At 33.2% G+C, this 277,075-nt stretch overlaps 1 protein-coding gene and 1 long non-coding RNA gene across 4 annotated transcripts; one reads left to right on the top strand and one right to left on the bottom strand.

The window, feature by feature from the left end:
* Positions 1–40,231: 40,231 nt before the first annotated feature.
* Positions 40,232–171,884, bottom strand: LOC128672435 (homeotic protein ultrabithorax). Of its 2 annotated transcripts, XM_053749581.2 has the most exons (4): positions 170,996–171,878; positions 127,643–127,654; positions 71,165–72,261; positions 40,232–42,637 (listed from the first exon to the last, which is right to left on the bottom strand). In XM_053749581.2, the coding sequence occupies exons 1-3, from the start codon at positions 171,453–171,455 to the stop codon at positions 71,963–71,965; spliced, it is 771 nt and encodes a 256-aa protein (XP_053605556.1). In that variant the 5' UTR covers positions 171,456–171,878; the 3' UTR covers positions 40,232–42,637; positions 71,165–71,962. The 2 variants fall into 2 exon arrangements, with proteins under 2 accessions (XP_053605556.1, XP_053605557.1); XM_053749582.2 differs by lacking the exon at positions 127,643–127,654 and having other exon boundaries at positions 170,996–171,884.
* Positions 106,923–171,923, top strand: LOC128672436 (uncharacterized). 2 transcript variants are annotated; one of them, XR_008404967.2, is made up of 5 exons: positions 106,923–107,162; positions 116,224–116,463; positions 125,824–125,982; positions 164,595–164,671; positions 171,787–171,923. It is a non-coding gene; the product is annotated as an uncharacterized LOC128672436 (long non-coding RNA). The 2 variants fall into 2 exon arrangements; XR_008404966.2 differs by lacking the exon at positions 116,224–116,463 and having other exon boundaries at positions 106,932–107,162.
* Positions 171,924–277,075: the final 105,152 nt, after the last annotated feature.

The raw sequence follows: 277,075 nt of genomic DNA, 5'->3' as shown, positions 1-277,075 counted from the left end.
ATCATAACTGCTATGAAATTGTAGCACATCACTTGGTCAGCTACGACCAAAAGATGGGCGATGAAATCATTGAAATAAAATTAGTAGATTATTGCTGCATATGACTTTCATAAAAATCGGGGCTGTTAAAATACATGTCAATAATAATCATTTACTTAAGCCTTTTGTTGTATGTATCATTATGTGTTATTAACTAAAATACAAATCATATATTAAAACGTTATTCATGTGTTAACATATACACACATTAGGGCATCCACGCACGGCGCGTCACGCGCCCCGCGGTACGTACCACCAATACGTCATTTGACGCAATAACGGTCAAACAATAAATATCGCTTTGCGCAGACAACACGCGCAAAGTAATATATGAAGTTAAGAATAAATAGGCAATTTAGTGAGGGACGCACGTTCGGCCGAGTATTGCCGAATATTGCCGAGGACGGGCGACGAATTTCCATACCGTATCGCGATCCGTGGGGTGCCTTTATGAGGTAAAAATTAAGTCACAAAATTGTGTTGATTTTCAATTGGATAGCTCGCATTTGAATAATTAGATATGCTCACTACGGAGGTATAGAGGCAGGTTTAGGGAAAACTTGTTAATTGTTTCATTTTTTTTTACATTAGGCATTGTGTCTGTTGACGTAAATTATGAATTACCTACATTATTAAATTAGGAAAATCCAATAACTCTACTTTCTGCAGCAATTTGCAGTTAGCTAATTAAATGTCAACATGAACGATTAGACAAGATTTAAAATTAAATAAAATCTCAATTTAAATTTAAATTGACGCGACACCGTATAAATCCACGGAAGTACATCTTATGGAAAAAAGATCCACGGATCCGGTATAAATTTAACGGTAAGACCCGATAGAAATGAGAGAATTTCCTATTAAATCTTCGTAACAGGCCGATAGGTGGCGCTTCCACTAAGCAGCGGGAAGACGCTGGAAAAACACATTTTAATAAGGGTAGCTACCTAGCGAAACGCGTCGTGTGTACCGTCCTTAACTATTTTGATATTTTATTAGTCATTTAAAAATAAAATACAAAATATAATCTCCATTAAACAATTTAATGTATTTTAAAAGTACCTTTCATTTAAGTGCTTTTTTTCGGTGTTTAGAATATATTTTTGTTTTATTTCATATATCTAATATTAAATAATTTTTAAATCTTTTTGGATTAAACAAAGTGTAAAAACAAAAAAATATGTACTTTTTTTCTTTGTTAGTAAATGTTATTTCCAATCGAAAGTTTCGGTTTCGATCAAAAATCACGATTTAATAGTTTCAGTCGGACACTATCAATTTTATTCGTGTATAATTTAATAATATAGCAAAAGCACCAAGACTGTGCGATCCTCCTAAAGCATTACAGGAGGGAGTGCGCGAAACGAAATGTGGCTTTAAAAATTTGGAACACAATCCTGCTATTTGTCTTTCCAACGTCTCTTATAAATCAAGGAATAAAGCAGCCAACAATGCTTTATGGCCGAAAAAAAGAACCTACATAAGACGAGAAATAGCATACAGACCTTCAAATATATTATAAATGTTAGTACGAATTTCTCGCCGTAATACGCAACATAGATTTTTACTATTTCACTTGTCTTTATAATGTTTTAAAATTTTGGTGTCAATAAATCTACATTATCTACTTGCCTAATTGTGTATAAAAATAGTACTTAATATGTTTAACCAAACTTTTATATAACTATCAAATTGTGTAGTAAATTAAGATTTATTACGGAGCAGGCAACCTTTTCAAACTTGCGAGATAAAATGCAATCGATTTCAATATAACAACTGCCATAAATAATTTTAAAACGGAATATAATTGATAATCGAGATGACATTCGCAGTGTGAAGTGCGAAGGCTACGTAACTTATAATTTTAAAAAATGTCCGCCATATTAATATCATATGTCATTATTTAAAACACTCCGCAACCGTCCGCACTACCATTGCAGAATTATTACACTGTTACACACTATATCATCGAAAATTTACGGGTATCTGAATATGATAGATTTTCAATCCGGTCTGGTATTGCCAGATAATATATGGCCGAAAAACGCTGCGCCGTCAAAATAGAGAAATAAATAAACTTGTGACAACCAATTAATAACTCGTAAAGTGTCAATGTTGAGGACAATAAAAAACTTTGGAAGATAAAAGGGGCAGAAAAAGGCGATCACAATGGCGGAATGAGGAGAAAAACGCCTGTAAAAAGCCCCGATATAGACCATAAATTTGGATGGATTCAAAACAAATCGCCCTTATTCATTACACGTATGACTTATAGCTGTGAGAGGATGAAATTTATAATGCACTTATATGGCGAACACAAAGGAGTGGAAGCGACTCGATTCATCGGAGGTGTCGATGTAAAAACAACTCGATAACTAAAGGCTAATCTCGCTTCATTAGTCACGTTCCTAGTTTGAATGTAGATAATATATTTAAAAAGAAAAGAAAATTACAGTTTGTGCACTGTCGTAAATTATAATATAAAACATTTATTCAGAATTAAATGTTCCTATTAATTTATAAATTATGTTTTTCTAATTTAATAAGAGATTTTGAATTATATTTTTTATTATAATATAATAAATAGTATATGCTAAATGATTTGTAACTTGCCTAATGAAGCAAGAACTTGGCCATGATAATTATAAATAAAATAGTGGAGAGAATTTTGAGAAACGATCACTTCTCCAAGATATAAGAATAAAATAAACGAATCATAAGAAAGAAGAAAATCGAGCGCGAATTCAACATGCAAATCGAATCAAGGGAGTATTCGAGCATTTTATTATCAGAAACCACATAACGATACCTTCATCAAAACGCGTTGCGAGACTGGCTTGTTCCTTATGTTTTTCGGGAATTTGTCCCATTTTATTACCTAAATAAAAAAACACATCAAATTGAAAAAGGAAGTTACATATATACAATTCTGTGTGAAAATTCCCTTTTCAATTTTGTGTATTTGCATAGCCACAATTATTCTCTCATGTATAATGAAGAGAAAAGTATAATCCAAATATTTACATAAAAATAATAAAATTAAACAAGGAGGTATCGAGATCTCAAAATATAGATTTGTGTAATTTGATTAAAGCTAACGTGACGTGACATATGTAGGTAGACATTGTTCAAATGATACGTGAGTGATCTATTTTTCATTAAATGTGTAGTTACAAAAGGGTCTTGTCGATTGAGATTTGAGATACATTTTTTCTTAGACGTTTAAACGACATTTCAAGAGAATTTCTTATGAAATGACAAAATAAGAGCAGAAGGAACATACCAGAATATCGAGAAATAAATGGCGTTTAAAAGTGTGATCCAAGATGTACAAGGGGAAAAGAGAGGGAAAAAAACTCCAACAAAATGATAAATTTCCCTCTTGGAAGTGAAAAAGTGGCGTGTATTTATGACATGGCAGTGTGGCCTCCATGCGTTATCAGATCTTATTGGACCCCACATTTATAATGTGCGTTTGGTTGCGCTTTGACGTGGGGGCAACGATCTTTTATTGTTCTGTGGAACTAAGTTTAGATTATATACATTTATACTTAGATGTACAATAAAAATAAAAGTCGAAATCGTGTTTTTCCATGGCATCACTTTAGACCTGAAAAACTGATATATATATGATATATAATAATAATGAGCATGATTTACTTACTTATTAAGTAGATTTGTTAGCAGGCTTTTGTCTCTCGCGGATTATATTAGACATTGGTCAATTGTAACTAAATTAAATTAATATAAGTTAAAACAAGGACCACTCTTCTGTTTGTTTTTAAAATTTACTGAATTAGACACATGGTTAAGTAATGTAAATCATTTTTGAAAAGTGACCTTTTGGAAACACTTAATAAATCAAACAATTTAAATGTCATTGTCCCTATTTCAGATGTGGGTCGAAACCGTCAGCGATAAATTAAACAAATCTCGCTTCGATCATAACTCATCGGTTCTCGTGGAAGAAACTTTTAATTTGTTCCAACGAAAGATGTCACATTAATAAATGTCTTTCGAACTCAAGCTAGGCTGAGACCAGTTGCACGATAATATTGGTATTTTGAAGCACAAACTGTTAAACTAAATGAAAAGTACGTGTCCTTATAATGAAAAGAAAAGGTACGAAAAAAAAAAAGGCTGACTCAAGTTAACAAGATTTATTGAAAAGAAAAGATATTTGTTCATGACTTCAATCCGTTTAACCTTTTGTCCAAATTACTCATCATATCTCACTTAACGATGCGTAGTAAGGTACTAAAATATCATCCAAGAAAATCAATTCATAGAAAGGCGAATCTATCGACCTACCATTAGCATCTGAGCCGATCTAGGCAACTTCAAATTAGGTAGAAGAATAACAGCCCAATCTTAACGCGACCACAAATCACAGAGCTCCTTTAAAAGTAATTGAAAATACATTACGCAACCAAATTAAAGTGGAAACTGGTACAAGTTGGAGAAGGTGGCAGGTGGAGCGACATCTCTCCCTAGCCGAAGAATGTTTTGGCATAAAATATCGTTTCAATTATTTACGTGAAAGATTTATAGCACTTAGAAAAGTGCGCCGAGGAAAAAACTGCGAGCGACGTGTGCACGGAAAGTGTTTTTCTTGGGAAACTTATAATGGCTATGAGTGTAGAAGTTTTTGAATCTCTTTTCTATGGTAATTTGTTTCGAGTTCGCTTATAAAGATATTAGGCTCCTTTATTGAGTAACTACAAAACATTGTAATGAGATGTTGCATATTTGTAATTTTTCATCATCAAGAGCTGTATTTAAACATTTATTACAGTATATTAAGAGGAGGTTGCACCAGTAACTTTGACATTAAATTTAACGTGCGCAGAAAAATATAAATTACGCCTTTTTTGACTAAATATTAGCGATGCGCCGGTTAAAATCAACGTCAAATCCAAGTTCATAAACGTCAACGTTGACTTTAACCTGCGCGTCGCTGACGTTTAGACAAAATAGCGTACTTTGCGTTTATCTGTGCAGGTTATTGGCGGTGCAACCCACTCTAAGAATCATTGACGTATGTTTAACAGAAGTTTTTGCGGTTAAAGGGATAGAATACCTATTTTGAGTAAGCATTTTATAATATACTAGTTATCATTAAGTCAAATTAGATACATTTTTCATGTGTCAAAAACTAAAAAATTATACAGAGCTTGTATATAGTAGAGACGAACTGACATCACGAATCTTGAAGTCAAACAGCGTTTTATTTATACTGTAATAAGAACAAAATAATACAAAATCTTGCTATAAATTTAATTTTTTGATTAAAATGACGACTGATTAACATGGTTTCTTATATGAATGCATTTATAGATTTTATTATAGAATAACTACCCTATTCTAAAATCAAATAGACATATATTTTAAAGATATACAAATAATTTTTTTCAGCCGTTTTATCATGGACGAGTGAAATGAATGGTTTTTAAATTACCTTATAAGGAAAAGCAGATAGACTCTAGTGGCAGTCTATGTAATATATGACTAAATTTATATTAACAAATTAGTTTTTTAAAAGAGTCACTATCTTTATATATTTTTCTTTTGTCTATGGCTATCAAATTATGTAAGTAGTACACATATTAAGACAAACCACACAGATTGAGCTAGCCCCAAAGTAAGTTCGAGAATTGTGTTATGGGATACTAACTCAGCGATACTATATTTTATAACAAATACATATATAGATAAACATCCAAGACCCGGGTCAATCAGAAAAATATCGTTTTCCATCATGACCGGGGATCGAACCCGGGACCTCGGTTCAGTGGCAAGAACTTTACCACTGCGCCACCGAGGTCGTCAAAAGTATTTTAGTATTTCTTGGAAGGTATTTTTTCAAATACCTACCTATTTGTTTAACATTTTAACAAATTCACAAATGGAATATTGAAAAAGAATTTGTTTGTGTGGCTTTTAATTATATAGCCCAGTATTAACGAAATAAAATCTCAAATTGTAGCGATGATTCTATCAGTTTCGCCTGCTTTTGGACCTGATCTCTCTACAGCTACAGGAAAAACATTCAGATAAGAATCTGAGCGGAATAGGGACAAATCACACAGATTGAGTTAGCCCCAAAGTAAGTTCGAGGCTTGTGTTATGGGATACAAGACTATAATTTACACATACACATAAATAAACAAACATGACCGTACTCGGCCTGAACTCACCTGTCCTATTTAGTATTATAAAACTACTTATTGCGAGAAAAAATTTCACAAGAAAAACGTAGAAGTAAACGAAAACTTTGAAGAAAATTCTGACTGAAAAATACATAGAAAAAAACCTAAACAGAAGTAACAAAGACTAGCAAATTCGCAAACAGCCATAACGCAACATGTCTCACATAAAACTCACGCATGTTTATTTTTCATTTACGAGCTCGTCGGCAAACAGCCTCTGACTTATTAAGTATTGACTTGGATTGAATATAATCTTTTTGTTACAATTTTTTATACTACTAACAGATATGCAGCTTGATGGGAAGAGGTAACTGCAGCCTGATGCCGGAAGTCTGCAACATATTTACTCAGTACATCTTTACACGCCCTTGTTGTGGTCCCTAAGGAAAACTATGGAGAATTCGGTCAACTGGGACCGCTATAAACTAAGACCGTGATCCCAAATTCATTTATTTAAATACTAGCGACCCGTAGAACATTAATAAATTATACACCTAAATCTTCCCCAGCAATCAAACTATCTATTCAAAAAACCCGCATAAAATATACGTAGTTTTTAAAATCCTATTTTTTTTTATTGTAGTAGTTGTCTTTGTTAGCAGTCTCAGTAGCCGAAAGAATAATCTCTACCTAGTTATGTTACAGGCTACTGGATAGGTATATAGATATACAGGAGGAGATAGGTATACAAAAATCCATAGCCTCAGAGCATGTGATAGGAAATTCTTTTTGAAACGCATGTCTCTTTCTAACAAATTTCATATCAATAAAAGTAAAACACACTAATCCTAATAAACGATGGTGTCTATAACATAAAAAAGCCCGGAACGTTACGTAATAAGGCCCCGTTCAGCTTTACGTCTGCGTGATAATCTTCAGTAAAAATTTAATTGAATCTCGGCAGCGTGAGCAGCTGGGGCGGTATTGTAACGCGGCCTTTGTGCTTCCTAATTCTGCTATGTGTTTTAAAAATATTTTTTAAGGAAAATTCTGAAGATGTTTTGGTACATTTTACTGTAACGCTTTGTTTTATTAATCAAGATAATCCGTTTTGAACAATTTTGCTGATAAAGAAACTTTTTTTGGTAGCTTGCAGTAAGGTCCTTCTGCTGGGCAAAGACCCTGCCCTTCATTCTTTTACAAATCTTTATTATTGTGGTACATATGAATAAGCGCAGTATCAGAATATTGCAAATTGCAGATCATTTGCGTAGGAAACTATTAATGATCTATAATTAATAAATATATAATAATTAAATATATATAACTACAACTATAATTGAAAACCAACCATTACATGTACATATTTAAGCCAAAATAGTAATTAATATAATGAAAGAAGCAATTAATAGGCATCAAATTAAATACTGATTTAATTTTTATATTCTACGAATATCACTAAAAGTTATTTGATATTTAACTGTCTTATGATTTATGTATTTTTATAAAGCATAATCGTTAATTTTCATCTAATAAAAAAAAAATTCTCAGAATTCACTATACCCTGTCCTTGCTAACATTCAAAAGTGCAACAAACGAATTATAGACGACAGAAAAGAGTGAGTATTAAATTGAAAAACGTAATTGGTAACAAACAACGTAAACCATACTACAATTACGATAAGCATCAGGAACGCAACGTTTAAAGCGGTACATTAAAGCTGAAACTCGAGAGCGGCAAAAAACTGTATTGCAGTGCCTTTAATAATTTGTTAATGATATATAAACTCATAAATTTCGGAGGCGCGCGCGCGAATTTGTGTACAACAGATCTACATTTAAGATATCACAGCGGCATTGTCGCTAATCTCCTAACAACTTTGAAGCGAAAATTTTAAATCCGAAAATGTGGTGCTACTTTGTAATGAAGAAAAATGTCGTTTTTTTTTGCAGCTGTTTTTGCTAGTTTGTTTTTGGTGAACTGTTCGCGGAAAACGTCTTTGTTGATGTTATGAACAGATAGAGATGACTTAAGACAATCTGTCTTCTTCTTGTCCCTTAAGAAATCCTATTTTAAATAGGGTCTGCGCACAACGTTTTTTTTTTCCATTTACATATACACATTTCACATAAATGACCATTTTCAGCCATAACTTTAATCATCTTTGAGATTTTAATATCATTCTTAATTCACTCGTTCTATCTTTACTTCTTCATTCATACACATTCATAATTTAATCATCTTCTTCACGTGCGTCTCTTCTCTGACTCTTTCTGACTGAGCACAAGCCATTTAGTAAATATATTTATTTCTTCTTTAAATTGTGAATATGCATGTGAGTTTTATGGATTGAACCAAATTGGTGCTGTCTTCCTTTAAACATTATTATTACGACAATCACAGCTTTTAAGGACATTAACTATTTGGATTTGAATAATTAAATCGGGCTATATAAAGAAATATAATCCAGATTATGATTACCATCATAATAATTTTTACTCTACCACTTTTTCCACATCATACATCGATAAAACGATTAAATGCAAAATATAGCAATTACGAAGTGTTAATTACAAAACAGCACGCAGTATTTTTGTAAATAACACTGTTTGGCCTTTTCAGATTTCAGATTTTTTTAGATGATTTGATAACTTTCTTCAACATTGTACATTGAGATAAAAATATTAGTAAATAGTAGAAGTAGGTACTTGGTATTATGCCTACTACAGAAATATGAATGATACTTAAACGTTAAGTTCTAACGTGGTTAGGTTGGACAATGTTGTCTGATTCTTAAATTACGTATAACTTTATTTTAATATAATTAACTTTGTATTCAAGTCAAATATTAGGTTTAACCCAAGATCACTGCACTCCAGAAAACTGGCAATATTTTCATAATCTGTAGAAAAACTTAAAATAGTTACACAAACGAATAGTACGCCAAAATATGCATGAGAGTACCTACCTAATAATCCTGAACATTATGCAACTAATCCAGCTGGATCCCATTCCGAAGTCCACATTTGAAATTAGGGATTCCTACAAGACGAATTACGGAAGCATAGCCCAGCGCCCTTCAGGCATTATGCTAAGGCACGTACGGGGATATTTCCACGTCTACCCCTCATCTTGGGCCAACCCCAAAATATAATATATACAGCAAACTTTACATATATTTGTCCCGTAAATCCTTGTAATATATCGCTTTATTTTTGTCTGCTTCTAAATTTATTTAGGACGTAGGTATTTAATGAATGTTAATGGTATCTTGCAGTTCGCAATTGTAACGCGGGAAATTTGTGTTGTATGCTGTTCTCGGCGTTATGCTGCGAAATATTCATCTCAAAGGTTATTTAAATTAAGGCTTATTTAAATTAGGAGCGTAAAGATAATTCTATTCTGCCGTGGTGTTTGCGAACTATTTCATACTTATTTTGAAGTAATTCGATTTCCTTTAGTAAGGCTGGACTAGGTATCTAAATTTTTTTTTTGCTCTCTCGTGAGCTAATCAAATTTAATATGGAAAGCATTCGATTGCACTGATCATTTCCTTTTTTTTTACAAAAAATCATTTTGGATATTTTATTTTATCGACGGTAAAAAAACACCCTCTTTGTACTAATCAAACATTATAGATACTAAAGTTCTTAAAAATGAAATATTAATTCATAATCATAACATATATTTTATTCTAATCATCTAGTCATGTAGTCAAATATCTTATGCAGTAGGGTAGCAATACATGGGTACCTTCGACTAAGCGATTTGAGTAATTTTACGGGCATATTATCATTTTACGAGTTGTCAACGAGCGTAATAAAAGTGGACAGAAACATCACTGTAGTACAGTCCATTACATTACGTGAATGAATGTAACATGATTCTAATTACGAATTACGTTTGAAAATTTCATTATAAAAATTAAGCGGTTATTTTTTTAGACTTACCAGCCATGTATTATTAATTATATAAATTAAGAAAAACACATTGTACGAAAAATTTCATCCACTTTGAAACGAATTTAAATTTAATTTAGCTTCATTCAAATAAAAAGACAAAAACGAAAACTCTGAACTAAGAATATGTTTTCTTTTTTTTAATATAAATTTTAATAGACTAAGATTAATTTTTTAATTCTGTCTCTAAATAAATAATGGAATAGGTGGTGAAAATTAAAGTGGGAACACCACCTAAAATTGGATATACAGTACACATTCATAGTAAGACTAAACTTACAGCATTTTATATGAAAATTCCATGGAAAAATATGAAATACTGCGATCTCCAAAGACGGATAGCGGCGATTCGTAACGTGAAAATGGCTGGGCTTACCCGTATTTGACATCATGGATAAATTGATATTTATACCTCGAAGGGCCAAGCCCGACCTAGGGATTCCCTTTATTACAGTATCGCTAAAGGCAACTGGTTCCTGTCCTGCAGGACGTTAATATGAAATATCTACTCTGTCTAACTTCAAAATGTCGAAGGTAAATTTATTGGTCGGAAAACGGATGTAGGGAAGCCGTTATTATCCTTTTTATTGGTATAATATTTAATTTTGTACCTTTATCTGGCCGGTAGTGGGAGCTGGTTCATAGAAATGGTGGAATTATTTTTTTAAGGCAGTTTGAGATTTTTGTAAGTGAAATAGTTATGTGGAAATTTTACAAAAATCTCTTATTTTTTGTTGCTCTAAATTCAGGAAGAAATAAATCTAAACCCTCTCGTGGATATCAGGGGATTAAAGAGAGCTTATCGGCAATAACACCATCCTCAAGGAGGGTTGACATCAGACAGGCGAATCTTCAAAACTTTAAATTTTATTTTTTACGCTGTACTCCGGGCTCCGAGGTGTCACAGTCCCGAATGCTACCAGGACCACATGAAGATGAGAGATTTAGCTCCACAAATACATGAAAGTAGATACCTACAAGAGAATTAGCGTCGGCATTTCGTGCGTCTAAATTGCTTGACTTATTTATGCCACCGCTGTCCTAGGATAAGATCGACCTCTGTTTAATGTGTAAATCAGGAGAATGCAACTTCAGAATTACTGTGAGACAAAACTGCTGACAAAATGTTCATACAGCTTTGTTTTGCGATAATGTTCAGAAGACTACGTCCAGTTCTTACGAACCAAAGCTTCGGATATGGTTAAACTTTAGATATAGATGATCTGTATTTACAGAAGAATTATCTAGGTACCTATATACATGAGCACAAAGGCGGACTTTCTTCCAAACAAACTTTTACTTATAAAAACAATCTAAAAATAGTTATGTAAATTGCTCCTGTTTGTGGTTTTTTAGAACTAAAATTTAAGTAATGTCGAGCAGCTCTTCAAGTTTGACTCAGAGAACAAACTAGTATATATTTTTGCGCTGTCCTCCTGACCTTATAAATTTGTCAAATTTACATTTAACCATAACTGAATGCAGTTCCAATTTTTGGCCACGAGCAAGAACATTAATAAATTGTGATCGGCTGCAAGTTTCAGGCGGGTCAGAGGTGCTCAGGGCGCGGGCGGCAGCAATTATCGGAAACCAGGATGTATAGACGATGGAATGGATATGTTTTGAAGAATTGACGGCAAGAAATGGAGAGACCATTGGTAAATAATAAATCCCTTTCTGGGATAAGTCCGCCTTTGTTATTTTATTCCTTTTTCTATATGTGTTTTCTTCGTCCAATAAAGAGTTTACAAACAAACAATAAACTGTTATCATCCAGCAACTTATGTATGGAATATGTTTTGATTAATTGAAAAAATAATTAACTAGCGATACTGCGACATTAAAATTTTATATAGGTATCCGTCTGAGAAAGGAACCAGGCAAATGCTCAGATGAGAAATAGAAGAAGAAAAAGAAGATTGGTGGTATACATATATATATATATGGTCTTCTTCTTTTTCTCTCGCCTTTGTAGCGTTGAAAAATGCGAAAATTTCATTTTTTATTTTTCGTAAAATTCAATCTTACGAATACTTGCGGAAGAAACAAAATGTTACGTCTAAAATTCTCTTATACTTAATTCCATTATTCAAGAAAAAAAGAAAGATATTTGCAAAAGACATGAACATATACTGATTGGTGTCAAAATAAAAAATATATAAACGACGATTGTAATTAAATTTAAGTAAATTACAGACGATTTACTGAAAAAATTAAAACAAAACTCATCTAATCGCTTTTTTGCGCTGACAACTTGTTATTTACACTGAGCATATTTGCAACATGTAATTTTTCCTTTAGATGCCATTGAAGCTATCTTTTTTGACAGTATAAACATAACTTACTATGATCACTGAGCCCTAACAATAAGAATAAGAAATTAAGTTGTCGTGAGCCACATCCAGCAAATCTTACCCTCGTTCAGTAGCGTCACCCGCACACAGTAGATAAAGTAAAGGCCCGGGGCGGTGTCACCCCCCTGATTTATACCCCAGCCCTTATCCAAGATTACGATGACCGCCATCCACTTGCTTAGTTTAATAGTCGTATACATGATACGTATTTAGTCGCTATACTGCTAAACAGTGGCTATCGGGGAATTATTGGCCCTATGAGTTATGGCCAGTTCGTATTTGAGACCATATAGTTGACTAATAGGAATATAATTTACTTTTATTTTATGTTTTGAAAAAAAAAAAAACAATTATAATTTTTTTATACATGAAATTGTGTGTTTTCTTGTAATACATATACCATGTGGGTTTTTTGCTAAATTCATAAAACCGTATTGAGAAAATTTTAAAATAATAAAATCATGTTCAGTTTTAATTGGATTGAAGAATTAAACGTTTCATAGATTAGTAGCTATAGTAACCGCAGTGCAGTGGTTTTGTTTCAATAAATTTTTTTTCGTATTATTAATCTACAAGAGATTTTCAAATCTACCAAACCTGTAAATACACCAAATTTAAAACAAAGTCTGAGATATAATTTAAAATAATGAGCCTTGCCGTTTTCCCAACTTTCCTCGGCGAAAACAAGAGTTGTATGTTTGAATTTGATTATAAAGATCCGCTGAATTTACCGCCGTGGGTTTGAAAGGGTGTGTATTTATTAAAATGCTAATTCGGCTCCTCCACCGCGGCTTTAGATACTCGCTATCGGGCCCCGCACGCTTTGTATACGGCCTGCAGATTTATACCATACGGTGGACACTTACTATTGTGTTGTTCGCTAGGGAGTTCTGTTCGAGTGGATGTCGAGTTTGCGATGAACATTTATTTTCTTACTTGAGAATGGCTGCAGCTACGATAGTTACCATACTGTCTTTCTTGCTTTTGGAATGTGTTGTTGCTAACGCTGGCGTCAGATTTTCTACCTATCGCCATCTAGTGACTGTACGGTGAGCCAAGCTAGCTTTTATTTTCTTCTGATTTTTTTACGAAAATATAATCAATGAAAAAATAAAGATAAACTCAGGATGAGTACTCATAATAATTATCACGCTTGGTAGTATCTATAACTATCTATACCTATAGTCAGAACAAAAATTATATAATTCAAACTTAACCAAAAAAAATATAATTCAAAGTCGCGTAATAGACGTAATGTTAGTATCATCATAATGTTAGTAGTACTAACATCGCCGTGTTATTGCTGTAAGAGTTATGATACATCAAAATAAAAATTGTCACAATCGTTTACGTTATTTAATTGCATTGGTTCCAAACTCGATCGATAACATCGATAAACTATAGTAGGAGCCTATGATACATAGCTGAGCGAGCTAGGTAATCTCACATGGCGGTACCGAAACGCAAATTCAATCATGGTAGATTAGAGGGCCCTTAATATTTTAATGCTGACCACCGGCCGCTAACCGGGAATCGATCCGCTCGCCCTTCACAATAATATATGATATGCACCAGTTGGATCATAAGATTCGTCCCTGTATCATTTGTATCATCCGTATCCCATGGAAAATGTGAAGAAACTTTTACGAACAGCGTACAATGTAATAAAATATGCATACGCATTTTATGATTGAGTAGGCAGGTATTATCATCTACTTTAAGAGTGAGGCTCTAGTCAGTGGAATTACTTCTATTGTTCTCTCTCTATAAATAATTGATTCATTTCTTAATGCACGACGTCAACCTTTTCTTTTATTTACCTGATGTAATTGACTTGGTCATACTTCCACCTTTCCTACTATCATACTTATATCGAAAGAAAGCATCGTATCGTAAATAATTATTATCAAGCAGATTCTTCATCAGTATTAGATAACTAAAAAATATTATAAGCAAGAGTATATTTTCCACATTTACATACACTATACTTAAAACACTACCGATATGTTTTTTTTTTAATTTGTGATTGTTCAGTATAAATCATAATATTAGAGTTATTTTATTCCAAAAATATTCGATTGACCCCACTGGGGCTAACTCAGGGGGTCAAAGAGAGCCCACAAAATATACATTTCGCAAGCGTATATCTCATCCGCGCTAATTGGGGTCGCTTAATAAGGCTTACCGACGTAAGTACGTTATTTATTTCCTTCTTCACTAAGAATAATGTGTTGTATACACCAATGGAAGGTAAGCTTGCCTACATTTTTGTGCGGGTCATATCGATTTGGCCTTTGCATTAGACGTTGAAGTGTTATTTTCGGTTGGAAAATTATGAGTAAAACAAAATTTAAAAAATTATCAAACTTGGTTCATATGGTTCGTTAAATAACATGGTGTATTTAAAACTATATGTGCAATAACAATATAGGTCACTACATACCTAGTCGAAAGTCGCTTCCCGCTGTCTATCTGTAGCTCTGCTTAGATCTTTAAAACTACGCAAACGGATTTTGATGCGGATTTTTTAAATACATAGATTGATTCAAGAGGATAGATTAGGTGTATAACTTTTTACGGTTTTACCCAATCGAAACCGGAACGGGCCGCTAGTAATAAGACGGTTAAGCAAATTGTCAATTATGTGCCTAAATTTGAGTTGGTGGTAGCTTGAGTAGATAGTTGAGGTGGTGGCTTGAGTAGATAGCTTTAACTATTAGTTCTTATCACGTTATTTGGTACTTTTGACTCAAAAACTTGCGCAGTATTGGAGAAAAGTATTATTAGTTACTCATAGTTATCTAAAACAATAAATCTGAAGCACTCATGGACGAGAAATAATAAAAACTACAAAAATAAGCGATAAATCGAGAACGCTACATTTGTCATCGCAGTTATTGTTTATCGTGGAGGTGTTTTATCGACAAACTTTTGTAAAAACGACGAAAATAGTTTAAATGACGAGAAAGTGAAATTGAACGGTAAACATTTGATAAGAAAATACCAATGTGTAGTTACAGTAGTAGTATATTAATAGTGAAAAATTAAAAAAAAGCTGTTTTAACAGACCATAGGTGTTGTTTGCCACTGCTCGGCAAAGGCTAAGTTTTTATTTTAGGGTAGGTTTGAGTCAATGTTGAAAAGATTTTACAACTTTTCGAATTTGAAAGAAACGAGTGAAAGAAAAAATATGTAGACATTTTGTCGTTCACTCTCTCTATTTCTACAAGTTTTTTCACTTAGTTGCTTTTCTACTAATTGATAAGTAAAGGAGAATATTGGAGAATATTATAAAAACTAATACTAAAAATATCATAATACGACCATTGGAGTAATTTTCTCACCAATACTATTAACAATTGAAACAATACAGTTTCAAAAATCCATGTTTTTTATGAGTGAGGAATTCTCTATTACTCCAAAAATATCATATTTCCTAAAATCCCTTACATAAATGCAATCCCTTACATGTAACATATAGGATTGAAAGCCTGTCCAAATCAGCTTAATATAGTGTTAGTCATAGCGGCTCCTATTAAAAGTTCCTTATAAGGGATAGCTGGTGTGAAATTTAACACAGCATATGTTTCTGGTTTCGCACCGGTGTCGAAACTAAATAGTTTAACACGCACAGAAAATACCCCACCATATAAGCGACTTCGTCCCCATTTCATAAACTACTAAACTACATTGAGAAAGCCATAATTTGCAATCATTAATTCAAGTACATAATACACTAATGAATAAGTTATGTTTGACATCTTTTTGACAATAAAATGTAGGTCAAAATAATAAATTTATTATTCTTAAAATCATATCCATAGTTTCCTACATTACATAAATAGCAAGTTTCACTTTTAAGCTAAAAACTTTCAAATTGTATCAGAACAACAAAAATCACTTTGCCCAAGTCCGGGGTGTAGGTAATTAAAAATCCCGCCAACTCGTACGGGCTACCGAACACGCGATGCGCCTGCGCACCTCAATTTCTAGATTGAACGATTAAACAAGTAATTAAGTATCGATGCGTTCCGTCGTGGCGACTCTCAAATTTGCATCGTAAACGAAGTTTAACTTTAGTTTTTGTTTTGGACATCTTTAGTCAAAGAGCTCACAGCTAAAAATAAGTTTTCATATATTTTTTTATTGTCAGCTATTGCTAACACTCAGGTGTATTAACAATTTGTCCGTACAAAAAGTGCCAGTTCATAAATTGCGTTAAAAAGTTTCATAATCGATTTGTTTCCGGAAACAAAAAATAACTTTTGGCGGTTGTGAGTATAATAATAATTTGAACTGTTGCCTGCAGCATCATGGGAATATCGGGTTAAAAGTGTCTTATTTTTAATCATTTTTCTACCCACGCTGCTTGCCAAATTTCGGCTGTTCAGTCGTTAAAGCGTGATTAAGTTGAAAACATTCAGATGTACAACATTTATATTTTTTTTTATTATACAATTTTTTAATTCAAACACTTTATTTATATTTGCCTCTTCGACTAATATTGAGATGCAGCTTCGCGTGCATGCCCTGAGGAACTCTCAAGTTGGCTATTTTATTGCATCGGTATACTTAATTCTTAAGACAAGGCAGTAAGGTTGAGTATTGTAAGAAGTTGGGTTTAAGAGGTAGTGGTGCGGCAATGATGGACTTTTTAATTGTGTTGTTAATGTCAATGTTAAGGCGTATAGAGATCGCTTGCTGTGATTGTGTGCGGTCGATGGCGTGAAGTTCAACTTGATGTAGATTTATGTCTCTGTAATGTATTACTACCGAAATTGACTATTTCTACTATTTAGTAGAAAGTTCAGTCATTTCTGCTGTTCTTTATTTCAACATCCCTGTGATACCCGTATACAACAATGACTTATCTTTTAATATACACTACAATACTATAATTTATTGATTTCTTTTCTGCTTGCAAATTTAGCAAAAATATCACCTAAATTAAAAATATTATATTATTACTTGACGTTACAGATGATATATAAAAGGGCAATCTGGGCTCAGACGCCCGATGGAAGAAACCGGGAAATTGCTCAGATGTAAGAGCAAGAGAGATTACAAAAAACTTTAACACAACGTAAGTGTTACACAGATGTAATTTGGATTCAATCAATAATACAACCTCACGAGTGTGTACTCGTATGGTACACACTCGTATGGTTCGAAGAACATAGTGTTATGTTCTGAGCTCAGATTATTACTGAGTATTTAATCAGTAAGAGTAATTGACTAGGAAAAACTTCGTCATTCTGTTTCATTGTAACATCTTGTTCGTATTTGTACTACCATATAAAACATAGAACTAACGTGACCTCTGTCTTTAAGTGAATATAAAATGAATAAGGTTAATACGAAAAACAAATAACAAAAAATAGTAATGTAATAAAAAAATAATAAACCACTTTTCTTTTTGTCCTTATGAAAGTTAATAAAGTCACCTCAAACTATATTATTATTAATCTACGAGTCTTGGTGACCAATAAAAGTGTCGTATTTGTAAACTTATGATATAAAATTACTATTTTGAAATAAACCAGTAAAAACAAACAAATTATGCAACATTAAATTTTAAAAAAATATTCTAGAATCAAATTTTAATCTTAATTAATTCATTCACCGACGACCTCGGTGGCGCAGTGGTAAGATTCTTGCCACTGAACCGAGAGGTCCCGGGTTCGATCCCCGGTCGGGTCATGATGTAAAACGATCTTTTTCTGATTGGCCTGGGTCTTGGATGTTTATCTATATATGTATTTATTATAAAATATAGTATCGTTGAGTTAGTATCCCATAACACAAGTCTCGAACTTACTTTGGGGCTAGCTCAATCTGTGTGATTGTCCTAATATATTTATTTATTTATTTATTTATCATAATTTAAAGGGAACATATCAATTCCCCATTCCTTCTCACGCAGTACCTACGTCTACTTAATGAACCACAAATAACTTTCTCTGATAAATTATTGCTAAACAATCCATGACTTTGCTCTGTGGAATTTTCGCAATTATTCTGTTTGGGCATCGAAGAGTCTCGCCTTCCTTCGTAATATATCTTTGCCATAGAAACAATTGCAAACTAGAAGGCGATCTGTCATGTTCATACATAGGCTGCTATATAAATATCTGGAATTAAATAAACAAACTGTAATTGAATATTAAAAATGGTTTTATTGCTTTTCAAAATATTCGCCGTGATGATCGATGAACTTTTGCATTCGGTGTTCACAGCCTTTTTTCAATTAGAAGGCGGTATCTCCAAAACATGATTTTTGAATGCCTCAACGGCTTCTTCTTGGGTTGAAAATCGATGACCAATATTCTTCACGGTTGGAAATAAAAAGAAGTCGATCGCTATATGGCGGATGACCCGTTATGGTTGTAAGATATTATCTCAAAATTGATGTGCTGGAGTTATTAAAATGTTTTGTATCCTCATAAACAGTTTTATGAAATAAAAATGTTTGAGCCTCCACTTAAATGATGCATACATTAACTTCCATGTAGTTGACATTCTGGTCATCGTATTTATACTCTTACGTATTCGTATCGAACTGAAAATAATCAAAACTTTTCTCATAAAAATCCAAAACAAAAATGCATTATTCATACTCGCCACTTCGCGTATCATCCACCAGTTTAAGTTGACCCGTCTTGTTGTCCGTCCTAAACAATTGTGTACTAAACATTTGTTGTATTATGGGTGTTTTCGGATCAACTTTAGCTGGTAAGTGAGGAGCGGACGTCGCATTTCGCATGGTATGGAACTGTCTGAAAATAAATAAATACTGTGTTCATGACACGAGAACGTTGTTGTTATCAGATACCTACCTATCGTGATATTTGACTTTGAATATCTTTCTTTCTTAATGTATTTTTACTTTATATATCGTTAAAATAATTTAGGCATGCAGCTTCACCCTGCCTGTGTCTTTCTCCTTACTCCTAACTACATAATGAATGCAAAATATCAGAATATTTGAAACGTGCGTAACAGACAGATAAAACATACGTATAAAAACTTGATTTTTTTTTCTGCTGATACTGAATTCCAGAGTGTTTAATTTCGTCCTAAATTCGCCATACTTTGCCAAATTAGGAACATTTATCTAGAATTACTTTTAAGGCAGGTAATATCAATAAATAATAAAAATTGTGCCCTGTAATGCCAGTAATGTATTGCCAATATTATTAATGGGGCAAACAGGACTGCTCATTTTAAAAGGCAATTAAAAAATACTTAAGCATGACTTTGTTTTTTTCCTCAAAATATACATCATTAAAGGGATATTTTTTGATACTACATAATGACCTATATATTAATATGTAGAATGAAGGGAAAAGTGGAAAGCTATTGCGAAAGGAGCTACTTTAGTACAGGGGACGGGCAGCGCAGAAGATCCAGATGCCAGCACCATCAGCACAAACACGATCAATCTCTAAGAAGAATAAACGCTGACTGATGTCGTAAAGGATGATAAGCATGCCAATGATAATATAACAGTTAGTGATATCGAAGATTACGAAGTGTGAGAAAAGAAAAATAAAGAAAAAGTAGAAAAGTGACGTTTGATCCCAATACTTTACGTATAAGAAAGCTACCGGCACTCGGATGAGAAAGAGATAGATAGAAACGTACGTAGAGATGGAGAAATACGTGTGTAATAATATAGTCAAAATATACTAATTTTGTTTTCATTTTTTAATGTTGTTATTTATTTTTTGGTGGCTTCAGGAAACTATTGAACTGCATCTGAATATAGGAACAACATTCGTCTTTCAACTGAATGAGTATCGAATGTTTATTTGTCAGTTTTTAATCGGAGCGGACTCTGTAAACATGTTTACGCTCCGTATTCTGGCTATATTTCTATTTTCTTGTCGAGGTATTTCCACTGCGATCTGGCGTGGAAGTCAGCGATAAATGACTTTTCTAGATATGCCATCCTAATTTTTGCAACTACGATTATTCCGTTTAACTATATATTCGTGTGTATAATAATAATCTCTAAATGGAGATGGTTGGATCAGCTTAAAAGGAGATTGTAGAAACGTTTACCACAGATCATTTATTCCTTCCAGTGTCGTTACTCAGCAGTAGGATGAAACAGATTTCCGAATTAAATGTATATAATAAATATGCATTTCCATATAACATTCTACCAAATTTCACCGAAATACGCATTTATATACACATATATTAACGCACTCACGCATGTCCGCAATATATCGGAACGTTCACAAATAAAGTTGGTAATACAAGCCACCAGCGAGTTGTTGTCGCCATGATCGAAATCAATATCGTTATGTGGCGGTACTGCCTTTCGAGGAAAGTAGTGCTACGTCCAGTATCTATACCTGTGTGCTGGCTACCACGCTATGTATTTCAGTCGTTTCTCTCTTCGAATATATTCGTTTTTGGTCGCTCTTTTCATGAGCTCGCTTGAATGTGGGCTGGTCTATTCATTCTGCGAGCGGCGACGGATCTTTATGGGGTTTTAACTTGGATTATATTTGCTTCAACTGAATTCGGATAAATAACGATACGATACATTCCCTCTCGGTATTTTCCATTTGTTAATACTTATTGTCCAAAGTAATGCCTTTTTATTGGGTTTTGTCATATGGGGATCAACGGAAAATATTGGTTAAACGGGGTCGTATTCTCATTTATAAATTATAGATAACATATGTACATAGTACGCTATTTAATAGACAAAAATAAAATAACTAGGTACCTAATATATCCAAAACAAGTCTAAGCAGTATTATTGTATTTAGAAAATTCCAAATTCTTTATCGCATTAACTTTGTCTTAGTGCACAGAAATATCTAAAATATAGAAAAAAGAAATTATTTAAAATATTCTAATATGATAGGGATAATGGATATTAAAATAAGTAAAAAAAATATAGGACGCTAAAAAAATTGAGAATGCCAGTTTATTCCTTCATAGTCACTTAAAAAGCTGCTTTTTTAATTGTAATGATACTTAACAGTAGTGCAAAATAATAGATACACGATGGGAGAACAAACGTAGGTACATTTAGTGTTGCGGTTACATTGAAGAGCCGCGGCCGGCGCGCACATTAAAGACCCATAAAGTTACCACAGTCGAAACACTTGGATTATTTGCTAAGTCATTGTCTATACAAACTTTATATTTTAAACTCCCACAGGCGCAGAGTCCTTAAGAGTAACTACTTTTTAAGACCTTTTCTGTTGGGACCGCTCCTGTGGGAATTTCAGAATTAAAATGTAGAAGGGAATTAAAGTCAACACCGAATTCCGAAAGTAATTCAGTAGAATACTCTCTTCTTTGAGCGTGATCCTCGGCCTTGACGTCCCAAAGCCCAGGGTCCATTTTATAAATTTTTGAAAATTCGGCGTCGTTTTATGGCTTATGCGACAATCCATACTAATATTCAAAAAATAAAAGATTTGAATTTTTGTTTGTAATCATTAAATTCAAAAACTAGTGGACCGATTTTGTGGGAATTTGGCATAGATACATGCAAAACCTACAGAAGTAACATAGGTTTACCCGAGCGAAACCTGGACGGGCTTCTAGTCATTTATCTCTTTAATCGCCTCGTACAGCAACCACCGTAGTTATAGGCGTATACTAATATGTCTCTCTAGTAAACTTCTATTAGCAAGTTACAAAAAATAAAATGGATAAAAAATGATACCTACCTTTCAAATTAATATACATTTTTCTATTATACAGCAATCTTTGACTTAAAATTCTCCAAACGCTTGTGCCGTTTCTATTACTCCTATAAGATGCCCCATAATTACTGTTCTTTAATATTTCCTTTTTACAGACATAGACCACTTACAGTTTTATTATATATATAGATTAAACCTATTATATATATAGATTAGCTTGGATATGCGAATTTCCCCAGAAATATATGAAAAAATATAATCTATAAAACAAAGAAAACAGTGCATGTACTAGTGCGCAAAATGGAACTTGACATCGCGTCGTTTCGTATTCCGTCCTTATTTTTGTTTCGTCATTTATTACAAATAGCTGAAGCTGCTTTATTAAGATTCTTTCTACATAATAATGTATTGTGCGATGCACCAGTTCCTACACTGGAATGTTTGTTTTTGATATAAGCTATGTATATTTATTTTGCCAGTAGTTTGTAACTTTTTGAGAAATCCTAATAATATTATAAATGCAAAAGTTTGTGAGGATGTACATATATACTTCTTTACGCAAAATACGACGTATTGTTATGAAATTTGGTACCCAGGTAGAATATAACCTGGAATAACACATATAATATTTTCTATCCCGAAATTTCCACGGAAGCGAAGCCCCGCAGCTACATAATTTAAAATTTGACGTGAAAAAGTGTTCGAAGGTTTTAATAACAAATGCTTTAACTTTGGATATTTTTGGTTTGTCGTAGCCGAAAATATTGCAGAATGGTTATTGAAAATTTTTAAAATATATATTTTTTTACATATCGTAATCAATAATTCACTAATAACTTCAATGAATATCTGATTATGTATCTAAATTTAGAACTTTACATGATTTATTGAAGACATCTGGATTCGATTTTCAATATCAACTCATAAATTATGCAGATGATGACGAACAGAAGTTCAATTTCCACAGGGTAGCTCCAAAGTCTAAAAAAAAAAGACTAGTGAAGTAACAGTAAACCGAAAATAGTAAAAGTCTGGTCATTCGCTCGATGAATTTTAAGTGTACAATAGTTACGACTTTTTTTAACCTGTGAATCTAAAAATAGGGGTGCATGACTTGATTATGAATGAAGACAAGTAATAAAATTGTTACAGCTGATCGTATACTAAAACCGTTATAGGTACGTCTTGTCAGTTGTTAAAAATAAATATGTATGCAATGTGGTCATAAAAGAGTTATCGGGTGATATCTATGTGTTATAAGCGATTCAAGTGGAACATACGATCGTAAATAGTGACTTAATAAGCTACTCAATAGCAAATTCTGTATGAAACTATGTGGTATCATAATTATTACACGTAAACGATCAGAATAACATAATACACTTTTTACTGATAGAGAATGTTAAAAGTAAAATAAATAAGCAGGCTTTTTTTTTTGTTGTGTGATGCCTTATATCTAACATGACGAGATAGGAATTGAAGATAAAACATACATATTGGAAAACAACTGAATTTAGTTGAATACGAAGTCTTATTTACACAAATTTTACATCTACATCTTCCTGTCTTTGTTCAAAATTGTACCTTTATCTTGTTTCTGGTGTAATTTATAGTGTTACTTACATTTTAGTAAGTATTTTTATCCATACATTACCAATCATATATTATAACATTTGAAGACCTCTGTGGACACCACGCCCGCCCGTTTTCTCGAGGTCTTGGTTTCGATTCCCAGCGCGAGCAAAAATTTGTACCTGTGATTACAAATATTTGTCTGCGATTCTGGGTGTGGCATGCCCGTTTCTGTTTGTGTTCATCGGACCCGCGATACAAGCTTACTGTGGGCCGTTGAGTGTTGTCCATATATTTTTATTTATATCGAATTATATCTTTCCATATTTTTAGATGAAGAAATGCTCTATAACTTTTATTTATAACTAAGAAAAACTCATTAGCCTGTGAATGAAAGAATAAACATTTTCTTTCATTCACAGGCTAATTCCCTTAATTAACTTTTATTTACGTATGCGCAGACTTCATAAATAAGTTTTTAGAGCATAATTCCGACATCATCTCTAAAACGGGCCATGCAAATTGGGAGCAAATAAAAGATGCTAACATTTTATACTTCCGACTATGATATGCCACGTAAACGTTAAAAGCGTTGAGTGTCTTAATACACAGTAATTTTTAGGGTTCCATCTATTACTAAGATAAAGCTGTCCGTCTGTCTGTATGTCATAGGCACCTCATGAACCGTTATAGTCACTTGAAATTTTCACAGATGATACATAAAAAAATTTAAATAAAACAAATATTAAGGGGGCTCCCGTAAAACAGTGATTGCCGTTTTATAGATAATGGTACGGAATCCTTCAAGTGCGATTTCGGCACCCACTTATTTTAATTAGGCGTGGGAGTTCCTCAGGGCAGTATTTTATCAGTTGTCTTCATATGTTCATGGATGACATAGTTTAGTTTACTAGCTGTCTGACATCTGTGGTTATAATTCATGTCCATAAACCACAATAATATATAATTATAAGGCTATAAAATAATTACCGCGAGATAAGCTAAGAAAATAAAATGACTAAAATTATATTTGCAAGTGTTATAACATAATAAAACACAATGTCTACAACATACAAAAAAATTATAACCAAAAAAACTATTTCCATTGTTAAATATTCTTTCGAACAGACAATTTTAATATGAGAGCTTTCTAAGTAAAAATGTGAAAATGTTGACAACGAGCTTTGATAAATAACCTAACCCGTTAAATATGCAGGCACAACTCTACTTGAGGGTTGGTACAGTCAGTGACAAGAATTTCCAGGAAATTCATTCAATTTTTGTATCTATTACACTGAGATAAGGGTTTAGTTGATGGCACCATTTGCTTTAGATTGCATCTCCGGGAACGTAATGAGAACTTGATATTGTAACGTCATTATTTTTTGATGTTTTTCATAAGCAATCTAGGGTTGTAGATGTCTTGAATTAACACTATTTTTATTTAGTAGGGATTGAAGCTTTTAAGGTTGCGGTGACGTTTGTTTTGCCGCTTCTTCTTCACCTGCGATTAGGAAGTCGTATTGCCGACTTAGTTTAAGTAAATTTTTGACGTCGATTACAGATATATTTCATCCTAATTAATTTGAACTTGCCTGAACCTCAAAAAACCTCAAAAAATTGACAGCTGTCAAACACGAAGTAACTGTTCTCCGTATATTTATGTAAATAATATTGATAATGCATACTAAAACCGATAAATAACAGTGGATAATTCGTGAACTGTGAAAATACATCAGTGGTAGTGTTATCTTGACGGAACACAGAGAATTAAATGGTGAAAATCAGATTCACGTACGTACCAGCTTTCATATCACTTAAAGAAACATACCGCAAGGCAAGTACAAATAAATTAATATAGAAGAACTGTTTTTATTTTTTTTTTTTTTTTTTTTTTTTTTTTTTTTTTTTTTTTTTTTTTTTTTTTCTGATCGTGAGTGATTATTATGCTTAAAAGGGACATACCAGGATATTTTTGGCAAAACAAATTAATAAAACTGTTGGAAATTTTGAATCCATAATATGTAAACAAACATCGTCGATAAAACAGTATTGCCAATTTACTCGTGCCACTGTGATTTACTATGACAACTAACGCCATCTTTTGACGAGTAGCACAAACTGTCATTCTACGTTTTCCAATCAACGTTCGAATACGCACCATAATTAAATGTCACATGCCATGACAATTCGGATACACACTCTAATTTTATGATTCAGAATTGCGTTTCGTTATAAGCAAAACCATTATGGACTCAGAAAATATAACATACCGCAAAATTCAAAAAACTAGCTCACTGGAAAATATTACACAGTCCGAATCTTCATTATTTGATGACACTATAATAAGCTTGCCTAATACCTCAATGAATGAGAGTCAAACCATAATCGATTTAAATGAAAGGATAAATAAATTAACTAGTGAACTACAGAGTGCCCACAGAGAGATAGAAAAATTAAATACTGAATCAACAAATCTTAAAAAAGAGGTAACGAAATCTCAAAAAATTATTGAGACGCTGAAAAAGGTTAATTTTCAGGATAGGAAAAATTTCACGCCGTCTTCCGCTAAATCTAAACGAAAGAAAAAAATCTTATTAACATCTACATCTACACATTCGACGCCTTCAAAACTCCATTTGCCTAAAATTGGTGAAACGCTCAAGGGAACTAACAGTAAAACAAAATATATTTTGAATGACATCGCTAGCACAAATTCTAACTGTGAAATTTTTACTAGTTCATTGAATGAAAGTTCGGATATTTTGAACAATTCAGAAAACGACCAAATTAATAGAATTATACCACATCATATACCGGAAAAAATTGCTAGTATACAAGTATCCACAGCTACACCTCAAAGCACGGACTCAACATTTGCATACAGTTTAGAAAAAAGAAGAATAATAATTATAGCCGATCAACAGGGTCAAAATCTGCGGGGAAAACTGCAAGATTTAGCTGGTTCCAACTACAATGTTATTTCCTATTGGAAACCGGGTGCCACTTTTCGAGATATCCTGTCATCTTTTATATCAGATGTATGTGATCTAAACGAAAATGATATTATTATATTATTAGGAGGTATAAATGAAAGAAGCCCTTATGGTTTTCAACTATACTTAAGAAATTGGCTTAATCTTATAAAGAATACACATGTCATTGTTTCTGAGATACCATTTAATACTCGCCTTAATGAGAGGAAATTAAACTATGAACTTAGATTTATCTGTAATAATTATAAAAATGTGACTTACCTTAACATGAATTATTATAACTATCTCCCTAGTCGTAAATATTTTACTTTAAATTTATCGCGATCTCTACTCAGAGAAGTAATACGACTTGAATATAAACATAAAATGTATACTTATCAAAAAACTAAGCAAAGTGAAAATAATAATTTACAGTCTAATATTAAATTGTATATTGACAAAAGTACTCAGACAGATGATTCCATTGATAACATTAACTTAGGTATAAATCATGTTGACCAGTGTTTTAGTATAAATAATAATTTATCTCAAGACGAAGCAACTGCTGAAGAAGACTCTAACGTAAATAATAAAACATTTTTTCGTTCGTAAAAATTTTACTGTACTACATCAAAACATAAACGGACTTATAAATAAATCGGACTTACTTGTTGCAAATCTCGAGGACCTTTGTAATAACGGTAATATGGTAGATGTGCTTTGTGTGACAGAGCATAACATGAAAGCCGAAGACACAACATTTTTAAATATCCCGAACTATTTTCTTGGATCTGTGTCCACACGGCTGAAGCGACGTGGCGGCTCATGCATATTAATTAGAAAAGATCATAGGTTTAGGGCTCTAAATGACATTTCGAAATATAATATTTCCGATGTGATCGAATGCTGTGCTGTTGAATTACTGGATTTGAATATTATTGTAGTGTGCATATACAGACCACCAAGAGTATCAAATGAGGATCTCGATGTATTCCTTAAAAATTTTAATGAAATTCTTACTGAATATTCGTTTAAAAAGAAAAAAATAATAGTCTGCGGTGATTTTAATATCAATATCTTGGTAGAATCAAAAGCTTCAAAAAAAATCACAGAGATAATAACTAGTCATAATCTTAATATATCTATCAATGAACCTACTCGCCTAGTATCCCAAAGATGTTTAGATAATATTTTACACAATATAAAAGGCTCCACTGGTGAAGTTATAGAATTTGCACTGTCTGACCACACAGCTCAATTGCTGTCATGTCCACTACCAACACTAGTTTCTCTTAAATCGTGGTATATTTATAGAAGAGATTACTGCGAAGAAAATGTAAGAAAATTCTGCTCCCACTTGAAAAGCCTAAAATTTATGGATATTTACGCATGTAAAGATCCAAACACAGCATTCAATTTATTTCATGACCTGTTTGTATTACTGTATAAACTATGCTTCCCTCTATGCCGCATAAAAATAAATACCCGTAAGAAGCCACGCTGGATCTCGAAAGGCATAAAAATGTGTTGCAAACGCAAGAGAGAGCTACTGTGGCAATATAGAAAAAAAAGTAACCAGGCAAACAAAACCAAGTTCAAGCTATATTCGAAAAAGCTAAATAAAATTATCACACTAACACAAAAATCACAAAATGACTATTATATAAAATCATCGACAAACAAATCTAAAGCGACATGGAACATAATTAACCAAATGAAAAATAATGTACCCAAAGACCAAATACAAAGTGTAAAGAGTGGCAACGCTTTATTAAATAATCCAGCCGAAATAGCAGAGGCTTTTAATAATTATTTTGTTGACAAGTTTAGTAAGGATAAAGTACCTGTAAAACATAACATAGCTGTAACATCTGCCCAAAATTCAATTTTTATGACTCCAACTACACCATATGACATACACAAAATAATTCAATCCCTTAAAAACACAAATAGCACAGGATACGATGAAATATGCACAAAAATATTAAAACGTACATCAGACGTTATCAGCCCCGTATTAAGCCATATTTTAAATTTATGTATATCAGAGGGGGTGTTTCCAGAAAGATTGAAAACATCTGTCATAGTCCCCGTTTTTAAGAAAAATGACCGTAAAGATATGTCCTGCTATAGACCGATTGCTCTAATACCTATATTGGCAAAGATTTTTGAAAAGGTTTTACATAGAAATATATATGACTATCTAGAGAAATATAAATTACTCTGCAAAGAACAAGCAGGGTTTAGAAAAAATAGAACAATAAATGAAGCAATTTTCACTTTTTTAAACACTGTACTTACTAACTTAAATGCAAATAAATCCGTTTGTGCAATGTACATGGATCTCTCAAATGCTTTTGATTGTGTAGACCACAATATTCTTTTACTTAAACTTCAGGCCTACGGCATTAGGGGAAAGGCCTATGATCTGCTAAAATCATACCTAGAAAATAGAAAACAAATAACAGTAGTAAAACAAATATGCCCAAAGTCAAGAACTGAAAAAAAGTACATGTCCAAAACTCGAACCCTTCATTGCGGAATCCCTCAAGGTAGTATCCTGGGACCATTACTGTTTCTTATCTACATAAATGATTTCCCAAAAACAGTAAATCATCAAGTAGTATTATTTGCTGATGATAGTACCGTTATTTTTACTGGAAAGGATAACACAACCTTACAAAATGAAATAAACAACTCCTTGGAAGGTATTATAAATTGGTTGAAATCTAATAATTTAAAGATAAATGTTGACAAAACAAAAATTATGCGTTTTCGTGACCAAAGAAAAAAATCCCATCCAATGGACATAGAATATCTAGGCTCTAAAGTTTCTGATGTAAACAATGCGAAATTCCTAGGCATCTACATAGACACTAACCTTGGATGGAAACTCCATGCTCAAAGTGTTTGTAATAAGCTGTACAGATTCTCTTATGCTCTCTATATGCTTGGTAAAGTAGTCAATAAACCAGCGGTGTTAGTTTCCTACCATGCATATGTCTCATCTGCCCTACGCTATGGAATTATGTTTTGGGGTAATTCTACCGAAAAGGAAGTAGTATTTAGAGCACAAAAGAGATGCATAAGAGCAATTTGTAAACTGCAGAAGCAGACCGACAGTTGTAAATCGCATTTTAAAGATTTAGGAATACTTACAGTCCCATGTTTATATATATTTGAATGTGTAACATTTGTAAAAAGGAATATACATTTATACACAAAACGTAATAGTAGTAGATATCCTAACAAAGTTTGTGGTCCAATAAGTAAATCTGGATATTTTCATAACAACTGTGTATTTCAGGCACCAAGATTGTATAACCATTTACCAAATGACATACTGTCATTAAATTATGTACAGTTCAAACGTAGTGTCCTGAATTTGCTAAAAAACAAGGTATATTATAGTATTGACGAGTATCTCTCTGACATTTTGTAAATTGGTATTTTTATTTTTTTATAATTGAAATTGACATAAAATTATTATAATGAATTGTATAACTGAATTGAAATGGAATGTGCACGTATTCGACTTATTATCTATCACTTTAAATTTAAATCTAAAATTGTATTTATTTTGTATTTCAGTATTGCATGCCGAAAGGCAAAATGTAGCGATACTATTTGTACATGTATAAAATCCCTGTGTTACCTACATTTGCAATAAATGATTTGAATTTGAATTTGAATTTGAAATGCTAAACAGTTTTTTAAATTTTTTCATCCATTTCATTGCAAACAGTATAGACTCGAATAACCTCAATTCCTAACGTGTTCTCTTTACAATTTAAATTATAGAACACCCAAGAAACACCGCCAAATTACACTTTGATTCTGGTCTAATGAGAAAAATAGCCGACCGATTTCCGAGGCCGTTAAAAAATTGGACGTCCCTAAGCCGAGAAGACGCATAGCCCTGAACGTGTCTGCAGAGGTAATTAGTGGAGATACTAATTTACATTTGTATTCAAAATTCGAGCGCTCCCTCCATTTCTCGTCGTCTGTTTATTTTCATCTCTTTTTCCCTTTTTTTCCTACAAAACGTACCGCAGTGCTGTGTTTTTCGCGTAAAAAATTACGCGCCGCTCTCCCCTAACAAATGTTTCGAGGACATTGTTTGGTAAACAACTTAAAGCGTAATAAATAGAATTTTTAATACACGGCTTACATGTGGGACTTGATGAGAAAAGTGTTGTATTCGGGGAAAATTCTGAATTATGGACGCGGTCCGCTCTGCCGTGGTGTGCACGGGTCCTATTATTTAGATTTGGTGTTCTAAATTAACGCTTTATTCGATTTTGTCATTAGTGACCGTGTCAATATAAAATTTACTATTATTATATATATTATACTTTTTTAAAAATACATGTAATAGTATCACGTCTATATCTTGAATAAGGTAAACTGAACCTAAAGTTGAGAATCTCGACGGCCACGTTTAGCTTTGTGGCGGGTTTATTGTTAGATTTAAAATTAATATGGTGAAAATTTGCTGACGTATCACTTATGAGATGAATTTCGTTGACTTTGACAATCTGATATCTAGATAATTTCGGAAACAAGTTGTAAGCTGATATAGAAATGTTTAAATAAGTTTATGAATCAAATACTAAATTGTCAGTGAAACTTTTCGTTACGTATAAATTCAAAGTCTTCTTACGTGGATTTGTGTCTAGCTCTAATCACACTCTAGACGTCAGATCGAGCTCAGCTGGATATACAACTTTATCCAATTCACATAAGCAACGTCGTTCTTCCTTTTGTGATTTGAAGAATAATCTTCTATATATCTTTCTGGTGTCGGAATTTTTGGTAACTACTTGTAAGTATATAAATATTTTGGCTTATATTCAAGTCAAATAAAATATTATGTAAAGCCTGGAAACTCGATCACTCACCTATACTTATACAGATGCGTGATATTCCTCATCATTTGTTATGGAAATTTGTGACCGAAATAACAAATTAATAACGATATCTTTTACAGAAGAACGGATTGTAGCTTTTTCATACAAAAGAAAAAGTTTATAAATCAAAAATTCGGTATAATCAAAAGTTCGGTAGGTTATTTATAAAAGGACAATATTCATGTCCCATATTGCAGATGCATCAGGAACTTATTTACGCCGTGTACACACACCTTTTACAAAAGGTTGCCCTGGTACAGTTCAAACGATACTGCAACTGGGTGAATGTTTGTGTTGAATTTAAATACGCTTACTTCGTTAACAATTCTACACATTCGCTTATTTTTGTCTTCATACGATTCGTGACTAGGCTGTACTTTCTGTTTGGGATATTCCATGGCATTTGTATTAAAGTCAACGGTAGTCATAAAATGTTTTGGCTTTGCATTTATTTAAAACTAGCGAGTTGGCCCGGCTGTTATTGAGTGAAAATATTTTCTTAAATAAATTATCTATCCAACAGTAATTTCCGCAATGTATATATCCAAAATATATAATACACTGGGAATAACATGGGTGCAGTCTTTGTAATGATCATGAACTAAAATTGTAATCATCTTGATCGTCATGCATAATAAAAAATTAACAATCAATTCATACAAACTCAAGCAAACAAAATAGAACAAAAAAGCTTATTAGCCCCGCAAATAGGCTTTAATGAAAACATGTTGTTTTTAAAGCAGCTTATTAAACTGGACATGAATTACGATCACACACACAATAATAAATGTTGGAAAATAATACGCAACCGGCCATTAACGAAAGCACGTAAAATCCATTTGCCGTTTTCATTTCAATTTTATTTAATTAAGGCTTATGCGTCGAGTTTGCCGTTATGCGTATTGTTTATTGAGTAATAGTGCTATTTTCAAACCGCCAATATCTACTTATTTATTATCTGTGTGTCGTTGTTTCATGCTCATTGTACGTGCACCTAATTTTCATGTCCATTGACTATTTACATTGCGAATATGTAACATTTAGATCCAAGTGTTAAACAATTGTTAATAGTATTCCCTTTTATTATAATAAGCATGTTCTTGGTTTTTCAGATACATTCAAATTATCTGACCACCTAAACGCTAAGAGGTTTTAGGAGATAAAAAATAAGGAAGTATTTTAGCTGGACTGTAAGAATGAATAATGTTAGTGATCTAAGTATACGAATTGAACAGATAATTTAAGAATTAGTTAAACGTAGCATATCAACGTTATTTAATAATTACCAAAGTTTGAAAAAAGTAAGATACAGATTTAAGAGATCATAGAAGAAGAAACAAAATAGGAGATACATGAAATAATTGCTATCATTATAAGTCTTAGCACAACAACCATTTAGGTCGGCACAATTGAAAAGTTTCTAAACTGACAAAGATTAATCGGAGAAACGTGTTCAGTTTACCTTAACATGTTAATTGTTAGGTAAAGCAATTTATATTGATAGAGACAAGGTGTCAGACTATGATTGCTTTTATGCTGGCGATAGCTGGTTAATCTATGGCTTTTTCGTATACCAACCGAATGACTGCAGTCGAAACCTCGACATAGTTATTAGTATGATATTGATCGTAAGTCTTCGAAAAGGCATAGCAGCAACTGGTGAGGTACAGAAGTGGTTATAAACAGAAAGGGGAGGATTTTACATAACAGTGGGACATAAAAAAATGTTCAAAAGCATATACAAGACCAATATAGGCTACATCTCTTCTTCATCTTCATCATCATCATCAGCCTGTAGCAGTCCACTGCTGGACATAGGCCTCTCCCAAGGTGTACCCTGCAACCTTTCGCAGGTCATCACGCTATCTAGCCAGTGGATGGCCCACACTTCGCTCACCCAGGCGTGGTCTCCACTCGCGAACACGTCCACTGAGGCAGTTATCCGTTTTTCTACAGACGTGGCCAGCCCATTGCCACTTCAGCTTGCTGACTTTTTCGGGTATGTCGGAGACTTTCGTTCTCTGTCGGATGACCTCATTTCGGACATGATCCCTATATATCTCTTCTTAGGTCATTGCAAATTTATCTTTTGTAAACGTTGCCTTCCTGCACATTACACTTGCAAAGAATTATACGATATTAGTAGGCTGACGATGTTATGAAAATATGACTCAGCTTTATTTGAACCGCTACGAATATTAAGTAGATAGTCATGATTAAATTCAAAGTTATGTAGATAAAAAGATACATTACATAAAGATACATTTTCAAAATTGGCTTGAGACTAGTAATAAATATTTTTATTTTTATTTTCGATCTCGTAAATTTGTAACAATTTCAGCAGGTACCTACCGCATGGCGGTTAAATGAAATAATATTTTAAAAAGCGAATAAATCTAAAAAAATACAATAATTATAAAATGTGCAACTTCAATCGAACTATGTTTTTTTTTCAGTGTGTTTCGCCAGGCAACCCTACCAGCCAGTTGCATCACAAGCCATTCTGTCTGCAGCTTGGCTGACGTCATCGGCGCCGGATTCAACTCCGATTGATAGTCGCGATGTATCGGAGCGACGTGACCGATCAATCGATACTATTGGATCTGATCTACGCGATTTGCCTACCGCAGACTGTTTACGGCGTGTCTAGAAGGACTTTATTGATGAAATAATAGAATTAACAGTGAGAAGCTACATTGGATGTGTTCATCTTTAGATAATTGCAATAAAGTATCAATTGTTTACTAGGCTGTGCCTTGTGCAGAGAGGCCGATGTTAAACTTTGCTTAGTTCAAACACTAACTAACAAGTTTATGTTGATTTTATTACTCCTCGCAGATACCTTTAGTCAGATTCTGCAAGCCTTGCAAGACTGGTCACCATTTCATGTGCTTGTGGAATTCATCGACAGAATATTTCAATTTTGGAATTTCCAATAGAATGTTTTGTTGTACCATGGTCAACAGGTTAGAATTTAAAAAGTATAAGTATAATTTCACCAGTCTTTTACACTGTTTCTTTTACGAAGCATTTTACACAAAATGCTTCGTAAAAGAAACATTTTTTAATATAAGCAAGAATAATAGAAAAGTCATGTTGATCAAGATGTGATTAATTGGTGAATGCAAAATGTGTAATATTTTTATAGTTTAGTAATTTCATCAGTGTGGTAAATTTCGTCAAACAAGACAAGACGTCTTCTCGATGTATAAAACAATTATTAACCAATTATTAATAGCCAAGATACGTCATCAAAATATCACAAAATGGAGACAATAAAGCTATAGACATCGTCACCTCTTTTGTTTCTTTTAAACAAGAAAGAGAAACACCAGAAATCGATTAAATCATCTCATCTCACCTTACCTCAACGCCTATCTTGCTATTTTGTATGAGAAAGGTCGGAAATTTAGAGAAATGTTCTAGAAGAAACGGTGCAAATCGCTTATATCACCTCAGCCTACTTCATCGTACGCGTGGTACTCTCTTGCGGCTCCAGCTCGTTGTCTTTAGATTTCTTTGTCTTTGTCGCAAACAAAATATGTTTAATATTCCAAGCATATCTTGTGATGATTGACAGTACATTAGGCAGGCCGGCTCCGGCGTGTATTTGACTTGTAACACGTAAGTGGAATAATGATCACAACTCCTTGATAACGCTTCGTGTATTCCTAATTTGATGAAGGTTATTTTTGGATACTGATTGAACATCATTCATTTTAAATCAAATAAAACGATATACTTCGATTGTCATGTATGTGTTTGTGGCGTATTGTATTCGTTCCTACACCATGTCCTCCGAGACACTGATACTGGATGTCTATGTGACTATGGGACAAGGACAGTCTTGACCCCTAATTGGCAACAGCATTGCCAGAAAAGATCAGTCGAATTTAATTCACGTAAATTTTTGTTTTACTCTGACCTTGGGTTTTGAGCATCTTAGCTGAGGATGCAAGGAATATGCGATGATGAGACATAGATACATATTTGTAATTTATATAGTTAATTAGTTTGTTGAGGCTACTGTAACGATTATATATATTTAGGTAAGTAAGTACTTACCCATACTTAAAAAAAACTTATTTTTCTTGAGATGGATTTAGCTTTTACGGAATTGATTTTATCATCATCTTGTATTGTAAATATCTCCATCAAAATAACTTTTCTCTACGTACCCATTTCATTGGAAGAGTTTGAAACTGTACTTATAAATCATATCCTTATAAAAAATATACATATTTTGACACTTATAAATTAAAAATCTTGATATTTTTTTGCAATAAAACACTTTGTCAATGTTAAAATCAGTATGGAAAACATGGAGAATCTTGCATCCCTGGGTTAGCGGGTGGTAAGCAATACAATATCTGTGAATAATCAGTTCTTTTTCAGAAATATCGCACCTTTGCTCACTTTACAAGCGTTATTTGTTAGTTAATACGGTCGAAAGTCCTGTGACATTATTTAGCATGTTCAGGTTTGAGTAAAGTGGAACAGTAATTTATAGTCGTCTTTGCAAGGTACCTAATTGCGTAAATCATGCATTTATGACAGGTCGTATAGGCCGCTTTGTCTACCCACAATATCCATAGTTATGCGGTGGACTTCGTCACAATAGCGCAAACAGAACTATTGTTTCGCGAATTGTGAAGAATTTAATTTGAAAAAGTTTGAGGTTTTAGCAATAAATTTGTGCACAATGGTGCACTAAAAAGTGTAATTGTAACAAACAGGTGGTTTTTGTAAATTGAACAAGAACGCTTATTGATTGCTGAAATGGAGCATGAAATTCTTTTGAACAAACAAATTTTACTGTTTATCTGAAGTTTTGAATAATAGTGCTGTCGCTGTGTGGTCAATTATATATTTGTTGTTGTTGTAATAACTTTTAAATCCATTGCTTACAATAATTGTGATAATAATCTGTAAATTAAGTTTTTTATAAAAAAAACATATAAGTATATATTAATTTAAACTTTATAACACAACTCAAATAGGTGGACTTCATGTTGTTTGATTTTAATTAGTGTTGCTTCTAAAGGATTACGAGTATCAATCCATTCATCACGATTCTCATCATCTGATCCACAGACCCAACTAATATAGAAACACAAGGAAAGAATGCAAAACTTGAATTCCTTTGAATAATTACATTTTTAACTTCATACCACGGTACAATTGTAATTGGTAACAGCTAACTAAAAAACATAGCATTTCTAGTCATAACACAGCAAATAAACGATAAAGAAGGTAAAGACTTAATTAGTGTTCGCGGCGGGACGCACGCGCAGCGTCTATCTTATCTCGCGCACGATTCGCGCATGTCCACTGCGGGAGTCGATGCTGAGTTATGCTCGTGTTGCGCTGAAAGCATGTTGTTGATACTTCCTGGGCCAAATTGGTGATGTTTTTGGGTTTTGGCTGAATTGTGAACTGGGAATTGGTGGTCTTCTTTTGTCGAACTTGTTGCTGCTGGAAATTTGGTCTTTTACTACTTAAGATAAGAGCATTGACAAATATATCTAATCAATTAATATAATATTTTTTCTTTTACGTCGTACTTATCTATTTTGAAAATTAATACTTTCTTTATGTATTACCTGATTTTAAGTGTTGTTTAAAGTGCTCCTTTCCCCTTTTAAAACGATATCCTACTAATATTATAAATGCTAAAGTTTGTGAGGTTGTACGTGTGTGTGTTTGTTTGTGCAAAATCTACTGGACGAATTGTTATGAAATTTGGTACACGGGTAAAATATAACCTGAAATAATATGTAGGGTACTTTTTATCACGAAATTCCCACGGGAGCAGAGCCCCGGGGCACAGCTATTTACTTATAGGACCTATGTATATATAAACAAAAAGTCTAAGTAAAAAATATATACTTGAATGAAACAACTCATCGTAAATTTAAAGCTGATAAAACTCTCAATATCGCTCTTCAATATGTCTTGCAATCATTTACAAGTGCAAGATGTAGTTGTAACCAATCAGGTTTATACGACAGCAGAACAGGACCAGCGAGATATGGGGTTCGATTCCAGCTAATTAAGATAACTCAATATGTCTCCGATAGAGTTATGGGTGCGTGTGCGCCGGTCGCGTTTTACACTAGGAAATTATTGTTTACAATTTATAATGGAAATTACTTAGTATTTTTAATTTATTTTCATGGTTATGTTTTTCTCTAAAGCTACTTCGTTGCTACCTTTTACCTATGAAGTAACCTAATCTATGAAAGAGACTGGCCACAAATGGAGAATCCGGGATAAAGATTGTGTAACAAACTTATACTGCTCCCACCCGGTATAGTGACGTTAATTGAAAATGAACTTCAAAGCGTCCTCTATAGAGTCTTCTATACTTTACACTTTCAGGATGAGATCTGGTTCAGCAATGCAGCTCAATGATATCAATACCGAAATAAAAGATCGCTGGTTCACGCCACGTCATAATGTTGAGCAGTAAAGAGAGCCTATCTGGACTGACCAGTCAGTTGCAGACCCCTGTATCGCCTCATACACCACCACACATATATAATGGCGAAGGCGGACCTGCTCGAGCTGCAAGCTGGTAATGACTGGCGGCTTTTGTATTTAGAGGCCAAGACAAGAATAGTGTCGTTATATATATATATATAATACTTATATAGACAAAATTGTCAACATCGTGACACCTTAAAACGTGTTTTCCCGGTCATTGGTCATGTGCGCAACAAACTGGCCAGATAACACTTCCCAGAAACACGGGCATAGTCCGCGGCATAGTTACAAAACCCATTTCGTTACTCGGGGATTTCTAACATTATTTATATCTCAAGAAACGGGGGCCATTTTTTATAAACCGCCTATATTTGGCGGTCCGTCTGCGGGCCCCGTATAAATCAGGGTGTATTAGGATTACAGAAGAGTAATGACTGCAGTCCACCTGGTTGGGACTGACATTACTTAGCCGGTTGCTCAAGCGTTCACTTTGGTAGTTCTGTCATTTGTATCAGATTATGGATGGCGCTTGTAGATTAAGGGATTGTGGGAATTAATTTCAAATAAGCTTCTAACACTGTAAAACTTGAGGTTAACACTGTAAATCATCATTGATAACGTTTAGACAAAAGTACATGAATTACTCCAAATAAAAAATCATTTACATTTAAATATAAAAAACATGACAAGAAAGAAAGCGTCTAAGAACACAAATCATAAACTCGAGGATCATATTGTATTACATAAACCAACAAAATTATCCGTAACCCAATATAAGGTTACTTTTATGCAAGAATTAAGGTTTCATGGCCGGCTTAACTTAACTTATAATTAACGAGCTAATTAGCAACCGGAGACGGGACTTTATTAAGCACCTCGTGACGCAACGACAAGATATCGGATTTTGGTACTAGTTTAATTAGCTATTTTCATGTTACAATGGGCGACTATGCCTATCTATACTGAATACGTTGCACCGATAAGGGTTATTTATTATAAGTATTTATTTATTTAAATCTTTATTGCGCAAAATTACAAATAATTTTTATGTATATGCATATGGTGGAATTAACGCCATATTGTATTCTTTACCAGTCAACCATAAAACCAGAGGGAGATAGCGTTGTGGTGCGATAAAGTTATGCGGTGATGTTACATATAAATGCTATGGAGGATCTGTCAGTCCTAATTTATTTAAAATATGGCTTTTTATTAAATCTTGTAAATTAGTAAGTAGTGTAAGTTGCAACAAATTTCTGCTCGTCCGTTAAATTTCTAAGTCGCTTTAATTCACTATGATAAGTACGACCTGGGGCAACTACAATCGGCTCCCAACGAAGAAACTTCTAAATAATAAACTCAAGCTTAGGTAATAAAAGATTTCCTTGTAAAAAATATATATTGGTATGTGTAAAAATTGTGCCCTTAACCTCAAAATCAGCTACCAACACAACTACGTTATCACATTTATGATGCTGGACTGGACGGACATAGATTCTGATCTGATATTCATAGAACAATTCCACATAATGCGCCAAGATAATTTTCGTGTCGCGTAGTCTATACCGTTAAGTCCAGTGACAATAACTGCTATCTGAGAAACCATACAAAAAATTGTATCCGTTGAATGAAAAATTCATTCCTATTTGGCATTAGCCGCTCCCAAAACTTCAGCGTCACTGAATAAATAACTAATAAAATACTTGAAATACCAGTAGCTGCTTAGCGAATGCACATAAAGCTGAGAATGGTCCACGGGGATTCGAACCCCATATCCCGGCCTTGCGAGCAAACTTCCGGTTTGGCACGACACTACGGCTCTTGTGCCGGCAGAAATACAAGTACAGAAACATACTATAACATATGTATCATTGATACAAACTATGATATGAGACTCCGATCTCAAAGATTCCCTTGGGTTTTCCAAGCCTTAACGTAGTACCTACTGAGCGAGAGTCTGGGACGCATCGCACCATTTTCAGCAAGTTAGAAAATTTTAAAATTAATACAAAAATCATTCTGGAAAGTAATAAACTTTAAATATGAATTATATCTTTTTTCTTTTACGTAGTCTATAAAGTTGATTGCAGGAAAAATAATAAAAGCATGTTTACAGTAACAGAATTTTATTTAATGCAGATCCATTTCGCACTATAGCCGACGACATTGTACAAAAAAATTATAATATCGCTTGTTCGTTCATATTATTATGAAATAGGTAGACGGGTAATATACATTACACAACTTTTCACACAATACAATCATGAAACACAAACATTTAAATCATTTTCTACACTAAAATCCCTCATTCATTAAGTATTCTTCTTTTATTACTATTTAATATTAATTATTATACATTACAATAAATTGGGCCTACCTAGTAATTACGTATGACAAATGCTCGTTCTAAAGGACAAATTTTACGTATTTCATTCCTGAGCAAAATTATTTTCAAATAAATAATATCAATTGATTTGTGATTACGTTCTACCCTATCTCACGTTGAAGCCTAAAATGGTGGTTTAAAAACAAGTGATCTAATTTTGAATTTCAAAATATCAAAATGCAATTTAAGATCTACTAGAAAAGTTAGCCACATAAATAATGTATATTATGTACAATATTTAACAAAATTTGACAAGAAAACTTAGTCAAAGATTCTTTCGCTAAAAAGGACCATCGTTAATTAATCGGCACGTAATTAATTATAAAAAGGAACTTTAAGAGGTATGTTTAGATAAGACGTAATTGTGTTACTATTAATACAAAATAATTTGGCACTTGACGAAGGTAAAAAAAAATCGAATGAAAGAATCTTGGCCAAATTTTACTCATCTTTATATTAATGAAGACATTTACGTATATGTTTATAGGAATCCAAAAATATTACTGCTAATGTGTCTTATAATAAATTACAATATTACTTATATTATTTAGCTATTCGTATACTGGGCGCACAACTAGTTTTGATTTATGTCATTTTAATGTGACTATAGATAAACTATTTGTCTAAGAATAAGTTAAGCTATCGACTAATAAATGGAATATTCTTCATTCTAAAGCCTTTGTATTACGTATTTAGGACTGTTGGCATGTCACGTTTTTGATTTTATGTAAATTTACTAAAAATATAATCATTTATGCGAATTTTATTAATGATCGTGAGATGATTATCTTTATGCATATTTTGGTGCCATAAAACAATTTTAATGTCCAAATATGAATGCACAATTTATTACAAATTGATAATATTGAGAAAATGCCATACATAATTTTATATTTCATACGTAACATGCCAACAAATGTTTTGTAAGTCTGTAGTAGGTACAGGTATCACTATTACGAACGTATACAGACGTTGTACATCAGATTTCTGTTACAATTACATTTACACTAATCTTAATATTTACAAAAGATATTTTTAACACGTTCAATGTAATCTGCAAGACCTTGACTCTTACCACACCATAAGTTACTTGTATATCAAATATACACTACCGATATATACTAAAGTGTCATGGCAAACAAAATAAATCGAATTAATGTTGATTTCCTCTTAAAAATAAATAATTCTTCATTGAGCATTTTAATTATTATGTAAAGCTAACAGTGAACGTGTTAATACATAAGCGTGTGTTTGAAGCAATTCCACCCCACTATCTGTAGAATTCCGAGATTAATATCAAAATATACAATACAGCGTCGATTGCAGACTGCGGAATAGTTATGACTAAGTGCTTGAAAAGGAGCCATATGCAAAGAAAACTAAAGCGCGTTCACATGAGTGAGTAACTACAAAGAGCCGCAGAAACGGCGCGGTTTCGACTCGGGTTTTGGCAGATAAAGTGCGATTTCGAGTGAGCGATAGTGGGGCGCGATTCGCACGATAAATAAAAACACAATTCCATTTTGAAGCTCGGTGTTGCGGCGCGCTGCCGCGTCCCGTGTACCTCAGCAGGCGTTCAAGATTTATACAGGGAGATGCGGAACAATATATCACGGCTCAGAACGCGGGAACCCGACCTATTCCTAGCGAGCTGCCACCGAACCGATTCGCGATAGCAGATCCGACTGATAGCCGACTCGATAACTGCTCGCGATCCAACACAATCGCGTATCACTTCCATCACAAACTAATCAATATCCGTCCTATTTAATATACAGCTTATTCATAAGACCTATAAATAAGCGGACAGCGAACCGCGATTTTTCACCCGAGCATCACATAATTTATAGTCGACGATGATATCGAGACTGGTTCTTTTATTTGTGAAATAGTGATACGCGGAGTGTGCTCGGTAAGCGTTACTAACGGGAAATTTTGACAATAAATCTCTGGCAGTCGATTGCCTAAGCGGTCGTGTGGGCGGACAAAAATATATTCGATAGTCGAATTTGATATCTTGATCTCGCGACATATAAATATTCGAGGTATGGTAAGGCGGGGCGCGCTAACGACTGACGACTTGCTACTTCATGCCTACCTACCAAATCGATCGATTACACGACGACCACCTGAAACAAAAGGAAAAGCGAAATTAATCAAACTGCCAATTATAAAAAAAAAAGAAAATTATGGCGTGTTTGGATATTTGCGCAATGAGTGAATGATTTCAGCCATCATGCAATGATATCGATAAATCAAGTAGACATTAAAGTCTGCGCGTATTATGTAAATCTAAACATAGCAAATAATTTATGGCAACAAAATACGTTCTCATAAACACGAGTAGTCTCAAAATGCAAATAATCCTGACCCGTGGACAAGAACAAACTTAACAGCTGTATTATTTATTGTTTATTCTCACGGAAAGGAAATTTTTTGGTTGAACTTAATTTCTAGCGTAATGCGTATTTGATAAAAGGCTGTATCTGTGGCTCAAAGCCGGCTCTGAAATTAAGATGTAACATGATGCGAGAACGAGCAAGAACGAGTAGATTTATTGCTATACCACTTTGCATATGCTGATTTACAAAGACGACGGGCTCGCACGGAGCGGTTGCGTGTGAGACAGCGATCAATTTGGTGTGACAATTCTTGTTCATGTTCCAAATGTTTGTTTTATCGACAGAACTATTGCTTCTTTTGATGACAGAATAAATATTTTAAAAATACGTAGGTAACAATTATTTATACCTGTTGAGTATAATTTATTTTCTATTTTGTGTTATTAAATAGTTCTATCTTATGTTAGTTTAAGTATGACATTTTAAACATCATTTAAGTATGACATACATCAACGACACAATAATAAAAATCATTTGTTAATCGAAACATCTCAATATTATTCCAATATTTCATAATGTTGTGTGTAATTTTATACGCCAGCGTGAATGTAGCAGAAACATCAAATAATATGTCACTTAATTATTTTCCCCAAATAATGAATTTATTATATTTATATTTATCAATGATATAGGATAGATGACACAGGTTGTCTATGAAAAATCATGTTTCACCAACATTACGACAAGCTAAATAGTGAATATAAAAAAAACAAACAATAATATTATATTTATAAACAATCCAAGTAAAACTATTTGGAGTTCTGAAAATCTGCTCCTTAAATTTGTCAGTTCCTCAATAAAAATACTGAATAACACTGAATTCCAAAACACAGGCTCGCGTAGTTTGGAAATCAGAGTTCATACAATTTGTACTAACCACTTAACAAGGAACATTTTGCTTTGTAATTTAACATACCTAGTTAGATTTAGATTAACGTTAAGGGTTATACAAATCCTTAAATGAATAAAGAATTATATTATTATTAGTTTATTATTATTTATTTGTTAGATGTGTTAACATCTCTATATTTTTATCATAAGAGAGTCTGAGTATGCGCTAGGCGCGAGCGAACCAAAGAAGGCAGAAAAGAACATAACAAAATTGGTACAACGCCTCGCCATGTCTTGTTGTTCAATATTCAGTTATTATTTTATTGTACAATGAATAGTTCAGAGGCAATTATCTTTGATAATAAATAATTTAGTTCAACTTGCTTCTTGAGGTCACAACCACACATGATGTAAGTATCATTTTGTTAAAGGAATAAATTAATTTGAATGAGCTTAGCAATCAACCAAACAAAATGTTAATATGCAAATATATAAGAATATATAAAATTATATATAAGGCCAGTTTGCGTAAATTTGTATATTATCACCTGAAGATATTCGGACCAAAATTCTAAGCAACAACGCAAGGAAGCAGGTTGGCTTTCTTGTTCGATAAAAGAAACAAAATAATAAGCAGTTATATTATGTACAAGCTTTGACCGCGGCTTCGCCTACGCTTATTATCTGGAGGCACGGTAGTACCTCCGCCAAGACGAGCCAAGCGAAGCGCAAGAGCACTACCTACCTTTTCTCGAAACTTTTTATTTTACGTGTTTATTATACGCCCATTTTTTAGTTATTATTGTCAATGTGTATTCTATGCAACGTATCGTGATAAAACTTATACCAGATTTTAAGTTCGACCAACCGCTAAAAAACTGCATCAAATTCCAACCAGTAAATTTACGTACAAAGATACTAACAGAAAGAAAATCATAAAAAATTACTTCTATTAGTCGCCTAAAGACCCTGATAATATATATTATTTGTATATCTTCTATATACAGACATAGCTCACTTACAGTTTTATTATATGTATATAAAGTAAATAGTTGTTCCAACAAAAAGACCGGCAAAGTAATAAACTAGGAGGACGCCAAGCGAATAATTGATACGATTATGTGGGACTACTACAGATGAAGTAACGAACTACACTGAAGTGGAAAGTTTTTCTACGGGTCTTAGAAACAAGTTTCATATAATTTATGTCATTTAGGTCTATTAGGACTATTATAATTTACCTATGTTATTTAGGTCTATTGTGATCTATTGATGATAAATTACAAATTGATAATTTATTCGAGATCTTTATCGTCAACATTAAATTCATTAAGCCATCGTCAACATTATATGACTTTTAATGTTAACTGTTATTTTAATAATTATTGACTCTTATAATTGTTAATAGAGGCTTTGTAAACAATAACAGTTGTTAGGTCTTATCTTGTCGTAGGATGTATTCGGTAATAAGCATTCGCCCTTCTGAGAAAAAAAATAATTTTGATGGAAATTGTCAAAGCCAAGTTCAACGCCCCAACTCCAACATACGAATTCCTTTCTATTTCAGTTGACCACCAGTGTACACATACAGGCAAGAACAATGGAAGAAGGGCGGCGGGCGCTCCGTCAAGTGCGAGTGGCTATAAATCGTACAGGACGCGCAATTTGTTGAATTACAACATGCGCCAGCGCCAACCAGCACCCGGCCGACGCGAAATTAGCTTCCACAGAGATAAATTGACGGCAGGGCCGCTAAATAAATTATTTGGGAAAACCGAGAAAAAACTGCGTCTTCCCTCTGATAAGGGTTGCCCGTGGAAATAATGAATATCGACCGTGTTGCGTAACTTTTTGATGCATGCCTTGGATGTGGGACTTTGGATTGTTTTATGTTTTTTAACGTTATGATAAAGAAGTCATTACAAGGAGTAAATGTCAGTGGTGCTTGATAACGTGACAAAATTGCACAAGGGTAGGTACAATGTGAAATGTTTGCAAAGAAAAAGATATAAAATTGTGATGAGCGTGAAAATAATCATACACCGGAGGATTCCTTTTTAGAAATAACGGGTTTTTACAATTATCGATAGCGATTTCAAAAAAGCAATCTTTTTTTTTAATAGGAAAAAATGCCATTAGCTACAGGTATTGCTAAACCGCAATTTGCATAGAAAATGTTTGCGCATTTATTTAATATGCGTTAACGAATGTAATAAAATCGCAGAGCCAATACCGAAGGATCTGAGACAATTTGGTGTTCCCCCTTCGTAAGCCCACCTATGCATCTTTCTTACAGGGGGTTAAATCTCGAATATACAACGAAGATTAATCCCGCTGAAAGAAAGGGTGTCGAAACCCTTTATAAGATGTAAGCAAGAAAAATTACTTTGATTTCACTCGCTATTTGTATTTGCTCTGCAAGTAAAATACACTCACATGATTGGTATTCGTTTCTATGTTTGCTTTAATATTAACAAAAAAATATTTTTTGATAAATATTTCGAAGTTAAAAGTGAGATCATCATTAATTTATAAACATTATTTAGAGTGGTTTGCACCATTTTTGTCTAAATGACAAATTTAAATTTAACGTCAAGCTGACGGATGCAACTCAACTCATACCTATAAAATTTATTGAAAAAAAATTGTGAATTATTTTGCCGTGCATAACTGCGAACGTTTCTTATTTTCGAATAGTTCCGTAATTCCCCTTCACTGCTGAAAGAGTAAAATAAGACCGGCAATTAAAAAAATGTTCTTTAGACAATAATCTTTAAATCGTACTTTTATGACGGATAGGAGATGCGGTAATTACATAAATAAAATTACACTCAAGCAGTAAAAGTAGTAGGTAGCTAAAGAAATAATTATTTGGTCTAGGCGATAATTGGCAATGAAATTTCACTGAGCTGAGATTTGAGTGGGCTGAGTGTTGGAGTGACTGTTTGCTTGTTAACTACCATTAAAAGCTTAATAGCATTTCACTCGATCCGATTCAAAATCACTAACTACTTAATAAAATTTATTGCATTGTACAATCATTAACGTGATAGGCAGACCGAAGTATAGCTTTCAAAATGATCATTCTACAAATAGACTATCGATTAATTACAAAGATCATGGAATTAGTAGGTAATGTTGTACGAAGTACTTACTAAATCCATGACAACGATTGAAATTGAGAACATTGTTATTCTAGAAAATACCTAGTTCAAAAATTACTCGCAAAAATGACAAAATCAACGAAACGAAAATAACGGTCCTATCATCAAAGCATATTTGAAAACGGAACGTCTTGAGCTCCATTCGAAATTCGAACGAATCCATTTTTAAAAAGCGGGGTTTGTCCCCCTACCATCCGTCACCCCCACCTGTGCGGAGCCGCCATTACATTACCCCCGACTATTGTATCACGGTAATCGACGATTGTAATTGCCACTTCACTTTCATTTTTACAGGTTTTTAATTTGGTTTCGAATATCCTTTTTATACGTAATTTAAGTTGTGAATTATTTTTTCTGATGTGTGTCATAGTGGTCACCACACCTGTCCGCTATGTGGTGGTCCTGGGTTCGACTCCCAGCGCGAGCAAATATTTGTAATCACATATAGTGTGTAGTTTTAGTGCGCTGTGACCGTTGTCCATTTATTATTTAATTAACAGAAACTATAATTATGAACACATGTTGATAACATTATTAAATTGAGTTAATAACATTATTACATTAAGATAACACTCAAAATAAAATGATAGATTTTGATACCACCAAAATTACAATACACCTAATATTGCTTTGCATCTTACGTTTTTATCAATATTGGGCATTTTGACTCCCTTCGTAATTTTACTTGTATCCAAAATGACACTAGTAAAGTAGCAACAATAACACACAATAGATCAGAAGCTCGCCCCAAAAAGTATGCTAATGTTCTAATACGATTTGCGTGGCAAGCGATAATAATATTAAAGGGTAGCATTATAAGAGGTTTTTTCCGCCACCACGCTCCCCCGCTCGTATATCAGGATTTTGGACGGGCGAAGCTAAAATTTTGGACGATATAAGCTGGGCGTAAATTTTACAAAACATGACGTGACGGAAAAAAATCAGACCAAGACAAAAAAAATGTATTTAGCTCGCGTACTAAAGTTGTATTGAAATTACATTAAAATATAGTTTTCAAAGAATTATAGGCGCATTTTTACACCTATAGGAATTGTAAAGGTAATTCTCTGTTCAAATAAAATAATAGGTATATAAAAGTTATGTTAGAGTTAACAACACATTTACATAAAAAAATTCCTTGCAAAAAAATTCATTAAATTTCCCCAACCTAAATATAACGTAAAAAAATATAGAGGCAAAATTAGACAATGAAGCGAATATCTTTTATTTTGACATCAATCCATTATGATCATATTACGAACAAACATACTTATAATACAAGATAACTGACTTCTGGTACCACACAACGTGCGCAAGCGGCTCTCTTTTACTCGTGTCTGTTCGTCTTAATTACTCCCATTTATACATGACTCATGACCTGTTGACACTTAGAGGCAACTAAAAAATCCCACATATCTTTCATGTGAAAGATTACGCGTTGTTCCAAGCGCCATGGTTTTAGAATGAGTATAACTTTCTTTTTATCGTTAGAGCACGCCACCATTGTGATTGGGAATTGATGTTGTAGATTAAGTACACACTAAGAAACAAATTGCAATTTTCGTTTTTTAGTGTGTACTTAATCTACAACACCAACTCCCTCATCAAATAAATGCCCGAAAATTGCAATTTGTTTTTGTTGTGTAAAAAAATATTCTCGCTATAAATTTGTTAAGTGTATGATATAAATAGTATGAATAAAAGTGAAACATAAATTAATACTTATCCGTTTTTTAAACATTAATAACATTATTTGTTTCTTTTTTAACAATATACAATTGTGTCAGAAGTTTACATGAGTAGAATCAAAATATTCTCCATATATATGTACCAAAAATAAAATGAATGCAGCAATTCAAGTCTACCTCGCACATCTATTAGGTGCTCTATGGATAAACACCTACTCAAACCCATGCGGCCATACTGTCGTTTCTCGCTATTTCAAACTTTCACACCGCACAGATTAATTTATTTTTAGAGCGAACTAATGCGATGGACTGATCTCTCTTTTTTCATAGTAGGTATTCCTGTAACGATTTGTTACATGCCACCATTAGGCGAGGCATGCGAGGGACGCAGTATGGCGTCTATTTTAAGAGCTCGATAGTTAGATTACGTGTGTTTTCTCTTAAACACTGTTTGTGCACGTTTGCATGTTCTCTGTATCTGCAACACCTACAGTCGGTCCCAGTTATTTATTTGCACACCAGAGATCCATTCCATTTATTTTTTAAATTACACAAACGGTCACAGAATGCCAACATTGAAAAAAAACACTGGCCGGCAAGAATTCAAAATCGTGTTTGAAAAATTTGAACGAGACACGTGTGTGTGAGCGGCATTCGGACTTTCGAAAGAGTTTCAAGTTAATTAGATAAGAAAAAAAGATAAAATACGTTTCAAATAGGTTTTAAGTAATCAAAGATCATCTAAATTAATGATAGTCAAGAATAAATCCATTACTCAACGTGCAGACACCCACAGAACTATTTAATTAAAACGCAGACAAAAATGCGAAGCGAAAGAGTCGGCTGCCAAATATCGAAACTGGAAAAACTATTTAATCTGAAAACTTTAGTAGGTTGGTACACTGGCATAAATCTGAGACGTCGCAGCGTCGATGCCAAGGAAATAAGATGAGATCGAGTTGGCAACATTGTGTGCTTCGTATGCATAATCTGTCAAAGCTATTGCTACGGAGATGCATTTGTGTGCATCTAGTTACATTGGTACCTGTTTTCATGTAATCTCCTTTAACTCTTGTAAACTTTATACGAGATTACTTTTTGTTACCCTGTATACTTTTTGTATACTGAGTGTGAATACTCAATCAAATATAAATAATAGTTTCAAAGATCATATAATTTTAAAAATAATGTTTGAAAGTAATTATTAAACTGTGGTTTAAAATTAACATTTTAATATGAAAGACCATATATAGAAGACCATATAATAGAATAAAGAAGAATAACAGATAAGCTTCCTTCAATTGAATTGATGATAATTTTGTTTACTAATTATATTATCTTTATTCATTATTAGCCACAAACTTATAACATATAAAAATTTATTTAATAAGATTCTCAAGTTTTCAATTCTATAGCATTTTTATTTCAGTATAAATCAGTAGAAGACTATATTTTTGATATTTTTTGTTGTTTACTCCTATGTCCAGGTATTTATTTACCAATTACAATGGCTCACGTGGGAACAAACACGAAAACAATTTTCCTCACAAAAGATTACCCAGAGCGGCCCTTTATGAGTTCCAATCACGACATAGCACGATAAACTATATTTTTCTCCAGTAAGATAATGTATTTTATACGATAGGTATAATATTTGGACGACAATATATTTACACTCAGTAAAAATATATAAAACAACATTACAACGAAAAATGTTCGGCCAAAAAAGACATTTGATGTTATAAATTTTTAAGTATATTATAAATATTATTAGATTCAACAGCAAAATTTATTAAAATTGACAACATGCATTTATATATTTTTTTTATTATTATTTATTTCTAATGACGTAGCTTGTAGTATTTTTAACTAATTTCTGACAAAAATAAATGAATTATGAATTATGTTGCGTTCGTTCGTATCATTTAGAACATAACAAAATATCGTTAAGAACATAACCCTATCTCTGTGGATAGATAGGGCGATGATCAATCAAAGTCAGATAGTAGTTACCGAAATCACGAGTATCATATATCACATTTGTCTAAGGTTTTAGTTACGTAACTATTTCAAAACGCCTCAAGCAACTCTAAATGTACAATCTAATTTGAATGTTATATTTCAGGTGCCAAGGTTGAAGTTTCAATGTTATCATTTGGGTATTAAAACGAAATTACAAGGAGGTGGTAAGAGAAGAGTCGCCAGCCACACACGACGAATTACGAGCGAACCCGGGACGCTTGAGTTATGCGACCGCGTTATTTTATATTTATGAAATATGCTTTATTCTTGGTAAAAACTGGTTCTACTTCTAAAGTTGTTCTTATAGCGATCTCAAAGAAAGGTTAGCAATCCGAAGGTTTTACTATTTGTTTACGTGCAAGCATATCTATCATAAACATTTGTCATCCGTATTGCATTGGAAATAAAAGTGAATAAGAATTTTGTGAGAAGATTAAACTTAGAAGTAGTGGATATACAGCATTTCACAATAATATTGCGAAAAACAATCCAAAACATATCTATCTACTTCATGTGTTACTAGACAGAGTGACTTTTTGAATGAAATGTCTATCTATATCAAAAAAGTATATAATGCTTTGTAATTCTATATTTTTTAATTTTCCAAGTAAATCAAGATGAACAAACTATTCTTACAACAAGGTGTGAAAATGTTACAAGTACAGAAAAGCGTGGCGCGATTTGTCAAAAGGAAAACAAACATTTCAGAAATAGTTCGTCTTGACAAGTTTATAGCGTCCCAGCGTCTCTGTTACAAAATTATACGGACTAACCCGGCTTTCTAGATGAGAGACAAATGCTGTAAGGCAACGCGATGCAGCGCCTTGTTACAATATCAAATGTATGGACATGTTATGGATGAAATGTGACTAGTGCTCGAGCAACATCAAGAGAGATGCGTGTCACTGAGATGACAATGTTGCTGCATGTGTGATTTCACGTGAATTCGTGAATTCGAGCTATTGGGAATTCCTGTATTTGCGCGTCTTATTTCAGCTGCATAGAAAACGTCTAGCATTTAGTTGTGGCTTATGTTGTCGTCTCTATATCGCATATAGCGTCGCATCTCGTAGTTCAGCATTGCATCACTCACCTATGACGGCGGGTAAGGAATTTTATTCTGCGCGCGCGGCTTTTCCGGCGGCTGATTTACGCATTTGCGTAATACGCAGCGCTTCAAGGGTTGAATTGATTAAAATTAATGGACTCCATGCCGTCTTTACAAATAAGAATATGTCGTTGAATAATTTAAGAACTTTTTTGATGAATGTTAAATAATAAATGAATTTAGTTTTTTAACCACCGCGCACCGTACGTAAAATTCTCAATCGCAGGATGTATAAAATACAGGTACCTAAGCAACATAAAATAGTTGATATCCTAGGAGGGTGGTATCGCACGACGATAAATATTAAAAAAGCCAGTACATCACAGTCCAAACACGTAACTAGTTTCTGCGGATATTTGTCTAAGCAGACACAGTTTGGAGGAGGGATGTGGCAGGCGAACTACAGAAATGCGATTAATATCAAAAAATTATAAAAAGATATTTAAAAATAATTTTAAATCAGAACGACATCAACTTTTGAATGTCTCTCAAGTTTGTTTTTTGCTATTGCATTACATTTATTTATCGAATAATTATATCTGCAACCACATTGTAACAAAATGTAAACTCATGTTTTTTGCAAATAAATAATCTTTGTCTTTGTCTTTGTAAACTACTGCTGGTGTGAAATATTGTACATGCGTTGAAAATTAGAACGATGCTTTCTTTTTTGAATACCTACACTACAATCACATTTTTAATGTCATTATGCGCAATTGATTTCTCAAAGATAGGTTATCTTGTCAAAGTTTATAAAAGTCATGCGTTTAAAATATAAATTATTTTCAGGATTGTTTCAGATTCTAAGTGAATATAAGGCGATAAGATAGGCTTGCTTTCATCCTCACTTTGGGACCTAAACTAATCTGTATCGCAAATTCGTACCATCGAGTAAATTTTTAACATTAATGCGATTCATTTCAGGTTCCTATTTTAAATTGAGTAGCATTTGAATCGTTCAGTAAAAGTTAATTGTAGGCTTGCTGTCTTATCGCGTGAAGTCGCAAGTGTTCAGGGGCCCTAAGTCGTTGAAGTTGCGAGTAAGAGCGCAACAAGAATAATACAAAATGTTTTTCATTTTCTTTATGTCACCCCCGGCAGTCGTAAAGGCATTAAGCGTGACCAAACTTTTGTTTGATACCAACGATATAAGCAAGAACATACCGACAACGTTCTTAAAATTTCAGCTCAAAATATTATATAAAACTGGAGGATGAAATATGCTTTGAAATTTTGTCGTTGCAAAATGTATTTGTATTTGTTGTAAAATATTATTGTCAATAGTTCTTAATATCTTTTACGTTTTCTGACTGCAAGATGTAAACTATGAATTTAATGCTTTTTTTGAATTTGTTTAAATTTGTAAATGAAAGGTCATACGTACACATATTTTTCAAGTTAGCTTTATTACTACACTCTGGATATAGCTTTTGCCCTCGGCTGCGTATATTTCTCTGCGAAAGCGGAACAGCCATGATTTCCATACAAACTTTCACCAACCATCAGTCATTTAGGGGATGAATTTTGGATGAATCTTTGATCGTGGGTCTTTTTCTATAAGCATGCCAAATTTCATCAAAATTGGTCTAGAGGTTTGGCCGTGAAAGCGGAACAAACAGACTATCGCATTTAAAATATTAGTTTAGATTAGTCAAAGTCAAAGCATTTTTCATGTCAAATTTTAAAGTAATATCTCTTTTTAATAGTCGCGTAAAAGCCAATAGTTTCTTTTCACATGCCACTAAGCGATAAAACTAAAATCAAAGAGACAAAGATCCGGCACTGATTTGGTAACTTTCCTAACATATGTATGGGGGATGTTTTCAGTTCGGTCACGATCCTGTCTCTGCGAGGGGGACGTAATGACATGTTTACTGTCTCAATGGAACTACTACTACAGCTACTTTATTAAGGCGACGACTCGGTCAAAATTAATAAAAAAATTAAAAATGCTTTATTTAATTTAGAATGATATATATCGTCACAAAAAAAAACTTAAACTAAGTCTACCGCCGACTTCCAAAGCGCAGGTGAAGAAGAAGCGGCTCAACAAACTTCACCGCAGCCTTTTCTCCAAAGACGTCGATTAACAAATTTAGGTCTTATCAACAAACAATTCAATACAAACCTTGGATTAAAATCGAATTCGGACCTCATTATTGTTTTAAGACGGCAAAACACGGTAGTTTTAATTCACTTGATGAAAATAAAATGCAAAGTGCCTTTAGACTATTAAAAAAATCTGTTACAATTATATTTCAAAGACAAAAAACAATTCTGATGTTTATTTACTTTTACAATTAAATTGAGATTCGTTATAAATAAAATTAACATAGTACAAGTGATAAGCAATAAATTTTCATTAAAATTCTAATAAAATAAAATTCTTGACGCATTCTTTAGCCTAATAAAATTAAATTAATTGCTACTAACTTCGTCTACCGTAAAAATATAGAATGTATATAATATACGGGTAAAAAATACCTCGATTATTTAGTATTAGGGTGTCATAGCTAATAGTATTAACGTAACATGTACCTTACGAACGGGTGCAAATGTTTGTCTATGGTTTATCGATTATCGATTCTGCGTGATCGCCGGTTTAATTAATAATTATTATCGTAAGTTTACTATAATTTGCTACTGTTATTCAATAATGAAACAACTAAAAAATATATTAGAGTATGCTTTGTCTATAACGTATAGGTAGGTACTTAAGACATGATGTTACCAAAATCCTTCAAAAGCGTATTCTTCTGGGCTTTCTATCTAACTAGAATTAGGTATAAAAAATTCGCCCTCCGCAGCTGTCTGTCTCTAAGCTTTCTTCTTTTAAACCATGCAACGGATTACGAGCCCGTGCGAAGCCGAATCAGGTCGCTAGTTACTTATATTAAAAAACGTAAAATAATAATGTGGCAACCCTAGCGAAGTAAGCGAGTAATTACTTTATTAGGTGTCTCCGGAAGATGGGCCCGAAATATGGCGGTGGGAGCCCTACCGAGAAACGGCCGGTTACCGAGTACTTTGTTATACAAGTACTTATACTTTAGTACTTATGACAAATTTGAGATTCACAGCTCTAAAACTTTTATTATAAGATTTGATCATAAAATATTTTTCTATTCAGTTTTAGCACCATTTATTTTTTGTTCAGTTTGGTGATAATAAAAATATTGTACAAGGCACAAAGTCCAATATGTAAAAAAGTTTTTAGATAATTACCTACCTAATCACTTTAAATCAGCAAAAAATCAAAATCAATAAATTTATCATAGCTTCACTTACTCAATTATTGTTTGAAAACGTAGTTTGTAACTGGCACAAAACAACTTTTCAGATAAAACAATACGGTGTTAATCACTAAATTTTAAAACAAAAGTGGAGAAATCACGTACTACACGACCACGGGCCACTCTAAACGACAAATTAACAGCCTCAATTACTTACAACTACCAGCAGTTAGCTATCGCAGTAAACTAGCTATGCGACCCTGTCTTACCTGTGGCTCGACTTCTAATAGCCAGTTATATTTTATGATCTACCTTTGTAAATAATGCCTTTGCACAATAAAAAATATAACAATTGCGCAAACGGAATTCCTTTTTTGAAATAGAACAATAACTATTGACTGGACAATGGAGATCTATTTTTGAAATTGTTCCTTTTTTAAAATTCGCCACGCAAAAAAGTTGTTCTAGGAATTAAAAAATAAGTATTGTCGATTTTTTTTGGAGAAAGCATAATACTGTGACAACGGAGTATCGTTCTAGGAAGTCGCCGACGGGATGGGGATGTGCCAAAAAGAGATAAAGTAGTTTTATTGATCTATACGGACGTTCAGGCCGCGCGAGTGTGAGTTGAATGAAACGAAGATAACTTGCCGCCCCAAGTTTGCCTGTCCTTATCTCGCTAAGCATTTTTGGTTGTTTCCATCCTTTTCGAGCCACGTGACCTAAGCAGGGTGTAACTCACCCTACAGCGGCCATAACTTACTCATAGCGATAGGCGGTACGGTCTCGCAAAACATGTTAGCTTATTTATTTTTAATTTTTTAATCTAAATAAAAATTGAAAATCTTTTTAGGTCCACAAAGTCATTTAATATGAAATGATAAAAGGATAGCGCGACTACAATATTATACATTTATATACAGATATTTTTACAGAAAATATACAGTTAAGTTATTTTTTAAACTGTATCGTTAAAGTTTCTAAAAATTTAATGTACTCCTAGAATTGATCAGTCTGTAAAACGCACATTGATTGTTTTTCTAAAACAAATTTAAGTTAAAAAAATAGTGTACTTAATTTAAGTATAATTTCAACTAGACTGAAACAATTTAAGGATAATAAAACAAAACATTAATATCATAACTATACTAAGAAATAACTTTTTATTTGGTGCTGTTCAGCCCAAATGTGCATGTCGTAAATTACGGCTCTCCTTCACCTCATCTTTCTCTGTCTTGGCATTTTTTGTCTCGTTCCCCCGCATTTTATTAACTGGCTAGGTCAATTCACTGGGGTCCTATATATAGCTTGTTGTTTGTCAAAAATATAATTGGAAATCTGTTGTTGCAATAAAATAAGATTTAGGTATGCTACTGGGTGAGATATTGTCCTTTTTATTTGAAAATTTTGTATGCGCATGTAATTTGAATAGATTATTTTGATTCCATGGAATTAGTAGGAAGTATTTAGTAACCTACTACTAAGTACTTACTAAATCCATGTTTGATTCTGAGACATTATGGCCATTACGTACCATTTAATTACTTGGCATTACGAATAATGTTACCTAAATATTTTATTACATCCAAGTTCACTCATTGCGATTTTACTAGATATTTATGTTATGCACAAAAATTTCAACAAAAAAAACGAATACGAAAACAAGCATATTTCAGTTAATAAATATTCACATTTCAAAAGTGTCAAATAAATGTCATTCTCTTGACAAAAAAAATCATTAAAATTCAATAAAAACAAACATAAAACTGTACTTTAAATCACGGCACACATGGAAAATTAAACAATTCATAAAAATTATCTGTTTACAATAATTAATTTAAGCGGCAGTTCACACGGGGCCGCAATCGGGAGCCGTGGTGTTCCGAAGCTCGTAAAAGTCAACAGAACGATCACGATAATCGTAAAGTAGTCGTAAAACAAATAATTAGCCTGTTGACTTTACAGCCTCATACTCGTACTTCGCAGCCACTTGAAAACGAATAAAAAACAAAGAGAGATAAGTTCTTACAATACCCTAGGAGATCGTTGATTATGTTATCGGCTTTATTTTGCTGCCGATTTAGCAAAAAAAATAGGTCAAATAAAGGGATTACAATTATTTTTATATAAATTTGCCTTGAAAGTAGTAGATCTGCCTATATTCTTCGTAGGATTCGTACCTATGCAATAAACGGGTCTTAATTAAATTGATATATAAAATAATATTGCTTTAGAATTGTTAAGCTGTCGACGTTCAATATCATATTTTATATTATTAATTTATTTATCATGGTCGTGGGTTTACACAAAGCAGTTAAATTTTATTATTTTCAGCAATATAGCGCCATCTATTGTCGAGTGGTAGTAACCAATCGATACGGCGAGGCTGAAATTGGAACTGAAATCATGAAAATAACTTTAAATTATTACCTTCAAATTAAAATCGATTTAACGACAGATGAGGATATTACAATTAAAAAATACATTGGCCTTTTAGCATTAATTTATACATATAAATGAAAGTATTGGAAAACCAAAATGAAGAAATTAAATAACACAAACATTGAATCAAACGTGACAATCCGACAGTCTTTTGAATCGAATTTACGCTCATAAACAACTTGCAGTAATAAAGTGAGAAATCCCATAAAATAACAGCTGATCACCACGATTGGGCACAATACGAACGAACTCATAATTTTACAGCCAATTTACAAACAATAAAAGTCATTCTCTTGTCTTACACGCCCATTCGCCCTCCGATATCTCCATATTCGATGGCCAAAGTCGTAATTCCCAACTTTTATGTCCCAATAAAACCATAGCCCCTGGAGCTTGGTTTCCATTCTACTGTCAATAGGTGGCGCTTTTAACTCAATCGCTCGGTGATATGTAGCGCCATCTGTGTGTGAATCACTGAACCTTTTTATGAGCCATTTGAGGCCGTCACGTCGTAAAGTAGATGTTTTATGACCTCGGTTGATGCCGCTAGTGTATCAATGTTGCCTCTCTTCTGAACATTTTCATTAGATTGAAACGAACTGAAAAATATTATCTTGTTTTATTTTTATTTGGTCAAGGTTCGCGTAATAATCAAATAATAATACTATTAATACGATTATTTTAAAGTAGGCCTAGATGACTGCACATAAAATTTTTCTGTATAGAACTTTAAGCGGCGGCAATAACGGCGATTTTGCCAATACTCACACAAACACATCTTATTGTAATAGGTACATGGCCTTGTTATCCTATTTCATAATTTTCCATACCTACTAATCACGCGGTCATTGACTGAAGTGCGTAATGTTATTAGCTAATCTTCTATTGGCTAACTAGGCATCTACAATTTTTTTGCAATTAGCTGTAGGTGACACCTGCTTTTTTATAAAAGCCTATTTTGTGTCCCACTGCTGGGCAAAGACTTTCTGCTACCACAACTCTCGATTCAATACCTAATTGCCAAAATTTACATTTAAACGCAATATTTGTATATACTTGAATACAGTTTCGTGCTGTTATTTTGATAATAGTTACCTAGGTATGATTATTTCTGGCATCTGCCAGAAAACACCTACTTATAGTAGTAATCTAATCGGAATTCTTCTATCGTTTAATTCTACATTTTCTTCATTCTGATCACATTCAAAACTCGGAAGTATAATTGTCGTGCAAAAATGAAGTTTTTGGCATTATACGAAACGAATGGCATTGAGTTGAGCTCGACTTCCTTCGAACAAGTTTAGTACTAAAATACACCACTATATCACGAGGGCGCTATGCGTCACGTTGTCACCAGAATTAGTTAGCGCGACATCTACCGGTAAAAGGCTGAACTATTACGTAGCCTACGGAACCGAATTAATTTCATGCCATGAATGATTTCATGGTTCATAACTTTCTGAACCATTTTTTATAAACAATTGTAATTCTGGAAAATATAATTTCAATATATAAAAAACAATCGTTGTTATTTTTTTATTGGTATCAATGAACTTTTAATTCGGAAAGTAAGTTGATGGCAAAATGCCATGACGACATTGTTCAAACAATAGATGGCGCCATTGGGTTTTGTTAATAAAATTTATTTACCGAACTTCAATATCAATATGATTCAAATTATTATATACTTATAAAGTTTTTCCTTTTTTACATATAATTTCAAAGCGTTCACTGGGGTTTATGTAAACTCTGTTTGATTTGTCTTTTTTTGTCGTCATAAGTTATTACGCAAGAGGTTGACACAAAATTTATCTACCTATGCAGGTGCAATTTTCAGGAAATCGGACTATGGTGTGATTCACGCAAGCCTTTTAAAAATTTTCCATCTAATGAAATCAGATACCTACTTTTATCTAATGTCAAAAACAAAAAAATATAATTAAGCTTAGGTATTTATACCTACCTTGAGGTGATAATACCTTTTTTTAAATATATGTTTAAGTCCCACTGCTGGGCAAAAGCCTCCCCTAACTTCCACCACGCATTCCTATCCTTGGGGTCCTCTTGCCATTGCTTGACGAATTTTTTGATGTCATCCGACCATCTCGTTCTAGTCCAATGACGTCATAATTTTGAAGTCACAAATCATTCCTGATGTACCTCTACTTTAATAAAGAACGAAAAATTGTACGCGTAACTAATGAAACCAATCAATTAAAGTGACATTTTCATGACATGATTGTCGTACCTATTTGATTATTTTATTTTTTACTTTTTTATTTGTATATAATTAAATTTTCTTGTGCAACTTATAATGTTAAAAATAAGGTTTGGCAATAAGACAATACCATAAGGCATAGTCTTCCAATCAAACTTTGGACTAGGACCGAACAGAAAAAGGCAATTGGGGTGCTTTAGAAATCAAAATCTAGTCAGACTTACCTTGATAGCCATCTCTTCACCACCACTCATTCTGTTGCTTTTAGTATTAATAAAGAATGCCTTATTTACGTAAACAAACCCGTGATCGAATTTCTAGCCCGGCAAGGCGAGAGATTACGCCCCAAAATTTTCCGCAATCCATATAATTAAGTTCCCAAACCACTTTAATCCAGCCGAACCCAAAACTGCCATAAATTCTATGTAAAAAGTTACCCGATATCTGGGGTAATTATAAAAGCAGGCTGAGTGACAAATCCCCGAATAAAACAACAAGGAAATAATTCCGAACATAAATCGCCCTCTCAGTGTGAATAGAATAGCAATTATTTGGTTGAGTTGGTACTCCTCTCGATGTACCTACCAATGTAGGAAAACTCGTTAGCAACTCGCATCAATTTCACTAGCATCGAACCGTAAAAAATGTTTCATTTACGAATGGGATTTACTGAAAAATGCTCTATGGAATTCGGTAAAACCGAGTGACATTTTCTGTAGAAATTATCATGTAAGACGAGTGACTGATTCAAAAATGCATCACATAAATTCAATTTAATCTGAAAAGTGAGGTTTCTAATAAGCAATTGGGCGAATCAAAAATAAATTATTTCTTCGCAGTTAGCTAGTAGTATCAATCTAAAATAATTAGTGTGGGACCACAAACACGTAAGAATGTAATTATGTATGTAATGTAATTTGCTGAGTCGCTACTTTAATTTAAAAATAAAATGATAAATCAGATTCGATGAATCTAGTTTATGTAAGATTAATATTAAAATAATGAGACTAATAAGAACTTTCTTTGTCACTGGTATCATATAGTTAGTTTCCAGTGTTAATGTGGTGAGAAAGAAAACAATAGTACTGAAAGAGAATCCAACCTTATTAGATCTACCCTATGGTTCAAATCGACTAATGTTTTGGACCTCATAGAGGTTGTTTGGTCCAAGAAGACAGTTCTAGTCCGAATGTTAAAACTGAAGGGATATTTGTTATGTAATTTAGACATGGTTTACAATTTAAAGTCTATACAATAATTCTAAATCACTACGGCATAGTTTGGTTAACAGTAAATAACATTATGCATTCGTAAATAATACGAACTAGAAATGTTCAATTAAAATTTATTTTGAGTAACGACTCTAAACAAATTCACCATTACTCACGCAAATATGTTTTAATGAAATACTGAATTTTATATAATTTTCCTATAAATTAAACTTTTTTGAACCGGAAGCAACGTGTATAAATAAAAATGTCAAACGTTGATAAATTCCTTAACAAGCCCTCGAATTGTTCAGTTTTTCAGTTTTCGTGACAAAGGGCAATAACTGCTGTTTTTATTCAAAATGGCAATCGTAATTACTTCTAAACATCGCTATCAAATGATAACAAACACGCCCCCTTAATCAGGCTCTCGAAACAATACCAAGTCTCAAGGCAATAAAGAAAGGAGAATAAAGATAAATTAGCGTATCTCTAGACGGATGGGGGTTGTACGGACCCGTGAGGAAAAAGTTGGGGTGTTCAACCCTTCCTTTATTTACTCGAACGCCCTCTGTCGCGAGTTTGATAGAGTTTTTATTTATCTGTATCCCACACAACAGGTTTATCGCGATCAATGTTATATTATTTCATTGCTTTGCAAAAATAGTTTATTTTCTTCTACCTTTTTGAGAAGAAGTCTTGCCAGAATGATTAGTGGAAAAATATACTTAAGGTTATAGCATAAGTTACTAATATAAGAATTATATGATGACGTAAAGGATAATGGTCAATTTTGTCACTATCATACACCTTCCATCTCTTACTTACGTCTCTCTATTTGCTGAAAACGTACAAATAAGTTAAACTACAAAAAGTAAAACTAATAAGATTTAAGCTTTTGTTCAGCACTTATTAGAAACATAAAATGACATTTTTTTCAAAGACAAAGACAAGGATTATTTATTTGCAAAAACATGAGTTTACATTTTTTTACAATGTGGTGTTAAAAGAAAAGCTTAATCCTACATGTTTCACCGTCCACGGGTATGCAAATTTAAATGGAGAGCATGCTATCATCCCACGAAACAAAATCGAATAAATAAAAGTAACTAAATTTTTATCTAAATCTTTATTTTATTTAAAAAAAAAATTGTTCAAATTATCAATCAGCAAGGACCTGAGGTGCTTTTTAACTAAATTTAAATTTTGATCTTTAATTTGTTGTGGAATTTGGTTATCAATTTTAGGCGTCATACATACAATACTTTTACTGAGTAATGCCGTAGGGTGTAAACATAGTTTATATTTATCCCGATGATTTCTTAACACAACATCACAAAGGCATGGGAATAAATTAGCAATACATTTAACAAATAACATTGAAATGGAAAACTGAAATAAAGTAACAGCATGTTGCTATTGTCAAAGAAAAATAAGTGTAGATGAAGAAATAAAGTTTTTTATAAAACAAAATAAGCTAGTCGGAAATTTGGTAATATGTATCAAGGTGTCAACCTGGTTTTTAGAATCATATTTATAGAACTTTGGTACCATTTATTTGTATATATATTTTTTTTAAACGTATACAAGTAGAGTAGTAACTCGAGCTCAACACTGAAAATGCAGGTGTAGACGTGAGGAGGTTCGATAAACACTAAATAGTGACATAAATTACAACGACGCATGCGCAACGCACTGGCACTCAATTTAAAGTGCGATTTCAATTAAAACGCCTCCGTGGATTTATGGTATTTCTAATTTATGTACTTTTAGCCGGCCGCTTATTGGATGCAGTTGACTCGATAGGAATACTAATTGAAAAATAATTGTTATTTTTTTACTGTTTATATTATCAATCAAAAAATTCTGATAAGAATTTTTACACCGATGTACCACTAGCATTGTTCCAAACTTGGTATTTATAAGTTTGGTTTCCAGTGACTTAAATATTTCGACTCGTATAGAAATCAAATATTATTATATTACCTACTTGTCAAAAGCAAGATATGTTTACTTCCAAATATTACCTCACCCTTTTTAGACAATATCTAAACAAGCAGAAGAAATCAAAGAACTATGCCTTCTAGGAGTAACTTTTTTATAATATAATAAACTTAATATAATATTCTTTTAAATTTTATAGTTCCTCGATTATATACAGTATCGCCATATGAATAAATGAATAACAAATTTATATAAGACTTTTAATTCATATAACCCCAGGCGCCCCAAGATGATTTCAGATTACAGGCGATTGCTCACAAAGCTATAATTTACTTATAAAGTGACTTCTCAGTATTCCACTCTTCATACATCTTAATTCAATAATAACACATTACTTATGTAAACTCGACTAAAACTTCATATAATTTACAGCCAACATGCCTTCGAGATACGAGACGAGTATAATTTCTAACAGTTCAGCGTCAATCATGATAATTAAATGTGACAGCAATTAGGTAAGTAGCTATCAAGAGTACCCTTGTCAATTACTGGGCAGGAACATGTCAGGCCTGTTTACCCTATTTTACATGAACACGCCCACGTGCAATGTTGCTCCGCCACTTAGCTTTACACAACTTTGTACAGCAATCATTTTAATTACGATTTTTGAATCCAGAAGTCGATGGGTATGTTTATCAATATTTATAGGTATATTATATACATCATATTCTTATGTAGATTCAGAACTATCATTCGTAGAAAGTTGAATGAATATGGCATGTTGCGCTCTTTGGTGTGGGTTGGAATTTCCCAAAATTCCCACGGGAATGGGATTTTACTTCTCGTACGGAGTTGTGGGCAAAATCTAATTATTTTAATTATGAAATAATAACTGAAATATATCTCTCCAACACAGAACATGTCACATATATATTTTGTTTTTATTCTATGTTTAAACGCAATCTGATAAAATTCATTGAAATCAACACAAATTCAAATTCAAAATTCTTTATTCAATTTAGGATAATATACATCACTTATTGACGTCAAAAATTACTTAAACTAAGTCTACTGCCGGCTTCCAAAGCGCAGGTGAAGAAGAAGCGGCGCAACAAACTTCACCGCAGCCTTTTCTCCAAGGACGTCAATTAACAAATATAGGTCTTATACATATATTAAAAATTAGGAGGACGAATTTACATCATTATTAAAAATGTCAAAATTTGAATGAATAAATAAAATAAAAGTTGAATTTCCAATAAAATTATTGAAAATTGTCACACAAAATATACACATATTTATAAAATAAAAAGCTAGATGTACAACACGTACGTAATAATATCATAAACCAATTACATATGTTATGAGGATACTGCACCATGCTTGGGCCAAACATTATTGTCATCCACATAATCGTCAGACTTGTAATATGTATTTTTACAAAGTACTTCTTTTATATAATTTCTAAATTTTTTGTCCGGCAAATCAAGAATCCATTTAGGCAATTTGTTATAAAAACGGATACAGTTCCTAACAAAAGACGTTCTAACTTTGGCCAACCGATGCCCGGGGACAGACAATTTATCTTTATTGCGTAAGGCTCTATCAGTGTAATCACCAACTTTTTTAAATAAGTTTAAATTTTTCCGGACATGCATAATGTTGTCAAATATGTATTGAGAAGGTAAAGTTAAAATATTAATATCTTTAAAAAAATCTCTAAGGGAATCCTTTCTCTTCAATCCATATATAGCACGTATTGCTCTTTTTTGTAAAATGAAAATAGTGTTAATGGTGCTAGCACTCCCCCAAAGTAGTATCCCATAGGACATTAAGCTATGAAAATAACGAAAGTAAACTAATCTAGCAGTCGCTACGTCCGTAAGTTGTCTGATTCTCCAAACTGCGAATGCCGCGGAACTAAGCTTTTTAGATAGGCCATTAATATGAGCGTCCCATTGCAATTTGGAATCAAGGGTAATTCCTAAGAATTTGGTGTTTAGTACAAAATCTAAGCTTTCTCCATTCAGAGTCACGTCGACGTGAGCCTGCCTAACATTGGGAAGTGTAAATTTAATGCATTGGGTTTTAACACAACACTGGAAAATTGCAATCATTTAATAGAACCAATTCAGATAACAGCCACAAACACGATATAAATAATTATTAACAGCAAAATTGACTCCACATATTGAATTACATCTATTTACCGCAGTTACAAGATGCCTCTCAGATTGTTATTGACATTAACACGAGGCACGGACATAAAGTTATGAAATGCCAATGACAAAATAACTGCATAATACAGTAATGGCTACACGTAACGCAATAATATTATATAACAGACATTACGACTTCGTTCGACATAAACGCATTCTCCGCGCTCGGCTTCTGAAAGACAGTGGAAAATTGACAATAAATAGGCGTTTATAATCTGTGCTCGTCTATTTATTTATTTAGAGACTAGTTTCATCACGCGGCTTTGCTCGTCCGGGAATTTTGGAATAGAAATTACTGAATGCCACTCAGGAATGTGCAGCTTACTAATGGTGAAAGTAGATATAAAACGATGAAAACAATAAAAAATGCATTAACCAAGCAATTAATAAAAAGAAACCTAGTTTAATCTAGAACCGAGCTTTTATAAGTGCTATAAACCAATAAAGTTGGGAGCGAACAACCGATAGATAATGAACTTTTATTGGTCAGCTTTATTACCGTCCCCCAGTGATCGTGATGGCAAAAGCTCAAGATCGCTTTTACATTATTTACGCAGCGGTTCTAAGTTTGCAATAATGCAGTTTAGAAATGACTTATTAACGTTGCTATTTTTATAAGTTATCGGTAAGTACATTCGATTATAACCATGTTTATTTATAAATCGGTTATACTATGTATATTTTATATTTCGATTATAGTTATCATTCAATTTACCCACTGTGTTGTATCTACAACTAGAAAAAAAGTAATAACACGTGGAAATATTTTTCTTTTACATTTTTATACAAAATAGTTATGTACATACTAGCTCTGTATAGGGGCTTCACTCTCATAGGAATTTATGAATTATTAGTGTTATGGACACTCCAATCCGTACCAACTATAATATTCAGAATTTTTGTAAATTTACTTTACGTAGACTATAGTTATCGAGTAATTTGTCTGAAACACTCGATTCTGATCAGATAACCTCTGATCCATGAACTGGCAAAGCTCTTACTGATCAATATCAAACAGATAAAATTAAAAAACAAACAAAATGTTTAATATCATTTATTACCTTTTTTTAAAGAAAAAAGTATGCTTACTTTGTAACCAACTTTATTTATATATTTATTCAACTATTTTTATTTTTTTGGCTACCCCCACTGCAGAAGGAACTATTCTAGGTACCTATTTTATAATGTAAATATTCACAAAATTATCTTCTAGCTACGATTTAATTATTATATACCAATTAATACACAACAATACCCACTTCTAGCTCGGATACTAAATTTTGAATTGGTGTGGAAATTTAGGGGTAAACTTGATAACGAGGGTAGTTTTATGACGTACGTGTTACAGATATTGTCCAGCGAATGCGTTATGTTATTGCCAGATATGAGTTCAAAATAAATGGATAACTGAGTTGTGTCTCCACACTGCGTACTCCAGCATAAAATTAATGGTTTATAGCACTTACAATTTATAGTCGTAGATGACAACTAAATTACTTTATGACAGTGGTGCTCTTAGCTATAACTGAAATGGAAATAGGTACTTAATTATACGGAAATAGTATTCTGAGATAATTTCAATAGTACCTATCCAGATTTTGCATTTCTTGTACTTAGCAAGTCTAAAGTTCTGCGCTGGTGTAAAACTAAAACTCGTTTCACAAATCATTAATATAATCCTACTAATATTGTAAATGCTTAAGTTTATGAGGACGTATGTGTGTAATGTTTGTTACTATTTCACGCGAAATCTACTGGACAGATTAGAGAATTAGTAGAATATAACCTGGAATAACACATCGGGTACTTTTTATCCCGGAATTCCTACGGGAATGAAGCCCCGGGGCGCAGCTAGTAAACAATATATCTAAAACTGTGATAATGGAAATCGATAGCTCATAAGAAAAAAATTAACATTTAACATTGAATGAAATTGAATGAATAAAAATATTGCATGCTAGGTATATCGTACTTTAACTAAAACAATTGATAGATACATAAAACTTTATTTGTTATCATTTCACATAACTTAACAAAAAGACAGAGAAAAGGAATACAAAAAAATTACAATTCAACTAAGTTAAGCAACTAAAAGAGACACTCGTTTCCCAGGAACGGGACACGCTAGGTTCGTGTACGGGAAGGCAGGGCAGGTCGGGTGGAGAGATAGTATCTGGCACGAACTGTCCCGCGCGGGTTAGTAAGGGTAGGGTCACCAGATCAAAGCAAGGAAATACGAAAAACAATCGGACATTTTCTTTGTGGCCAGTGAAATTATGTTGGATCTTGTTTTTTTTTTTTAATTTGTTTTTCATTTTTGTAATGGTAGTCTGTATTGAAAGAATAGATTAATTACTTTTTTTTTTACCTAGCCGTCCAAATGGATATTGTAAGTGTTACACAGAGTTACAGTGTTTAATTTTCCTGAAAACTTAAATATATCAAACTTAAATATTATTTTATACTAATCCTACTAAATCACTTACTCTTTATGAAAGCACAGACTAAATTTCTAGTAAGTAAGAATGCAATATCTCAAGTGTCTAACTAAAAATTCTTCAAATAAAACAGAGCGCAGCTGAGGCGGCTTGCACTACCACATAGACTTCGATAAAGATAGAAGTGTCTAAATCAGAAAATAAGGCCGAGTTACATGTTTTTATTTTATTCGTGTATCGAATACGTGTGTCGTCGGAACCTGGGCTCCAACGCTCAGTGAAGAAAGAAACCGTCCGACGATTCCAACGCTCAGATAATAATGGAAGAATACGAAAGTTTTTTTAAGAAATTTGATCGTAGTCGTAGGCACTTAGTTCTATAAATTTTAATAGTTAAAAAAAAATAAGTTGTGATTGTGATCATAAAATTTAGACACATTTTAAATCAAGAGTTATAAATCATTAAATAAAAAATACTTTATAAATATTACTTAATAAAAATACTTATTAATATTTTACATTTAGATTTTTCATGTATACATTTATGAATATATATTTTCCAAAATTTCACGACTGGAACATTCTCGTCTTCTTAAGTCTACGATAGGCTGCTATTTATGTATCCGGAACTGGCCAATAATTCTAGAATATTTAAAAAGTAATTACAACATTTGAAAATAGAACTCTTCGGCTAGAGAATAAATATTTTTCATGTCCCTGTCATTTGTTTTTTTCAATTGGCGCCAATTTTGAAAATAGCTTGTCTTCATTGCCATGGATTTAACTCGTGAACATTTTCGCGCGATGATTTATTATGATTTTCGGCGTGGATTAACTCAAAAACAGTGCATCGAACAACTGATTTTAACTTTTGGAGATGAAGCACCATCGAAAACCACTGTGTATTATTGGTTTAAGGAATTTCAACGTGGACGGTCTATGCTCACGGATGAAATTAAGGAGGGTCGTCCTAAATCGGTAGTGGTACAACAAAATATTGATGCTGTGCGACAATTAGTAATGCAAGATCGTCATGTTACATACCGCGAGATAGAGGCGTCTCTGGGCATTAGTATGACGAGTATACACGCGATATTACACGAACATTTAATTGTTAAAAAAATTTGTTCGCGTTGGATTCCGCACAACTTGAGCGTAGATCAAAAACAGGCTCGTGTCGACTGGTGTAAGAAAATGATAAAAAAATACAACCGTGGCACGTCAAAAGCTGTTTATAATATCTACACAGGTGACGAAACCTGGATCTATGCTTATGACCCTGAAACTAAACAGCAGTCAACGGTGTGGGTCTTTCAAGATGAACCGAATCCAACAAAAGTTGTTCGTGCGAGAAGCACTTTAAAGCAAATGGTCGCTTGTTTTTTTGGTATCAACGGACATGTAGCTACAGTGCCACTAGAGAATAGTAGGACGGTTAATTCTGAATGGTACACCACTATTTGTTTGCCAGAAGTCTTTGAAAAAATACGAAAGAACAACCCACAACGCAGAATCATACTTCATCACGACAATGCTAGCTGCCACAAGTCGGCTGAAACAAATAATTTTTTGGAGGGTCAAAAGATTGAATTGACGGGTCATCCGCCGTACAGCCCCGACCTGGCACCCAATGATTTTTATTTATTTCCAAACATTAAAAATAAATTACGTGGTCAACGTTTTTCGAGCCGCGAAGAGGCCGTTGATGCGTTCAAAACACACGTTTTGGACATACCTCAATCAGAATGGAAAAAGTGCTTTGAAAATTGGTTTCATCGTATGCAGAAGTGCATAGATCATCGCGGAGAATACTTCGAGAAACAATAAAACCATATGTAATAATATATGTTTGTTTAATTTTGTTATTCCGGATACATAAATAGCAGCCCTCGTATGCACATAAGAAAGATCTTTCATCTCGCGCAGCTGCCGTTGCCGGGGCAACCGGGCGACTACATAATGATGTATGCACACCGGACCATGTACAACTCCTTTTATTGCAAACGGGTTCTCGACAAAATTGCAATATTTAATAAGGAACCACCGCTGAATGTCAATTAATTTCAATAAAAATAAAACCAAAAGACAAATTAATCGATCATGCATTATTCAATCTAATTAGACGCCTCGAGATAATATTGTAATAGGAGCTATTATATGAAAATCATCTTGCGTTTTCTGCTTTCGGAAATAACAACGCTTTTAAATCAACGGATAGTTCCAAATATGCCGCCATCTTGGAAGTGTTTTTTATATATACTAGTGTTCAATTAATGTGTAATTGTCTCGTTAATAATGATTTATAACTGCAATTATGCTCTTTGTTATTGCATATTTCTCGGTTGCGGTTAGAAAAACGGTGGCATGTCTTCGTTAAGCCACAAAGTCGCTTTGCGGCGACCAAAATGGTGGAATTATCGACAAATACTTCGCTTTTTATAACCACATCTGCCGCATTTATCGGTGTATTAATTAAGTGGTGACATTTACTTTAAATATAATTGAAAATGTTCATATAGTTTTTAAGATCATTAATTTTTATTAAATTTCTTTCATACAAAGTAAGAAACTTAGTGCAACGATTGTCTTTAAAATTAATAAATGTAAATTTATTCACTGAATATTTAGTTACAGTTTGTCCAGGTCTTGTAAGTAGGATTCAGTAGGTAAACAAAACATAACTGTCCTTATTCTGTCACAAATAGATACCTCATGTTTTCAAAAAACAATCTATTACAAACTTGAATAAAATCGGTTACAAAAACACTAATAACTTCATTATGTCACGGAGATAAAAATTAGAATAAAACAAGCTAACATATCGGGCAATACCTCAAAATGAAGACGTTTAAAAATTCGCCTCTTGCGATACGCCGTAGCAGACCAACCAATAAATTTTTCGTATCGGCTAAATAATTATCTGTTATCGAATTGGCAGACGCAGGTCGGAGAGCCAAATTATGGCCGACACAACGCACTGTCAGCAAAAAAAGGAATAACATCTTTACACATGGAATTAAATATTTGATTATTCTATTTTCAAAATTTTAAACCTAGAATAATGACTTACTACGTTTGATGAAATGCTAAGTCCAAAAAAGAAAGGATCACTGAATTTCAAACTGGAATTATGTTCTGGCCACGAAAAAAGTTACATCTGTTTAAAATACTTCGTGCTTGTGTACGAAGTCGTTTATACAAACCAATGTGAATGTAACCGCTCTGGTTCATGGTTGTTAAATTTAGTGTCTTCATTTGTTTACGTTATTATGTTTATAAAGTTTTTGGTGTCGTATATTTTAAATGTTATGATAAATTATTTCAATAGAGACATCGTTAAATGCTGACTCTACATTGAAAAAAAAAAATTGGCGCTTCGTTTATAACCTACACCTACCTAACTGTATATATTAATCTAATTAGTATCTTTAAGGATTAAATTGATAACTACTGTATATTTTTCTGCGTGAAAAATGTCACATTTCTCCAAGTTTCTTGATGAATCCCAGGTAGTAAGACTTAGATTATGGAGATAAAGAAATTACAAGATAAACTTTCAATAATAGGTAAGAAGACGGTTGCGAAAGATCAAAGTAGCACCGCGTGAGTTGGTAAATTAAAACATTGCAAAACAGCAACAGCGTTCTTAGAGGGCTTCAAAAATGGCGTCGCTGAAGAGGCTTTTTCGCAACCGTCTCCGCGATAAATAATGTCTGCGGTGACTTTGATAAAAACTTACCTAGTCTCGTTTGGTGGGTCTCGGCGCGCGCCCCGCTCCTCCCCGCACCTCTCCCGACTTTTTTCTGCCCATTCCTTGCGCCCGCGCAATCGCCAACTGGTCACTTCCATTTCAGTCGTAACCCTAACTATTTACACCGCTACCACCTAAATAATAACTACTTATATTTATGGCAATTTGTTTAACTTCACCGACTATTTAAACTGCAGGAACACGATCACGTTTACACTAGGTATACTTATGCGAGAGTATTGAAGGAGATGGCGCGGAAGGTTTCACAGTCCGACAGCGATATAACTTACGACTCTTTACTTAGATTTAAGGGTACGAGACCGGGTCTCTTTGGTAGGCATATTAAATTTGTACAATACAGTTCAGACGCACGCTGCCAAGCTACGCACTACGTCGCACAATGTAAAACGCACTACGATACACCTACACTATCATACACGGAAGAGATTCCTACAAATTGCACTGGTTTCCGAACGCCTTTAACGATTGCGAATTAAAATATTCAATAAAACAACAATAAACAAAAACCCGAAACACAAAAAAATAATACGACCCGTTTTTAGTCTAGCATTTAACAGTTTATTTATTGTTCGTTCAATTAGAAAACATTTTGTCTAGTTAAAAATTATAATAAAAATAATCACAACAACCGAATAACACTTAATAACGAAAAATAATTACAAACAATATACAGAACACAAAGCTAAGGACTGTTCGGCGGATTGCGATCGTATCACTGGGCTAGCGCGCGAGGCCCGGTGGCCTGGAGGCCGAGGCCTTAATGTTTTAATGTTCAGGGTGGCCTTGCGCGGCCGCCGCGGCCGCTGCCGCCGCTGCTGCCTTCTGCGCTTGCGCCTGTTTCTCCTGCTCGTTAAGTTCTTTGATGGCTTGTATTTCTTTCTTTAACTTCATCCGTCTGTTCTGGAACCAAATCTTGATCTGCCGCTCTGTTAGACATAACGCGTGGGCCATTTCGATGCGTCTCCTCCGCGTGAGGTAGTGATTCGTGTGGAACTCTTTCTCTAACTCTAGCGTTTGATATCTAGTGTACGTTTGTCTTCCTCGTCTTCTCAGGCCGTTCGCTCCTGTAACAAGAAAATAAATATGTTGAAAACATGTGCAAAGTTCAACGAACTCAGTGGTAGATACTGTTTCAAGTGGCCACTTTTGTAGCCGGTTGGTATCAGGGTTTAAAAGCGTTTGAATGTTGAATGGGATTGGTTGTCTCACGGCTTAGTCCAAATGACGTTACAATTGGCGGTCACGACAGCTTCATTTCGTTCAAACGTCAATAATGATCTATGTTTGGGAAGAATCAGCCTTTGAGAGTGGATCAACCGCTTAATACTGTAGTATCTTGATAAGGAAAACAAAAATAAACGCATGATTATAATATTTGGACGAAAGTATAGAAAAATGTAGAATTGTTAACCAAGACAATGCAATAATTATTTACATTAAAAAAAAAATGAAATTTCGTTACTTGTCATCAAGACACGTTAACTCGAAGAAGAAGTAAAGAAGGTAGGAGAACTCAAGAATTTTTAAGGACCATCCAGAGCAATATTACCAAAAATATTGCTTTAACAGGTACCTACCAATCAGGAAACGAATGTGGCTGTGGGTATGTGCCGTCAAAAAATTGCGAATAAATTGGCCGGGGCCGTGGCTGAGCGCTTTTGAATTGGGTACTTGGAATTCGATTCCGTCATGATAACTGAGGGCCAATAGCCGCTCGCGAAAATTCGAGCGGCCATAGGGCTGCCGGGCTTAATTCCATCAGTGCAATTTAAAAAATATAACCCTGTTTTCGCTGATGCAGCAACCAGAAAAGCGATCGATGATAGAAAAAGTTGTAATGGAAAAGATAAGTTTTTGGCAAACATAATAAGTTTAAAATATAAAAATATATTAAATAATATAAAAATATATAATAATATTCATATTTACTTCGCCTAATACCTATGTTACTTTCGGGCTATCCAAACATTTGAAGGTTTATAACAAAACAGATCAATGCAAGGTTTTACAAGTTTAGCTTTCAAATATATTTAGTTGAGTAGATAATCGATATAATAAAAGTGACACATTCTAAGTAAAACGAACATAAAAAAGAAGAAAAATATGAATATAAAAGAGAAGAGAACAAATGAATAACGAGTGCGTATTCTTATACTCAAATACATAACATTGCATGCGTCGACAGCGGAGTATATAAGCTAATAAATTACGCAATGCATGTACTGTATATAAAATATCCAGTGCAGTATCGACACCCCTTCAACCCCGATGCAGTTATGCGCTTACGTTGCATGCCTTGCTCGCGTGCACTTTAATATAAGATTTTAACGCACGCTGCGAGCGTTTCTTTTTTTTACCAGCCTTTCTTGATAAGTGGACGAATTTAAATCTTAATTGTAAATTAACTTGTGAACTTCAAACGGTAGCTATGCTGTACAACGTTTTTTTATTGAATGTTGTAGCTTCTTTTTGTGAAAAAAAAAAGTTCTCAATTAAAAAATATATATATCAATAAATGTCATAGCATAAAAATAAACTGTTTTCATAAAGCAATGAACGAGCATTATCGTACATTATAATAATAAAACAAGAATCAAATCCCAAACATAATGACTTAATCTGAAGAGTAGACAGATCATGGTTTGTGTTTATCCTTATCGTTATAATAATAGCTAGTGTGTAAGATGCGTGAGAATTTTATGAAATGTATATAATATTTAAAAGTAATATTTCTTGTGTTACTACTCTGGGTACACATAACAGTTGTACAACTGTGATTCAGATAAAATTTATTGGTAAGAATTTCGTATTATACGGTTTTGTTTGAATTTCTCGCGGCCTTGATAAGGTACTTTAGCAAAGATATTCCCATTTTTTAAAACTGATTTGATTATATAATAGAACAAACTTTTATTGCTCACAACCATTCCCAATGTTAAGCAGCCATAACCACAAATTTCAAGACATTTCCTTGCTTCTTATACGCTACCCTCACAGCCGAAGTTAAGTGCAACCTTTTTAATTATTAACAAAAATTCTTTGGGCCGAAGTAGTGCTTAATTGAGTGACGCTAATTACTTAAGCCGTAAAAGCCTTCTGTGGGTACAACATAAATTTAAGGGGACCTCTTGTTTACTATACGCCCTTTATATAGCTATAACGACTTATGTTGCTTTAAGCAAAACGTATCGTGGTTTTAACAACTAACAAGTCACCGTTTTGTATTCTATCAGAGACAGATCACGAAGCAATTAATATTACCGTCGATATTTCAAGTTAACAAACTGACATTCTAGTTACAAATCCGTTAAATAAGACAGGGTTAGCAGTTGTGTTTCATAAACTTTCGCGTGAACACATAACTACATAATGCATTATATTAACGGGACTAACCACGAAACTTTTCGTTTCTTCTGAAAAGGTTCGTTTTAAGTCCGTTAATATTATGTAGTTAATGGTTAGCAGTGATCTTATAAGTAAAATCTACAATGTATTCAAGGAAGTAGACATGCTACTACATATATATATATATCAAATTGTATGCCAGAAGCGTGGATATGTGACGACTAATTAGACCGCGCCTGAAGTGTCAATTTGCACCTTGTAAATTCACCTCAAAATCCGGAGTGCGGTGTAAAAGCAATAAACATGACACAAACGGCTTCATTAAGGTTGTGGGCGGGACTATGTTCTAGCAAAAAAGTCGTGTAGTGGCGAAGGGCAGCCCTTAATAGGTATATAATGACGTCAAATGTTTCCTCTACGCACAAATCTGAAAATGTCATCTGCGTAGACGCATTATGAGATCCGGAACGAGGGCGTGTGGCGTTTCCTTTCACATCTGATAGCTCACATTTCAAATAAAAAAAATGTTTGTGTTACTTCGCCGTGATTTAAAAGCAGTAAGCTTTAAAAACGCCTTCAGGGAATTTTATCGAAAATAAAACTTGAATTTGCTTAAACAACGTTGATTATATGCGTTATTTTCGAAGCGAAAAGTTTGTTAAGTATTAAATTGCAAGATAACTACAGTAATTCGGAGGTGAATTTCTGAGTGGAATAAAAAAGGGAGCGGGTTTCAAGGAAATTGGTTCTCATCCGAAGATGCCGCACAAGTGTCACCAACCCGTTTCGTAACACGTGTTGCAAACAAAAGGAACTCGCCGGTGCCCCTCGACAAAAGGATTGTGCAAGTTATATCAGTCGTAAAGAATTTCCGACTTAGATGTATAGCCCAGCATTTGCGGGGGACATTGGCAACAACTGTTTGCTTCAACGTTTAATTGTTACTAATTCGTTAACTTTCCGCGTGATTTACAACTGTTGTTTTAGCATCGCCCAAGTTTTTCGAACACATGGCAGGGAAAACGTGCACGGAAGTATCTGTTGACATTTTGTGGGAGCGTAAATCTTGTTTTTTGATGATCTGGTTTTTTCCTGGCTGACATGTAGGTAAGAGAACGGTTGTGCAAGCATATTTCGAGGAAGGGTTCGCATTAAAACGGATCACGTCGACTAGCGTGCCCACGCGCACAATTTTCTTCGATAAAATTATGTAAAGTAGATATTCGCGAGGCGGCTCTAATGAGAGGAATTAAGATAGTATTCATAACGTGTTCTGCTAGGCAATAAATGCGTCTAGGGCCTGTCCAGACGGAGACACGGCAGTTAAAACGATTAACTTGTAGGTGAACCTGTAATTTTTTGCCGTAGTAGTATGGACCTTTTGATATAACAGCTAAGGAAGAAAAATATATAAACTCCTAAAGCTACTTTTATTACTATTTTATATGCATAAAAAAAGAATCAGTTGAATAATTTTACTTTTAGGACGTAGCAGCTACACGACTTTGCAACGTTTTACAAAAATTATCATCTCATTTCACTGCTATTGGCTTATAATAATAAGTGGTCAAAAATCACCCATATTACATATTCGCGACCAACCCGCCTCGCGCATAATAACTGAAATTGGTAGTCAGAAACGAAAATTACGAAATTGGTACTGTTACATTGCGGCAGGCGCGAAGGACCCGCGAATTTCGTGTACATGCCAGCCAGAAATATATGTAATACATTATAGAACGTTCGGGCAGATTGGAGGCTTGTAGGAGCGACTTGGGTGGTCCTCGGAATCAACCTTTCCGATTATAAAGTATATAACTGGCTATATGGCGCGTCCCTTACTCATATCTACACAGTCAGTTTATAAAAGCCCACTTGAAATTACGGTATCAATACTCGATGTAATTAAAGTTGGGTTTGTTTGCATGTACAGACAGCAGCGATCTTTTTAGATTTATGCCATTTCCGATCGATATTCAATATTATATTTTCATTTATTTATCTAAGTTTATTGCACAACATAAAGAGTTAACAATAGGCATTCTCTGATAATCAAATGTTCGGACCAAACAGAAAAAGGCAAAATGGTGGTGCTTCAAAAATTAAAGCAAATAGATAATATATCTATATAGATAACACAAATAAAATGTATGTATGTATGTATGTATGTACAAATAAAATTAAAATGTATGTATTGCTGGTATTTATTGTATCAGTATACTGTTTGTTTAGTTAGAGGCATTGAGAGAAAAATAATACTTTAATTCGTAGTAAGTATCGTAAAATGTTAATATTCCGAATGCTGTCATAAATTCCAAAAGGAGTCGAATTAGAAATCTTATAATAGTGCTAACCGTTCAGATCAATTGGAGTCCACGGAGTAATTAATTCCTGCCTATAATCGGCACTTCATAACAGTAAAATAAATTCCCAGCAGTAACTCAAGTATAATCCTGGTAATTTTAATAGACTTTCCAGAGTCTGCCGCTTTTCCGCCGTTGGCGTACCAATCAGTCGCTAGATGTGTATCGACTTAAGAAGTTGCTTGTTATCTCAAAACAGAATATGAATAATACATTAGTGGCCTGTACACTCGCGCACTCTTAAATTGGAGAGGCTTAATTGACTCACAGGATGAAAATGAAACAAGAGAGCCAGTACTGCTTTCGTCGGCTACTTTTTATGCTATCTGTACCTGTCGGACCGCATAACGGAATCAATTTAAATCGGTCAAGAGATTGCGTTTAAGGGTAAAGGCGTCCAGGATTTTATGTGACGACACGATAATGAACCATTTTCTCTAAATTTTAGAATGCTCTAAGACTGCTGAATATGATTTATTTCAACATTGTCTTGATGTTTTTGAACTATCCGACTATAAGGCACGATTATATCTAATAAAAACAACTTTGAAGATTGTCTTCCATTTTTAAGGAAATAATATAATTAAATAAGGAAATAATATAATTAAGTGATAACAAAAACAAATAATTTGTCTTTTCTGTGCTAAAAGAAAACTAAAGTTAAGAGTAATTTACGAATGTCATTACTGCATTGGGATTGGGATCCGATTTTAAGTTAATTTCATGAATTTTCTCTAATTTTTTTCAACTTTTAAGCAAATTCACAATTGAAAAAGATCGGTCTATCGATGCGTTGGATTTAACTTTTTTTATTGTGATTTTCTATGAAAGGAGAAACTGTGATTATACATTCGAACGAAAAAAAAAAATAATGAAAAGAACTTCGATTGCGTGATATTCGGACCTCTGGATTGGACTTTGGACTACTGCCTCAATAGGTCACGAAAACATGAAATACTGGCAGACTTTTTAAGGTCTTGTTGCGTAAAATTGATTCGTAAATAATAAAACCACACGGGTTTCATTTAGAAAATGAAACCCGTGTACCGTACAACCTTATGTATTCCGTGTTATCTGAGGATAGTTATTAAAGTAATTTTCGTGCATTACGCGCCTATACCACGAAATTGTAAAAACAACTTGGCGGATTTTTTACCGAGAAAATTATCCCCCACCAAAATGGCGTCGACATGTTTTTTCGAGTTTTACGTGGCCCAGTATGATAATTTAGTAACCGTAAATGCATATTGAAATGATGATACAGGTAAAAGATTGACTTGTGATAATGCAATTGAAATGGTAATTGCTGTAATTTTTAAATCTTAAAGACTGTCACAAGATTAACAAAATAATTATCTTGAGAATTTTGTGTTGAATATCATTATTATATATATTACAGTACATATATATGACAACTATCAAAACTAACTACCAAATAGGAACCCTTTAGCAATATTAGAACTATTTGAAGTAACTTTTCTATACATTGGTCCGATATTAGACCATAGATCAGGGTTGAATGTAATAAAAATTGAACGTCCCTCGAGGATTAGGACAAACCCTGACGAATGTGACACGAGAAAGCCTGAGACCATTTCTTTTCAAAGGGGACGTGATCCGAACTTATTTAAAAATCAATTTTAGACACTACTTAAAACGTCCATCACTCCATTTATGCTTTAGGGATATATATGTCCCCAACGGGCGCGACATCCATTACTATGATGAATATATCAGATGTTGCTCAGAATAACGACTCAATAAATCAATAATACACTGATATTAAATTGGTGGTCATACAGCGTATAATTCGCACAATACTCCAATGACTACTCTATACAATTTAAGGGGCAGTGTACTATCTAAAAATACACAAATCCATTCAAGCAAATAATTTTAACACAAAGCGAGCCGCTGAAAACATGCTAACAAGATGCAGCTGTTGCGATCTCTCAAGCGCTCATTTTGAAAAACTCATTGGAGTTTTCGAAAATAGAATATAAAATGTGTCACTCCTTCCCCGATAAATCACATGTGATTAATGTACCTTAGTTAGGAACGGAACGTACAGCGTGACGGGCAAGTCCCTCATTGGGTGGCGTAGTCGCCATATTGCTCGGGGCTTGTAGCTGTCAAATGTTGAAATATGGCCGCTTGCTTTCTCTAGCGCGCCTGTGTCTTAAAATACCCAACTAAATTAAGAAGACCGCGACATGAATCGCAAATGGATGATACCACACACATGAGCACAAAACATTTTCTATTGTGTCAGTGGAAGAAAAAATGGTCATTTATAGATTTCGTGGCAGTTTTTGAGAGATTGACTTTTTGTTCTCAAGGTGTAAAATAACACTTCGGACTACCGAGAAAAATAACGTTGATTTATGTCATGACGTTTTAAACCAAAACATGTTTTTATTGCACCTACCTAATCTTTAATTTATTGGTGTTATAAATATCCGATGTGACGTAAAATATTTTACGGTCAATATCGGATTATATACCTACCCACTATCAGTACCTAATCAATAAAACATTGTAAGTATTGACTTTATTTAATAGTTGTAAAAACAGCCATCAAAAATGAATACAAAGTTTAGTACAATCAAGTAGAAAATAAGAAAAAAATGCATGAAGTACCTATAAAGTGTTGTAAATCAATATCAATTTCTCATTTTACTCACATAAACGCACGTAGTAACATTCAATTGTAAGAAAACGATAACGCAAATTTGATTACAGACCACGAACTAGGCGGGGCAATGCAACTGACTGCGAACTGCAATATTATTCAATTTTTAATCGTATTACTCAAATAGTAGAGTTGAAAATATGATTGTACGCTTCTGCATCTTCAAGTGATCCATAGTTTCAACCACCAATTTGCAATTTAACTTACATCAAAGCTAATTATGCTTTTAAGATAACAATCTTTATGGATACTATCTTATTAGCAAAATGAATAACAGTAGCGGAATGATTTTATTCATCGGGATTTATAACTTTTGAAGAAGTTGATCTGCATTCTCATTTTTGTTATACCGTTTATAAATTTGTTAACTATTGCCCGCAGCTCCACCCGCGGTAGTCTGGTTGATTTCGGGTAATTTAACAATAATTGGAATAGTTATTGTTTTTGTTTTATTTCACCGGCCCAGCGGTTTTAGGTGTGAAAACGTGACAGACATACAGATTTTCGCATTTATAATATTAAGGTCAATAAAGTATGGACAGCCGAATTATATTTTTATTGTGCTCATATTTATATAATTTAAATTGCTAAGTAACATAAACAATGTATCAAGTAAAAAATGCGATCATCATTTTGAAAACACCCACAGATAAAACACCCTCTAAATAAATTGACAATTTTCTAGTTGCCTGTACCTTTCCGATGAACGCAATAAAGTACAGAGTAGAAATAAAATAGTGGAGTCGTAATATTTGCGGGTTTACTAAATTGATTGCCTATTGAAACTATCCATTACGCGTAGCAAAGCAACTGTTGACGTGGGACCATTATATAGCAGCGCAATCGAACGGTTTTTATTTGTTGTTTTCAGTCTTAGTATCTTTACTTTTTTAATAAAGATGAACGTTACATTAAATATTTTGGTGTCTTAGGTAATTTAAAAAATATTTATTTTTAGTGTTCCATTATTAAGTGTTTGTATTGCAATATTTTATTAAAATTACGTAATTATTCCTAGAGTATTACTTACATGATATCGTCACAATTACATGTTTTCAACTTTCAAACACACGAACACGTCTTACCAAGAGAAATAAAGTTCTAAGCCCGCATACGAGATAAATAAGTTAAACAAACAAACACAATGATTTATCCCTCGAAATAGCAGGCACCAAATCCGCACATTTGAAATTTCCCAACTTAAATCCGAGCGGAGTAATGCTCGGCAATTTTAGAGAAAGACGAAACAAAGTCACCTGCAAAGGAGTTGGTATTCAGAGCTTCGGTAACCCGAGTTGGGCGTATCTAAGTTAGGGTTAAGTAAAGAAACCGCACTGTCTCAAGACTGAGTTAAATCTCTGGCTTAGGGCTTGGATACAACAGTGGGATATGGAACTAGTGTTTATGGGTATAATTTGAAGTATTAAAAAAATACTTTTACACTTCTTTTGTCGGATCGGGCATATTTTTTGTAAATATAGGTTTTGATAATTTTGTTCAGTCTTGTTTTTCATCGGTTTATTTTGCTACGTTCTATGTATATTGTCATAAGAACTATTATAGTATAAAACTATACTGTTATCATGTAATGTGGCTTAAGCACATAGCGTATAGTACATAGCCTAGTCGAAGCATGCATTATAATGTCCGACTTATATAACTTAATTCTGGTATTTTTGATATATTTAAAGTTTTTTGTATAAATTCCTTCTACCCAATATGGGGTTGGAAATATGTGAAGTTTACTCAACGCTTAAATGCAAATTTGGCGGTTGAGTCGGGACGCAGATTTGGCCGCCATTTTAGATAAATATCCTGGATCTTGCTCCCGTTTTATGTAAGACGATAAGACGCTACTGTTTCATCACTCTGGATGAGGTGAATAAACTTTTGATACATATTATTCTAGTCTTCTGGACAGAGTCGTTTTGCAATGTTACTCTATGTTGTAACTTTATAGCTATAGATTGATATGTAATACGGAAGATTTTTTAACATAAGCGGCAACCTATATTTCAGATTGTTTTTTTTTTCAATTTTCTTGTCCAATTCATTAAGAAGCAACTTTACCGAGAAAAATTAAAATGTTTATCTCATATTTTCGTATTTCAGATGGCATTCGGAGCTGTGATGCCACGAAAATAAACAAAAATTACATTAAAGCCTTGAAAATACGTCTGTACGAATTCCCAACTGATAAATGAAAATGTTAATTTCACTTTTAATTCAGCAGAATCACATATTTATTATTAAAATATAACGTTAACGGTGAAATAAACAATCCAATAAAGTTAATATCTCCAATCTCAGCTGTAATAAACCTCACATGCGTCGTATCCCCAACCCATACAATCTTTCCTCATCCGAGATAAATAAGACAAACAATAAATCATACACACCCATTTCTTCAGAAACAAAACAAGGGAGGTTGAAAATTACGACAAATCATGCATTAAACATGGCGAATAAATGTTTTCTTATCACGTACCTAGCCCGTTTGATATTAGTTTTTCTTTATCTTTATTGACACAGGTCGAAGAGGGATCGTTTATGTTTGTATCGTCACATGCTTTTATTTAAGGCTTTTGGGTATTAGATTATCATTTCGTGTGAAGTGGAGGAGAAGAAATATAGCAAAGCAGACCAGACTATGCTTTATGGCTGTGAAAGATCGATAATGTGTTCGCGGTGTGACGTAGATGGAATACTAACACATCGACACTGGTAAAATTATCTTTTATTGCGATTTATCTTTCTCATACTTCTTTATACTTATAGTATGGTAAAACCAATGGTCTGTAAGTATGTACCTACACATATGTACCTATTGAAATACACCTACTTACTAAGGGATATCTAATTTTCATATTTCATTGTAAAATTAAACTCAAATGCAAACATAATTTAAGGAATGAATTAATAAATAAAATTGTAACTTTATTTCAAAAAGAAATAAAATATTCCACACTGCGCTCTTGTATTGCTTCTTTTTGTTAAGAGGCAATAAAGCCGCGAATCAAAAGTTGGCAATAAATCAGAAAATGGCGTCCGCTGCCTCGTGTTTGCTCTCTCGCCCACATAATCCGTTCATACGGCTTTAAATCCATCCAGCGGCGCTGTATGCACTAAATCATCATAAGAGAATCCCGTATGTGTACTACATACAAACTGCAGATATTGCTTGTTCGCTTTAGCAACATCGCTTTTAGTTGGCGCAAAGTCCGCTTTCATGTCACAATCGATAACGATTTCATTAACATTTATCATGAATCATGCTGTTACGTTAGTCAATATTTTTATTTATTACGGAAATACTCAGCTAATTTATTACTAAATAAATAAATGTTCCGTTTGACATTTGATAAGTAAAAGCCAAAACAATACAATAGGTATACACCATACACATATACAAAACAACACAACAGCAAATTAAAATCGAAGTAGAAACACTTGCCAATTGCGCTGAAAAGTTGGATTTATTGTGTACTTTTTATTAGATTTTCCGCGGTTCACCAGTTACTGAAAAAGTTTGCATCGTAATGCAATCCAGCAGCATTAGTTGGGCCGTTTATCAGCGCTTTCCCGCCGCCACGAAGCTTTGAGGGATTAATCTGGCGGTGCCGAGTAGAATGGAATTGTAACTTTGCAGATAAGAGAAATTGTATTTCGCTTATTCTCCAAAGATTCAGATATGCGAAAGAAGCAATTAGGGGTGAGATATTCAGTCTGATTCGTTTGTTTATAAATGAGATCTGATTTGTTAAATGCATTCTCAAAGGATGGAACAAAATTGAATGATATAAGGAATACCTTATATCATTGTAAGAAATACCTTCTTATATTTTCTGAAAGATTTCTGAATGTTCTGTCTCACCGAATTGCATTCCCTAGCGCAGAGTTGGAGCCTAGGATCCACCCCTTCCATTTTTTCTTATTCTCCACTTTTCACGGTCTTTGGTGTCAAGCCATCTCGTTTTTGAATGGTTCTCTAAGGAAAGTAGTCCTTTCTATATTTTTCATTGAATTTAATATATTGAACTTGTATGTAGAAGAGGTCCAGGGAGACCGAGGAAGGTTATGCAAGCCAACTGAAAGAGAAGGCGCCTGCCTTCTCTTCCAGTTGGCTTGCATTTTGTGATTGGCAACTGAAAGAGAAGACAGGCGCATTGAATTTTGTGTCGTATCGAGACCTTAAAAGCAAAGCCATACGATAGAGAGACGTGGCATATACTCCACCGACAAGAGCATAGCTCTGAAATAAGAAGGAGAACTTGTGTGTACAAGTATTTATGTATATATACTAACTTTACTGATGTTGTACTACCTTGATAGACCCTCATGCTATTGAAAAGCTTGCGTGCTTCAAAAGAATAAACAACTATATTAAGCAATCACACAAGTTCAGTGCGCTTACAAATAATGTTTTAAAACAAAACAGCTATATAACAAGGGCCATGCGATATTTTTTTCGAAACACGGTAATTTTAACATGGAGTGTGATATACATTTGTACCGGATTTTCATGTTATACATCTATGGATGATATAGGCGAAAAATATCTATATACATGAGAGTTTATCATATATATATATATATATATATATATATATATATAACATGGCATATATTAAATTTATTATCATAACATAAAAAAATTACTAAGGCACATATTCAGGTTAAAAAAGTTGAATTTTTAAGGCATTTCAATCACTTCCATGCTCAAGTGAAATCGGCATCACTCATGTAAATTGCGCTGAGCGAGAAAAACCAATATGGGCATAAATTGTTGCGTAGTTGATACATTGTTTTGCTCAGTCATTACTATTACTAAAAGATAGTGAGAGAAGAGCCAATTAAAATTAGTACACTTGGACAAAATATGACAATTTACATGAAAACGATTCTAAAATAACCAAAAATCCCAATACAACTTAATCGGCGAATCCACCAAACTCCGAGTTATCGATCGTTAAGCCGATTCGAGCGATTCAAAATTTACACCCCGGTGCGTGCGTGAGCCATCGGCGCAATTTGGTTCTTCCACGATTTATGTGAATATCACCGCGAGTCCAAACACGCCGAAATTGTTGCGCCACATCGCTATTTTTTAGTCTACCCTCAGTGTTTATATCAGAATGTCTAACCGGTGGATTGCGCTGTTGACTGATGTATTTACGACGCAGTATAACACGTGATTTGTTCTGTTTACAACTTGTATAACAATGGAGTTATTTCTGTGATCATGCGAATATTGCTGATTTGTTTTCGGTTGAAGTTGTTAGTAGAAATGATGGGAATGGATTTGGTAATTCTAATATTGAGTCATGTGACGCAGCTCTTTATAAACATGTAATAAACGTGTTATGATAGCTACAAAACGTAAACGATTACATTGTAAATATACTTAACATAAGTCAAAATGTAAATAAGTTTAAAATCACATGAAAATTATTAATCGTGATTTTATAATATCTTACTACTAGATAAAGTATATTCATGAAAATTTAAAAAATATAAAAAAGAAATAGTAAAAGATTAAAATGGAAAATCAAAAACAAATCATTATACAAGTGAGCGGGACGTGTGTGGCTGAGAACAATAGGTCTGATGTATGTATGTTAAAGCCTGTCTGTCGGTCCGTCAGTATTGAGATTGAAGATAGCTCGCCCGCCAACGGAGCCGAGATGAAAGGATGTGTAGGGGCTCACTGCACTTACGTAGGTAGGTTGTTAGCTGTGGTTGTTAGAAATTTATCATAAGCCCTAGCGTGAGTCTGCTAGGGAATTTTCTATAATATTATTAGTGCCTTCGCGTACATTTCTGAATTTATTAATGAATTGAATATCGAATTTAAAAACAAACATAATAACTAGCAGCACTCCTGTGGGAATTTTAAGGTTAATACTATGTTATATGTTGTTTTCCAGATTATGTTCCACATGTGGACCAAGTTTTATCAAAACCGTCCAGAAAATTTGTAAGTAACAAACATTCTCACTCATATTCAACCTTTCGCATTTCCAAATATTAGTCGGTAGAGGGAATGGTATGTTACTGAACATCATTCCACGGATAATTCTGTAAAAACTCGACTTTTTTTTTCTCAACACTTACAATCATATATATTTCAAAAACTTAAAATGAAGTTACATTTATAGTCTTATTAAATAAACTCATTTATACTTGTTTATTCAGCCAAATGTCATAACTGTTTTCTTTCAATACTTATAACACATGCAAAGTCTAAATGAATCACTTTTTTAAACAAAAATACAAAATTGAGTCAACATGGATTTGGGAAATACATCTTTCAATACAAATCCGCAATATTTACGAGCGAATTAATACAAACACAAGGCATACGTAAGTAGCACTGTAATAAATTGTCTAAACATGACATCGTTAGTGAAAAACATACCAGCTTTTTCTTATTTCTTTGAACTATTTTCTCTTCTGACATTTCGCTGACTATTATATAGTTTTTGCGTGGAAGTGGAAGAACCACACAGCTAGTTACGAAGTGATAATGATAATGCCAGCACGTTAATATATCGTTTGACTCACATGTCGAGTTCTCCCACATAGAATACTAACTAGTAAGTATTATTCATTCAAGAGGACAGACCAGTACATTTTCAGTCGGTAAAGGAAGATGTTAAATTTGAAAATGTGATAACGTTAAAATTTTTATTAAGTTTAGATTGTTTTAATATATCTATAACTGTGTTCTGTCGACAAATTCCGAGTCTTATCCTACGGGACCAGTTGACGCATTGCAGTATTTAAAAACTGCCAAGAATAAGTACAATTTGAAGAAATATTACTTGATTATAAAAGTTATGTTTTTTGTAATGCATCTATTTTCAATTGAAACAATGATAATAACAGACGTCTACACAAATTAATGAAATATTTGAGCAATATTAAAACCTAATTAATAAACTAATAAGATTTCGAAATTATCTTGAATATAAATTAAACGTATTTAATCTAAGCAAAGTGTTCTCGTGAGCCGCAGTTACGAGGGCTGCTATTTATGTATCCGGAACTGGCCAATAATTCTAGAATATTTAAAAAGTAATTACAACATTTGAAAATAGAACTCTTCGGCTAGAGAATAAATATTTTTCATGTCCCTGTCATTTGTTTTTTTCAATTGGCGCCAATTTTGAAAATAGCTTGTCTTCATTGCCATGGATTTAACTCGTGAACATTTTCGCGCGATGATTTATTATGATTTTCGGCGTGGATTAACTCAAAAACAGTGCATCGAACAACTGATTTTAACTTTTGGAGATGAAGCACCATCGAAAACCACTGTGTATTATTGGTTTAAGGAATTTCAACGTGGACGGTCTATGCTCACGGATGAAATTAAGGAGGGTCGTCCTAAATCGGTAGTGGTACAACAAAATATTGATGCTGTGCGACAATTAGTAATGCAAGATCGTCATGTTACATACCGCGAGATAGAGGCGTCTCTGGGCATTAGTATGACGAGTATAGACGCGATATTACACGAACATTTAATTGTTAAAAAAATTTGTTCGCGTTGGATTCCGCACAACTTGAGCGTAGATCAAAAACAGGCTCGTGTCGACTGGTGTAAGAAAATGATAAAAAAATACAACCGTGGCACGTCAAAAGCTGTTTATAATATCTACACAGGTGACGAAACCTGGATCTATGCTTATGACCCTGAAACTAAACAGCAGTCAACGGTGTGGGTCTTTCAAGACGAACCGAATCCAACAAAAGTTGTTCGTGCGAGAAGCACTTTAAAGCAAATGGTCGCTTGTTTTTTTGGTATCAACGGACATGTAGCTACAGTGCCACTAGAGAATAGTAGGACGGTTAATTCTGAATGGTACACCACCATTTGTTTGCCAGAAGTCTTTGAAAAAATACGAAAGAACAACCCACAACGCAGAATCATACTTCATCACGACAATGCTCGCTGCCACAAGTCGGCTGAAACAAATAATTTTTTGGAGGGTCAAAAGATTGAATTGACGGGTCATCCGCCGTACAGCCCCGACCTGGCACCCAATGATTTTTATTTATTTCCAAACATTAAAAATAAATTACGTGGTCAACGTTTTTCGAGCCGCGAAGAGGCCGTTGATGCGTTCAAAACACACGTTTTGGACATACCTCAATCAGAATGGAAAAAGTGCTTTGAAAATTGGTTTCATCGTATGCAGAAGTGCATAGATCATCGCGGAGAATACTTCGAGAAACAATAAAACCATATGTAATAATATATGTTTGTTTAATTCTGTTATTCCGGATACATAAATAGCAGCCCTCGTATATTGCCGCCTAAGTTTGTTCTGTGCCTAGATCTAGATATCCAAAGAGACCTAACAATGCACTCTGTTCTAGGATGCTTTAATGCGATGCCCTCTCTGGTATTTAAGAATTAGTTTCCTGCATCACATTTCCTATTGTAATGGATGTAAGAGAATGTAGCTGTGGCTCTATAGTTTTTTTGTTAAATGAATAGTATTTGATTTGTAGGTAGATAATGCAATGTTAACTCCTACAAAATCCGGCATAATCATAAAGTGCACAAAAACCAACATGCAAATGAAACTAAAGTGGACAGAAATCACACGGTTCAAAAAACGTACTAACCCCATCATATATCAACGTGCACCTGTAGGCACAACGTATGTAGGGAGTCTGAATTTAGCTGTTAATTTGTCACAGTGAATTAGCCAGGGAAGGGAAGGGGTTACCGATATCGAGCATGTTGCACCCTGGGCCGCGCCAATACGCTCGTAAATGTCGCTTCTGGACAATTTAATACCTAACTATTATCTAGATACGTATCTGTTGAGATGTACGGTCCGTATTCTATGTTATGAACGGAATTACATTTGAAGTACAGAGTTAGAAAAATAACTCGTAGACTAAGAATAATGAAATTTTTTAGTCATCATGCTTCGAGAGTAAAATAAGTCATTACTACAGCTATGTCAAGTAAAGATACATATGCTTGGCTTGTATATGAGAAAAGGAACATTAAATTAATAAGTCTCATGGATACAAATAGTGACACTTCGAACTTAGACCCTAAACCTTAAAGCTCTTTCGAACGCTCTATGAAACCTCGGCCTCGTGACCATATGTAACTACAAGATTGCATTTGCACAAATCGGTTTGACCTTTTCTGAACCATCGTGTCTATTGAATAAAAACATCACTTGTTTTGTAGACATAACGGCATTAGTGCAGTCAGTTATAGCAATAGTTTTTACCCTGACTAGTTTTGTTAAACACACAGAATAAAGTCATAAAACCTTTGAGCCTTTTTGCTCACGAAACTCCAAAGAGAAAGTTGGTCCCTCGTAAAAATCTGACCAACACATTATTATGGCAAATCATAAAAAGTGGACACAATACGTCCAAGTTACCTTTTGTAACAAAGGGAGAAAGTTGCACAACCGCCAGCTTTCTAAAATTCGACGGACATTGTTGGAAATAAAACTGTATCTATCGGAATAACAGTATTTTTAGTGACGTGGCGGGGGGTAAACCCAATACTCGAATCTATTCAAGTGCTTGGCTAGCTTTCTTGTTTATCATATCTACCATATGTCCTCTTAGTAGTCTCTTTATTGTCTTACTTGAATTTTAAAGGACATTTCTTCTTTACTTTTCTTCTCGTTGGCATTGCCTTGTTTGTCTTTTTCGTCAGTAGATCTATTGTTCTCTTAACTCAAAAAAAGATTTTTAATCATTATTTAATAACAGTTATTTCAAACTTACTTCATATACTTTCAGACATAATTATAATAATAAAATATAACCTTTCCCACGTAAAAGTAGCCTTTCTTCCTTTAAAACCATATCAAGATATAGTGTCCATATGCACATAAGTGCACGGTTCCGCTGTCGTGCTTGGGCGCGGTTAGACGGGCTTGTTAGCGAACAATGCTGGGGACAGAACTATGTATGTACACTGTTTTAATGTCGACGTATCGGGTCTAGCCGCATAAGAAAAGTATTCGAGCCCTTTTAGAATTCCCTGCCTTAGATGGTAAAAACTTGAACCGGCCTGTCCTGTCTGTATACTGTAGCCTGCACGGTCATTTGTGATGCAAAATGGTAAACGAATGGGACGATTCGAGAAACGGTACAAATTGAAATTTAATATAACCTGATATTGATCGTAGATAATTGTAACATTACTAATAGGAATGTAAGGTATTGCAAAGATCTTAATGAATAATGAATGCTGTTGTAAGAAGAAATATAATGTTAAGAGAACAGTGTTGAATACATTGGAATGCGCTTAGCTAAACTGCATGACAGCCAAGTGTGCAATCAATCAAATAGCTCACATTAAAGCCACAATCCGTAACTAATGTATAAACAAAGATGTGCCAAAGGGCCATAAACAATAACGGCCCGCTAATGCGGACATTACGACTGTCTCGGGACATCACAATAACACATCAACTACATCAAGCCTCATTGAACTAAACACGCTCAATGAATTTCAGATCGAGATTAAGAAATCAATTGAATCGCATTGACAATAAAAATCTATTATGAATAATCGATACGATTTACAAATGTAAATTTCCTCGCGTTGATTTTATTTTTATGCTAAGTAAACTATGCAGGAAATAACATAATATTTTACTGACAATTATAAACAGTTGAGTCTAGTTCATAAGTTGCCAACTTGCCACCCATTGCTTGGCTGTAGTGCCGTATACAGAATTTCCACCTAATAAAAGGCCATGTTACGTGTAGGGAACGTTAGACACGCAATTACCAGGCAACCGTTTTATTAAGACCCATTCTACCCTTCCTTGATGTTGATGAAAGAGACGCAAAGAGGGAAGATATATGAACTGTCGCAGATCCTGTTTAGCTGGTAAAGGTACATGACGAAGTTTCACGTTGCACGTTAATTAGTGCGTGCCTCACGTTCTCAAGCATTTATGGATGTGTGTATGAGATTTCTGTTTGGCACTTTAAAAATATATTTACTCATGTTGATGCTGTTTACATGGATGACATTGTTGCCAATGTTGGTGCCAATATGCAATTAATACAAGAGGTAATTTGATGTTGAGATTAATGCCCGGAACAATTTATTGACAATTATCGTAACCAACACCGCCCCGGGATCAATTAACACGGAGCTATTGCAAATTAGACTAACTGGATTCCGATTTGGGAACCAATAGGTATGTGATACATCTATACTATTATTATAAAGAGGTAAGCGTTTGTGAGTTTGTATGTTTGAGGCGAGTAATCTCCAAAACTACCGAACCGATTTCAAAAATTGTTTCAGCATTAGAAAGGTACATTATTTAAAGGTAACATTGATATAGGTTATATTTTATCTCAAAATTCCTACGGGAGCGAAGCTCCGGGCAACATCTAGTATAAGATAAAGGAGAATAAATAAAACTTCCATAAGCACTGAATAAAAGTAACTTTTCATGTTGATCAAAATATATATGCAAAATTTTGAAAAATTCGTGGATTGGTGTGAAGTTTAGTACATTGTGGAATTATTTACCCCATACATAAATAATTGTTCTTATAGGATATAATTGTCATATATATAATATAATTGGTATTAGAGGGATATAATTGTCAATAATATATATAGTTCGTAGTATAAACAATGATTTTCTCCTCTAAGCAACTCTTCATCATCACTGATTTCATATAGATATTGTATTAGAGATAGATAGATTGCGTGATGCAAGTAATTGGTTGATCCAGGATATATTTCAGCCGTCAAGCCTAAATGGAATCAGGCAATCTATCTCTGTCCCACGACGCCTGTGTCGTAAACATGACCGTCAGGTTGAAGTCGCCTCGCTTCCTCCTCCCTGGGGTTTGTGGCACGCGTGTGTACGTTATCATGATACTGTTACGAGGATAGTAATTAAACGAGTAAATAAATGATTTTATTATGTTGTTGCTCATAAACATTTTTAAAATGTATCTCTTTATATTATATCTTTACGAAATTTAGACTGGTCTTATTCACTTAAGATGCTATTTATATGTACAGATTTAACTATATCTAATCTAGATTTCTCACTTTAATATTTATGTTCAGAATAATCCAGTTGTTGGTTTATATATGCCTACACATGGTTTTTCTAGTGTTCCTTTTATTACTGTTGAGTTTTAATTATCAGTTGATAAGTCTTATATAATTTTTAATTCTTATATAATTCATCCTATAAAAGTCGGGCTGCTTGGCACAACTACAGGTTTAAATAAAATTAAAACGGGCTATCTGTCCGCGGTTATCTTCAATACGGGTCCAAGTACTTGTTACAGTCACTTCATTAAAGGAATCATTCTAGTGCAACCGACCAGCAGTATATAACCACTGCATCGCCATTGTCAAGCCAACAGGTGATTTTAATTGAGTTTTGTATAGCCGACTTTAATGAACTGAATTGAGTGGTCTGTATTTATAGCGGCAATATCTTTAGTTTTTTAAACGGAATCGTGTTAAAGGTGTGAACATGTTCGATCTAGATCTAGAGGTAGATATCAATAAAACGTGTTTATAAAAATTAACTTTACATTATTTAATTATTATTTATTTTTAGTTTTAACATAAAATTTAGTAAATTGCATTTAATTTTATATCTAATACTTATTCTTTATCTGTATTTCGTCTGTTTGAATTTGTGAAGTCTGAATAATCTGTTAATTAACGTCGTTACAAGTTGCAAAAAAGATGTTAAATAAATAAGGCGATCCATTTACGATTAACCGATTGAGATCTCAACAAGAAAGGCTGAACGTCGAAGTCGTAATCCTAAATATCTTTACGAACCTTAAGAATCAATTAAAAACAGCTTACGAAAATTTTAAGAGAGGATTTTACACAAACATTAAAATTCAAGTGGTGAATTAATAAAGAGATAAATAAATTTAAGAACAGCGGGAATGTGGGTCTGCCGTTACGGGTCCGGTTGGCTTTATGTGCATATCGAAGATGGATGGTGCGAGTGCGCGGCGCAGCGCGACCAGGCGACTGCGGGGTAGGGGCGCGGAGCGGTGCGGGCCGGGGGGAGCAGCGCATACCGCCCCCCACCGCCGTAATGGCCGCGCCACTCGCATCCCCGTCAGACGACAAAAATGCCATAATAATGGCCCCTGAATAGTTTTTGCTGCATCGCTCCAAATACCCACTGGGCCCCTAGTACGTGACGACGCGTCGGTCATCTCTCTTTTATTGAGAAATTCGTCAGTCACATCCCCGTTTGGAAAAAGTAAAATGTCCCTCGCAACGGAATCCGGTTGTGTCATTTCAAACACTTGATAAGTATCGGTTGGAAACTTTTTCGGTGCTGAATTTCTCTGAGTTGATCTCGTTTATGCTCCAAAAGGCCAGTTTTTACTCGCACGCTACGATAGCACGGTCACCTTCAGAACGCTAAATTGTGAAACTATAAGAAATTCATTTCTAAACAGACGGACGAAGAATCGGTGATATCTCATTGGGTATTCTATCCAGTTTTTACGAGCGATGTCCTTCCATATTCGGTCAAAGAACCAGCGCATTATTAATTTTTAATCGTTAGCTAAGTCGATACATACATGGGAAGAAAATGTTTACAATGTAATTAACTAGGGCTTCAAAATAATAATAAAATTAATTAAAATTTAACGAACTGTAATAATACTCATCAAGAGCGAGGACCAAATCGTCACGGACCCATCAAACAGTTAATTACACGAAACGATCTGCTAATAATTGTTCATGTTATTATCGAGGCGGTGTTATTGAACGTCACAAAAGGTGGACCAATTAAAAGTTTCCCCGAATGTCCGAACGAAAAGTTCAGAATGATAACACCGTCAATTATGGTTGCAGGCTGGCAGCTCAGCCAATTACCGACCAGCTCCCCGATTGATAAAAACAGTTTCGAAAAATTCGCCCAAACAAATTTAGGTTATCTCTGCTACCGCGGGCGCCGCGAAACCTTTCTCGCGCGCCATTAAGTAAGCCAACTGTCATTAAATTCAAAAGAATAATTTCAAAATTCGAGTACAGAAATACGATATTCGACAAAAATCCAGCAATTTCAGAAATACAATTTTATTTACGAGCCGAGGACGAGCGAAATATTGAAAAAAACTAGTTCGCGCTTCATGTATGAACCATGACGCGGTCGCAAGAACAATCACCGAGAATAATTCATATTCCGAGCGCGCTGCAAATATCCAGCGCCGATTTACGGTCCTCTCTCTTGTTCTGGACCGGTATTTAGTTACTTTCAGAAATAATTGGATTTCGATTGTGAGAGAAAAAGGTAAGTCATTATCCGGGGCTGGTACGTCATTACCGCTGCCTTTTAGAGTCAGTATAAATCGTAATTGGGGATATGTAGGCGCTATCGGGGCATCGGCCTGCTCTAACGCTTCAATACGGGAGCGAGCCCTTTAGTTCCCAGAGAGTCGGGGTTCTGAGTCGCGACACCTGTATGCATTATTTTGTCGTATAAATCGTGCGCGATTCAGTGGCGGGCGGAGGTTTATTGAACCTCGTATCGTGATGGTGAAAATATCCCATAACCTCGTAATTTTTAGCGAGTCGTTTGCATTTCCTGCAGGAGTTCGTGAGCCCCCGCTGCTCATAATTAATTCAATTCAAATCACATCGCCCACGAGTCTTCCAATTTATCTAGGGCTGCTGGTCCTTATATGGCAACGATTGTTCCCAGTTAAGATCGTTCTCACAATGTGGGTTCATGGCAGCGACAAAATGGCTTTTCAATTTATTTCGAAATTGTTTAATTATTTTGATACGTAATACTTAAATCAAAAAGCGAGCCTATATGGTAATATAAGCAATAAATTAATTTAATAGCCTATTATTTATTGCTAACATTACTCAGCCATAATTGAGTCGTCACAAATTTAACTTTAAGATAAAAATGCGGTATCTAATGGCGTCCATATCCAGCACATGCAGGAAATGGTATGTGTTAATTTATATTTCCAACGGGGCATAAATCAGTCCACAATTGCATAGACTAGACTACAACACGCCGGCGTAACTAGTAGCTGTATTAGCACACAATAAACATTATCTGGAAAGAATCTCCGTGTTTGTGGCCGCGGTCCTAAAATGTCTATTTTCCACGCCGCCAATGGAAATGTCGTTGGGTTTGGACAAACGGGTGCGCGAGCTCAGAACGCGGCCTGAGGTCGAGGGGAAAGGGGGAGGTCTAATGAGGCGCGCCCAGCCTGCGCGGGCGCTGCCCTTCTTGCGCACATACACTGTGTACGGTATGAATAATCGATGCCTTCCTTATACCTACACCCAATATCATAAATTAACCAAAACGGTCAACTTTAGGAAACTTTTCGACGTGCGTGCTACGATATTCAAATAAACCCGGAAGTCGAGCATAAATCAAGATTAGTGAAGATTTCTACGGCTGACACAAACCACACATGCACATAAATAACTTTATTTTACCTTCGCATAATGTGACAAAACTGCCATTTCATTTACTTTCACTTTACCTGGGAAGTGATACATTTAAAATCAAAACCTAAGAATTAATGACACGAAGAAAATTAATGACATTTATATTTTGTTTTATGTAATACGTGTCAAATCAATAAAAACAATTAGTTGAGTTATTTATGTATTGGAAGTTAGCATCGATCGCTTCAGCGATTTAAAAGAGCGCATTAACATTATTACAGCCACCCTTTTCTAACCCGTAGGCAGTTCAGCTAATAAATATTAGCAAAATAGGCACTTGGTCTGCGCAATAGTAACGCACTTGCTTTTAAACGAATTGCTTCGCATAACAATAAAAACGCCTATAGGCCGTTTCACACATTCTAATGTGCCCAATGCTCCTTCATTTGTCGGCTAGCACGCAAAGGAAATATTTTCCCAAATCCATACAGCCTTAAGGATCTCATAAAGCAGTCGTTTTCCCCACGCTAAAGTATGGAAGTGAGATTTATATTGGGGACTTCGGTCTCGAGCCGGGGGCTTTGGTATGATGAATTGACACTTTTTCAGTCCGCCTACAAATTTCAACTGAACATTATACGCACACTGAATGAACAATGAGAGGTAAGAGTTGCCAGTTATGGCTTCCAAACTTTTAATGTCTCCAATGAGGTAGGGCGGCCATAAATATCGCGGTTCGTGAGATTAGTCGTTCTTTCTCAAAGTTACTTACGTGAAAACCTCCAAGCACTGTTGGGTAATTAAGTTTAACTTTTTAATTATTCTTAACAACGTTTGAGAAGTTGTAGAGGAAGCGGAGTTACGTGATAAACACGTAGATTGGGTTATAAAAATAGTTTTTTCTTTAAAAGGAATAATTGAGAAAATTGTGTTTAGCTGTTTAAATTCATTATGTAGTTTGAGAACAAGGTAACGTGTAGGGCAGGTACAAAGGGTACAAAAAGTATAAACATTATAAACACGCCGCATTGCATCGCCCCCCGTCACGGAATCTTCGCTTACATTTTTGCATAACAAATACGACTATGATTTCTTACCCCGTCTTATCGCGGACTACTAACTAGAAATGCTTTAGTTTGTCGCAATAAAGCTACGTTGAACTCTCGAAACTAAATTTATTCTATTTTTTTTTTGTTTCGAAAATAATTTACAGACTTCTCCACTAAAATTTTAGTCGGCCCTATTCGTTTCGGGTTTTTATTTCTATATTTACGATTCAACATTTTTGAATGAAGTATCTGTACTTCTCGCTCACGTCGTTTTATCCTAAGTGGGCCTTTATGCGGGGGTGGGAGTGGTGAGAACATATTTAATTAAATAGGTTAAGTCGATTTACAGTTCGTTGACGGTACAACGACTAAAAAATTATAGGAATTTTTATCCGTTACTGCTTTACGTTTTAACTCAATAAAAAAATAGTGAATACTCACCATTAAACCGCGAATAGAAAATAAAAACACGACGGAATCGATACACAAGAATTACGATGACTTCATTCACTCGATGAGGCTTTAGGCAATCGTCTAAATTATAATAATAAGCGGGCGTGAGCCGGCCGATGGCTTGTCTTAATAAAGCTATTATAAATATCTTATTCTTCGTGCGACGAGCAACACTAAAATGCCAAAGGGTTACCAGCTGTATTTTATTAGGACATAAATTTTACATTGACGTAATATGCTACTTAGCACTGTCTTCAGTTAATTAATATTCCACGTATAAGTACACTTTAGATAGTGTGTTCTATTAAAACGATCGTCAGTAATTGTGTAGTCTGTTACTGAATTCGTATTTATAGTACTTCAATTGATATGCGTCAGCGATTCATATGCATCAAATCAGCTATAAAGCGCTCGAGCTAAATTTAATATAATAATTTTATCCATTTAGCTCTTCAACAGGGAAGAAGACTACAAAAAAGATGGAAGAATTTTTGCAAGAAAGAAGGAGACGACTTTGCTAGAAGTCAACCCCCTTTAGGAATACTATTGTTGCCTCTCATGATTGTCAAGGCTTTATGTCCTTTGGTTATATTATAAGATATACGTGGCAGAGAGGAATACGCATACATTGAGATTTAAAACACACAAATGTAAAACAAACATGGCGTAGGAATCCGCCAAGCAAATATTCGAGCGCGGGCAGTGATTTAAGTGTACGGAACCGCGAACTAACAATAGTGGCCGCCGCCGTATGAATAAAACGTATACAAATTTAATCAAAGGGAAATCTATTAGTAAAATGAGAAGTACGGAAGGGGCGCACCTATACATATTCAACGAGGCTCTGCATCACGACAAGGCGATTTATACGGTTGCTCCTGAGTTCCTTACTTTTACCTCAGCCATATGTAAAACTGTCGCAAACTAAATAGAGCCTAGATATCTATATTTTTTGTAGGTAATAGGACAATAATAACATGGCAGTCAGACAATTGTATAAGATATGTATTAATCTAGAGTATTTTATTTAGATAAAATAGATATATTTAAGATCATTGTGATTCTGTAACAATGCCAGTGGAATGATCCATTATTTATTACAGTACGAAGATTTCAAGATGGTTAGAAAGTCCATTGAAAACAAAAATATTTTACAATATTTTCAGAAATCAAATACATACAAGACATCTCTTCTATATGCTAGCCATTTTGTGACTATAAACTCGATCAGATCGTCACTATAGCTGTTTATTTGTGTTTTTTCCAAAGAATTTTAAGACATAGATGTAATGAGAAGCAAACAAGACACTTGAACAAGATAAGCATCTTTGTAATTAACATATTAGAAGCACTTGATATGTTCTTCACTTCAATATATTTATGGGAAACGTTATACATGTAGGCTCCACGCTATCGCTGAACTCGGGACAGGTGCCGACGCGAATGCATGAACATTGCGTAGTTTGAATGTGTGCTTTTATTTCATGGAATAAAACATCAGCAATGGATACCAAATCTACCAAAGTTTGGCAAACTGTTAGCGGATAGTGTGGAGCCGGTATTAAACATAATTAAAATGAAAATTGCGAGTAGAACACCTACACTATTTATATCTGTCACAGAAGGAAAAAGAGGAAATTCTAAGCAATTAATTAATCTAAAACAAAATAGATTTTATCGAGTGTAAAAACAGTAGTAAATATTTCGCATACTGTTTCAGAAATGGGCAAAATATACATAGTATTTAGTCCACTGTTCGTATAAGGCTGCTTCGCTAATGATTTTGCCATCGCATTGTTTTGCATTTTATAATGGGTAGGGTAGTATTGTTTGCATTTTATAACATATTTATGGGATTGTTTCAATATTTGATATTTATCTATATATGTATATAAATATATGTAATAGATTATAGTATCGATAACACAAGTTTCGAATTTACTTGGGGGCTAAATTCTGTGTGATTCGTATCTATATAATATATTTATTTTATCATCCCATTCACTTATTGATTGATAGTTTGAAATATCAAGTGAATTTTTATTTACTTTTGTATAATGTAATTTACAATTTGTACACATAGTAATAATAAGATTTGTAAATTACATTGTATGTTATGTACAGACGAAATTAAAAAATAAAAGTTCCGAAGTGAGCTCGTTAAGATGTCTGCCTAGCTTGGTGCATGGTGCAGCACAAGTTTCCTTTAAAGTATTAATCAAGTTCATGTCACATTCTGCCGGCATTTTTTTATTACGCAAGCACATCTGCCCTTTGTATATAAGTATATACTTTTAAATAAATCAAGTAATACTTTTTTTAAATTCTATTGTACTACTTCTGGGCATCAGGTATCAATATCATGAAATTGCTTAAGGTGCACTTTACCAATTTTCGATGTTTATTCTCAATAGTCTTAAAAAAGTAGTACGAGTAGGTAGTAAAAAATAATCTGAAATTCAAAAAAGAACTAAAATTGAGATTGTGTTCTAAATATTAACTTTGCCGTTGTTTTTAATATATAATAATTAAATACCTGCACCTAACTGAATTAAAAAAAAACTAATGTTAATTTCTTCACCGCGTTTGTCAAAGGGAAGAAAAAAGTTGCTTGTTTTTTTCGAAGTTTTCACTTCCAATACCTACTTATTTGATGCAATAAATTCGTATTTAATATTTGTAATAAATAAATTGTGTTTAATATTTCTGTGTTATGTTAAAGTTAGAGCCCAGTAAAATAGAGCCCTTACGTCAAAGTTGAATCAAAACAGATGGTATCGATCCAAACGACTTTATCTAGTCACGAGAAGGCCACAGTTATATTTACCCTTAGGCATAGCAGACCACGGGCTAACGAACTGTGGTTTACAAACAGAAATTGAACTATTTACATTACCTATGAAAATATATTATATTTTTAAATTTATTTTATCGACGACAGCTACATACACATTTAAGGCATATGCGGGTTGCTTATTCAAAGCTGGAGTTTGCTTTCAGAATCTCTGCGGAACAAAAAGCCAGGTTCTTCAATGTATCCTACCGGTGCTCACCTGAAGGGATCAACCCTGGGTATTCACTAGAGAATTGATTATGAAACTGAAGGTCGCCTAGAGAGCAATAGAGAGAAAATTGGTAGGAGTTTAACTGATGGACCGCAAAACAAATGAATGCCTTCGATAACAAAGAAAAGTAGCAGATGTGAAGAAACGAGTGGCTCACCTAAAATGGAAATGGACTGGACATGTTGCCCGAAAGGAAGAGAAGTAGAAGACGAGGTGCAAGCGGCTTCTCGAATAGAAACCTTGGGATCTAAAACATTATAAGAATGAGATAGCCGATCCGATTGCATCCAGAGAGCGCAATGTCAGAAGAAATGGAAAAAGTTGAAAGAACACCAAGATAAAGGAAAAAGGCTAAAGAAAAATAAAAAGATATACCCATAATACCTACGTTTAGTAACTCAAATATCTTTTGACAGTTCGAATTTCAAGCAACAGAGCAAAGGAAGCAGCTGCTCATAGCTCATACGGCCGTGTCAAAGCCCTTTACCCAGCCAATTTAAATCATCCTCCGTTCGTAAATACATGTGAGGATTTTAAAAGCTTCCTTTTTTATGGGGTAAATATAGTTGCGTGCGCCAAGCGGTAAACTAGAGCGGGATCGATGTCCCAATTGGGAGCGTTGCCGACCGCCGACAGAAAAACTGCTGCCGTCTTCGAAATTTATATGGCACGAAGATAATTCCGTTTAAAAATAGTGCAATCCACTTTTTCATTTGCTCATACGAGGGCGACTATTGCTTTTAGTTGGCAATGCATGGGGGGCTACTGATAGTATTAATTTTAAAACAATTATTTCGTTTTGTATGACGTTTATTTTTTAATAAATTAATTTTAGATCAATAAATCTATCCTGTCAATAATCTACAGAATTTAAAAATTCATTATTCACTTCAAAAGCAATTGAAACGAAAAATCTAATTACGAAACAATACGGCGAAGCGAAACATAGGCGCATAGACATATTTGAATATCCGCGCGCAGATCGTTCGACGCCTCTGCCATTGTTGTCTATGCCCAGTCCTGCCCAGTATGGACTTAATTAAGGCCAGAATAGGTGGAAAGATCTAGAGGAATTTAGAGGAGCTATGCAAATAGCGGGTACTGGTACTGCGTTATTGTTAAATCTATGGGCCTTAGGGAATGGCCGCTTTGAATCGTGATGGAGTGTTGGGATTTATTTGGCGTCGTTTATGTTCTGTGAAAATAGTATATAGTAGTATATGTAGCTATTGAGTAAAATCCCCTTTTTTTCAATCTGTCTTAGTCCTCCCAAATACATATATATCAATTGCTGGTCATAACTAGATGTTCTTCTTCAGTGCCATCTTTTAATTTCGGTAAGTGCTTCGCGTACTTTTTTTATAATCTTAAACATTTCCACGTTATTTAATTTACTTTCATTCAACGCATTTCTCATCTCTCTCTCTCTCGTTTAAATACTAAACTATTACACGTACATAACTAAATTAATTAACGCTGCAATATCCTCACCACAAACTGGGCAATACAAACTTGTACAACATTGCAAACCGCCTCTTCACGGGGGTCTTATGGCCGTAAAGCCAACAAGAACATCACGAGGACCATGAAGCAGTTATATTAATACCTTACATTGGAAGTTAGAGGAATTCGGCTACTGGGAAATCAGGCAATCTAATTGAATTGGCCATTCGATCTTTAGGTAATACTAGCGCACCGTCCCGGTTATGCATGGGTAAAAGTATAATAATTATACACCTAAACCTTCCTCGGGAATCGTGCTATTTATTGGTGAAAATCGCATGAAAAGCCGTATGATTGTTTTAAGTTCTTCGCGAACACACACAGATACATAGACACGGCAAAGGACTTTGTTTTATAATATTTCAAGATGACAAAGTTGAATAGTTGTCTCCTTGTTATAATAATAAAAGACAAGTTTAATTTTTTTTCACAGATATTTTAAAAGCAATGAATGATAAAAACAATTCATTAAGTACTAGACATTTATAATCAAATTACTTTTAATAAAGATAACAAATCAAAGAAAAGGAGACCTATCATGTAGTTCGATCGGTCAGACACATGAAGTCCGACCACAGAGCCAGAACGAATAATTCGAAAGTATTTACTTTCTCAGATGAAAAAATAAAATCAATACAGATTACGAGGTACATTCACATACAAAGTTTTGGTAATTAAAATAAAACTTGGTAATCTTTGCAGGTCGTATACTCGATAAGACATATCGTGAGAAATACAAAATAGCAGTTATAAACAAAGAGGCAGAGGTCTTACTTACAGCGGAGCGAGAAAGTAGAATAATGTGTAAATTTTGTGTTGCGTCAATATTCTGTCTAAGGCAAAGATTCATTTTGAAATGAAACTTTCGCAGACACTATTTTCATAAATATTACTTTCACAATTTTATACCTATTATTTTAAGTACGATGATTAGCATCTAAAAAAATAAAAATACAACATTTTCTGTCGTTTTTTAACTAGTTCTGAACCAAAAATGAATTCATTTTATATAGATATTAGGCGTAAAATTGTCTAGCTTGCAATATGTATGTATATTTAATTGTTTATATAAATCATATTTCAACGAACACTATGCAAGAAAGATTGTTTCTAATTCCAACATAAATAAAACCGAAGCCCTAAACGGTATAACTGTTCACTTGAAAACAACTATAAACCATTATTGTCGATAAACACGCCACCTGTTTTAAAACCCGACAAATCGGTAAAATACATAAATAATTTATCAATTTAACGATGCTCAAAATTTAGGATTAGTTGTCCGTTTCATGTTAAAACTTCATATAATTTATTTTTCTCGAAAAAATGCCTGTAAGTAAAATAAAATAAGGTCAAATTACTTGATCCAAATCTGAGGAGGTCTGTATCTAATATATAAATCTATAATGTCTATCTTACAGTAATATGTTTCAACTCCAAAATTTTTATAACAATGCCAAAAAGCAATATTTTTATTTAAAGGTAACAATACATGGCGTAAAATCAACCTATATATGTATATACTCGTAATTACCCCATCGCAACCGTATATATTAATTTTATCCATAGGTGACCTGCCCCTTTAAAAAATAAATAAAAATCGAGTTTATCAGTTGTTGTCTCAGTGTATCAATTAATGCTTAATAATTGTATTTACTGAGACGATTACGACAATAACTCGTAATTAAAATGGTTTATACTAGTCCAGTGTTACACTAGGCAAGTTTTTCCTATGCTGAATACTACGATACTATAAAACTGTACGATGCGAGTGAAAAGCGACAGCGATATATCGCTAGACCTTGTCATATTTTTTTCTATAATAAGTAAATGTATAATATATAAAAAATAAGTTCATTTTTATAGTGTATTCAATCACATTATTTACGTTTTGTTAATAAATAAAAAAAATCTCAAGAAATTCATAAAATTACACTTTATTTATATTGATGATGTGATGATTAAAATAGTGAGGTAAAAGAGGTACAGTAACAAATTTATACAGAATGTAGTTTATATTTTCTATTGACATTTAATTAATAGGATTTATTTTATTTCAATACAAAATACTACAGTGCCATGCTACGGCGTAGCAGCTATATCGTAGCGTCTACATCTACGACGATGCGCGAAGCCTACAAAAGTAATTCTTCCATTTACTTTCCCAATATTATAACACTTTATTGTTATTTGTAGAAGTGGCGCAGAATAAGAAAAAACCCTGGCTAAATCAATAAGTACATACAATATTTTAAAAGACAAAATCATGTTAACTGCCTAAAAATAATTACAAAAATTTAAAATAATAACCAATGCTTCAGAGTCATAGTCAACGTTTTTATTCCAAAATTAGTTCTTCCATTTAATTCCACTTTTTCACGTCAAATTTTATATTTAGTAGGTACTTAATTTTTCAAAAAGCCACATACTATTTTAATTACATTTTGATAACCCGCGTCGCCCTTAACATGGACCACGTTAGATGAGCCCGCGGAGTTACTGCAGGGATATAAATTAAATGCTTACGTTTCGCCCCGCTCCGCTCCGCTAGTTTAATTAAGCGTCTCCTTTGTCTGCATGTGCGTAAAGACATCCACAACCCTGTTGTTCAGACCAATACACAGCGACTGCGCAAATAAAACTGAGGATAATGAACTGATTACAATACAAGGTGCAAAATTTGCTTACGATAAAGGAAATGTCTCGGGATTAGTATAAGTTACGGCTGAGTAAATTTATTTACCAATATAATTTACATTAAAGCGAATGTTTTGGATGTTTTGTAATTAGTAATGAATATCACTGTAATTCTTTTCTTTTTGCGTATCGCGTATATTCTATAATAATGGAGGTTATTAAAATAAAAGACCGTCTATCAACAGTTATCCAATCCAAAACTAATTACATTGTTCTATTTATGAATATGTAGTATTTTTTTAAGGAGAAAAAAAGAAGTTGAATAACTTAATAAAGATAATCTTTTCACATGTTTTATTTTGGACAAATAATTTTGGTAAAGACTGTTGACCCGTATGATATACATCCATGTAAACATAACCCTGCAAACAAGTACGAAAAAACATGCTACCTAATCTGCCTAATACACTGCGTGGCAAAAAATTCGCAACACCGTTAATTTAGACAGGCAGTGTACGAACAAGAGCGTGAAATTAAATTTCGTGTCGCTCCCGATTAATTTTTCCGGAGAAATTCGCTCATGTGTCCGTTTCCTGTCATTTAATCTGGAATTCTGGAAGCTTATTTATGGACGCTGAAAAATGAATTGCAAACTTCACAGAATTCTAAATCTTGTTGGTATGCAACATTAGAATGATATTTGTAAACAGTTCAAAGAACTCACCAACGACGTACAGCATTTAAAACTATGTAACTTTACTTACAGTTTAACTTCTCCAACACCGTTAACTTTAAATGGTTACAAAAACATCATATTTTTTCACTAGGTACCAAAACGCACAAGCATTCTACGACGGGACTATTTGAAAACTAAAAAACTTAAGCCGTTGATCGTCCGGTTCTTTTGCAGGTACAAAAGTTTTTTATCAAACGGTCGTGACTTTCTCTGGAACAATGGTATAAAAAAACTCCTATTTTTATTGTTATTTTGAACGGAACAAAACGAACTTTCTCCTTGCACTGTAAACTGTTGCATCATTGGATTGGATAAAATTTGCTTTTTAACTTAGTTGTCAGTACAACACTGATCGAGCTATCCGATCGACTTGACAATCGTGACGGTACTGAAAAACGGTATTCTTTTATCCAGAAATCTCTTAACGAGGTCAGTTTAGGCAAACTTTTGTGATGTGATTTTTTTGTTCAGTTGTTGGGGTCCATATGAGTTCGTATATTGTGCCCTTGCGACGCGACGCCAGGAATGTCGCGGTTAAAGGGTTGAGTCGTTCCCTCGTACCAGAAATGCGCAGGAGTGAGCGTGATAGAAATATTTTAATGATATCTCTACAGTTGGAACCGAGAACACGTTTGGAGAATAATTTGAATACCGAAATGCAGATGGCTTCTTTTATGTGAGAGGCTTTGGGAACGCCGCCGAACAACAAGTTAATTAAGGTTTGCCCATCAATTAAATATTGATCTCGATTGTTGCATTTTGCAGATTAAGTTGTGTTCGTGATTTATGTTTTAATTATTATGCTTTGTTAATTAAGCTATCCAAGGACGTTTGGTTTAAAGTAAACAACTGAATATCACACAGATAAGGAAAAAGACATCATTAATATACTTCAACTCGAAATGAAATAGTACGTAAAGCCTCCAAAGTCTCATGCCATGAATCATAGAGGATATAACTCCACGCCATAAACCTGAGAGCGATCGAGCAATTGAGTAAAATCCGGCACATTTTGTATCTGGGACGATGCATTCGCTCAACGAACGGATTCACTGAGCGAAACACCAAAATTTATTGGGTTAGTAGTTGCTGTAGGTCGATAAAACTAACCACCGACAGAAAAAGGTCGTAACTCAATAAATTTGATCGGAAAAAATACGACTCTCGCGGAATGACACAGAGTAAAATTTAGCTCGATGGGGAAGGACGGTTGGATGACTGAAAACAGCAATGCGCAGTGCAATTTTGTGATATCTTTTTCACTCGCTCAATGGCGGCGCTAGACGACATACGGATGTTATACTGTTGAATTAGCATATTTATTACTAGTTACATAAGAAAATAAATTTATCTTAGCCCATTGGGCCCGGGCCATATTCTCTATTTTTCTCTGGGAAGATATTCTGCTTCCGACTATTGGCGCGGTCGGGGTTTAGTAAATAGATACCTATAGTGCAAGCAGACAGTCATTATTTTATGGGATAAGTAAGTATCTCTGCCTTATCTGAGCATTTTCCCGGTTTCTTCTTCAGCCATTAAGCATAGGAGCCCAGGGTCCGATTTCCTAGTCAAGTACGTAGCGTATAAATTTGAACAAAAAAATAAAATCAAAGTCGTATACCTACTTATCCAATTTTGATTTTAATGGGAGGGTTACAATGTGTATTCAAACTTTCCTACTTTAAATATTTTTAAAGTCTATGATTAGACATGAGCATTAGCTCATTAGTTTAGTAAGAGTTACTTTGTTGTTTTGAAAATTCTCTCAATTCTCACATAAAGATACCAATTTTATAAACAGCTGAGCGGCTAGCTATTGGTAGGTACTAGGGAGGGTGAAGTCTCATTCTATGAAAGGACAAAGTCATCTCTGTAATTTTTATAAATTGCTCATTTCTTAGAATTGTAAATAAATTCAGTATGTATTTCATAGATTTTTTTCCCTTTCATTAAAATTTTGATAGGACCTGACCTATTTTCTGAACATGTGTCAAAATATATTCTAAAAAAATAAAAAGTATATTTCTGATACCCATAATAAATTAAAGAACGCTTTTTTAAGTTTCCAATCAAGATACCTACTACTGTTTCCATGTCATACTCAAACAGCTTTCATTGAAAATGGTTCTTACCTGAAACAAAAAAAAGAAAAATTAAAATTCAGCTTTTAACAAGTAACGCAAGTGCCGTTCAAGTCCATCATTATAAATAGGTAGCTACCTGCCCTCGGCACATAGCTCGCACATACACACGCCTCTGACAAAACCGGTCTCGGTCGCCGCCGGCATACAAATGTACTCCCGGTCGACACATTCTCTGTCTTTCATCGGCGCCAAAACATCACATAAATCTACCTCGCTCGCACACCCGCGCCAACTTCACGGTAATGCGCGCGCCGGCCAATCAACACGCGGCATTCCATCGCCATATTGAATCACGCTACCGCGATGCCCTCTGTCTGAACTAATGCGAAAGTCACGTCAGAGCATTTTCCCTATTGTTTTTGTAAGTTTTCATAGTTTATGCTGATTTTCAAAGCTTTTTTATATTAAATTCAGTGTTTTAAGAGGTGAATTGTCAGTAGTAGTAAAAGTTATGTTGAAATTGGTTGAATTTAAGTGAAAAGGACAAATGTTTTGGAAGGACGCCGAGTGAAATCACCTAAAGCTATGTTCAGTCGGTACAGTGCTTTTTCTAAACAATTTTCTTTTTTCTTCATCCTTCATGAATATTGTACGCGTTCAAATATTTTCTTCAATTATTTATTTTACATTTCAATTTGTTTTAAATAAATATTAGGTACATTTATTTGTCATATTTATTAAAACCAAATCTCATTGAAATTTACTAAATAATGAAAAATATTAAATTAAAACTATAAATGACAAAAGATTAATTTGTATTATTGTAAAAAGATCAAAATACCTATAATAAATTAGTAACTAGAAAAAATTTCATTATACTTCTGCAAAATCTGGTAGGTATTTATAAGAATAATTCAAAGTTTCTTTTATTTTAATGATAATTTAAAGAATATCCTGTAACAGAAAATAATATTACAAATATAACATAAAATTTATGTTTATTTTAAGTAGTAATAGGCATTTTTTTGGTCGGAATCGTTTTGCGACGGCCGATTTATCCGACGTCCGACGGCGCATGCGCGCTGATAATAAACCAGCATTTTAAATTCAGTATTTTCTATTGGATAATAAATAAATAAAAATGTAATGTTTATTGTATAATTTCTACAAATTGGTTATAAAGCAGTTTAGCCACTGACATTAATTCAGACGTGACAAAACTATAAATAAATTTTCAAATGCATAGGTAAATTAAACGATTGATTAATGACATGAGTTCGGATTTCTAAATAAGTGATGTTAGTAACTGTGAGGCAGGTATTTAACTGAAAATTTAAAAGCTTTATATCGTTTAGTATTCAGTAATGTCTCTACAAAAATGTATATTCAGTACTTCTATTTTGAGAGCAGTGGGTCACTATGGAGTATTAAAAAATTATAAGTTTTTTTAATAGCTCAATATTAGTTATTGTTAATTAAAAAAAAATGGAATACCGAAGTAAAAATTGCAACAAATATCAAGTTTTAAATTGTCTTTCTATTCAAACACAGGAGTATTAAACGTTAAAGACCGGAATAACAAAAACAATTTTTCTCAGCTCATTTTATTCAAGTCGACGCTCTAAAAGTCGGGATTCCGAAGTCAAAGACGGAGATAGATAAAACTGGGAACTCTTGGCGGGATATTGTGAAAGTTGAACGTTGAGCTGAACGAGTCTGAATCCTAAATAGGACACTGATGCATTGCTGCATCTGCATAGGAAAAAACTTTAAAGACCCAGTGAAAAACGCGTGCCGTTTCACATTGTTTATTTTACCATTTTTAGTTTAAAATTTACCGTTGATTTGCAATGCTTTTCTGGTTTTTCGTTACGTATGTTGCGTATTATTTCTGCAACGTTTTTGGATAGTTATTTAAAAAATATATATTTTATTACTCTGCATTAAGAGTACCTATCTTGAATTGTATTTAAAAGGAGAAAATAATTTAAATTTTCTGCGTCTAAATCAACTATTCCAAAAACTACATTAGGTTTTGAAAAATACTAGCTTTCTCCCCTTCCGATTTAATACAATAAAAGGTATAGTTACCTTTTACCGAACATAACAAGACAATAAATCTAAAAATATTTACTTGCAAACTATTTACTATCTACGAACGCAATGCTTGCATTACACAGATAAAATACGCTGCCAAGTCTCAAGGCAAAAGAGAGCAACGAATGGCAAGATTTAGGGGCGAAATTTTGGAAGTCAGCCGGCGTTGGCTGGCATTAATCACGCAATGGAAATGTCCTGAAGCGCACTTGACTCAGAAATAGTACCATTTTTATATGCCACTTGACGTATAGTACCAATGAAATGGATAGACAAAGTTGGAGCGTATGTTGTTCTGTAAATTTATTTGGCTTGCTTTGATTGTGTCTATCAATTTATGATGTTATAAAATATCTTTCTAAATTATTTATTAATGTCAATACTAAAGTGTTAGTTTAATAAAAAATGTTGTTGAAAAATTTATTTTGTATTCGATTGTAGAATTTGATAATTAATAAAATATTTGTCTTTGCCATCAATTTATGATATGAAAACAAATCTATGACAAAAATTCTGTCACTTAAAATTTCATCTAATATTTTACTAACACATATTTCATCAACTGTTAATGTTTGCTTGTATAAACCGAAAGCATAATTTATAAAATTAAACAAATGGGCCGGACCTAAGCCTACTTAAACAAATTTACAGCGTTTCCTGTGAAGGTGACCCAAATTACCATGAAAAAAGTTTAACAGCCCTTTATTTCAGAACAAACAGAGGCTTGGTGGGAATCCCGTGTAATCCCCCCACTTATCACGCGTGCAAAATGCAAATTCGGCCGTACCACGCAGAATTATCGTAAAACGGACGGGATAGGCACGTCATGGAAATTATCAAAGTTTCCATTGATATTTACACAGGGTGTAAACCCGAGGTTCGCATCTTAAGGTTTAAGAGTAATGTAAGATCGCTAAGTTTAATTTGCTAAATATTCAAATGATTACATATGATATAAATTTATCGCAAGTTTCAGTAGGCAATGATAATTTATAAATTTAAATTGGTGTAGGATGATACAAAAGTTCAGGAACCTGATACAAAAATTCAGGAAATTTAAAAAAGAATTCACGAGGAATCTAGTGTGCACATGCAGTGTTAGACATGTTCTATTCTTGCTTAATTTTGTTTTGTATCAAAAATTAATATATAATATTAAAATAACAAGTATGCACGATAAATTGACAGCTGATTACTTAAAATTTAATGAACACTGATCTGGATCCAGAAACCCATTATTGCTAAAATACGCGATTGAATAAACTAACAATGCTACATTTTTTATCATTCACCATTAAAATCAATCATTTTCCATCTTCACGTATTACCTACGTTTACCGTAATTGTCTACTTTAAGTAAAAAGCCGACGTTTAATTGAATGAAGGGGGAACCTTTGACGTGTTTCGACGCCATATCACTTGCTTTTCAATACCTCTACACATTATTGATTAGGCTCCAAGAAAAACTTGGCACGAAGGCCTATGTGCTCAATGTGCGCGCGTTATGGGGTAATTATGTGAGTTTTACTTCAGTATTTCAATGGGGTTTGTCGTTTTGCTGTTCTCAAGAAAAGAAAGCACGGTTTCGTTAGAACAAACATTGACGTTTTTTATTTGAATTGTTTTTTTTTCTTCCATGTAGCGTCGTATATTAAATAGTAAATGATCACAATTGAATAATTTATACACCATATCTACACATTATTATAATTATACGTCCATAATCTTCGGCACGTGTCTATAAGTATAAAAATATTGGGTATAAAATAATTTAACTAAACGGCTGACAGTGCGATAAATACTTTTTAAAAATCATGCGTGGAATCGAACCCAGAACTTGCCAAACAAAGCACTTTACCTGTTAAATCATAATTACATCCTAAGCTACATTCCGAAGGCATTAATTCGGTCGCTAATCTTCGCCATTTTAGCCGAGCTATGGTCTGCCGAATCCCGAAGCTTAGCGCCTGTTTGTTGCCTTAATACGCTTTTAACACCTGCGTTTTCAAGTTATGCAATGTCAGATTGGTTCCCGCTTCGACTGATGTTTCGCCCCTGTTCGTATTTAAGAAGAGGAAATAATGCGATATGAGCAAACTTGGCGCGTTGGGGAAAATCTGTTCCTTATAATATTTTTATTCAAATTACTTTTAAATAATATACCGAAAATTTATAAATAACATGAATATAAACAATGTTATTTCGTCCACGTGGACGTTTTATAAATTCACTTCATTCAATTTCCATTATTAATTGACAGGTGGAAGTTAAGAAATAGTTTACTGAAATATACTATTATGCTCATAGCAAATTTTACTTATTTTTATAATTTTTTTTCTTGCATATAGCTCACTAAAGTTTTAATAAACTAAGCAATTAATTTAATGGAAATAGATATATATATCATGGGAAATTATCAACGGACGCAAAGAAAATACGCCATTTTTAAATTCATGTAAAGTGTTAGTGAGATAACGTAGGCTTTACCTGACGAATGAAATGTAGGGTTATATGTAAACCAACGCATGTAAATTGTTCCACTGATTGATTTGTTATGCCAGAAATATATGAACTGTATATTAAATTATTCATATTAAAACTTTCAGACACCGTAATTGTTCATTAACAGTATATTCCAAGGTTTATATTAAATAAATAATTCATCGGTTGATTTATATTAAAACTAGGTGCGTTTAGATATAAATTTGACGGTCATATTCTTCAGAATGGAACTATATTTAAGTACCGTATTTAAGTAAAAATATGGTACAAAATGCGGACTTAATGCATCCTCTAATAGTGAAACTTTAGGATGAAATTTTTTGATGAAACTTAGGATGATTATTTTAATTACAAAGTAAATTTATATTTCTTCTTATCGTGTTTGTAACTAACACTGAACTAAAATTTTATTCAAGTCGCCTAAAGGCATCTGAAAAGAATTTTACGATTATCTACAGATATCCAGAGGCAAGGTACGTCGCATGTACATTAAATAAGTCAAATAAAATAGTCAAATATTGTAGAAATGTCAGTAGTACACAACGTGTGGAGGGTCTTATCAATGTTTACTTCGAGTAATTATTGTATGGCACGCTGCTATCTATTTGTGTAATAAATTATTAATGTTACATAAACGTGCTAAAATCGTTTACGTTTGGATATGGGCTATTAGTTTTATTATTATTGGAAATTAACCTTTATTATCTTATTGATAATGATTACGGAAATCTTCAACAACGTATAAGATAGTTACGACGGCAATTATAGAAATTATTATATTCCATCGATCGATTGAAAAAGTCAAAAACCAGTCCTAAAATTAGAATGTACTAATAATGTTGTATATAGATATAATTATTATCCTTTCATATTATAAAACAAAGTACTCTGCCGCCTCTGTCTCTTAGCGATAAACACAAAAACTAGTAGCATGGATTTTCATGTGGTTTTCACCAAAATATAGTGTGATTCCTGAGGAAGGTTATGTATATAATTTATTGTGTTTTGACCCGAGCGAACTCGGGACGGGCCCCTAGTGTTGTATATAATGTATCATAATATCTATATGCAAATATTCTATTAAACATTTGCAAGATACAAACATAGTAATCACTTAATTGATCAATTTGAGTTGATTACTAGACAAGCCCTTTGGTCTGAAGCTATTATCAAGACCCGAAGGACCTAAGAAACGGATACAATTTAGACATAAATTACGACAATTGAGTAGGTACTAGGCACGGTGAATTTATGATATTTACTAAACGTCTCAATATACATTTATTTTTAGCTAATTCTACTACTATTAGATAAGCCATGCCAGATGCCTTCAGGCGACTTGGATAAAAGCAGATACCGTATTATCTATGACACACTCGACAAGAAGCATTTTTCCCATAATTTTCATTTATATCGTAATCTTTACAGTACAGTAATCTTAAATACCTACACATTGATATTTAAATACAAGCACAGCCTTAACAAATTATAGCGTATTATTATACAGAACATTTACTGTCTCCTTTAATTCCAAACAAATCCCTTGATATCTTAAAACCACTGAATACTCCCTAAGATCATTCCGTAGATAAACTCATAAAAAAACCAATTTAAATTCAACGTGAAGGTATCTTTGGCTAACTTCTCCGATCCGTCACGGAGCCCACGATAAATCCACGAGGATACCCTCCCTAGTACAGCATAAATAAGGTGGATCTTGTTAAAAACTTGTGGAAAAAACGTTAGCATTTTCCGCCATTTTTAAACCGCGCTCCCCTTAAGGAGTGCTTCCATAAATATGCAGATATGCGCTCACCTGGGCTGGAGCTAAGCAGCCGAAACGCGCCAATTTATCGTAATAGAAATATTGTAAATACGGATATATCCTGCGTGGTTAAATAGATTTGTGGGCTGGCGTGCCGGCGCATAAGTAGGCAACCCCCTAATTTTAGTTGTGTACGCAGGGACAACGTAAACGATTCGTTATTATCTGATAATGCGCCGAACAGGTATGACTTATTATCCCAATAAAATTAATTAATTTACGCGGTATTTTATTTAGGTGATTCAAACTATAAATAATTTGATTATACTAACGTTGCTTTTTTAATAGTATGCCTTTGCCTTTGAATCAACTACAGGATACATATTCCTTTATGTTTGAATATCTACATAATATGTAACTGTAGTTATTTATTTCTTCTTTATTTTTTTATATTATTTTAAATTTTAATAAATACCAAATAAACTTTATATCAGTGCAATTAACAAGAACAATAAAATGTCAGTCAAGATACTCGTATCGCGAGTCAAGCGATCTGTCACAATTTCTCGGACTAGTTGGAATCTAACCATTATATGATGACCCCAGAAATATAACTACTTAGACAGAATGCAATTATGCAAGTAATATAATGTAATTATCTATAACACAAGTTATTACATTATTTAAATAGTTGTTGGCACATAACATTTTGTAGCATATCAACAAATAAATTATAAAATGACTATTTGTCACTAGGCTGCCTTAAAAAAATAATTGTAAATAAATGTCTATTACTCTCTAATGCAGAAAATCTGAGCTTTTGTTCTCAATTCTCATACTTAACGTGTGGCCGGCTGTACCGAGGAGATCTTTGCCAATAGGCACTTATATCAGAAGCACCATCAGTCAAAGGCCATTTGATAAGACCTCGTTAACAACGCTATATAACTGTAACAAGTGGGATTGCACTGTAGTACGGTAGTACTAAGCTGTATTAATTATTCATATCAATTAATTATCACTTTTGCTGAGATTATAGACCATTTATTCATGTGTTACATCCTATTCGTGATACCGGACAAAATGGGGCATTTAATATATTTATCAAAAAGTTAAATATATAAAACTACCTATTTCGATAACAAAACTTGATAATTCATTATCACTTTAATTAATTAAATTCAATAATTACGTGATTAAAGTACGCTTTTTTAGTTCGGTATAAAGTAAATATACGTTCTTTAGAAATGCTTTTTTAAAATCTAAAGTGGTGATACCACTCTTTGACATCACTGTTTAAATCTATCCATTAAAAGTCTGGTAAAACTAAATGTTAACTTACTTTATTTTCATTTAATTAACCAGGTAGAAAAATAGCATATTTTGTAACAGGAATAAGGTTATGCATGAGAATACTCTAAAATCGTTTAAGAGTATGTAGAAGAGTCATGTAATTTAAGTGTAGATATTTACATAATAACGACCACTTAGGTCTGTTCTAAAAATTCGACATCAATGTATTTTTTTTCCGCTAGATGCAACTACTAAAACTTAAGATATAAACAAGCGCAAAGAAAAGAACCAAAGAGACGACATCCGAAAACTTAGGCAAGTTAATGACCACATAAATAGTCATGTATAATTTATTAGAACTTGGCTGCAATTTTTTGGCTTCTCTCGCGAAAACCAAGCTTTTTATAGCGGCTTTGGTAGTTCTTTAGCACGTTATAAACATGATATTTTTAAACTGACTGAAAATATTTAACAAATCTTTGCGCATAACTCTCCCTCTCACAGTTTAAAATAAATGATATTTGATTTCCAAATAAAATTAAAAATAAAAGTAATTAGTGAATATACAACAACCATTATTTTTCTCAAAATATTGCGATTGTAAAAAAGAACTATAGTCATGGATCTGATTTTACAAAACGCTGAAAAAGTAAGAGAAGTTAGAAAACAAAATAAATTAACATTCACAATAATCAAATATAATAATAAAAAAACAGTGACAACTAAAATAATAAAATTATATATTGTGTACACGAGTAAAGCGTATATTAAGGAATTATATAAACATACACTAAATACCAACATCTTAACAACAATTAAATAAAAAATAAGAATCGAAGTCAAGTTCGCCCACGGTGAGAAAGACAATACTTTGAGATGCAAAACACAACACATGTCACACTTGTCGATACCAGATATATGAATTATTTACCAGTAAGTCTGTCCATATTTTGGACAACAATGAACGAATATTTTTAGCAAAGTCACAGAGTTATCATAATAAAAATATTTGATCACTTGAAATGAAACTTTGGCAAATTCAGACAGTTTAGCGAATCAAGCGAATTTACCTTATTAGTTTAATATTGTCTATTTGTCTTTGCCAATGAAGGTTTTTTTTTTAAAATGCTTTGACTTTGACTTCTTGATTTAGCAAATAGTAAAGACAAAATTAAATTAACAAGAGTAATTTAATCGATAGAGAACTGAGCACATAGATTAAACGCAAAAACAACAACATCGCAGTAGTTTATGTATGTTTGTCTTTACACTCAAATGGCTGGGCCAATTTTTATGAAATTTAATTAAGTAGCTGATACCTTGGGTTAATTTATAACATACTTTTAATCCCGAAAGTACGCGATTCTCGCAGGATGGGCTCAAAAAGTCCTTACAATTTTTTGTCATCCCTATCTATGAGCTCAGACTCATTCCGTCCAAATATTCATAGCGTTTGTTACCTACATATGTGTTTGCTTAAAAGCTTATGCATATTTGCTACACACTCACGCACGAAAATTCTAAATAACGACCACATTTTCAATGTAAAATAATTTGCCTCGACCCCGTTAGAAATTCTATTCGAAATTTGAATTTTAATAAAACAACATGTTCGTGTATTCATACGTCACATCAATGCTTGCTTCTACGGCCTCTGTGCGCGCAATTTACGTCTCCCGAGAGACGAAGAGTAATGTCGGTATAGGGAAAAAAATCGCAACGACTCGGTCGACAAGTTCAGCCAATTATAACTGACAAGCGGCGCAGGCGCGGCCGTCCGCTCAATTTCAAGCCTTCAAGCATTTAGTACAACTACGATGCTTTTTCTCGTAATCACGCTAACGATTCAAACCAGCCAGCTACAAAGAACACAACTCGAATAAAAAAAGTTAAACGTTAAATCAACAGGGCGTAAAGCACATCACTAATTGAAAAAATGAAAAACAATTCGCCTGTTCCGATTTTAAAATTCTATTATCTGCCTTCCACCTTCATTACAGGTTCGTTCGAAAATTTAAAAAGTGCCTTGGAATGAATCATGGCGTGCGATCCAAATGAAATATTACACTGGAGCTGGCACCATAAAGCAAACGGCGTGGCACAGGCGATACAACGATAGCGTCACTGGGGCCCGACAGACACCAGACTCGACTTTCTGAACATACAGCGTGCTCCATGTGGCCTAACGTCTGATATCGATAATATTTTGACGATCATTAGTCGACTTTTCCAGTACAAAGGTAATGTTTTTGCCAAAAACGTTTAGTAAATCAACACCATTCATGAAGACCATTCAATATAGGTATATTAATTGTAGTGAGTCAATAAACTCATATAACGTATTAAAAAAGTACCGTCAACTGATCAATAAATAAATACAAACTCTACTAAATTCACATAACGATTTCCTGTTTTATAAATAGGTAATTATATAAACATGTGAATAGCCGAATCCGAAAAATTCTCTTAATTAGTTGAAAAGTTGAAATATTTGGTTCCGAGTAAGTGCATTACTGCGGTAAATGCTAATGAAGCCTAATTAACCATATTAAAAGTTAAACAAGAGATATGAGAAGTCTCATGAAACGGAGCCTCCTGTGTTCGACTCCCACATATTTTACTCACCAACACAGAGACGTAATGAAGCAATTATATATCGATATTTTTATGCATAAAATACTTGGTGGATATCTGGTCGGTCCGCGTCGGAACGTTCAGAAATAAAACAAAGCGAGAGGTTATTGTTGGCGCTGGTAGGTGTGCCGTCTCGGTTATCGAGCTTTTAACCCGACGCGCGACACGTCGCAACATCGACTAGATTTATCGCCTCACTAGCCCACAACTCATTCGTATTTCCCCAGTGGAATAAATTCTATAGTGAAATGATTGAATACGAAATCCGGTGATGTTTGTATATAGTTCGAGCGTTCGAAATTCAAGAGCATTAAACGCATCTACATTAACGGTCTTTCGGCCGGCATTATCGTCGTTTTTGTTATTGGTTCAACACCTGAGAAATGCGGACGCTGCGTCGGCGTCTTCTGACGTTTACAGCCATTCGAGATGTTACATTGCATACAATTACTGTTCCTCGCGACATTGATGAATAAGTGTGATAAGGACGTATAATGTCAGCGGAATGGAGACGTTTTATTCGAAACATTGAAACGTTTTATATATTACATCGCTGACGTATGCACTGGCCTAGATAATGTGTAACAAGAATTTTGTTTTTACGAATTTCTCTTATAATTTGACGATAAAATTACACAGTAAGTCAACTGTAGAATTAAACTTGTTTGGTACCTGGCGACAAGTGGAAAGTATTTTAGTGGGTAAACACATAAAAACGTGTACTCGTGCAAGTCTTGGGCGAGTTGTTCGTGGGGACTTCAGTTAACTCGTCCGTGCAGATTTATGTCCAGAACTTTGCGGTGCCTTACAACATTCACTTCCCTTTTGTTCGATGTTTCTTTATTTTTAAATAGGTACAAAGGCGAAAATTCTTTTCAAGCTGTTATTTTTATCTGCGCATTTGCAGTAGGTCAGTCACATTTTGTAGCGTACGAACAGAGTGTAGATACATATATTACGAGCATGAATTATTTATGTGGCATCGTTAGTCATTGTTATAAGTAGTATTAATTAGAATGTCATCGAAATAAATTATTATAATAAGTTAACCCGTCCAGTGGGATTTGAATTCTTAACTGTAAACTGTGGTTTACCGTATGTGAATAACATTTCAAATTCTAGTAAAATAAAATAATAGAAAATAAATTACACCAGCGAGTAACAAAGATAAAAAAACATTTGTATTTTCTAGTATTCATAGACTTATGTAAAGAGCGCAGTCATATTTTTCAAGTTTTTAAATTGTTTCTAAATTTAGGTGAAGAATACGTAATGCTTTAATAATTTATAAAACATATCCACAAAGATTCATGTAAAACGTATCAAAGGTTATGTTTATGTGCAATAGCAGTTTGAGTGAAGTAATGCCTCTCTAGGGGACAATGACTAAAGTCCGCGTCTGTCTGCCTCCCGTCGGGATCTGCTTCAAGATCTAAGAATAGCCGGGTTAATTACAATTTACTTTATTATATATATATAAAATTGTATGGAGTACAGGAATATGTTTTTTTAAATTAAAAAATATAAATAAAATACTAATTATTAAAATTAAAATTTAAAATGCCAACATACAATGGACGGTAAACATAACATTGTGTAAATAAAAACGTTGTACGTTTTCTTGTAATGTGTTTGAACGAATAAATTACAAATAGTTATACAAACTTTATTCTTTATTAACAAATACTAATGGTAACATGTAGATTAGCTACTATCAATGTTACCATAATTACTAACTCAAAAGTACGGTTACTTCTATTACTTCTATACGGTTTGTAGCCAAAGTGGGGCTGGTTCTATCGCTTGGAGATAATTCACATGGAGGAATAACATATCAAGCAATTTGTTTGCTATCGTACTGAGACAGAAATGGAATAGATTCAACTTTGCATAGTGGATCTCGTTTATATAGGACGCTGATATATTGTTTCGTGTTTTACTATTTCAAGTTTTTTTTGTTAAAGTTTCACACAAGTAATTTTTCACTAAAAGTACACTTGGAAAATATTCATGCAACAGGTAAGTTTTGGTTGTTTGAAGCAAGTATAAATAGGATTTGCAGATCAAAATAAAATAGGAAATGTCTTTTAATTGACGGGAGCTAAGACGGATTCCAACATAAGGACATACGGTGGGATGAACAGTACTGAGACTTGAACATGTCGATAGAAAATGCTGTAACTATGTGATATATAACTCTCAAATGTCTAGAATCTACCAGTGTCGGACAGTACAGGCATAGTGCATGAAGTTGACAAAATTCATTGCAAATTCGCCACTATATTCGCGGCATAGAGTCCAATAGGGTAACTTTTGATACAGTGGACTGTATATTACTCTGAGGTGTGTAGTGTCGGACTGTCAATTAGCCTGTGATCCTCTGACATCTGCAGAACCGGCAAGAGGACACGGGCGTGACGCACGATCAGCCGCGGGCGCTAAAACATGTGCCACAATGAACTGTGGGTGTGACAAAACCGTAATTTCAGAGTTGCACCGCGACATACGAAAATTTAATTATATTGCATAGGGAATTCAGTTTAAATTTCTCCTTACAATGTTGCTGTAGCGCTTATATATCACTAATTATTAATAAACACAGAAACTAAAACATTGCAATAATTTATACCTAAATTGAATTTTCATATGCTAAATGTGATGCCATTATTCACAAAGTTATCGGTATTAATTAAAGTAATAAATCGACTAAATGAAAAAGGAGCAGCAAAATCGCAACGCAAACCGAACATACAAACATACAATACCATCGAAATTCTTTATTGGCAAATGATAAAGCAGTAGGTATCCACACTTCCATTCATTCCGGCCTGATAAGATGGCCGAATGCCTGGACATTTATCTTTAAGATTAATGAGCCAATTTTCTTAGTTGCCTATAAAAAGAATCGCTAGGCTGACCTCTTTTGCCATCGCGGCCACTTATGGGTTAACTTTCGGCTACAAATCCTTGCATTTAGCTTTGATAATAAATCTATGATAATGACTGTAATTATGGAGTAGGCTTAGTCACAGTTTACGTTTTAAGACTACATATTTTGAAGTATTTTGGAAATAACGAATTTTTTTGAAATAAAAAATTAGTTTGCCCCTTTATCCCAAGTCTATCATTGTCACAAGCATAACAAATCGATCTTAAAACAATTTTTGTTTATGTTATTTTTTTTGTTTATGTCTTTTATCGCTCTATCATTATCATAATAAAAAATTACAACCTTTGTAATTAAAATTAAACACCGGACAAAAATATTCTTGAAAATGTCGCCTGTCCTGGGTCCAATGTGATAAATATGAAAATTTTAAATTCAAAATAATAATTATAAGGGAAATGTTCTTCCCCTATCCCGGGGGTGGGATACAAGAAAACAAATTGGATTAAAGTGTCAAAGGTGAAATAAAAAACGCGCATATTCTTTATCGCGCCGATGTCTGTATATCGTCAGCGTCGAGCTGCGGAATTGAATCCGCGAAAAATGGAAATAAAGGTCAAAATTGCGTGAACGCGTAGTAACATTATACTTTTCTGTGCAATGATATCAGAACACGAAATTTAAAATTTATGTCTTATTCCACTGCTACTTTATATTACTAGCGGCCCGCCCCGGCTTCGCTTGAGTAAAACTTGAGAAAAGTAGCTTATGTATGCCACTCTTGAAGGCTCGAAAATAGGCCCAGAAGTTTGAAAGTTCATTAATTACAAACAAAAATACAAATGTTTTCACTTTATAATATAAGTATAGATAGTAATTAAATTAAAAGTACCATATATTCAAATAAATTAGGTATCTTTGAAAAGGTATCTAGAATCTTTCTCTAAATAAAATTTTAAAAATTGGATGTGTGACCCATCCAATTTTTAAAATTTTTATTTCTATAATCCTTATTTAAAAAAATAAAAAATATTCGTAACTTCCCGCCAAAATGCCACATGACCGCTGGAAAATATTTGCATTTAAAACGCAAGTAAACATTTTGTGAATGGACGGCGCATGTTTATGGCTGGCTTTATGACCTGTTAAGCGTAAGGATCGCTCGTAAAATGAATTGTTTGATGGTTAGTAGGTCTTTACGTTTTGTAAATCTGCGGCTTCATTCATAAAATTCTTAAGGATTTTCTTTAATGATATTGAAGCAAGATTGTGTTTCATTTGTGCATTTTATTTTCATTATTCATGAGTACATATCTTTTTACTATTTTTATATTACTTCTATTTATATCAGTGTGTGTTGTTTAAAATGACAGACCTACAAAAATAATCGTCTTCAAGTCATTCTTTAATTTCTACTAGAAAATTTATAAACAAATAAATATAATAAGTCGCTTTGTTTCTGTACAAATCGTACACGACCAAGCTAACTTATTTCTGTTCAGAGGTACTGGATAGATGGATCCAATTCCAAATTATGTCTATCTTGGGAATTAACGGTGGGACGGGGCTTCCAGTTTACCGAAAAAAGTGCGGGAAGCAGGGTTGATCGGGGGTGAGGTGCGGCGGCGGGGAGGCACGGATGGAAGTTATTTTGGAATTATGATTCCGGATGCGTCCTGTAACACCGCGTGTTTCACGCCTCGTTTTGTCGTAATACTGGACGGTTGTGAACATTTAAGTTGCACTGAGATGCAGAATATATTGCTGAATTATTTTAATACGGTGTCGGTTATTTGCTTGAGACTTATAAATTATTTATCTTTTACTTATTAGATCAATCATGCGAGAAATCATATCGAAATCCACGTTCTAGGAAGGAATTTATCTTTTACTTATTAGATCAATCATGCGAGAAATCATATCGAAATCCACGTTCTAGGAAGGAATTTCGAAATAGAAGAACATTCAATTATTTTCAGTCTCTTTGAAACTAAACTTTACACTACAACTTCTATAAGTATTTACTATGATAATTATTGTTTAATATGCGATATAGGTATGTATATATTTGAAGTAAATAATGCGTTACATTAATTACTTAAAATTAGGGAGTCGACAAAATCCCACCTATTTTAAGGTCAACTAACGAAGCCACCAATCGTAATTTAACTATTTAATTAACGATATGAATATTCATGGTGTCAACACGATATTTTTAAATCAACTTAATTGGGTGAAGAAATACCACACACTCATACCTCTATTAGAACTAATTATATTATAACTGTTATCTAAATCATTAATACATAGATACATACATTTTTTTCTTTTTTTGTTGATTCTGATATTTATTTAAGAATTAAGTAGGTAGGTACACATCTTTTTAGTAAATAATTACTTAAAAAAATAAATCACGGATAATACAATTTTAATTGTACGAAAAATCATTATATATAAGTATAATATATTGTAGTGTATATTGTACAGTGAGTCCCAATTGGGAAATAATACCGATGCAAATAAATAAATTAAAAATATATTCTTCTGGTTTATAAAAGTCGAGAAAATCAAATGTCTATATTAAGAAATCGCTGATTTAACATGCGGCCTACGACAACGGTATCGGTAAACTAAATTTTTTCTTACCAGTCTTATTATGTAAACAAACTTATCATGTCTCTTTATGAATACAGCAATCAATTAAAATAGACTATTTAGGAAATTACTTTCGTGGTTTTTAAATGTTTTACTTTAGAATATATAGGTTTGAACTATATTTGATTTATTTTTAAAAAATCAACAACAAGTACTGTTAAGATAGTTTACATGTAAGGCCTTGTAAGAAAAAATGGAGTGTGCCATATCCAGTTAAAAATGGTGTCGCAGTCTCACACCGAATTAGGGTTGGAAATTAAAATGTCTGGTCGAAAAATGCGGCTATGTGTGTTTTAATGGGGTGTCGTAGGTTCTTAAGTATTCCAGCGACCCACCCCATAATACCCAGTCTCCTTGCTCTGGGCACGTCTCCCCGTGATATATTAGTCCCAGTTCGTCGTACATAATTTTGTAGGGGGTGGAAACACCCCCGCCCGATCCTTGCAATACGAGGCTTTTGTTTATTGCCCTATAATAATGTGTAAGTTCATATTCTCTTTGTAACAGGTGAGTGATCCAATTGTATGATCGAACTTGTACAATGTGACCAATAAAAGTGGATGGCAAGACCATAAATAAGGTCTTACCCGTCCGACGTCACAAATATATTTAGCCATGAAAGAATAACTACTCTTTTATAGATAATATACACAAGAAACAGATTATAAATATGTATTTTAGAAAAAAAAATACAAAAAATTGTTATATTCTACTGGGAAAAGTTGCATACAATTTTGTATAATTTCTGCTTTAATGTAGTACATTTTTGAAATAGGTATCCGAAATAAATTTTTATTTACATTATTTTTTATGGCTAAAATACAAATCATGTATGTTTAACTTACGTGTTTTATTTTTCTAAATTCTAGATTAGTTACTTTATTATACAAACGTTGCAAAATAAATTGTCTAAACAAAACACATAAAACAAGCTATTTTTAATCGTCGACCCACTGGCAGAATGCCGATAAATTTCACTGTGACCGATAAATGATGGTCCTTCGCGCCGGACTGCCCAAAAGATAAGCTATGATTAATTACTGGAGTATAATTAGCCGATACAATTGACCTTTCATTTATTGTTTCCGATAGTGTACGAATTGAGGAAGTGATACAATGTCGATAACAAAAATGTGACAGTGTATTGAATTATCACAAAACTAGCGGCCTTTGCCGGGTAAAAAAATGATATCTTACATACCTTAACCTTGCATAGGAATCACACTATCTATTGGTGAAAACCGTATGAAAATCTGTACCCTAAAATAGGCTCTTTTGAAGATTTCTTAAAATAACCAGATTGAAAGAAGCATAATTTTATACCAATATACCATGCCAGTATGCTTAATAACAATATTAATAGGCAAAAATAAATCTGATGTGAAACATAATTTAAAAAATTATAATTTTTAAAATGTTATTGTTTATGATCTGCTAAATCATCATTCACTATTTATATCCATCTATTCTTCAAACTTTTTTGTATCTATGATAAAATATAAGTAGGCATGTCTTAAACACACAAAGAATTGAATCGTAGTGGATTATACTCTTCATATATTAAAAAAAAATGCCATAGCTATAGCAGACGGGACCGATGAATCTTCCGTGGTCACGTGTTCATATTGGCTAATGTGATCACAGTTCAAACTATTTGATGGAAATTGGGGGCGTAATAGGAAAATACTGCCGGGGTGACTAATAGTGGTTTATGATACTCAGTAATACACATAATATAGGTAACCTATCTATATTTTGTGTATTACTGAGTATCATAATCGTTGTGGTGATATATTATGTTTTTATTTCAGCTTTTGTTCTGCGCATACATTTCGATTAAAATCAGATACGTTTTTGTGGTAGCGATTACGTAGGTAGGCAACCTTATTTTGTTTTTTTTTTTATTTGTGATAGTACTATGATTTCACACTACTCTACTCGTAATATTTAGAATGTGGTAAGAGACGAAACAAACATGACTTGGCTTGAAACATATGTATCTTGAAAACATTATATATGTGCAATAACTTTGGGTCATGTATTATTTAATTAAAATGTAGTTCACTATTTGATATTGTTAATTTTATAAATACCACTACTTCCTAACAAATTTTCAAGCCCATACATCGCGTATACCATATTAAAGTCCATTACTCAAATTAGTCAAGATTTCCCCCCTGTCTTGAGGTATATCATGTGCGGGCCCTCGATCGTATATTGTGGTTAAACCATTTAATTTGCCGTTTCTCATAAATATTAATTTGAAGATACTCCTTTACGTCTTTATGACATTTAAGTCTAGTTAGGTTACTTTGGTAATTGCATTATTATTTCATTAGCAATTACGTTTAAATTTCAACACAACTTACCTTACCAAAATTACCTACGAAATTACAACAATTTTTCAGATGACTTCCAAAGGGAAGTTTCATTTATTTCATTCATACAAAAAGTTGTATGAGTGAAATAAATAAAACAAAAATTATATATTTTTTCAATATCACTGATTGATTATTAAGGATGAGTTGTCAAATTTAATGTCACATTGTAAACGGGCTGACGTTTAGACAAAACGACCTAAGTTTACTAGGGTTAAAACTCAGATGTCTAGTGTTAAGTGTACTAGTGTTAGTATCTAGTGATAATGTACTAGTGTTAAGACTCAGAAACTCAATAAGTCAGATGCCTTTAGGCGACTTGAACAAACACTGACACCAATGTTAGCAATAAGACAATCTATAGGAAAGAAGCTATATCATACATCAATTCGCAAATTTTAAATAAATCTACTTAAATAATAATTTCTGGCCAATGAAACAAAGGTTTTACTAGATATTATATATTCAAATGACGTTTAATGCACAGTGCACACTATTCAATAAATATAGTGCAATATTTAGTCATTACAATGCAACATAAGGACCCCATACATCAGACCACCTACGCGTGTCAGCGCCAGCTGCTAGCTTTATGATGTACACCCGCAGGATATTCTAGAGTTCAAATTTTGTCTTCCTATCATTTCAAAATTATTAGACCTTTATACTTTTAAAGTTATATGGAAAATGCTCCACCGACAAGAGCAATATTCTAAAATTAATTGATGGTGAAGTTTTATATAAGAACTTTAACAGCTGTCTAATTTCTTATGAAGAAATTACGATAACATGTTGTTTCATTTGAAAATGAAACAAACTAACGTGATAACTTACACGTACAAGGATTGCGAAATCACAACCGCTTCGAAAATGTCATAATTTATTTTATGCTCTACAAGGATAAGAAAACAAATTCACTAATCTTAAAAAAAGTCGCGGCTTGAGATTAACTACTTTAAAATATTCGGATATTTGTTTAATCACAAGTTCTACTATGGTAAAATGTAATGTAAGTATTACTTTAATAGATTTGTTAATTTTTTCAGGCAAACATTTCATCAGTGAATGATGTATACGAACGAAGCGACATTAACTGTTATGGAGCAGATGTCATACTATAAATAACAGATAAATAGAAGTGGGCATCAAAGTCACAAAAATATGCATCACATATATATATGGACAGCTTATCATGCACCGTAAAGGTTAGTACGAAGACGAATCGATGAACTACAGTAAGTAAAACACAACAGAGGCACTGGTATAGTACTAACCAACTGCTGACCAAATTGTTTGGCTATCGGAAAACGATGAGAAGCACTGGACGTACGAGGACGTAGAAGCTGAAAATGAGAAAACTTCAATCGTCAACGCTTTTGTCATAGACATTACGCAGTATTTTTCATTTATAGTCCGGGTCTACTATATAAGTTTTTCCTAAAAACTAAGCAACCCATGTCCCAGTGTCCCAGTATATGTCCCAGTGGTCTCATGTCCAGTGTGAGCTAAGAAAAATAACCATTCATCAAAAAAACTAGGACTTTGTTACCGAAAAGTTACGTATTAGTTATAGGAAGTTATAACTCTACGTGTTAGTTATAGAAAGTTAAGTCTCCCTTCACCATTTTTTGATAAAATATAATATAATCCGATACATAAATAACCAGCTCGTCAAATCTGTCCAATGCTATTGGCCCATTAGCACTATCAAACTATAATGAAACACAATTTTAACGCTTATATTCGTTATGTCACATCCTTTATCAGCTTAAAAATTGTGGTACCTATATATTGCACACACACACATATCTAGGGAGGTATTATTCGACCGCGGACAAGTTTCTTGGCGGTTCGCAAATGCATTCCTTGGCGGCACGCGTGCATAAAGCATCCGAGCATCCGATTAAATTATTTAACGTCTTCATTCCCCATGGTGCAACGCAGGTTGCATGCAAGCACGCGGATGTATATGGTTAGTTACATGGAATAAGCTATACTTAGGATCGAATAAAGAATAAACCTTATTTGCGTCGATCAGAGCGTTCTGCGACCAATATGGAACATTTTTCGCGAAATTACATCCACAGACTGGTAGTTGAAGATCGGGTAAATCAATAGCATGATATAAGCTGGTGCTGCAGTGACAACTTTTCATCAGTTGGGCCGAATGCCTGTTTGCTCGATTAGTTGTAGAAAATAAACTATGGGCTGGTAACTTCGTTTTATTTGCTGGAATTAGGAGAGCCTTCTGTCTATTATAGTGTGATGATATCACTGAGTTCTTTTTAGACGCTCACACACTTTGCCATTCAAATTTTCTTTTCTTTCTATATTTAGTGATGTATTATTCTATGACGATGATTTTGTATTATGGAAGGCAGTTTTTAGGTTAAAAAAATGATAAAAGAAGAGTCATCATTCACATCATAATTATGATGTTAATGAGCTATATTAACCTATGATAAAAAACAAATTTTAATAATATAACTGTAACTATAAATCAAAAATTCCCGAAAATTTAAGGCCATGTCACAGCAATAAAGCATATCCAAGCATTAAATTTAAGGCGGCTTTAACTGTAGTATATTATTTAATATTAAAGATCTTAAGGTAAACGGTGGCGCGCCTGCACTTCTGCGATAAGGCGCCCTCCCACCTCATTTTGGGGGGAGCTGAGAGACCGCCATACTTCAAATTGCCTTTAACTTAGATAGCTAGTTTGATACATGGCTCCCATTATTGCATATCAAAAGAGCCGTGATGTACCTAATAGCTCAGATTTTCTCGCCTTTCTTTTTACTTACGCATGATAAAGTGTGCATGAAGATAGAAGAGATAAGATTTCGTCTCGGTCCGATAACTTACTAAAGCTCATACCTGAAACAAACAATATTCACATTACATTATAATTCATTTGTTTATAAAAATGAGGTGTTTGATTTGCATAAATATAAAATTATGAATTATTTTAAATCGCGTAGAACAGAACATTGTCTGCTAGAATGATTTGGTAAATATCATAGGAAGCGAGTAACAAAAGTATCGTCACATGAGTTACACGCACATAAACAATGGACAGAACGAATTGCAAACGTTGCTCTATATCACGGGCACGTAGACGCAAACAGTGGCGGCGACCGATATAATATCGATACTGTACTAGATACAATACAACGTGGCATCGATAAAATATATACGATTGCCTTTCACGTTTACGTACATTAGAAGAAAATTCAAAAATGGAACAAAGGTGTGCTACTTGTGATAATGATACTTCAATTTTTGAATTTCGAATTCAGAATCGTGTAAATGAGATATTGCTGTTGGTTAAACATAGATAATAATTTAATTTCACAAACAATTCACGTTCCAAAACTGAAAATAGCCCGAAGCGATGCTGTATCGCTATGGACAGATTAAACATCCAAGCCCAAATGAACGAGCGATAATTTATCGCACGTGCCCCCCGTGTGTATTAGCTGTATCCGACTAATGCCGGCTTTCGATATTCGGCTCCCGGTCGCGATTCGATATTTACGAGGGAACGAGTAGCATTAGACTGTCCACTGGTAGGTAAATTAGCACAGATGCTCTCCACTGTTACAGTGATTCATTCTAAATTGGCTTTTCAGCGCGGAAAAAACGGCCGGCTGCGGTAGACGCTATCTAGGGATTGGAGCTAAATAGCTTTTTAAAGAGTTTGCTTTTTGTTTCCTTTTTCCGAGTTTCCAATAGCGCTTCTTTTTCGCGGCTTATTTGAACAACTAAATGTATAATTAGTACATATAAACGACTATTCACTACATAGTTTTTGTCTGCACTATATTCCCACGTATGTTACAATTGTTTTGCAAAGACATTTTTTCCTAAACGCTCCGAAATCGCTGTGCATTACCATACTTTTATGTAAATTGAATCCGCTCCCAATGTTAATATGGTCGTAAACTTATTGTACGAATGAATGAATCCTCTATAAGGCAACAGTGTAAAGGCAATAAACAAATCGAATTTGCAATTAAACACCGTGTAATGGTAGTAAGGCGTTACCAGATCGGTTGCGGTAACGCCTCGCGATGACTATCTGAAGACCGCCTCGCCGCGTGCTAGACAGCGGATAAAACACGGAGTCAGCGAAATTATATGACTTATGATGCGATGAGTAGACATTTCAAATTGGATGCTTAATTTAATACAAGTTCAAGTAGTCGTTGCCGTTGTTTCATAAAACTGGTCAGCGATTACTGGAAATGTAGAATCTCCAGCAACTTTGTACTATACTTAATAAGAGTGCTTCAAGTATTGATTCTGAAAGATTTTTTACCAGTCTGGATCATTATAAAATCATTGATTCCATATGAATTAAGAGTTGTTACAACATTATGGTAAAATCAAACTCGTAAAAAAATAAACCGTGACCACAACATCATTAACAATTGAAATGGCCACAAAAATGCAGCGCGCGACAGAAATTCGGATATAGCTTATTTTTAATGAACTGCAAATGATACTCTGAAATACACAAATGTTGCATTTCCCAATAATGAACTGGGGAAATTACTTTTAGTATAAATAATCCAGCAAAGGGTGGCATCGATGCGCCACTGCAAATCAACCCCCCCGCCCACCGCGGCCTGTCGACAATAAATAAAATTCACGTTTTAACAATAAAATGCATTTTCCGCAAATGCTCCCTGTGAGTTATTATTCGGGGTTTACGAGCTTAAAATTATATGGCCACGTGAAATTTTCGATCTCGATAATGCACCGGACTTGTACTGGCAACACTATTTTCATCTGATACTGTGTACATTTCCGGAATTTGTGGCATTTTTCATTCCTATTTTGCATTGCAAACGAACCTCAAGAAGTTCATTAGTGCAGTTGTATGTTATTTCATTTATAAAAAATACAAAAAGAGCATTGATAAAATTGTGGTGAACAGAAAATATACCTACAATGTTTTAGTAAATAAGCACTATATCTATAATCTGACCATAAAACAACCATTACACGTACAGGGATTAACTTTTTATGCAATTCTCCATCAGTTTCGATTCCCAAGTTGCTTCTCCCCAAAATATAATGTCACGTAGCGCTACCCCAAAAATACTTATAAAACATTTCCCGGAGGAAAAAACCAATGTTTTATTCGCAACAAAAATAGATCACTGGCCGGTTGATGGAGAACCAATAGCGTTCGCCCTCGAGCGCAGATGGCGACACAAGCGCACAGATAGCAGAAATATGAATTGTGGCATTCGATATTTGTCACTTGAATTACAACTCCCGACGGACCACATTCGAAATTCGAATTGTGAGTCGCACCTCGTTTGTCCAATGATCTATTTTCGCTAAATTTTTCGGCGCTATTTTCTACTTTACGTTTTGCTCTTGAGCATTATCCACGTGACTCAGTGTTTACGTATGCTATTTTTAGTATAGAGTGTAAGACTGTATTATGATTTGGTTTGTTTTTATAGGTTTTAAATGGTTATTTGCGTATCTCAAAACATAGAGTCATTAAGAAGGTTACATTTATATTCTATCAAATGCAGCAAAACAAAATTAAAAAACCGGCAATTAACTGGATACAGCAGCTGCCCACAAGCACATCCCGCAAATCTTCATACAACTGCCATTATTCGGGAGCAATAAGTAAACGCAACTCGTAATAACGGCCAGTCACGCCAAGGAAACCAATTTGGAAGGTATTTGTAAACGTCAAATATGTTTGTGCGCACCTATTTATTGCGAGCATCCCTCACGTACGAGTAAATAACGGAGACACTGCGATAAAGTGAAAAGAGATACTAGAATCACAAAGAGAGCTACGTCTTAAACGTAAAAATAATGCAAACGGAAATTAGCCTTATATCCGTTACTTTACGGTATAATTTTGATTGAATATTTTCGTATATAAGCTTGGTGCTGTAAAGGCGAATGCGTATACAAGTGGAAAACTCAGTGCGCCACGTGCGAATGATTCATTGTCGTCCCTTAATTAAAGAAGATTTTAATTGTATCGGATGTCTGTGAAAGCGAAAATAATGCACTTCTAAATTGGGGTCGGATTGGGAAATTTATTTTTGTGAGCCTTTCGAAATATTGCTTTGCGTGATTTTACCAATTTTAGCCCTCTTCGTTTATTTTATCCAGTTGGGATAGGACAATAAATTCACTGGCCATCGCCTTCACAGATAGGAGTAGAGAAAATATATACCTACGTAATTCTTTTTTCAAATTTCCATGGTGTTGATTTATTATTTTATTTCATTTTTTTGGCATTTTATTAATTGACTAGCTAATTATTAAATTATAATTTTAATTAAGACGTATTTGCTTCAACAGTACATTATGTACCAAAAGGGCAAACAACTCAGCGTAGAAAATTTAAAACACCCTCAACCAGTAAATTCATTTCGCAGCTGCCGCCAACTAAAATATCTTTCTTAATTACAAAAGCCTTTGTTGAACGTATCTGATCTATGTAAGTCGGGGCGCATGCTTTAAATAGCTGCCCAACAAATAGGTTCCGGTTGGGCGAAATAAGCTAAACTCCTTAATGAAAGAATATTGGAAGGGTTGTGAGGGATGAAGTTTCGTTCTTGGGATTCCTAAGACGATTTAAGGCCGAGAAACAAAGAGACACATACTTTAAACTTTACATAGATACAATTAAATTCTTCAATTATAAAAGGCCTGTCCTGTAAAGAAAAGACAGATTCTCCATCCAAACAAAATAGAAAATTTTAACAAAACAAGAATAAATTAATAATGTAATTTTTCATTAATATTTTTTTCCTTCAATAGGTACTTATTGATTAATATCAGTAAGAAATAAGAAAAAGTCTTGGGATTTCTGTCCCTTAAAAAAAACTTTTTTTTATTATGCCTGATATTTACCGAGAGGGTAATATTCTAGGTTCTAGCATTTCTATTACAAACAGAACAAACTCACCAGTACGGGAAATAATTTTGAATTCGGAACGCGATAGTGGCAACATGAAACATTTGAATTTGGAGTGTTCGTTCGGAAACCGATGACGGAAGCAGTGTAACTACCGCCCCATAAAGTCCGCATTACACATTGGGCCAATGTTGCAGCCAATTGACACATTGCTTAATTTTAATGTGGGCTGTGCATTGGTCCCAAAGAAATCTACATTAGAGCCAGCTACAACGTTATCAATTAATTTATTTGCGTTATAGGGTATAAGCTAAGATTTTTTACAAAATAAGTCCTTAAGAATATATAAGAATTTTGATATAAAGTATTAACTAAGATTAGCCTTTCCAATGTGTAACGCGGGCTTTGCGTACTTCATTTACTGAACAATGGCGCTCCACAGCGCCACTGGATAAATTGACTGGGGCCTTAACTCGCGCGGGAAATTGGGGGAAATCGATTTAAATATCTTGAATGTGATGGCTTATCTCGATCGCGGAGTTAACCCGTACTCGCATTCGCATAAAATGTTTTACTTCGATTCTGTTCGATTTCGTATTTTTATACATACGGTCGGTTTACACAATAAAATGTATGCCTAGAATTTACTTAGGAAAACTCTCTCTCTTATCTGAATGTTTTTCTGGCTTCTTCGTCTTCTATAGAGCACCGGTGCCCAAAATCTACTATCTTACTTATTTTTCACTTCGCATTGACTTTGGATTCTCTTTGACAACATCAAGCTAGCACTTTTTAATTTTGACAATACAAAGCTGAAGCGCTAATCCAAAACGTTTAACTAAAATATATTTATTTTCCTTGCACAGAAACAATGTATCAATTAATTAAAGGAAAAACAGTACCTTCACCATATCTAGCAGTTGGTAATCAAGAGCTGCCAATTAAGAAGTGGTGCCTCAGATCTAGATAGTGACAGACACTGCAGCGCAGACGCCGATGAATCTCAAGACACGCGAGCAAGTTTAGCCAATCAGGGATTCGCAGGCTTAGGGATAGGTAGGTTCGTTCTGTCTTTGAATGAATTGAGTAGGCTTTTTAACTTATATACTGGAGCTTTTAAAAAATATTGTAACGGTTAGTATACTTTCTTACAATTCCTAAATACATACACTTTATATCCCATTACGCATCAACATAATCATCAGTCATCTTAATGGCAAAATGCGGATTGGTGGGTTTTTTCACTAGCTCGTGGAGGATTTATCAAAACTAAGAATGTGCCGACATGTTCATGGCTTCTCATAGCATTTAATTCTGTAGATATAAATAAATATATTTTATTCGTACATGAAGACATAAATAAATCCAATCGATTAATTACTGTCAGTATTTAATTGGCAGCAATTAATTAATTTCAAATATAACTGGCAGAAAATAAAGCTGCGTAAATTGACATTCTAGTGGACATGCAGTGACAAACCCAAAAAAATAATGTCGTCCAATGGCTACGAAGCCGTTTAACAATAAAATCTGTATACGCCAAGACCTCAAAGCAAGGTAAGCCTCCCGCTTGCTCCCCATCTAATAGAATCACCTCGGATTGCTTTCCGATATTTACTGTTTGATTCCCCTGGCCGAGATTTGGTGCGTTTACCCTAAAGAGGCGTGTATTGGTAACGACCAGTGGCCGTGGTACATGCCTTTAAATTAACAATTTGTTTTAGCGCTACGAGGTGAGATAATCAAAGGAACCCTTCATTTTCTTACTAAGCAATTCCTTTCTTTGTAGGTGTTTATGATTAATTGGATGTAAAATAAAAATTAGGTAATTTGTAGCATGATACTACAACTACAAAACTCACGCGAGTTTTTTGTCTTACCAAGTTTTGGTAAAAAAAAAACAATTTTGAAGTCAATTAAGTAGCTGCCTTATTTCTGATCAAATTAGATACAGGAAGAGATTTTCTTTCTTGAATACAAAGAAAATGAATTAACCAAACAATTCTGACCAAAAAAACCAACATTCATAACACAGTAATTCAATCAGTGAGCTAATTCAATTGATGATGCGCAAATATTTATTGATAGGGACGAAACAAGTCGGGGGTCACAATTTATTGAAATCCAAGCACATAGGTAACTTACATAAATTGACATAGGCAATCAGACAAATTGGCTCCAACCCCCTCTAACCGAATTAATCTGGTTAGGTTTTCTTAGCGGGACCACTTACAAGGAGAAATATGAGCGAGAGAGGGTAGGACGTTGAACATAGGATATATTTATCGACGACACAGATGACCAAAAAATGCTTCGCTAGTATTTTTCACTTTTTGGTCATGGTTTTTTGTAAGTTAATTTTATTATTATAATTGAATTGAGCTGTATCTTTAATCATCGGTTTTAATAAGGTCGGGAATACAAAAAAAATATTATTTGTCTGACAAATTCATTACTTGTATTGTATTGTAAATAAAGAAGTAATGATTTATTCAGGAAAATGTATAAATATGCCCTTTTGAAGATCGTTCACATCGCCCCAAGCATGTGAGTAGACGTGAATAAATATACAACAAATCCACCTTTAAATAAACAGTACGGGGGTAACGTTTTTGCCTCATTCCGAGCAAACGATGCTTAAGATATTTATTACGGGATGAATTTTGGATATTGGGGCCTTTTTATCTGTATTCTTCGAAAAAGATGCAATGCTTTACTTGCATTTGTAACAATAAGTTCACAAGAAACAATGTTAAAAAAAACATAGAAAAATATCAAAGGCTCACATCGTTTTGTCAGTTATTTAAAGCTTTTGTGTTTATATAATAAAAGAATACATTTTATACATGCTCCTTACGGAGTTCAAATTCTCAGGAAAATTTCATCAAGTAATTAGAAGAAAACCTCAAGTATCTAACTGCAAGCTAATCACAAATTAATGTGGGCTTGCTCCGTCGCGATGATAATTTCACTCCCTGCTGTGCTAAGAACCTCATCAATTATGGGAGACACCCCCTGTGGTAGGCCGAGCACCCTTAGACTGTTCAGGACAATCGCTAGATGTCTGCTTATTTAGGAATACTACATTTAGGGCATTCAATTAACCCTGTATGTAATTGTACAAGGGAAATATATTTAAATCTTCGTAGCGCCTAAGCTCAAAATTGCCGGTTTTTCTATTGTCACTATGCAACTTCTTTTAGAAGTTACCAAAGAACATATGAAATAGTTTACAAAAATGTATTCAATATGCGCATCATAAAGTCAATTTGAATACATTTTGCCCACAACTTATTTTTAATTTATAAAGCCCATTATTAAAAATTTCAAAGAGATCTCTATCAAAATCTAATTTCATAGCAGTAAATAAGTTAATTAGAACTTAGTCAAAAGCATCGGTGGCACGGCCTTACCCTAAATAAGTAATGGCCCTGTAGGAATTGCCGGCACCAAACACTTCCGAAGCCACACTTGATTTGTGGTTCCGTCCTTTGAGTTACACTATAATAGTTTGAAACATTCGGATGCGCCATGTGTTGCCAACAGGCCATGCTTAAGGTTTAATACACTATGGATTTGACATAAATAGAGAGAGACGTGACGAGACGTTTGGCTTGAGCTAGTTATGAACGTTCTTGTAACGCTGATCATCATTGTGATTATTCTCATGTATGTTATAATCAATATGGATTCATTTCTAGTTTTAATACAATATCAGGAGTATAACATTACTAACAGTTTACGGACTTCGTTTAGGACAACAACAATTAGGAAGATACCATCGCGTTTTACGCTCAGGCATATATGATGGCAAGCCTCGTTGAAACAGTTTTAGATCACGCCCGGATAGAGGTCCTAAAATAAAAACAACAGGTTCGCCTCACAGTATCACAGTCTACAATTTGAATGGGATCACCCTAAACGCAGCTCTTGTTGTTATGCCATGAATATAAATCGTGATAAATTCCGCGCGGAGGCGGCCGGGGCGCGGGGGACCTGCCTCAAGGGCTTTTTTCTTAAAAATAACTTTTGTCAGAGTAATTCGGCGGAGAGTCGAGATTTATGGAAAGGTGGTGTCACCCCAGTAATTAGTTTTTAACTAGTTGTGATAAGGGTTCGCCCTGGTTTATGCCCGCGCCGTAATAAGTTTAAAGTAATGCTCAACCAACAGGGACTTTTATTTTAGCCATCTGTAGCGCTCATTTAACAATCAATACTTAAGTTTTGCGTAAAAAACACAAAAACAAAAAAGTCCGAAACGATTGTTCGGCACGTCACAATATTTTTATTGTTTCCATATTTCGCGCGTTTGCGGCCCGTCATATCGCACGAATAAGGTATGATTTATGACCTGGAGCAAAAAATAAGAAAGTTGTTCGAAGAAACTTCTTTTATTCTCGGAGAAAGTTGCGTAAAAAGCTGAAGGCGCTTAGAAAAAAGCAATTTTCTAGCTCAGGTGTGTGAGATGTTCTTTATCTAACTTTGCATCCGAACCGCTTTGTTTATGAGGGCATATTTTTTCGAAGTTTTGAACATTTTATTACGTTTTGCCGTGAATGCGTACCTTTATGCCTTTAAAAGGCCGACAATGTCAGAACAATTGTTGTTTTGCAAACTATCTCATTGTAAAAAAATAAACCGCTACCTGTTTTAATATTCATAAAAATTGTTAAGAATTGTGCAACTCATAACAAAAATGGTTCATACTGGTCGAGTAAAAAGCGTAGCGCAATTAAATGGACGTAACATTTAGCTGGCAACAAAAGTTAGAATAACAGGGTAGAGAAAACCACGTCTCATTTTTAATGGACACAGAAAATATAATTTGAAATACTCTTTATAGGCACCATAATGTAGCCAAGTGGGCCAAAAAATGGTTGTCACCGTCTGGCGAAGTACATTAGCATGAAGGGTGTGAGGCGAGGAGGCTTTATCAGGAGGGCCTTTCCTGAGGGAGGGCCAAATAATGCGATATTGCTCGTTTGTGCGCGGCCCTATTTATCTATTAAAAAACGTGAGATTTATGACCAAGTATAGGAAAGTTAAGGAAGTTTTTATGTTTTTTCCACCGAGCTCAGGGCTAATATTAGAGATTGATGCGTGTTATTCTGGTTGTTTAGGGTGTATATTGGTGGAATAAATACATGTTTATATTAAATTGTGGTCAAAAATATTATATTATTTTATTCCACAGCTTTATAAACTTAAACGTTAACAAAAAAACGTGGTAAAAACGTCAATTTGACCCCGATCTCCTCTTTTTGATATGGGACCCGGAAAGCGGACCTAATGATTTATTGAGAGATTTAATACTAGATAATAAAGTAAAATAGTTTCTGGTATCATTTTTAAGAAACCTGTTTGTGATACTCTCTTAACTCATAGTTACTATAATTTACTTTTGAAAAGCATGAAAATGTTAAAATAAACAACCAAAAGAACTTTCTCCATAATTATTTGAAATTTGATAGATACAAAATAAATCAACAATACATAAACCTGAATTCTATATACCACGAAGTTAACCTGAATCCTTTAAACTTTGAACTACTCGTAAAACTAGGTACACAAAATGTCAGCTACAAATCAAAATTTCAATAACCTAATAGAAACATGAGGAATATCACGATATAAGAAACAATTTAATTCATACAGCCGTAAAATCTAAAAGGCATTTACTAAACGGAGTAATGATAGCCAATTTGGAGTGAGTCTGAGTGTAAGTTTAAGGCGGGTGTGCACGTTAAGTCGTGACTCGTGACTTGGCGCAATCAGACCGCTGTGGAAAGGATCCTTTTGACGGATAAAATGAAGCGGTTAATCGAATCAGAGATGGGCAAATTTTGTTACATAGGGTTGTTTGAAAATAGAACGCTTGCACAAAATATAAAGCCAACGTAATTACATGAAAAGAGTTTGTGGTACTATTCTTTGCAGATGTTCCTTGCACAGAGATTGTTTTTCAAATGTAAACAATCAAAATGTTTGTAAGCTATAATACTAAATTGACATAATTTAACATAAATAACATTTTAAATGTACCTATTTTTTTATAACAAAGAAGACAAATAAGCGTGCAATTTGAATACATGAGTTTTTTTTATTTAATTACAAATAATTATCTGCAATGAAAATATGAACTAAACAATCCGAATATTAGCCGGCCAAATTTCAATCAACATAATTAACCAGCAGTACATTTAAAACTAAATCTACATAGTATTATAGTAGATGTTTATTATCGGTAGGGAATATTGGCTCGGCACAGCAGTAAATTGGGGCGGTCACCCGATACTGCGGCATTATCTGCCATTATTTGTCACCGAACAATACCGGCCCACTGGTCAATTTGTAGCCGATTGTAATTATTTTGGACGTTAGAAAAATATTACTAATTTTACTGTTTTAGTTCAGTAGCTTAATTAAATACCTGCATACTCGCACAAAAATACGCGACGAAAAATATATTAATAATCCTCGAGCAAATCCGGGACGGGCTTTTTAATTAAACTATTAATTTATAAATTATACACCAGATTGCTTCCTCAAGAATTTTATTTATAACTAAATACCGTACAAAAATCCGTCCGGTAGTTTTTGAGTTTATCGCGTTCATATACGAGTAGGTAGGTACACGACAGAGAGACTTTTTTTTTATGCGTAGAGCACATAATAACAGTGGAAAAAAAATCACAAATAATAATTTGACTTAGGCGAGGCAAATAATATATCTCTTAATATAGTAATTCTAGTGCTAGTGACTAATTAATTTGAACCAAGCAAGAAGCTTATTAATTGCGGAATAATAAGAGTGAAATTTTAAATTTAGAAAAACGACGTAGCAAACCAGTATAACGAGATCTAAGTAAAATTGAGTCGTACAAAACATTCTTATCAACTACTCTGACGAGAGAAGGATGTCTTAAAGCTACTGTTCTGCAGCCATAAATAATACAAGAGAGTTAGGACCCCCAGCGAGGAATCTAGAGACCATACAACGATGGAAGGCCCGTGACAAAATGAGGAACTACCAAAAACGGATAGGCCACATTGTTGTTTGCAGCGACAGTAGCGCCACGACTGCGGGAATTCATTCGTGGTACGGACTCTAGTTTACAACCTCAGCGAGCCGTATTGTGGCCACCTACGCTATATATTTCTCTTAGCAAATTGCTCAGTTGCCGTCTAATAACCCTTTAATAAAGGAATATTACTGGTTTAAGTTTATTGGGAATTTGCGTAATATAATTTTTTACTTGAGCGATTGCAGTAGTGTTGCTAAAATGTCCATAGTTCAGGTATTGATAGTTTACTTTTAAATCATTATAATTAGAGAGTATCGATACTTTCGCCAGTATTGATAATAATAAACCATCGAGTTCTTAAAAATAAATAAATGGATAACACTCAACGTTCCACACTAAGCACTATTAAAGCTTATATCGCAGGTCCGATGGACACAAACACAGAAACGGGCACAACACACCCAGAATCGTAGACTAATATTTGTGATCACATGTAAAAATATTTTCCCGCACCGGGAATCGAACCCAGGACAAGATAGCGGACAATGCGGACATGTGTGGTGACAACTACGCCATGGAGGTCGTCACCTTTTCACCTAACTATCGAAAGTCTATAACAAGCGATAGGTAGTACAATCGAAAATAAATTCAATAGCCCTATCGACGAACAACATTTATTAGCTGAGTAGGGTCAGCATAAAAATTATCTCTTACCAGTAAATATAACTTGTCATACCCGTAATAACTAGTAAAATCTTGATGATGCATTACATACCTGTAACAAATGATAATCAGCATTAATACCTATGTAATAAAATCATAAATAAGACTTGCAGGTATTCTTTGTAATTAAGCAAATGAAATAATCCAAATATTGAAAATTTGCCCACTGAAAATGAGTAAGCTATTTTTAATGGGTGCCTTTAACTACATACATTCAAAATTTTATCAAAATAAGTATAGACAAATAGATAAACAGACTTTCGCATTTATAATAAGTATTAGATTCTTTTCAAAAACTGTTAATTAAAAAACAGTGAACAATATTTTCAGCCATCAGATTTTGCAACAGCCATAATACTGCTCATACATAGCCACAATACATTCACACCATAGCCATAATATTCAATGAAACCACTTTTGATTTCATCAGCAAACAATCAAGCCGGCGATATAAATCGTAGAAGCAACATCACGCCCCTTAATAACATAATAGTGGTTAATTATCATTTAAATATCTAATGTTACACAAATGGATTCCGTTCAGCACGCGACCACTCACAAAACTAGGATGCAGAATAAAGTAAGAACAGAAATGGCATTTCAGTCAGTCAAAATCATTGCTAATTTGCCGCAAAGAAATTAGAATAGGCAGAATGGTTCTGTAAGTTTCAGGTACATTTCAGAGTTATAATAATTTTAAATAAAAATACAAAATGACTTGTGTTCTGTTCTCTAAACCATTCTATTTCATTTTATTTAATTTTATTCTAGCTTTTTCTCGGGGCTTTGCCCGCGTGATTTCATCTACGAAACCGGAGCAGGCAAATTATTTTTACACAAAATTTCACCGCCCATTGTTGTCATTTGGGGGTCTTTATCTAAATATTTATACCAAGTCTAATCAAAATCGGTCCAGTAGTTTAGCCGTGAAAGGGGAACAGGCAGACAAACATTCGCATTTATAATATCAGTAGGGATTATTAAGCGTGGTATTCTAATTTCATTAAAGTTTAACAGTGTTATGTTAAAAGAAGAAATTTAAACCGTATGGTATTGGTATGGGTAATTTAAACGGTATGACTGACCTACCCACGCTTTCCAAAGTAATGTTTAATTTGGCAAAAATGAAAATTCTTGACTCATATTTGTGAAAGTCTCTGAGTTGGGGTCGTTGGGCGACTGGGACCGTAATAACCTTGACCGCGGTCCGAAATGCCCAAGCTTTGTATGTGAATGGATTTACTGGGACCATATGCACTTTGCACAGTATAACGTAACTACTTTACTTCAGAAACTGACTAAGATATAGGTACCTACTTCTGCTCTCTCCTTATTGTGGTACTAAGAACTGTCCATTAGGTGCTTTATTTACATACAATCCAGATTATGCCTGTCTGTCTGTCGTATGTCGAAGACAAGTCGTGTCTATTGCATGTTCAATTACTGCTTAACTCATGTAGCGAATGATTATGGCCGTTAATTGAAATAAACTTATTACTGAACTATGATTTCATGTCATCATGTCTTGTGTTCACTGTAAACGAATATTTTCTATAAAATTACAAAATTCATATTTTCTCATGTCATCGAATATAACAAGTTTATTTGTTAGACGAATTAAAAAAAACCGACTTTCAACACTCATTTTAAATTTCAAATCGATTCACCCGTTGGTGAGCTACGTTGCCCCGTACACAGACAGACAGACAAACTTAGCAGTCAAACTTATAACACCCCTCATTTCGCGTCGGGGGTTAAAAATAAGAAATCACATTAGAGACTAGCCAATAATACAATTTAAAATACGGAGTTTAATATAAAAACATGCGTATACGTGTTATCATCACGCACACATAAAGATCGAACTTTGGCACACTCCCATAAATCAAGGGGCGTTATACGCCATGTTTCACGAGGCCACTCCATCCCTTTCTCACGTCATTATTTGTTATATCTCCATCTCATTCTAACGCAAAGCTGGTGCTTTGAGAGGTCCGGGGAGGGGGCAGCTGTCTAGTCGTGACGTATTACTAGGTTGGCGCTCGCTCAGGCCACTCGATTCGACATTCATTTAAAAATATTGACAATAATACAAAAAAATATATTTTTGATAAAATATTTGACTTTATAATTTTAAAAGTTTATGAGGTAATTGGTAGGAAGCCAAGGGCGAATAATGATGTGCCTGATGCGAATATCGATATCGACATGGTGCTAATTAGTTACTGCCGATCGCGCCATAATAATGTATGCCGAGTAGGTTCTGAATGCAAATCGCAAGTTCGATCCTGGAATAGACAATGCGAGCACAAGTTTATGGGACCACCCACACATAAATGAATGGCTCTTATATAAATACTGTCAAGATTTTAGATTATGACTATTTGCGAAGGTAGAAATTTAATACCGTTCATTAAAAGTCATGGCATTTAATTATTGTTTTGTAAATATTAAATAAAAACTCAGTGATACTCAGATCAACGTTATAAATCACTGGAAGTCAAGGTTAACTAGATCAGGTCATCTGGTGTAAACTGGTTTGTAATAAAAAAAATGTGTATATTGTATGTGTTACAACGATGCACCACTTTGCAGAAGTAATAAAAGTAACCAACCATGAATAATGGATCACTAGGTATATAGGAGAGGCGTGAACTGATTTTTAATGAAATTGGCGGGAAACCACATTTAATCTAAAAATAATAATGTAGCTTTTGCAATTTTATTATTGCCTATATTTTTACTTATTATTTATACTATTACATTTATTATTTTTGTTGCATTAAATTTTCTACTTGGAAGCATTGAGTAGAATCAGATCTTATTTGGACAAAATATTTACAACCTACAGAGTTATATGTGTATACCTGACACAGGCATACTTAATTTCACTAATTCGACAATCGCGTCCTTCCTTGTACGACATCTCATTGGTAGGCCATAAATATCGTGGTTATCTTTCGATATCGACCGCCCGCCGCACTTCAGCCGCGACCTACCCCTCTACTCTAATGAATTACACAATGAACTCTCATCTAAATACATAAAAAAGCTTTTAAAGGCACATATCAAAAATGCCCACAAAAGCCTACTAAGACAGGACTCAGATTTATAACACTCCCTTTGTTGAATCACGTAATCTCCACGTGGAGCCATGATAAAAAGGAGGTAAATGAAAATAAATGTAGTTCCTCATTCTGTTCTCCTATTTACATTGTGGTCGGGTATAAATCTCGCTCTGTTTAATGGTAATCTATTTTAAAAATTACCTGTTAAATCACATTAGGACAGATAACACATTGTACCGGGTATGTGATTTACAAAAAAATGTTTGTCGGCACACACTGGTGAGATTTGTTGCCTTCAGGGTGGCATCTGCATCATTGGTCCTCTAATATATTATGTGGCTCGTCGTTTGAAAATTAAACAGGTAACAAATATTGGTCCAAACATCGCTGGTTATTTCATACTGTCTTTTGTTTTCATAATCTGCTTCATATGCGTTTAATAATATTGATGGGGCGTAGGCGAGTATCGATTTGGATTAATCATAATTTATAGCCTCGTGTTTCGGACATTGTTACGTGGCGTCTGGTAGGTACTAGTAGCTAGCCTATTTGGGCCAGTTTCCTGGTGTCTGTGTGTCGAGCACAAAACCTAAGTTTCTACTTGTTTTTAACTCTTAAACAGTAGCTCATAGAGTCTACTTTTCAAATAGTAACATACAAATTTTGTCAACACATATGTGGTCAGCCAACTAATTTAAATGCATAGCAGGGCTCGTAACTACCGAATAACAAAAATAACTGCGAAGATGAATTGAAGTTCCTGTTTTATCGATATGCGTAATCGACTTAAATTATAAGGTCGGAGTAGCAACTCTAATGTAAAAATAGCAAGATATATTAGAGACAGTGGAATAATAAAAGCATGATAAATAAAAATAATAATTAGTGATGTGACGTCCCGCAGAGTCGACGTGGCACGTCGTAAGTCTCGCCTACGTAAGGCGTCATGGTCGAGCAATAAGAAAGAGGTGAATAAAAAGAAGTGGCCCGCAGTAATATTTTACCCGCAGCTCTGCCCGGAAGATGCTGACGCAGGGAATGCGAGACAGCAAGCGTCGGGATCTCGGGATCAATTCTCGCCTGCTGTTGCACTATAATAAAGCAAATTAAATTTGCAATCTTAAATATGTTTAAATTTGTGAAAATATGTATAAATTATTGACGAATCGGTTATTTTTTTGTAAAATAATGAAAAATATATATATAAATAAAAAAGTGAACGTAATAGTACCTACATTCGATAAGATTAAATGTAATTGAGATTACATTGGAGTACAAGTTGTACTCCAATGAAAATATTTTACTAACTCAATCTAACAAAAACAAGATTCTAATAACAGGTTCTGATAAACATCGTTAAACGTACCGTTTAAATCTTGTGTGCAAGTATCGCCTAGATTACTCGAGCAGCTAATTTATTCCGTTTATCGATACGCACAATTAGCACATCACCTAGAGCTCTCGGTGCGAGCCCACAAATCATACCGATAGCATCTTCTACAAATTTGAATCGGATCTTATTTATGATTTGCCTTTTTCACGGCTACGTTTTGGGGAAAACTCGAATATAAATCACTAATAAATGGTTATTGGGTTTCGTACCTCATTTTAACTTTGTTGTTAAATAATTGCACGATTTCCAATTGTTATCTAAGCAGTTAATTAGAATCGGCACAATGGAACCCATTACAACTAGAATAAGTCAGGCTAATTAGCAAGAAAATCTGTGTAAATTAGTTAAAACGGGAAAGTTCCCACGGTATCCTTTTCATTATTCACAACAACATAATAATCATAACAAAAGCATGTACAAACACCGTACTTGGTTAAACAGCAATCGCATAAACAAACCCCAACAATAAAGCCAAATAAACGCTCGAGCACGCCATCCAATCGCACCTTGAATCGCAGATAAAGCCCATGAACACCGGGCGGATTGAATAGGACCTGACTCAACAGGAGCATCCAAATATTGCATTCTCAACCGTACTCGGTCGGGTAATATCGAGCACGAGAGTAGAGTTCGTTAGTGCCCATCAAATCGTTTACGAGCTGCCGAAGAGCCCTCTTCAATAAAGGTGCCATAAAAGTTCGGTTATTCGGCGCTAGATGGCGACAGTAGTAGCCGCTTGAAACTGTAGCAGCGATTTTACTGCCATCTATGGAGCTTTTTAAGAGTTTAAGGACTGTGTGAGAGAGACCCCGTATATATTGATTCGCTCACACAATGTCCTGAAGTTTGCTGCGGACGGGTCAGTGGCAAGAGCGAGTTGATGAATCATTTTATTCTGTAGAGAAGTTATTTATAGGTAAACTGTGTATATGAAATATTTTCAGTGCGTCATGATTAAAATATGCTTACTTTATAAATACTACCAAAAAGAATAATGCCTTTTTATAAAATTGTGCACGACAGTTTTAGGTGCTACTTATTACGTTATGTCTTGCCTGTAGACACCAAAATCAACTAAATTATGATTATAAATCTAAATATATTTTATTCTGAATTTTTATTCATATTTATAAAAATGTCCCACACAGATGAAATTTAGTTATTTTTCCAAAGTCACATTATTTTATTTACTGTAATCAAATCATTATAAGCTTACAAGTAGTTACTTAAAAATAAAACAAAACACAGGATGTTTCCGTCTCAACAGCAGACCGCTTATTAAACTGTAAGCACAGGTAGCCATCGACCATAACTTCATAAACGCAGGGCTTAATTTGTCTATCAGTACTTGCATACAGTAATCGAGGCTTAATTTAATTATCACCTACACTTTATCTGCGATTTATAACAACATTTCTTATTTGACGAGTTTATATAACTATTTTACGGTAGTTTTTCATTGGAGATGCATGTACAGTCATCATCAAGCTAACCCAAAATCATAGCGAATTCGCCTTTATTACCATTCCATAGAGGGAGTGTACGTCGTTTCATCACAAAAATCGTGAGTTGATATGCAGTGATGTGACATAAAATAAATTATGTGATAGTCAAATTAATATTATTTTCATTACCTTATTCTTTCCTCTTTCACACAAACTGTTTTTGATCTTGTTTTTCTTATAATACTACCTTCTACATATTATATAATTAACTCTGCGTGAATGTTTTATATGGAGAGTGACAGCCCTAAGAAAAACGACGTGACAAGAGTACAACAGTACAAGGAAGATTTGAATTTGGAATGTGCAGGCGCAGTCGCGTGATGTACGGTTTCACGCGCATTACCTCTTATAGGGTTGGCAAAAATAAAATAATCATTACGTCAAATCTATATTTTTATTTATTAAGAGTTCTTCTAAAACAGAGTTATTTAAAAATAAATTTACTAGTTAAATAAAACAAAAATAATGCTTTTTGTGACTCTGTTTTGGTAATACACTAGCAGCCAGTCTCGGATTCGCTCGGGTAAATACATAATAAAATTATACAAGTAAACCTTCCTCAGCATCTTTTGTTTTTTCACACGGTCTACTGGTGAAAAGCATACAAAAATTCTTCTTTTAATAAGTACTATGGAAGGACACACATTGAAAAAAAAATCCTTTAATAACCTTACATTTACTCCCTAGTATTAAAATCTGCTATTTGTTGCACCTATTAAATTTGAACCAAAGATTAATGGTTGAGATTCAAAATTTCTGTGAATGCGACATTTTAACAAGATGCCTGAAGAGAGTCATGACATCCCTATGCTTGAGAAGTGCAAGAGATAAGTGTTCGGGAATTATGACGATAGGGTTGACACTATTATAATTTTGCTTGAAATCGTTGCGGCTGTTTAGAAGTTGTGCGTACATTAAAAATAAAATATGTAAACGGACTATACATATACCATATTATATAATGTAGTCACCGCTTAAAATCAGACAGACATCATATCTAGGTATTATAAGTCTGTCTGAGCGTTTAGATAATGGATATACCCACATAATCTTTTTACAAATTTATATTAATAGTTTTAATCACGTACCTACTTCGATTAACCACATACTAAGGTACATCCCTATTCGCTGCAGGGCTCTCCACGGTGGTCTCATTAGGGATGACGCCCTTATGAAATTCAATTTTTTATTATTTATTATTTTCATAAATTATGAATCACGCGCAGTGGACCGGGTCCTGCGCACTTCGACATGAAAGTACGAATAAATTAATTAATTCACGTAAGTACAAGTCTTAGCTACGTTTAGCTGCCAATTAGATACAATTTCACGGCATTTAGGTCGATAAAACAGTGTTTTTTCACGTGGTCAAAGGTGAGTAAAAGAAAAAATAACAACTTAAAATTTACTTTAAGATAGCTAGATAAGTTCATTTAAATTAATTTTTATTTTCATTTTTAGCAAAGCAAAACAAAGTTTCAATTGAATTTTGCGTGTCTAAGTACTCGTAGCTTGCGAAATATTTTATAACCAAATCTAACTTTAACATAACCGTTAGCATACATACAAAATAAATCACTTTTTTTACATATCGATTCTTTATTATTAGGAAATTAGTAATAATCCACATAAATCATTAATATGAACCATTAATCAACGAACGAGTCCAAAAGTCGATAATTTATAGACAAAGAACAAAATCGATACAAAACATGTTTCACAGAATAAATCTCAATAAAATTGATCTCATCTTAAATAACATCATCTTGGAAGGAGTTTGTAGACGTGTAACTTGTACCGTTTGCAAAATATCAGGATTTTTTTTTTAATTTTTCCAAAATTTACCTAGTTAATCTACCTACTTTGTTTTAAATATTTAGTTGTTTATACTCTGGGGTAGTGATCGTTCTATGGCATACTTTTGTTTGTGATGTAAATTTATAAAACCTATATTTTTACATTTCTAACAAACTTATGTAAGTTATATATTTTTTTGAATAAACTTAAATATAAGCTAGCTGTTATATATAACACTAGTATTTAGGTACCAGTGTACCTAATTAGATCAGTACCTATCTATATCAATAATCGAAAGAGTAAAATGAAAAATAAGTTAAAACGGGAATAAAAGATATTTTTTTTATTTGTTATTAATATTTTTTTTCATTTTATTCCGCCTTTGCCAACGCTACCTACCAAAACAGGTCTGTGGCGCATACATACATACATCTATATGTCTATTAACGATAATCGTATTGTTATCTCCTTTCGTCAGAATACTTCAGATTGTTTAGTTTTTTTTTGTAAATTATCAGAATTTACGAACTGGCAAGTTCGTAATTCAAATTATGCGCAAGTGGCCATTACCGGCCAGCAATGATCATTTAAAAAATTATAATGAGGTATCAGTGAAATTTTTAAAATCCACGTACGCGGACAGTTTCTAACACAAGTTTTTAAATTTTTATTTTTCGCAAATCAATTTAATTCGATAATAATAATTTGTGAGAAATAACAAAAACAGCGCAAAATAATTTCACGAACATTTGGTACAAAATATGTTATATTAAGTAAACTCACTGTAGTAAAATCAATTAAGTGATTTTACATTAAAATGATTTGTTATTATTTTAATTTAACGTGAATTTAAAACTGACCTTCGGAGTAAATTACAACAAAATTGTGGCAATTGGATCAGACCATATGCGGCTATAAATAACATAATTAGTTCAATTATATTCCTGTTTAGTTGAGCGTTTGTTCTTTACAGGTTTATATACTGCTTATTTCAAAGTAGTCTAATGGCATTATTAATATAGGTGCACTGTGATATTTTTTGCTTTAAACGAAGCCAAAAATTAAATATTGCTATCATAAAATCAGATGTCGATTTTGCATACGACGTATAATTTTTTTATAGTATTTTAGTTTTTTTTTATTGCAAAGACTCTGCAATTAAATAAAATGCAGAATCTTCGTAACCACTAATTCATTTCTGTTGCTGTTTCTTCTATTCAGACAAACGAATCAGTAGTACTTGAAACTTCTCACGAGAATTTCAATTTGTAATTCAAAGTTGAACTCAATTGATTGAACAGCGATTAGTTACGTTCCGCCAATATACAGTATGAACAAAAATTGATTACTCAAATATTTTTAAACTATAAGTAATTAAAAAGATAATAACAACTAACTAATTAAAAAGATAAATACAAAAAGCTATTTATCAAGTATCAAATATGTTTTTTTTTTATATTAAACCATTGTTAAACTAATAATATTATTTAAAAATATAATAATAAAAATGCCTTCCTTAACATGACAACATGCCTACCTATTGGATCTTCCAAAAAAAATAAGATGAAAATCGAACGAATTATGAAAGTAAAAAAAATACAAATTAATAACCCTTAATTCGAAGAGCATAAAGTTCAATAAATTAGAGTGAACACGTTTTTAGATATCACTTTACAACAAAGGGCATTTATCTCTGATCTACACGCAAGCAGACAGACGGACAGACAGCCATATTTTGCACAATTATACAGATAACCATCGAATGGTACAGATACTCGTATGAGACATGCATACGGCTTGTTATGTATTTATGATTACACGTGTAATAATATGGTGTTAATCCTTCGTCCCACGGCAAATCTCAGTGATTTTTACAATAGAATTAAAAATACGGTAAATTTATTATTCATTTCTAGATCACAAATAGTAATCTGTGATCTAGAATCAAATCATATTATCACTCAAATATATAGCAGTGTTTCATACTCTTCATCATATTTCTTTCTAAATTCTTTGACTTTCGCATAAAAAACTTCAGCAAGCATTAGGAAGCAAAATTATATTTCTGATCTATGAATCACCATGTATCAAGCGCCAGTCCCGACGGTGTCGTGATGATGAAGCAGTGGGCGTCCACCACTCTCATAACTGACTGTTTATTGAATTTTAATGCTATCAAACAATTGCCATTTTACATTACTAATTTGTCGTTCGATTATACATTTCTTAGTTTGTATAACTTTTTTCGGTCCCTTTAATCGCGCCCTGTGGCCAAAATCTGTTTTATTCCCACTGACCATTCCGTGAAACATTATCTCGGAACATCGATAATAACTACTCTTATTTTTTTATTTCTGCATGCTATGTTGCAAAAATATCATAAGGGAGATGAGACTCCGATTATACCATAGACAACGCATCTTAGAAACGGCATATGGTGATAATTCCTGTTAAAACCAAAAATAAACCGATTGGCAACACCTTAAAGTCTATACTGCAATAAATAACATCTGATTTATGAAAATTTATCATACTCTTGAGGCTTAATTTTGAAATGATCTTCGTTCGTTTCATAAAGACGCGAATGATCTATATTATCAGAGTAAATGCGACCTTGTGATTGGGGAAATAGGTTAAATTTCAGCTGTTCAGTTTTGGTGTGAAGACATTTTTCATGGAGATGGTGTAAGTGTGTCTGCGTATTGTTTTGATAAGCTGTAGAACGGGTTTGCGAGATTTACGACTGGTATGATTTAATGCGAATAAACTACTTGCATTGCGCTAGCAGTATTGATGAATGCTCTATTTTCTGCTGTCATCTGTATCCTGGTACTTCTTTTGTCATAATCTCTAAAATCGTCCTCTCATCAGGCGCATTTCCGGTTGTCTTCTTAGCCATAAAGCATCGGAGCTCAGAAATGTCTTTACTGCTTTTACTCATCCTCTGTCAGACCATTTATACGTATATCTACCTATCTATCTTTGATATCATCAAACCTATTTCTTTTGTTACAAAACCTTTTAAATCGCAAGAAACACATGCTTCTACAATTGTTGCTATAAAATAATGGTGCTATTTTCAAACTAGCTTTCAATAGGCGCATCAGGCGGTTGGCTCCGTAACCGTAAGTTATTAGAGGCAACTTCTTCACTTCGCTTGGTCGCCGCAATGATTCTGCCATTGGCACATACACGTATCCTTGAAGGATGAATCTTTATTAGCTTTAATGTCATCAAGCCTGTTTCTTGGGTTACATAACCTCTGAAATCGTGAGTAGGATATACTTCTATAGTTGTTGCCTCGAAATAATACGTTCCCGTAGTGAAAACACCCGTCTATCGTCTTGCTTTTCACCTTGCGGCGGAGAATAATTTTACGCTGTTTCAAGTATTCATTACCAATTATCTGTCAAGCAGGTGATGCCTGTCCATTATAATGATTGGTTAGTTTTCATAAGCGTTTAGAATTGAAGATCGTCGGTGTTTTTGCACCATACGTAGTTGTAAATGGCGTAGGCGGTTTTTGTCGTCCAAACCATACTATTACGAACCACAGTGTAAGTGAATCAAACAGGAATATAAATTACATGTCATATGAAACTTATTAGCCGTTTTCCTGATCTCCGTCAGATTAACTGATAAATCGATGAGATGAGATTGATCACTGATTATTATAGATGACTGTGAGACATCTATATATAAGCTGATATCTGGAATATAGTGATAATTGACTATCTTCAATTATACTATGATCATCATGGAGAGCATATTAAGGTACAACTCCAGAGATACGCACTGCAGAAAAACTAAAAGTGTCAACGAAAGTTTGCAAGAGCTACCTACCATGGCTACCTAGCATGGCAAATTATTAAGCAGAGTGTTTAAGCATAGAGAGTTCCAGCATAAGTTTATACATAGTTTATCTATGTTTTCACATACTTTAATAGCTGTTCAAATGACACTTCTATGTTCTATATGTTTTATGTATATTTTATATAATATTCTATAAAGCTGTTATAACCCTTTTATTGCAGTCCTGTGGTACACGATGCTATAGCTCCTTCTCAGACGACAAACTTAAAACTGTAGACTTTCACATCTTAAGCTGTTTCATAGCCATCTATAAAGATTACCAAAACTATGGAACTCTGGCTTTTTCAGATAGGCAGCCCTGTCGCTCGGGGCTCAATGTTGTAACGCGGCGCCTGCGCGACCGCCCGGCAAGGACCAGTGCAAAACAAATACTAACTCGGCGTCCTAGATCAGCGGCGAAATGCTGCATGAATCTGTGATGTATGGCGACAATATAAGCTGAAATGGGTAGATTTTAAAGAGGGTACCAACGCGGCGGTGCATCGCTACACCTTACTTTTGCCGTTAATCTTGCATGATGGGTAATAAACTAATTAACGTGCCAATATTTTATTATTATGTATATTATATAGTTTTTATAATTTTATTGTTATTTATTATACCTAAATTAAGGCCTAGATTGTGTCCTACTGCGGGTTATAGATCCTTATATAAGCTTCCACAAGTCTTCTTCCCGTGCGTTTACTTACTGGAACCTTCATAAGACTTTTTCTTCGAGTTTTAGACTCGACAACTGCTATGAAAGGAAAATAAATTCGTCAATCCTAGATGCAATTTGATGGTTTGTAGATTTACCAGTAATATACCATAGCAAAACGCTCGTTTAGTATTCAATACGTCGTCATTGGGGAAAACTGTTGCAATCATAGTACATTCCGTCAATTCCGCATGATATGTACCGTCAAATTCCATTACAATGAACAAGGCAAATTCGAATCTATTACGATATTGACTGACGCATTGCTGCAGCGAATCAGCTACGAATGCAAGTAAATTGCACTCCGTATTCGTACGGCGTAAATCATCTGCAGTTAGTATTTGCATGTCACGGCTGCAATTTATTGCATGCCCAAGGTCGAGCCACGAGGAATATATTGTGGGTCATGATTTTAGAGAAATTATATGACGTAGTGTCTGACAAAGCGTGCTGAAGAATGAAATAAAAAGTTGGAAAGCGTACTCGGGGCTCAGTAGACAGTAGCTCAGATGCGAGAGAAATACGAGTATGATGCTGTTCTCTTTTCATTTATTCTATGACAATTAGTTCTCTCTCTTATTTGAGCGCATTTTCAGTTACTTCCCAAGCCCGACGCTTCGTAGCGGACAGTCAGCCCTAATTTTCCTGTATTTCATTTAAATAATACAATTATTATATGAGTTTTCCTTATCACGTGTTCTTCTCTAGCGAAAATATAACACGTAACCCTGAAATGCAAACACGTTCGAAAAAACATTAGACTGTCGATAAAAAAACAATGGCGGCTGTAGGGTTACCACAATTACAGGTTAGCAGGGAAATGCCAGGACAATTACCTATTGATCGGATGCACATGCATCAACACTGAATACACCTAATTGATTGCGTTTATTGAATTTTATTTACATTTACAAGTATCGAAGGAAATACTGGCAGAGAAATTGCAACGTACGGATATTATGTGGCGCAAGGGATCGGTTTCGTATAGCTGCTCTATTTTTGTGATTATGCGCCAAACGAAATTGATAACGAGACTTGCGTAAATATATTATATAATCAGATATTATTTCATTTGTTGTTTTAGTTCATCAAATAATGGATGTACCTTATGCTTCTGTGAATCTTGACTATTTACTAAGGCGTAGAAAATGAAACGAAAGAGAAGATGTTATAAAAGAAAACTGATAAAGTACATGTAGTAACTTGGGAAATGTGACAACATTGAATTGAAAATCACGGGAACTCCATTAGGCACATAGCCACTTTTATAATCTACTTTTCACAAAAGACGAGCACTTGTGGCGAAATATAACAATTTCTAAAATATAACCCTTTATCACGAGGCGTTTAGAGGTTCGTGTTAGTGCTGGGCGCGCCTGTATGGAATACTAACGTGGTGCACGCTAACTCGATATAATTTATCGATATCGATAGTATAGATGAGTAGTTACAGAAATTAAAATATGGGATCACAAAACTTAATTAAATATTGCAATTTTACAAACGAGGGCAAACCGACATAAGATGTATCGATATCGATAGTGTAAAGACACATTACAAATTACATGACATTGTAAACTATGAATAGGAATATTTTGTAATTATATATTGTGTAACAATGACTTTAAAAGGTGTTGTAATAACTCGTCATGGATAAACTGGGTCATTTAGTTTAACCTTTTCTCACCGATATATTTTCTTGAATTAAATTATAATGCACTGTTGATTAATTTAGAAAAAAAGCGGCTTATTCGATAATCGACATAGTTAAACAATTTTGTTTTTAGCCTGTAATTGCGATCCCACTGAGCAAAGGAAGGCAACACTGCAGTACAATAGTATGTTTTTTTTAAATTTTGAATTCCATTTTTTTTTAATTGTGTATACAGAAGAAGTTATTGTCTATAATTCCAAGCTCTACATTATTTTTTTTTATTAAGCAGATCATCGCGAGGTGCAAAATAGCTAATTGTTACTATACGCATTTCCTAATTCAAATGACGTATGAGACAGCGTTCGGATATTACACTCCCGCACGCGAATTCGTTATAAAGACATAAATAACCAGGCCGTATTATATCCGAGCACATAAAATTCGGTAATAGCCTAATAGGTCTATCTTGAAACATTAATCGGGTCAAATGATGTTTTGTAATTTATGGATTGTCCAGCTGTTAATATGTATTCGTGATTTGTTAAAAATACAAGAGATTTTCTATATAACTGATGTCTTTGAGGCCTATGAATCTTGTCACAAAAGATATAAGTAGAAATAACATATAAATAAGTACCTACTCGTAGCTGGATACTTTACAGACGTTTCAATTTTTTATCACTTCATAATTCACTTCGGTTATGATTAATGCTGCTGTAGTTATTTTTAAGGAATCAGTTATGATTAAATAAAACACCAAAAATAAAAAAACATTTATTGCTTACAAAATGTTTGTAAATAGTACAGTAAATAAAATATTTTTCAAATTATAATAACATCAGTATTTAAAAGTATAAATGAATTTTGTTTATAATATACAATAATAACTTTAATACCATATCAAATTAAATGTAGAATTTACATTATTATCATTTATGATCTACATAAAATATGTATGTGAATTGTCAATTGATTAACACATTTTACTACAATTTGTGTCATGTATACAGAATGGTGGAAACCCTATACAATACTATACTATACACATAAATAAACAGGCTAGCCAGCTTGTGGGAAAACGTACACCTGTCTCATTCTTTCCCAATTTCACACTTACCCCGTTGCATTTCACATTTAGTCTAGTCTAGACACATAAACGAGTGTTTTGTTACTTTGTTGAGTGATGTGATACGGAAATCGTGTAATAAATACAATATTCAGTATCGGTTTTTATACACAACAGAAAAAACTGCATTCAATGATATAATGAGTGTAAATTGATATACTAGTTTGTAAATAATTTTTAAATATCGATAGAACAGTGTAGTACTGAACTGTGCAAACATTTGCTATCAATCAGTACTATCAATAAACAATGGCTCGATATTAGGGCCTAATACACCCGGATACAATGAGCAGTAGGAGTTACTTACACCGAGCCCCCCGGCCATAATTCATAACGGGCGCGAACAAGCTATGGATAAGAAACGTTGGAATGGAACGACACTGGCCGATTCGAATTTGTCAGATTTAAATTATTTTATTTCTATAATTTTTAAGAAATTAAATATTGAGGAACCGCCATCCAGATATAAATTAGATTTTCGATAAAGACATTTAATTTGATTGCATTTTAATTTCTACAAAATGGAATAATATTTTTTTCTTTTGTAATTTTATTTTATGATTTTTTTTCCTGGGCTTTAACATTATTTTACTACTTACTTGCAACGGAACAACTTTGTTATTGTAATTAGATACATGTTAACTATTTTCCGTCCTGTTTAAAAAACCGATTTGCTTTTCAAGTAGAGCAAGAAGGAAGTAAGGAAAGCACAAAAAACTCTTTTAGGTAATATGGTAATGTAATCGTAATTATGACAATTTAAACATTGGAATTATGCAAATTTTGTTGTTACTATCATACATTCGAATATTCCATAATATTGTAATAGCATTATATTCAAACATTACAGAACAAATTCTTCATAAAATTGTTCACCAAACAAACCAATGTAATAAAATTGTCCTTATGGCTCAAGAAATAAGAGCTTTAACATTAAATCTATAAAAACCGCCAGCCGATCATACGCTAAAAATATTTCTCTACCAACTGTTTACAAACATGCAGTAAGTAAAACGTAATGTAATGGTATAATTTTATCTGTGGTTTGACTAGTGGTGTGCTCTGGTGTCGGTAATTTTTATTGGGTCCTTGAACTTGTATTTGGTCGATAATTCAGCGCGGTCTGTTTTGTATGACTCGTAGTCGCATTTTTAGTATCTGGTGATATCATTTGTAACACTGACTGACATATTTCGAACTTATAGCACAAATATTTAGTATCTATTGAACTTTTCCGTTTCACATTTTATTTACGAAAAATATATATATATTTAATTTATTTAGTGCCAAGTAAGTATGAATGTCTATAGTTCCATTATTTACATTCGCTACTATAAAATGCTTCTAGCATTTTGCTGATAAATTACACGTCAGCGCCTCATGGTTAAGACATTTGCAGCTACGTTGTTTGTACTAGCACCTAGTGGTTTAACAAAACGGTGTCTCGATTTCATGAAGCAACAGCAATCAATTCGTGCTCAAATACGGAACGAAATTTCTCAAGACAGAGCCCTCGGGGTGGAAGGTAACGGAGACGAACTCCGTGCCTTCCCACAATATGAATAATAACAAATCTACCATGGATTTATACTGGAAGTAATCTTTCTTTGCAATTTAAAAATATATAATCCTTAAACAAATCGAACACATAATTTAAAAAAGAATCGCAATCCTTTATTCGATTTCGATTTTTTATAAAAAAGAAAGAACAACCAGTAATTCTATAATTGAATTTATATTCATTTTTCATCTATACAAACCGCTCTTAATATTTTTTTACACTTGGCAACCACGATAGCAATCGATCCAGTCAGTGGCGAGTAAGTATTGAACCGCGAAGTAGTATTTTGCTGCGGTTTAGAATGTATACGTTCGATTTTTGAAACTGTTTTTGTTGTACTACTTTAATCAATTCTTTTTTTATTGACTTCATTCATTTTATCAAAACAAATTTTATAATACCATGAGCAGCAACTTCTATACAATATTATTTTAGGTTCAAAGCTTATTTTTTAAATTAATTAAAAGTGGATCTTAATTAAAAATACCAAAGCAAGAAAGAAATTAAAATAATAATCTAAAAATATTTTGCCAGTAACACATAGAAAAACATGATTATGAGAATTCTCATTCTCAAGTTTTGCCTACCATAACCGCGATTTTTTCTAGCCAGTCGTATAAATCACTTTTTGCTGACCGAATCCATACCACGTGAGATTAAAGCGTTGTACTGTACCTTTAGCCTCACAATGGCAAATTACTGATCTTTGACATCCAAGGAACAATGGAGAGACTGGATTTATGAGGTGAAGTGACTGTCGTATTTCAATTTCAATAACGCACTGAGGATGCGTGGTTGGACATTTTTTTTTATCTTGATGATGTGATAGAGGTGCAATTTTATTAATAGTACACTTTTTTCTTATTCGATCAGATATTTGAATTATGGAACACAATACTACTCCTGAACAAATAATATGAGAATTCCAATTGATTAAAAAAATAATAACATTGCCGTATTTTTTACGTCAATCCAAACTGGATCTTAACTTAATTAGTTTTACTAATAAAGTTCTTACTATTAAGTTCTACTATTTAAATATATATTATTACTATGATACGTACATATTTATTTTACTGTGCACTGCACCTTATTAAACATTACAATATCATTTTATCATTTAAGTTCCCATATCATAAATCTTAGCGTTTCCACATAAATTCGAAGTACGTACAGCGTGTTGTGAAACGGTATAAGAACTATTTAGTGTCTACACGGCCCTTATCAAAATATTAAAATAACGGCTTTCCACTGAACTAATGTGTTCCCAGTTTGTCGTGTCGTGGGACTCCTGAGTTGTATTACGAAATGCCAAAATAATGAATGAAGAGTTTATAAAAAAAATCTTTTCTAAAATGAAGAATATTGTACTGAAAAAAAATATTGTAAAAAACGGGGTTAACATTCCAACTTATAATATGTACTTATATCGTTATGTTTTATTTAAAAGGATCTCCATTTAAGACAATTTTAGACCAAAATTATAACCAAACGTCTTGTTTTGTATGATAAATGAATATTTGTTGTATTAACTTGATAGTATTGATTTATTTAGTTTAACATAACGTAACTCTTCTTTAATAACAATTTGCAAAATAACCGATTTGCAAAAAATGTAAAATAAACTAAATTACCTGTATTTATTAATTTTCTAACCCTATTTTTGTAGTAATTATATCCAAGTAGTTTCCTTGAAAAGTGAGAGAAACACAGAACGAGGGTCAGTAAGGAAACAGCGGAAACGGCTCGAGAGCGGCCGGCGAGATTTATCTACACCCTGTATACGATGCTTTATGGCCAGGCTAATTTGTTTTTTATTACTTCCAAATTTAAATTAGTCCTGTTCTGTTGTTTTTACGTGTAATTCACCTATTTTTTCCGGAATTTAATCTAATTTGGTAATCTATCAAATCGTACTTTTAATACAATTCGAATCATTATTTTTCTTGGAAATAATTTTATGGAACGGATGATTTTAAAAAATTACGATTATTTTATTTTAAACAAAAAAAAGTGGTTCCTTTTTTAAAAACACAAATTCATTATTACTTAAATAAAAGTTGCATTCTATTTTCAAAGTATTGTACGATGAGACAAATGCTTTTATGACTATAGATCACCGATACCATAAAATGACAACGTCTCTTTATCCATAAAACAGTAAACCTTTCAATGGTAAACCAAATAATGGTTTTTACCTGAGTTTTATAACTGAATTGTACAAGCAACGGTAAAAAGTTGAAAACTAAAAAGCATTCAATTAAATCGTGTACTTATCTATGGAACAGTAATTATAGCTTATGAAAAAGTTATAGAATATAGACAATGGAATTTTAAGGTTAGACTTTTTTTAATAAGACTATTATTTGATTTTACTCAAAATCAATTTGTGGCACTTTACCATATTTTAAATTAATGTGTAAAACCAGAAAGAACAACAAATATTTAGATACCGAACGGAAATGAGAAAATAATAAATTTATACTGGTACGCCATACCATTTGTATAAAATGTCGTTCTGTGTGACAATCTATAGATAAAATCTCTTACGTCTCAAGCTACTGTCTGTTAAAATACTTAGAATTCAAAGCACAGTTTACAAGCAATCTTGAGCTTTAATTTTATTCCATACATTTACACTTTAATTAGCAATAAAATTAATGAATTGAGTATGGAAATAGACTAAAACTGTTAAAATTCGATTTAAACAGCTGTGGTGACGTCACACAGCTGATCCTGTAAAATATGTTGTAAACAGCACCGCAATAAAAAGGGCCCGGGAAAGGGAGCGCGAGCATAAACGTTAGCGCACACTGAAACAAGTAAACGTTGCAAAATCGTTTTAAAATCATATACCTAATATATCATTGGACATAATTTTTGTATAATATTTTTTAAATGTTATTTAAATAAATGAAATATTTAACAATAATACCTATGTATATAATAATATATTTTTTTGTTTAAATGTTATAATAACACATTAGGTTACATAGGTACTGTCATACATGTTGGTTTGTATATGTAATAGATACTTTCATAATTAACATCTGAGTTAATTAAAACTTTCTACGCGTCTCTGTCCAGTAATTTATTAATGTTACGTCATAATCGTGAATTAAGTTGTGGCTTGTATGGAATTTATAAAAGAGGAACTCAAGAATTGTATACGTCACAAATATTTGGAAAAAACATATCGTAATCAAAAATATTTTTAAATATCTTAATCAGTATACGTCTGAAATGATGATAAAAATCATTTAAAAAGCGCATACGTGACATAGGTATATAAATAATATTTTGATTTGATATTTTGGGAAAACTAAAAGTCAAATATATTTTATTTTGTCCAGTAATGAAAAGACATAGCTCAGTGTGCGTCTGAGCTAAATCGTAAAGAGTTCGTCTCAGTGCGTTCGGCGCGCTATTTGACATCACAAGGGCAGGTGCGAACATTATCTTAATTCAATGAAGTAGCTGTTACCGAGCTCATTTTGTACGCGAACGAATTGCCTGCCAATTCCATTGAGATTTTCTAGTCTTTGCGTGTTCGTTACATAGTTTTTTTTTAATTTTAATTAAAAATGGAAAAGTAATCGAAGTTGATGAGGCAAGTGATAATAATCATCAGCAGGATGTTATTTTATTATTACAAAAATAAAGTAACTAAATTGTAGAGCACTTAAAACGTATCTTATATGTAAAGTCACACTCAACTTGCCATATAAGATAAGTTTTAAGAAAAATAATGATAATTTGTAATTCAGTAATTTGTGTTATCAGTCCAATTATAATATAGATCTAAGTTGAGATTCATTTCACACGAAAAAAATCAAACACTTAACTCCCATTTCCAAGTTCGTTTGAAGTAAAAAAGAAAATTCTAGTGCTATCGTGAGAGGCGAGTTTCAGTAAGTCCTAACGCCGAGGTCAGGAGGCCAGCCGGAAGGGCGGGGGTCACTGGCCCCACCTACCCTGGATATAGCTCCATGGAAATGTATACCTTTGCGAACTATTCGATTTTAAATTTTATTAGGTTTTTAAAATAGTCTTTGTGACATCCATGTTATGACATCGACCAGCTACTTTCACGTTTCTTGTGCCTATGTAGTAGAAATTAGATACTTAATTAGTAACTAATTAATCTCGATAAAATATATACGAATTAATTAAAAATACATACCTGTTTAATTTTAAAAAATTCGGAGTCGATTTTATCTACATACGAGTTAGTTAACTTATAATTATACTAATTTTCTATAATTAACAGGTAAGTACAAACATTTATGCAATGGTACAAACATAAGTAAAATGTGGTTAAGTAAGCTGAAATATGCACCTAAAATGGCTAGGACATTCCCGTCAGCTTTAAATTGGTGGTATGTTAGTAAAACAGCCAATTAGAGCGCTCAGCGTTTTCCATCCTCTATGATTACACTAAAACCCGTGTATTCTTGTTCTATCTTCTAAATTTATCGATAAGTCAACACTGCATAACTACAACAGTGATTCAACTAAAAATAGCCGGCGCCTGGCGTGTATTATTCATACGGTAATTACTCCAGGTAATTGAAAGTTAATTTGCAGCACTATTAAAATGAAAATCCACCAAACGCAACCTGCACATTATGCCCGTGCAGGTTTTTGTTACCTACTTATTCAAATCTCTAAAGACCATGTTTGGTTTTACTTTGTTTGTGAGACATATTTCCCGGCGCGGCGGCTACGTGCGCTCGCATTCATAATCTAGAAACCTTTAAGGTTACTGAAACATTTTATAGCACCAATAACTTAAACAATAAATAACCGAAATTATTCTCCTTATCACGTAGACATTTCAAAATCACGATTCCAGCAATACGATTTATATTTTCATATGTAATTTAAAACACATTATAAAAAGTGTTTAAGACACAGAACGCGATTGCACTTTCCGTTGTAAACATGACTGCGGTCAACATATGTTTATGGATTGCAAGTGTACAGGAGGAAACCCTCATCAGAATTCTGCGCAGGCGACGGACGATGATTCCAAGATTCGTGATTGGACGAACAAAGCACATCTCGTGTGAAAAAGTAAAAGCCTTGGGTTAATCCTGAATGACGGAGCATTGGGACCAGTACACAGGAACTGTTTTGAATACGTCAGGTCTGGTGATGTAAATCGTCTTGCGGTCAGACGTCATGCGATCTTCGACAAAGCGTGACGGCAGCCATCCGATTTGGATGCGTAAATTGGCGATACGTGTGTCGCATTGGATCGCATGTTCGCAACGCTTTGAACGTACGCCGACAGCAACTTAAACTGTGGTAGGTCACGATGCGCAAACGTCGATTGCGTATGCATATCGCTCACTGAAGTTCTGTCGAACGGTGATGTGAATTGCACGGGTTACATGATTATTTCACTTGCTAAACGTCCACTGCTCACGAAAATCTCAACAAAACTAAATTACGGTCAAAAGGATGCCGCCATAGATACGAAAACTGGATATCTTTATTATTTCCTGGGGGTTAATAAATTATAATTTATGATTGTGCTCTCGGACAGTCCGCGGTGAAAAAAGGGCCTCTATAATAGACACGTCGTTTTTTTACCCGCATGTACCTACATTAATAGAGGTTAGTCTTTCGGTGTTTTATCAGACCGTAGTAGCCGATGCCCATGCAATAGAATGTGGTAGAATTATGATAAAACTATATTCATCTCTTTCGTACAATTAGACATTTTTATTACACCGAAATTGCCCCAAGGTAATTTCGTAGCTTTGTGGTATTTTAATTGTGTATGATAATAAAATGTTTAATTAATTAAGTCAGTCTTGTTAACGGATGTTTGACAAACTTGGCCAGGACAGTAACATTGTTTTTTTATTTTATTTTGCACCAAAACAAATTACTACAAATAAATTTATGCAATTGGCAAAATCATTGTAAACAAATAATTATATTGGCAAATAAATGTACCTAGCAAATTGGTCGACGCTGACAAAGAAACAATTATTATAAGTAACAGACCGAGACAAGTATACATCGCAGTGTGTGTCCTTAAATATGAAGGGTTTATTAGTTAAATTTGTGGTGGGGCCATAATTCATGAGCATCGGCGCCGGCGCACAGGCTTTCCGTTCGATTCCCGTCGAGAGTTCCAATGTTACTTTTTAATTTCTCGAATAGTTCTACTTCGTGAAATGTTAACATCGATAATTCTATTAAAAAAGATTGACCGGGACTTTCACTGCGGTAAAAAAAATTAACAATCGAAGTTGGTATAAAATTTTATTATAGAATAATTACAAAGATTCCTACTGAAATGGTGTGATAAAGTTTATTGGTCATTAGAATGAGATCCGAGACCAATTTGTGAGTGCCATGACCGATCAGTCTGATTAGCCACGGATCTAAACATGAGTCTTGATTGACCAAGGATAATTATAAAGTAGCGAGAGTACTATAAAACTAAGCTTTTAATGTTCCTATGAAATCTGTGGAACGCTTTGGCGAATTTCACATTTTTTCTAATATCACGTTTGAAACATTATTGCCTTGCGATTTTTTCCCGAATAACAGATTTCAATTTGGTGAACTGTTCGAAAATATTGTTTTAATTTTGCTCAAAATAAACGAATTCATATACTTACGGTAAAAAGGTTTACATAACAAATAGTGCTTAATTATAATTTAAAAGTGTAAATTTCTCCTAATTAGTAATCAATGTCAATCAAAATGATTTATTTGATACAGTGTAACAATAGTGAGCCAACACAAAACGACGTTTTATGCGAGGCTCATAATGGAACCAACACTATTAACCGACTTACTTTAAAAAGAAGACACATTGTTCTGTAAAACGCTAGTTTCGGCACGAAGCAGTCTACGTCACATTCCAAATCCGAAATATCTTAAATACGTAAATCGTTGTGCAAGAATGACCTTTATTACGACATCGCAAGGTACACGTGTGGCGTCATTTGAATACACGCGGATGAAAATTTAAGCTCGAGAAAAAATGGACCTTTTCACGCAAGTAATAAAATATAGATTTCCATGTTTCCATGAAGATTTTTATTCGAAACCAACGTCTAGTGTAGCGATGTTATTTATATGAAGTGTGTGTTACCGTGCACTATTTATGTGGACTTAAATATGGTTTAATAGTTTACTGAGAAGGAGTTAACCCGCGAAAATTAGGTTTTTATAATGAAAATCGAGTTCCGTTGAGGAGTAATAAAAAATTAAGTATTTAAAAAATACATAAAGTTTAATTCCTAATTATAATATTCTAGTAAGTAAATGTTATATATTTATAGTTTTAAAAAAAAGTTAGGTTTAGTTTCATTTTCAATGTCGTTATTTTCTTTTCTACTATCAGCAGGTTTAAACAAATTAGAAATTTGAATATATATCGTATGGTGCAAAAATGGAAATAAACAAAAAAAAATATCGAGAAAAGGTAACGAGTGCTCTTGCGCTTTGCTGGTTCGTCCAGCATTTCCATGATTTAGATGGAGAGGTCTGTAGAGCATCGATTTTCTATATCGTTGTAATACCAATACATGAATATTCCAATATTATATATCCTATTATATTCTTTTATTAGGATAAAGTTTGAATCACAAACAATGTGCATATTATGTTTAAGTGAATGGGAAGATTGTATTTATTTTTCCACGGCAATGAAGCCACGGGACATACTTATTAAAGAAATATGTGATTTAGAATTTGTAGATATAATGTGTGTATGTATACCTATAGATATATATACCTATAGATTAATTAGTGCTAGTTAATAAATAAATAAAACATTCAATGTAAACGGTGTGTCATTCCACGTGTATGAGCTATCTGTTTCATCGATATATTTCACTAACTACTTGAGTATTCAACCGGGCGGGCACCTCCAGTGTGGGGTATCGTGCTGCAATTAATTATCCTTCAGACTAAGTCTTAACGATCCTGTGCTACACTAACAGCTACGCTTTAAGAACTAACCTTCATCCAAACCGTATCTTGTAATAATTTAAATCGCCAAGCCTAAGTCACAGATCGACTTTTGATCTAGACATGTGCTGCAATAGCAGCTACGCTTTAAGACATTTTTACATTCATTGTAGACTTCTGGAGTACGCCGCATTTTATTTCAATCAATTAAAATTTACCGGCTGGCCCAAACTAGATGTAAAAATATTCAAATTTTCTTATGTATGCAGAAAACAGTTATGTTCAGATGTAATGTAAAACAAGTAGTTATTCGGTAAAACATGTAGTAATTTCAATTACATTGTAAACTTATGTTAAAATAAATAAATAATCGTATTTACATTATTGAGCGCTATGAAGATATAATGTAGACTACATTTTAATTGAAACGCTTATATTTATAACCGCGCCATTGGGATTTTATGAAATAACGTCACCTTTATACCGACTATTTTGTCATTTTCGACCAGATTAATCGAAACATTGAAATATTTTTTATTTGTTTCAGATTCAGATTCAAATGAAAGAAATGGAATAAAGATATATACCTAGTGCTCAGCTCGGAAGTGAAAATTTAAAATATTGGTAAATATTTTTATACTTTGTTTAAGCTTTAAGTGGATAACCAGCATAGGTTCCATTCCCATCCAGGGCCGAACGGAGCGTCTCAGGGCATTGTAATAATACATTTTTAACACAAGGGCTACGTATGTACCTACTATGGCGATAAATTATAGAGTGGCGTTAAACCTGCCTTCATGTTGGCGAAAATGAACAAAACAATGAAGCGAAATGAGGTAAACGATGCTCTTTGTGATTGCGCTCCGTAATACTTTAAATTTAATTTTGGTTTCTGTATAATTTGTTAGAAAAATAAATGATATACTTTTTTCTTTAAGTGTCCTAGGCTACAAGGAAAACCATTTCGAAATAAATGACGATTTTGAATTATTTCGCGAATACATACCTACTACTACTGTGTTTTTGTCTCAACATGCAAAAATCAATGAACAATAAATGGATTTTCGAGAATTTTTTTTCTTGTTATTTTCGTTTGGATGAGAAAATCACCCAGAAACACCGGATATATTTAATTACACAGTTTAAATATTAATATTTTGTGCTAAATCAGTATTCTATTAGAAAACAATAGGACTAGCCAGCTGGGGTGATGGAAAACTATAGGATATGGCGGTTCCCAATGATTTCCGATTCACCGCATAATACCGGGTTCAGATGTAATGACCTTTATAAAGCTACGTCTACATTATATATAGGAAATATTGAAATTCAAAGTGTTTGTGAAATTTAGAAATACGCCTAATATATATAGAGTTAATTTGATTAAATTTTTATCAAAAGCGATGGACTATTAAAACTAAGGTGTTGACATATTATTCAGAAATTGATAATAAAAAAACACCTGAGAATCTTTTTCTAAAAACATAAAACTGATAAAAAATGCTTAAAGGTAAGAATTAGCAATAAAAAAATTAAAGTTTGTAATTACTTTAACTAACATTACACTTCACAACTACAGTCATTTTGCTTAATAATAAAAAGAAAAATATGCACACACAAGGCGTTCTCCCCACGTTCGTCACTTCACAGCTGCACCTATGATCGATCCTTATTCCAAGATGGCCGACGGCGCACGGCGGACAGGCACCGCGTGCGCACCTCCTTCCCGTCAATCACAACTTTGAAATTAGAACACTTCAAATTTATTGTTTTTAATTTTAAACTATCACAATTCTTTTTTTAAACGCGACAAACGTGCGGTCCGTTATGAAGTTTGCGTTGTACTAAAAATTTAAAAAGCACGTTTAACGTATTCAGAACTTGTACACCATAAAACATATCTCCCCCATTATTAGTTTATGGCTTGCGACTGTTGTCGGGCTATTATGTTGTTATTTTTCTGTGTGTAAAGTACTGTTTGTTTTTATTGTATGCGGTCGGCCGATTGGGGTCCATTACTAAAGATACTATTGAGCAAAACTAATCCCGTTAGTTTCGAGAATCTGTTTGAACTATCTATCTCGTTTGTCTGTTTTTTTAGATTGTAAAATAAGTTATGTTGCATAATGGTAAATTTATTCGTCATTAACACGTTGAAAAATAGATGACAGATGCAATTAAAAACATATAATATAATTCTTCTTCCATGATCCAGTTTAAAAAAGTTTTGTTAATAGAGTTTTATGCCGAGTTCGGACATAGTCTCTTGTAATATCAATTGGATTTATTTATACATTTTTTTAATACAATATGTATGTTATATTTAAATAATAATAATATTTAATATAATTTTAAAAAATAGGGTTCTCTCTTTTTTAAATTGACCACATGAAGTAGAGCCACTTTCAAGGCGTATCATCAACAACCACGGCATGAGTAGAGGTGGTAGAGCACATGCGAATGCCCGCATTCTAGGTATAGCTGGATTGTAGAGACGCGGCAAAAATATATATATTATTTATTTCCATGATATATTTTTCTATTTTTTCATATGAATATAAGATAATAATAAAAAATATAAAGAACTGAGGGTAAAAAAGAACCACTTTATAATCACGTGTGTAGAATCTCTTTGGAGCCCACTGGATCCACTTGCACTTAAGTTTACACAAAAACAGACTTTCTGATGTGAAGTAATTTTCAATATTCAGTTTAATTCTTAGAATGGTTATGGTTCATATAGAACAGCAATTCATAATTTCAATATCAGAAAATCAATTATGTAGAGTCCATCAAAGTAGATGAACTTGTTTCAATTTAAAGTTATCATTTATTAAATATCTTTTCTATTTAATGACACTTAATCGTTGAAGTGTCATTAAATAGAAATGAAAATAAACAACTAATTACAAGTGACATTTTTTTTACTTATTTACAGAATTTTTTCAACGGTAATAACAAACAATAACATAAATTAGTTTACATTATATAAATTCTCAATTTCAATTGTCAAAAATAAACCAATAGTAAGAACGCAAAAGTGAATATAAAAACTCACACTGGCGATTACAATTTCTCATTTCCCTTTAATAAAGGTGTATTTAAATGGCTGGGCCTGAAGCGATGGAGTCGCAATTTTGGGACTGGTTTAGAAATTATAGGGTCAGCTTGTTGAGGTTAGACGGTAAGCGAAATATACAGTGTACCTCTCGTGTACAACTGATATAAATATTTTAGCTCCCTAACGTAAATGTAGCGTACGCCACAAGTCTACAATGAAGGTAAAAATGTCTTAAAGCGTAGCTGCTATTGCAGGACATGTCTAGATCAAAAGTCGATCTTTGACTTAAGCCTGGCGATTTAAATTGTTACAAGATACGTTATGGATGAAGGTTATATCTTAAAGCGTAGCTGTTAGGTAGCTTCTGCCGGCTGTACACTACGATACAGCATAGGTATATTGCTGGGTTTTTATTGCGGTAAATTAAAGATCTCTCAACAAACTATGCAATGTTCATTCATTCGTGTCAGCATCTGTCCGAATTCGGCGATAGTGTGTAGCCGGAATTAGAGTAAGTGCTTCAGTTATTTTATAAAAGTTTATGTGTTTGTCCCCATAAACGGTAAAAATTCGTAAAAATGAAATTGGACTTTGCATCGATTTAGGCGGCTATATCTTTACAGCTACCTATTTGAAAATAATCAGCTTCTCGTATTTATGTAAATCACTATGACTTGCGACTTGGAAAATCTGAAACCACTGCTTAATTAACTTAGATTAACTTTTAAAGAAATATATATCCAGACGAATTAGCATACTTGTTAATTGTGGCAATTTAATACATTATTTAAAAAATATAAATTTATTAAATCTATACCATTATTAAAAAGGGCTTGTGAGTTTGAGGCGTAAATTCCGAAACGATCGAACTTTTTAGAAAATTCTTACAATATTAGAAAGGTACGTTATCCAAGATTGCTATAGGCTTCCTATAGGAATTTTATCTCAAAATTCTCACGGGAGCGAAGCCCCGGTTTATAAATATTTTAAGGTAAAAAGAAAGCAAAGTCAAGTTTAATCCAGCTCTGAAATTGTAATATAGTCGAAGCCGCCTGAACCAAGTTTCCTATTTTACAAGGTAGGTATTATAGTGCTCAAAGTGATTGGCTGCTCATTATTGTAATATTATCGCTTATCGAGAAATAATTTGTAGGACACCTTACAATATAATATTGCAATTTTATACCCTATTAAATAAATTTTGATAGTGTCACGAGCACATGTTCGTTTCTTCTTAATATGTTTGTAAAGCTTAAGCTTTTTTATTGATTTATTTGTTATTAAGAAAATAAAAATAGTTTTACAAGTGTGTACATAAGTTCAAATAATATAATATTATTAGAAAGCTATATTTATATACGCTTTAAAATGTACATTATTGTAATTATAAATTAAAAAATGAAATTAATTTTATAATTGTTTAGAAAAATCAAAATTTGTAAAAGATTTGACAACGCCTACACAGATGACAAAAATACCTTTTTTTTTGTTTAAATATTATTCTATAAGTATTTGCATCAGATTTAAAGACTTTATAAATATAGATGTGTAATTATTAGATATCACGCATGAACTGCCGATTCTTATTATCTCGTATTGATGGCGAGTGTGCAGAGGACCTTAGGCGATATTACGTTCGACTTATAATTTAAACCTACTCGAGCTCATTACACTTGGCTCGACCAGTTGGACTTCGCTCAAAAGATGTTAGTAGTCACGGTTTGTCTTATGGTAAAAATTTTGATCTGTTTTATTTCTCTTTTGTAAAAATAGTATATCAATAAGTTGAAAAATATAAGATTATTTTTATTAATACTATGTATATTTTGTATTTTGTAAATAATGTTTTAGCAAAAATAAATTCGCTTTGTCTTTAAAAAATTACATAGTCAGTATCGCACTTTTTCAGACAATTATATCAATAAATAAATATTAAAATATATTACAATAGACATTATACATTTTTTTTGTTACTATAAATTGTATAATAATTTTCATATCTTTCTTAACTACGTCTATTTTTGATAATATCTCACTAAAAAAATATTTTTAGATCTTGTTATTCGAATCAGATCAAAGCACCGCTTAGTCATTCTCCCGGGCAATTTCCAAAACGGCTAATAATTTGAAAGTGAACCTCATGTTCGGAGTCGGCCCACGGGCCGCGTCCTTGTATTGTTTCGCGGGCCCTGTTGCGTGAACCCAAATGAAATACTGCCGACAGTCCGACTACTTATTTTCCTTTTTTTTACTCTGTGACTCTGTGTTACTTAATTTTATCAACTCCCATGAGTTATGATCGACCACACGCATCGCCTTAATTACTTATTACGTGACTCCTATTAGACACTATCGAACTCTTATCAGAATAGTCCTGTTACTCTCCGGCCAATTAGATACTTTATCCGATGCGCATCCTTATGAGACACGCCTAATTAGCACAATGGATCGGTTCGACTATTTTAAGTCTAATTTGAATTTATACTTTGCCGTATCGGAGTTAGCAGTCAATGAGATTTTATTAAATTAAAAGTTCAAAAATGACCGTGTATGAAAACAGGTTTGATAACTCTAAAATACGATCTGGTAGAGCGCAAAAAAAAAGAAAAGAAGCCGCGTATTCAAAAAATATGCGCAACCGCGGTTTTGTCATAAAATTAACGATTGCTATCACGCACGTTTTTTTTCCGGTTGCTGTGTTGACTTCAATCAGTTTCATCTCGAGATCGTCAAACGATCGAGAGGCTATTTGTTCGTGGTCACTCTCAAGTTAATAATAAAGCTCCCAAACTAGACCGGGGCATTGACCCGGGCGGCGCGGGCGCTCCTTCCCGTCCCGTCACATCGCTGGCCGCTAAAATGTTACTATATAACCACCAAAAAAAATCTGCTCATTTTTTGTTAATTTAGTTTTATGAAGAGTTAAAATTCTATGGATTTAGATTTATATTTATATTTGTTCTTTGGCGAACAATTTTATATTATCTATATAAAATTTAATTATTTATATTAATTGTTAAAATTACCACTTAATAAGATAGTACCTACATTCAAATAGAACCGGGTATTTAATTATGATCAGAATAAATATTTTTATTACTGCCTTGACGTAAATTATTTTAAATCACACATGTACCTAGGTACATTGTTAGAGTATTTTTGAAACTCGCAAAATATATAAAGAGATCAGACTACTTTCACATTTTTCAGACCTTCGTATGACTACTAATTACCAATTATCTTCCTAAACATTTAGTGAAAAAAATTATTTCGATTTTTTTGTCAAATAAAAAACAATTATATAGCAGTTGTTAAAATAAAACAAATATTATACCAACCACATTCCAGATCATTGAGATTATTACTCACGTGGTCGTTTGTATGTAAATCACAGTAATTTTGCTTATTGCCTTATAATTTTATGTTATGCGTATAAAGTCAATTCTTTACATTTTTCTTATGTTTTGATTACTATCGTAAATTGCAAATGGCACTCAAATCTGTCGGCACTTAATAAGGTGTTAACAAGGGTCGTTCATTTTATGTGCGTTTTATTGACACTTGACTCGATTCGATGGGCGCTACCTGTTATGAGCATTCTTATTGGTATCTTATGGGACTTTGGGCTGTATATAATTTGTTATAAGTGTGGTCCATATAGCAACATTTTAGTGGCCCTCATCTATGAGAGTAGAGCTATGCGGATTTAATTTATTAGTTTTATGAATGTTATAATTTTTAAATCGTCAATATGAATATAATTTTACAGAAAATACCGATTATGATTTAGGGGACTATTATGCAGAAATTAAAAAAATATATTAATCCTTTATGGTCGTTTCCCCAAAAATATGTACAAAAATCGTATATGATCAAAATCGACTGACCTGCTATGGCCATCCAAGGGTAAAAGGTGTGGTTGGTGGGTTGATGCTGAACTGGCTGTGCTGTCGCTGCTGCGGCTCCCGGCAGTGCACACTGGTTCCCCCAGGGCAGGGCTCTTCCTGGACTCGAAGATTCGCTATATCGCGCTTCAGGGGTACAAGCTGCTGGCCTCACTAACGCTCCCAGACCAGAGCCCCATTCTTTCCCTCCATACCCATTCTGTTGTTCACCACCAGCTTTCGAACAATCCGCCTTAGCATACTGTTGCTCTCCGGCATACAATTTACATGCTGCCGCTACTGATGCATCGTACGGAGAATCCTGTGGCCGGGGCTGGTGCAACGCATGAGGCTGGGCATATGTCAACCCTAAAGGAAACCCACGGTACTGGTCGCCACCGCCACCGCCCTGGTGCACCCCATGGGCCCCGTAGAATCCACCCTGCTCGAAATAGGAGTTCATTCTGATCAGTCACACACAAACGTCACTCAGTTAGACAACACTTATGTCATCGCGGTCCCACGCGCCGTGATAACGCGACCTCCGCCAATGTCACTCAAAAACCAGACAATGAAATTTAATTTTATTAATTTTATTGCCCCTTAAACGTCACTCGAGCGTCATAATGGGCTTCGGCGGTGATAAAGGCCAGTTGACGTGTGTTTACTTTTTACGATTATTTTACGACTTAGGAACGCGTGCCGGGGTTTTACGACTTTTTAAGCGGTTCCGTGAGCGGCGCCGGCTCGTCTCACAGTGAGGAGTTCATAAGGTTTCTTTTTTAATTTTTCAGGTGGCGATGTGTGAGACGGTATCGCGAGCGAAGTTTGCGGTCGCTAGTGGCGGGAAGGCGCTGTAGGCCAGGCGACCGGCGCGGCTCGACTCACGCAGTCTACTGACACGCGCGCCGCCCCGCGCGCTGCCTGCGATCGCACACCGACCGATTGTTCCGTCCCCTTTTCGCTAATGACTATAAATATTATCAGTTACGCTCTCTTTTCCCTTTCTTATCACTCCTCCTGAAAGCACGTGGTTTGCTCCATATTACTGAAAAACTAAGTTATCACATTTTGGGTCAAACTGAATGCAGTTATTGCTTCATTGATAACTCTATTACGTCTAACTAGCATTAACGAGCTTTTAGTACTGAATAAATTTGAAAGCTCATAAATCAAAAAGCTTCAGCTTCCAAGTCGTAACTTTTATGGCGCTGTCAGTCGTTCACAAAACAAGACATAAAACCGCTGACAAAAGTCAAATAATGACTACTACTGAAAAGTTAAGCCGCAAAGTCGTAAACTCATAAACGTACAATTAGTGAAACGGCCGAATAAAGAAAAGATTTTACAACCACTTCGAGCGGGCCACAATGAGCGCGCAATATCGTAACAAGGTGCTGAATAGAGTGAGAAGTCGTAAAGATGATTATTATTTCTTCTACTACCTGTTTTTACGAGAGATCTTGTTTTTACTATCGCGCTTACGGGTTAAGCGTGGGAGTGAGCGGGACGGGGCTTGGTCCGTGGAACGTTTGTTGCGGAGCGTATATGACGGGATGTATGTCTATCTCGCTCTGGCGTAGTGTTGTGGCGCGTGCAGCGTGGCGCGCACTATCGAAGGGTAAACAATAGCACATTATCGCAAGAGCTCTCAGTTCGCGCGACCAAATGAAGTCATCAAACGAATGAATGGCCTTTGGTGAGCGGCCTACCAAGAGACATGCTCGCATTTTTATTGCACTCACTTTAAACAAATATTTGCCGATAAAGGACGGGATGTGTTCCTTTTTTAATCCAAAGTGCGGGGTAATTGGCCAATTTAGGACCATAGAGATGTCGGCACGTCTTAGAGATCTCTAATAGACTATAAGGCCTCCCATAAAAGTGATTAGTGCCTGCAGTGGGTGTTTGCGAGCTAATTTTACATTTTTTCAGTAAATGCAATTACTCAGATGAAGCTATGAAATGAAGGTACTCCATTTAAGGGTGGATGTAAAAGCATAGCCTTCATTTTTTCTGGAACATATTTTTCTTAATTATAAGTGTGTTATCTACATATCTACATATCTATTCGTGCAAAGACACGTATGAATAAAGTTATAATCTCAATAATAAAATTAAAAAACGTGGTGTTTGTAAATACTGTTTGTAAATAAAAAATAGAGAAAAATATTAAAAATCAATTACTACGACATTCAAATTACTGTAGTGCCTATAGGGTCCATGCGCACAATAGTAAAATAAACACATTCAATACATCATTTTATATCAACAACAACAGAAAAATTGTAAAAAACACTACATAATTCTACATAATCTACACTACGTAAGAGAACATATAAATATAGTCATTTAAGCAAACTTACTTTACTTCTCTGTAGGTACCTAATCATTTTTTCAACTTTTTAATTAGGTAAGTACCTGAAATAAAAAACGCAATAAATTCATTATAATGGAGACCTTCGGACCAGCAATGGACACTACAAGCTTGTGAAAATATAACAAGTAAAATAAGACGTACACAACAATAAGTTAATTATAATTATTCGCACGAAACGTCACCTAGGATATAAATATAGATTCGTGCTAACACCGTTATTAGGTATAATTAAATTGATGTTAATTAGTTATTTAATTAGATTTTCTTTTGTTAGTTTTATTGTGGACCTATCCACGCGCGTGACTGGTCTTCATAGATACTCAATACTGTCAATTTATAGAGTCTTGTTACGAATTTTCAGTTACGTTCGAGATTCGCGTTTTTGTTACATTGTGATGTAGTGTGACGAATTCGTCGTGATGAGTTCGTCTGTGATTGTTTAGTTGTCTGTGAATCGAATTCGCGATCGAGATCGAATTGAAAGCTCACGGTAGTTATACAAAATCTAAAAAATATAGAAGTATTGAGTCTATGAAGACAAGTATGGTTAGAATGACAACTTGTACCAAAAATATTCTTCGGACCAAATTGTTAAACGATCACCTTTTGTCATTTCTTCTCAGCGCGGCGAAGTGTTTAGTTTGTTTTCTTTTTTTTTTTCAAATTATTTTGTATGAAAAATAACTACATACCTACATTAAAATTAATACAAGAAAGATATATGTACAATATATAATTAATAATATAATCATATATATATAAAATTAATTATGTATTTTAAATATACATATTGAAATTTGTTATCGGTATTTAAATATTAATTTGTTTATATTTGTATTGTGAAGCTATTAATTTTCTAAAAAAAATAAAAATAAAATAATAAATAAATTATGTAAATAAAAATTTTACAATATTATGTAAATAAAAATTAGACGTGAAAAATGCTTGTGAAATTCTTATTTCTGAATAAATGCTTTCATTGGTATCTGTTTTAAAAATTGTGTACTTACTAAGAAACCTAATTAAAATTGTTTTGAACATTACTGAAGATCACGACTTTACGTTAACACTAACCATATTATGTTGGACATAGGTTTATGTAATAGTATATAAGTTGTAGGTATACAGCTGATGAGGTAAACTAAATTAATTACATTACCAAGCAAGGCCGTCTTCATTGACCTGATCGTCGGTGCTTTTGATAAAGGTCTGTTCCGTGCCCTAGACTCTAAGATTAATCTTAATTCTGTTACCTACAAGATAGGATACTACTTACTCGATGATTACAATTTTGATTCATTTATAAATAAATGTACCTACAATAGAAATCCTTAACATTCTTCGTCACTAAAATTATAGAAATAACATGCAAATATTTGCTATAATCATGAATATTCTTCTGGTACAAATATAACTTTAAAAAGTCAACAAGTACCTTCAGACATAATGGATTTATTTCAGCGCATCTGTTTTGTTAGAATTATTGTTTGTAACTTAAAGAACTACCTATTGATATTGTCAATCTACAAAATGAAACGATGGAGATCATTTAATTTATTTTTAAAAATGTTACGTCACTCTCTTTTATTGTGTTGAAGTGGATTGAAGAATGCAAAGATGTCATTACCGTTCTTGAAAATGAAGAATCTTTCTAAAATTTTAAAAATCAACACAGATTAATCATAACTTGGGGTAATAATAAATTCTTGTCGTTGTTTATATTTGAAGGACTGGTAATGACGGTGATCGAAAGGCTCAAAAATTCACCCGTCTATGTCCAGCAGGCTTGTGGCTGAGATTATAGCTGATGAAAGATCTGAGAACTAAAGACTAACACAAATAATATAAATCACTGGCTGATAAAACCTGGAAATTCTAGCTTGTCAAGACTATGATCTTGATAATTAAGTTATGCGACTGAAGACAATATGCTCTTTGAAGATATTACCTAAGCTAGTGAAGTATGCATTTTTAGAGAATGTCCAACTCAGTCAGTGGTCGATACGATTTTTAATATCATTAGGACATCGATATTACTAGTTTGAATTTTTTAAATCGTGAAGATCAGTAAGTATGTTCTCATAGCAATTTCCAATTATGAGACATTTAACTTAAATGATTGGACTAAACAATAGCGTCTTTCATCAACAATTACCGTCACGCGAGTGAGTGCATTCAAAATCGCAGAAAAAATATCACGCTTAGTTAAATCAATTAAAACCGACATGCTATAATGGCGACTTAAAAATGTGATTGACGTAATACGTTAATGATTGACACTTGTAATGAATTGGTATCTACTGCTCAAAAGAAAATTCCCGGCAAAGTGGAAGTTTTGTAGGACAAGATGGTCTGATTTATTAAATCCGGTTAAAGCTTTCTATATACTTTTTTGTTCTTTTTGCAAATCTTTTCGGTGCATCATCACGCAACAATACTCTTCTGAATATTTAAGTAAAATGTAATTATGGAGAAATTTAATGTCGTCAGTATTAAAGTATTCTAATAAGAATAAATACCAGTTGAGTTGTCGAATTAGATTTCCAATTGAGTACCATATAATCTCCCACATGGCGCATGGAACGATTAGTGCAGCAGATTTTTTTTTTCATTGGTGCATTTCATGACCTTTCATAATTACAATATGCGTCAGTAAGTAAATGTGCCATTTTATCATCTTTTAATGCATACTAGTATAAAAAAATGAAATAAAAACAAAATTAGTGAATCTTTTTATTTCAATAAGTAATTAATCATCCTAAAGGTATTTAAGTGCGCGTAGGAGCCGCGCACCGTACAACAGAACTCATTCGCATGCGGAAAGCAAAGGCGGGCACGCGGGCGGCGCTCGCGTCGTTCGGATCGCACGCGCCGCAATCGTAAACACCATTTTTACTACCACTCGAATCGTCGTAAACGTCACGTGAATTGCCCGTTTGTAGAACTCCCTGTAAACACTCAGATTATTTCGAATACGCCTCCGGGGCTAAACCTCTGTATAAATTCGAAACTTTATGGACGTGCTCGACGCACGTGGATTGTTATTATGCCTTTAGACGTTTATTGAACCATTATTGACTTGTTTAAAGTATCCGTTTAATATAGATAAAGGAGTTGATAGTTTATGTCTTCATCGTGTGAGGATACACTGTGGGTCGTCTCGATGTCTGCCGGCGCGATCACAGCTGTTTTTATGACTGTAATTTTCCTTTTTATTGAGTCTCGACATTTTATGGCCGGTTATTGTGATGGATACAATCACTGAACTATTAATGGATTGTTATGATTGCTAGTGTGAATGAGATTACGGTTTCTTGCAATTTAAATTAATCACATAATAATTATAATGAAATGATAACCTCATCGCCACTGGCCTTCAAATTTTGATACCAACCTTTATCTTTATTTTACTCAAACATATTTTTTTATAACAAACCTTGCATGCCAAACTTGTATATTAAATAAAATTCACACTTGATTAAAATGCACTTCAAGTAAAAAAAAGAAAAACTTTTCAATAAATATTTACTAAAAATATGTCGAAGCAAACAATTATCAGTATGCAGCAATTGATGAAAACCATGGAATTAGAAAGTACTTCGACGAAGTACTTACTTATTCCATGATGAAAACTCATCGACGGTTGTGGCTCCATCTTTCGGTGAATGTCAAGAACGTCATACAGTCATCGGCATATCTAGATGAAATCTTTCATAGAGCACTATTTAAATAAATGTTTTCTAAAACGTTAATTGTTCATTCATTAATCAAAAAATATTCGAACATTAAAATTTTCAAGTTACTGCCACCTGTCGTCATTTCTGTAAAACATCGAGTCGGCGAGCAAATTCACTTGGGCACAGCATTGGTGAATGGCGGAACAAAATGAAAATGTATGAACCTAATCCCAAGTTCATTTTTTTATATTCAAATAACAGTTACATACTTAGCAATAAATCATGGCTACCTAATGATGTCTAGCTTACAATAAATAAAAAAGATAGACTTGCAAAGTTTATTGCTCATTAATTAACAAAACGACATGATAATATTACTTATGTTTACATTTGTATAATAAATCAGTTTTACGATCATATTACTACATATTAGCTCGATATCCCTATGAAAAAGAACATAAATGCCAATAGAAGTGCGATAACACGCTCATAAAAGCGAATTTTATTGGTTTATTCATCATTCAGCTATATAAATTCATCAAGACACTTGTTAATCGTAAAATAAATCTTATTACACAGTAAAATGATGTTTAAATCGACGACAAGCGTTTTATTTTCGTCATAACAATAAAATTTATTTTTACGAGCGAGCGATGCTGGTTTTGTGTATTGCGCCATCTAGCGGTGAAATGCGAGACCGCTACGTCACGGCAGTTAGCTGACGTCATTTTACGACGGGTTTACGATGCTTTCGTGGCGCTCCAATGAATGGAGAGGTCGTAAACCGATTTGGTGGTTGTAGTAAACTACTCTCTATTTTGGGGAAACTATTTTTGATCCATTTTGTTTAGCTTCTTTATTTGTTTTAAATTATTCCTACAATAAATATCATTCAAAATTTTGTCAGTAATATAAATAAATACATAAACAATACTTAATATGTAACAAAATACCTCTTACCTAATTTGACAATTTTTTTAATATTCAATATTTTCAGTTTTTCATTTTAAACAAGAAAAATACAGGTTAAGTAGGTATATTTACTTTTCCCTATTAACAGATAAAATATTTTATCTAATTATAGAATTATTTCTCATTTCCATAATGGTTAAATGGAATAAGAAATTTATTTGAACTGTCTCTCAAAATAAAAACTTTAAACATAAATGTTAAAAAGAAAACGAAAATCAAAGTACTTAATTTTAAACTAAAACTCTGATAGAAAACGTCTTCAGTCTTCCGACAACACTGTCATACTTTCTTTTTCACACCGACAAAGTCCGTCCCCACTACCGCTAGTCACATTAAAACTAAACTAACTTTGCATAATTGTCTCATTCACGCACATGCAGTCGTTACGTTGCGCGTAATGGCGCTATCTCGCTCCAACTCGATCGTCAAAATGGCCTCCAAACGAGATGTTTTGAAGGAACACTACCAACTTTTGTTGTCTGTAATGGGCGGAGCGTGCATGCACAGGGTCGTAATTAGGTTCAATTTTAATTAAAAATATATTTGTGTTATATTTATTTTGTAATTTTTGTAAATAAATAATAGTTATTAAGGGTTTTTGTTCTCCCATATTGAGACAGATAGGATTTATAATAGATAAAAAAAGAAATGTCTAATGGTCAGATATACTTTTTTGTTGTATTGACTATATATAGCAATTGTGGAAAATATTAATAGATGCACAATGAATCTACGATATGCCAAAAAAATCGGATGAAAAAATCTGTGACCCTTTGCCATAGTACCTACCTACTCTTAAATATTGAAAATAAATGTCCATCCTTTTGTAACATTAATTTTATTCTCTATTCATGTTTCACCTATATAAATAAGAAGTTAAAGTTTACTCAGACGGAGCTGCGGTAAACAGTTAGTTTTAAGACAAACACAGTTATTCCATAATAGTAACGTACTACGCATTACGAAGTATAATGAAACTAGTTATTATAACACGTTATTAATAAACTAATAAATATTTATAAATAAGCCTAGTGCGGCTCTGTGTAATGGCATTTGGATATGGCGGACCAATGCGCCGTGTGACGAAGATCCAATGTGATTGTTTTCTTTATTAAAAATACAATTTCTTAAAAGTTTGATTTAAAATCGTGCTCATTGTGCTTAAAAGATGTGTGTAGTGATAACTACTTTTGTTTTTCTGTGTTTATTTTAGAATAACCATTAAATTTCTTCTATAACCTCTCTGTGTTTGTATATGGCAGCCATTATGCCGTACAACGACCATAAACGAGATCGATAGATAGACGCCTGTCTCTTTTACTCTCATGGCAATAGCGATAAGTAAGTAGGAATGGCTGAGTTGAGATTTTAGAAGCATTGAAAATGTTTATTTTGTAAAAATTTTGCATGTTGAAATTTTTTTGTGGGTATTGTATTATTGAAAAAAGCTGCTTACGCCCAAATAAATTCTAAATTTAACTAAAATATATCTACGTACTTGCTTAATGGTTAATTCACACAAATAGATAGGTATAGATCTACTTATTTAAGAGGATTAATTCAATTTAAATACCTAAATAGGTAAGTATATTGAATATTATTCTAGGTGAATGTTAGGTGTTCGTTCATGTTCAATACAATTTGACCACTGTGTAGATAATCTGAGTAAAATTTATTTTATAGATCTAAATAAATCTCTTATAATAAGTAAGCCTACTTACATAGTCCACTTCATGTGGTTGAAAGTAGGTACTTTTATTAAAAACAAACAATAAGTGGATGCTTTCGTAATGCTTTTGTAAGTATTTATTGGGACCTAGGTATGTTGAATAATAAACTTTTAAATTCAGTGATTTTTTTACCTATTTTATACCTACACTAGATCACCACAAGCTCTAAAAAATGTCTTAGTCGCTGTACCTAAATTGTAGCCAAATTTCCGGCAATATTCTGGCAAAAACACGTTACTGCAACGAAATTAAAAATTGATTGGCCAATTTAAATTCAGAATCACGTGTAACCGTCGGTAAATGTTTCTGACCAGCTGATAGCCAAGATATTTAGTCCCATGAATATAGGGCTATAAGGTACATTTAGGGATCATTTTATACTGGTCATAATTTAAGTACTGGATTAAAATATTATTATAATTTTGTGTTTTAGTTAAGTAGGTGTAGGTAATAGTAGCAAATATTAGGAACCTTAAATTTTAATTTAATTTTCCTTTCTTATTTAGAAGTATCTACCTAGGTACCTAAGTATATGGGTTAAAATCTAGCTTCCACTTAAAAAAAATTAGACCATATACAATTAGTTAAGTTAGGTTTCAATAAAATCTTGATCTTGTAAAAAATAAGAAATTAGTTTACAAAGATCATTTGCTTAATTGATGAATCAATTTCTTAGATACTTATACCTAAGTATCTAACTCCCACTAGTCCAACAGATAATGTTTTAACATTAACAAGTCTTTTAACTAATGAGACTCCTATGTTCTCCATAGTTTAATAATAATTGTACCTAATTCCTTTATTTCAGGCAACAATAGGCAGGTACAGATTAAACAATAGGTACAATATTTATTTATATGCTGATGGCCCATATAATCTATAAAACTAAAACTATCTGTGTCCCGGGGCTTCACTCCCGTGACAATTTCGGGATAAAAAGTGTTTTTCTAGGTTATATACTACCCGTATAACAAAATAAAATATTTTTCGTGATATTGTGACAATTGTTGTGTATGTAACACACATAGGTACATCCTCAAAAACTTTCGCATTAATAATATTAGCAGAACTGTCAACCACAATGCAAATATGCCTTCTTATGGTCTTCGATACATTATCTTCCAGCCTATACATGTACGTAGGCACACAGGTACATAAACAGTAAATAAGTGGGCGGCTATGACTCTATCAAAGGATATAATTTACGTCAAGTTATTTACGCGATACAAGTCAAATAGGGCATAAATAATGCAAAATGCAATTAGTCAATGATTTGTAACTGCGACCCAATCAACTTGGTGATTGATGCACCGTGATTAACATCCATACATTTTAATTAAAGGACTTTTTAATTGCACGTCTGTGGACGCACAATAAGTAGATAGGTACTTACATTTGGTAATTATTATTATAAGCCTTATATGTCTATCGGATGCCAGCACCAAACTGGCGCTGAACTACATGCCGACGCGAATGCGCGAACATTACATATTGTAAGAGCGCTGTTATTTACTGCGATGAAAAACCAGCAATGTATACGGTTTTTCATTGAGGTAAATAAAATGTCTCTTACAAACTAAACAATGTTTATTGTTCGCGTCCGTATATGAGTTCGGTGATAGTGTGGTAGCTGGCATTAAATGTAAAAAAACATAATATGCGAAAGAATCAACTGAACAAAATTTTATGTGGATTAGTTTATTAGGTGTATTTTTAATAAAAAAAACAGCATATGGCGTAATGCTTTCAGTACTTTGCGTTGTCATTTTCAAAGCTATTAATACTGTAGATAGGTAAATATTTGGACGGATACGACACGTGGCGGCGCCTGCGCCGAGTCTTGTCTGTGGCTTTGTTTAGAAACGTGATTGGCGTAGTGATCAACGATTATATCGATATTGTTTGTTTATGAATTTCAAATTAGAAGGATGTTGTCTTTATGTTAATAAGCTGACGGAATAAAATTTTAATTACTTTAGAAAGTTCTAATTCTCAACATGTTAATGCAAAATACATGTAAGAGTTTTAAGTTTGTTTTAAGTTGAAGCAGTGCACAATCTTGTGGAAACACATCCATAAGATTGTGCACTGCTTCAACTTTAACATCATAACTACATAGTATATATAATACTAAGTCACTTCCCACTGTCTGTCTATGTATGGTAAGATCTTTTAAACTACACAACGGATTTTGATACGGTTTTTTTTTATAAATAGAGTGATTAAAGAGGAAGGTTTAGATGTATAATTATCGTTACGATTTTATCCGAGCGAAGCCAGGACGGGCCGCTAGTTTTATATGAGCAATTTATAAATTTAATACGTACCTAATTATTATATTTAAAAATGTTCTTATTACCTTGAAAGTACCTAGATAATTACTAAAAGACCTTAGCCCAGTAGTTGAACGAAACAGATAAAAAAAAGATGATTGAGTGATACTTGTAAGAAATACATATAGTAATGCAAACATTGTCCAAAAGCAAAATAAATGGAAAGGATTCGTTTTCCAAAAATAGATTCCAATGCTTATCTTCCCCTTCCTGCTTTTGTTTGAATGTGTTTTACATACACTGCGCGCTATCTGTGCAATGTCTTGGAAATAAAGTAGATAGATATGGGTATATACATATATATATTTTCTATTCTTCCCACAATGGATTCAAACCTATGTGATAATTCCCGCCACCATTGTCTGAGCTCGCCACTGGCTGCATTAGTATTGGGTGTACGTTATACTCATTTTGTCCTGTTTCCTTGTTATCTTGAATTTGTTATTATGCGGTTTGTTAGTTTTTGATATTTTACTTTCCTTATAATATTCAAACGATTTAAATATTTATTTCGAATTAGATTATCAAGTAACACGTATCTGTTAATAACTTAGGTACCTACCATTTGTTCCATATGTCCAAAATAAAAGATGCAGGCAGAATGATTTCAATAATTTTTTTTTGAGAAAAATAAGATAATGAATGCACTCTTACACCCTTGTATTAATAACACAGAAGGTTAAATATAATTCCCGCTCAATTCCAGAATTGTTTTATCTCATTTTTATTTTCAAAAGCAAGTTAAAAAGCATGTGTGACATATATACCAAATCCATTTAAAAAGGGTAAATATAATTTTAAAGAACGAACTATTCAATCTCGTCTCACAAATATGCTTAAATGGAAAGAATAATATTTATTTAGCATATGTAGATTGAATCATTACTAAAACTAAGTATATTCTTAAAAGCGACACGATAAGATTGCGGGGCCCGAGATAGTTTACCTTTTGTGAGGGAACTGAGGAAGAAAAAAAATAAGGGCGTCTCCGGTGTCGCAACGTCGACTGAAAATACCCAACCACCCCTGCGAGGAAGTAGCGGGGGTTCACATGCCGACGACGACACTTTAACCTACTCGTAATATCGTCGTTGGCATATAGGTATATATATATAACTAATTTATATATCATGCTATTTAAGTTCCCAAAATAAATACTGAAAACGTATCCATAACACACAAGCAAAAATACAAAATATCTACATGTTTAATTCCATAATTAAACATGTAGATATTTTGTATTTTATGTAAACATGTAGATAATTATTTTATGTAAACATGTAGATTTTTTGTAGAAAAATACCTGCTTCAAATTTTTTATGACTGTAAAAATTATTGTTCACTTATAAACTGTGAGATAATTCATATTTGTCTTTTATTTGTACTCAATGCTCAGCAAGAAAACTTTTACTTGCTTCTCTAAAGTAAGTACTTATTAGTGTGCAGTGTATTATTAATGTGTAATAATTACTGTGCAGTATTCTGAATGCTAATGACAAAAATCTGAACTTCTAATTGCACCACTTACTGAAGAATCACAAGTTGCAAACTAGCATTCAGACATAAATGGGCGCAAAGGCGAACTTTTTCGCAAATGCAACTTTCAAAGTAGGTATTATATAAGCATATAGGTTTTTTAAATCACAAATTCAATTAGTCGCGCAGAACACTGATAAGAGAATAATTAACGATACCTACTTAGGTACATTTTAATTTTAGATTAAAGTCTAGATAATTGATTAATCTATATTTTAGTATATACAATACATACTTACGTGTATATTATGCTACCTACTTATGTATTACACAATATTATTTACAAAAATAGAATTGTACAACGATTGTACAAAAAGATATCTGACCAAATAAAGCTACTCTTTAAATTAAAACAGATAAATTTATTTTTAAATGCAATCCACACTATAACATGACACGATACGACCACTACGAATCACGAACGAGAAAGAAGTCGGCCATTTTGTTTCGCTGTGAACTCACCGCGCGAGTATTCTCCCGTCTCGAAAGAGGGGAGAACGCTGTCGCTCTGGCCCAAAACACTTCGGCACGCTCGCCAAGCGACTATCAACTTAATATTGTTTGTCATAACGATGAATTTGAAGGTCTGTGCTTTGTGGTGATGTAGTATACGGGCTGTTTATGTTACCGAAACTGCCGCTTCATACACCGACGGCGTCTCTGCCATCACTTTCATTATTATTAGGCGATTCACGGCGTTTACTCAGCACTCACCAGAATCTCGGTTCCGTTGTTCAATTAAAATGTGGCGATTCTTGTCTGTTTTAATGTCGTTCACTTATTTTGAACATAATTTCACTATGAATTTGACGTGTTGGTTGCTTTTGTGGCTAATGATTTTTCAATTATGTTTTACTAGGAAAGTTACTTCCTTATATATTTTTTCTGACCTTAACAGTTGATATTTGATAGTATTTTTAGTGTATTTTGTACGTTTGTCTCTAATCTATCTATTTGTTTGTACCTATAATAAGTAAAGCATCTACTTATCTATATATTTTTATATTAATAGCTAATTTAAAAACTACAATAATTGTAACATCTTACCTGAATAGAATAATTAAATACAAATATTTATAACTCATCAAGCTTATACCTAACCACAGGATCACTATGAAAATACATTAATATCTACCGTAGTAAATCCAACAGACCTCATTTTGGTTTTTGGCCAAACCGAAACACACAGTCCATTAAGCTCTAAATGGGCCATCCTTATTAAATTTATACTGGATACTGTTAAAATTTCAGTTGTTTAATTACTCGGAATTTTGGCCAGCGTAACCGCATTATGGCGCACTGGGCGCGCGGCGGACGGTCAACGGATCAAATTAGGTGGTTAGGTTAGGTGGTAACAATACTACCCATCCTAAGATATAATATAGGTAGTTCTATGTTTTCGAAAATAGAGACCGGAAAATGTTGTAGGTATTTTTTTTTTAATTTATCAGTAAATATTAAAAAAATAATCCTAAAAATTGTTAATTTATCTGTGCTTAAAATAATACAGTAAGATATCTCCGTGTTATATGATTGTATAATATACTAGATGTTGCGCGGGGCTTCGCTCCTGTGTGAATTTTGAGATAAAATATAGCTTATAGCAATCTTGGATAATGTACTTACATAATTTCTAATGGTGAAATAATTTTTGAAATCGGTTTGGTAGTTTCGGAGATTACCCGCCTCAAACATACAAACTCACAAAGTCACATACTCACAAATGCTTTTCTCTTTATATAATAATAGGATAGATGTAACACTATAGCCAAAGCACCTATGCCAAACTCAATTCAAAAAGCTGCCTACCTAATTCCGAAATTATCCCTCAAACATCTCAGTAACCGTTGTTAAGACGTTCCTCTCTTTATGTAACGAGTATCTCATAAAATAAAAGTGCATCAACCGCCTGCCTGCATTGTTGCGATGATAACCCAGCCGAATCAAAAATCCCCTCACCTCTTCGACCTGCACAACGTTTAGTCGACTTCCCAACTTTGTAGCGCTGCCCGGTCTCCTTACGATTATTTAGTCGTAAAAATCAAAGTTATAGGCTATTTACACTCGTAACTGAATGTTAATCTTTGTTTTACGAGTAGTGGGTTATTATTTAAACGTTAATCACTTAACACTTCAGGTTATGGTCGGTTTTATGAACCCATTTTGTCGATTTCGACACAGATCGTCTTTGCTTTGTCATTTTATTGCTGATATTTCAAATACCGCTTTGATTAAAGCTACAATAAAAGTGAGCATTAATATAATCGGTCTTTATAATGCGAGTGTGAGTTTAAAGGTCTGGGTTCAGTGAACGTCAGATAATAATTCTTTAAATAGATTTAAGTCACCTAATAATAACAAAGAATGTATTTTTTATGTACTAAATTAAAACAAAAATGATTCGTACTTAGTAATTTCTTATTGTGATCTATCCATCCATCCTATCCACAATAACACTAGGTATAAATGTGAAAGTAAAAGAAAAAGGTGATTTTCGGTGTGGATTTAGTAGTCTATGTGACTCTCCAGCGTGACTTAAGCTACTTTTAGCACAGGCGCAGCCGCGGTAAAAAGCCAGCTTAATATAAAGGTAGAAGTTAATCTAGCTAATAAGGAAATATCTGTGATTATTTAACCAAAGAGCGGCACAGCAAATCAATGTTCTAAAGCAATTGAAGAGGCGGGTGGCATATGACGTTGCTCTCGTAACTCTCAGAGACTCTCATTGGAACAAAGACATTAAACAAGAGTGTCAGGACCTCAAACAATATTCTGCACATCTTCCAATGTCGTATAAATCTGGATTTTACCAGTTACCACAATGCCTTAAGGGCAAAACTTTACGAAATAAAACTGTGTTCTATTTCTTCAAACATAAAGTTTGATGTTTGAATTCAGTGAAAAGAAGATGGGTAAGATAGCGCAAGAGCAGCTTATTTAATGTCGTTGAATTAAGTGCGCCAGCGCATGTGATTGCATAGCAATTTGCGTTGTTATTTCTTGAAGGGAGTGAGAGTGAGTTATTATAATTATGTATATCTATACTTAGTTCCGTTTAAAGAGTTGTTAGTGCGTAACTACACCTCTTATCTAGCTAATTGTCTAGTATTCGTTTTAATATGATATTTATACCAATTTTAGCGTTTAAAGTTTTCCTCCATTCCTTTCATACTTATATATAATGAAAATTCATAATGTTTTATTTTATGTCTATAGTTACTTATTTATATTATTTAGACGATAAACATTTTTTAAATTATAGGTACTTAAAAATGTTGCTATATATCATATCTGCAACACTCTATGACTCAATGCTGGGTATTAAACATAACAACGAAATCTAGGTTAGATTTATTAAAGTAAATAGAAGTATAAATCATTCAGATCAGATTTTATTTGTGGGAAAACCATAAAACAGCTAACACCTACGAAGACCAGTTTGAATGTTAAAACATTCAGCTATAAATAAAAATATGTAAATATTTTTAGACTACACGATCGCTTAGTAGGTAGGAGGTAGGTACTTTAGATAAATTTGTCTAAATTTATGTTAAAACACATTCAAATATAAATAAATTCAAAATTTAAATAACAAATGTAAAAACAAAAAACAGCCATAACGCCATCTCACTTCAAATTTGAATATAGAATTGTTCGTTTTTAATGAAGAAATTGAAGACTGACAATTATAAAATTTAAAATAAAGATTATGCATTCCATTCTCGATTCAAAAACATGGTTGGTAACATCGAAGGACTACAAATAAATCGAGAAACATTCGGGTCACGTCTGTGCGGTCGTGACAGTAAATACATCACGTTGAGTCGAGATAAAAGCACTCCGATGCATCGCCCATGCCCACTCTCGAATAAAAAAATAAACCTCTTTAGCACTTAGCTTACGTGATTGAATGATACAAACTTTCTTTATAAATAATACTTGTATTTTCTTTAAGTTATCCTAATGTAATTGATACCGAATATTCACATAAAAATAAAACGGTTATAGCTTTTGAATTCTCTATAATACCTATAAATAAAATGATATAAGATACTTTAAAAAGAATAATTCAAGTTACGTAAGTGGAAAAGTGTTACTGATTTTTACTTTTCATACAATGAAGTTTTTGCCAGTTCAACTGAAATAATTTTGTGACGCAACAAACAGTGACTAAATAAAATTTAATTTCATTAATGCACTAGGTATGGTATAGGCACTAGGTATTTAAAAATAGTTTTAATTTGATAACACCCTGTAACAAGAAAGTTGCGTGGGAGTGCGGACGATCTACGAGAGTGCGAGCGGACACGACGACGGGCTGAGTTATGGGTAGTTGTTCTGATATCGTGGAGAACCTCGTGTTTCGCGTTTTAGGTTTACGTTTTTACAAGGTTTACGTTTCAGAGAGGTGCATTCGAACACGAGGTGTAGTCTGAATATATGTTGAAGATCGTGACTAAGCTAAGAAGAGATACCATAGACAAACCTATGTTGAGAAATGCCAGGTTATCCGCATTACTTGTCAGCAGTGGTAGTTTAGAAATATAGTCAGAAGCGTTAAGAAATATATAATTTTAAAATTGACTTCGAAAAGTACCTGTGAATGTCTAATTTCCGAATTAATGCTTTGGTCCTAGTCCAATACAAGAGTAATTGTAAATCTATTACTTTATGATTCTAACTTGAAGCAATTGGCTAAGTTCAATAAAATAGCACCAACACCATGACCAGGTGACAAAAACTTAGACAGATTATTATATGTTAAAGACATACAACTATTATACTCGTACAATAAATTTATGAAAGTATGCGCCTATTTAAAATACATGTCGTTTACTTAACTGACCATTGCACCTGCATTTTAAATTTATTCGCAAAACGAACTTAAACGTTCAATTAATGTATCTTTCCTACAAATTATTCATATTGTCCCGTAAGACAATATAACTATTTCATTTTCTTTGCATAGTTCATTTCGGAGGGGAAGAATGATTGGTCAATTGATACGATACGACGCCTTATTTAAAACTATTTTTGAAGGGAAGGTGAAAGAGAGAAGAGGTCCAGGGAGACAGAGGAAGAGTTATGTAAACCAACTGAAAGAAAAGGCAGGTGTTGTGTTGTATCGATATTGTAAAAGCAAAGCTCAGACAGAGAAGTGTAGCGTACACTCCACCGACAAGAGAATAGCTCTTAAATAAAAAGAAGAAGTAAGTACATTTCTGAAATAATATACATGAATATGGTAACTTATTGAGTACATTATAACAAATAAAAAGCATTTCGGCTATTTTTAATTGTATCTAAATTAAAATAAAAGTGAAGTGTTTTAATGTGGTGCCATGACATGATTAGGAGCTGCCATGATGATTATTGACATGATTGAATTAATTAAAAATATTTGTACTTAATAATTATGCAATGTAACTTGTATTGTATAATAAATTATCTCTTCTCTCATTTCAGCGAATGAGAACACGCTTAAAAAATGAAGTTTCACGTCCAATAAATGACCACTTCTATACACTAACACTTATATACAGTCTACATAGATCCTGAATGGATCTTATACAGTTGTAAATAAAGGCGAATTTTCAATGAGCTTGGTGTGATGATATGTCAATGTTCTGCTGACTGTACTCGCTTTAAAGTATTTCTTTGTAAACAGATACCACATAAATCTGTGGTGGAAGATAAAGAGTTATGTATCTCACGGAATGCTTGAAGGTAAGGCGTGAAGCGTGCATAAGGCGAAGTCCACACTTCTAGCAAATGATGACACGATTTTTTGTCTACTACATATATTAATTAAATTTTATTGCATAACTTAAAAAGTTAACAATAGATAAATATAATGTCTTAAGGCATTCCCTACCTAATGTTACAGGAAGTATTATATAATCTGTGCTACTACTAATTTCAGTATAATTATCGTAAATACAGATTAACATGATTTTGATAACATGGTGATAATCCAGCAGATGTTATGATATGAATATGGAACATAATAAATATGAATTTTATGATACAATCAGTTTGTTTATATTTCTGACTTTTATCAAAAGGCATTAATAATAATACTTTAGGTTTTATCTGAAATAATACCTAGAATTTAAACAAAGTCTTAGCGTAAATTGATAATCAATTGTAATGAAAATTGTATCACTTTTTCACCGTGTGGGTGTGAGTAGCCTGTACCTTAAGCTGTAGTAAGCATGTCTTGAGGTCATAAATTGCAGCTTGGTTCTAAATTTGTTGTATTGTACACTATTCAAAGAAAAAAACATTTCTTATTTATAAATTATACGATCAATACTAACATTTAATTTTAAGTGATGGCTTTTTAGGATGGGTAATGTAGGCTTATCATCTTCAAGTAAATAAATGATTTTAATTTCTCATGTGGAGAGAGAGATGGCAGATTTTGTTTTATTTTATAAAAGTCTAGCAACCAACCGCGACTTCGTCCGCGGTTAAAAAGTATAAAGATCTATCATCTATAAGTTTTTGAGTTTATTCGTTACAAACAAATATCCTTCCTCTTATAATTGTTATTAAATATAGATAAAACTTACCATGTTATAATAAAATCACAATCACTCATTGTTTGTTATAACGTTTTATATAATTTTATCTATGAACTATCACCAAAATATAGACACACTCGGGCGTACACTAGAAGGATTTTTTCAAGACTAAAATTCCTCACAACAGACTGGCTCTAACACAATAGCTCCAAACGTATATTTAACTTCGATAAAATAAAACAAAGGCCAAAACAAAACCTAACGTTTTTGTGACGCCGCTTTCGAGGAAGACTCCACACAAATACGTTTAAAAAATCTTTTTGTATGAAATAACCCTTATTTTACAATGATGTTTTTTACCTTAGATGGGTTAACAGTTTGCGCAATAAAGATATGGCCTTGAAAAGAGAGTATAATAATGGATTTTAAAAAACTGCGCACCTTTATCGTTTATTGTCTAAACTGGAGGTGATTCCGCAATGTTTGTCGTTGTCCAAACCGATTTTATAACACCGTAAACCACTAAAAAGTGCATCGTTAGAACGGAACAACAATACGTTTCGGCCCATTTAATATTTTAGCAAACAATACACGTATAATTACACCTAGCTTTATTTTCAAAAGAAAGTCTTTTACTCTAAACAATTTGCTTTGCTCTTTTATTAATTATTGTTATGAATTTTTGCCACGCGAATTTGACAGGTGAATTATTACTTTCTTTTATGATGTTTTGACAAAAGATGTTGGCATTTTGAAATATTTTAAGACTCAGTACGCTTTTTATAGTGGTATAGTACAGTTCTGGTGTTTTGTGATCAAATTCGAATTATACTTTATACTGTGTATTATTAATATACTTATTAATATAATGTTTCGTGTAACAAATTGTGAGCGTTTATATTATCTAAAGGCATACAAGCTGTGTTTTTAGAAGGAAAAGTATAAAAAAACCAGATTAACAAAATGCAGAGTTGCTAGTCCGATACTGAATAAGAAATTTAGAAATCTATTCCCTTGACGAGCCAGGTAAGTTAAAATGTAATTAATCGTTATGTTGAAAAATTTGAGTATTAAAAAATATATTAGAATACCGAAAATAAACCTTTTATTCCAAATTGGTACGCCATATAATAAGCAATTGTTTAGTATTCTTCGAAACCTAAAATAATACAACTACGGCTGCCGAAGACTGAGCGATGTGGAGGATAAAAAGTAAGAAGGGCGCCAACTCTTTATGGCTAGTAAGTAATAAGTAACCGAGACGCTCAGATGACAAAGAGAAACTCTCTGTAAACTCTGACTTTGAAAGAGCTCACACTTCACTGTCTCCGTAAACCTATGGGTACTACATAGTATTTCATACTAGTACCTAGTTATTTAGCATATCTCTGCTCGCACGTTTACAAAGCCGGCTAATGGTGCGACAATCGGCGCCACATTTCATAATTATCGCCTATTTTGAATGCACAATATCGGTAGCTCACTGCGAATCCCGGTAAGGCCTCTGTGTTAGACGCTGGATTAAACGTGAGTTACGTAATGTTCTACATACATTCTGAAATCAATTTATGGAACACTGAAAATCATAGATTATAAATTACGTCATTTGCTTTAAGGATGTGTTTTGTATTTCGAAATGCTCGTATCTTTTTCTTTTCAATAATTTGGAAGTTTATAATACAATTTAAATTTATCACGCCTTATCAGCACATAACTATTTCAAAAATGTCTGTCTATGAATGGTAGTAAAATATGTAGTAGGAGTGGTCAGTTTTATTTTCACGTTACAGCGCAGAATGTAAACAATCGCTGCAAGATAAACATATTGAGCTAAATAAGCGTGTGTTTGTTTTACTAGGCAATTGGTGTTGAAAACACTTTTTAACGTTCTATATCTGTTAAAAATCGTACATTTTATGCTATTACACACAATTTTATAAACATGGGCACAATGGATTTACGACCATCTTTCAAATATATAGAATAGATGATGCTATTTATCTACCTACATACACTAACATAGTTTACCTAGTTATGGAATAACACATGGCATGACAAAAAATACATCTTATTAATCATAAACATAAGTTTAGTTATTTATAAAAATAAATATACATTAAAAAGTAATGTTGCAATATCCACAACAGCTTACAAACAATAGTCATCCGTTAACAAAATATCTAAATTAACAATTCCACTTTTGAAAATATTTATTTTTCTTTAACGCTGGCTGAAAAAAAAATGAAATAAGCATAGAATCTACAGTCGATACCACGAGTACCAAATCATCGTTATCACGCGCTTGTTCGACGTATCGGGAGTACAATGCTGCCAAATGCGATCGGACCGTGATGGGGGCCGCTCTAACCACTTTTAATGCCCCCATTTATGACACTAATAGTTGCTAATGACCAGCCGCTGATTTAAACCGCCCTTGAATGACTAGCTTCCGCGTAGATTTCAACTCAAACTGGAGTAACGATAACTTCTGGCCGAATAGGGCCTTCTTAGATGGTTCTTCAGTTTTGTGTGGTATGGTCTTAAGAGTCGTACTTATATTGTTTGGTTACATTTAGGTATTTATGTTTTATTATTCTATTTTATATGGAAGATATGTGTGTGTATATCTTCCGTTTAAAATGAACTAAATTTATGTTATTTAATAGCCAAACCAGATTGATGTAATATAGATACATAAATAGGAGAATCATTAGAATACTTTGCAAGGACAGAAAACCTTATTTCTAAATATTGTATGCGGTCATACAATGGTTTGCTACCCCTATAACCTTCTAAGTAAACACTTCGATACATTTCCGAAACGACCAAAATTGGGTAACTTTAAATCTAATTTCGTATAACCATAATTTGGGTATAGTAATATAGGATATTACCTTTTATCCCTGTAGGTATGTAAATGTAGTTACGGCCGCGTCATTAGCCTTAATTGGAGGGCCATTCGCGACTGGGTGATTCTCGATGAGTTTAGGGTAAAATGCCCACAGTAATGGCGAACAAAAAGTTTCTAACTGGCCATGGTTTGGACGATGAAATAAAAACCAATGTTCGGGAAATGAAATATGGTTGAGATGAATTTCAAGTTGAATTAATTTTAGAGGAATTAGGCGAAAAGAGTGTTACAGTGGAATTTCTTTTTTATTAATTATTATTGTTCTAAATTTCATTTTTAGTCTGGATATAGCCTTAAATTCTTCTACGAAACAATAGTTTATGAATATTTGAACTACTTCCTTATATGGGGCACAATTTCTCGGATGCTTTGCTTTTAAACGTCAAGGGAAATATTGCAGACATAATTGATAAGGCTTCAGTAAGGGTTTATACTCTTTAGGCTATAGAGGAGCAGGAGCTCTTTAATATTTGAGTCGTATTAGTTCAGTTTTTATTTGTCTTGATTTATCCTAACAATTAGCTTAATTTCACAACATATTGATAACCGATGAATTTTTATGATCTACCTCACAGTGGTAATTAGAATAGAACATACTTAATTGTTTTTTTTAATGGATTGAAATTAGGCCTCCTTCCAAAGTTTTTTAAGGCACAAGAAAATATTCGTCTCTTTTGACCACTTTGACATTTTGTTATTTTTAATTTTTGAAACAAATTTTAGTAAGTTTAATTATTTTGTATTCATAGATGAAATAGAAGACGAGGCAGAGGTCTTATTATATAGGAAGGTACATAATAAAATGGAAAATACTTAATCGACAAAAACCTGGTTCTTGAAGTGATTGAACAATATTTATTTTTCTAATTCAGTATACTATTTTAAATCAAGTGGCTCCAACAGAAACATACCTTACAGGAAATCGCTTCGGCCGCTTTTGTACATGAGAAAATATACATTTTTCATCTGTAGCATGCTCGTTATATTGGAAAATTGGCTGTAAAGTACGAGATACAGTGATCATTATCGCTTGAATCGCTTGAATTATAATAAAGTACAAAGGAAATTGATCCTTATATATTTACAATAACGTGAGACGTTTTTTGCCTCATGATAGCAGTGTTATATTTTGTTTGAAATTTACTCTAAATAAGCAATCAAAGTATTATCTAAATATTATATCGTCATCATATTGTATGGCAATTTAAATTACTACTTAGTATAAAATAAAGTCGCCCCATGTGTCTGTCTGTTTTTAAACTTTTTAAATAAATGACCCCGTCCGAAGCCGGCCCAGATTCCTACAAATTACAAAATCTATACAATATATATGTATTTAGCTAAAATAAATAATGTATCTTGATTACTTTTTCTATGAGCCATTTATTATTTTACGGTAAGTACCTACAAAAATGTTCTCTGTGAAATAAATTTTTTATTATTCGAAAAAAATAGTAAAATAAATATAAAAAAACAATACAATCGCCGCAGTATGACCGAACACGTTTTATTCCCAAAGGGAATGCACACAGCGAAATTAAAACCAGTTATCACAATTGGATATAAGCAATCTCTTATCCTGCACATCTCCATATCCCATACAACGAAGTTATCAAATAATGTTGTTACAAAAGAATAACTTATGCATTCACATAACATTTCCCTTATTATGTAGAATGGGCACACCTATTTGCGCCATATCCACGACCACCGATCCGCTATATACACATCCACAAGTGGAACTTAGGTTTTTTGTGGTAGTGATAGTAAGATATAAGTCCAATATTTCAATAATTTCAGCAATATCCGAATATATATTGGATTCTACTACAAATATATATATATAGTGAAATAAATTAGTTGTACGTAATTGAAAAGTAAATTTAACATTAAATAATATTCTATTCTGTAGAATACGCTAAAACTATTGCTAAATGCTATAATCAACTGATAGAAAATTAACTAAATCGGTATACCCATTTGGATAAATTATTCTTATTTTATGCATTAGGTAATGTGAAGTTCACTCTAACAACAGAAATACTTGCTCTGTTCTATACTCTCTATGTTTTGGGAGCCAGCGGCCGCGGGCGGCGAACTAATCTCAATAACTTTAATCCTTTACCCTCGTACCAGGAATCCAATCAAACAGTACAACCACCTACCGCACCCCCCACCCCAAACCCCCTCGCCTACGCAGCCTGTCCCGAGTAATTATCAAAGCTTTAATGACGTCATAAATCGAGTGTATAATCTAATCTGGAAAAGCCCCAGGCTCCAACGCGCGGCTTAATGGTGTGAAAGCTGCCTTATCTCCCACCATGTGTGAATAGAGCTTTATACCAGCCTGAAAGCTCGCTCCGGGAAACTTTGGAAAAATATGTCGTGGAACGCTCTAGATAAGAATGCGGGACGAGCTTTCAAGTTTAATAGAAAATCGAACATTATCGTAAAGGAGATGTCTTTCTAACAAATTCTGAAAGTGTAGGTACTTATTGTGTAGTACCTACATGATAAAGTCTTACTTAAAGGATATTTTTTTAATAACTATGTCGGAGCAAATATCCCATTATGTAAGTAATATATTATGTTATAATATCAATTAACTATAAAATAATCTATAAAATCTGTCTTATAAAATAAACTCACGAATACGTAGTTCCATACAATTAATTTTAATTATTTATATAACTATCTACCTACTTGTTTAGTATACTTGTAATCATTTAAATAATACAAGAATATCCGTGAGCTTTGAATCGTTTGAAGTTAAGAATAGTGTTCTGTAACACGTCGGCGTCCCTCGAATCGAACGACGTGTGAGAACGGCAATGTTTCTGTTCACAAGGAAATTAAGACTAAAATCGGTACCGGCGTCAGGGTAGGGTTAGGTTTGGCGATCGCCCAGGGTAGTGGATACGAAGGGGCCCAACATTAGTACATTAAACCTTATGAAGTTTTATTGGTAATGTTAACAATAAAGGTATAAAGTAAATTAATTTCAACAGTCAATTAATTGCGGTTATAAAGTTTGGGCCAAATAAATTTATCTCAAGTCCAAGTCAGGTTTTCTATATCAGATATTCGTTAGCTACTTCATAGTTTTATTTTCTCTTATGCCTCCAACGTAATCGGAACTTTAATCTTTCTTCCATACAAGTTCTTGCTTTCTTGCCTCTCGTTTATTTATTCTCATACCATTTTACCTTTCATGCTTCAATCTTTATGCGAATAATGGAATGCGCCCGATGCGTTTTTGCCAATGAGTTTCATTTTTTGATTTTTTTTGGCCCTAGATAGGGGACGCCATAGAAATTTCGGCCGGGGAATGTGCTGGTGCTAGAACCGGCAATTACTAAAATTAGCACGAGACGCCCATTAAGACTTTCGAGACCTTCTAAGGTGATAACACATTATTATTATTAACAGATGGTTAAAATTCCCGTTAGAATTTAGGAAAAAGTCAAATGCTTATGCGTGAAACCTTTTCCTAAGTTGATAGGTGCAACCCACCCTTAGGACTATCTCATAGACGCTAATTCTATCAAGAGAAGACGGTATGAATGATATTCCTAAATAAAACATATGTTATAGAGGTAAATGCGAAAGTTTTTGTGGATGTGTGTATATTTGTTACTTATTTGGTACACGGGTAGAATATACCTGGAATAAAACATACCTTTTTATACCGAATTCCCACGGAAGCCAAGCCCGGAGCGCTGCTTATTAATTATATCTATAAAAGTTACTAAACCACTCGACTTTATAAATTTCTGTAGCTTATTTCGCTGAAGAATTCAAAGCATTTAATTATAAGGTAATGGAAATTAATTCAAGAAGTGCGAAAGTGCAGGATATTTGTCACATGAGCGGCAGGTGGTGCATTTACTGGTGCATTCTTAAGTCACACTGCTAGCTATTTTAGTATCGCAGACTTACGTATCCATGTGTCAATGTAAAATAACTTCCTTATATTCATTATAACCATGCAGGTGTTAATTATAAAGTACTAGCTTTTGTCCGCGGCTTCGCCCGCATGAGTTATTATGCGAGAGCGGAAAAACTCTTGCGGAAAAACTCTTTCGACCCCTATTATAGTCAATTGGGGGTTGATTTTAGATAAAAAATCTACTCTATGTTTGAACGGGAGCCTTTACTATATGTACCTATATAAAATTTCATCAAAATCACCGGAAAAACGGAAAAGGAACAGACAGACAGACTTTCGCATTTATAATATTAGTATGGATATAATATTTTAAAAATAGTGCCTAATTGTAAGTTTTTTATATAAAGATGGTCACAAGGCTAAGCTAACAAATTAAACATATTTTTAAGAAAATTAAAATCCATATCGCCTAATGCTTGGGCTCGTTACACTAAATACCCCGTATATACTTACGTTATTTAAGCCTAAAGAAAAAGACATATAATTTTTTTAATTTGATGGAAAGAGTAAAATGTATTCACACTAATAAAGATCGTAAATACTACATGTAATGTAGGTCATATCTAAGTACATTAAACAGTTTATTAAAATTTTCAATAAAAATTCGTAGAAACTTAACTAATGAAATAGACTATTGAACTCGAAAGTTCATCATATGTAACGAAAAATCTTCAAAAACATAAAAGTTTGCAATTTCTCAGTCGGTTAGTGTGTGACCAATCTTTGATTGTGGATTAATAGGTCTTCTAGACTGTTAGTGCCGCCGGTCTTTCGAGGTTATTATTGAATTACACGCAAAGTTTCATTAAACGCCTTCGAAGACTGCCTCATAAAAATCCGTTGTACAGTTTTACAACCATCGAAATTTGTTATTCTTGACATAGTCTAAAAAATTACACGGGAAATGTTGCATCTACTGTATCTCCGCCGTATAAGTTAAATGAATACGTTTTACACTGTGTCTCAATCGAGAGTTTCTACTACGATTTGTTTAATATCGATGCGATCGATTCAATTTTAACGAGATACTTTTATGACCAAATCGAATTGTGTTGTTTCTCACGTTTTTATTTCATAAACTTTTTGGTATATTCGCATAATCGATTTGTCGCTGATTATTTTTTTATCTTTCTATACATCGATTGTGATTACGCAGGCTTGCGTCATTAAGAAATTTCAGAATCGGTTTAGGTCTTCAAAACATTATATGGCTTTCTTTTTCAATTGATTCATAAATGTATGTTGGTCCACAAATGTGGGTGTCACCACTAAAAGACAAACGCTTGGTTGATATTAGTAAATGATGTCGGAGTGCCCCTGTGTAATAATCTATTATTTTATTTGTGAAGTGATATCTTATATTGTGAAGTTATAATTTCTACTTCCTTATCTAATCACGTTAGGTTCATTGGGCTTTTCCATTCCATATGTCTCGTTGATAAAAATCTTGTCTTTAGTTTTGCTACTTTTCCCAGATAAAAAAGAAATAGTTGCATTGTGCCAGATAACTATTACTTCGCCTTACAAAATGTAAACAAGGATCTACTTAAATAGATTAACTATGTCCTATAAACTATGTGAGTATATCAGCTGCCATTATCCTAAAATTCGTCTGTGGATCCCCCGCATGGAGGCTTAATGAACGAATAAATAAATTGGGCCCTTCTTGTAAACACCGACGTGATACTGAGGCTCTGTAAGGGGTAAGTGGATTTTGGTGTATTCGTATGTGCTGTCATGTACGTATAAATCTACACGTTTGTTTTGGTAGCGAGGGTGTAATGTATATTTAGCTAAAATCATATCCAAGTACAAAATTTTTTGAACAATGTTGGGCGACAATTAACTTCACTTAAAAACTAAAGGAAAAATATAAAAACAAATATTTTTTATTTTATTAGTGCATATGAATATGTAAACATTTTAATCATAATGCTTCTCAGAATTTCTAGTACTATGAATTCTCAATGTGATAGAAATTTAGTAAATTGCATCCCAAACTATATATATAAAAGGAGAATATATATATATATACATGAAAGGAGAAAATCTTTTTGAATGAATAATTAAAGAGATCAAGAACAACTTTGTACAGCATATCTACAGAGGATTAGAATAGTCATAAATTGTTAATCTTTGTTTAGAAGTGGATCTATAAAAAGAAGTATCTTTAAACATACTATCTTTAAACATGATACTCGTAATACTACAAAATATATAATATTGTTATAAAAACATTTGTACAGAATACTTTGAAAATACCTTGTTACTAAAAGACAAGCAAAGATATGCGACTAGTACATGCTAATGAAGACACAATGGCAGCGCTGTAGCCTCGTGAGAAATCCACAATGTGATACATCAGGATTTGTGTAAATCTGTGTATCTGTGCTTGCAAGGCGATGCTCGTGCGACGGGGCAGACAATTTATGATCATAGGCTTAGCTAAGGACTGCTGCATTCAATGGACTTACTACACTATATATAACATTAGGTTCCTTTTAGCCTGATGTATTTGGAGGGGGTTAAGCTACATAGAGTACTAGCTTTTGCCCACGGATTCCCCCGAGTGGATTTCTCTGCGAAGGCGGAAAAGACATATACAATTTTCATACAAACTTTCACCCCCATTATAGTCATTTAGGGGTTGAGTTTTGAAAAAGCCCATTTTTAATACAACTAGTGTCTTTTTAATGATCATAAACAAGTATGACAAAACTCATAATTTCCTCAGCCGTCGGAGCCCAGAATCCCCTTTGCTACTTTTTCATGTTCCCTCCCCTTTGTACCGCTCAAGCACCGGCCACGCTTCACTGCCATATAGAAGGACAGGTCTTATGATGATGTAGATCTCTCCTACGCACATAACTAACAAATATAAAACAGAACATGTAATTTTAAGAAACCGGTAGATAAACTTCAAAGGCTCGTCCGTCAATCCAAAATGTAATTTACATTTATCCAAGCACTTACTTTTCACATTTATACTAACACCGTCGAGTTTCTTCTGTCAAAACATATGTAATTTATTTGCTGTTGACAACAATATATTGCGCAAGTTATGATGTTGTGGACTCATTTGTTGCTGAGATTTCCGACAACGGACGATTTAAGACCAAAACTACTTTATATCATAGCTATATTTATTCAAAATATAACTTATTAGTGACCAGCTCCAGCTTCATACGGGTGTAATATTATGCAACCTTCCTCTTGAATCATCTCTATCTATTAGAAAAACACGCATTAAAATCCGGTGCGTAGTTTTAAAGATCTAAATATGCATGCCTTAGGACAGACAGCGGGAAGAGACTTTGTTTTATACCATTTATATTCAAGCATGTAAAAACGCAGTAAAAGGCCATGGCATATCATTGCGTTAACAAAATTTATTTTACTTATTTATTTGACGATTGATTGATATTTTATTTAACGATATAGAACTTATGTTTTATGTTTAAATCGTAGTGTACCTAAAGCAATACCTCAAAGAGAAGTTACTGTTAAATATTCGTAACGACGAAAATACATTATGTGGGTTAACCTTCTGTCACAAAAAAAATAATGTACAGAACATCTCTCTATGGTATGGATTGTAAATATTGCTTATAAAAAAATGTGGAAAACAAAATTAAACGCAAAAGAAAAACCTTTCAGAATTAAACCGAGTAAATAATTTGTGCTTTGGTGTTTCATTAAAATTTTGGACTGAAAGTGTATTTGCCATACGCGAAAAAAATTTTGAAATTATTTATATATATATGTGCTCAACGACATTTGAGTCGAGTCTATTTCTATATATTATATCTATATATGTATCTATAGCTTTTTCTGTTCTATCTTTAAAGTAATCGTTTTAAGTTGAAACAGAGTGCGTTCCAAGGCTGTTTAATTTCGACTCCCATTAATTGTGCCAGTCGTGTACTGTTCCGACATTGACTCTGCAAATCGGTGATGCAAACGATATTAAACAGTTAAATATATCATGTATCGAGTAAATGGCACTCGTATTTAATAGGGTTGCGTTTGAAAAGATAATCGAGGTCAAACTTCCGGTTAATATCGGTATTATATTCAATGGATGCAATATTTTGTGGATTGATAAAATATAATTCTGACTGGCGAGACATATTGTACCGATTACATCGTAAAACTTAGTGTTATCGTAAACATAAAGTTCAATGGCATTTATAGCAGGCAGATAGAACACCATTTTAAATGATTAATAATTGTGTGCACATGTCACCTTTCGACTTCTTGAAGAGGGGGTGGTGTAATAGTTAAGACGCTCGCCTATAGATCGAAAGGTCTCAGCTTCAAATCCTACTCATGCCACATGAGTTTGTATACCATCATTGTATGTATAAGTAGACTAGCGGCCCGTACCTGCTTCGCTCAGGTAAAACCTTAATAAATTATACACCTAAACCTTCCTCAGGAATCAAACTATATATATATAATAAAAACCGCATCAAAATCAGTTGAATAATTTTAAAGATTTAAGCATACATAGGGATATAGGAACAGAGAAAGCGACTTTGTTTTATACTATGTAGTGATAGTAATTTTTATAGACCACCACTTGCTTCTGGTGAAGGAAAACATGGTTAGGAAATCTGAACACTGGTTGATTATAAATTTGTGTGTGAAATGAAGAAGGGAATGACAAATGACTCCATTAATAGCGCCAAGAAAGCGGTAGGTAGTAACCATGAGGAATACGACTATGAAGTCATCCTTCGACACTAGAAAAGTGAAATTAATACATATACTACTAAACCTTTTCTTCGCCAATTTACACTTGGTTTATCGAAATAAAATGTCTAAAATGTTATGCATTGCAACACTATCCAAAATAATCCCGGTTCAGATGCCGTGAGCATACGCATTTAGTCATCTATTTAAGGAAAGAACGCCATTAATATCCAAAGCATTATTTACCAAGCTAAGTAGGTAGGCACGAAACGGGTTCCTTGGCGATAAATCGAGTCGAAAGCCTCGAATAAATCTCTCGAATGCACGATAAGAATCGATGTCTCACGCGACGCCCGTTATTTATTTCTGTAAGTATAAAGATATTATATACTTAGTATGTGTATGTCTACAATACCCGGAAGAGTGAAAGACCAACCCAATTTTGTATCGTTATCTGGAATTATTTTAGGTTATTCAAAACTGGTATGCGGCTCGAAGAAAAAGGTATCTGAAATTATTACTTCCGAGCAGAAATCCTAAATTACATATTTGTACTTTACATTTAATATTCAATTGATAATGGTGGTCTGTGGTAGAATAAATGTGGTACCTATATTAGTATTGTAGTTATATTTGGCCACAGTTTTTACAGCTTGGCATCTTATTAAACCTACGATTCGATTCTTACTTGATACCTACCAATTTTGTATTTTACAATAAATATAAAAACTTACATTAAAAAATATCAGCTGGAATCACTTCGAAGGATAATTTTGGCCTCCATGCCCAGTACCATGACACATTCAATTATTTTTCTCCTACAGCCTTCAATTTCGCGAGGGTAGTTATTCGTTCGTATTTATTGTAAGCGAAAATTATCACTTTTGTTTTGCGTGCGAATAAATTTCAGTTATCTTAACTACGCTGGACGTGAAATTTATTGCGATGAAAACGTATGCAAACCTCAAAACGTCCACCCTCCCCATGCTTTATGAGTTTTGGAAAACGATTTTTACATTATTGTAAGCGGTGAATACATACATGATGAGGTGTGTACATACATCATCATGTATGTGCATGTATGATTATGTCGCAGCCATATAATAGATTCCGCTGTTTTACATAAATGCGTGGAATAATAAATACTTGAATACATTTACTACTATTATTTATGAAAAAAAAAGATGAATTAATTTGTAAATTTTAAGGTAATGACAAAAATTCTATCTGAAAACTCATACCTAAACCAAAATTAAGTATGTACTAATATATACAAACTTAACTAGAGAATGGTAAAAAAAATAAAAAGAAACGATAGTCAAAATTGTTTATCTCAAACTTCAGTTACGAAGTAGCAAGGGAACTTAAGTCAAGTCCATTATCAAGGTTATGAACGTAATACAAAAAATTAGGAACAAAAATATTGGGGCAGCAAGTCGCCGACGCATCGGTTGAATAGGTAGATAGTACAAGAACAATTATTTTGTTTATATAAATAACCCCGATAAATTCTTATTACAACAAATATCTCAAATGATTGCCCAAAAGCCACACGACAATATTCGTAATATACAGCTGATATGAACAATTAGATTAATTTTGCCTGAAATGGTTTGTCTATAATCAAAGTGCCCGGAAAGTATTAATAATGTTATAATTAATCAGCTGGTCCATAACATTATTATCAAACAAATATTATTACGTAGGATATGTAGACGCGAATGTACGATTTTTGTTTTCAACTTCGTAGACAAGTCGTAGCTGTCGTAGCTATTTTGTAGCAGCTTACTACGCAATGTTTTGCAAACTTTCATACATACTTAGGTACCTATTTTATGTAATAGATTTAGCTTTATAAAAGTAAATAAGTTTAAAAGAAAAATATACGATTACAAGAAAAAATACTTCTGTCTTCATAGGAGTTATGGAAAATAGTTACGAAAACGGCGATTTCATTGACAAACAAAAATCTTAATAGAATTGTACAGAAGTGTACTTCCATATGTTTCATAACCGAAATGTCGGTCACTGACCCCGCCGGGGAGTGTGTCGGTTGGTCGAGGCCGCCGAAGCCATACATCAACCAGATAACACATGTGCTGTAATTTGGTTTCGTGACATGTCCGCCATTTTGGGCGTTTAGTTTAGGTATTTTTTTTATTAACTTTGATTTTGTGTATATTCTGTGTGAGTAGTCAAGCGATTGTAGCTTTTAAAATGAATTTCAAATACTATTTTAACAATCTAGACATTAAATTAAAAATAATGGTTTTAACTAGGTAAGTACAACGTGTTACATTTATTTTTTTTTTGTTTAAAAAAATAGTGCGCCACACTGTAACACGAATTTTTTTCCGGAATGAAGTGAAGGTAGAAAATGTAAGAAATGTTTTTTTAAATATAATACGGAAAATTTTCCAGTTTTATGGTAGGTATCTATATTTTCATTGTTACTGCGTTGGATGCTTGGCTTTTTGCCATTTTTGCGTACTGAGATGCACGACGCGCGAGGGGCGTTACGGATGGAAATCAATACTAACTGCACACTGCAATGCTCCAATATAAATCAACCCCTCTGCCTGGCACCCCGATGTTTACCAAACTCACTCAAAATTAGATTTCACCACCTAGAACTAAAAGCTCAAATTCCCATAAACGTAAACGGAAGAATGACTGCGTGCATAACTTTAGAATGAAATAATTCACAAAATGTCTTATTGTATACCTTATTCAAATGCGTGATTATTTTGAGGTTAAGTATAATTTGTTGTTATGATACAATTGAAGTTGGATTGTTATCGCTTGATCAATTTATTAGAAGATTTATAAAATAAAATTTTACATGTTTTATTTTTATTGCTTTTAAGATGTAGTAAATCTGAATATATTAAAATATTACTTTGATAATAGAAAGTAAGTGAGTACATAATATACAAATATATTTTTGATAAATATAAAATTTGTTTCTAATAAGGGACTTTGATAGCGCAGCATATGCAAAATAAAATATCACGTCCCATTTTTAGGCATACAATATGTCTAAAATTTGGATCTTACTAACACTTTATCGCTGATCCAAAGTGTTACTAGAACATAACATATTTCCTCAAACGTAATAAAAAATAAGCTTATCTTAGCCTATATATTAAAACCAAGAGATTTGTACAGGCGTCGGTATTTTCTAAGTAAACATATACACGGTTCAAGTACCTATCTTGGTGTAAGGTTACCCGTTCTAGAACACGCGCAGCAGATAAGGAACTGGCTTCGCTTGGTTGGTACTAACTCTTTGACTTTATTTATTACTTGTTACGTGCCCGAAGCGAACATAGCAAGAAATCTTCGGCACAGCGACAAAGAAAGTTGCAGAGTAATCTGAACCTAAGACTACGTCGTTTTTAGAGGTACTTCAGTGCGAAGTGTACTGGGGAACGGAAGTCTAATATTGTAAGCCAATTTAATTGATAAAGGTTGGTGTATCTAGAATTGGCATGATTTAAAGTGCCTTAGGAATCCGATGTGCGATTTATAAGCCGGGGAGGTGCTAGTCTTTGCGCAGCTTTATGTTAAAAAAAATTGAATAAAAAGCAATCACAATTGATTGCCGTTTTTCTTTTTTCGGGGATTACTAGTTTATTTATAATGGGAGATGGTATAAATTATGTATAGTAAAAAACAAAAAAGATGAAATTTGAAACATTAACGTAGTCATTGAAAATTGAAACCATTTTTGCGACGTCAAAAGCCATACAAGCATGGTTTTCCAAATTCACTATTTACTTTTAACTTAATTCTAACCAACATTAAGACAGTACATATTTGTTTTAATTCACCGATGCATTCAATTGAACTGTACGGTTCCTCAAAAAAATACAAAATTGTGCGCTTCACGCTGTGTTACGATTGAGAAAGTCAGAGATTAGTAACGGAAATCATTTTTTTAAAACAACATGTATTAAAGAAAATTTCACCTGTATCTGTTACAATGACATGTATCAATACGGTAATAAAACAATTATCTATGTATTTAATTAACTAACAGTAGGTAGCCTTTGTAAACACGAAGCCAGCCAGCGCCGCCTGTATAATTTATTAACGGCCATATTTAAAATTCATGGGATGTAAATTAGTCTCCTGCGAAGAATTGCTGAAGGTTCAACATGTACCGTATAAATCGAAAAATGTTTTATGCGGACGTAACAAGTTAAGAAATAAATAAAAGTTGCGTGGCCACTTTTGGGTCAAGCGCTGTTCCTTTCTCACATTTGTAAATGGAATATGGTGTGAGTGAGACGGGTGAAAAAGACGAATTGTCCGTTCGAAAACCAGTTTATCATCTTGATAGTCCTCGTTTTTGGATGCGGTAGGCGTCGAAGGCACCGCGTATTGTTGTTTTGCGAATTTCGCAAATCGCCGAAAAAAAGATGAGGTTTAATTCTACCTGATAATTTGGAGTATCCCACGTCCTTTGATGACATTCATCTTTGTTAAAATATGTAGGTAGAGGAGATTAGTGGCAATAGGAGGAGTTTCTTGAAACTTTTATTTATGATACATGCGTATCATATGTGCGTCATATGACTTGCATCCTACTTACTATTCCATCCGTGTACATAACTCGGTTCCATAGTATTTTTAATGAATACATTTTAATGTTAACCTATTCAGATTCTAACCTTATATCACGAAAAATATGTTTATTCTGTCTACGAAGAGGTTCGAAGCGATATTTTCGTTTTTTGATTTAAAATTCTCCAATTCTTGCTTAATATCGATTTTAGTTTAATTAAAGCAAAACATGGTAATTAAAAATAAATTTTCTCTATTTTTTTAATAATACAAAGCTTGGAAAATAAACTTTCACAAAATAGAGTAAGCTTTAAAAGCGAGTAAATCCGCAACTTCGCGCGAGCTTTAGCAATAAAGCAGGCGCCGGTGCAATTAACTATCGCTCGAGATTTAAAGCTCAGCTTAAAGCTTTTTAATAAACGCCTGCTGCCGGCCAGCCGGAGATTTCTGTACTTGATTGTTGCACAATAAAGTTCTCCTGACGTGTTTTACAGTGCTTTGTTAACCGCTATCGAAAAAGATGGGTATATTTTTTGACAATTTGTTTTAAAGTAAGGGACAGATTATAGTCCTTACAGCTGATAGGCATATATAAATATATATTAATAGTGGTGTCAATTCTCATAATTGAATGTTGACTATTAACAATGAAGCAGCAAAACACCAATGGAAAGGTCTTGAGATATGGCCGCTGAACAGATAAATGGGTAGCCGAACCGCTTAGCGGCTCCCTAAATGGTTATTTTTGGAGTAATTAAAAACGTTTTCTATAGGTCGGTTTACTGTTGAATTCCATTCATTACCGTATACGGGCAATATCTTAAAATCGGGCAATAGTGTTGAGCCAGTATATTTATGTGAATTAATGTAGTTTAATTTAATTGATATGTCTATATACCTACTACTGTATAATAAACATAACTTTACCAAAACATATATATTGATCTCGATAGCTCAGTGCTCAAGAGAACTATGTCCCGGATAGACAGGGGCGTGGGTTCAATTCCCGCTCGATTTCAGAATGTTTACATCTCATTATTATTTTCAAAATGTTTAATATGGTTTTCAAAAAAATTATTTATGTGTGGAAATAATATCAAGATTACTTGGTTAAATTTATGAAGATAACTTAGAAAGGTTAAGAAGGCATCCTGTTATCTCAGTGAAGCATCTGTGCCCGTTAAGTAACAACTTAAAATTTAAAGCTGTTCTTAAGTTCTGGCGTGCGAGGCGATATCACTCCTAAGTTACACTAAGTTCGAGTTCATTCAGGGGAATGTAAGCGACATAGATAAAGATTCAGTTCCTATACTACTCCATATTTTATATAGAAAACACAATAAAATGAGTCTTTTTAAATACTTATTCGACTGAAACTAATGTCAAACTATCACTAAGGACAGTCGACAACAAAAATGGTAAAATACATGTAAATTAATCATTCTGTATTTAATATAGGTATGCAATTCGCTTTTAAATAAAAATGGAACTAATCATTTCTTGAATATAATTTATCGCAGATTTTTCACTTCACATTACTTCATAATAAAGACTTAAGCAAACGTTTCAACAAATGAAATAATAGACTATCACTCATTTCGAAAATTCACGCGTTTTCTTCAACGTCGCGATTATAGTCTTACAAGTATAACTTGCTATTTAACCGAGGGCGCCACTTATGTTCTGAATAAAAAATAATAATATCTTAGACGTTAGTTCGCTATTCTACCACACGACACATTATTCTTGCCGGATTGCCGCATGCTTTGCTAATGGGTTGATTATATTCCGTCGCTATCTTAACGATTAATTGCTTGTTAAGTAAAGACCGCAGCAAATATTTCAACGTATACACTAAATAACACATGTACAGACACTTAATTGAATATTAAACACTTTTGAATTATCTAGTGCAGGGCTGGTCAACAATTGGTTGTCCTAAACCTAAATAACTAGTTGTTCGTCGCGAACTCAGGCCTCGCGAACACAATATTTTTTAAATATTTCAAAATTGTAACGGTCTGGCCGAAAATGGAAAACGTTTGAGTGAAATAAATTACAATTAAAATGAATTTTATTTTTCCATTAAAAATCTTAATATATCGATAATTTTGAAATGGTAATTAGATTTTTTATTATTATATTATTAAGGTTTATAGTTATTTGGGAAATATTTTTTCTTTTACAGGAATCTCTGTTTAGTGATTCATAGGTTACAAACTTTAGGAAAATCTTTTTCTCAAATCTACAAATTGTATTATTTGTTGAATTTTTGAAAATACAATTTCATACATTCACTGAAATTACACCTGTCAGAAATCCATAGAATTAGTACTTTACTTACAGACATGTTTCGCACATCGTGCCAAATGTTGCCAATCTCGGCGCAGTGTATTGTCTTGTACGGTAAACGGTATTAATTACAATAATGTATCGGGCGAGCGTGTTTAGATGCAGTTTACATTAGATATCTGCATACGCAGCGATAAATCATTGCTAATTATGTTTTATCTTTTTAATTTTCTCTAAATTGCCAGTATGAGAAAATACCTACTTTAGTTTAAAAAAAATACTGAATGTTATCATCAAAGGTCACAATATTTTTTGCACGTGTTTATAAGTAGACTAAAATATTATAAAAAAATATCATGAACTCTCATGGTAACAGAAACAGTAGATAAATTTGAAGACCGAGTAAATTCCAATCGGCTACGCTCAATCGAGTAACTTCGAATAATCGGTTATCGAATACAGACTCGCCGGATTTAGCTGGGTTACTTTTTATACTGTTAATGATGACCCTTAGGCCTCGTTCGCATAAGCGCTTTTTTTTTTAAGTAAAATGTCTATCTCTTCACCGTCAGCTTTTGTAATATTTTTTTTTGTCGTATATCGTCGCACTTAGACTATAATTATAGTCTGTCAAGAAAGTGAAGAAAATAAATGAACTGTCAACACTGTGCTATGTATCAACCAATTTTGATCATTCTATTTTATATTGCAATGGCAAAAATGGCGGTAAGTAGTCGTAATAGTCATGTCAGATGCCTTTAGGCGATTTGAATAAAATCTGACACCAGTGTTCGCAATAAAATACTCGATGTGATGATGATGGCAAAAAAATGTAGTTTGTTAAAATTCAGTTTTCTTCAAGTTTATTTACAGACTGTATGTTGAAAGTGTTTTAAAAGTCTTTTCACATACATAAACAGCTTTCAAGTGACATGTGAACGTAGCCTTATTACTAGGCATCCAGTCGAGTTGATTTTTTGATACTTTTGTTTTGAAGCAACAAATTTCTATCAGCTGACGATAAGAAAACAGTTAAATAGTTGCTGTTGTGTAAAATTGTGGTTACTAAAAATAATAATGCATTAATTTTAAATTAAGAATTGTATACCTATAGGAGTGACAATTTGAGGAAGAGACGAATTCCAGTCCTGTAGATTACGGGATAAAAGAATGGGTGAAATTTTATTCCGATAGGTATATATGTCTATTTATAAAATGTGTACCTATATCATATCCTGTACATATGTTTACGAAATACAGTATAGTAGGCTCTGCGAAGCTCGCAGCGTGGATCAGTGTCATAGATATTATATTAAAACAGATATATATAATAAATTGAAAATTCATAGTATGGAGTCAGGAGGAGATATTCATACTTTAAGTATGCAGCCTGGTAGAAAGGTAGAAATAGCCCTAGGCTTTATTATTAATTCTTTTTTGCAGGATTTTTAATAATATTAGTTATATGATTAAATTTAGAAATGAAAATGCTTAAAATATAAAAAGTATACAATAAAAACTTTAATTACTTTACTATGTTATTTTACTCATTTAAATGATGCATAATTTTTCACGATTCGACCGAATTTTTATGCAATTTTTTTTTATAATCTATTTTAATATTTATCTATGGTTACGTGGTAGTTTTTCATACCTTTCCTAACAAACCCTTTGTACTCGCAGCTCGCACAGAGTTAGCGCGCCGTAGAGGCGGCGAGTGTAAATTATGTGCACGCGCGCCATATTTATATCAAAACTGGTTATTCCTATGAGTTACAACTTATGTCCCAACTACATTATACCGTAGTAAATCCGGGATGGCTGTCGCGTTTGCTATTTAAATGTATTCATCCGGCTTATCCGGGCGTCATGCGGCGAGCCTTTCGTTACAGAATAACGTCATTGCAGAATCAACCACGATATTGACTTTTTTAAACCCTGACAAAAAAGAGGGGTGTTATAAGTTTAACGTGTCTCTTTGTGTATCTGTATGTCTGTGGCGTCGTAGCTCCCAAATGTTTTATAAAAAATCGGTTCACCAGTTCAAAAGTTGTAGCGAAATGAATATTGAAAGAAGGGGGTTTTAGGAAAGGGGGGGGGGGGAAACACTTTCTTTTCTATCTACAAGTACGCCATAAATATATTAATACGATGTAAGTACAATACATGTTTTAGCAGGGACCCAATTTTTATTTACTTTTTTAGCAAAATTGTGGAAGAGTTAATTTATTAATAAGGTCAAAATGTTGAACATTAGTAAGTATTTATTTTATGTTTAGTAACTAATACTATGATCTTAATACTGTTCTTCTCAAGGGTGCTTGGAATTAAACCATTAATCATATGTAGTTATTTTCCAAAATTTTGAGTGTTATGCTTCCGTACTTTTCTTATTTGGAGTGGTGAGCCTTTCATGGTGAGACGTGAATAATTTTCATATAATCCGATCGTTTTATAGAGTTTCCAGTTATGACGCAGATATGTTTGATGGATCATGACTGAAATTTAGATTTACATACCCACCATATATTCATGTTTTATATGAGAACGGTCGGAAATGCGGTTAAACATTTTTTAAAAAAATTCAATAGAATGATATTATTCCTCTTTCACACTTTTCTGACTGCCAGTTTTGATATTCGAATTTTCAATATCCCATGCACTTGTAACCTGATTATATAAACTCAAATGTTCTTATTTAATAAGTACTTGCTTGTTACCTGCCAGTGTTGGCTGTAGAATTTCAGATACTATCCAAAGCATATTTTTTTATCGTTGTTTTATTTCAGCCAGTACGATTCTTCTCCCGTATTCGTATATTTGTATCTGTGGATCCGGCATTAAAACTGGAACAAGAGCTCACGCTGTTCGCACTTCATAGAGGTTTCCATCAGCGGTTGCAATAAGAACACTTATTCTACTGACTGGGAAACACTTTGATCTGGATACCTTAGATGTCGTGCGACGTTCATGCGTTCAACATGTCCTTGTATTGTGGGGTCTAAGTTGGAAGAATGTTTTTCAAAATACATAATATTAAGTTTAATTAGATTGTTATTGGAAGTGAATAGGATATTTTGAGGCGTGTATTAGGCGAGTGAACCACTCCATATCCTCCCGTGGATGTCATACAAGACGACTAATGGACAAATAGTCTAGGCAGCTGATAGGCAATTATAGCATTCCCAAGGAGGATTGATATTAATCAGACGGCAGGATTAATAGCTTCATAGAACCTGCTATCAAGTCAGTGTTTGGGCTATTTGTTTGATATAAATTAATTCACAATACAAGCACACCTACTTGAAATATATGTAGAATATTTAAATAATGAGATTAATCTCATAATTATGTAGTATTCAAATTAGATTCTGACATTGATGATTAATTAATTTAGAATAAGCAACAAAGAAGAAAAAAGCAATGGCATTAATTGCAATAAAATCGCTTTCACTCTGCATTTGCACCAATCAAATGTAGTGCAAATGAAACTTGTGGAATTTATATGAGCTCTGCGCGGCACGTGTTACGCGTATATTTGCTCGTCTCGTCTCATCTTTGTATAGGATACATACATACAAAACATGCAATTTTCACTCTATACATTTCACTGTTATTTTAATCCGTAAACCGTAACTTTGTTGCTATGTTAAATTACATATGGAATACTATTTATCGCTACCTAATCACAGTCCGAAAAGAAATTGAACTTTTTGAAATTAATTTTTTGTTTACAATATTTAATTATGTATGGATAAACCATGCATACCTAAACTATGTGATCTAACTTACTTTAGTAAAGCGTGTAGGTAGATCACATAGTTTATGTTTCAGAGACTGATGATTCAGAATAAACTAGTATAAACATTTATTTGAAAGTATTCAATCGATTATGCGCATTTCTTCGGAATTTCAAATTTCTCACTCCAAGTTGGTATTCCTTTTTCAAAATTATTTTAACATACCATCTGAGCTTTAATCCCACTTCTGATGTTTACTTCCAATCTGGAAATGTGCCACTGACTCAGAGTCCGCTATTGTTAGAAGCTAGTTAAAATGGAAGTCACGTATTCTCATGACCTAAGTGGTCAACTGATGTACGGTCCGTAGTATAGTCGGGGAGACTGATACACGTATCTGTAATGTAATTATTAATTTAGCTAAAAGCACACGTAGAACTTCTATTTTTTTATAAAAAATCTACTTGTCATAAAAACACATATCATTTAACTTTGAATAGGAAAGCAATTGACATATATCTTCGACATTTTTTTTAATACACGAAAAGCTGTTACAAATCTTTTGAAATCTTACAGTAAACTCTAGTCGACTCTGAACTAAGCAATAAAATGACAGACTTCTGAACAGTTGTCTTTGATTAATCGTTTGTGCAATTATTTTCAATCAAATCTTTTTATGTTTAAAAGTTGCTAATGAAGATGTAAATAATATACATTGAACTATTTCTCCCGCTCTTCCGGTTTGAAGTGTGAGAGAGGCAGTGTAATTACAGAGTAATGTGAGAAAAGATCCTAGGCCACAGAGTAAGTACCTAACGTGCATATGTTACGTGAACGCGGTGTGTTGCAGACACCCATAGGCTGTGTACATTCACCATCAGATGGGCCGTATATTTGAATAACAAAATTTTAAAATTGAAATTAGCCTCTTAGTCTACAGTTACATAACATACGTACCATGTCTGTGAGGTCTTCTTATCTAATAAATCTAACCTTGAATAATCATATCAGGAAACGTGAGAAAATTCTTAGACTTACCGAACATTTACAAAGCTGATTAAACTGTTATTTACATTCTAATAAAGTTCAATTTTCATTGTTGGTTGTTCGTAGTAAAAATATGTTTTAATTAAAAATAAAGTTCACAGCCTTCAAAATATTACCTACCTGAATACATGTCTATTTCTAGCTGTGACCCGTAAATTTGGCTGCCTTGAGTATGTACAAAATATGTCATGTAGAAATTCCTTCACGCAAATTTCTTAAATAAAAAAGTGTTTAAAAAAAATATTTTGCATATTTCTCTCACTCTACTCCTTAGTCTACGAAACGAGATCATAGTCTTCTGTATGCGAAGTGCTACTTTGCTATTTACTCGTACATCTCAACATCGAGTCGATTCGCAAAGAGACACTGCACTTATAATTTCCTCGCAATTAGTGCATATGTCCAATTTATGCAGTGTTGCACAATACCAGTTGTTAGCTATTTATTGCCTTAAGAAATTAATTGGTTGTAAAAGTAAAAGACAGCAATAGCATGCGGTAGTGTCGACACTATAATAAAATAGTTCATTTAATTGCTTAATGCTGAATTAGCAACGGTAAATCAATAAGTATAATTTACAACAGTAACCTATAAAAATTCGTTGAAAATTATACTTATTGATTTACCGTTGCTAATTCAGCATTAAGCAATTAAACGAACTTAATAAGAATTAAACGAACGGACCTTAACCCGTGTAGGGTAACTAAGACTTGTAATGTTGGCTGTATGATATAGATTCGAAACTCTGTAATACATTAAGTGCATTTTAGTTAGTTCTTTGGCCACACTGCCATTACGATCCGTCAATTTTCTTGAGAAAAGAATAATTTTATTAAATTCATTACATAATTCATAAAATTGACATTACCACGGTACTGATTAATGATTATAAAGTCAGATAGAAAAACTAATTCTCGCTTATGTTAAAATTTGAATAATTGTAATGAAAGCGCGGCCGCTGTATTCGAAACGCTCTGAGTATGCCATGACTATTTGTTTTCAAAATATTCGTAGATACCCTCCTTTCTTTGGTTTAAAAATACACCAAAATTATGTACTTAGTAATAATACCTACCCATTTATTACGCATCTTTATCTCAACAAAACCACATGGTTTTGTTGAGATAAAGATGCAAAATCCATTTTCTGTCGGCACCACACCTACTTATACAACATACCCATATCTCTAACCACGTTCCTCCCTTAGATCAGTGGAATTTATATAAATGTCACTTGCACAATCTAGCGTAACACAAACAAAATGTACTTTACGTTCGTTACCGGCAAACCGTCAAGTCGTAATTTTCAATTTGTGTCCGGGTGGGTAGTAAATATGTGTCCATACGTCACTGTTGGGCTTAATCAGGAATAAGCGCTGTGCTTAGTTAGTGTACTGTACACTGACTTTTGTATAGCAATGTTTTATGTAGATATGATTTAGAGTGGTGTTAACTTTGATTTTCAGCACGTAATTATTTATGCTATAATATAATGTTTTAGATGTTGAAGATGAAACAGAAAAATCAGGTATAATGCATCCATCAGCTACGGTTATAAAGTCAAAATTAAACGCTTGTATTTGTCTTCTGAAATAAATTGTTTAGCCCTTATCAGTACTAGTCAATACTAATCCTTAAAATAAAATTATGTTATTTAACATCGATATTTTTGAATTTATTTTTCTTTATTTATGGTTATTTGGTACATCGAAAATATAAAATACCTAATCAATATTTTAAAGCGGTCGCTGTAATAAACTTAAATATAGTTTTTACTTGCAGCAAAACTTTTAGTAACTACTAACTTGGCCGGTCTTACTCAAAAGTTTTCTTATTAAATACTTAAGTGTTATATAGGTAGCTACTTGAGTTTAAGACACTTAAGTTTAATTAAAGTTCTCCCTAAAGCACAACGCAATTACTCGGCCCGTGTAAATGCAAATAAGTTTGGAACACCCTGTTGTTTATGCCGGCCACTACTATGGGTTCAGACTACACCCTGTGTGTCATTTTATAAAAGTAGTTGGAATGGTCTGAGACGTAGTTTATCATAATTAAGAGTTAGCGAGAATTTTCGGGAAATTTCAAAACTTGCCGGCTTCAAACTCCGCAAGTTTAACCGCAACGCGAAAGTTTGGCTTTAGTTTCGCAGACATATTAATCTCAGACTTTGTCAGTAGCACTAGACTAGGTGCGGTACCGTGTTGTGTATTGTAGGAGAGTTTCCATAATAAACCACTTTTACTAAACTTCTACAACTAAAATTTGTTTTCTTGTCCCGAGTTACGTATTTCCTTTTTCATAATTCGCAAAGAAAATGTACTTAAAAACAAATTGTGTCAATTTGTTGTCGTTAGCCTTAAATTTTTAAAAAGGAATTAATTATACGAGACGCGTAAAAAAGGTAATTATCCAATTATCCACATAGCAGTATCTCGCACCTTTTAATTACAAGGGCTAGTGTGACGTGACTAGAAACCTTTAACAGCTTTCGCGTAGCAATACATTACTTATTTGTTAAAGGCAAGTTTTTTCTATAAGTATATACGTATCTTTAAATCCTATTTATATTACAAATGCGAAAGTTTGTGAGTATGTATGTTTGTTATTCTTTCAGGCAATATCTACTGGACGGATTGCTATGAAATTTTGGTACAGGGGTCGAATATAACCTGGAATAACACATAGTCTACTTTTTATACCGAAATTCCCACGGTACCGAAACCAGTATACAATACATATAGTACACATTTTACATCAGATAATCAGTATCTACAATCCTACCTACAAATTATTTTTTATTTACTTTTATTTTGTTCAAAATTGTACTTGTTTTTGATGCAACAAAGTGTTCTTGCTTACTAATATTTTTTTATAAAAAACTAGTAAACACACTTTCCGTTTTTGTTTCAAATAAAAAATAAACAATATTCTTGTTAAGTGTACATTATATGATTGTATGAGTCACCTTTACGTGTAAATATACAATACATATAGTACACATTTTACATCAGATAATCAGTATCTACAATCCTACCTACAAATTATTTTTTATTTACTTTTATTTTGTTCAAAATTGTACTTGTTTTTGATGCAACAAAGTGTTCTTGCTTACTAATATTTTTTTATAAAAAACTAGTAAACACACTTTCCGTTTTTGTTTCAAATAAAAAATAAACAATATTCTTGTTAAGTGTACATTATATGATTGTATGAGTCACCTTTACGTGTAGATATTCAACATCGGGCGTTGATCGATGTCGCCACAATATTTATGTCCAGACCTACCCAAACATGTTTTTTACTATATATGATACTTATCTACATTCCTTTTATAGAGGTAGGTACATTATTTTGCTCCTTTTTATATGACATCATACAACGCTGCAATATTTTGTGGTTGTGAAACTGTTCTGTAATATTGTTCAAGGTGTAAATTATCATCTGTATTTTGAGCTACATCTGTCAACAGTTTTAGGAATGTTTATAAAGTAGAAAATTAAATAAGACACATTTCTTTTTGTCGAGTCGGAATAGCTATCATACAATTTTCGACCAATATTTGGCTGCGGTTATGGCTCTATCGTTGGCCATGTTTAAGACCTCCATTGTGGAAGATGTTGGGCAGTTGGATGGCATCGCAGTCACGTATTGAATAAGTGTTGTGTGTATCTAAGTATCATATATAGGAAAAAAAATCTACTTACTAGTCGAAGTTAATAAAATTCATTGCGAAAATCTTTCTTTATAATACAAAAATAAGACTTTTCTTCATGTCAGGGAAAGATTTTAGTATACTTATTCAGTTCGACTGGTAAATGCTATAAGCAACTATTTTAATCTTATTAACAACCCTATTTCAAAATGTGTGATAAAAGCGGTTCTCAACAGCGAATAATCACCACAATCATTTTTCAGGTCAGTTTTACATAAAAATGCACTTTTAACTACAATTTTCGTACGTCAAAATAACTGCGCACAAGAGTCCCACTGCGCAATTTACCACGTCATATATCTCAAAGATAAATTGCACTTGTAAAGCAGAGACACAGTATGATTAATAAAGTTCAAAGACCCGAGCCTGGAGCCTGATCAAAAAGCAGTTCTTCAGTGCTCCTGCGCAATGCCACTTGAGATATCGCCTTGAAGCCTCGTTCGAACGAAATAACCACTGGCTTGTTTAATAAAATTAGTTCTATATTTTGAGATTACCTATAACGTCAACAGTTTTTGGTCAGTAAAAATATAAATATTTAACAATTTTTAATTGTGTTCTAAATAAAGTTTAATTTATGAAATGCATTGTCTCTTTCTTACCTTAAAAGTACAGCTTGTGGCCGTATTGTGAAAACGCCAAAGTTCCTGAAAAGAGCAAAAAATTCAATTGGCATGTAAAGGTTATTAATAATATAAGATAATAATTTTATGAAGGAATATTAATAAAAGTCGATATAATTGTCGAGTTTTATAGTGCATTAAATATATTAATAAAAACATGTTTTAACAAATCTATGACAACGTTTAGCTATTCATCAAGTAATTAAGCACCAAGTCGTGTCTCTCGTTTCAACGAGCCTTGAATTGCATCCTTGTTCAATATTTCAATTCGCACACATTAATGCCTTCAGGAAAAGTATTAAAGCCAATAAATATATCCAATCAGCTCGGGAACGCATCATTCGGGAACGGCGGCCACTTGACGCCTATTACCATCAAACGAGCGGTAAGATACTGGTGTATGGTAATGTGTGGTTTTAAATTTATTGATATTTATAATTGTAAGGTTTTTACATTACACACTGTGTGTTATTAGCAGTGGCGCACAATTTTAAAACAACAGCAGTTTGTTTTATTATAGTTTACCAAACTTTGGCGTACTCCGTGTACATTGCTGGTTTTTCATAGCGGTAAATAAAAACACTCATATTAACTACGTAATGTTCACATATTCGCGTCGGCATGTGTCTCAGTTCAGCGACAGTGTGGAGCATAGCATTAGAAGCAAGAAACCAGGGGACATTGACTACCTTACTGAATTGAATCTAACAACGGTTTTTAAGTTGATTTACTTTTTGTAGGTACTTATATAAAAATAAACTTGTTTTCTTCTTCTTTGCGTGATGGCATCCAACAACGAGAACATGTCAAATCACATCTCATCCCAAAAATGTTTAACTTACCCCTTAACTTGTCTTTAATTTAAAATGTGCAGAGTAGACATCAAATCTTTAAAAAAATATTTACATTTTTTACTGCTGTTTACCTGAAATAATTTTGTATAAAATATGATTACCTAATAATATCATACGAAGAAATATTTAAAATTATGTTCAGCATGAGTTAACTATAGTTTTTTATCATTTATATCCGCAACAGCACAAATAACTGACCAATTAATTTTTACAGTGTAACATCTGTATTTCAAATTGCGAATATAAAAATGGCTGCAAAAAATATAAATATATCACTAGGCGGTGATAAATTCTGGTTCTCAATGCAACACGCGTCCATTCATTGCATCGAGCAAATTGGATGCGCGAGCGCGTATATTTCTACTGGCACATTTTTAATTATTTGATCAGGCAATACTGATAAATATACGGTAGTAATTGGCCGCGCAGTGTTGCCCTGTAATTAGTTTATTTCGATTCGTTCGCCCTACTGCCAGGCCGTGAATTTTATGGTGTTTCTGATAGGCAATTTTGTTAAGAAATTTTGCGATTATAATATTAGTGGAATTAAATGTATTTACATTTAACAATAATAATTTACATTAGTGGAATTAAATGTATTTACACTAATATTATAAAGGCGAAAGTTTGTATGTTCGTTACTTATTCACGCTCGAACGGTGGGCCAATTGTTATGGAATTTGGTATTGAGATACCTTATATATGGATTACTTGTTATACCAAAAGAACGCGCTATCTGTATAGGATTTGGTCAAAAAGTCTGATAGTCAATGGCTCTTTATAAATTAGATGTCACTAATCTGAATATAAACGTAAGTTTATTTTTATATTCAGGCGGGTAGCACAGCGTGGTGCTGCTAGTTTAACTATAAATTATCACAACATCAAATACACAGTACGTATTAAAAGTAGCTTTGGAAAAAACAAAACGAAAGACATGGTGATTTAAAACCACACTAATGACGAAATAATTTATATACGAGTACATTTTAAAATTTACGTTTAATAAATATCCAATCTGCTCCCTATCATGTCGCATAGTAGTAATTTTCTAAGCTATTTTCTGACTGAGATAGACGCTTGGAAGATCTACCGACGCATCGGCTACCGTCACAGTCTACGAGGAACTAATACAGTCTAAAACATGAAATTACTAAATCATTTGATTAGATAGATAAAAGGTAGAGTTAGTTTTGTAGTGTTTAGTTAGTACTTTAACATTTTAAATTTACAAATAAAAACATCTATACTATATCATTAAAATAAATTTTCTGAAAACTAATTTAGAACCAATGTCCAGGGAGTACTTCTTAGATGGGAAGATAGTTCCCTCAATTTGGAAATAAATGTAGTTACATATTCGTTATCTACTTAGTATAGAGATACATCCTAAAATTCAGTGTAGGCAGATTATTTAAAGCACTTATATCATAAACATATCATTTCGTTAGTTTTTGACATACAAATAATTTCTCACCCTAGCTCACTCGTACGCGCTAGTATAGTATAGGCATTAGCGCTTTCACCATTTTGGTTGTGGGTAAACGTTGTCACACTGACCATGGCTACTATATTGCTACTCTGTGTCGAGACGAATCCGATAGTGCGGCGATAGGCGGGCGGCCAACGGGCGTACGTTGACATTTTTACAACGCAGATACAGACGATAAATAACCGGGATTGTACCCGTAATGCAGGTGGCGAATGAAAAACATCAATTTTGTACACTGCGACTTAAAAAAAATGTAGATTTATGTACTATGAATTTAAAAATACCAAATACAACAATTGATAATATATTATAAAATTAAATTATATTGTAAAATATTGAAGACAGAAAACGATATATGTATATAATAAAATATTTTAATTTACATCCTATTTCATCTAATCACAATAAATAGCATAGCTTAACCCTTTCAAATTCGAATAATGCGGGCTTAATACGAGCTACTTTTGTACCTAAAATAATCAATTAATTGTTAATCTTTCTATTATGTTTGCGCTTACATATCACCTACCGAATAGCTACTCAACATTACAAGCTCAAGAATTCAATCTCATCGTATTTTCAAATTAAAGCAAGAAATTTCATAAGTATATTCATCATTCCATATTTCAATAATATCGTCTAGCAATTTATTCCAGCCATATTTCGAATAGACAAAGAACATTGGCATTTTATACTGTAAAGCGCGCGGTTCCATATAACATTCTTTCCCTGGCTGTGACGCGGTGTAGGGTAACAACAAAGTGTGCAATGGCGCGGAATCATCTCGCCACCCGAGCCACCCATTCCGAACCGTTCTGTTCCTTTCCGCTAGCCACGCTCATTATCTAACATCGAGACTTTCTTTGTTGGCGTAGTTGCTTTATTTACTTTCCGATGCGGGAGACTTAAAAGAAATTAAATTTTCTTTCTGTTTCACTTTAGACTATTCAGTATCTCTTTCTGGTAATTCTATTAAAGGAAAAATGTTAAAAAAATAACAATTGCGTTATATTTTACGAGTATATATTATATTAGGTTTGAAGTAATTTATAACTAATTAAATTGTTTTTTCTCAAATATTACTTGCTCGTTTGAGTAAGATCTAAGTATACATGGTTAACTGCAGTATCCAAAACACGCAAATACTAAGGAAATAGATACGAACAATTATCTTAATTTTAATATATTCATATCTTTTAAGAGTAATTCTTTTCTTTTATATTTTTAAATAGTCTAATCTGAACTCAAGAAAATTATAAATTAATTTTTTTTTTAAATAATTTACGTCAGATGACTTAGATTATTTTGTATTGACATACCTTTCTCATCGTCAAATATTACTGATGTTTATCATAATAATATGCGGGTAATTTGTGTTTTCACACGCAAATTTTAATGTTCGCATCGCGTGTACTTTTCTATATTTATGATCTCGTACAGTGTTTAATGGGCTAGATAAAAATAAATAATGAATGATTGTCATAAGGAATATACGATGCGCTTCCGATGTGGACTCGCGTGGAATATCCGGAGAGGGCCCGAAGGGGAGACACCCTTTGCTGACGCCATGTTTGTTTCAGAGTAAACATAAATAAAATTGGACATGATCTATTAGATGTCCACTCGGCAAAAATAAAAGTACAATGGATGGAACTACTGCAATTATTTTGTGTATATTTGGTTTTGAATTTTGTCTATTATTTTTTCTATGTTAGCAATTGAGAACACAATTACAATAGTTTAATTTTAGATATTGGCGTTGGATTTATTATAATCTTTAAGTGATTTATAGCTTGCTTAAGAATTATTCTTTATATATGTAGTTGTAGATAAACTCAATTACGTATTTAAAGTCCAAATAATTTAATTCTCCTAACAAACCCTTTTAAAAACTATTTAAATCCCCTAGACATTCTTAATTTAATTTACACTGTAATTAAACAAGGCAAGTGTTGCTGTAACGAAACCGTGGGTTCCCACATTATTTAAAATTACGGACATCCTACCAGCCAATATAAAAAGAGATTCCATGCCTCCTAGATACTTTAAAATATCAATTGATAATACGGTATGGCAGTGTATTTAAGAGGATCTTTTTATATTGGTGTTGATGCGTATGAGTAGAATTATTGTTGATTAAATTAAAGAGTGAAAGTTATTGTCGGTACCAATTTAGCAATGATACGAAATGGCGACTACATGGGGGCGGTGGTGTTAAGTGGGAGATCATTGTTTCATAATTCATTGATTTGGTGCATTTATTGTTAGGGTGTTTTTTTAAAAGTGATAAATCGATAATCGGTTTATTTGTATTTTAGATAAGCATGTCATACAGCCCAGTGGGGCTTAGTGGACAGTGGTGCAATATAGTGTTTATGTTCAAACTTGTTTCAAATATAATTGAAAATATTCAAATACAAAGTAACTCATATACAACTAATGACTCATCAAGGCTCAGCTCGGATAATCTATATTAAATTATACTTCTAAACCTTTCTTAGGAATCAAACTATATATTGGTGAAAACCGTATAAAAATCCGTTCTGTAGTTTTTGAGTTTATCGCGTTCATACAGACAGATGCGACAGGGGCACTTCTTAATTATTAAATATTATTATATTTAAAGATTTTGAAGTGTATGTTTTTTATATGCTGATCTTATATTACATTTTGGTAGAAATTTGTATATATTGGTTTGTAATAAAAAAAGTTTGTGTATGGTGATTTATTAAAAAAATTATACATTGATATTTTCTATTTTCCATATTAAAAATCTATTTATTAATAATAATCATCGCTTTTCCATTTTCTATACTCGTGCTTCCATCTATCCCTGAGTGGCGGAACTATATAGAATTGGAGGCTTTCGCGCTTCTGAACATGTTTTGGATATAAACCAAAGGTTCCACTGTACGCTCTTCAAATTGTGTTTGGAATAAATATTCTCATATTTAGCAATGTATCCGTTTAGAAAATAATTGCGAATAAAAACCATTGTTATTACATGTTTTACACTTATACAAAATGCTATCGAAAATTGTGTAGTGTAGTGTCGGCATGTGTCTGAGTTCGGTGATATGGAGCCGGCGGCATTAGGAAAGGAACAAAATTTTTTATATAAAAATAGTTCTATTTTAAAATACCTACCTTCTTACCCAATAAATCCCATATCTCTCGTAAAATTCCAACTAAAACACGCTATATACAACCGCTTATATACTGAAAATGAGTTCCATAGCTTAGCTCGCGAGTGGCCTATCACAGATAAGGTTACCCTGCTACCATGGGTTAGGCAGGTCACGATAACTCCCGGTTTAATACGTTAAAAGGTGCCCTAATGGCGCATCCGCATTCGTTATGGGGTACACCTCGGCTATTCTCGGCTATATTCGGCTATAACAACCCCCTAAATACTGTATGTTGACAACGGCTCTATCAATACGAACAGAATATAAATTAAAGTATGATTTAATTTTTGTAATATTATTTTTCATAAATGTGGCAGAGTAATGTATATATATCGTTATAAAATAAGAGTTCAAGGTAAGTACAATTTAAGTATACGTATTTCAGATGAAATAAATTTCTTTAAAATTTACTTTTTACTTAGTTTAGATGAATTACTTCAGTACATGAGTTTTAAAACTAAAATATAGAAAAAAGTAATTAATAAAGTAATAAGTTCATGAAATGGTTGCGTTTAGAAAGTAATGTTTACTGCAAAAGCTTTACATTTACTTAGGTATATACTGAAATTATCATGGGAAAATACAATAAACTAGTTTTTGCCCGCGGCTCCGCCTGCGTTTAAATCTAATGCGAAGGCGGTACAAACACGATTTTCATACAAACTTTCACCCCACACAGCAATTTGGGGATTGATTTTGGAATAAAAAAGTAGTCTATGTTTAAACCGGGATTTTTAATTATATTCATACAACATTTTATCAAAATCGTAACGCTGGTTTAGCCGTAAAAGCAGAACAGCCAGACAGACGTTCGCAATTATAATATTAGTTTGGATCTGACAAATTAGTGCTTATTATTTAGAACTCTCATTAAATAAAATCCCTAATGCACACCAAAGGAACGAAATTAATTAAATCATGTTAAATGTGACGTTAACGAGCTTTTGGACTTCATTACTTCAAAGTTCAGAAGCAAATAATTTTCATTTAAAGCTTTTTATAGTAACTACAGTTGGCAACACATCAACCTGTTTAAACTCATTGCAAATTTACAGCTAATACTTACATTGCGGTACAGAGATCTAACACAACATACAGGGTAATTTTATATACATGTGATAGTACAGGCCTCATTACCCTAAGGTCTATCATTAATTTATATCTATAAAAATCATATCAGATGTGATTTATTATTGTAATCCTCTAAATACCGGTAGCTCTGTAGAATTAAGTTTTATTAGATCACCAGTTACACTTCCCTCTTAAAAGGAATATTGAAATAAAAAGTACCCTATATCAATAAAGAACAAATATTAGCTTCATACTAGTGAAAAAAATCTGGAAATAAAATTGCCGAGAGTTCAGTTCAAAACATTATAAGACTTATTAGATTAGACACCATAAGAGTAATGTAGATCTATAAAAATATCGCTTCAATATTTTCACAAAATATTTCCATAAAATTATCTGTAAAATAAATTCAATTCTGTCAATTTACAAAATAATCCCGCGCCGTGGAGACCGCGTCATTGCGACGGTAACAGCGTATTTTAATTAGTGATACACGAAAATGCTTTGAGCCTCGGCGAGTCGTGTGCGGGCCAAATTATAATAGCAATATCACATTCATGCATTCACAGTGTTAGGTTTACACTCAATGTTTGCCAGCTTATAAATGCTGCCACCTAATTACAAATTAAAAGTTAAAATCCCACGTCTGCCTCCAGAAATTTCGCCAACTTTGCAGTTCGCCATTGCAATCTTATCTTCCAAAATTATTCATGCACAGGTCTCCTGTACATTTCATTTAAATCCACCTCAATTATAGAAATGCAAATCAAATTATCCATGTTCAATATAAAGGAGATTGCATACAAAATGTTTTGTAATACGTACTCGATACGATATTCTCGACAATACTCGAACCATTTAAGTAGGCATTCGAGATTTCATTCCCGCACACTTAACAACCCTAATTAGAGCTTAAAACGTCATAAAAGATAACTGGAAAGTCATGGCGAACAACGCATTCATAAGGAAAAGTTTGCCGATTAAAATTCCTCTAACGAGTGGGAGCCATCTCCTTTAATAAATACAAGCCCCTTCTAATTTTCCTCGGAGATTTAGGCGACATAAATTTTGCAAGCTGAAAAGAAACTCTGTGAAAGAAGCCTGTACATTTTTACGATGGCGAATCTCATTCGGCCTGAACGGCGAGTTGTCTCTCTTTTAAATTAAATTTTCACTCCTAATTTGAAAGTATAATGTCATTTCACTAGAATTCTGTTATTAAAACTTTTAAATCATTCTGGAGCGTCGTAGGGTGAGCTCTTGTGATTTTTTAATCAAAATGGGATCATTTCTAGTGATTTTTTACGAGAGCACCATTCTGCCGCATCAAATCCTCATCAGCCACTTGCGTATCCGATATTGCTTTTCTTTGCGAACTGTCACGATTTTATGGAATATTTAATTTCGGACCCTCCGACTTGGGGGCCATTTTATGTCTGTAGTTTTATACTTAAGTTCATGTCACGCCAGGCCAAGTAAGACTCATAAAATTATTAAAGAAACTCTCAATCTAGCAAAGAATACTTACAAAATGCAAGAATTATAAATCCTTCCAAATTAAAAATGTTTGATACAATAATGTGTTTATTTTTATATCCCTTTACAATTACAACAAACACAGAGCTTTGTTAAGCCAAAATTAGACGCACAGCTGTAAAACAAAAAACTTTTTTCAATTCGAAACACATGGTGGAAACGTGTCAACGAAAAAGGGTGTCTGGTTGTAAATATTGTCTCGTCAACGTCTGAAATGGTCAATAAAATGTCTGGGGTCCTTGACACACAGACACAGTTCAGTCTTTTATAGACCATAAACATTTTACTAGCCCGACCTTGTAGGGTTTGCAAGAGGTCGTTGCACTCCACGCCGGATCTACCCTCGACAATGGTTATGACAATGATGGGAACAAATTTGAGATTAGCGATTGTGATTCTTTGGGTTTCATGGTTAATAGTAACCATCGATACGAAGATTTGTTTGTGTGGTCATTTGATTGACATACTAATATTATTATCACTTTTACATAAATGAAATAAAAATAAAAATCATTTATTTCAAGCAATGCAAATTCAAAATATTTAATTACATTCAATTATTACCATTAAGTACAATTTACATCTATAATAATGTAAATTGTACTTTAATAATAAAGTTAAATTATCTACATGCATTTACATTATAAACATTCCTTTTCTTTATTTTTTACTTTAACAGCATGTAATCAAGTAGACTTACATAATATCGGTTACCTATGTTAAAATCTTAAGTGTTTTTTTACAAAAATGACGCTTTTGAGAGCGTTTATTTTGTCAGCTTTTATTCATATCAGAGAGATCTTACTGTATTCAATGTGTAACAAAAAAATCATGTCCATGCAGTAAACCGTTGAGTAGTTCCCACGTCTGGAGCTGTTCCCGGCTATCAGGTCATGATTATCATAATAATGCAATGTCATTCAAATATCAGCTCAATTGGTTGAAGAATATCTGCTTCAAAATTAAGTTGCAACATTCCACCCGAGGCGCAGTAAAATAAAGGAAGGAAGCTTCAATGTTGAGTGATATTTATTTTGTGAAATTTACAATTTTTGGAGCGCACTACGCACACAGGTTAGTAATTTCTTCATTGCAGAGTGACACTTTTGACAATCTAAATTAAAAAGTTGCAAAATATGTGTTATATTCGTATACTTATTTCAAATTATTAACTCATGAATTACACGATAAACAAATATTCCCGCTCGATTCCAGAATTTTACCATCTCATTATTATTATTTTCCAAATGTACTGATTTTAAATTATATATTGTATGTATTTATAATTGTACATATTGACTACATGTATGTATACATTCAGTAGTCTTTTTATAGTAATACTGAGTTAAAAGCTAAAAAAGCTAGGATAAGAAAAAGTTCGTACTTTAAAAGATTTTTTTACCATTGTCATAAATGTTTAGTGAACCCATTCTACCTGCTTGAATTCGCTACGTTACGTAAGATGCACTTTGCATTCAAAAGCTTCCAAGAAACTTAAAACTGCGTCAAATAACGGGTCCCCGTTAAACAGCCTTTCTCTCATCAATAGAAGGGTTGTTTTTCTAAGACTATAAAAGGGTTTAGAATTTGCCTTTGTCACCCTTTCATTGTTTATTGTTAGAAAAGAATTGCACAAAGTATCGTTTTATGTTTTGCGCAACATTGTTTCTATTATGGCGGAAACTGACCGCTGAGTCGTAAAAATGCACACCTTTTTGCGGCACTAAAATTACACCTAAAAATATGAACCCTTTTGCAGTTCGTTACGGATGTTTCAAAGTGGACAGACGCAAGTTGAAATTTTACAGTGATTTATTCATGAGTAAATGTAAAGTGAGAAAATAAGTAGGTAGGATAACATATTTACATTTTACACATAATACGAGGGGTGAGTACTTTTTTAAAATGTAATTGTTACGGCAGTGATATATAAATAGGTATAGAAAAGACAAATTAATCTGTATTATCATTTTAAATTTATAATTCTTCTACGATCCACCAACTAAATAACAATATCGATTTTACTCCATATGACAATATTTGGAGTTATATCTAATACGTCAGATACCTAACTCAAAATAAACTTTTAAATATTTGATCCCGGACTTGTTCAACAAGTGCGATGCCCACAAATATCCAAGAACAATATCACATCTAAATTTAAAGGCAATCTCGACACGGAATCCGACTCGAACATTTTTACCCCGGGATTCTTATCCCGCACGGCATAAATCCTTCCAACCCGTATAACTCAAGTCGGCCATTAAAAAGATAAACAACTTAATATAGGTATAATAATAAACAACGGTTGGACTTAGTAGGATCCCTGTACACACCGTTCATAATTTTATTTATTTACGAAACCGTAAATATCTGTAGAAATAATTCCTAAGGCTCTTTGAGGGGATTAAGGGGGCGGTGTGGGTCTGAGAAAATTATATTCGGCTATAACAGTTATCATGCATCACCTGGCGGCTTAATGCGCCTTTTCGCAATCTCGAGGGCGGGAAGAGCGAAAATTACTTTTTCAAAGTATTTACATGTAAATAGAGATGGCGTGTTTGGAAGTTCGTGGTGGTGTATGGCGCTTCCGAGGGGTCGTTACGCTGTGTTGTACTTACATGAGAATCTTCGTGCATTGAGCCTAAGGCGTATGAAGCTGCTATTAACTATCTATGTTTTAAGTATAAAATTCTATGTTAAGACATAGATTTAAACTAAACTAAAGGTAATAATATAAGAAAATAAAATGTTTGGCATATTTAAAATATGGTTCTATGGTAATGATTCCGTTAGGAAATGCCCATCCAATGTGCAATTTATAATTTTTCTTGATTCCTTCAAGTAATTGAATAATTTAAAATTATCAAAATACAATGTTTATTTCCAGAACAAGCATCAAGTATAAATTTTTGAGTATTTTTTTTCTATTTGTTAAGTTTATTATAACAGATAAGTACCTACTCATAAAATTTTCCCTACTTAGCATTCTGGAGCACACAGCGCGGGCGTCCTTTCTCCCAACAATCATAACGCCTAATCCTATAGAATATTCATAAGTAAACTAAATCTGCCATAAAACGAATTTGCAATTCAGCGCGAACTCTTTCGCGGCTATATCGCTGAAAAAGCACGCCCTATACATAAAGCCTTTAATAATTATCATTCATTTTACTTATAAACTTTCAAAACGGCCTATACGTCGACTTAACCTTTCGGGGCGCGACCCCCCAGGGTAAGCCACCTCTTGTAACGGGAGGAAAGAAAAACGGGAGCGCGACTTGGAATAGAAAACGCTCCTTTCGAAATGGCTTGCGCGGAAAGCTGACGATTTATTTGAGGTACGGGATCCCCCACGATATTACCCGGGATTTTTAATGTGCTCATTGTTTCTATTTTAAATGCGGCGTGCGAATGGAATACTCAATTGTGAGTCACTGTTGTTCCTGCGTTATGAACGTGCAAGTAAATAGTGACTGAGAATGCATTTTGAACACTGTTTTTGTGTAAAACAAGCGTTTAAGCCCACAATTTGTTTGGAATAACAAAATGAATTTTAATATAATTTGAATGTTACGACGTGAGCTCTTGTGATTGATATGCCTATTGTTATTGTTTGTGTGTAATAGGCATACTATAATGTATAAACATATTTTTAAAATAGGCCGTTTGAATTCCATCCCATACTAATAAAAATATAAATAATAGCCTATGTAACAACCATAGGCCATCATTTAGTTCCATTAATTTACAACAGAGTAAACTAATTTATTTATAACACAAATTACATCATTTACTTCATGGTGAGTGAAAATGAAGAAAAGTTAGGTATCTAAACAATATTTGTATTAATTCTTGTATCGCATGGACTGATATTTTAAATAGTATATATTATGTACAAAATGAACGAAAAAAAAAAGATTTAACATTGTTTGTGTATGTTAGTTAAATTTGACTCACATGCTTATCTTTCTTATTATAAGTGACATCAAAATTGACAACTTTTTAAAGATTTAAACATATAACATATGGTAACTAAAAGTATTACTATTTCATATATAACATAAATATAATTTCATTAATAAAAACCACATAAGACCCTGAAACACAGGGCCGTATCTTCGTACGCAGGCGGAGTTTTTACAGCACATTACGTGATATTAGCTGTGTATTTCACTTATAATTGAGGCAGAGGGCGCGCGTGTCGCGATTCGACAAGTAGTCACTACTTAGCTACCTATCTAGAAATTATTCTCTTTCTAAGGTTGGTATATTAAAATTCTTTTTTTCGTTAATGATGAGATTTACAAGAGTCAGAAAGTTAAGATCGATAAACATAAATTGCCATTTGGTGTTCTAAAATGCTCTTGTAATGATAAATTTTTTTGAAAATTGGTAATTATTTATCACTGCATCTGGTCATAATTGATAAGTCAGCATATTGTTTATTATCATACTCTGGCTTATGTAGATACGCAAGTTTGTATTTACTTAAATGACCGTGAAAAATGTACTTTAATCGGACCGTGATAATCTTTATGTAAAAATTGAGACTTAAGTAAATTACCAGTTTGTAGTATATTTATGTTATCAAACGATGCCGCTAAATTATTGTTTTGAAAATAGGTACCTACAAAAAAATTAAAGCGCTGCTCGTAATCAGAAGTATATTTTTTTATCCCCGGAAGAGATAAAAATGCCTAAAATAATGTCAAAAGCAACCGAAAGTAAAATATATTATTAGGCAAGTAACACATCGTTTCGTTCGTATAATGAACATGGCTCCCTCTATCGGGGGTCATTAATCACCCCCTCATACCCCGCACACCCTTCCGAACCGATCTCCCCTAAAAAACCCTCCCCTCTCCCGCTTAGAATGTTTCCAATTCATCACGAGACCCCGCCCTTGACAACTCTATATGAGGACAACGCGGTCCGTAAGTTCCTTGTCGCTGTTGCTCACGGCAAACTGAGACGACTGCCTATAGACTTAACGACCACCTTATGTCAGAAAGTCCCAGTACGGCCCTGCTCAAGTTCTTTGCTCGAATGAAAAGGGAATTTCGGACCGTGCAGTGTATTTTCTTGTAATATCAACTCAGCTGTACGCCGGCCATTACAAATAAATTTCACCTTACCTTTATTTTTTAACGCAGATTTGTTTGTGTTTCGTCGCGTTTTATGTTTGCTTGGGACTAAAAATTTTACAAGAATTGGAAGAAATTTTTCGATAGTTTAATAAAGAATAATTTTTGTATTTAATTAACTATTTTCTTCTTAATTCTTGCCGGTATCATAACGACCTTCTTGGAAATGAAGATTTAACGATTTAAAAAAAATAGTGTTCTTTGGTTATGACTAGAAAGAGAATATTTAAATATAAGATCTTACCTTGTGGTGTATTGAAACAAAAATAGATGAAGGTCTATTAAAATGTTTTAGAAACCGTGTACCAGGATAGCATAAACGATATACAGTAGCACTTTAATTGCTGGCACATTAAACGCATATAAATTGGTATTCATCGCCCATTGAGTTCGCTCTCGAGAACTATGTTCCATGAATATTTCGTAGGTACGGAAGAAAACGTTCCCTGGAATGGGGTCGGGAGATAGATGTTTACTACAGGAATATTTTGATGGCCTCACATAACAATAAAAGGAAATGTTTTTCAGGTTAACAATTCGTTTGCCCGATTTGTTATTACGTTTAAATTATTCTTATTAAAGTTATTAAAATCTGAAATATTTATTAAAACTTACTATTATCTTAAAAAAAATTTAAAAGTAATAAATAAAATTAAATGTCATATCTTTACGTTATTTTATATATTAACAGAAATGTTAATATTTTATAAAATACTAGTGTTAATAAATTTCTTTTCTGATCGCGGGCCGTCGGCATTGAGCTTTACTGAATTAAAATGCGTTGTTAATCTTTTTCGTTTGATCTTTCATCAAATTTTTATTAAATATGCATGCAAAGATTAAACGTTACGTAATTTATCAGTGACTAAACAAGTTATAATATTTTCAGTCATCACGAAGAGTTGCTAATGTTTGAGGCAACCATAACCTATCGTTTCCACTTTCTGTAATGATCTTTACAGTATTGAAGTAAATTTCACAAATGCTGTTGCTACTTTTTGGGAATAACGCATAAGCACAAGCGATTTATTTTCCTACGAGTACTTAACATTTTCTGTTGACCATTAAAATAGTATATTAAAATATTGAGATGTAATGTACATAATTATAATTGTAATAGTAAAATAAATAATAAACTGTAAAAATAAACTGTGATTGGATAAACTAAAAAAATATATATTTGAATTTAAAAAATAATTACACTAAAAATATGCTTGTCTACACTATGTGTCTTTAAAAATCAGATATAATCTGATTTGTGCTATGACAATTAAAAAATAATGCAACTTCAAAATGTTCTAAATAGGCATCTTTTCCCAAGAAATTTGTATGTTTAACCGCTGTTATTTTACGCCATATCGCAAGAACAGCACCGGTGCGGGACTAGTTTATTCGCAATAAAGAAAGTGGAATTCCGCGCTGTTCCAATTACCGGGATATACGCGGCAATCCCGGTGACGGGTGGCCGACCCGACAATTATACATATTGCTGCTACTGCGCTCTATTCGCGTATACATACTCTATGTTTGTTTATTCGTGTATCTTCTAGATAAGTATTTTTTTTTGCGAATGGAACCACTGTGGTAAGCTGTTTTCAAATTGTGACTGTGTGAATTCTAAGTACTGTATTTCCGATTGTTTTGATTTACGGACATTATTCGAATTAATTTTATTACATAATAAACTGATGTACTTGGAATAATAAATTGGATGTTCATCTAATTTATGAGTTCATCCTTATGTTGATTGATTAGATTAAGGAAAAAATCAAAGCTCAATAGTATAAGTACTTACTTAAGTAGCTTGCACTATATTTATGTTTCAATTTTTATATACTACCTATGGACATATGATGTATAAAATTGACTCTTTGAAGGAAAATAAATACAAAATAATTTTGAACAAATAATCCACGAAATTCAAAACTATTTCAAAATGGAATTGTAAACATACGCATTCACCTGTTCAACCCTTACCACATTTTCATCGTCACGACATAAAATCAATCTATACTCGACTCTCGCAATATCTGCTTCCATTTATGTCCGTGTAGTCGTACAGGGAGAGATCCTAAGGGACTCGTCCACTAGTTTTTCCGAGCATATCTTATTGCTCTTTTGTTGATACCCCCGGTCGTTAGTTTCATCGCCCCGGGTCACGGGTTCAGTCCCGTCGCTAAGATATTCCAACGAGTTATGTGTTTTGCCGAAAATGTCTGCTTTACGTGTTGTTTTGGTGAAAACTTTCCTGGAAATGTAATGGTTTTCTTTTTATTTTAGTGGATTTCATTCTCGGTTGTGATATTCAAAGGCATTGCTTTCAAAGTAACAACTAATGAAAGTAAGAATTAAACTTTTTCTCGATCGGTTGAATTGTGAGGTTATCACGAGGCAGTTTCTTTTCATTCTTATAATGTTACAATATTTTTTCATCCTTTAGTCGCCTCGTATACGGAACCCACATAAGTATATGGAGTTCCATACTTAGAACAGTTGAAATAAAATAATGATGTTATCAGTTACCTCCTATCTATAATTAATTTATATACCTAATATAATTATTTTGTATGTTGTCTATGAAATAGTCCTGTATGCAAATATTTTGTTGAAAGGAGAAGGGGAAACGTGTATTTACAATAAATTGAAAGTCTTGGGCGATTATATCTTTCCCCATTTGCCTATTAAGTTAATTAGAGTATAAATATTTCAACAGCACTAAATCGGACTTACTTCCCGCCATCGCATCTGAGGCCAAGACTTCTAAAAGGATTAAAACATGCAAATCAAATAAGCGCCTACGCCGACATAGGGGAACTGCGCTGTAAATCGCAAATATTTATTAGATTATAGACTTTACTGCCGTCAAAATAAGAATCATGCGAATTTCGCCGTATTTCGCAACCCTTGTCTTATTTATTCATTCGAATAGGAAAAACTTGTTTTGTTTACTCCCCCTTTCTGCCGGGTCAGAAATACGGATGGAAAGTAACTTAGATTTCGATTGTTAGTAGAAGATATACTTTTGGTTATATAAGTACCTAATTTACTTAGGAAATGAACTACCAAAATCTTTCTTTCTTAGTGTTTGTGTTATTACTAACGGTGATGTTAGTTGTGGAGGAAATTCTGGACGGGATTAAATAATATATGATGATAATATTTCAATAAATTTTCTTCAATTTTTGTCATAAACAACTAGGTTGCCTGGACTACTATTTTTACTAATAGACTAAATTAGGACGGCCAACGTCTGAATTAACCGACTGTGTAAGTAAGGCTGCCTACATTAGTTATAACACTCTCAATACTATTCACACCCCTTAAGGCATTTGAAAATAATAATATTAAGTTCATCATCTAGTTGCAGTAAATGCATGTACCATAGTATACCTTACAGTTTATCAGTGTGCAGTTCCTCTCGATGTTTTCCTTTACCGGTAGCTTCTTAAACTCAAGTCTGTAAGTAAATCATAAGATGAAATCCACATCAAAAATCTTTTTTTAAAGAAAGCTTAATGGAAAAAATTGTATTACACATATCCAATGCTAACAATGAATTTCTCTCCTTCAAGTAGTTCATTCTCATTCCGACATTATCTAATCTCAGTCGGAAGATAAACAAGGTTTTAAATCTACTGTTATCTGAGCTTCTCGGGTCGAAATTAAAACATGAGACTGATATTAACTGGGAGAGACTACAGGAAAACTAAGTTTCATTGATGTACGATAAAAAAACTGTTTCTATTGTTCGAAAATCAGCGTTCAGAATCTAGATAAGTATCAAAAGGTACGGAATCAGTTTTATAAGCTAGTAATTCTACATGAAGAATACGAAATTGAGCAAAGGACTTGCTTGATTTAGAAAGAAGTGCGAGTTGTAATTAATATATCATTCATACATTACTATGATCTACTATTTCCTATAATTTTCCTATATACCTACTTACTTCTTTGTACGTAATACCTTAGAATGTTTGTGAACAAAAATATTAAGACAACTAACAGGCTGTGGAATTAGTGGTAATCAAGTTGAATATTCAAGCCATTCCGGCACAAAGTCTAGGGATCTTCCAAACAGCTCGAAATCAAGGCTAGACAGACTGAAATGGCACTAAGCTAAGCCGCCTGAGTGTATAATAGTCCAGTACGACTTGCAAGTTAAGGTTCTCAAACTGTTTCGTGTTTTAAAAAGAAAAATATCCTCTTTACGTAAATAAAGTTTTGAATCCTAAAATTATCCTCAAAATAAACAGTTCAACAAAAAAAAAAGAGAAAATAGTGATCTAATGAAAACAAATAGGCTGTAATTTTAAAATATTTATAAAAGTCCATCAATACATTTTTGTAGCAGACAAAGTTTTTTGACAGGCGTCAGACCTGACAAGTTGGTTGGTTTGTGATTTATTTTATACGAAAATAAAATTTGTGTTTGTGAAAGTAGCGTGATTGTGTCTTTATATAGTACATTTTTTTCTTATATCTCAATGATGCGGTTTATCATTATTTTATTTCATAAAATACTGACTTTGATTTATTTACGTCCACAGAGTTCAAAATTATGAACAAAACGATAACTTAATCATCGTAAACGTTTAGTTTTCATCCAGACTAGATTGCCGAGGGACCGTCCACTACGAAATGACGCCCTCAGCTAAACCGCACCAACTTCATCGGCCCGCCTGTAATCGCAGTTGTTCTCAAAGTTTCACTAGCAATGAATTCGTAAAAATCATGTTACTTGAATAAAATCTAACACAAATGTTAGCAATAACACACCATATAAGAAAGATGAATGAGCTAAAAATGTATTCTTAAATAAAAATATCCTAAAAAAAAAGCTTCGTCAGATATTTTAACAGGTGTTATATTGTAATATACCTATATACTCATTCAATAGTTATATTTTTGAAACCGATTTACTTATTAATAAATAATTCTTTATCAACTCAATTCTTGGTAAAAATCAGTATTTTTTTTTCATTCCAGGTAATCTTCAGCGAAGCTAAGCAGTGCTGTTATTCAGAAGTTCACACAAAATCATATACACGATCCAGGATACTCCTAGTTATGGATGCAAACCCGGAGTATCTACTTATAATAATTGTTTAATGTAAATAAATACTGACATGACATTACAATATAATAAGCTTGTAATAAAATAAGGAAATATTTTCTTATCTTAAATAACCCGAACCCGAAAATTAAACTGTTTTAGTTTCATAAATATTCGTAAGGTGATGGCGGACTTTACCACGCTTAAATAATAATAAACTTTTTGAGAATCTCTGTCTTCTGTTATTCCACCCCAACGCTACCCTTTTTAAGGGGATTTCTTTATGTTGTGAGAGCTCATTCGGAGCGTCCATCAAGACGATTCCAAGCATCGTTACGGTCGCGGCAAATGTACCGAAATCATCGCTTCACTGCCGTGCCGGGCGGTGGTCGGACATATTGTGTACCTACTGGAAATTGTAATAAGTAGATAGTAGGGTGTTTGATTCAATTCAAACTTCGGTTTGGGAGCAGTTCGACGATTTGTCTGATTAGTCATTTTGTTCTCCTGCGGCTTTCTGGTATTACAGATAGACTTCCTACTGTCAAATTTCAAAAATGATTATTTCTATATAATCTTTCATCATAAATACACACACACACACACACATACATCAATTTTACAATTTTGTATAAATTATAATCTTGAGTTATTAAAAAAAAATACGATGTTTTCAATTATATTTTCTTTAACTACGCAATATAAATTAAAATCAAAACAATTGTGCTTTAAATAATTTAACGTACAATGATACAACGTTTCGTTCATAGCTTGTGGACATTTTGTGGCAAGAAATTTTGTTTTAATAAACGCCTTTGCGGGCGACGCAGCCGTCGCGATATTGCGAGGAACACCCACTAATGCCCTCTTGTGATATTACGTCGAAGCACTATTATGTGCTTAGGTTTGACAATCACTGTCTTGCTTCGTTCTACGTTTGTTTTCCCTTGTTCTAAATTTTTAGTACAATTTGTTGTTTACTTATAGTTTGATTTGCATATTATTATGTGTTTACATATGATATCAAGGAAAATAAAATTATTAATAGAAGAATAATAATGTCAATATTATTCTATATGATATCAATATAATCAATATTTTTATCACCCCACTGATATGTGCCAAATATTTTATATATAGACTGACTAAACCTGAAAATATTTGCCTATGTTATCTTAATAATAAACTCAAAACAAAAATTATCATCATAATATTTACTGTAATGTAAACACAAAACCAATGTAAATAAGCTTGGAAATTTTGTTTCATAAAAGGTTGATCGTAGATTTCCATTACAGTATATAGAAAAGCCAAATGCAGCAAAAATAAACAACTTCAACAACATTAATTGCAACACAGCAAAGCATTTAGCTAACCCTCCAAATGAGGCTTGCAAACGGAATAATATACTGTCCATGTACGGGTCGCTTTGACCACAGCTCCTACGGCAATTAAGATTGGACTCCCCATGCAGTTAATCCGAAAATACGTGCGTTGGGTGTTTATTGACTACCGACGACATTTATCGTAGGTATGTTGACAGAAAGAAGTCACATTACCCGAAATGGGACAATAATTACGTAACGTGAAACAAACGCTATTTTAGGTTAATTGCCGGTGCAAAACATACACATTGGGCAACATTAAACTAAGACTTACGAAACGTTTTAAATATATTTTTACATACCTACGTCTTTAATAATTATACGTTAATGTATATATAATACATAATTTTAAATATAATGACAATATTAATCTATATCAGGCAAATTTACTTCTTAACTAATTTATCTTGATATGGGCGTCCCGAATATGATGATATTGAACGTCTAAAATTACTAAATAACTGATACTCTAATAGCTTCATATGAAAGTTTGATTGAAAATCTAGAAGCATGACCGAAAACCCTCTCTTAATTAAAAAAAAATTAAAAAGTTAACAAGAAGAATTCAGAGGAAATCGTGAGTACCTAATAAGGGGTATAGAGTGGAGGCTCCAGTCCGGCACGTCGGCTTTATGGACCGTTAGTGCTACTGAAATCAATAAAAGTACCGGAATGTACCGCACATGCGCACAACAATCGCCTCTCTCACTGACTCAGCTACATTCATTTTATAGCCACTTGTATTTGTGTCTATGGCCACTTTGTACTCTTTACTGTTGACAGGGTAAAAAAGAGGAAAAAAATTAATTGACACGCTCGTAAATACGTCCGCTGTGGCAGGGTTAGGATTTTATGAGATGAATGCTGAACATTAAACTGTTTTTACTAGAATTTCATTGACTATTAACAGCTTTGATGACCAAAATATGCAAAAAAAAATCACTAAATAAATAAAATGGAATAAATTTCATACGACACGTGCATTTTGAATAGGTACACGATTATTATTAATAGTTTTCTATGAGGCTGTTTGTCTGTCCTATGGCTGTTTAAATTTTACCAACATGTTTTTTCAATGTTCGTCGTGAGAAAATAGTCTCTATTGTAATAACAGTAAGGTACATCTCGACTGTAAGGATTTCAAGGTTTGTATTGAGAAATTATTTGGAGAATCTTTTTATTTATTACACGGATAGGCCGGCCGGTAAATAAGAATAGATGGGCTCTCCAGCTGTGACTAATGTTGGTTCACCTTTGTACAAACCAGTATAAGTTAACATTAGATTTAATTTATAATGGGATGAAGACATTTTGAACTCCGCCTACGGGTTAATTAAGTGTTTTAATTTTTTTAAAAAATGTTAGAAATTCCGATTAAGCGATTTATTTTGAAGATTTGGAATCGATTAGTCCTATATTTTAATTAAGTTAGCATGTATTTAAAATGGGCATTTAAAATGACAATATCCTGTTTGGTAATATTACTTGTATAAGTTTCATAATATTTTTTTTCGAAGCTACTACTTAAATGGAAAAAATATATATTATATTGCAAATTCTGATAAACATCATCGCATAAGTGCAAGCTAGGAATTACAGATTATGACAAAGATAGCGCCATAAATCTTTTTAAGCATAATTTACACCGTTTACGATTTACAAGCGACTTTTACGGGCCATTTATGAACTGGCTGGCCATCAAACGGTTTTTTATGAAATCACTAGTCACTTAACAATTTTCCGACCATCAGCATCGCCACAAAGCTGATTTAACGATAGGACAATTAATTAAAAAGGCATAAACGGCACTTTTATGTACCAAGTACCTATAAAGAGTAACTTTTATGTGTCGTAAACGCGATTCTGTGGACTCGGGTCGATGTGGAGGGACAAATCGGATGTGCCAAAGTCTTTATGAGGAATAAAATTAATGCGTTATAGTTTTGATTGCTATTGTTGTAACAATTTGTTTTAGTATGATATTGTGGACGTATTTATTTACTAAAATCGAACTATAAGCTTCAATAACAAAGGAAATATAAAATGATTGAATATATATTATATATGAATGTGTTTAATGATGAAGCACCGTTATTCTAATGACTTAAAATGTGTTTAAATTTTGAATGCACTTTTATTTACTACATGTGATTTTTAAATTTGTTCTGTATTTCAAATTTTGATCCGCGTGAAATACTTTGGTGTGATAACAAATTTACTGACATTTTTACTTAGTTTACATGCTTACAAAAAGTATACAAAAACTTCAAAATATATTTTTGAAAAGGACCTCCATACATTATTATTTCTTTCCATAACTAACTATACCTAGTTAGAAGACCATGGATTACTTTGCACGCCTAAAGAATCGCATCAATTCTAAGTAACTTCGGAAAGAAAAAGTCATGTAGTCGCGGCCATAACACTAAATCATGAAGATACAGCGAACGCAAACATCACATAAAAGCCATTCTGATCAAAAGTCGACTGCCTCGGGATACAGAACAGAGAAAGTATAGAAAGAAAGTAAAGAAGGTAATCGTAATAATTTACGAATAGAAATAGGGTAGTAATGTCTTATACGTATTTTTCAAAGTTATTTGATTTTGTAGGTTCAAATAAATTAATCTAGACCAATAATGAAATCATTTTGCTTTATTATGCAAATATTATTCATTAGAACATAGATCAAACATTGATTTAACCCTGTTTATCATACAAAAGTTAAAGTAAAGTATGTTTTGTCATTATCACAAATTTACAATTTACGATATTTGGCATTGACAGAACGAGACAACATAGCTTAAAGTGCGCTTTAACTTTTTTGTGAATAACAAGGTAAGTAGTTATATATAAAAATATTAATTTTGAGCGTACTACAAATCAAGTCTTCTCTCTGTACTACTCCGTGTCAAAAGGCGACTGTCTCAGGAGGCGAATAAAGGAGATTTACGCGCGACCCCTGAGGAAACACCAATGAAAATTGTGAGATTTTTTAAACAAACCATTAGAGAAAAAGTTCCGCGCCATTTGAGGTTTATTGTGCCACTATCGCGCCATTGTTGACTGCGACGCGTATTCACAGACGAAATATAATAAATTACACCTTCTTTTTTCTTAAATAAAATCATCTTAACCTTAAAACAACAAACTTCTTGGGTATATAGTAGGTCTGTGCATTTTCCTAGAAGTTTGTTATGTAACTATAATGTTACCTAGAATAAAATAATATTAATAAAAATATGTCTTCATTCTCATTTAACTTTTGATCATAAGTTTCCTGTTTTTGAAATAAAATGTTTGCTACCATTAATTTTTATATTCGATTAGATAAGTTTAGTATTGGCTACTGAAAAAAATATTCTTTTAAATGGGTGTAGAATAGCTTAAAATGTGTGAATTAAAGGTACTTTAACGCCATACGTAGGTACGTAAATAATTAAAATTTAAATGCTTTAATTAGACATAAATATAAGATTGTAGCAATGATAAAATTCAAATTTGATATTGTAATATCTTGATCGCACTTAATGGGCTCCATATATTTGATAAATGTTTGCGTGGGAAATACTACTTTTGTTATTAATCAAACACATGACATGACTTTTATGAAAATAAAAATCATGTCAGCTGCCTTTAGGCGACTTGAATAAAACCTGACACCGGTTTTAGCAATAACACACTTGATATGATGATGATGATATCAATCATAATTATTATTCTTTAATAAAAACACCTATAGTACCTATAAAATTACTTCAACTTAAGTAATTTTATAGGTAGTATAATGTTGACAAAGTAGGAGATAAAATGAGGTTAATGAGATATTGTTATTTGTAATTATCATATAAAGTGCTTATTAATTTATTAGTTTTTGATATTAACTGGCTTTAAATTTAATTGGAATGCTTGTGAAATAAATAATGCTTATAAAATATGACGGCAATTTATTTTACTAATTACAGCAGTGCACGTATTGTAAACGAAGAATGTTTAAAAAAGTTTGATTTGAATGTTAATTAAAAAAATATAACAGTAGCCAAATACCACATCAAGCCAAAATGAATAAACTACAAATAATTTGAAGCTATTTTTTTTATTATTATTACAAAAATATTCCGAAATATATCCATGCTAATAAATTTATTTGAAAAAATTTTTAATCAGTTTTTGAAACGGGTAGATAGGATAAGGAACGCGACAATGCGGTGTATAAATATTCCACGAATTTACTTCGCCGATTCCAAAGTGGCCACAAATCGATATAATTCCGGAATCACGCTGTGTATCCCGGTTGCGTCATGTGTATTTATTTCCAGAGAATGTAGTACGTCAGGGACGGGGTCGGAGGTCGAGGGAAAACGGCAAACATCGGAAACGAACAACTTTCCCGACGGAGAAAGGGCCGCGCTTCCTGAGTCACTGGGGTGTCCAGTTTTCGTTTTTTTCCTTATTTATTTTAGTCTTATTTGGGCCAGTTTATTTTGATTATAAGTTGTAATATGATTTTATTCATAATAAACATACTGCTCTTTATTTTTCATGGAAAAATATATGTTTTTTTTTCATCCATCATGACTTTTCTTCCGATATACGAAACGATTTGAGTAAACAGCTATGTAGCTCATTGTTCAGTATCAATACAATGTAAAAGTATTGTAGCTGTTATGCTATAGAGTCGTTAAATAAGGTCATACATTAAAGCCTCGCTGTCGTATATAAAATTGTTTTTTTATATTGATATTTCTTTGTATAACCCTTTATCTGTAAGGTATACTACTTATCTTTTAATTAATCAATAGGTACTCCAGAATGTAGATTGTATTACGTGAGCTGGTAAATTTTGATGACCTTCCGGCAGCGATAATAATAGAAAATTCCAGCTCTTGTGTCACGTAGGGCCATTATTCTAAGGTTATGTTCAGGAAACTTGACCGCCAAGAAGAAATATAATTACATAGATTATAATTTCAAACACAATTTTCAGCACATTTTTCATAGTCACAGATAATATAATATCTTATAGATAAGCATAATTTTAAAGAATTTACTTTTCTGAAAAATTCTTAATTTGTATTTTGTAACTTTTTCACAATAAGCAAGACAAAAGCCAATAAGCAATAGAAAGTTGAACAATTTTCGTGTTATCTTTTTAAAATGTCCCCAATAGTGCTTTAATATGTGTACCCTATTGTCTCCTCCTTGATATATTTATATGCATTAATACGGTTTATGTTTGTGAGATAAGCATAAATCCAGGACCGACTACCTACCGCTTTATTGTTATTCTCTAGACTCTATTTATGGGGGGCAAATTGTCTGGGTAAAAATATAAATATTGTTTCTCTGGTTCATAATGTGGTGTAAGATATAGTTATTGTATGATACATTATTCCTTATTTACTTTAGCAAAAGTTAGTCATTTAAAATAGGTGATATAATATTTTGTTACTAATATAATTTTTATATACGTCGTCAAAGTTGTCATTATAATTTTTTATTAATTTAGAAACGCGAATAGAGATTTCAATTTGATTTCCATGTAGACTATAGACTAAGTTGAAAAAGTCTTTTTATTTTGGAATAAATCTATGAATAAATAACCAGAGACATAACCTAAAAAAACTTCGCCCATTTCTCCTCAACCTCACATAAATATAAGAACCAGTAAAATTAATATAACAAGCCCTAAAGCCTATAAAACACATGCTTGCCGGAATGTTTTAAACATTTATTGAAGATATAAGGAAAGCAATTTTGATGGCGAAATGGTGCAACTGGAGCGTTTTGGTACATTAGATCGCGGGGCGACTCGACAGTGGCTCCACTTGGGATACTTGATTAACATTGCTTTGTAAATCCTATTTAAGTTTTAAGTATTTCGATACTAGGGCGAATATGAAATTAAGTATTTTTAGAAATTGACATTGAGTTTACTAAAAAGAAAGTATAACATAAATAAAAACACTGGTCGCAGTGGTTGTCCTGGCCTGATACAAGTACTTTTTTATGCAGGTACTGTTATTGCTGACAAAATTTAAGACATAAAATCGAAATTAATAGGGTTCACAAAAAAGTTCACCAAAAAATATATTATTTTATAACTTTCCATGGAATTTTCGCTAAGTTGAGCAGTACTTCGTCCTTCAAGCAACGTTCCTTATATCGCAAGACGCTGGCGAAGGGAAGCTGGAAGTAAAATATGAATTCGCGTCTTGGCTGTTTCGCACACACGTTACTTGTTTATCCTTTTAAGGGAGACTTCTCATTTCAGACAACTGCTATGATTGCTATATAATCGCCATTTGTACAAGACCTCTCGCCCCCCTCTCTGGCCTTAAGATAACAATGAAATGTGATAAAATTCCTTTCGTTCTAGAGGCCTTGGTTAACTGGACGCGTAGTTAAGCATTTTCATAATGGTGTCTTGTAGATGAACGCAGATTTTCGGGGGCAGATTATGAGTGCTAATACGTTTGGCAATGTTAGTTTTGTCACACTTAGCCGCTGGTTATTGGGTGTTTACACCGAGTTGGTTAATATCGCTTTGTGAAATATGAGTTAAACTATTTTTTACTTATAGTTTCTTAGAGAACAAATATTTTAGGATTTTTTTTTATTTTTATTTCACATATAAAGAACAAATATATATAGTACATAATATAATATAAGAACACTGACAAAAATCACAGAGGTTTGTCCACAGTGAGCATCAACGTCAGCAGTAGTATAAAATATTTTGAATTAATCACTTAACAGGAATTTAATGAAGTAACTGTTAGACATAATTTCTTTTCTCTCACGATTGAAACTACCTTAGATCCAGTGCAGCGCCTTCCTACAACTTGAACTTTATTGTTCAACCCTTGGTTAGTTTCGCCACACCATGTATGTAGAGTACTATGATTTTAAAAGTTATGTATAATATAAAAAAGAGGATCGACGAGACGAGAGGCTTAATGGCCGAGGAAAGAACTAGGAAAACACACACATAAGAGAGAGACAGACATATCTGCAATAACTTTAAATAAAAATTTACATTACGAAAAAAGTATATAGGTTTTTTTTTAATAACCAAAATTCAGTTCAGGTTTGATGTCGTCAAGGATGATATGCATGCCAGTGTCTGACGCTCAATGGCTAAGGAAGAAACCGATAAAACGTTCAGATGAGAGAGAGAGAGAGAGAGAACAAAATTCAGTTCAGATATACGATCTTTACCGTATACGAGTATCTAGTTCACAGCAAGATAATTTATATAAATGTTTTGCGTGCTTTGGCAGAGACTCAAGCTATTCTTGGCTCGCATTACACTTCACAAATGCACTCTCTTTTGCAAATACGCTTTATGTAATGTACTCGTATGTACTCATGTATAATGTACTTATGGATATGCCACTCGACATACTTGTAGGAGATTGTGAATGAAAACTGTTATCTTTTGAGTAGATGACAAAAAACTGCAATATTCTTTTGTGTTGTTGAAAATGTTTTTTATCAGCGATTTTGATTACTATTTATTATAATTTTGTGTATTTTATAATTTTGTGTAGTTTTTTGTTGTATTTTATAATTTTGTGTAGGTACTTATGAAAGGCCTTAGCTTTTCATAAGTACCTACACAAAATTTTATGTCAAAGCCCCAAATAAAAAACGGCGTTTTTTTCTTCGCGAAATTATTTATGAAACTAAAAGCAAAAATATGGAAACTACAACAATTTCTATTTGCGGCGTCGTGTTGCAAATAATTCAAAGGGAAAGGGAACAACGAGGCAAAATTGAAAACAAGCCATTGTTATGTTATACGGAGGTATCACGAAAAAGGCAATCTAGGGAGGGTTGGTATCGGACGGCTGCGATGAGGAAATAAGAATTCATCCTTTCTCGCCCCGGGGGGCCGAGGGGGCCTGAAGGGGAGCCGAGGGGGGTGCAAGACGGACGACGCTATTCCAAAAACCCATTATACGAGCTCCAGAGCTGTTTTCTATCTTGGAAAGGAACCCGCGCCAATCCCCCCACGCCCCCCCGCTCACCCCGCACCCTTCCTCGGGGATTCTCAACTTTGTTTATGAAAATTACCCATTAAAGTGGCTATGGAAGTAACGTTTTTGCCACTCCCGAAATTAATAAGGAAATTGATATTAGATAATTTTTAGATTCGCGCCGCGTTTGGAGGTTATTTTTAATTAGAACGTGGCGGTGAATAATCAAACTTGGAATGTCATTTAAGAAAATATTTAATAAACATTTTACATTGTTATTATGAACAATTGAATTGCTGTCGACTTTACACATTACTACAATCAATTATTTGATTGTAGTAAAGTGTAAAGTCGACATAATACGTATATTTTTCGAAGTCAGAAACACACCAATGTTATCTGTGCTTTTAAAAAAATTAAAGTCCTTTTATAAGTATAGCAAAAGCATGCATAAAATACGACAGCAAGTAATTACAGTATGCAATATTTCACAGAATAATATCATATGGTATGCATATATCTTAAGTTATGTACCTCCTTCGAAATTAAATCGCAGAATTTACATCTTAAAGACTTAGCATTCCAAAGCATTGTTCCGCTTCTTAACCAAAGTACTTACTGAAATTGTTTTCAACTATATTTATTCAGCACTCACCCCCGCGAGCTACGACGCCATTAGAAATTAAATTAAAAAATAAAATTATTACACTTGAGCCAAAATTTAAATACACATTACTGTTCCCCTCGTTATTAAGAAGTCGAGCGTTTTCTTTGCACTCTATTGATGTTCTGTCCTTGTCTATTACACGCGTTGGCAGTAAGCGAGAAAGAGAGATAAAACCTTCGTAGCTGCGACTCGTAGCCGATATAAAGAAAGATTATCCGAAGCCCCAAGGAAGTTCGAAATTGCTATTGTAGCGAAAAGGATTATATGTTAGTGCTACGGCGTAGATTCGTAGAGGGTCTACGCAGCGGGGGACGGATTCTGGAGATATTGTGACGATGTTTCTATTTTGGAATTATTTTAAACAAATATTTGTTATTTTTACATTATCTCTACGACATAACCTTGTTTTCTTATACGACCCAATATCTGTACATTATTGTGTTGTGACATTTATGTAAAAAACAATCGTCCTAAGTCATAATAAATCGTGTATGCTACTGAAATACCATACTTAAAATAAGGCCTTTTTAACCTCAGAACCAATGAATTTATACTAAAACTGTTTAGCTTTCTTTATTAAATTTTTTTTTTGACTAGTAACTAAAGTAGTAACTAAACTAACTTATTATTTTTTTATTATTACTTACATTTCAGGAAGTTGGTATTCGATTTAATAAACAATTCATTTCCTGAATCTTAGAAGTGCTTATTAGTATTAATGCATTACAAATATGTATTTGCAATTTAAAATAGAAAATAAATATCCGATATCGCAACAAAGCAGCCAGTAGTGGGCGGATTAATCCGGATAAATCCGGTTAATGCCGGCTGGCGGGCCGGCTCGGCACAGGCGATACTAGCTTAACTGTGTGGTGTTAATCCTCGTTTTAAATACTGATAAAGTCCGTAACTCCGTACCTGTATTCATTATTGTACATATGTCGGTAGTTATTTTATGAACTTGATATAACTACGAAATACTTTTATCAGTTCACCTTATTTTATTGGGACATAATATAATAAATTGAACTGTAAGACATACCAATATGTTTTGCATAAACGTGTTTTATACACACGCATATGAATTATGGGCGTTTAAAAAATAGGCATGTTGTATTACTCAGTGCAATTTTATGGTTTTATATTTGCAAAAGGGTACATAATAATATAATATTGACTCAATGAAGGCAATTCAAGTGCAGATTGACAATGATATCTGGCCCGGTGACAGAGTTGCTGTTGTTTAAATAAATTTGACAAGGAAATGAAATTACAAAGTTTTCGATTTTGATTGAATTGACCGGGCCAGATAATCTGCTAGGCTAGCCAGTAAGTCTGTAAATTTGTAATGGTTTTGTCACAGAAAATATCTCTATTTATCGACATAGATAGAAGCTTAATACATGCTTAAATACAAACACAGCATCACATAAACCAAATAAACATCTACAATCCAGCATTAAAATTACAAATTTACATATCTCCATCATCATAACGTATCAAACTAGGGGTCGCATAATCCAGCGCGTATAAAGGGATCGAAAATGAAACATAAATTGCTGAGACGGACTATTCGGGCGATTAAACCTATTAACATGGCACGGGTCACTGAGGGCCTAGAGTGTCCCTGTCCAATCAACAAAACCCTTTTATACCAAAACCAAGCGGCAAGACCTCCCAACGGATGGAAATTTCTAGAAAACTGCGGTTCGGTTTGAATCGCGCGGTGCTTGTTAGGTTGGTAGGGCTGTATCAGAATTCATGATAGGACACCCTGAACGCCCCCACTCTCAAATATACGGTAACGATCGCACCACAATACCATAGACGATAAATATGGTTTGCTACATACGCCGGAGGCGCGTACAGCCGCGGTATTTGTATTGTTTATGCGGTATTAAATTGTTAGAATGTTGCCCGGTTATTGCCGAAAGCGTATTTGCTTCGTATCGTAGTAAGTTATATATTTGTTTGGTATTGTAGTTTTTTAGGATAAAAGGAAATTGAGAAACGGGAAAATATTGGTCACATTTTTAAAGCATGTCATATATTATTTGTCAGTGATGAGCATGTAAGGATGTTATCCATCCATCTGTAGCTATTATAATGATGTAGATTTCCTATATCGTACAACGTCAAAAGTTTTACGTTGTAGATCATAAAATTGTTTTTTTACTCGTGACAACATGAATAAAAACTAATTTAAAATATTAGCTATCCGATTAGCTTTCGCATCATTAGTAGATTACCCCTCGCGTGATATTACAACATAAATAACGACGCTTGGAACAAAACGAAATGTTTTCATTAAAACACTGATAAGGCTGTACTTTATATTATTTATAGTGTGGGAAAGATATAAGTAGGTATAAAAAAATACAATATTTGAGGAATTCATTAAGGCACCTATTTTCAAGCGCGCATGTGATTATGAGCATGAAATTTAAAATGGGTGCACATCGAAAGCTATTATTTTATTTGACCTACGTGTCCCACTGTGTGGAGTGGCCTTTGCCCAGCGGCAAAGGCCACTCCTTCCTTAATAAGAATAAATAATTTTAAATGAAATAAATATATTTTTAATAAAAACAATTTAAAATATTATGTAAGTAGATGTATCAAATATATTTTTTTATATAGTTAGGGTTAGTTTGAGGAAATAACTTTATTTCTACAGCGACTTAACGAGTAATTCCACCCGACCTTCCGACCTTAAGGCAATGTGGGGCAGGAAGGGAACACGCAGGAAGCAATAGGTATGCGATTTTATGGGCTTTATGGCCATCGTGGTGCCTTGGATGAGCCTAGCTCCATCTTATTTCAATAATAACGATCTTAGGAAACTCGGTTATGCGATGGGAACGCCTTGTACAATGATCGTAGGTAGTTGAGTAGTTTTTGGTAGGTACCTATATACAAATTTGAGAAATTTGATTTTTTTAATTTACAGAGGAAGTAGTTAATAGAAATAACAGTTACTTTTATTATTGCAAATATTATATTGTTACAAAGTAATAAGTTGCTAAACATTTACTTTAAAAGAAGTACCTTATTGTTTTTTGCATGTCGACTCGGCAAAATTTGTATGGACCAATACAACGCTACTGTCCTTCAGAATGCAGGGATTAGTTTAATTGGAAGGACATTAAGAGAGCCATGGTAATAGAAGTAACATATAATAACGTGAAGATTAATGTACATACTTTTTTCCACTCCTCATATGATCATCTTAATTGTGATGTGTCAAGCAGGCAATTTTCACATACTTCTTATACCATAAAACATTTTATTTAAAAGCCAAGGAACATATAATGGAATACCTATTTGAATAATATCAGACCAGCTAAAGGCTCGACAAGGCTCGCGTTTCGATGCATAATTCACAGAATATAAAATTTACGAGATATGCTAACAAAACAATGGGTTTATTGGGCTCACATATATAAATATATAATTTTCTTCACATGGGAGATCGAGTATAAAAACCCAGGAAGATTTGAATCACATTACGTAGTTAAATAAGTTCTTATATGTAGTTACCAGTCAAAACATCTATTCTTTTATTAATAAAGGCATCTGACATGACTGACGACTGCCAAAAAAAAAGCCTAAATATTTATTATTGCTTTTTTGATATAATAGGTACCTAAGATTTAAGTCTTCAAAAGTTGTACCTATTTACAAATATTGTTGCAAATATAAGTTTGTTTATTACATATGTAGGCGATTCTCTGCTACCAAAGCTAGGAATAAACCTGTGTTTCTTAAAACAAACACAGTTTATGTAAAGTAAACCAAGCTTACTACTTTAAGAAGTTGTAAGCTAGTTTTACTTTACACCAACTGGGTAATAGGTGTAATTGAAAAAAAAAAAGAAATTTTGTTTTCTCAGATTAAAAACGTGACTTTTCTCGCTTTAATGTTCAGTGGACACTTAGAACGCCATCTATTAAGACGTTAGAGAAGTCTTCAATGCATTGTATAAACAAATTAAGTTTTATTTTCGTGTTTAGCAATAATATTAAGCTTTTTAAATTGCATGCTTTTTAAATGTAAATTTACTTGCGGCTCGTTCAGGCTTGTCATTCGCGATTCGCGAGAGTTTCAATCACGTGAGGCGCCATAGACTAAACAATGTAATATAATATGTATTACTTGTAAGATACATTGTAGTTTTATGCGATGGCCAAGTCGATCTATTTATTTAAAACCTAAAAGATTTTTAATATTGATGTAATAATAACTTGCGTAATAACTTAAGACAAAGGTCCCTTAAGTAGGGACTAAATAAATTAATCAACTTGGTAACATGGATCTCACAACTTTTACAGTAGAAAAACTGAGCTGCGAGACTTGGGTTTTTTACAGCATGTTTTTGATGGCATAAAATATACACCTAAACCTTTCTCATGAATCACTCTGTCTATTTAAAACAGCGGAATCAAAATCTGCTGCGTAGTTTTAAAAATCTAAAATCTGCATAAGGATAGACAGACATCGTACAATTTAGCAATAGTTTAAAGCACAAAATAAACAAACAGAAATACATTATATAAATGGGTATAGAACTGCCGGACACGGCCCGTGAAACGGCCGTACGGGACATTGAACACGGCCCGATGTCTCTATATCTGTTCTTGTATTGTTTCTTATATGTTTAGCTATACAGCTAAGCATACAACATACTATGTTTATGAAGCAATACCGACAGCTAAATGATTGAGACAGATGATAACTGAAAACCTGAAGACTATCTTATTCTTAGACGAGAGAAAGAGAAAAAGAAAGAGAGAGAGAGAGAGGGCTCTCATGTAAGAGTGCTAGGTTTCTTTTTTGACTATGTTGCACGAAACCTGGAATGCGAGCAGAACTAAGTATTTAGAAATTCGGCTATGCTGGCCGGGCCGGGTTGAGATTCTCACATGTAATAAACAAATATTGTAATTAATATACTACATATACACAATAATATATATGTACAAACTAAAGGCTAGGAACATAATGTAACTGATGGTATTTGAAAACACTAATACTTTACTTTGACGTAATAAAATATATAAAATTACATTGTGCTATACCAAAATCTTTGACATCACCTTTTACACGATGTTTCACAGAGGAAGCATGTGGTAGCCTACAAAAACTGCTATACGTACTGTTATTTTTATTTTACTATTATAATCATAGTCAACACACACGTATCCTTTATTAGAAAACCATGGCAATAAAATTCAAAAAGCGTTAGTATCCGCGGAACTAACAAAGCTATGGTTCGATAACTGTTATATCTCTACAGGGGCCACCAGGGAAATCCAGATATTTGCATGTTTACTGACCCTACTGCTCGTTACTACCGCCCTTTGAGTTCACATCTAATTGTTGTCTATTGTCCATTCATGGGAATCTATGAACTCATCTAGGGGTTTTGTATTCCCGATGGCGCGTTTGTAATATGATATATATATATATATATATATATATATATATATATATATATATATATATATATACTTCAGATGAAATATATTTAGATAACGAAAGTAAATTTAAATATACTCGAAATATACAATGAACATGTTCATTATTTTAGTATAGCATTTGCTTACACAATTATATCTTAAGGTATAATTGTGTAAGCAAATATCAGTGGAGAATTTAAGTTAGTTATAAGAAACTTTATCTATGAAAATATATTTTTTAATCATTACCTGGTACAACAAAATAGGAATAAATAATAAAACAACTTAGATCATTGTTATAGTCATGAGTTATTGAGAAATTGCTACATACTTCACAATTAAAATAATCGTGAACTGAAAACAAATTCATATTTTTTCTAACATTGCAAAATAGGCACATACTGGCAACAGAGAAAAAACAAAAACCTGAATTCGAAACATAAAAATATGTCACAGAGCGGGACAGAATCAAAATTTAAAACATGGCCGAGCCATTGGCGGGAGAGGGCCGAGCGTAACTTCCGTTTTCCACAGCATTGGGCACAATTTGAAATATTTTAGTGCTGTTGTAACGACTTGATGGTACTGCTCAGGGCCACTTATACATCTCTTTTATCTTTTGTTGGCTCGCGCCCCTGCCCTTCGCCAGATAAGTTTTCTGAGCGACTTTTTAGGTCGCTTCGAGTGGATTAGACAGAGTTATGTTGGGATATCGTAACGCTATTGGGATCTATTGGGACGTCTATGAAATAATGATATATTATTAATATCATTACATAGTATTTAATAAAGTCACTTCCACTATCTGCCTTTCCGGGTATGCTTAGATTTTTAAAACTACGCGACGGATTTTGATGCGAGTTTTTTAATAGATAGGCATTTAGAGTGATTTAAGAGGAAGGTTGGAATATTATGCATGTTAAATACATGTTAACATGCATATTATTGCACCCAGGCGAAGCCGGGGCGAGTAGCTAGTTATCACTAACTTACGTATTTTTATGACTACCTTATTGAATACAATGTTGCATTTAGTAAATTATTATCTTAAGGTATAATTGTGTAAGTATATATGCATTATTTCATGTTACTATGACAGTTATTACAAGATTAACTTATCGATGAATTAAAATTGAAATCCAAAATGATATACGTACTTCGAATCAAAACCGGTTTTCATTTCCTTCTCATTAAATTTCATCTTGAATGGTGAAAAACATACCAGCGATATTTCACGGCTCAGTATAAATTACTGGATAGTACACAGTTTATGATACCAAGATGAAGTTATTGGTCTCTTTAAAGGTTACCTTAAAATCTACATAAACCTATCCGACAGTAAAATAAATCTGGCTCGTGAGATGGCTAAATCAAGTGATATCTGAGTTAAGATCGCCGCCATTTTGCTTTATTTAGTCCTGTTCCATGGCTTTGTGTGAGTGAATTAGATATTTGTTTTTGTATTATTTTCTTGAGATAATTGATTTATTTGTAGGTACTCTCTTTTCATTTTGGTGAATAAATAAAAGATATTTTCCAATTTAACACAAAATTGTGAATAATTCTTATTATGAAGAAGTTTCCAATTTATGTGGCAGTATAAAACTCAATTGACGAACGCATAGAAAATTAGTTTTAGAAGAAACTAACGAAAGTTAGATGTGAGTTTTAAATTTCTTAATGCCGTCTAAGTTAAGTCTAAGTTAATATTTAATGTATAATACCTACACGAGAACGAGTCATAAACGTTTTCCCTTTTATAGCTATTAGATCAATACAAGATAGTATTTTAATAATACGTTTTGTATAAATAAAACTACGGTCAATGGTCTACACTTAACTTCAATATCTATTGTCAAAGCCTATATATCTCAATTGAAATTCAAACTATCGCATTACGTCTCACAATGTATACCAGAATTTTATAACCGGTAAGTTTCTATTAAATTTGTATTAACATTAACCCATTAACATGTCGTAAGGCTATTTTATTGCACACAACTGGTCCCGTGGGCCCCGTACTTTATTACTAATGTATTCATTACAACATACATCTTTCCCATCGAATTAAAATACCTTCTATAAATAATGTAACAAAAACTTCAAGAATCCGAAGTCGCATAAGTTACGCCGAACAAAACTGTAATTCAAGCAAAAAAGAAAATATAGCTACAAGTTTTTTTTATTTTCTGTAACATCTTGATTAAGTAGGGACCACCTGCCTGGGTTTGCTCCTTAGGGACTCCATAAATAAGTCTTGAAAAAATATAAATGGTCGTTATAAAGAACTCGACTGCGGACCATAGACCTTTGTGCGTTGCGTCGGAAGGGTTACTGGGCTCTTTGTTTCACCGAAACGTCGTCTAAAATGGGTTAATTTTTACAAAAGTAGAGTATCTAATGTCGTTTTGAATCAATGAAAGAAAGAATTAAAAAAGAACTATAGTACTTATATATACCTAAATTGTTAAATATATTAAAAATAAATGTTTTTTTTAATGAATTAAATCGACGTATATTTAATTCTTTTAACATTTAAATAATCATAATAACATTATTGGGTAAAATATGTATTTTATCAAATAAATGAGTTATTAATGATTATTTAAATGCCTTAACCTAAAGTTACTAAGAATCCATTTAATCCTGAAATGATTCATTTCATTATTTCGTATTATTACGAAATATATTTTTGGTCAATGGCTGATGAAGAAGACGGGACAACGTTCATATGAAAGAGATCACTATAGAGTTTATAGACTAACAGCAATGAAAATTGCCACCGCATTTTCTCAAGTGCTTTTAATAAGGAATAAATCAATCAAAAAAAAACACATTCCAATCCACTTTGTCGGAGCGAACAAAGAAAGCAGCGCCATTGCTCGTGCAAAATTGAATTTCACACACACAAAAAGATAGCTATTTTTTCGTTTACATTGTGGTCGATTTTAAATTACTCGAAATTCCTTTGAATGCACTCCAGGTAAATATCGAAATGGCTCCCCTTTTGCACATAATTTTCGCTTGACACATGCGTAATCGGGAATTTATTGTGCCAAGGCTCGAACTAGTACGAAATTAACAATAATAAGTATTATTACTTAGAATTTGTGTCACATTTAAATCATAGCGTGCATTGTATACGCGTATGTGACTTTTATGACAGTAATGAAGTCATTTTGATGCCACATAATGGTTGGAAGTGCAAGTAAATTGATTTTTATATTTTGTTTGACGGTTCTCAATGTCGGTAGCTCTTACAGGATGCTTTTACGAGCTGGATGACGTGTCTCCGATAAATTTATCTGTTGTGGGATATTTGGGCAATTTTATGAGTCATTTGGTGGCTCTAAATGTGCTTGTTGGCAGTTTACACGTATCATGTTGCACATTTTGATTGTTGATGGGAACTACTGTCCTTTCCTTATTTTGAATGGTTTGTAATTCATGAAATAAAATTAGCAATATGTTTACAGTAGATTTTGGGCATCGAAAAAGCTTTTAGGGAATTTGAGGAAGTCTTCAATCGCTAAGTTGATTTTAAAACTTAAAAAGCAAAATAATGGATATGCTGTTAATATTGAAGATTTGAGTTCGATTTTTCATCGCAAACATAACTTATAATATTTATTATATGTGATGTTTTGTTACTTTAGTAGCGTACATAATGACAATAGTCGTAAAAAACATATCAGATAGCTTTAAGGAAGGAATAAAGAAGAAAGAGTACCGTGCCAGATTTGGTTTTCTATGTTCTTTAACAGTTTTATGACATGAAATATAGTGTATTTTATTATTATTTATTGTTTAATGATTTTTAACAAACAATATATTCTCTTGCCCACAAAAGTGTTAGGTTTTGTACTAACAGAATTGCATAAACTCATGGCTTCAATAACCCAAATAAAAACACACAAACACTTAGTTTGAGGGATTTGATCGTTCAGAAACAAGAGATATTTCATCAATTTGATTATTTTATTAACTTCGATTTTCATAGCCTTTATATTTTTAAACAATTCGTGGATTCCTCTAACAGCCTCTTCTATAAGCACACGTAAAATGCTTAAGCACGCGTACATATATTTTTTACATTGTGCATCTGTAATATCATCTGTTTTATAGGTGAAAATGCATCGTCAATATTCTCCACATTCCTATAATCATACAAGGAGACTATAAAGGAAAATATCTAATAAGAAATTGCTAAATATGAATCTATTTGTTTGCAGGCAGCGTGCCGCGCGGAGGCTTCGACGGAACAACATTATTCTTATACGAAGCGCCGCCCAGCTCCACAGCTATCTCCCGATTGGTTCGCAAGCTCCCGCCCTCAAACACCTACAATTATATTTATATTGCACTAGCTGAAATAATTTACATTTGAGCTGAATTTGCGAGCATCCAGGGCAATTGAAAATTTGTTGTGTTGACCTCAACGGCCTATGTATGAAACGTATCCGCTAAGTGATTACTTTGGGACGGATTTTCTGATACAATTTTTGATGGACAAAATATGAGGCGATTGAAGGTCTGATAATGTTGTGCAATATTTACCGATATGTCACTATATAAATTCGATCTCAAAATGTCCAGGAAGCATGGTTTGCTTAGTCCACGTTCCACAAAGAAAATTAGTTTTTTTACCTCCATCCGTCTAAATGATTGGTTAAAAGACTTGAAACATGAAGATATTTACTGTTTATTGAATGAAAGAAAGGAAAGAAGAAATGTTTATTTGGTACAAAAGAATATAAAAAAAAAACAGAAACATTAAATCATTTAACAATGATGCCCCCTCAGCATTTTTCGTGTTAGGTAACCTGCTGAAAAACCTGCTAAAATGCTGGTATCTGGTCTTTTGAATGAATAACATTTATGATTGTATTTTTCACCAATACATTTTTTTATTGGAACTATGAAATAGTAACAGTTATTTTTAATTTATAAGTTTAATTTGTAACTATATTTTGTATACATTAAAAATTGTTATAAAAACTAAATATAGCAATTACAAGTAAGCGGACGAATGTGCATTATTCATAATATTGTAATTTAAAAAATGCTTATTCAATAAATTTATTTATCAAAATGATTAAATGAAAATAAATGGAAATTTGTTTATTCATTCGATTATAACTTTTACTTCATAACTAGGTTTCATTCCAATTTTCTACTTAACTTTACTTCAACTTTACTACTTACATAGTGTTAAAAAGTATTAAAAGTACACAATATTTTTTTGGCCGCAATGTAAAAGAGGCAAAAAGTCCTATACTAACACTTTATTGACTGCAAAGTCTGAAATAAAGTTTTATTATATTATACTCTCTCGGCCACGATGCCCGAACATTGTTTCCTATAAATAAGTCACTACTTATTACTTATTGTTCGATGTGAGGACGACCTGGCCAAGGGAATAAATGCGTAGTATTCGAGACATATATATCCTCCAGATAACATCGTTTACAGATCACCAGCCAATTTCCCTAGAGTATTTCCTAACATGTACCTAAATAGTGAAATAGCATAATAAACAAGAGGACATACCGACCAGTTCAGATAAAACCACAACACAATACTAATAAAGAAACGCGGCTTTAATTGGCCCCGTATAGATTTTAATTGGTCGTAAAGAACATAACGGTTGGTGTGCTCCTTGTGGAGCTTTGATTTCGACCCAGGTATGTAACATGCCAGGCAAACCAGCTGGTAAAATGACGAACATTGGATGACAAAGGAAAAAAATCATCTATCTTAGGTCCACTATTTTTCAACAAGAAATTAGTAATTAGATTTAGTGACAGTGCATCATTATAAAACCTACGGAAGAAAGGCTGGGAAACATTTGGAGATATAAAAAGATCCACCACGAAAACAATTGTTCGCCTCATGAAACACTGTTGAAAAAAGTTTCTTTTGGCATTTATAATCAGCAGTGGTCGTTCCGAAATGCCACTAGTTTGTAGCTTTTTGAGAAATTACGACGTGACGTGAAAAAGTGCCTATGAAGATCTTATTTTCAAAATAAATGATTTGATTTTGTTTCGATTTATCATAAGATGCTTTGTCTTTCCAAGACTTCACTATGATGCTAAAACTGCAGGACCGCCGCTAAATCACATACATTAGAAATATATACAACTTGTACAACTCTTAACTCATAGGGTTGAACACAGTGAACAGTACTACTTTATCAAATGCACCTAAGTGGTATATAATTACTAATATAATACTCAAGTCCTTTAGAAATGAAACCTAATTCTTGAATCATCATTTTTTGGAGCTAAAAGGTATACATCTAAACAGTAATGGCTGACAGTCAGACACACAAATCTTCATTTCAAATTAAGATTTTTCTTTATCCCTGTGTATAAATCGACAGATATCTAGACGATAACTCACTGATTTCTTAATGGAAATGTTTGGTAGCTATTTTTTTAATCAACTCTTCGCTTAATGTCTTTGAAGCCTTAATAACATGATCATCGGCTCGTGTGTTTGTATTTTTGCAAAGATTAAGAAACCTTACTACAGTTATAATATTGTTAAAGATGAATTGACCATTATCGATTTTGGTACATTCAACTACTTATAGCAATTAAACTATATTTGTTTGAAATAATCCACACAGATATATAATATGTTTATAGGTTTTAATGATATGGATACTAACATATACCTCATTACTAAAATTGTGTGTGATATATATAACTTTTGCTCGACTTCATACAAATATATATAATTGGATAAACATTTTGTTTATTTGAAAGTTATTTTGTCTGTATTATATTTGAAGATTCTTTCTACATAATAAATAATACATCCATTAAACATAATTATTTTATTTTTCACATTGCGTTTACTCACTTTACTTTTTAATTCTTTCCCTTTGCACATTATTTACCATAATACTGATAGAGAATCATGTCTTTATTCCTTATGGGATAGACAGACCTTGGAGTCCCGAAACTAAAAATAAATAAGTACTTATACAGTTCTGAACGAAACAGTAATTCTCAAATAAAGACTGATCAAACTCATAACCTGAATCTCTAGTTTACAGCCCTATGCTGATTTTAACAATTAGCGCAGTAGGAATGTTTCTCAAATCAGGATGTTTTTCTTTCGCGCAATACAATTTAAACGAAATAAGTAAACCTGTCTGAAGCAAGTGGCTGATATAATATCGTGAATAAAAAAGAGACACCTATAGATTTAATCTCTCTTTATACGAAAACAAGAGGATATTCACGCTACAGCCATAAAGGGGTAGCTAGAAAAGATTTAATCAACCGATAAAAATTGTCAAGAGCCTTCACTAGATGGCGCGCGTAGATAAGCTTGGCTTCTCACTCGCACATATAAATATGTTTTAGGGTTCCCTGCACAATTTCACGCTTATCCAAATGAAATATACCAAATTAGTATACAAAAAAGAAATGTAATGCAATTACTAAATCAAAAATAAGTTTACTTCAAGTAGGCAATAATAGAACTTTTAAATGTAATAAAAACATAGGCTACATACTTGTTGGTGTCAGTTATTTACGTAAAGTAACAAAGAGGAGAGGAGGTCATAGTCTGCCTCTAAGTAGGTACAGTTAACAGCACATCAAGTTACCCTCCATGAACCTCTATGGCGAGTTTGCAATTAATTTGTGTAGGTTGATGTGCTGTTGACTGTACCACCTCTGCTCTAAAGTATTTACTGGAAGAGTTTCGTTTAAAATATGGAGCGCCCTTTGTGCTTATTTTATCATGTAATCTTATAACTGTTTCTTTAATTTAGTATTTCCTCGTGGTTGAGGGTCGTGCTCATTACGTGGAATGAAACATTTCCCATTGCCTTCTCCTATTCACACACAAGTCAATAATAAACCAGTGTGCAAGTTTCCTCACGATGTCTTCTTTCACCGGAAGCAGAAAACTACTAGACATGAGTCATATTGGTATACAAATTAATGAGGCACGAGTAGGATTTGAACTTGGGACTTTGGTCTTATCCGTTAAACCACCACCGCTTCTAAATATAAGTTTTATGTGTACCTACTTAAATAGATAAATAGTTACCACTGATAATGTTTTTATATATATACTACTAGATATATTAAAATTTACCTATTGTAGACAGTCTTCGAAGTCTGCTTTACCTGGAAACAAACATAATATTTTTTACAGCAGCAATTTGACTAACGGGTTACTTTAACTGCTCATCTGCTGTTCAAAAAGAGCCGCAATAATAGTAACGTAATAAAAATAAAACCCTTATTTTACAATTCACCGTTAGTTAGAAGCAATATTGAACTTGGTCTTCATTTTTTAGTTAGTAGGCAACAAGTATGAAGACATAATGTTGATTTGGTAAAATGATAATCAATAACATTTTTCTGTGTAATAGTCAATTCTAAATGTGATAGTGAAAACAAATCATAATAGTTGTTTGTCTATTTAAAAAATAGTGAATCGAATAATACTAGAAATAATTTAAGTGACATAGTTATGCGAGTTTAGTGCATGAACTACTTTATGTAAGTACCTACCACGTTAAATTTGTATTCTGTCGTTTTATTTGTACCTATTTACTCTATATCTTAGTCAAAGTAAGTATAACAAAATTGACGTCTGTCTGTTATCAAAAGAAAAGGAAACTTCACATATTTTTCTCTGTTGATGAATAAATGCAGATTCGTTGAAATTAGATAATTCTATTGTGTACTGATATAAAAAGATGCATAATTCGAAGGCTACATACCATAGTAATGCAGATTATTATTAAAATTGTTCTGGATACACAATAATTTATATATATATGGATTTTTCTTACGAAAGTATTTAAAAAAAAACCAGAGTGAACGAGAAAATAATAGTGTCGTCTGAATTTATGCTATATCATTTTGTGTATGAGTAATTTTAGTTACTTTGTAATTTTATTTTCAGATGAGTATAATTTTGCATGGAAAAAATCAGACACCTTTACAAAAAAAGATATTTATTGATTAATTTTGTTAGTTAATAAATGTACTTATATTATAATATGATGATAAAATTACAAATATTCTGATAATGGGAGCTTTTAATGTTCGTGCTGGAATAATTATGACTATTATCTTTTCACACTTTAATTATTTTCATATTTTTTCCATAATAAGCACATCCCTAAAATATTGGAAATTAGATAAGTAGGTAATTAGGTAGCTTTGTCTGACTTAGCTGTACGTATTTTTTATTAGAAATGACTGAGTTTTGTACATTTTATTTCGATGCCAGAATAAAAATGATGCAAGTACGTAGCATTTTTTTTTCCATTTTATTTATTTACATCACATTATAGTTTATGCATAGCACCATCTATTGGAAAAATATTGACTTAAAGTGACAATAATACAAACTTTTTAATCCACAGTCCAGGAAAATGAGCACGTAATCAGTGCCATCTATGCATTTATGCACACAACGCTTAGCATGCCATGTGCTGTGAGAGAGTTGCTTTTTCTGTCCCTCTGCTCTTTGTGGAAATTCAGTTGCTTACTAGTTTTGAAGTTTTTCAACAGATGTTTCATGATCAAGTTGAAAATTAATTTAATTGAAAATATTTGAAATTATAGATGTGCGGTTGTGGAATGAGCAAAGTTCTAAAAATAGTGCATACTTTGTACAAATTTTAACCCTTGTAGTATTCCATTTTATATAATGCGATTCATAAATTATACTTTATTTGTTTATATTCCGATAATTATTAATTAACTACAATTATATTAGATAGTTTTGAAAATAAACAAAAATAGTTCACAGATCTTGTGACTATCTACAGCCAAAGTTAAAAAAACATATTTTTAGGCTACTGAGTATACAAGCACGACACAACAACATTATTTTTATTTAAATGTGTTAATAAGTTCACATAAAAAATAATCAAATACATTGATAAATCAATAAAATCTCTTGTTATTAGCGACGGACACTAAGTTAAGGGTGAGAAAAGGGCCCATTGCTGTTCAAATTGATGTTTTGTTTATATTGGCGCAATAAAATAGTTACGACGTGTTGAATAATCGTTTCCAGTTTGAGTGACCATAAATTTGTATATTTTTAAAGTCGTGCAGTTTGGAGTCAATAAAAATTTAACGATAGCAAGGGTGCCGGGATGAAACAGTTAGGGTTTTTATGGTACTATTCTTTGCTTTTTGTTGTTAGTCTTTCTCTTGTTTAGATTGGTCATTGATTATGTCCTGACAGTGCAGTAGCACCTACATAAACTTAACTTCCTCGGTATATCATTTATTTGGATTAATACCAAAAAAATTTAAACAAAATTGGGTCCGCCTCTTATTGTACAAATTGTTGTTTTATGAAATGAAATTTACTTAAATGTCCGCCGTTGTACGTATGTATCTTTCTTGTATTAATTTTGATTAATGTGCTTATTTTCGTGCAATAAAGTTATTACATACATACATAGTTCATACCATCAATACAAAAGAGAAATGGTTTATGATATGTCATACAGCATACCGCAAATCTAAACAAAGGAAAAAAAAAACAATTTAATTAGCCTTGTATGTTACTTATACAGATATAGGCTACATTTTTTTTTCATATTGTTTGTTACATAAAGTAATAAATACCTATTCTGATTTCTAGGACCTTATTGTAGTCAGCTAAGTATACGAGTGTAATAAGGTAATCACTACGCTATTCGGCACACGCCCATAAATAGACAATCGCCGGGAAGTTATTCCTACGTTCAAGTAATCTATCTCGAGGCCTCACCACCGCAATATCGGTTTCTCAACTATTAACAGAGGGCGTGCGTGCCCTTCGCTTTTACTGCATACTTTTACGACGTCGTAAACTCAGCCGTATAAATGCCATAATCTTTTTCTTTCTATCTCCAAAAGTCACCCATAGGTGGCGTTTAGCACAAATCTTGAAATCACTCACAAATGTTAAAGTTTTATTGTATGTTTCGCTAATGTGGTGTGAAATTAATAGGTAATAATGCTTTTATGGGTACTCTTGGAGGTTTATGGGGGTATAAAGCCATGGCAGGTAATTGTGGTACGTTATATTTGTTTTAAATTGACCGCAAGTGGTTTTTTCTTTTGTGGCGACAATAGGTTTTGTAAATATTTAAAATATAAAAAAATAAAGGCCTATACTACTAATACTAGGATTAGTTTGGTAAAATTATTGTTACTAGTATTGTGATAGTGCTAAAATTTAACTAATACAAGAAAAAAAAATGACTTGACGAGCTACGATCGTGCTTCAAAACAATTACCTAGGTACGAAAATAGTTGTACTTATCCATGAAAGGACAGGGCTATTTACTTTTAAATCGACACTAAATTGAAGAGGTTCTTTATTTAAATGTTTGACTTCATCACTTATTTGAAGAAAAAGTAACCGCATAGGCAAAATACGTTGATAAATTGCAAATATCTTCATCATATGATATAATTTCGATTAAGTAGGTACACTACACATCGATTGGCTGATAATATTTTAAAAACGATATTTAATATCTGCTTCTATGCTGTTGGATATAATAATTTACAAGGATGACAACAAACCACATTAAAATAATAGATTTTATAATTTTAAAAGACTAATGAAAAAAACATATTTCCATTTTTTTGAAGAAAAGCTCCCGAGTATTAAATTTTAAGGCCCCCAAAAATCTTACCATGATTGCATTAGACTTTTTTTAAAAGCATAAAACCCGCCTTACTTGCAAATACGGCCAGTATCTTATAAGTGTAAGGAAACGGTAAAAGCTTGAGCTATAAAAGAAAAATTGCTTTGCAGATTTACTTTACAACGTACTCTCGAAATTAAGCATTTTCAAGTTCGTCATTACGAAAGCCGAGAATTTTCGCACTATCCTATCCTATTGAAAATGGCTTTGTTACAGGCGATAGCGGACTTACTAATTGTAGAGAAATTATACTACCTACTTGCATATTTAGAATTCTTATTTTTGACTTGGCGCACTATCCATTTCATAGTATTTTAAATGAACTTGACCATTGTTTTACTTTAATTTCAAAAGGCTAAAATGGATGTAATTTGTTTAACATAACAAAATTTATTTCGCCAAAGTAATATACGTCGATGTCGTGCAATGTGCGCGTGAAACGAGTCTGAGGTAGGTGATAGTGATGCAGTATGTCAACACCAAAACTAATTATCTACGCTATCGCTTATGACCGAATCAAGACCTTGCTCGCACACCCACATAAATTCAAGTAAGCGTAAGTTTAAAGTTCTATTACAATATATTTTAACCAGAGCGAGTCACGCCTGTAATTTTCAACTTCCAACAGTCTAGACTGAAACTATTTTGTATTACGGTCAATTACCATAACTTTGTCTCTATCTCTTTCGGTCCTATGGGTCGTGAAGTAGGATAGAAAGGAATAGGTGACGAGGATGTTGGGCGGGCAGAAATCCGGACGATTTTCCGTGCAATTGAATAAAACGTTACGGTGTGTTGACGTCACAGCGGGGTCTTTATAGTTCCATGTAGATGGAAAATTGAACGGTGAAATTCTACAATTTTCAATTAATTCCAATTAGAAAATCTAATTGTATATTTAAGTTGAAATTTTGGCAGTATTTTCTTTGGCTTGTATCATTTTCCTATATAAAATAGGAACAGATACTTGGTGAATGAGAAAATAATATCTTTAAGTAATTATTGATAAAAATGGCTCCTAATTTTGGTATTTTGTAGCCAAATTCCGTAAAATATTTTAATTCGTACCTACTTAGTTTTAAGTATTTTTTGATGTCAGTACATTTATTGACACGTCACTTATTTATACATCACTATGTATTATCATCCTAAGTTGAATAAAGAATTTTGAACTTGAATGACAAACAAAATATATAAATATTAAAATTACGTTGAAAGAACAACCAAAACATTTGTATTCTAGAGAATTCCGAACGAAATTAAACAAAAAAGCAGTTTATAAGGGAGAAAATACTTGTACCTAATGCCTACAGCGTCAGAATGTTGCTGAATTTTCAGTAATGGCGGCTGGAATGTTCTGCTCGGGTATAAAATGGCGGAGTTTGCATTATAGCGATATTAATATGTACTAGGGTTACACAAAAACGCCATAACATTATGCTATAAAATAAGAGAATAACAGAATTCTTTCTCCATACGATATAGCAAAAACTATAACTTCTGTTCATCTTAGTTTTAATTTTTTGTTCCCTCCGTAAATAATAATAATGATGATTCTTAATATCTAAAGATTCGAGCAAAAAATGCATCGTTTTATAGCAATTGATACACATCTCCCACAATGTTTTCTTTAGTTAAATTATATTAAACGTTTATCATCACATCTCACACAATATAGACAAAATGTAGTATGTGTTATAATAATAACATACGATCTGAATACCATATGACCTATTAAAAGTAATATTTTTTTCAACTCAGGAAAATCTCACGAAATTCAAATTTTATTTGGCAATTTTATTATTTTTTCTTACAAAATAGCTATATCTGTACCCACCTTACTGTTTGATTATATGGAAGAGAATGTTCGTATGAAAATTTTGGGTTATTCTGAACTCTAATTGTGATGGAATGGGATAAGATTCCCAGGAAAGTCCAATAAGAAAGCTCAGAGGAGACCATGATCTTTTATGTTCCGTTATGTTGGCAACATTGTATTTATTATGAATTACAGGTAGAATGATTTTTTTGTTATTTATTTATAAATGTAGCCTTTATTTTGGGTTTACTCCACTTTGATCACTCTAGGATATTTTTGTGTCCACATTTTTGTGTCCTAAAATCACCTGCTGGCTATTATTCAACTAGGTGACCAAAATCCTCAAGTATTTTTTTATTGTTTTTTCTCCCTTCTAATCACCTAGTTAATATATATTTTTTAATATATTTTAGTTTGTTATCGTACCGATTACCAAGTTCATTGTTCTTTTTTTTTGTGTTGTCAATCAAGCACTTTTTTGGCCTATAATTTTTCCAATGTTATTCCAAATAATAAACAATTTATTAATCATTTTGTTTACATATCCAAGTACTTAGAATTTCGATTAAATCAACCAGAGTTATTCAGTTATGAATGATTGGTCTACGTTCTATCCTTTTTGGTATAAATATGATTTTTTGATTTATTTTAGGTTAAGCGATTAAGAATGTTTTAAACTATGTGATAAATTTAATAAAACATGTGAATCTATAAATATTTTTTTTCTATTATTGTGAGGCAAAACAGTTAGAAATATATCGGTCAATTTAACTTAAGTGGGAATTATACAAGTAAAACAGACACTATTCTAGAAATTAATTAACGAAGGTAGCTCGATATTTATAAAGGCCCATTACGTTAACTAATAAAATTTCATTAAACTCTTCCAATTTGCATTTAAAATGTGTGCTCACGTACTTATATACTTAAACACCTACACAAGTACAAACGTCGTAACCGTCCGAATTCACCATTATATTAATACCCTTATCAAAAAACAAGGCACATTACAAAATGGCCGCCATTTTCATGAGTTTGCGCGCGGGAAAACGCTCGTGAGCCAGCCTGGAAAATTATAACAAAAGGCATCCACCGCTATCTTTCTAATTATTGTAAATCACCTTGCTACAGGCGAGATAAGACTGTGTACACACGACTCCAGAAAGTCTTAGACCACATAGCAGAAATCGTCACTTAATACCTTATCATTTCTAACTGGGAAATACTATGAAACATTCAGTCTAAAAAGGCCTAAGTCTAAAAGTATTTATAGAAAGTCCCGTCTTTTAAAAATAGGAAGAAGTTAAGTACGATTCAAAACCTTGAACGCCCAATTTGCTCTGCATTTGATGCGATATACGACGTTCTACAATGGAGATCAGAACTCGTTCGATGAACGGACCCTCGCTTGGTATAATAACATCGAAAAATGTTTTAGATTCAATTTCCTGTATAGTAAACATCGGTTTAGAATTTTGACACATGTTAAATGAAAGATACAATTATTAAATATCAAACAATTGAAATATACTTACCTAACTTACTTTGGTGTTCCTTCCACGGCGTCCCTTCCATGGCCTGACTTGAAATTGGAACTCTAGTGTTAGCTACCGATGAAACTGTGGAAGTAGTCCATAGAAATTGTAAAAAACTAGAAATAATCATAGAAAGGAGAACGATAATAATAAGCAAATCATAAAATGCCATACTTCCGAAAATAATGATTTTGCAACCAACTGTACTCTTCTATATCAACGTAGATATAGGGTGGTGCACCAAACCCGCACACATCGACAGCACCACCTGTGACTACAACTCACCCTACACACACTAAAATACCAAAAAACCATGTAACTATAGAGCCCTACCTCCCTCCTGTTTCACTGTTTTTCAGACGAAAAGAGGGATCACTAATATTTAGACGAGGCTCTAATGAATTTGGTCAACGGTTTCAAAGCGAGTGTTTACGTGTCGTGATATGACTTGCTGCAGTAAATTATATTTTAATGCAAATAAGTTTTAAGTGGAGTTTGTCAAGTGTTGCCATCGTCGAGATAGTTACTTTATGCGACTTTTGGGATTTTCCGGATATTTTATGGTATCCTTACCTATATTGAAAACTACCACTTAATCTACCTGACTTTATGGGTACCTACATTTAAAATAAATTTTATTTATCCTAAAAATTATTTTTTTAGATGCGGAAAGGTGTATTGAAAAAAGTTATAGAAGTAGAAAGAGGCTAGAAAAATAAAAAGTTAAAGACACAAATAAAATACATAATAAGTACACAAATAATATTAAGTGATAAGACATAATATTAAATGATAGATCATGACATATAACCTGAAACTCGCAAGTTCACTTATGACGTTGTAGCTAAGATAATAAGGTTTCGACACTGACGTACGTAGTTGAAGTCGAAACTTCATACATTTTCTACGTTGTTGTGCGTTGATCGACGGATATGACGGAGCAATGGCTCGCAAGTTCACTTGTCAAGCTAAACACGGCAATCAGAAGGTCTAAAACAAACTGGATAGTCGTAACGTGTGCTAGATAGTTTAATGTACGAGTAACGCCCGATATTGCTCGCTCGCGGCTCACTCCGATCTAATACTATCCAATTAAATTGCCAGCAATTTATGAGCAGTACTGCCCCCGCGGGAGGTGTCCCGAATTTGTTAGTTTTATAATGCTACAGATTTATTCTGTATTTGTGTATTCTTAATTGTTTGACAATCTCTAACACATATTTATATTTTTCCTTCTTCATTATGATATACCTTGTAAATAAAATCTTACAATTTCTTAAGGTCATCGATACTTTTCGAGGACAATAGAAATAAATGAACTCACTCCTAAGTAATTCCTAAGGGATATCAAATTAGGATAGTAATAAGAAAAAGGAAAGGACCTATTTCTTTCAATATTCCTTTGAATTTCCCTTACGAAACTCAATCGCCCGAGGACAGTAATATTCCATTTTGTTATATAATAACGATTTTCCTTGCCAATGGCAATTCGTCGTCATTGAGCGTAAAGTACGAACGTAGCTTTAGTTGAAGCGAACATAGGTAATAATAATATAGTTATTGTTATACCTACCAATCTTTGTACTAACATCCTAAAACTGAAACAAGTATCAACTCAGTATCGAATGTTTTCGCGTACATTGCGGCGTCAGTTCTCGACGTGCGTTTCAAATTATGAATCAAAGGATCGTTGGACTAGGGTTTTGTGGAATTGTTAGATGCTTCTTTGGTGTCCGGAACGAGAGGTAGGTTTCGACGATCCGACCTGGCTGCTATCTGCAAAATCAATGTGGCCATTAGCAAGTTGGCGCGCAGTCGCAAAGCGGTCGCTAGCTGGCGGCGGCAGGAGTTACTGGCCGGAATAGCCAATGCAGATGCGGTCTCCAATTTTCCGTGCATCAAATGCATTCCATATCGATTCACGAGAGTATTTGTAGCTCGCTAGCTTGTTATTTAGTTGAAAAATTAGGTCATGCTGTTTTTAAGACTTGGAAAATAAATAAATCTTTTGATAATCTGTAGTATTTAAACCAAGACGACGACACCCGAAGTGGAGATAAGTTTAACGCGTCTGTTTATCTGTATGTCTGTCCTTAATCGTAGCAGCCAAAGACTGAACCGATTTTTTTCTAGTTTTAATCTAGTTTTTTATTTGATAGAGAATTTAATCGAGAGTATTCTTAGCTATGTTAGGACTATGTGTGTCCGTCCTGCCGTCTTGAAACCAGTCTCTTTCAAATCAGCTCTTTTCTAGTAAACGGGATGATGCAAATAACTTCTGTAGGGTAGATTGTGGCATCTTAAAACAGCCATACGGCTGAATCGATTTTTATGTAGTATGTCTATTACGTGAATTCTAACTCAAAAAACTGTGAATAGCTATGTATAAGGAGACGAATTCGATTTCAAGTATCTATTTCCAGCTGCAGAACGGTGTTCCCCCGACGTGACAACGTTAACGTATCAAAATATTCCTAGGAATTACATTTTAACATACTTAAAGGTCTATTAAATAGATAATATCTATAAAAAATATTATTTTTTGCATTTTAGGATTTTTTAAATTTTATATTTGACTTTTATGCATAATATTATATATGTCTATATCAGTAATTGAAAAGTTTTTGTACGGAACTGATAAAAATAATATTGAATAATTTCACATACACACATCGACTGTGATTCTATAATGAATGAACATAACATAAGAAACAGGAAGTAAAGAAATTGTTATTTAAAAGTAAAGTGTTTAAATAATAAGGAATACCTAGCATTGTTAAAATTTACGTCAACAAATTAAACTACTTAATCGCAATGAATTTAAAATTAAATACAAAGACACGTCAATAAATCTACTAAATGACCGATTAGAAACTAATATATTAGTGGTTAATTTACTATAGATGCTCATGAATACTTATTTAACTATACAAGGTAAGTAACTGTGCCATTTCAATAAACCAACATAAATCTGAATAATCATTGTGAACAGTATAAATTTATGTCGTATAACATTAAAATTGGTTCATAAATTTTAATGTCGGCTTAACAATATTTTATGTAGATTAGATTGACCTACAGCAACTGTGATTATCCGTGGCCCAAGGTTCTACAGTAGAGTTACGTGTAGCTTTTAGTAGAAACTACCGGCCCGTCCCGGTTTCGCTCAAGTAAAAACATAATAAATTGTACACTTAAACCTTCCTCAGGAACCACAGTATCTATTGGTGAAAACCGAATGAAAATCCGTGCAGTAGTTTTCGAGTTTAACGCGAACAGACAGACGGCGAGGTCTGAGTTTTATAATATGTGAGGATATGAAAAGCACCTACAAGTCAAGGCTCCGGTAAAACAAATACAAATTAAACACCTAAACCATTCTCAATACTATCTATTTATTTCTATATAAAAATCCGCATTAAAATCCGTTGCGTAGTAGGTACGTGGGTTGCACCGTCAACTTTAACATTAACTTTAACATGCGCAAAAAGTAGTACGCCATTTTGTCCAAACGTCAGCGCCGGTTATAAACAACGTCAAATTTGACGGTGCAATTCACCTTTAAACAACTAGGGACAAATAGCGGGAAGCGACTTTGCTTTGCATATACCATGTAGTATTACTACAAATTAGTAGAGCATCTGGGTCTCCATAAGCTCTATTAATATATCCCAACTGTTTAACTCAAGTTTCAAGTAACAAGGATTAAATTATCAGATTGCAAATATCCCGAGCGATAAGAAAATGGCGTAACAAGATTATCTTGTAAAGTGATAAGACTCGACAGATAAAGGTCCTTACGATAAACTATTAATTTTAATTTTCCTTATCTAATACTAATAAAGAAAATAAGACAAACTTGCAATTACAATTTTTCAGAAGGGAGATTTTCCAATAAGATTGACAACTGACAACTTGAAATATTTTGATTTCAATGAATGAACTCATTATTTTTACAAATCTCCCTCACCATTTATTTATCTTGCAATGTAACTATATGTATGTCGCTATGTCCATTTATGTCTCGTGTGGAATCAAGTTTACAAGTCAAGTTTGAAGCAGATAATCTTCTACAGATTGAGCTGAAATTTTGCGTACACACGTTTAGTTTGTTTGACAATGAATTAATATGCATAGGCATAAGCGTGATTCGATGGTGCTTCCAGGAATGGCCCACACCTGGGCAACTCCTCACATATTGAATGCAATAAGCTCTCTCTAACACTAATAAAATCTTGTGTCAAAAATTACATTTTTGTAAAAAACTTATTCTCATTGAAATCATAAGAAAAAAGAAATGAGAAGTCACTGCTATTTATGTTAGGGTGAATCATTTTAAATACGAATTAAATATTCGATTTAAATATATAATTTAAATGAGCATTTATACATATCAACATTTAATAAGAATTCATAAACATAAATTTGTCATAAGTACCTACGCTTTGGGATACACTTCTAAAACGAAAAAAAAAACCACTATGGTATGTTCCACCAGTTCTATTCGGTATAGCCCAGTTTTCGAGTTTTCTTTATATATTTTTTACTAGGTATACCTAGTAAAAAATATATAAAGAAAACTCTGAGAGTGTAATTTACCCTCTAGATTCCAGTGTAGATAGTATTTGTTGAGAGCACACTCAACAAAAGTATCGAGTGATAGAAGTGCTTGTAACTTCTCATAACATTTACAAATATTTATTAGTATATTTGTGTCGCCGTCTAGAAGTATAAATTATAGCTACAATCGGATTTAGGGTCTACGTACTACAATGGGTATTATTGATGTTACATATTGGAAGCAAGAAAATTTGTTTTAGAAAATCTGTAATTCTAGATTCCTATTTTCATTCCACGCTTATACTTATTTTAACTATTATTGTATCGAGTATTAAAAAAAACACTTCTATAGTTCGGTAATTCATTTGAAGATACTTTGAAGTAAGTATTTTATTAGAATTATGTAAATACCAAAATTTAAATTGGTTTTTAAAAAACAATAATAAATAGACATACATATTAAATAAGCCTTATAGTGCGTGTATTTATTCTTAACGCAGATTTTATAGCATCAACACAACGCCTCTTACTGGAGTTGCTTCGTTCTAATGGAAAGTTTAATCTTTTACAAAAACTTGTACTACGACATTAGATCTATTTTGAAGAATATAAAAATCTACGACAATTTTATGCTCTCGTTGCTTGTAGTGAAATTAGTTACGTTGGTGCTAACTTCTTTATAAGGCAACTTGCTTGTAGCTTGCTATACAAATTAATATGCATTTTTCATGGGCTGCTTTACATATTAATCATACTTGGACGACGTTCTCGCCACAGGGTGCCTGGTTTAGCAAACACTATTTCTAGGATAAGAGCTTGTAGATTTTTAATATTAATATTCATAAACCATTAAGCATCCACTGAGAAGTAATATCCTATTGATTAAGTCATTCAAATATGAATAAATCGATAGAAAAAGGATGCACTATTACTTGCCCGGTTCTGGCGTTTTGTGTCAACCTTACACTTAAATAGTTGTGACTACGAATGATCCAAGCAACTGATGAGGTATATAAGTACACAACTAGGGTACTCTCTACCATGTGGTCGGGTGACTTCGTTAAAGTTAATGGAAGAAGCATGATATAGGATGCTTCATGTCAATATGAAATCGTACCTTTGCTTAGACTTAGGGTTGCACCAGTCAACCTTGACGTTAATTTTAACCTGCGCCGCCGCATAAGACAAAATGGGGTAAATTGCGTTGATGTGCGCAGGATTAAGTTAACGTAAAAATTGACTGATGTATCCAAACCTTAGAATAGATGAATGATTTTCTTCTTCTCAACATATTTTCGTCCATTGCAAAACATAATATTATACCTTACGTAAGTCACTCGTCAATACTCTTCTTCTAGCTCCAAAACTTTCAGATAGTTTTCAAAGGCCGTCGAGCCCAGTTGCGTCTGTCGATTTTCTTTTCCATCATGGTCGATAATCTAGAAAATACCATGAGAATATTTGAATAAGATCTCTTATAACAATAAACTTCTGACACCAATAAAGTTTTTGCAAACACCAACAAGCCAGAAGCAAAAATCAATCGATTCAAGTACTCATAACTCGCATAATCCGTTTACAAAAAAGGAAAACCTCTCGATATTGAGAAGCGTGTTAGTATCGATACTTATGGCTATGTTGAGGAGGGGTAGCACGATAAACATAGACCAACAATCTACATAGACCATACAATAAATGACTAAAACAAAAGCAATGAATGAGTAGCTTATAATAAATCTAAAACTATAAAATAAATACACAAGTGGATTAAGAAATGAGATTTTTATTTAATTTTGAAATAATTGAATAAAAATAACTAGCTAAATTTATTTTTCTTGGAATTTGTTTTAAATTTCTGTCGTAGTCTATTTTATCTATATGTACGTGACGTTAAACGTTCCTGAATCGATACTGCAGGCTCTGTCTGAATTTAGACGCATTGGAAACCTTTTCTTCAGTACCTTCACGTAGCGTCGATATTCCAATATGCTATTATAACAGTTTACGATATCGATATGCCGATAGTTTCGTCCCTAGAATTGACTTTGAGAGATTTGTATTAATTGAATTCTTTTCCTTTTCAATACATAAGTATAAAGTTTATTTTTTTTTTACTTGATATTTTATAAGCAAAACGCACGAGAAACGGTTTTAGATAAGCGTTTTTTACAAAATTGCCAGGCGTTATAAAGATAATATCGCTATATTATCTTACACTCATTATATAGTACTTGGTAATTAATCAAAATTATTTTATATGTTTTGTACACATTAAATGAATGATGTGTACCTGAAAATCAGCGTTTAATCTAGTAATAACACAAACTGAGGCAGTGAAAGAAGAAAACAATTTTTGAATAAATGTCTTCTTTATTTCATGTCTTCAGTTCTTTTGCGGCAATTTAACCGAAATATCATTTCATTATTATTAAGTTTGAAAATAAATAATTTGAAACTTAAATAAAATAAACAGTTTGTGATGAGACTGTCCAAGTAATTTTTGCACGTGCCAAATGACACCCGCCTTTCTAATTTTCCAATCGAAACTTTACACAATGAAACAGAATGGTTTCCTCAATAGAATAAAAGAAAAATCGAAATAAAAGAATGGAGTTTTCTATCGCATTCTGAATAGTTTGCAAGCGGATCGCAGTCGCCATACTCAATTCTAAGGTTCCTATTACGTGTAGGTGCCATTTTAGAAAATATATTTCACCGTACGTGAAAAGAAATCCTCATACAGTGCTAGACGACTTACGCGACCACCTTGGTCTCAAGGTACGAAGATAACAATTGTTCATGTCGTGATGCGATGTAGAAAATCGTTGATATTCTCATAAGCGATACACACATGACATGACACATATAAACATTTAAAGCAATACTTAAAAATATAGAGTGTATTTGTTAATTCAATATGTGTATCATATCATTGATGTTTATAATAAACCAGATAGTTTGTTGTTTCATTTAAAAATTCATTTATTGAATAAAAGCTCATTTTATTAGATATTCCTTGTAATGTACAATATTTTATTTCATTTTTTGTATTAGTCTTATCATGTATATAGTGCGACTGGAATACCTATATGTAGTTTATTTAATAGACTTATTTAATAAGACTTATTTAATAATATAATTTCAGTTATAGGTTTTATATTATATAAAATCTCTTAAGAGAATATACGAGAATTTTTTTAGTTCGTTAATATTACAATTTGCTGTTCCTTAATTCTAAAATTTTGCTTTTAATTCTATCTCGAAATTTAAAATTAGGGGCACTACCAACACACGTAATGGGAGTTCGTTGCAGGGGAGCGTTAGACCATGAAATTGGCCCACTATGCCGTCAGATCAACGTATACCTATTTAATCGCCGCCAGCAAATAGGATTTCTGCTGTTTTCATAAACAACTGGGTTCAATACTAACAGTTTTAATATTAGTCAAAACATATGTTCACCAACGAGCTTCAGCACGTCGCCCGCGTTTATTGCGTGCGTCCGCACATAGCATATTTTTGTCAATATTTCAGGTTCTAAACAATGGATCGCCATGAAACCTATATCAGTTTTTAAGTTAGACCATCCGCTATACAACTGTCAAAACCGCATACAAATTCCATTCACCTGTTTCTGTGTTTTGCGCGATTAAACATATATAGACAAAAAATCTAAAAATAATTGTTTTGGCTTCTATAATATAGATATAAAAACCCTCATTATTATTTTTCTTTAATATCTTCCATGCACCTACAGACACAGCCCACTTACAGTTTTATTATTATGTGTAGTGTATAGATTACTCAAAACATTTTCACGTCAAATTTTTAATCACACTTGTACATAATACTATTTATCTATGAGACAATAATCAGTCTTGCAATTTTTAAATTAGTGCTGAGTGTTGTTTGTGTAACTATTATAGTTCACATACGATTTCTTTGTATGAAAGGTTGGCTGTTATAGTGTTATCTTTATTTATAGTTATATTAATTTATTAAATCCATTACATCAAAGGTATACTGTAAATAAGTAATAACACTAGTACCTACATCTAAGTTATTAGTACAAAAGGTCAGCTACACTTAATCAAAATTTGCCCTAACATTATTTTTAAAATGAGTATTTTTATGTTATTTTCTTTCGCCATAAAGAATTACAAATCTCTATGGTATAAAAAAATCGAAACTTGTTGAAATTCATATTTTTTTAACTACTTTCTAAGGTAGTATCAGTAACAATCGCCAATACTAAATGAAAAACATCAAAATTTGTTTTGGTTGTTATATTATCTACTGCAGGCACTTTTAAGAGCCATTAGAATTTGCTATGATCGCTTTTTGAGATATCAGGCGCCATAAAGGTAATGTTAGATAGGGGTTCTCGAAAAAACCATCAACAAAAACTACAAGGCAAAAGTTTCAGACGAAAGGTCGAGGCAAAAAATTGTTTGCGTTTAAAGTTTAATATTGCTTGCGGGGCTTGCTATTTTCGCAATACTTTCTCTTTTAAAAGGTAGCGAGTTTCGGCAAGCGATTTTCAATTTAGTATGGAGTAGTCCCACCTATTGTGAATTCTGTAGCTCGGAAATTTATTAGACAGCAGCAGTGTCTGTGGAGAATGGAAAATGGCGGAGTAGTAGAATATATTGCATTATGGATATAACTCATGGTTTGTTTTTGGCGGGGATCCGACAAACGTTATTGGTATTTAGGGGTAGTTAACTATTAGGGTAATGTTTTTTCTTTCTTCCTGTGAAATATGTGACAGTGACTGTTTTAAGAATGACTTGCCGACAGTGGGGTCGTTAGTTCTGGTGAGAATTAATATTGTTTTAAGTATGCAGTGACAAGATAAAGTTTAAATAGGGTCACATCGGATCAAAGTCTTAGTAAACAAAAGCTGCTAATATATTCGAAATCTTTAAGTATCTACAGTGGGATTGGCATGAGAGTTTGAGAGAACGTAGTTTTATCGAAAACGTCATCTTTTATATAGAAAAAGAATATTGCCTATTATAATAAAATGAACAATTAATTTATTACCTGTAGATGTATTTACACAAAATTTCAGCACCAGTACAGCAATTGTGTTTCTATAGTAGTTCGAAAATGCTTTAAGAAGTATTATTGTACCTGATATTACTAGACAATATTTATCAGATGTGTACATGATTTAAAATTATAAGTATGGCCTCGTGCGACTAAATGACGGTAGTTATAAAAGTCATTATGAGACAGCTTGGATTTCATTTTACACCAGCGTTCGAAAAACACTTGAAAAGAAATTAGACTTGGATGGTCATTGACTTGAAATAAGTAGTTACAGATATACACGTCTTTATTCCTACGGTGTAGACAAAGCTATGAGTTGCGAAACTTGAAGAGCACGTTGTATGGCGGCTTATTAATGAGATTAAATAGTGATAAGATTTCTGCTTATCGGTTATGAGAAAAGCGGCGAAAGGGTATTTCGTTTCCCAGATATTTATTTAGTTTAATGAAAAATTCGTACTGGAATTATTCAGTTTGATATCATAGGAAATTTACAAAGATACAAGTCTAGAAACTGTAGTGACGTTCTGTCTCTTTTAGTCTTATAAACCTTGACTGACTTTATTAATTTTTAGAAGAGAGAGAGAGAGAGAGAGAGAAAAAGGGGACAATCGACAAGGAACTATGAGTTCAGGACTAGACGCGCACCAAGACTGAGGACAGACTGACTTCTTTCCAAAAATACAGCCTTTGGAAAACGACGCCCCTTCAAGAAATTGAGTTACCGATTGAGAAATTAAGTTTGTAACCGCATAAGGAGGGAAGAATATACAGATACAATAGGTGTTGTATACTACATACTTCCAGGTGGAAGTATTATATGTATAATCTGTGCTATAGGATACCTTTTACTTGAAAAACAATGTGGGTTGTTAGTTACATGA

This window comes from Plodia interpunctella, chromosome 9, assembly GCF_027563975.2.
Source record: "Plodia interpunctella isolate USDA-ARS_2022_Savannah chromosome 9, ilPloInte3.2, whole genome shotgun sequence".
Lineage (NCBI taxonomy): Eukaryota > Metazoa > Arthropoda > Insecta > Lepidoptera > Pyralidae > Plodia > Plodia interpunctella.
The sequence above is the reverse complement of the archived record's forward strand: the minus strand, read 5'-3'. Positions and strand labels throughout refer to the sequence as shown.

What these genes read in the sequence shown, in the direction of transcription:
- LOC128672435 (XM_053749581.2), bottom strand. Translation starts at nt 171,455, where the DNA reads ATGAACTCCTATTTCGAGCAGGGTGGATTCTACGGGGCCCATGGGGTG.